General features: G+C 38.3%; 7 protein-coding genes across 10 annotated transcripts; 2 read left to right on the forward strand and 5 right to left on the reverse strand.

The window, feature by feature from the left end:
* Positions 1 to 2,134: 2,134 nt before the first annotated feature.
* Positions 2,135 to 81,555, reverse strand: LOC126374192 (phospholipid phosphatase 2-like). 2 transcript variants are annotated; one of them, XM_050020691.1, is made up of 7 exons: positions 81,335 to 81,555; positions 22,709 to 22,799; positions 7,258 to 7,412; positions 6,649 to 6,869; positions 5,615 to 5,741; positions 5,089 to 5,271; positions 2,135 to 4,779 (listed from the first exon to the last, which is right to left on the reverse strand). In XM_050020691.1, the coding sequence occupies exons 1-7, from the start codon at positions 81,467 to 81,469 to the stop codon at positions 4,648 to 4,650; spliced, it is 1,044 nt and encodes a 347-aa protein (XP_049876648.1). In that variant the 5' UTR covers positions 81,470 to 81,555; the 3' UTR covers positions 2,135 to 4,647. The 2 variants fall into 2 exon arrangements, with proteins under 2 accessions (XP_049876648.1, XP_049876649.1); XM_050020692.1 differs by lacking the exon at positions 81,335 to 81,555 and adding an exon at positions 68,467 to 68,792.
* Positions 81,556 to 92,218: 10,663 nt separating this feature from the next.
* Positions 92,219 to 96,288, reverse strand: LOC126374236 (uncharacterized). The gene is made up of 4 exons (XM_050020747.1): positions 96,174 to 96,288; positions 94,224 to 94,414; positions 93,681 to 93,794; positions 92,219 to 92,353 (listed from the first exon to the last, which is right to left on the reverse strand). The coding sequence occupies exons 1-4, from the start codon at positions 96,286 to 96,288 to the stop codon at positions 92,219 to 92,221; spliced, it is 555 nt and encodes a 184-aa protein (XP_049876704.1).
* A 7,029-nt stretch (positions 96,289 to 103,317) lies between these two features.
* LOC126374195 (phospholipid phosphatase 1-like) lies at positions 103,318 to 141,924 on the forward strand. 3 transcript variants are annotated; one of them, XM_050020695.1, is made up of 7 exons: positions 103,318 to 103,658; positions 120,818 to 120,917; positions 136,598 to 136,752; positions 137,655 to 137,869; positions 138,301 to 138,430; positions 138,877 to 139,059; positions 139,429 to 141,924. In XM_050020695.1, the coding sequence occupies exons 1-7, from the start codon at positions 103,554 to 103,556 to the stop codon at positions 139,537 to 139,539; spliced, it is 999 nt and encodes a 332-aa protein (XP_049876652.1). In that variant the 5' UTR covers positions 103,318 to 103,553; the 3' UTR covers positions 139,540 to 141,924. The 3 variants fall into 3 exon arrangements, with proteins under 3 accessions (XP_049876652.1, XP_049876653.1, XP_049876654.1); XM_050020696.1 differs by lacking the exon at positions 103,318 to 103,658 and adding an exon at positions 116,023 to 116,405; XM_050020697.1 differs by lacking the exon at positions 103,318 to 103,658 and adding an exon at positions 117,874 to 118,026.
* Positions 141,925 to 164,811: 22,887 nt separating this feature from the next.
* Positions 164,812 to 175,122, forward strand: LOC126374171 (uncharacterized). The gene is made up of 10 exons (XM_050020653.1): positions 164,812 to 165,085; positions 165,378 to 165,590; positions 166,681 to 166,870; positions 167,074 to 167,252; positions 167,903 to 168,013; positions 168,466 to 168,621; positions 169,165 to 169,342; positions 171,844 to 172,061; positions 173,077 to 173,242; positions 174,342 to 175,122. Exons 1-10 carry the CDS (start codon positions 164,904 to 164,906, stop codon positions 174,444 to 174,446), a joined length of 1,698 nt encoding a protein of 565 aa, XP_049876610.1. The 5' UTR covers positions 164,812 to 164,903; the 3' UTR covers positions 174,447 to 175,122.
* A 2,607-nt stretch (positions 175,123 to 177,729) lies between these two features.
* On the reverse strand, positions 177,730 to 255,776 carry LOC126374642 (A disintegrin and metalloproteinase with thrombospondin motifs 16-like). Its single transcript, XM_050021332.1, has 19 exons — positions 255,764 to 255,776; positions 255,481 to 255,515; positions 194,348 to 194,420; positions 193,526 to 193,788; positions 192,300 to 193,029; positions 190,255 to 190,360; positions 189,471 to 189,605; positions 186,344 to 186,450; positions 184,369 to 184,511; positions 183,926 to 184,095; positions 183,535 to 183,598; positions 182,937 to 183,051; positions 182,651 to 182,781; positions 182,345 to 182,448; positions 181,648 to 181,819; positions 180,672 to 180,783; positions 180,217 to 180,365; positions 179,017 to 179,209; positions 177,730 to 177,860 (listed from the first exon to the last, which is right to left on the reverse strand). The coding sequence occupies exons 1-19, from the start codon at positions 255,774 to 255,776 to the stop codon at positions 177,730 to 177,732; spliced, it is 2,946 nt and encodes a 981-aa protein (XP_049877289.1).
* A 1,130-nt stretch (positions 255,777 to 256,906) lies between these two features.
* LOC126374213 (snake venom metalloproteinase atroxase-like) lies at positions 256,907 to 261,789 on the reverse strand. The gene is made up of 5 exons (XM_050020722.1): positions 261,599 to 261,789; positions 259,107 to 259,536; positions 258,220 to 258,334; positions 257,338 to 257,475; positions 256,907 to 257,014 (listed from the first exon to the last, which is right to left on the reverse strand). Exons 1-5 carry the CDS (start codon positions 261,656 to 261,658, stop codon positions 256,954 to 256,956), a joined length of 804 nt encoding a protein of 267 aa, XP_049876679.1. The 5' UTR covers positions 261,659 to 261,789; the 3' UTR covers positions 256,907 to 256,953.
* Positions 261,790 to 272,159: 10,370 nt separating this feature from the next.
* On the reverse strand, positions 272,160 to 279,501 carry LOC126374231 (endocuticle structural glycoprotein SgAbd-3-like). Its single transcript, XM_050020742.1, has 4 exons — positions 279,451 to 279,501; positions 275,532 to 275,832; positions 272,876 to 273,082; positions 272,160 to 272,386 (listed from the first exon to the last, which is right to left on the reverse strand). The coding sequence occupies exons 1-4, from the start codon at positions 279,457 to 279,459 to the stop codon at positions 272,337 to 272,339; spliced, it is 567 nt and encodes a 188-aa protein (XP_049876699.1). The 5' UTR covers positions 279,460 to 279,501; the 3' UTR covers positions 272,160 to 272,336.
* Between the last annotated feature and the right edge of the window lie 8,857 nt (positions 279,502 to 288,358).

Raw genomic sequence — 288,358 nt, forward strand, 5'->3', positions numbered from 1 at the left:
ACAGATGTCGAACGTCAACCGGAATCCATGATGTACCGTTCCAGGAAATATTTCCACTTTCGGAACATGCACGGCAGTAAAAAGCCCAAAAGTTCCTACTGGAAGAAATTTCTGTTAGAAATAAGTTGTGCCTTTTGTCTCTCCTCATGTTGTCATATTTATTGTGTTTCTGTGTTATCCTGTGTACAATAAATTATTAAATAAATAAATAAAAGTTATGTAAAAAGAGCTTTATTACCTGAGACTTTAGGCAGATAGGATCACAAAGAACAAATTAAAAAAAAACAGCGGCCAGTTTTCTTATAATTAAAGAGTTTTATAACAGGAGCATTCCGTGCTTCGGAAGGTACGTTAAGCCGTTCGTCACTGTTACTACTTACTGATGTAAGTAAGTAGTCGTTACATGAGCCATGTCAGGGGCCTTTGGCGGCTCAATAGTAAACCTGACACCAGGGTTGATGAGGTTGGTACTCCACCTTACAACCCACACGATAAAAGAGAAGAAGACAGGAGCATTCCCACTTTGGGAACATTCCTATGGACGTCACATCACTGGCCGGAATTGTGTGTAGTTACAGCAGTAACACTATAAATTACGTATAGTTATGCGGGTGGGGTATTGCCCTAATATTATGGGATTTCAATTAGTTATAAATTGTAGGGTCGCGGTTACAAGTTACCACTAGCGAGGGATACTTTTATTTATTTAAAGAAAAGAAAGAAAGAAACATTACATTACTACTTACTGATGTAAGTGAGTAGTCGTTACATGAGCCATGTCAGGGGCCTTTGGCGGCTCAGTAATAACCCTGACACCAGGGTTGATGGGGTTGGTATTCCACCTCACAACCCATAAGAAGATGTACACCATGTCCATAATTTGTTAGTATAAAGCTTCTAATTAACTATATGCTATGTTGTTAGTGCCAAGACTTATAAGTACATTTTAAACAAAATGTTTTACGATCCTCACGATCCGGAGACCCCGGGTTCGAATCCCTGTGGGGACATATCACAAAAATCACTTTGTGATCCCTAGTTTGGTTAGGACATTACAGGCTGATCACCTGATTGTCCGAAAGTAAGATGATCCGTGCTTCGGAAGGCACGTTAAACCGTTGGTCCCGGTTACTACATTTTAAAAAAACAATGTTTTTGTGTTATCAGTCATTAGCCACGTCACTATTTATTAAAATCTACAAACACAGAGAACAATACACAATTATCTTTGACAATTCTTTATTTAAATAGAAAACCTCTTCCAAAGCATCACACCGAGGCAAAGTGCCCAAAAGACAGGCATAATTTTCCCTTTGGACAGCTAACCAAACCCTCCGCCATATTTGACTATGGTTCATTTATTTTATTGAGATCTGGGAATGTAAACACAAGTATAACACGCGCAACGTGATAAAATTTTGTCACAGTCATTTCATCGATTCTGACGATATAATTATGTCGTTTTGTCGATTGGTGCTAATATATGAACCCTAATAAGTCATGTCGTTCTATTAAAATACTAACAAAATCACGTGGCATGCATGTTAGGAAACAAAACGATCGTTTACAGGGCGCTTTAGGAAAAAAAAACAAAGTTATCGATTTCGACAAAATTTATTTAATCGATCGATAATTTTATCCCATTGCGCATGTTAGCCTTGCTAATTGCTGTCACATATCGTCTCCACGTAGGTGCTATTTTTAAAAATCGCCTTCTGTAATGTTATTTTCTTTAGAAAACCCTCGATTTCTTTCAATTTAATTAAACCACATTTTTTTACCGTGACTTATTGTAGATTTGCCGCAGATGGCATTAACTACTTGGCCGGACAAATGGGGAGACAACAGACCTGAGGGTGTCCAGTTAGGCGCGAACCTCAGCTCAGGGCGTCGTCTGAGAGGAAGAATATTTGAAAGAATTAATCGATTCTAGTGGGTTGATAGCGATAAGCGCTGAATGAGGGTTTTTATGCGTGGACTGAAACTTGCTTGTTTTGCTAACAAAACTCACATCAGAATGTGTTTTTTTAAAGTGTTTATTAAGTGATTTTTCACCATAAACTAAGATATCTATTATCAGGCGAGGTACCGTAGGTAACATCAACAGCACAACAAACAATAAAACAAGTTAAAATAAAATTCTATCCATTTATTAAAGACAGGCCGAACATTCACACACCTAGTCTTACATCAATATTTACATCATTTTAATAAAAAAAGTTCTACATCTAAACAGTTCTAAATGAAAAGGAATGTATTTTTCCAATAAATAATTACTTAAGTAAGTATTTAGAAATAAAAATCGTAATAAAACAATGGATATGTGAAATTCTCGTGCTATTAAAATTAAATCATTTACGGAATTATTTATTAAAATTATAGGTGGGTCTGATGTTATATAAACTATTTTATTTAAAAGTAACTTAAATTAAATTTTAGTAAACTTACGACTAGACAGGTACTGTACAGTAAATACTGTCATTGTTTCTACATTAAATTGCATTACATTAAATTATTCGGGTGATTCTACAAAGTCAAATTGTTCATTAATTAACTGTAGGCATAATTGTTATTTAAGTAAGTAATAATATTATGTCATTTCATAAGTTATGTAAGGACAGTAATTTATTATATAAAAAAAAAACCGTGATAGGGCTTGGACAACGCGTGACATAACTGTTTTGTAGTTAGGGTTCGATATGTTCGAATCCCGGCGAGGGCTCTAAACCATTGAATTCGACTATTAAATGAGTTTGAAATTACGTTTGAATTTTAATTGATATCACGTGGTTGGCAGGATTGTGCCCGGTTAATGGACATAGGTTCGCCCCCTAAAACAAGAGACTTTACAGAGCCGGCAGGGCTTGGGCGTAGGCAGATTTTACACACCTGCCTACTCCTTTGTGCTATATTATGTGAAGACTCTTTCATTTTAAATTTAATTAATAAACCTCACGAAGAGTGTGTCAGAGAAACTAACAAACAATTTAACTTTAGACACCCATTTTAACGCATAAAATGTGTCTAATAATACATCGAGTATAAGTAGAAACTCGTCTAGTTGTCTTCTAGAACGAAATGATTTATCACTGGTCTTCAAAGTAACTATCAATGGAAATTAAGTAGTTATGCATGTACACGTAAAAATAAAACCAGAGTCCTTTTAATACGGGTCATTTTTGTACAGAATTTGTGTCTATGTTACACAAATAAATACTTAAGGAAATCAAACACACTTGTAAATCCGTAATTGCTATTTTAGCTGCCTTGAATGAATAGCATAATAATTTAAGAGCACTTTTACAGTTTATGTATGCTTTAAACAACAAACTTTATATCTTGAATATCAGTGACTTTAAGATTTAAATATCAGTAGATTATTCTCAAAATAGCTCATTAGTTTCAGAGAAAAACCTGCACAATGACACCTTACAAACAAATCGTTTTTCTTCAGACTATCGGTAATTATTATTGCTCTCTTTAACACATTGACAGTCATGTTTAACACAGAAATGTTTTGACTTCCTTGTAAGTCCCGCATATTATTCAATTTCATTCATGTCATGTCATTTCAGTTTATTGAGTAAAACTGAATAAACAGATATTTTACTGAACCTTCAGCCTTGAAACAGGTGGACAGTAGCATTCATTAAACATACTGTAATGGAGGTACCTGGTGTTTCTTAGTGACCCATATATGGGTCACGGACGTATGGAGGTAGTCCGTCATGACCTGTATATGGATCACTGGACTGTCAACGTGTTAAAAAACACATTAATGGTATTAGCTCTCTTTAGAATACAGTTAGGCAAAAACGTGTGTCTTTCTTTTCCTATTTGAAATTACCCGTTTATAATATACCGTTACAATGTCATTGCATTAACGCCACTACTTAACTACATTATCTACATTTGAACAAATATCACTTTAAAAATATACTCGCCTTTCGTTAAAAAGCACCTATAACGGGTAGGTACTTAATGCAATTAGTGTCAGCTATACTAAACTACTTAAATAATTTACAAACATGTACCTTGCTGTTTGTACGGGTATAAGACCTAGTTTATAGAGACGCGGAATCGCGCGATAAATTCAAACATAGGGCGGTGTATGGAAGCGTTCACGGAGAAGCGTTGTCAAATGCGTTTTATTGATATCCAGTGACGCACGCACCATGTCTCCATAAACTTAAACGTTTTGCTCATATTATCAGTTTTATAAGTAACTTTGCAGCTGCAGTGTTTACCACACGATATTCATTCGGTATATATTTTTTCAATGTTGATCCTAATCTGAAGAACAGAGACTAAAGTACAACATTATACTAGCGTGTTAAAATAAACGTTACTATTATAATCTTTTTCTGATCTAAATACATATACGTACCAAACAAATTCGTTTCCACAGTTTAAAAAATGCTGGAGTAATTCAATCGTGTGTCCTACTATCATTGAAGCGTTGCAGACATTGGCTCCTAAAACTGGCACTTCCACTTAAAAGCAATTAGCTCACTAAGTTCATCAGTTCTGATTGTCCCCCCTGAGTCGCATCAGGTTGATTCCCTGAAACTCCGGAGTCTCCTCAGGGATGTTTCCCTGAGAAGATTAATTCTGAATCACTGTAAGCATCGCTTACACGTCCTGAGGCTAGGGTCGGAGGACGTGCGTCCTGCTCGAGAGTAGATGTCGAACTGACTGTTGGTTGTTGCCGTCGCTACTAGAGAGGTCACTGGTGCTGGCCACGGCTGGCTGCGAGAAGTTCTTCCGGAGGACGAGCACCTGCGAAAGAAAACCAGGTCATTACCATAGCATAAGCCATCTTAGCCTGGTGTGTAACGCGGTTTCCACAAGCGTTCTAGTTGTTATCTTACGACTATCGACGGCTTCTCGCGTCTTCCAAACTACGGATGCGTTTACTTTCTGAGAATTGGGTGATCAGCCTGTAATGTCTTGCAATCGTTGCAATATCCTAACCAAACTGGAGATCACAAAGTCATTTTATGCTATATCTGGGATGAGACCAACGCTCAACAACTGCACCATGAGGCCATGTCTTCCCAGTAGTTCCGAGCTTCTTAGTTTACTCACCGTGTATAAAACACTAAGGATTCCCGCGGAGGCTCCAACCAGGACGTCCCACCAATGGTGGCGGTGGTCAGTGACCCTGGTCAGCGAACATACCGCCGCGTAGATCAGACACACCGTCTGCACCAGGGGAATGACCAGCACTGACCGGTTCCGCCAGCTGAACGCGCGCCTCTGGAGGTACCACTAAAATTGGGGGGAAAATTCGATTATTGTTAAAAAATGCCCTTTTGAAGAGTGTAGTTTTGTTTGATGTTTTGATCTTAAGACAGTTTTCACTGTGACAGTTGGTCTAACAGAAAGCTCAAGGAGGTGTGGGTACTTAGTTCATCTTGCCATGGATGTACCTCTGCAGGTGTTTCCCCAGCGATACCCCTGGGCTGAGAATTACACATATCTGTGCACCGTCCCTCAGACACATTGTTTTGAATATTTTATCAGTTGAGAGCCTTTACCCCATTTGTTCAGCCAAGTAGTAAAGAAGTCAAGTAAAAAAGTATTGCACTATAAAGGATGGTGGTGTACTTACAGCGAGAAACAATCCGCAGTAGACGGAGAGCGACGCGTGTGCAGATGGGAAGCTGCGGCTGGAGTCGATCTGCAGGTAGCGGGATGATCGCGTGGACGTGCATGTGTAGCTACTGACGAACTCCGACCTGATAGGAGAGAAGCGTTATATCAGTTAGGGATATCTCAGAAAATATTGTATTGTCAGTATAATAACTCTAATATCAGAGTTGTTAAGGGCCTTGGCTCCAGTTCCGGAATTCAGAATTTGAATATTTTCACCCCTCTCGGGGAGTCCCCCGCTGACGTAACTATACCTGAAGTTCCTCTACATTACTACTATTCCAAACATCCGATAAAGAAAGAAGTAAAAAGTAAACTTAATGCTCGTTGAATAGGGTCTGGAATTGAACGTAGGTAGGTACAATTATATATTATTTTAGGATGTCTCAGAAAATACTGTATTGTCACTGCAATAGTTTTCCTTCAACACTGAGCACGTGATAATCATGTATTATCCAAACATGAATAGCATTTAAGTTAAAAAGACAAAAATAGATTTAAAAAGTTACAAAATATGGAATTGAATCTGAACCTGAATTGGACTTTCTGAGTTTGAATATTTGTATCATAGATAATTGATATCACGGTGATTTCCAGGATTTGTTGATTTCCGGTTAATGGCAATAGGCCCATCCTCTGTTACATGGGACTTAAACGTAGCTGGCGAGGAGTGGGCGCACTACACACCACTGCCTCGGAAGGTGTCTTCGGGGATACAGGGTATGTTATATTGTTATTACCTCAATGGCTACTGATGATAACAGTAACTATAACACTTAGTACGAGAGTCATGTCAGGGGCCTTTGGCGGCTCAATAGTAACCCTGACACTAGGGTTGACGAGGTTGGTAATCCACCTCACAACCCACACGATAGAAGAAGAAGTACGAGAGCGGACAGTCAACTACCAGGATGGGACCAGATTATAGTTGTCACTGTTTGAATAGGTTTTCGAAGAAAATTGGGTTGCCTCAACACTAACACACTAACTTACCCGTTACAAGTTTTAGCTTTATCCGGTTCGCAGAGATCAAAGAATGTCGGTCTAGGAGAGCCCACTACGCACTTGACCACTTCAAGAATCGTCAGATTGACCACAGCACCGTAGATATAGTCTCTGTATATCAGTGCCGCGATCTTTAAGCTGGAGCATATCTTGTTTTTCTTCAACGTGTATTCATCATCTCGATGGAGAGTCGCCTCAACTGCCCATATCTGTTGAGAATAACGAGCATAAGCTTATAGAGGTCTTTTGGTTATGAACGAAAGAGAAAGGCCACATGGTTATTGCGGCTCCGTTGCGTCGTCGCAAAGCATAACGTATATTTAACGGAGATTTATATGAGGGACTACAGATTACAGAGTGTCAGTGCTCAGGCGTCGCAATCGCGTCGTATGGAGTCGCTTTTAACACCTGGATACCTTATTATAATAGTTAAACAAAAGAGATATCTAGTAATTCTTTTCAAAAATTGGACATGGAGTGTTTTCATACTCATGTAATGTACATTTGTTGGGCTGGAAATTAAATATTGACCACTTTCTTGACAATTCTCCATCTATCCCTAGAAATATATTTTCTCAAGAGCTAAAGTCTACTTACGATAACAATGGGGATGACAACAGTGATTGCTGCGACGAGGGAGATAGAGAATGTGTCGCCCACGTGAGGGAAAGAGAGGGCTGGATCGTTGCAGGTGAAACCGCTTCGACGGCTCGGTAGCGCTCCTACCTCTAGCAGGATGCATACTGCCGCAACTGTTGACAAAAATATTCAATAAAGTCTCTGCTTGAGAAGAGATGCGTAGAGTGGTCGGTGACGTGTTGTTGACAATTTCAGTCAACAAGTATGCCAACTTTATTGTCGGTCGGTCGACTGGAAGTACGTTCCTATATATGCCCTCGCGGCACGACAACCGCGCGAACTGTATCAAGGGCTTCCACCAATAGCCTTTCGACGTTTATCGACGTAGATAGCATTCGATATGTGATAAAGTCACATAAACTCTTTATTTTTCACTTTCCTTCCACCGACTGTAATTGGAATACCATTGTATTTAAGTCTATAAATTATGTAATACAAACTGGATTAAAAGAAAAGAAAGGAAAACATGAAACAGTAGGACTAGGGCCCTGTGCTGGGAGGTTTTCTGGCCACGTCTTTCCCTCAGCGTTACAGATTCCGATGTGGTAGTAGTTTTACAGCTAGTTACATAATATGTAATTTAATTATGTTTGACGTTCAAAAAGCGCTAACTTTGTAAGCCAATTTTAAAAAATATTTTTTTTTTCTTTATTTTTTTTTTTCGCTGCGTCTATTGGTCGAAACCCTGGATATAATTCTGCTGTAAGCTGTCACTTATAGACGGCGGTACGGCTCGCCACCTATCTAACAGGAAGCTCAGGTGAAGCCTGGGTAACTCAGTTGTATAGGATAGGATACAAAGTATAGGCTGATGAATAGGTATACTTAGTATATGTAAACGGTGTTATGGTATATGTATACGATTTAGTATTATAATCAAGCTGAATATTTTTAAAACGTAAACCCTTTCTATAAGGCAAAGAGGATAATCTAAGTTTTCAAATAATTACGTACAGTTTGCGTTGAAAATGCAGAACAATAGTATTAGTCATATAATTAAGTGCCAATTGTATGACATTGCATGATTTTGCACCTGCCGTACCCACACCTCAAACCGCAAAATAAATGGAGCACTAAAGAGAGTTGCTCACCGCACAGTCGGATTACAGTCGTGATACAGTCACGATACAGTTGGAGTACAGTTGGGGTACAGTCGCAGCAGAGTTTTCAATTATGATCTTACGTGACTAAATCAGGATCAAGTTGGTATAGAAAGGGAGGGCAAAATATCCAGTGGATATTTTGGTGATTACCTACTTATTTAGAAATAAACTATTTTAGTGATTTTCTGGCAGCATAATCCCGCTTTAGTTTTTTAATTATTTAATGACAAAGACGTGAAAATATTAACAACTATCATTAAATACATGTTTTGTGCACATTAACGCAGAAAAAAATGGCCAGGAAAATCATAGAATAATCAAATTTCGAATAAAACCCCTTCACCCCTTTTCCACGCTTCTGCATTCTTGTAATGATATAATCTTCTTCTTACATTTTTATATCATATTATTTTTGATTTTTTACATATTTCCTCGCCTTATAAAGAAGCAAGAAAGAAATTGCTTTAAGCGATAAGGCCGCCATTTGTCATGGAACTAGTTAAGAGTCTTTTGCACATATTTCTATTTATTTTGGGACAATAAAGTATATTTGTATTTGTGATGACTAGATTATCTCTAAACCAATGAAAATTATAGCTTAACTGCTCTTCTTTCTCAAATCCGACATTCTCTCACCGCCCACGATTAGAAAGTCGATATAATTTCCACTATCTTCGAAAATTGATTACGCCTACGTCAGATGGTTAATCTTAAAAATGTTAATGTTAATAGTCCGTCACATGTTGTGAGCAATTTAGGACATAAAAGGGGACGATTGCATTAGATAAGATGTATTCCAAATTCGAAATTTAAATTTAAAAACGGATTACTTTATAGGCTGATTACCTGTCATCACACGGTTGGTTATTATTATTATATCAAGACAAAGAAGATGAGGAGTGGCTGTAAGTTGTTATTTAATCTTCTTATCGTGTGGGTTGTGAGGTGGAATACCAACCTCATCAACCCTGGTCTCAGGGTTATTACTGAGCCGCCAAAGGTCCCTGCCATGGCTCATGTAACGACTACGTGCTTACATCAGTAAGTAATAACCGGGACCAACGGCTAACGTGCCTTCCGAAGCACGGATCATCTTACTTTCGGACAATCAGGTGTCTGGTTCCTGTAATGTCCTAACCAAACTAGGAATCACAAAGTGATTTTTGTGATATGTCCCCACCGGGATTTGAACCCGGGGCCTCCGGATCATGAACCCAACGCTCAACCATTGGACCACGGAGGCCGTTGCTTAATGTTTTTTTTTATTGTAGTTTACCTTTTAACGTAATTTCGTAATTCACGTCGAGTCCTACTTACGGTCACGAGCATTAATATGTATACACTTTGGTACCATGTCACATTAACTTTTTTGACAAATTGAACTGTAAGTCTCACTAAATGTCTAATGTCTCAAATATGTTAGTGCGACAGAGTCCTAAAGTGGGTACATTATATTCGGGACTGTACATGTTTTATTTTGTTATTGTTACCTAGTTTATAAGAATGTATTGTTTTCTCGCCATACAACGTTTTAGGTAACTCTATTAATACCTTGTGCGGAAATAAATAAAATAAAAAAAAATGTGGCTCTCTGCACCCTGATAAGGATTGTGTTATGTAGGTAGTGTTGGTACTTATGGCAAAATACGGTCAGCCACAAATCTTCTGATTTTACTTACCCATTATACACCAATTTGAAAGGCCCTATTAAAAGAATAAATTAAAGTTTAATCTTGACACCTGATTAATAATTTATATTTCCTCTAATATTTGCATAGTGGAAATCTTAATCCCAACCATTTACCTAACACACACATACATGGGATACTATATACGTAGATAATTGGGTAGTCTACTAGCTTCAACATAAATTACGAAATTCTGACTACTAAATAAAGACAAATCTAAAACTAACAAAAAACATTTAATTTTTCCTATTTAATTTGCTTCTATGCTGTTCTGGGAGCAAATAAAAAACATAGAACACGACTAATGTTATGGGCGATAGGCTGATCCCTTATCACCATAAAGTTCTTCATATCCAGCTTACGACATTGTATCAACAGTGGCTGCAAGTTGTCTTTGATTACTTGTGGCTCTGTCCACCCCATTAGGGGTTACGGGCGTGAGTTTATGTATGTATGTATGTTTTCCTATTTAACTTATTCATGAATTTCAATCAAGAAAAACGTAATAATAAGTCCGACCTTCTATGACGTCACAGTGTGCTTTTTTTGCTTTTGAGGGGTTTGCTCTTGGCCCCAGACTTACCCGAAGGTATTGACGAGGCCTGAGATGGAGCTCGCTCTCCCAGAAGGTGCCTATTCACCCTGGCCTTGAAAGTACCCGGGTTATACGCGTTCAGAAATACAGAAGACGGCAGAGAGTTCAACTCCTTAGTAGTGCGCATAGTGATTTTTTTCATGTTTTGACGTTTAGTAAAAAGTAACTGATTTGACTAGGTCGAAACTAGCCTATTGATATCACGTGGTTTCCTGGATTTGTGTCCTGTTAGTGGCAATAGGCTCGCTCTCTGTTACATGGGACTTAAACATAGCTGGCCAGGAGTGCTGTATATATAGATAGATAGATAGATAAAATACTTAACTGTATAAGACTAAAAAAATAGCATGGAAAATGCTGCATCGACAAGAGCGTGGCTCTTAAATTGATGATGATGATAAGACTACTACTACTCGTACTTATATGTATAAGTACTAGACACCTCTACCTACCCTTTTCGGGTCTACAGACGTGATACTATGTTATGTGATGGTAGAAGGTACCAACTATCCGTTAACGATCGAGGGCAGAAGTAGGGCAGTACGCACAATTGCAAGTGCAAATGCACTCCTGCGCAGTTAAAGAGGGCACTGTTTAGTTGATAACATATGGCGAAACGTTGTGTTCCCAGACGCGGTTACTATGGCGTACCTATATTGGTTACTTCATGTTATGTCTGAAGGCTCCGAATGCCTGGTGTCATAGAAAAAAAAATAAAGAAAATATATTATCAACGTATAGAACGGACAATTGGAGATATCCTTAGTAAAGGTTCAGTAAGATCTACTCTGAACCGGCATGCGTGTATGAAACGATTGGTGAATGTGGAGGAAGCAAGAGAAGTATTCCATTGTCTCTGCTTACCCCGGTGGGAAATAGGCATGACTTTATGTATGTATGTATGCAGAACGGTCAATCTCCGCCCCACACCAATTCATATAGGCACCGAACTAGATTTATATACCTCTCGTTCTCACTTTAGTCGAATGGCTGCAAGCCTCTAAGGAGTAAAGGGGACAACGCGAGGAGTGTGTCTCGCTCGCACTTACCATCAGACAGCACACGGTAAGAACGAGATTTTTGTATGGAGTGTTCGTTCGTATATAAAAAGAAACCATATGGTCCTTTTGAAGTCCAAATTGTTTAATTATTCTACGTCCGGAAACCAGGACTGCAGGGAAATAGGTAAATATAAGCTGCTTTCCTTCGCGAGTTGAAGGTCAGATAGGCTGTCGCTTTTGTAAAAAAACGGACCTGTCAAACCTTCAGGTTAGGTTAGCGGAGGCCGTGAAAAACGGGATAACGCTAGGGAAATGACAATGCGTTTAATCATTTATTTATAGCTTTATCTAATGGTAAAGCTAAACTAAACTAGCTAATTTAGAGTAAGATTTATAATAATTACTTACAAGTTATTTAATAAGTGTAGGAACACATTCAATATCGGATTTTTATCATTTAGGTAATCATTAATCTTATGATAAGCTTTTTTACATAAAGTAAGCTTCACATGAGCTTTAAATTTACTTTCTGACTAATTTTAAATATTATCTGGTGTTTTATTGTAAAAAAGTATACATAACTCACATTGTATAACCACATTTACTACAATAAATTTTATTTCATTTAAAACTCCTAGTCAGAATGAATAGGGTCCGCGCGAGATATTCGACCGTGTGTGTATAGGAAATTGGTAGTTACTGGTGGCTTGGGTCGGCCTCTAGCCGCTATTATGGATCAGAAGGTATCATCGTTACCTACAATCCACAATGAGGCCGCGATCACACAGCGGCTAGTAGAAGCGGTGGAGCGACGTTATCAAACATATTGGAATGTAAGTATGGAAGCATTTGCGGCGACGCCGCGTCGCGTCCCGCGGCACATCAAGAAATAAAGAAACGTTTATTATTTACACCATAAACAAAACAGTTACAGAACAAAAATATGAAACAAAACAAAAAAATAATAAAATAAATCTAAAACAAATAAACAAAACTCAAAATAAAATAAATTATGTACAATTAACACTTAAAGTAAACTATATTAATTAAAAAGCCCGCCTCGAATCGTACCTATTTATTATATTATTATAATTATATTTTTATAATTTAATTTTACTATTTTATTGATTTTGGAATTTTAATTCTAATTTTATGATTGCTAATGTAAATATGGGTTACATGCCTGAAATAAAATGATTTTATTTATTTATTTATAAGAACGCAACAATAACACAAAGCTCTATATAAAAACATACTGAAAACTAGCTACATAAACATAGAGAGAGAAAGTACAGAATTTAATTAAGCAGTCACAGGTGATGGTGGCGGCCACGGAATAGAAGAAAGACGTTGGAAAGGCCCTAACGCGTATTTTGTATGAGACCCGCTATCGACGGTTCAACCCCACTCTCTTTTACTACTACTCCTGGAAACAGATAACTACGATACTCTGCTTCTTAAATTCCGGCCACTTTACTGTCAATGATATTTTATATAGTAGGCTACAATTTTATCATTACTTTTCGTAAGATACTGCATACAAAAGTATAATTTTGATACGTAAATAGCCGATCATACTATCGCTTTTAGCTATCCTTGATTTTTTGCCCTGCAGGTTATAATGCACAAGACGACCGTTTAATATACTATCGCGGAGCTCCGTGCGTCGTAAAGTTTGCGGACGAGTGAAGTGAAAAGTTGAAATTTGAACTATTTGCTCATACTTGTATGGCGCGCGTTTCGCGCTCACTTGGCGCTTCCAACCTCTTTCTTCCATTCCGTGGTGGCGACGTACACATACATACATACATAAACTCACGCCTATTTCCCACCGGGGTATGTAGAGACTATAGAACAGAGATTATATGTGTGTGGTGGCGACGTCCTTATAAAATATGAACTAAGTAAATTACTCAGCGTTCCATATTTGTTCGGTCAAATTTGTTCGGTAAATGCCACCTGAAGTAACTCTAAGAAAATTAGGTAAGTCACCCCAAAACCGCCCAAGTAGATCATTCGGTAAATGGTCACTTCAACTAACATGTTCTTAATAATATAATTAATATTAATCATTAATAATATTACTTAGACGATAAAAAAATAGAAATTAACATTTGCATGCTTGCTTGTTAGCTAATTAATATCTTATACTAATATCTGATTTTTTTTTATACCATGTATTGTATTCTCGCAAACAAACTCTAATCTTATCTTCAATTCAATTCAATTTTTTTTTTAATTTTTATTTTCTTTTTTTTTTCTTACCAAATGAATTATAAATGAACCGAAGTTTTATTTAATCAACATGAACCATCGAATCCGAATGGTTACATAACACTTCAGGGCTTTTGTGATAGAAGATTCAGTCAAAAAATGAAAGTTTTGAACGTGTGAAAATTTGAAGTTAACCTTCTAGTAATTAGCAATATGGTAGGGTCAGCGCGCATATACAGAGGTGTCCGTTTAAGGTGTTGGTCTGTTTTGATGCTAGGTTCAAACACACATAAAGGCACGCCAGTATCTCAGCAAGCCAGAATATAATTAACGAACTAATTTAAATACTTGCTTTGGCCGCGGCTTAGCTTGCGCTAAATTCGGGGTAACAAGGTTCCCTTTTCCTAATGTACTTACCAAAATTTTGCTCCTACCTTGGAAATTGAAGTAGTTGGGGTCAGATTTCCACAAAAAAATCATGCACAATTTTTTTGTTACTCACAAATAATCCGCTTACCATTTTTAGCTCTCTACCTTGTAAATTGCGGAATGCTTCATACTAACTTGCACCCCCGTATTTTAGGGCAGAGGGAGGGGCGGGGGGGGGGGGGGTAATAAAGAGACAAATATAGCCTATGACACTCTCCATCCTTTCAACTATCTTCACTTAAAAAATTAAGTCACTTCGTCACTCCGTTCGCAGACAGAAGACACACACACACACTTTCCGATTTATAATATTAATATAAGTAGTGGTAGTACCTAGCGGTTGTACAAAAGCCATGTCAGGGGCCTTTAGCGGCTCAATAATAACCCTGACGCCAGTATCGATGACAAAGACACACGATACAAAAGAAGATAGGTGGTACAAAAGGCGTGCTTATCTAAGGCAATCTCCTCTAGACAACCTTTAGGTAAAGGATTTAGAAAGGAGTAATCAATGAAACGACCGTAATCTTATTAGGGGACGGTCTAACACTGTTTTTGACCATGTTCCCATCGGGAATCGAAATAGGAACTTCAGTCAGTAGCCAAACACAATGAACGCCAAACCAGGTAGATATTCCCACTAGCGATTGTAATATAATGAATTATAATTTTAATTTAAAGACTCCGGTTTAGTAAGATCTACTCTGAACCGGCGTGCGTGTATGAAACGATTGATTAATGTGAAGGAAGCAAGAGAAGTACGTTAGGATCGAAGCAAATGGAATTCCATAGTCTCTGCTTACCCCGGTGGGAAATAGGCGTGAGTTTAAGTATGTATGTGTAATTTAATGAATCATTATGAACATATATTATATACTATCTGCTTATGCAATAGGGTAATAACTAATAAATATTCGTATCCGAGAGAATATTTCTTAACTAGCATAGGTTAGTCGTGAATCGCCCCAGGGTAAACGTGTTTAAAGGCTCCCACAACACACACTTTCAATATCTTTTCGTCTTAAGTACAAGCATTCCCAAAGCCTGTTATTATCCTTAATTTACTGCATGTAAATGTCTGTATGCTATGCATAATGTTAGGCAAAATGCGAATTTTACGTCTCAAATATTACAAGCCGAATTCTTGACTTAATTTAGACTTGTGAATAAATATTTTCGTATCAAAAACACATGTTTTAGATGATGTATAGGTAATTTTAGGTCTAGTGGTTAGAATATTGGGCTTACGATCTGGAGGGCTTTGTTTGGTTAGGACATTGCAGGCTGAATCACCTGATTGTCCGAAAAGTAAGATGATGAAAAGGAAGACTAGCCCAAATGCTTCCCTCCACTGATCTGCAGTGAAGCAGCGTGGTGAATATGCTCCATACACCTCCGGTTGATTGAGGGGAGGTCTGTGCGCAGCAGTGGGACGTCTAATAGACTATTTATGTTATGTTTTATATGATATGAAGAGTAAGTTCAACATACCCCTAGCATTATCCCGTTTTTCACAGGGTCCACTTATCTAACCTGTAGATTTGACAGGTATTGTTTTTTTACAGAAGAGACTGCCTGTCTGACCTTCCAACCCGCGATGGGAAAACCAGCCCAATACAGGTTAGGTCACATACCTCCGAAAATGCATTTCTCGGGAATGTGGGTTTCCTCATGAACAACAGAACAATACGTACGTACGAACATTTCGATATGAACAGTAAATTGACAGGGATTATTAACTCATCGGCAGAAGAGACTATATTTATTTATTTATTTAATATTTGGGAGACCAACAGCTCTTAACAACCATAAAGCGAAGTAAATTGTCCCTTAGGAATAAGGTGAAAATCTACACGACTTGCATCCGTCCGATCATGACCTATGCAGGGGTAGTTTTCGCTCACGCGAGTCCCTCTCAAATTCACCGTCTACAGGTAATACAAAATCGTTTCATGCGGAAAGCCACGGGAGCTCCGTGGTTCCTTCGCAATGAAAATCTGCACATTGCCCAATGGCTCAAATTAGCTTCCAAACGTTTTTTCGATTCTGCTCCGCACCACTCAAATCCCCTGGTAGTTGCGGCTTCCGAGTACATTCCGCTTAGGGACGGTACTGAAAAGTATCGGCGCCCGAAGGACGTAATATACGATCCCGACGACCCGATTACTCTAGCCATAGAGGCAGCCAATCAGCTCGCGACACCAAACACTTCAGAGCCCCGATACCGACCCCGCCGGCGTGGTCGACGATTTCCCTCATTCAGCGCTTATCGCTATCGACCCACTAGGGTCGATTAATTCTTTCAAATATTTTTCCTTGCAGACGACGCCCTGAGCCGAGGTTCGCGCCCAACTGGGCACCCTCAGGCCTGTTGTCTTAAACGTTGTACCGGGTGAGAGCCTTCCGCGCTCCCCATTTGTCCGGCCAAGTAGTTAATGCCATCTGCGGCAAATCTACAATAAGTCACGTCAAAAAAAAAAATCTTAACAACCATAGCAAAAATATCATACTTAAAAACTAAGCCAATAACAGGTTTCCACTTATATAAAACGGTATAAAAATATTAAAACTTAAAACTTAACACCACATAATAGTCAAATTACATCGATTCGCCGTAAATCGATTGTTTTCGTTCAGAACATGATAGGTATTGTATTCTAAGTATTGTGCAATTTGATAACTTGATCTCAAATTCAATTTGATAACATAGGCACAGTTTGATTTGATACCACGTTCATATTTAACCGACTTCAAAAAAGGAGGTTATTGAAGTACCTACCTAATTAATAAACAACTCCACTCTATATTATAAGTCAAGTATAACACTGAGATACAGGTCTCCTAGTTCAGGTAACAGCCTCCGTGGTCTAGTGGTTAGAGCGTTAGGCTCAAGATCTGGAGGTCCGGGTTCGATTCCCGATGGGGACATTGTCGAAATCACTTTGTGAGACTGTCCTTTGTTTGGTAAGGGCTTTTCAGGCTTGAATCACCTGATTGTCCGAAAAAGTAAGATGATTCCGTGCTTCGGAAGGCACGTTAAGCCGTTGGTCCCGGCAATAGCCGCATCGGCTAATAAGCCGTAAAAACACCTCCACCAACCCGCAGTGGAGCAGCGTGGTGGAGTATGCTCCATACCCCCTCCGGTTGATTGAGGGGAGGCCTGTGCCCAGCAGTGGGACGTATATAGGCAGTTAATGTAGTTCAGGTAGCAGGGTTATACTTCTGTAGCATTTGTGTGTCCTAGCTGTAGTACCCAATGTTGTGTCGATCTTTTTCTATGACAATAAACAATTATTTTATTTTTTATTTTTATTTTATTTTAACATAAGCTCACGAATATATCCCAACTGGGGTAGTCAGAGGTACATCCATCACAAGATGAACTCAGTACCGACACCTCACCGAGCTTTCTGTTAGACCGACGTGATAGGTGATGAAACGGTGGGTGACCTTGGTAACGTCTATTGACGTTAGAAACATAACGTTACATTAGGCATGATCTTCTTCTTCTATCGTGTGGGTTGTGAGGTGGATTACCAATCCCATCAACCCTGGTGTCAGGGTTACTATTGAGCCGCCAAAGGCCCCTGACATGGCTCATGTAACGACAACTTACTTACATCAGCAAGTAGTAACCGGGACCATCAGATTAACGTGCCTTCCGAAGCACGGATCATCTTACTTTCGGACAATCAGGTGATCAGCCTGTAATGTCCTAACCAAACTAGGGATCACAAAGTGATTTTTGTGATATGTACCCACCGGGATTTGAACCCGGGACCTCCGGATCGTGAGCCCAACGCTCAAACCACTGGACCACGGAGACCACGGAGGCATGACCATCATGTCAAATACTTGTTAACACCAACACATGAGGTTCTCAGTACATGAACAATGATAGGATGTTGAGGATCCAGTTCTCACAACACGCTTCAAGTGCCCAGTTATATACATCAACAACATTGAATTGAACACTACTTTTGTCTTCTTCCATCGCAGAGTACGTGCAGTAATAATGGGAACTAGGAATACTTAGTTCATCTGGTCACGGTTGTGCGGTCACGAGCATTAATATGTATACACTTTGGTACCATGTCACATTAACTTTTTTGACAAATTGAACTGTAAGTCTCAACTAAATGTCAAATATGTTAGTGCGACAGAGTCCTAAAGTGGGTACATTATATTGCTCATGACTGTACCTCTGAAAACTACGTGAGCTTATGTTAAGTTACTGCCTAGGTGCCCCTTCGGGAATACAGGTGTGTTTATGTTTTTGTTTTATGTACAAAATATATTTTTTTGAGTAAGGATTCATTGAGTATATTTTCTTGGGACCTGGATTGTCACGGAATTTCACGAGAACCAAGACTTAGGAATGAAACCCTACATTAAAAACTCGGTTTGTAACCGTACTAAATATATGCAACATTAAGTCTAGCTTGCTGACAACGTCATATCATATCATATCCCAGCGGATTCGGTCTGTCTACACCTAATTGGTAGTCCACATGAAACCATCGCACCAAATCCGGCGGTGTCATGAGACCATTGCTTCACTTTCCCGGATGACGTTTAGTATTCCGTCTTCGTCGTCGGATCACGAAATGACGTAATTTTATCCCGCCCAATAGTAAAATGCTAGTCGAGGTAAATATCATCATCATCAGCCCATTAAGGTCCCCACTGCTGGGGCACGGGCCTTCCCTATGGATGGATAGGGAGATCGGGCCTTAAACCATCACGCGGGCCCAGTGCGGATTGATGGTTATTAACGACTGCTAATGCAGCCGGGACCAACGGCTTAACGTGCCTTCCGAAGCACGGAGGAGCTCGAGATGAAAACTTTTTTTTTTGGTCACCCATCCTATGGCCGGCCTTTGCGAAAGTTGCTTAACGTCAACAATCGCAGACCGAGCGCGTTTACCGCTGCGCCACCGAGCTCCTCGTAAATATAGTGTAAATCATGGAAGAAAAAAAGGTTCTCGGTTGATTGAAGGGAGGCCTGTGCGCAGCAGTGGGACATATCGTGGCTGACTTTGCAGACTGCAATTTTTTTTCTTCTAATTCGTCTTATTGACAATTGCAAAAAGTGCAAATCAGATTCGCCAAATATTTCAGATACGTCAGTCGTCAGCGACGATATTATATATTATGGGATGTTTATGTTATGTCATATTCCAATAGGGTAGCCAGAGGTATATCCATCGCTAGATGAACTAAGTACGCACCCACACCTCACCGAGCCTAGATGGCATTTTAATAAGTATTATTTTCCAAATTTAAAAACCGGTGTTTTGTTCAAACAAAATTCGATTGTTTTGTTTTTTTTTTTTTATTGATGAGAAGTATACGTATAATCGACCATCATGTTCGACAAGACACAATACCACATCATCATCATTATCAGCCGTACGACGCCCACTGTTGAGCATAAGTCTCCCCCAAGGATCCCCACGACGATCGGTCCTGCGCTGCCCGCATCCAGCGGCTTCCCGCGACCTTCACCAGATTGTCGGTCTACCTTACCACACAATACCACAGTCGGTTTTTATTTTTTTTAATATCCGAAAAGATAAACAGCTGAACACATTGTTTCTTTTCGTTCTCAGTCCAACTTAGAAGTAAAAAAACATCGAGTAATTGTATTGTGTTAACTTATCAGTTATAACATAAGTTGAACTTGATATTACTGTCTGACGTTGGGGTTCACCTGACCTGACTATCAGTGGAATGAGTCCTGCGATAAAATAGGGCGATAAAAATACAATACACACATATCTACACATACATAGATATTCAGTCATGAGCAATAAAATGTACCCACTTTAGGACTCTGTCGCACTAACATATTTGTCATTTAGTGAGACTTACAGTTCAATTTGTCAAAAAAGTTAATGTGACATGGTACCAAAGTGTATACATATTAATGCTCGTGACCGTACACACTCAAACGCAGATATAAATACAGAAAATATTCGTTAAGTCATCGTAAGATTGAACAAGCGTTGAGGAAAGCTGTCTAATGTATGTCTACAGTTTAAAGACAGTAATTAAATTATGTAAAAAGGTCATTCATTATAAGGTTAGCGATTATATAGAAGATATGAATGCATGGGATTTACTGTCTGAGAACTGATATTAGGCAGCCAAATTACAAAATAGTATATGAATATTTTATGTTTTTTTTTTAAAGAACGTCCAGGGTCCTGTGCCGCGGTTTTTCTAGCAGCATATTTTCCCCGGCTATACAGGTTGTGAGAAGCTGCAGTAGTTTTAGGCAGATGAGACGTTCATTATGTAAAAAATTTTGATTCAAAGTTTAACTATTTTACCTAATGATTGTGTTAATTCCGTGTGTGTGTTTAACATTTTTTAACGATATGATAGGTATTTTTCCACACCGACCACTGAATAAAATGTACGAGTGTAAAATTTCATACTACAATGCATGTTTATTTCTCTTAGACCACCCTTAACACTTGTGTCCGTCACAGTACCGTGTCGTGACACCATGTCAGCGTTATGTCACGTTATGTCAATAATGTCAGGTATCAGATGTCGGCCACCCACTTAGCGATCATCCCATGCCAACCATGAACAAGTGAGTTTATATCCGCTCCTAATATTTTTAAGATGGATATTTCGACGATTGACTGATTATGATATGCGTACACTGGACTGACGCGAATGGGATGGCGCTTAGAGTAGTCTAATTCATTACATAATGTATTATTTATTAGGATTTCTGACATCCGCTTCTGAGTAGTACTGACAGTTACTACTGCCCTCTGTCAGGTTCCAGGTTACAGTCCCTGTGACTATTACTGCTGCTGTTACTATTTCAGTACCTAATATTAAATAAGATCTTATAAATCGAATAATAGTTATGTTTACAATAATGTGGAAATATCCGGCCCAAACCAGGTTTGTGGAACATCTACTACCATTACAAATACGGATTAGGGTGGCCACAAACTTAAAATTCTGAAAACCGTAAGCTAACTAACAATAAATAATAATTAAAATCTATGTGTATGCGTAGTATAAGAAAACCAGGTATGCTCAAAAGTGACAGCTAGCATTTCAAGGTTAGCCCAGCTGCGTTGCCATTTTGTAAAAAATAAATTACCCACGACCAATGTTTTATATTTACTTTGCTAGGTGATTTTGAACCTTTAGTAAAAGAGTTACAGTTTTAATTATTTTTGTATATCTGGCAAGGAATAGTAATTAAAGACATTAGTCAGTAATTCGATTAATTTTCAATAATAAAATTTACGTCCTCGGAATACATTCGTAACAATTACGTCATCAAAGGGCTAACAATGGCGGCTTGTCATAGGATTGAGCATACCTGGATTTCTTATACCATGTGTGTATGTATTTTATTATCTATGATATTACATTACGCAGATACCGATTTCAAAGATGGAGCATGCTTCTTAAATTGATGATGATGATATAATTGTTTTAAGTTTACGCGGTTATTATCATAATTAAAACACATAATAACGGGTTCTTACCGCGTTTGAAATAGGGATATGAGACTCCCGACTCTCATTTCTATTATGTGTTTTAATTATGATGATGATATAAGTTATTATATTCAAACGGAAATGAAAAAATACCGAAATTAGCCCGGTTCGGTATTGAGGTATTGTGCGTTCACCTTTACGGGCTTTAATGAAAGATTTATACTTTATTTATTTATAATGCACGTCCGGGAAATGATTTACCGTTGCTTACTTATTGACCATTTGCGTGTAATACGAGCTACTACGAGTAGATATTGAGCTCAGTAAGAGTGATAATTATATGGCGTTCCTGGGAATGTTACCCTTTGGGAATATTATGTAAAAAGAGCTTTATTATAAAAGCTGAAAAAGTTGGCCATTTATCTTTATGTTTATTTCAGACACCATAATCCATAGCCACACCCCGGACACTTCATACAAACAACCTCGTTTTAGACAGACTCTACACATTGACGTACGCGTCTCTATATGTACGTATAGTATAGAGTATTTATTATATTAACTTTAGTTTTACTTTTAGGTATTAATTTTTTATTGCACCATCCCGCATCCAAGTTGTTTGTAAATGTTTGTTTCCTTTTGGTGGTTGCCTGGAAGAAATTGCTCTAGAGCAATAAGGCCGCCCAAATTGTACTGTTTTCATGCGTTATGTCTGATTGTTGAAATTTTAGTTCTGTGCAATAAAGTATATTTGATTTGATTTGATTTGATTTGATTGACGTTATCGTACACGCGCATCTGTGTGTGTGATGTCTGACACCATACGATTGAAGACTAAACCTTTATTGCACAATTAAAAACAAAACAAACACACTTTTTTATGTTTTATGAGAACGCTTACCGAGGAGTAGTATCGGCAGGTCGATAAGCAGGTGCCACCAGAAGCTGTGTCGCGCCTGCATTGCGGGTGCTGGAGGCTGCTCTGACACCGTCTGGAACAAAACAACCACGATTATTGTTAAGAACTTTGTAGAAGACAAAAATAATACTTATTGTTTAAAATACAACACACTACACATACAAATACACACACACACACACGCACGCACCCACGCACGCACACACACACACACACACACACACACACACACACACACACACACACACACACACACACACACACACACACACACTGCAGTTGCAAGTTGCGAGTTGTCTTGTAGTGGCTTGTCGCTCTGTTCATCCCTATAGGGATAACGAGCGTGATTCTTGTCTCTCATTGTAAACATCGGTATTTAGGTACTTGTAGAAAAAGCACAAGCTGCTTCAATTAATTATGATGGGCAAAATTGAAGGGAAAAGACGTCGAGGGAGGAGGAAGAAGTCATGGCTGCGGAACATCCGCGAATGGACCGGCGTTACAACCGTAGAACAGCTGATTCGTCTTGCTTCTGACAGAGAAGAGTTATCAAAGCTGACGGCCAACGTCCAGTAATGGACAGGCACTTGAAGAAGAAGAAGAGAAAAAGCACACAATTACCTGTTTTAGCTAAATGGTATAAAAATATGATACAATGGTATGATAGAATATAATATTAAAAATACTGTCAGATAGAACAGAATCCGTCGGCCTAATCTCGACTGATACATCGCTATGCAAACGAACGTCACAACACTGGCTTCCGTACTTTGACAGATCTAATTCGTACCGCGTTTTGAAGCTATTGTAAAACATTATCTTTATTGAAATATAATCACTAATTGTACAGAAATAGATGTTCTGTTTAATAGTACTTATTATTTATTATATACAATTATAAACAAATAACACTTATCTATTATATATCTACATAAAACAGAAAAACTAAAATAACAAGTCACGTTTTTATTTTCCACATTTTTAACATTTTCTAGATTTCCTAAAATGATTACATGTTATTCAAAAAAGTTGTACACGTTATTTGACTAAGTACATTAAAGATAAAAATATTTTTATTGTGCATAAATTTAGGTACAGTTATAGATAATAGTTGCAGTTATAGTTGCAAATTACGTCATTAACTGCTATCTCATTTTTCTTCTGCTACATTATTTAAAGATTTCATATACGTTTCAGACATTTTCGAATTCCTACCCAGCTGCAGCAAAATTGCAGCTTTTATCCGGTAGATTACGCACAACTGCAAAAGCCGCATTTAGTATAACAGTTGGTTTGTAGTTGGAATGCCGTTGGATTGTAGTTGGAATGCAGTCAGTTTGCAGTCAGGAATGTTTTGATGCTGTAATGTCAAGCGCACAAAAACTGTCGCGTCTGCCATACTGCGGCCGTTGCCGTGGTATTATGTTACAGTTACCATTTAGTTTCCGATGTTATTCTCAGTACGAATTGTGACATAGAGCTCTAAGTACGTAAGAAATTAGTTCCATGTATTTCAATAGCTCTAGCCGTTTGTATGTGATCTTAAATTCGTCTAAATAGCGTCTTTTTTAGCCCACAGGTTAGTCTGCTAGGAAAATACATTTTAGTCACGAGGCCGTTTGCCCACGTATTCATAATTTATTTTTATTTATGTTATTCATTTATTTACGTGGATTAAATAATCTAGTATAGTTCAATCCAAAAAAGAAACTCGTTCCTTGCGACAAACTTATTGGGTTTAGATTTGAATTAATTCAGTTATAGCGCCATCTAATAGGGAGTAACGTAACCAGAAAAATATAATTTTATGAAATTATTAACGAATAAAACGAGTTTTTCCGGAAATTAAACGAAAGAAGTACTCAAAACGAAAGAATTTATATTTTCAAGAACAGATTTAATATGAACGAATAGATAATATAGAAAGAAATCTACCTATATAAATTAGCGATGCGTTACGTATGATGGCCGTTTTACATAATAAAGTACAACAATTCAATCCGTCAATGACCCCGATCCCTGTAGACACCTCCTAATCTTATTTTAGGTTATACCTGTCACTTTCTTATCTACCAAAAAGGAAAGGGACGGATAATTGACAGTTGTTAATATTAAATTGAATATAACACGGGCAAATAAAATAGGCATCTCGCTGATATGTAACCCGTCTTTCTGTTTATAACCTAATTTTGTTGGGTAATTTTCGGGATCTCGCGGGATATTTCCAATCCCGCGGGATCTCAAATTTGCGATCCCGAGTCGGGATTGCGTTCTCTACTCAGGACACTTAGTCACTTACTTACTTAGTCACGCAGGAGTCACTAAGCGTCCTATTATTATGTTTGTCATTCCATATCTCGGGACTATGGAGTCCCGGACTTTTGGAAGCCGTGCGTGGGGCCGAAGCCAACACGTAGAGGCCTCTTAAGACAATTTAATAATAATGGGACACTTAGTGACTCCTGCGTTGCCATAACCATCAAATTCAGGTATTCAGGCCACCTCGCCGTGACAATCACGATGTAACGATGGATTAGCATAGGTATGCCTAGATTAAGGCACCTGACACACTTAAAGCGATGCAGCGAGTGGGCTATATCTAAATATCTAGGACCTAAACGACACAAGAGCTCCTATTATCCTAGAATAACGGCTTACTGTCTCCGTGGTCCAGTGGTTTGAGCGTTGGGCTCACGATCCGGAGGTCCCAGGTTCAAATCCCGGTGGGGACATATCACAATGTGATCCCTAGTTTGGTTAAGACATTACAGGCTGATCACTTGATTGTCCGAAAGTAAGATGATCCGTGCTTCGTGTTAGGTAAGCCGTTGGTCCCGGTTACTACTTACTGATGTAAGTTAGTTATCGTTACGTGAGCCATGTTAGGGGCCTTTGGCGGCTCAATAGTAACCCTGACACCAGGGTTTATGAGGTTGGTGACAGATAATGTCAGTGTCAAGAAAATGATTCCTTTTTCCGGTTACACTTCAACGTACATTCTATTGTTTTTTTTTTTTTTTTTTCATTTTAATGCTCCCTCTCTGCGGCTTCACCGCTCTACATCAGGCACAACAAGAATCATGGCCTGAATCATCCCCCTTAGTGAACTTTACGATGTCACTAACACCCTGTATACTAATACAAAGTATCAAACGAGACTGCAGGCTGTCTTCTGATTGCTTCTGGCTCTGCCAACCCAAATACGGGCTTGACTTTATGCATCTCTACCACCAGAATCATACGCGAACTCGCTTTCCGCTAGCAGTCGGTTAATTAATAATTGTTGCAACTCGTGTGGGTTGTTAACGCAACCAGTGGCAGGTGTGTACAGAACATATAATGTTATATACGTCCATAGATACCATTGGGGTAGAAGCGTGGTAATACGCAGCGACTCATTTAGGGTTGTGCCCCTTTAGGACAAAACAGTGGATGCAGTAGCATCTCGGACACTTCATACAAAAAAAAAACACTTTTTTTACAGACACTACAAACTGACGTTACCTTACACGCGCATTTGTGTGTGTGAAGACTAAAGTAATACCTTAGTTGAGGTCGTTGACAGTTTGACACTCACCCTAAAAGGTTTGACAGCGCTGTCATCGGTAAACCTAGCTGAGCCGATGGTGGGGAGAGCTGCCGTTCTATACATAGTATAATTTCTTATTCCATAGTTTAGTAGTTATGTAGTTTCTCCTTTTGTGGTTCGGAACTTTAAAAAACATTTTGAAGTCGGTTTATTTCTTAAGTTATTTATTTATTACTGTAATTTTCTTTTTAATCACTTTTTTGTAATCGAACATTATTCCTTAGGGGATATACCTAACGTTTTTCCTTAAGGGCACATTAAATGAATATTGAATTTGAATTTCGTATTTGATTTTTTAATACTAACAGGATTAAAAATACGAGTGAAAGGAGAAATTAAGTCTTTTTACGGACACGTGGTTCGCTACGAGTAATGATTGTAGGCGTGTGTATTTAGTATTAATTTATAACATATTACCACACAATGGTTACATTAAAGCACCTAAGTATCTCTCAACCGTAGAGACAGATACTGTTAGTTGAGTGTAAGGCTATTAATATTAATCGCGGGAGAATCCGCTTGGCTGGACTTCAGTGTTGCCAGCATTTGCATTATATTATGCTCAGGGTTGCTAGACTAATAAACAATAAACATAATAATAAAACGCAAATATCCTAAAATTGAATATGAAGTAATAATAACCCTGATAATAGAATTGGTAACGTCGGTCACTGACCTCACAATTTTTGGCATAATTTTATGAGAAAGTAATAATGATTCAGTATGTTAAGAAACACAACTTTCTGTATATTAAAGTGATTGTGAAAAAAAAATGGCGTGGGATTTCAGAACAATCGTAACTTAACCCAGATAACCGTTGCTAGTCCATTAACTAGCTGTCCATATAAACATCATTAACATTAACACAGATACAAGTACCAACGCAAATTCTACATTTAAGTTAACATTATTTTATCAACACAAATGGTCCGTCAAGATAAGAAAAAAGCTTGATAAAATGCGTTCTTATCTCAGTTACTTACGCGGCCTCCGCGGTCCAATGGTTGACCGTTGTGCGTACAATCCAGAGATCCCGGGTGGAAGTTCGAATCAAGGTGGGAACAAATCAAAAAAATCACTTTTTGATCCCCAGTTCGGTTAAGACATTACAGGCTAATCACCTGATTAACAGTGTAACCAAGTAATAACAGTGCGTATTGTATAAAAGCAACCCTAGCACCCAATAGGTCAGATTTGCAATTTCTTTCTAAGAAGGGTCGTGACGAAACTGTGATTAGAGAAGCGGTAAGCGAAAACTTTATAGCGCCGTCGCACCTTAAGACTTCTAATGTGGTGCTTAAAAAGACATCAAGAAGAAAAAATCAACACATAAGCTCACGACTATATGGGGGTAGTCAGAGGTACATCTATCACAAGATGAACTAAGTACCCATGCTACGAGCTTTTTGGGGAGTTAAAAAGGCCACATCGAAGCAATTCATCTAAAAAAGCAATATTGTAATTTGATATTTGCGCATATAAAAGTAAATGCGCAATGCAAATAAATGTCAAATAACAATATTGCTTTCTTAGATGAATCGCTTCGATGTGGCCATTTTAACCCCCCTGTAAAACTAACATGACAGGTGGAGAGCCACATCGCCGTCTATAATGGTCGAGCCAACTGTGTTAGTGAAAACTGCACTTAAAAATGTCAAACTCAAAATTTTTAAAAATCTATGACGTTTAAAACGTAGTTGAAAAACGATAAAATAATTTATATACTTAAAGAATTTATGTAATAACAGTTTATTATAAACGTAAAAAAGATCTCGAAGAATTGAGAACTTTTTGAAGCTTTCCTAAGTAGTTTTGATGTTGCGCTGTTGGTCATATAAACAATAGAGTATTTTCATTTTTAAAACGATTCCCTACGTACCTCTTAGGTTCTCGAAGGTATAGATGTAATAAAAACAAATTCAACTACATAATAAAAAACTTGAAAATCGGCCGCTGGCTGCCACCACTATTTCCTGACATAAATGTAAATAAGTGAAGCAACAAAATATCTCCAACACAAAAATTAACCTTATTGTAACTCTGCAAGACTAGTTTACATAATGGCAGATTCATAAACACATTTATATAAATATCCAACGATTAAAAGAGTAACTTTGTCACCAACTGAATGAAGATATTTTTGAGTTTGAAGTAAGCTCTCTGTACAATTCATCATAAGCACTTTATATACCAAGTACGGCTGCAAATTGATTATTTAAGCCTCTGCTCACCCCGACACGGATTATAAGCGTGAACTGCATCTGTCTGCATCATTAACTTTTTCGTTCACATGTCAAATACATTTCCCGTGTTACATCGGACATAACACGTCGACGTAAATCAACTATAACAACTCGCATATAAATATAACATTCAGCATTCGTGTAACATGTGAATGTTACAATAACAAACGATTGTAACACTAACAAATCAATATAACAGTAACCGTTATAACACCGTTATGAGAAAAGCGTGAATCAGTGGGTGGGTCGTTGTCGTGGGCTTATAAAGACGATGTTGTTAAGTTTGCTTTTTCATTCGGACATACATAACATAAATAGCCTATATACGTCCCACTGCTGGGCACAGGCCTCCTCTCAATCAAACGGAGAGGGTATGGAGCATACTCCACCACGCTGCTCCACTGCGGGTTGGTGGAGGTGTTTTTACGGCTAATAGCCGGGACCAACGGCTTAACGGCTTCCGAAGCACGGAATCAACTTACTTTTTCGGACAATCAGGTGATTCAAGCCTGACAAGACATATCTACATTATTATTTTTCTGTAGATATTCGGACATATCTACAGAAAAATAATATGTACATACAGGGTCTTAGTGACATCGTAACGAAAACTCTGAGAGATGATTCAGACCATGATTCTGAGTTGATATAAAGTAGAATTTTCCGTCGCAAATTTATGGAACTGAAAATAATTTAAAAAGAACATTATTTTCATGTTTTTTTCCGACAGGAAATTCCATTTGATATCAACTCAGAATCACGGCCTGAATCATCCGCCTCAGTATTCGTTATGGTGTCACTAACACCCATACGTACTTGTATGGCTACATTTACGTACATGTAGGGGGTGAAAGTGACATCGTGACTAATCCTGAGGGGGATGATTCAACTCACTATTCTAAGTTAAGTGGAACTTTGAAACGAAAAGTATAGAATAGAAAACAATTAAAAAAAAACCAAAGGCATAGTGCATTTTGAGACGGAAAATTCCACTTGATATTAACTTATAGTCAAGACCGGAATCATCCCCCTCAGTATTCGTTACGATGTCACTAACACTCTGTATAGGAGATCATTAACAACACAATGTAACCAGTGATGTCCCGTTCCCGGGGTATTCCCAAAGTAGGAATGTTCCCGTTGTAAAAACTTTTTAATAGTAACTGTTCTTTTTTTTCAAATTGCTCATTCTTGTACTCTGATCCAAACTGCCTAAAGGCTAACTTTTTACTGCTTTTTAATATTCCCAGTTTGGGAATGTTAAAAAGCAGTAAAAAGTTAGCACATGTACAAACATAACGATAATCACAATGCGTATATTTCCCTCTAAGGCGCACACTCCAAGTCGTTGACAGTTTGACGGTCGCCCTAAAAGGTTTGACAGCGCTGTCATCGGCGCACGCGCCGGTTATGCTGGCAAAATCGCAAATTAATCAGCACTTATACCTTATTGATATTCTTAATGTGATACTAAACGATTGCGCAAACCGATTTAGATAGATACCTGAGTTTGTACCTATTAGCTTTCCGCCGGTTACTCTAGGACCCTTAAACTTCTCTGGAAAGTACTAGGTATTTTTTTTAGTCTTTCCCAGTATCACACCCCGGATATTTCATACAGAACACCTCATTTTACACAGACACTACACATTGACGTTATCGTACACGCGCATCTGTATGTGTGACGTCTGACGCCCATAAGATTGGTAAGGTAAACCTAGCTCAGCCGCTGGTGGGGAGTGGAGAGTTGCTGTTCTATACGTAGTATTTATTATGCTTCACGATTCAAGTCTAAACTATGTTTCTGTGTTGTAACTATGTTGTCTTCATAATCTATCTACTCCTTTTCTTCCATAGTATATGTAGTAGTTTACGTAGTGATATTTATTTATTATAACAATTATAATTATGTGTATTATTATTATGTAGTTTATGTAGTCGAAAGTGTATTTATTTTTATATGCACAAGTATTCCCATGCTGCACTATCCCGCTATATTACTTAATATTCAATATCTCCTATACTTAAAGGTTGCCTGGAAGAGATTGCTATTTAGCAATAAGGCCGCCTATTGTACTAATTCTATTTCTCTTTTGTTTTGTTTTTTGTTTTTTTCCTGTTTGTGCAATAAAGTATTTGTTATGTTATGTTATGTTCGCGAGGGGCGGGGGAGGGGGGGATATGTTTCTTTATAGGTTTCTGTTGTGCAATAAAGAATTATATATTATTTTTTTGTAATGTATTGTATTGTATCTACTGTAAAAGTTTACAGTAACTGCAGTACAGTTGCTATCAAGTGTTCAACAGTAAATTGTGCATTTATAGAAAACTAAGGCAGTAGTGAGTAGGCAGCATAATATAAAACCACCCACATAGTGCAAAATCGTAAAATACATATAAACATTACGATTTTCAGGGAACTACGACTTTCTCTTCCTTAATATGAAGATAAATTCAATATTATGACGCGAGCTAATCCTCGATCAGGGCAGATGGAAAATAAAGAAACTGGAACTATTTCAAACTAACTTTACACTAAACAATTTAACATAATAATATCGCTTGAAGAGCTCGGTGGCGCAGCGGTAAACGCGCTCGGTCTGAGATTGTTGAAGTTAAGCAACTTTCGCAAAGGCCGGTCATAGGATGGGTGACCACAAAAAATAAGTTTTCAGCTCGAGCTCCTCCGTGCTTCGGAATGCACGTTAAGCCGTTGGTCCCGGCTGCATTAGCAGTCGTTAATAACCATCAATCCGCACTGGGCCCGCGTGATGGTTTAAGGACCGATCTCCCTATCCATCCATAGGGAAGGCCCGTGCCCCAGCAGTGGGGACGTTAATGGGCTGATGATGATGAATATCACGCCTATTTCCCTTGAGGGTAGGCAGAGACCAAGGAATTCCAGTCACTACGATCCTGACACACTACTTTCGCTTCTTCCGCTCTCATCAAAGTCTTCCAACACCTCGCCATGTTAAGTCTGTTTAAGTATCATGCGGCGAGCCTTTTGCTAATAACAGATTGCATAAACAATTATTTATAAGTATAATTGCATGAGTTCAAGTAATTTTATTGAGACTTTCATAATCACCTTTCCTGGGCTCTATATAATAAGATCTATTATCGTATGGCACAATCCTCTATAAGCAATATTTAACCGGAATAATGGTCAATAATCAGTAATAACCGTCATTATTTAGACGCAATATGACGACTTCAAAGCTTTCTTATCTCTGCGACGATTCTTGAAACGGTTATCACTCTGGATCGGATGGTATGGCATCTTGTTTTATGTACATTGCTCGGTTTAACCGTTCAATTTTAATAATATAACATAATTTATAACATAAATTAGCCTATATATGTCTCACAGCTGGGCAAAGGCCTCCCCTTAATAAGCAAGTTTCATGCTGCTTATAATCTCGGACAGGACAGAAATCCAGCAAGGGCGTATGCTTTTTTAATTGTAGGTTACAGAGAAGCGTTTTCATGCAAAAAAGAAGGAAATCATTACTTTTGGGAACACCAGAGATTTGAAGACATACTGATCTGTAGATACTCTTTAGGGTACCTACTATAGGTAACGAGACTCTATTACCACACCCCGGACACTTCACACAAACAACCTCGTTTTACACAGACATTACACATTGACATTATAGTACACGCGCATCTGGTGTGACGTTTGACACCCATACGATATACGATTGAAGACTAAAGTAAGACCGAGGGAAGAGGTAGGAGGGAGGGGGGGGGGTCCTAACCCAGACGCTGGCAGAGAGTTGCTGTTGCTATACTTACTTAGTATTATTCGTTACTCTATGCTATTACTCGAGGAGCTCGATGGCGCAGCGCTATACGCGCTCGGTCTGCAATTGTTAAAGTTAAGCAAGTTTCGCAAAGGCCGGTCATAGGATGGGTGACCACAAAAAAAAGGTTTCATCTCGAGCTCCTCCGTGCTCGTTAGCAGTCGTTAATAACCATCAATCCGCACTGGGCTCGCGTGATGGTTTAAGGCCCGATCTCCCTATCCATCCATAGGGAAGGCCCGTGCCCCAGCAGGGGGACGTTAATGGGCTGATGATGATGATGCTATTACTAAACCTAAGCTGTCTGTTCGCTCTACGCTTTTGGGAAAATTACACAAGCAAGCAATGTGCAGTGAACAAAAATGCGTCTTAGAAGCGTATAGTTGAATTGAGGTGTTGGTATCGTTGGTGAGGCTCATAAATAACGGCGGGTCGCGGGGTGAACGCTTGGAACTTCGACCAAAGGGTACATTATGTAGAAAGGGCTTCCGATGTACTTAGAGAACTTATAGGTATTCAAAAAATTGCCATATCTCAGTACAGATTGTATTTAATAAATTATTGTTGTATAAATTGAAATTGTATTAATACAGAGTACTAGAAAAAGCAATTTGAAAAAGAAAAGCAGCCAGTGTCCTTACTAAAACTTTATACTTACTTTACTTTTATTATTTTTCTTTGCCTTTTTTATTGTACTAATTGAACTCTTTTTTATAGTTTTTGCATGATTTTATGTACGAGTATATGCTTCTGCCATTACATTGTATTTTTAAATAATCATGTACCTAAGTGCCCAAGCCAGTAAGTGAACAGCCTCCGTGGTCTAGTGGTTAGAGCGTTAGGCTCACGATCTGGAGGTCCGTGTTCGATTCCCGATGGGGACATTATCGAAATCACTTTGTGAGATTGTGCTATGTTTGGTAAGATTAATGATTACCTAAATGATAAAAATGTCTGGTATTGAATGTGTTCCTCTAGTTATTAAATAACTTGTAATGTACCCTCATTGATTTAAAAGATGTGTTGCTGTTGCAGTTTCTTGTCATTTCTTCTCCTCAGCCATAACACCTTGCGAAATGACGTAAATTCCAAAAAGTTACATTGACCTTCAACAAGTTTATCCATGATAATTACGTTGAATAAATGATTCTGATTCTGATTTGGACTTTAAAGGCTTGAATCACCTGATTGTCTGAAAACAAGGACCAACAGCTTAACTGTGCCTTCCGAAGCACGGATCATCTTACTTTCGGACAATCAGGTGGTGAGCCTGTAATGTCCTAACCAAACTAGGGATCACAAAGTGATTTTCGTGACCACCGGGATTTGAACCCGGGACCTCCAGATCGTGAACCCAACGCTTAAACCACTTGACCACGGAGGCCGTTGCCGATTACTTATTATTTTTAAAGGACATTGAACGCACACGACCTAAAGGGCTAATAACAGAATTAAACAGCAATAAAATTAAAAAGCACAGTCTAGTCGACCAATTAGTCCAGAGAAGACACAGATTTTAATTAAGATAACTAACTGTGGTAACTGACGCTATGGCCACCCGCACTTTACCGCAGCGCATACCGCATCGGCGCAACGACGTTGGTGTGGTGCGGTGAGTCATAGCAACTGCCCTAGTTATTACGTCTTGAATCATTTTATAAGTCGTTCCGTGAGTTTGAGGTGAAAATTTATAAAACGTAGCGATTCGACCCAGCTTTTAATTTTTACATTATAAGTATCATAAGAAAGATAATAAAAAATAATAATAATTGCACGCACGCCTTCCAAAAGTCCGGGACTCCATAGTCCCGAGTTATGGAAATGACAAACATAATAATAATAAGAAGAAGTAGTATAGAAATCGCTTTAAGCGATAAGGCCGCCATTTACTTAGTTAAGAGTCTTTTTGTAATTGTTTAGTTTTATTTTGGTGCATTAAAGTGTATTTGTATTGTATTGTATCATAGTTCTTCTCTCGTGTGGTTTATCAGGTGAATGACCGACTTTATCAACCCTGGTGTCAGGTTTACTACTGAGCCGCCAAAAGCCGCATGTGCTATGTCGTATACAAATACACTATTAACTAAATAAATAATAAATATGACCTTCAACAATTAAAAAGCAGAAAGAGTAGTAAAACAAAATGTGCTGGTAACCTGACACTGCAGCCATCTTCTAATTACCTCAGCCTTGACAACCACAATTAACTGTAATTTGTTAATTACAGACGAAAGAACAATTTCACTTCTTATTGGATAAAGGAAGACTATAAACTGAGATTTTAATTTGGTGTGAATTTTGTCACTGCTTGGTTTTATTCCGATTCTATTAGGGCTTGGTTCTGGGAGCGCTGACCTGTTAATTTATCTTAAAAAAAACAATATCTCCTATACTTAAAGGTTGTCTGGAAGAGATTGCTACTTAGCAATAAGGTTGCCTATTGTACTCATTCTATTTCTCTTTTGTTTGTGTATTTTGTTTTTTCCTGTTTGTGCAATAAAGTATTTGTTATGTTAAGCGCAATTTTCACTAACACAGTCAGCTCTGTCATTTAAAGTCGGCGATACGGCTTGCCACCTATCACGTTGGTCTAACAGAAAGGTCGGTCAGGTGTGGCTACTTAGGTCATCGTGCGGTGTATGTACCACTGACTACCCCAATTGGAATATAATCGTGAGCTAATGTTATGTTATTCTGAAATATACATTTTTGCCCCATAATAACTTTTCAGAGACATCATCAATCAAACATGCTTGTTTAAGACCAAGTACTGGTTCAATAGAGTTTCTGCGCATACTAATTCTCCAAAACTCATAATTAAAGCACATAATAACCGGGTTCTTACCGCGTTTAAATGGGGATATGAGACTCCCGATATTTAAACGCGGTAAGAACCCGGTTATTATGTGCTTTAATTATGATAATAACCGCGTAAACTTAAAACAATGTATTCTCCAATACTCTCCAAAATTAATAAGTAGGTTATTGAATACAGGAAAGTCTTCAACATGCTTTTTTAAGTCCAAATACTGGTTCAATAAAGTTTCTGCGCACCCTAACAGCAAAGAACTTCTCTCCGAAATGAATAAGTAGGTAATTGAACACAGGAAAGTCTTCTTATTAAGCTTACTCCTTTAGCGTAGTGTGTAGTTGCTCAAATTGTAGCATGGCGCTATGGCTAAGTTTAGAATACCAGTCTGATTCGGCTTAAAGCAGTAATATGGTACTTCCAGCATTCCGATCAGTCAAGTGGGTCTAAACAGGTCATTTGTCATTAAAATTTACGCATATAAAAGTGCGCATGTCAACAAATTAAAGTCAAACTGCAATATTGCTTTTTAGGTGAAGTCCTTCAATGTGACTTTTTTAACCCCCCAACAGTCACAAAGACATTCAGAAGTACGTATCAACTTCAAACATCATAATCACTTATGCAGTTAACGGTTAATTGAAGACGCTTTACTTTTGATTATATTTTTGGCAAAACAACTTATCTGTCGACATACCAGATTCCATTACCAAAAATTGAACGCAATTCGTTTTTACCGACTTCAAAAAAGGAGGAGGTTCTCAATTCGACCGTATATTTTTTTTTTTTTTTTTTTTTTTTTTATGTTTGTTCGGGCATATCTTCGTCGTATATGAACCGATTTTGATAATTCTTTTTTTGTTTGAAAGGAGATATACCCAAGGGGGTCCCATGTCAAGGAAGTCAGGATCTGATGATGGAAGACCAGAGAAATCGAGGGGAATTTTCAAAAATCGTAGGAGCGACTAGTGCGTTTGTAAGTCATATTGATCGGATCGATCTTTAGACTTCGGGAAAACTTCCCGACCTTCGAAAACTGGTCAGCATCAGGGAGATACCCTATGGCCTGGCAAAACTATACAACCTGGAGCAATTTTTCTTTCACGAAACGTATTTAAATCTTGATCAAATTCAATCGCCGGTGCAAAAAAACAAAATGGCGGAAAAAAAAGATGGCCGCCATACAAAATTTTGTCGATTTTGGAAGAAGCCCGTTTGGGTAAAAATAATGTATGGGGCGCTTACTCAAAACGTCATGTAGAGTACGGAAATACTTTCTGGTCACCAAAAACTGCTCCGCATCAGAGAGATACTCTACGGCCTGGCAAAACTATCGCACGTGAACCAATATTTCTTTCAGAGCACTTATTTAAATCTTGGTCAAATTCCATAGCACGTAAAAAAAAAACAAAATGGCGGAAAAACAAGATGGCCGCCATACACAATTTTGTTTTTTCAGAAAATGTCTCGGGATATAAAATATATATCGGGGTTGTGATCGGATCGTCATGTTAAGTATGGAAATACTTCCCGATTTTCGAAAACTGCTCCGCATCAGGGTGACACCCTACGGCCTGGCAAAACTATCACACCTGAACCAATTTTTCTTTCACGAAACCTATTTAAATCTTGGTCGAATTTAATGGCCGGTGAAAAAAATACAAAATGGCGAAAAAACAAGATGGCCGCCATACAAAATTTTGTTTTTCCAGAAAATGTCTTGGGGGTAAAAATGATGAATAGGGGTGTGATCGGAACGTCATCTTTGAAAACTGCTCCCAATCAGGGAGACATCCTACGGCCTGGCAAACCTATTGCACCTGGATTTTGTTTGTTTCCACGACACCCATTTAAATCTTGGTCAAATTCTGTCGCCGGTGAAAAAAAACAAAATGGCGGAAAAACAAGATGGCCGCCATACGAAGAGGGACAGTTTCGAATAAACAGGACACGCGAGCTGCTATAGCAGCGAGCGAACCACGCGAAATCTACTGTATCTATATGTATGCGTGAGTGTGTATGATAGCAGCTTCCACTGACAACCACATTTGTGTATGTACACATACACATGTGTGTGTGTGTGCGTGTGTGTGCGCGCGCGCGTGTGTGTGTGTGTGTGTGTGTGTGTGTGTGTGTGTGTGTGTGTGTGTGTGCGTGTGTCTGTGTGTGTGCGTTAGCGCGTGTGTGAATGTGTGTGTGTAAACATGTTCATCAATAATAATTGTGATCACTACTAATAATATATTATATTATTATATATGAATATAAATCAGAAAATCTGTCTGTCTGCATCCTTGCTCGGTCTAACCATCACATAAAATCGTAAAATAAAATAAAATTTTTAACAAAAAAAAAACCGACTTCAAACGCAAAACTAAAAAGCAATAAATAAATTTACTTCACACTAAGTAATTAGTACGTATTTTCAATTAGTTAATTAATTTATAATTCTGAAGTCGGTGCCAAGTAAATGCTACAACAACCCTACTACAATATCAAATTACTATGTACACACAATATTGTTTAATACCTATATCAAAGCAATTACAAAACAATGTCAAACAAAAAATTACAAAACAATCAGTATTGAAAAATATATGAATCGGTACTTCGTTGTAGCATTTCCTTGGCACCGGCTTCAGAATTATAAATTAATTAACTAATTGAAAATACGTACTAATTACTTAGTGCGAAGTAAATTTATTTATTGCTTTTTAGTTTTGCGTTTGAAGTCGGTTTTTTTTTTTTATTACTACAACTTCTTTGTTGGTCTCACTATCCGGAGGTCTTGAGTTCGAATTCCGGTGGTTTAGTTAGGACACTCAACCCCAAAATGCTACACCGACAAGAGCGTGGCTCTTAAATTGATGATGATGATGGTTAGGACATTAGGCTCATCAATAATAAAATAAGTGCATATGCATTTATGTATGTATGTGTGTGTGTTGGTGTGTGCGTTTTTACAATTTTATATATGTGAATATTAGTATGTGTGGGCGTAAGGGTGAGTTTGTATGAACGTATGCTATGAACGAGTATGGTACGCGAGTATTTTTAAGAGAAGGAAGAAGATATTAGATGCAAAGACATAAAATATGTAATTTGCTTATATTGTTGATGTGCCTTTAAATAAAACAAAATAAGCATCCAAAGAAAATTATACATAGGTACTCTACCTATGTATAATTTTATTTTGTGATAAACGTCACAATGTCAAATCACCATATACGGGAATAACTAAGTACAGTCATGAGCAATATAATGCACCCACTTTAGGACTCTGTCGCACTAACATATTTGACATTTAGTGAGACTTACAGTACAATTTGTTAAAAAAGTTAATGTGACATGGTACCAAAGTGTATGCATATTAATGCTCGTGACCGTACAATGTGATTCATGCAATAACAATAGAATAGGTGTCTTATAACCGCAAAAATAAAAATTCCCTACATCAATTGAATCGTAATTTAAACATACATACATGAACGTCACAGCACATCCGCCCGTAAGGAACTTTTTCGCGGTAGACAGACACATCTACTTTTTTCCCAGTATACACCATCTAAGTTTATTTTAAGTTATACCTGTCACTTTCTTATCTGCCAAAAAGAAAAGGTACGGGAGATTGACAACTATCAATCAATTGATGTCTTTGTGTTTGATAATACAATTATGATTAGTTCTTAAAGAAAAATGTGAATTGTTTATTGGCAATGGCCCCGATTCCAGAAGACACTTCCTAATTTTATTTTAAGTTATACCCGTCATTTTCTTATCCGCCGAAAAGGATAGGGACATGAGATTGACAACTGTTAATTTTACGATGAATGAATAACCCGGGAGAATTATATAGGCATCTCGCTGATATGCAACCCATACGTGTGCTGTCTAATTAATACCGTCGGGTTATAGACCGTAATGTCAGGGGCCTTTGGCGGCTCAATAATAACCCTGACACAAGGGTTGATGAGGTGGGTATTCCAATACAATCCACACGATTAGAAGAAGATCGACCGCAATACAATTTTAGGAGGGTTTCTTAAATTTATGCCGAAAATTGACGTGTGTTCCATAAATTTTATTCCTGTCGACCCGTCCCTTGCCTTTTCGGCGGATAAGAAAATGACAGGTATAACTTAAAATAAATTTAGATGGTGTGTACTATAATCAACACCAATATATACCTAATAATTTTGTTATTTTACGTTTTCTTAACTTGGTTAATCTGTTTGTTTATAATTCATAATTTTCTATGTTACTTTATAATATTGTTATAATAATGTTGCTGTCACCTCTTATGTTCTTGTGCCTTGGCAGGGCGTCACATGCACCTACTACCAAGTAACACCTTAACTCTTTCACGGACAGAGACCATGGGTCATTGATGGTTCATAATAGGTAGTATAAGAGTATGATAACTTGGAATCGAAACGTCATTAGACGTTCTGTTCTTGAAAGTGTTAACTGCTTGTGACTTTGCAATCGTCTCCCTAGCATTATCCCGTTTCTCACAGGGTCCGCTTACCTAACCTGAAGATTGACAGGTGCGGTTTTGTTTCTATACTTATAAATCATTTTAGCAAAATAACGCAGATACGTCAGTTTATAAAGTCAGTTACTTACAAAATAGTACCATGTTCGATCTCACGGCGTACGCGCTGGAGCGCGGCCGACTAATCAATAAATCATAGTCGCATTAGTTAGTCATAGTTAGTCGCGGTCTGGTTGTAATGACAGGTTTCTAAATGTAATCTGTGCTAATGTGTGTAACGATGAATTTGATTGAATTTCATTTTACACGTATGAGGATATTGCGAGTGACGTGGATAACCTCTGACTACCCCAATCGGAATATAATCGTGAGTTTATGTTATGTTGGGGATGTTGCGTATGCGACGTCGAAATTAATCGGAAGTTTAAAATATAGCCCGCACCACGAAAGAAGTCACAATATCGCAGATACTGCATAAGATTATTGCAAATACGACGACCAGCCGGATCTGCATGACAACCGTGCCGCGCGCGACGCGAATCATACTAAGCGCTTCGACCAATAGCCGTTTGACGTCCATCTACGTAGATAGCATTCGTATCGTTTATAGGTCCAAGCGCTCGATATAATTCGCGCCGCGCGCTGTTGTCATGCAGACCCGGCAGGTACGATAAGCTGCAAAAGTCCAATTAGTTTCTTGCAAAGTAATAAATTAACTGGTTGCAATTAAGACCTCCTGGTTACATGTCGTTTCTGTAATATACCAAAAACACCTACAGCAACAAATTTTATAATTATGACAAAAAATGGTTCATAATTTCACCACTGTTTACGTATATTTCGCTGGGCTCAGTGATTGAACTTTTGCTCTTTGATTGTTCTTTGACAGAATTAACTTTTTTCGTGGCTGTTATTTTGAACCTGGTATTATATTTAATCTTCGTGGTGTAAAACGGCGGTAAGTATTTTGTCCGGATAAACAAATATATAGAAAAGGCGAGAGTGAATGTTAGGAACACGTTATAAATACATTTCATACAATGGCATACGTCGAAACCCGTTCTGTCATAAAATCCAAAGATGGCCGCAATACAAAGCGCAAGAATAGCGCTAAAATAAGGAATAGCTTTCACCTAACTTTGTAGTCAGAGAAACACGCAGATTCCATACATTGTCACAAACTTTTTTTTTCTTTGACGTGACTTATTGTAGATTTGCCGCAGATGGCATTAACTACTTGGCCGGACAAATGGGGAGCGCTGAAGGCTCTAGCGATAAGCGCTGAATGAGGGAAATCGTCGACCACGCCGGCGGGGTCGGTATCGGGGTCCTGGAGTGGTTGGTGTCGCGAGCTGATTGGCTGCCTCTATGGCTAGAGTAATCGGGTCGTCGGGATCGTATATTACGTCCTTCATTGTCACAATCCACATTATCTATCCAACCTGTATTCGTATACACACTTAGCACTTACATTATCCTGTGTGGTCTAATGGTTAGAGCATTGGGCTCCCGATCTGGAGGTTTGGGTGCAATTCCCGATGGCGAAAAATCACTTAGTGAGACTGGTCTTTGTTTGGTAAGGACTTTACAGGCTTGAAAGTCCGCAAAGGTAAGATGATTACGTATTAGCCGTAGAACCAACCCACAGTGGAGCAGCGTGGTGGAGTATGCTCCATACCCCGTTCGGTTGAGGGGAGGCCTGTGTTCAGAAGTGGTACGTATATTTATAGGCAGCTGTTTATGTTATGTACATACATACATACATACATAAACTCACGCCCGTAATCCCTAATGGGGTGGGCAGAGCCACAAGTAATCAAAGACAACTTGCAGCCACTGTTGATACGAAGTCCAAAGATGGATATGATGAACCTTATGGTGATAAGGGTGATCCCTTAGGCTGATGCCTATCGCCCATAACATTAGTCCATCATGTTAGAGGACACAATCCCTCTGTCGGTTTTTACGACATGCCCGGGAAGAGAAGCAGCTGAACGTGTTCTATGTTTTTTATATGCTCCCAGAACAGCATAGAAGCATTTATGTACTTATATTAATTCTCATCATCCATCGTCATCCCCTTTGCAAAGGGTCCGCCTAATCTGAAGATTTGACAGGTCCGGTTTCTTTTACAGAAAAAGCGTCTGCCTCTCTGACTTTCCAACCTGCGAAGGGAAACCCAGCCCAATACAGGTTAGGTCACGTACCTCCGAAACGCATCAAATATCAACAATAAATACTCAATTGATTTCAGTCATCCCGTGATCATGGCACTTGCGACAGTGTCGAAATATCGGGAGTCTCATATCCCTATTTAAACGCGGTAAGAACCCGTTATTATGTGCTTTAATAAATACTGAAATCTGAATCAGAATATCTTTTTATCCACTAAATTATTCAACAAAAGCTTCAAAAAATGGACAACTATTTCCTACACTATGCAAGACCCAGAAATCTGACTTTACAAAATGTAAGTATAACAACAATTCATGGTTTATTCATTCGGACCGTTACGATATCAAAGTGATTGTATAAATAAAATATACGTGTTTAGTATTCATTCAAAGCATTCATACTAAAATTCATTCTTCCCTTCATTCTCTCTCTGTTCGCCCAACCTCCGCAGCGTCAATACGTGTAATATGTGTAGTGTCTATTTTCTATCATTTAAATAAAAAACAAGTGAATTATAAAAGTGACTTTTTGTTTATAACGCCCCGCTGAATTAGAACATTCTTTAGAAACCAAAATAGTGAACAATACGAATAGTTATGTAAAACAGATACAGTGAAGGCAACATACTTAGCTCATTCATGGGATATTTTTACCCGACTGCAGCGAAGAAAAAAGGAGGGTTATGTGTTTGAACACTATGTATTTTAATGTTTTTTACCTGGCAACTTCTTCTGAAGTGAAATGCAATGGAAATGAGACCATTAAAAATATAACAGATATGGCTCTTTTTAGGGTCTCGAACCACAAAATGGCAAACGGAAACCTTATAGATTGACTTAGTCGTTTAATGATTTGAATGTCATGAGAATGAACGTGAGGTATCTATTATCATTCATTCATCACCAGCCCATTAACGTCCCCACTGCTGGGGCACGGGCCTTCCCTATGGATGGATAGGAAGATCGGGCCTTAAACCACCACGCGGGCCCAGTGCGGATTGGTGGCTATTAACGACTGCTAATGCAGCCGGGACCAATGGCTTAACGTGCCTTCCGAAGCACGGAGGAGCTCGAGATGAACTTATTTTTTTTTTTTTTTTGTGGTCACCTATCCTATGACCGGCCTTTGCGAAAGTTGCTTAACTTCAACAATCGCAGACCGAGCGCGTATACCGCTGCGCCACCGAGCTCCTCATCTATTATCCATTCCATCTATTATCAATACATACTTAATACATAGGTGATAATACAGAGTACAAGATAGAATACAAGAAAGAATAATTTGAAAAAGAAAAGCAGCCAATGTCCTTACTATTCAAGAGTTTTTACAACGGGAAAGCTGGATTAAGGCGGTTATGGAATGGTGGATATACGATATCGAGACCACCAGCCTGATGGTATGATAACATTGTGAGGTATATCGAAAAGCAGTGAATGAGACTTGTGCAGGAACGAAAATGAGGACTTGAAAGCCTATAATACCCAGCAGTGGGTGGATACAGGCTGAGTAGATAGACGTAAATGAAATGCACATAATAACGGGTTCTTACCGCGTTTAAATGGGGACATGATCGGGAGTCTCATATCCCCATTTAAACGCGGTAAGAACCCGTTTTTATGTGCTTTAATTATGATAATAACCGAAAAACAATGTAGAAATGAAATGTATGAGAAAGCTTTATCTATTTATCAATCAATCAAATAATACAGGACTAAGTGAGAGTACATCGAGAGTAATTATTCAAGTGAAACTAGGGCGACTCACGAGTCACATGGATGCTATAATTAAAAGCAATGTGGGCGAAATTCTAAAATAAGAATCGAAACCTATTGCTCAAGTTTCCCGTGATAACTCTCATTCTATCGTGGTTCAGTCATGAGCAATATAATGTACCCACTTTAGGACTCTGTCGCACTAACATATTTGACATTTAGTGAGACTTACAGTTCAATTTGTCAAAAAAGTTAATGTGACATGGTATCAAAGTGTATACATATTAATGCTCGTGACCGTTCATGTATCTCACGCCTATTCCCCGTTGAGGTAGGGGTAGGGAGTGCAATATAGCCATAGAGGCAGCCAATCAGCTCGCGACACCAAACAATTTAGGACCCCGATACCGACCCCGCCGGCGTGGTCGACGATTTCCCTCAATCAGCGCTTATCGCTATCGACCCACTAGGGTCGATTAATTCTTTCAAATATTTTTCCTCTCAGACGACGCCCTGAGCCGAGGTTCGCGCCCAACTGAGCACCCTCAGGCCTGTTGTCTTAAACGTTGTACCGGGTGAGAGCCTTCAGCGCTCCCAATTTGTCCGGCCAGTAGTTAATGCCATCTGCGGCAAATCTACAATAAGTCATGTCAAAAAAAAGGAGTGCAATTATAATCGACTGATACATCACTATGCCAATGAGCGTCACAACACTGGCTTCTGTACTTTGACAGATCTAACTCGTACTGCGCATTGAAGCTGTGAAACTTTATGTATATTGGAATATAATTACTATTTTTATTGTAAGGAGAGAAGCCGTGGTAGCCCAGTCGGTAGAATGCTATGCTCTCACTTTGAGGTCGCAGGTTCGAGTCCCGACTTAATCCAATGGTTGTCGAATTTGTTTTTAAAGTCATGTTTGAATCATAAATGATTTATCAGCGGTGAAGGAAAACGTCGTAAGGAATCCCACATTCCCGAGTAATGCATTTTCGGAGGTATGTGACTGCCTAGTCGCGACTATAAAAAACCGGACCTGTAAAATCTTCAGGTTAGGTAAGCGGACTCTGTGAAAAACGGGAGAATGCTAGGGAGATGAAAATGATACTGCAATAGTTACTTTACTTACAAAAATAAATAAAAGTGCTTTCGGCTGTATATTTTGAAAGCAGTATTTTTTCTTCTCGGATAACAGGGAAAAGGGAAAAAGGCGTCAGTGTGTAAGGTTGTAAAAGTTTGTTTACTTTTTTTACCCTTGTTTACGTAACACCCCTCGCCCGTAAAACTTTATAACTGAGGCTGTGCAACCCTAACGGTATACGATCTCATTGAACCGTCTTATTATGGCACCCTTAGCTATCCTTAGGTTTTATGTATCTTTGAGATTAGGGAAGTTTTTTTTTAGTTCCGTGGATTGTATTTTTGGAAAAGCCATTGTGGGAGATTCTAGAAGAAGCATGCGGGCTTTGATACTGCTATTCACAAAAACAACCCTATTCAGATGCAATTTATTGTAAACACGAGAATATTCCTACGGAAATTAAATTGTTATTTATTTTATTTATTATTGTTCACCAATTCAAGGTAATGTTAATAAATAATTTGTAAAGTAAAATTAATTAATGACGGTATTGATAAATCTCTATTTTTAATACCAATTGTTCCTTGAAAACAGCCATTGAATGTTGAACTTTACAACTTCAGATTACAAGTATTATATTAACTTTACCTTGTTTTGATTATTGCAATTTAAAATTACATTTATGTTAAATTCTATGTATATTGTAAGTACATTAATGAGGTACTTAAAAATAATATTAAATGCCTACTTATTATTAACGAGCACGAACAAAATGCGACTATAAAGATGGCAGAGGGGTGGTCTATCCGTTGCGTCGTCGCAAAATTCGTAACTTATAATTCCAACATTCTGAATGCTATGACGGCGACGAGGCGCAACGAAACGTGTAGCACATGTCGTGTTTTTATGCCTTTCCATAATTACGTCACAAACATTAAATATTTCTTTGTATTATTTATTGATTACTGGATTGGTTGACGACGTCACACTGCTCCTTAAGTAACAATAAATAGTTTAAGAAGCAGGATCGTTATGTACCTAAATGTAAACCTTAGATAAACATATACAATACATACATATAGCAAAACTGTTACTTAGACTTATGTTACATTCGGTCTCGTTAAACTTTTTATTATTAAGTATTAGGGTTGATGTAGAACGACGGAGCATCATCGCTCCAACATCGCAACGCACAACGCACCGTGTGGCCTCGCCCTAACGCATACATTTTAATTTGATATGTATACCGACTTAAATCTAAACACATAAATAAATTACTTATATGTGTATGTATGCAGTTTTGAGAATTCTCCATTTACAGAATTGTATGCCATTTTAAGAATTGGCCATTGAGCGCTTATTGACACAAATTATTCGTGTCGTACAAAATAATCCTTCAATTACTCAAAGCAAAACCCACGTAAAACCACACCTATAGTGGTTGAACGATTGCGTGTATAATGAAACCTAAGTTACAACTAGGCGCCAAGTTATACTGTCCTTGGCCAAATGTGGTTTTAGCGCTACCTACCCGTGAGAACATATCCTGAAGCCGCTGCACAGCAACTGCGACGCGCGCGACACAAATTAGGTGTATCGATGGTTTCGTCCAATTGACGCAGCGAATGGTATTACGTCGTGCGGCTATTAGCCCTCGATATAATTCGCGCCGCGCGCGACGCGGCTGCTGTGCCGCGGGGGCTGCGACCTTTTTTTACATTTTGTAAAATACAATTATATTTTGGTGTTCATTACATCACCACTATGAAGCTACAAAATATATCTTAATATAATTTGTTTTATATGTTGTGTGAAACAAAGTATATTTGATTTGATTTGATCTGTTTAAGATACACAGTCTCCGCGATGTACATTAGAATGTAATTGTATTTTATATTTGTAAAAACTCAAGTCAAACTCCGGTTGATTGAGGGCCTGGGCCCAGCAGTAGGAACAGGTATAGGCTGTTTATGTTATGTTACTAATAGATACTGATCTGTCATAGATTAAATTGGAATTAACACTAAATACGCTTCACTGCTACTTTGTCTGGAAACCGCAGAGTGTAGGAAGTAGAGGCGTGTCAGTGACGTCACAGATTAAGTTGTCCCGTACTTGCGCACACGCAAGTGGAAAGATGTATGGATGGGAGGCGGGGAGGGGCGCGGCGGAGAAATTACGTGTCGGCTCGTCACGGCTAGTTAGTAGTTGAAGACTTATTACGGCTTAAGTTGTTGGTGTGGGCGCGTTTTGTGCTCAATAGATAGACATAAAAGGTGCACCATATTCCCGAGAAATGCGTTTCAGAGGTATGTGTGTGAGTACTTGTTGTGGGCTTTATCTTTGCAGGTTGGTAGGTCAGACAGGTAGTCGCTTCTAGGAAAAACTGGACCTGTCAAATCTTCTTAGATGAGACAGGCATGAAAGACATGCTTGCGCTGAGCTATGACCGTTTTGCGCTGCTGCAGCACACATACATACCTGGCGTGTGTTAAGCATTTTGTATGTGGTGTGTATTGTTGTTGATTTGTATTATATGCATGTGTGACTGTAGACCGAATAAATGATTTATCTATCTATCTATGCTTCAGGTGAACTGAACCATTCATAAGTGGGCAACTTAGTATTGAAGTTCTAAGATGAATGTCATAACGGCCTTTGTAGTCCATTGGTTGAGCGTCAGGCTCACGATCAGGAGGCGCCGGGTTCGAATCCCGATGGGGACATAACACAAAAATCACTCTGTGACTATTTTGGTTAGGACATTACAGGCTGATCACCTGATGAAAGTAAGATGATCATGCTTCGGAGGGCATCATTGACCTTACAACCCACACGAGGGAAGAATAACGGCCTTTGTACTCGTAGTTCAGTGGTTGAGCGTTAGGCGCGACGATCCAGAGGCCCCGGGTTCGAATCCCGGTGCGTGAGTAACACTTTCGTCACGTTTATCTTAAAACCAATTAAAGATGCCTGCAATACGTCTTAGCCGATAAAACGTGTCTGGATTACTCTTAAGGGATTATGTATACGTGTGAATTGGGAAATTTAAAAATGATAAAGCGTATAATCCGTAATTTCATCATTTCCGTCGATACCAGTTTAAAAGTGGAAATTATTCAATTAGATGATAACGGTAGTCAAAAAGTAACATACCTATTAACATAATTTATACGTACGGTCACGAGTACTAATATGTATACACTTTGAAACCATGTCACATTAACTTTTTGACAAATTAAACCGTAAGTCTCATTAAATGTCAAATATGATAGTGCGACAAGGTTCTAAAGTGAGTACATAATATTGCTCATGACTGTACATACCTACATAAGATTGTTAAGATTACAAATTGTAATTTAGAAGTAAATTACAAAAACGTAGTGAATTATATTATTTTTGTCAAGTACATATTAAGTATATACAGGGTGTTAGTGTCATCGTAACGAAAACTTTGAGGGATTTGAGGCCACGATTCTTTTCACGAAATTATTCATGATAATTTTAGTTTTTTTTTAATTATTTTCAGTTCCATACTTTCGCGACGGAAAATTCCACTTGATATCAACTCAGAATCGTGATCTGAATCATCCCTCAAAGTTTTCGTTACGATCTCACTAACACCCTTGTATAATGACGTTTAAGTAACAATGAGACTGGGAGCTTCTAAGTTAAACTGGGAGCGAATACTGCGCCGTACCTACCGTGTGTACTCATCTATCCATTTAGTATATCTTTATTGTATCTACCTACAAAATGCAAAAACAGACGATGAAGTTGCGATGTACAGAAAAACCTGCCGATAGGTTTATGAGAGACCGTTTTGATTGTAAAATGTTTAGTGTTACTTTGAATAATAATAATAATCAGAACACGTTCAGCTGCTTATCTCCCCAGGTAAGTCGTAAAAACCGACAGGGAGATTGTGACCTTTCTAGCATGATGGACAATTGTTATGAGTGATAGGCTGCTACCTTGTCACCATAAGGTTCATATCCATCTTAGGACTTCGTATTAACAGTAACTGCGAATTGCCTTCGATTAACTGTGGCTCTGCCTATCCCATAAGGAATTACGGGCGTGAGTTAATGTATGTAATTTTGAATCTTTTTTTGCTCTAAGAATAGAACGTTACGGCTTTTGGGCGTGTAAAAAAGTAAAGCCTTTATTACCATGGCAACGCGTACAATGCACAGGTTTGTGTAATAAACCACATCATTACTAGTGTTACTGATATAGCAGCGGTGGTGTAGGTAACTCCGAAAAAAATCTTTTTTTTTAATAAACCGTCTTTACAATCTGGCAAATAAAAAGTAAGAAATCATATTTTAATCTAAATTCTGTAGTCGGCGCAACCAGCAACCTTCACTACCTGCAAACCCTGCAGATGCTTCACTGTGGTTACTTCAATTCTGACAACGGGAGGTACATGAAGTTCGACCGTCTATCTATTTGCGATAATCTGTCACTATACAACTAACATAACCTCATGAGTATCCCAATTGTGGTAGTCAGAACATCCATCGCAAGATGAACTAAGTACCCACGCCTCACCGAGCTTTCTGTCACCATACGGTTCATGATATCCATCATTTAGAATGCCAATTTAGAAAGTGGCTGCAAATAATAATGATGACTGCATCTGTCCATTAAGGATTAAAAGCAAGACTTCGTGTAGGTATGAACTTATCTAACAATGTCAATTACCCACCTACGCGTTTGCTTTCTCTTTTATCAAAGGTGCAATCAAATCTTTCTTTCGCATCGTACGCGCTGTTAGAAGTTTCAGCTTTATATGAAACTACTTCTTCTATCGTGTGGGTTGTGAGGTGGATTACTAACCCAGGTGTCAGGGTTACTATTGAGCCGCCAAAGACCCCTGACATGACTCATGTAACGACTACTCTCTTACATCAGTAAGTAGTAACCGGGACCAACGGCTTAACGTGCCTTCCGAAGCACGGATCGACTTACTTTCGGACAATCAGGTGATCAGCCTGTAATATCCTAACCAAAGTAGGGATCACAAAGTGATTTTCGTGATGTGTCCCCATCGGGATTTGAATCCGGGATCTCCGGATCCTGAGCCCAACGCTCAACCACTAGACCACGGAGGCCGTTAAATCTAGGATGAATGGTCGTTATATGAAACTACTTATAATCACTATCACAGAACATAAGGTTTTTGTTTTATGAACATAACATAAGCTGACGATTATATCCCAATTAGGGTAGTCAGAGGTACATCCATCGCAAGATGAACTAAGTACCCACACCTCACCGAGCTTTCTGCTAGATCAACGTGATATTTGAGACGTATCGCCGTCTATCAATGGTCGAGTCAACTATAAGTGAAAACTGCACTTAAGATAAATTAATTCCTAACCTATTGGTGCAAGTCGGGTACTGGTGCTCGAACTGGCGCTCCCCATTTGAGAAGCAAGCTGGTGAATCACAAGACCACATTGGCCCCGATTCCTGCAGACACCTCCTAATTTTACTTTAAGTTGTACCTGTCATTTTCTGACTCGCCGAAAAGGAAAGGGACGGATGATTGACAGGTCTTAATTTTAGGAAGAATCAAAAAGGTATCTCGCTGGTATGCAAACCGTTTGACGTGTGCTTTCAACATAATTCTGTCGGGTTATTGGCCAATGTAAAATTTTTAGACGGTTGTTTTAGATTTGTGCTTAAAATTGACGTGTGTTCCATAAATTTTATGCTTGTCGATTACCCGTCCCGTTCCTTTTCGGCGGATAAGAAAATGACAGATATAACTTAAAATAATATTAGATGGTGTTTACAGGAATTAGTACCATTTGATATTCTGTTTTATTAATTTGAAAAAGTCGGATGCCTATTTTATGACACGGGAAAAAGTATAAATAATGGTATCAAACTGTATTACTTATTACATAGATACAAGTATAACAAATAGTGCTAATAAAATAGTAGTATTAATAATAGTGTGTATTAATAGTGTACTTATAGTAATATAAGTGTCTATTCGTATAAAATTAGTACCAACTATGTTTGCGGAAATTAGTACGGCTATAAACTAAATTAGATCTTCTACGAACTTACGGAACTGCTTCTATAGATCTATTGTGTTACTTTGACTGCAATTAGTAGACGGCTAACCTAAGCTGACTTCAAATACCATCCATTTCCACCCTAATATTAAACACAATAGAGTTTAAACCAACCGTATTAGTAAGTTTGTACGAAACTGCAGCCATATCGAATGGAGTCATGTATTTGTTACGTGATTTTGGATTTTATGCCATCGTGGTAAGGTCGTTTGGGGGTGGCCAGGGGAATCGGCGCAGGCGCCTCGGTTGGCGCCGCTTTGTAAGTTTGTTGCACTGAGAATGTGGAAAGTGTGTTGCTTCGTGATTCTATGGTGCTGAGTTGAAGTTAAGTTTGTTTTTATACTAGTTTTCGTATTTTTATTCTAGTCCTATTAATAGGAGGTTAAATGCTTTGTTTTGGAGTATAATAATGACTGAGAATTTGCTATGCTGCCTAGAATATTAATATTTTGACTCAAAAATGAAGTACAGAAAGCTCGGTGAGGTGTAGGTACTTAGTTCATCTTATGATAGATGTACCTCTGACTATTCCGATTAGGATATATTATTTAGTTTATTAAATATAATTTCTGATATTTAAAAATATGTTTCTAATACTAACTGAATGAAATTCTGATTAAGTAACTAAAAAAAGACAGATCTAAAACTAACAAAAAACTGTTTCTTTTTTCTATTTAACTTATTTGTAAATTTTAATCAAGAAAACGTAATAATAAGTCCGACATTTTGTCAGATTTTTCTTTGACATCACAGTGTGCTTTTTCATATAAATTCCATAGTAAGTAATTTCGTGTTTTGGCGTTTAGTAAAAAGTAAGTGATTTGACTAGTGGAAAACTAACCTATTGGTTTTCTTTTTTTAATTTACTTATCAGCTTTTCTAGTGCATATCTCTTCCATTACGCATAAAGAAAATTACACGTTATTTAGTAAACATTAAGAACACATTACGCGCCTTACTACATAGTTAAAAGTAAGCCGAGATAGTAATTTCACCCGGGTTCGCTCGTAAATCAATAATCAAGAAGCCATTAGTGCACTTGTATGACTGACTGACAGCTGTGTCGGCCATTTTGTAATGACGATGTCAGTGCATTATAGGGGTGGACTCAGGAGAGCTTTTTCTCTTTTCTGTCACAGCTCGGTCACTCCATACAAAAAAATCTCCTTGAAACACAAGCACGCACAGGGGGTGAGGTATTCAAGCTTGTATCGGTGCGGGATGGAAATTGGCCCTTCCAAACGTACAGGTAGTGTTATTATCCATTCCCAGAGGGTCTCTGTGTACCCCAGTGGGAGATAGGCATGAGTTTATATATATACGTGTAAGTATATAAGTATAGAGGAGCTCGGTGGCGCAGCGGTAAACGCGCTCGGTCTGCGATTATTGAAGTTAAGCAACTTTCGCAAAAGCCGGTCATAGGATGGGTGACCACAAAAAAAAAGTTTTCATCTCGAGCTCCTCCATGCTTCGGAAGGCACGCTAAGCCGTTGCTCCCGACTGCATTAGCAGTTGTTAATAACCATCAATCCGCACTGGGCCCGCGTGGTGGTTTAAGGCCCGATCTCCCTATCCATCCATAGGGAAGGCCCGTGGCCTAGCAGTGGGGACGTTAATGGGCTGATGATGATGATGATGATATAGGTATGTATTCCTAGGAACACTGCGCTCTGCATTAATACGAACTTAACATGTCTTATGGTCATCTCCCTAGCGTTATCCCATTTTTCACAGGGTCCGTTTCCCTAACCTGAAGATTTGTCAGGTCCGTTTTTTATTCCTTTCAACCCGCGAAGGGAAAACTAGCCAAATACAGGTTGGGTCACGTACCTTCGAAACGCATTTCTCGGAAATGTGTGTTTCCTCACGATGTTTTCCTGCGCCGCTGAACAAATGGTAATCATATATCTAAGATAAAAACATAAATACGAAAATTGGTTTAGGCCCGTGCTGGGATTTGAACCTACGACCTCACGGTGACAGTCAAGCGTTCTTCCAAAAGAATTGGTTGGATTTTCCAAATATGTTTTATGTAAATTCTTCTTATCGTGTGGGTTGTGAGGTAGAATACCAGCCTCATCAACCCTGGTGTCGGGGTTATGATTGAGCCGCCAAAGGCCCCTGACATGGCCCACGTAACGATTACTCACTTATATCAGTAAATAGTAACCGGGACCAACGGCTTAACGTGCCTTCGGAAGCACGGAACATCTTACTTTCGGACAATCAGGTGATCAGCCTGTAATGTCCTAACCAAACTAGGGATCACAAAGTGATTTTTGTGATATGTCCCCACCCAACCACTGGACCACAGAGACCGTTATGTAAATTAAAAAGTAATAATAGACAAATATAAAATGAGAAATATCTTTTAGTATAACCTGATTTCCTCCCTGTGTAACCCTCACTCAGGGAGGGGAGGACCAAATTATTAACACTTGTACTATGAAAGTTAAATACTACTTGGGAGTCTGACAGGAATGAGATTATCACTGTGAGTTAACCAATTACCACGATAATTTTAATGTTGATTGTTTTTAAGTTGTCAGAAGATAACTGTTATTTGTACTACTACTCTCACCAGTAGAGCTAGCAAGAGCAACGTGATATCATTTTGCCAGGGTCATTTTATCGATTAAGTACTTATGTATAATTATGTCGATTGGTGCTTAGTTTTGTTTTGGCCTTATGGTAATGTTTTTAGTGTATTAAATAAGTATTAAACATTAAACTAGCACAATAAAGACATTTAAAGTATTGTTTATTCTTAGTTTCTGTTCTTTCTACTATTTTGTCATGCTGTGTACACTATTTTTTTTTTGGATTGTAGACTAGTTCTAAACCTGTTTCAAGTTATGTCATATGTGTATTGTTTACAATCTGTCTGTGTACCTTTTTCTTTAATAAAATAAATAAAATAAAATAATAGTGAACGCAAATAAGTCATGTCGTTCTGTCAAAATACAAACAAAATCACGTGTCACGCATGTTAGAGAAAAAAACTAACTTTTCGATCCTGCTGCCCTCGCGGCACGGCTAATAACCGTACTATGTCTATCTACGTAGATAGTATTCGCTGCGTGTATTGGTCGAAGCCCTCGATATAAGTCGCGCCACGCGCGGCGCGGTTGTCATGCAGACCCTGCTGGTGTATTTAGTAAGTATTGTAGGTAAAAGTTGGTTTGGACAACTATAGCAGGATAATAGGATAACGAAAGCGAAGGATGGTGGTAGGGCTGGCAGAGGATGATCCAGAAGGACGTACATTGATTGATTAATTGGAGATGTTCTTAGAAAAGGTTTAGTATGATCTACTCTGAACCAACGTGGGTGTATGAAGCGATTAATGAATGTAGAAGAAGCAAGAGAAGTGTGTCAGGAAGGAAGGAAATTGAATTCCATAGTCTCCGTTTACCCCGGTGAGAAAAAGGCGTGAGTTTATGTATGTGTAGGTAAGTAGTAGTAGGATTTAATGAGCCATAGAGCGAATTATATAGGTACTTACGGAGATAAATTTCTGAGGATTAGTAAAATATAGTTACATTATAATCTATTAATAAAATGATATTGCTATCTCTTTCGATCACAGTTTCATTTGTATAATTTCTATCTCGCTCATTCTTCAAAGACATGTCAACGTGACGTCACAATGAGTACAAGCTATTTTTATTCCGCCTACCATAGATAACTAATGGTGAGTGATTGAAAGACGTTAATATGACAGCTGTCAATAGCGTCAACGTTCAACTAAAAGACTGACAGGCCAAGACAGATTGACAACAAAAGTACTTAGTGTTGTTTTGATACAATTTAGGGCTTTTTGGCGGTAAACGGGAACGGGACAGTTGCTTTCTTCATTGAATGATCTAAATAATTAGGTAATACGAAGTGGTGTTTTGTGGTTGATGATCGCATTAAGTTAGTCGGAAGACATTCGCGAGTGTTATTATATTGGAGTATTCAAACAAAGTGTATCTGCCTATTTTCGCTTCGTGTCAAGAAGCCGCTTCATAACTCGAAAGTTTATGCGGACTTTCGAGTTAATTAAAGTTTATGCGGACTTTCGAGTTAATTCGTTTGGGGTTCGGAGTAGGAGTCTACTCCGAGGGTGGGGGCTTAGGTTTCATCATCATCACCTTTCATCATTTCATTAATCATCAAGAAAAAAATACGTAAGACATGGCTGTATGGGCATAGTTCCCTTTGCCTTACCCTTCGGGGAAAACCAAAACAAAAAAAAATTGATACAATTTAGAAGATAAGCCACTTCATAAAAAAAAGAAAAAATCAATGAGGAACTTTCCAGGCTACGTTCACCAAAAACAATATAGATGGCGTTGTACAGCTTTAACGTGATAATTACCTATTTTCTCATTACTCGGGTAAGTACATAATTATTCCAAAATACAATTTAATGGCAGACGCGATATAAAAATAATTACTTATGACTATTTTGTACTTATAACAAACTCTTTGTAGTGTGTGTATAGTGTAATAGGGTAGTTTTCAAGTACCTACCCAAACCTCAAAATTTGTATGAAAAAGCAACCTCTGACGTCATGGAAAAACGTGACAAAATGTCGCACTTTTTATTACATTGTTCTTTATTAAAATTCATAAATAAGTTAAATAAAAAAAAAGGAAACGGTTTTTGTCACCTTTAGATCTGTCTTTATTTAGTAATCATACCATAACATAAACTGCCTATATACGTCCCACTGCTGGGCACAGGCCTCCCCTCAATCAACCGGAGGGGGTATGGAGCATACTCCACCACGCTGCTCCACTGCGGGTTGGTGGAGGTGTTTTTACGGCTAATAGCCGGGACCAACGGCTTAACGTGCCCTCCGAAGCACGGAATCATCTTACTTTTTTCGGACAATCAGGTGATTCAAGCCTGAAAAGATTGATTCTGATTTAGTAATCAGAATTTCATAATTTATCTTTGACCTAGGAAACAACCCAATATTCTGGCAACACTATAATACATTATGTGCTTCAATGACAGATAATAAATAATCAAACAAGAGTTCGAATAATAAAAAAAATTATCTAAATCTCTTCAGCAGTTATCGTGATGTTTGTAAATTAATTGTGCCATTTCAGACATAACTAAGAGTGTTTAGGAATTTACATAGTTTGTAATTGGCAATTACTGTTTTTACAATGTACGTACAGTCGCTTAAATAATACATATTTACATACACCTACTTTAATTTATGTACGCACATAAACGATATATTTTTATCATTTTTTTTAATATACACACGGAGGGGGGTTCGGAGCATACTCCACCACGCTGCTCCACTGCGGGTTGGTGGAGATGTTTTTACGGCTAATAGCCGGGATCAACGGCTTAACGTGCCCTCCGAAGCACGGAATCATCTTACGACGTATATAGGCTGTTTATGTTATGTATGTTTTTAAATTATACAGGCTCGCGTTTGACTACAATCTCACCTGATGGTAAATGACGATGTGATGCCAGGGTGATTCACGCTTACCTAGCAAATTCCTATTCACTCGAATGATCTGATGATGCCGTGATCCAGCCGGTTTCGGCTATGGCGAGTGCTTCAACTCCGACATGTGGCATATAACCAATCTACATAAATAGCCTACATACGTCCCAATGCTTTAGAACCCTATCGCACTGTAGCAGAGTACAAACTCTGCACATACTGGCCTTTTGTTCGGACCATCATCATTTTAAATTACGAAATTCTCATTCCATTCCATTCGCATTTCCTTTCATTTTACTCACTTTTGACTCACTGAATCCCCGACCTTCATAAAAACAACAAGTGTATTATACCGTTTAGGGCCGTGCCCTCTAATTCCTAAGTCCTGATTCTTTTATGAAACGTGTATATTGTGAACTATTATGTTTGTGACTATGTTACTAAGTTTGTGAAGTGTTTTTAATAAACTGTATATACTCCTGTTGCTGTTGCTTCTAATTTATCCCCGTCATCACCCATCATTCCCCTACTCTGCCGGCACGTCGGGATACCATATCCTCACCTCTCAGCGTGCCGCAGCACTAACATAATTATATTTGACTATTAGTGAGACTTACAGTTCAATTTGTCGAAAAAAGTTAATGTGACATTGTACCAAAGTGTGTATAATTAATGGTCGTGACCGTACAGTAGCTATAACCGTGTGTTTATTTTTCTTTATAGTTGAAAGTGATTATAATCGTAAACGGAATCCGAAAGTGTTACAGAGTGACAGCATTGCGTGTAGCGATACTGTTTGTTACAAAATTCTGTCTGTAGCACACTCAGATATTCTCATTTCAAATAAAATCTTCTCAGGCGATGCTCGGAGCTGAGGTTCGCGCCCAACTGGGTACCCTCAGGCCTGTTTCTTAAATTTTGTACCGGGTGAGAGCCCTCAGCGCTCGATATTTGTCCGGCCAAGTTTTTGAATGCCACCTAGAATATATAAAAATTAAAAAAAGTCTTTGTGCTCGTTTTTCTTAAAATAGGCTTAAGTAAATGCTCGTTTGAGTTTATATCCAAACGCTCGACTGACCCTCAATGTAGCAGCGTTGTGAATTATGCTCCATTTCTCCTCCGGTTGATTGAGGGGAGGCTGTGCCCAGCATTGGGACGTATGTTGTACTATGTAGATTGGTTATATAAACCCCATATTAGAGTTGAAGCACTCGCCGTAGCCGAAACCGGCTGGATCACGTCATCATCAGATCATTCGAGTGAATAGGCATTTGCTAGTTAAGCGTGACCCACCCTAGCACCTACCTGGCCAAGAAGTTAATAACATATAAGGCAAAGCTATACAATAACCCCCCCTCCGGTTGATTGAGGGGAGGCCTGTGCCCAGCAGTGGGACGTATATAGGCTGTTTATGATACAATAAGTCACGTCTAAAAAAAAGTTCCTTTCTCCTTTCCAGTAGAATGAGGGGGAGGTATAGCCTACTGGGACGTAGACCTTGGTATCCATACTTGATGTTACAGTAATGCCCTTGACCACAGGCATGGCATGGTTATTTTAGCATAACGGAAACAATCTGCTTTATTTCACGGTGAAACATTAATTTCAGGATTCGATACAGCTTATCAACACCGCGAAGGAAATCCATTAAAATATTTTCGTGTCACGTGTTGTGATTGCGAAAATGTTGAGCCTGGTAAAAGTTTTTTTTTATATAAAAATCTTCTACCGTATAAAAAAATGAAAATAGAAAATGCTAATGCGTAGAAAGTTGATGATAGAGCCGGCTGAGGAAGACCTAGAAGGACTTACATTGACCAAATTAGAGATGTCTTTAGAAAAGGTTTAGTACGATTTACTCTGAACCGGCGTGCGTGTATGAAGCGATTAAAGAATGTGGAGGAAGCAAGAGAAGTGTGTCAGGATCGAAGCAAATGGAATTCCATAGTCTCTGCTTACCCCTGTGGGAAATAGCCGTGTTTATGTATGTATGTATGTATGTTCTAATGTATAAACTTTTACACAGGTATACATTATTGCAACCACTATTAAAATTTAATCACAATATCTAAGTAATGGTTTGGCTGATTTCAAAATTCAAAATTCAAAAATATTTATTTTTAAAATTGGCTTACAATTGCTTGGCTTTAGAAGCTCAAACTTCTATTTTGTAGTGCCCGAAAGGGTCTGTGATGTGAAACTCATATGCAACTTACAAACTAGTACACCATCATATAGTATGCAAATAAAGATTATTGAATACTGAAACAGTGTGTCACTTCTGTAAAAAACCGGACCTGTCAAATCCCTCACGATTTGAAAAACCGGACCTGTCAAATCGTGAGGGATTTGACAGGTCCGGTTTTTTACAGAAAAGCGGACCCTGTGAAAAACGGAATAACGCTAGGGACATGATTAAGTAGATATATTTGTTATGTATGAGACATGATATGCATAAACTCACGACAAATAAATAGGTATATTTGACAAAAAGTCGTCAAGCCGTTGGTCCCGGCTATTAGTCGTAAAAAAATACCTCCACCAAGCTGCAGCACTGTGGTGGAGTACTTATGCTCCATACCCCCTATGGTTGACTGCGGGGAGGCCTGTGCCCAGTGGGACTTACATAGGCTGTTTATATGTTGTCTTATAACGTTAGCTCTTTGAAAATAGAAAGGTTTCAATACCTAGCCAATGTTACCTAAGCTATTAAGAAATAAGTACCAAATTACTTTATCAAATCAAATCAAATACACTTTATTACACAGAATTAAGTACTATATTTATGGATACTGAGTAAGCGATTAAACCACGTTTTAGCCATCTCGGTTTACTTTTACGACTTTGATTTTCCGGGTTCGATCTCGTCCGGTGAAGCATTGATGTATGCAGATGATGTAGCCTGTATCATCTCTGCCAATAACCAGCGGGTACTGGAGGAGAAATTGAACCGAGCTGCCACGGAACTGTCCCAGTGGTTTATATGCAATGGTTTGGCACTCAATTTGAGCAAGAGCCACTTTATGCACTTCCATCTCGGGGGTAAATTACCCCCTCGCATGACAGTTCTCGTGGATGGGCTGCAATTGGAGCAGGTTGACGTGACGACCTTCCTTGGCTTCCGTATAGATCGTTGTCTTACGTGGTCTGCGCATATTGACACTCTGTGCGAGAGACTGGGAGGAGCGTGCTTTGCGTTGCGACGACTGGCACGAATAGTGTCAAGAGAGGTGGCGCGAACCGCGTACTTCGCAACAGTTCACTCGCTACTGCAATATGGCGCTGAGCTGTGGGGGCGAGCCGCCGACTGGGAGTTCGCCTTCCGCAAGCAGAAGCGAGCTGTAAGGGCATTAGTGCATGTGGCGCAGGATGAGTCTGCAAGGCCTCACTTTAAGGCTCTTGGAATCCTTACCTTGCCTTCGATAGTGATATTTCAGGTAGCCGTGTTTGTCTTCTCTAATATCTCCACCTATACGAGACCGATGGACATACACAGCCGTAACCTGCGGAACGTGACTCAGCTGTTGCCTGAGCAACATAGACTAACAAAGTCGTCAAAGCTCACTAGGGTGATGGGTCCGACTGTGTACAATAAGCTCCCAGTGGATGTCACGTCGGCCCCCTCCCTCAGTTGCTTTAAATGCAGACTCAAGCGATGGCTTATCGAGCACACATTTTACTCGTACGATGAGTTTGTTAATTTTAAAAAGTAATATATATATAATAATTGTATTTAAGTAAGTAGTTCATTTATTTTTTTAATGTTTCTTTAAAATGGTTTTGAACTATGTAACTATAGGTATAAGTTACCTAATTACTAAGATTTTTTTTATTTTTTATATTGACGTGTAATATTTTTACCAATAAATGATGATTATGATTATGATTATGATAAATGATTGCAGTGATAGAAGTTAGCTGCCCTTTTGAAATTATGTAATTATTTTTGCGCAGTAAGAGGCATGTGGCCCTTTCTAAGATGCTGTCAATCGTATCCGACAACGGCGAACTCAGTCTCTTCTCTCGTGCGCTCAAATGTAACTGGAAAAGCCAAACTTTGTTTTGAACACCCGGTCACATTGGAGGCAGGATAGCTGTCCATCCGAGTTGAAAGAATCTGAGTTGTTGTTGAGTCATCAGAGTCGAGTTGCTGTCCGGGTCTCGAAACCTTAATAACTTTTTTACGAAACCCCCGGTAACCCGTGGAACCCACTTTGGGAATGCTGGTCTGTATTGTCGATGGTTAACAGGGACTAAGTAAAGTTTGAGCAATATCATGTACCCACTTTAGAACCCTGCAGCACAATAACATTTATTATGGAAATAAATATTTTCTTTCTTTCTTTCTTTCTTTCTATTTGATATTTAATGAGAGTTACGGTTTAATTTGTCAAAAAAGTTAATGTGACACGGTTTCAAAGTGTATACATATTAGTACTCGTGACCGTAGAGTTACGAAAAAAGTGAGTTCAAAAACCTAAGAGAACAACGCGTGTACGATAAACAAAATCCCAGCTTTGATCGGTTCAATGTCGTAACCTCAAGCAATAAAGGAAGCCATTGCGGTGTAGGTAGGAAGTAGATATGAGTCGATAACTTTTTATACACACATTACTTCCGTCTTCTGAATGGGTCTTATGTGGTATGTTATGGAAAGAAAGAAATGTTTGTTATGTTACATGCACTAGAAAGTAGGTATATTTAATTGATGTACAAGCCTTGAGGCGTCGAGTGTTATTTCCGAGGCCCAATGGCACGACTCAGTGAGCTCAGCAAGCTCGGAGTCTCAAGCCTAGCCGATCCGCCAGCTCTTTGAGCCATGCCTCGAGGCTTTAGATGAGTTCGACCCTTTGAAAGAACTTAAACCTATCAAAAGAGCTCGAGCCTTCAAAACAGCTCGAGCTTTCAAAACAGCTCGATCCTTCAAAACAACTCGATCCTTCAAAACAGCTCGACCCTTCAAAACAACTCGATCCTTCAAAACAGCTCGACCCTTCAGAACAGCTCGACCCTTCGAAACAGCTCGACCCTTCGAAACAGCTCGAGACTTCAAAACAGCTCGAGCCTTCGAAACAGCTCGAGCCTTCAAAACAACTCCTCCGGTAATCGAACCCTGGACCTCCGAGATCATGATCTAAACGTTCTAATTTAACCAATGAACCACAGTGGCTGTTACTATTGCATTTAGAATTAGGTATACTTTACTGCGGTAGCAAACGCGAAATGTGGTTTCAAACGCCCGTTTTAGGTTTCCTATGAGTTAATTTTGGACCTAAATCCAGGTCTTGCACGTCATAAATTGAACTGGCTAATAAAGACTTTATGTATCTATATTTTAGTTGCATTTACACTTGACAAACACTTTTGAGAGTTGGTCTTGTCTTGTGTGGGTTGTCAGGTGGTTGACCACCAACCTAATCAACCCTAGTGTCAGTTATTATTGAGACACCAAAGACCCCTGACATGGCTCATGTAGCGTCTACATTACTTACTTTAGCAAAATAGAACCGGTACTAACGGTTTATTTTATACTAAAGATGTGCCGAATACGCTGTTGGCCGACTAGGTACTACTTTGTAGAGAAATACTACTTATTCCGGAAGTTGGAAATAGGTAATACAAGAAATAAAAATAAAATTGCTATTCAAAATTCTAGATAAAGTAAATTAAATTCATCTTTTATGGGGTTATGTAAACGTTTTTACAATAAAATACCAGATAATATTAGCCGATTGCCCGACTAGTCGGTCAATTGTTAGTTACTACTTTGTAGGGACTTAATTAGAACACATAATAACGGGTTCTTACCGCGTTAAAATAGGGATATGAGACTTCCAATATTTCGACACTATTGCAAGTGCCATGATCACGGGATGATGATGTGTGTCACAGTCTCTATTTACCCTTAACTGGCAAATATGAATAAAACATGAAATTAAAGTAGAATAAAATAAAAAAGAAAATATGACTTTACTTATTACTTACTAGATAGTTTAGAATTTGGACTTAAGTATTTCACGAGTTTTTTCACAAATCTTGAATGAGTGTCATGGAACACATCAAGGTTTTCAGCGCGACCATTGGCGAAATTGTATTGGTTTTAAATTCTAGTCATTCTTAAATTCTAGTTTATTTTAGACGGAAGGGTGTAAAAAATTACTTTAATTTTATATCGAGGATATTTATAGGGAATTTTGAGTGAAATTCTGTTAAGTAGGTGATCGCAGTGAATATGTCCATTGATTAACTTGTGTAGGAATTTCATGTCCAGCAGAATTTTTCTGTTGGCCAGAGTAAGTATGTCAAACTTATCGAGACGCTGTCCATAAGGTTGCCGATGGGAAAAACCTCTGCTACAGTAAGCCAAATGTCTGGTAAAAGCTCTTTGTATGCCCTCAACACGTTGTGAATGAATTGCATAGAAAGGACTCCATGACGTACTGGCATATTCGAGATGGCTACGCACAAGAGCATTATACAGGAGGACTTTGGTTTCGAGGCGTTTAAAACTAACCGTATTTATTATTAACTAAGCTTAGCTTTGTATCGTTAGTTTTGCTACTGTTCTCATCAAGTTCTACAATCCGTTTTATTTGTGGTATCATGTGATTGGAGAACAAACATAGTACTTAAGTACTATAAATTTTCTTTGTAATTTAATAAGCCGTTGGATATCCTAAATAAAATACATAAATGAATAAATAAACATAAGGATGAAATGCCTGCCGACGACTAGTTGTCCGTAGATGGAATGGAATGGATGGAATTAACTCGTGAAATTTCTGTGCACACTTATAGGATGCACCAAAGTGTACCCTATAAAAAACCGACAGACAAGCTACCCTTGGTTTATGTTCTTGACTTTGGTTTCGAGTCTTCACTAACGAGTCATTGTCTACCAGCTTTATTGCTCGTCGATCTCTGAGTCAAGAGCGGTCAGCTGATGGCTGACAGAGCCTTGCCAACGGTCCCTACTAATGTTCCTCTGGAACTATTTAGGTCTTTCCTGTTATTTCTCCGCAAGTAATGGTACCGCTACGCCAATGCACACAATTTTATAACCATTAAGATTGTGGAAAATAAACTTAAACCTCTACACCTCTGTTACAAGTTGAATATGTATACAATCAGTATGTGTGTGTGTAGTCGTGCAACTATTAGGCGGTGTACAGATGGGAACACAAGTAGTGATAGTCGTCAATTTGAATCTCGATTAAGACATATCAGCGCTTGTGCGCTGTCTGAGAACTGATATTAGGCAGCTAAATTACTCAATTATATACCAATATTTTATGTTTATTTTTAATTTTTTTAAAGAACGTCTGGGAACCTGTGCCGAGGTTTTTCTTGCAGCTTCTTTTCCCCGGCTATACAGGTTGTGAGAAGCTGCAGTAGTTTTAGGCGGATGAGACGTTCGTTATGTAAAAATTGACGATTCAAAGTGTAACTATGTTACCTACTGAATAAAGATATTTTTGAATTTGAATTTGTGCAGTCATGAGCAATTAGAACCCTGTCGCACTAACATATTTGACATTTAGCGAGACGTACGTATCTCCGTGGTGGAGTATGCACCATACCCCCTCCGGTTGATTGAGGGGAGGCCTGTGCCCAGCAGTGGGACGTATATAGGCTGTTTATACGTGTTTATACGTATCTCCGGTTCAGGATGTTTTAAAAAAAGGCCAGAGGCCTGTTTAATAAAACCAACAATTGTAAATTACAATGACATTTTAATGTACATTGTGGACTGTGTGATCACGAATATTTTGCAGTTTCATATTAGCTACGTAATGAACAACAAATTGTCGTTGTAATTTACAATTGTAAGTTTTATTAAACAGGCCCCAGGTCAAGAGTACTCTAAACTGGCGAGCATGCAAGCGAAAGTAGTGTGTCAGGATGTCGGCCAACCCCGACAGGAAATAGGCGTGATCATATTATATATGTGTATGTGTTACGCGGGGTTCCAAGCTGTGTTCCAGTAACTTGTCTGCTCACTCCGATACTATTTACAAGCGTGAATTGTGTCATGAGGTGTACGAACCACCTTAAATGTTTATAGTTGAATAAATAACAAAAAGCTATTGAGTCTCACTGTTTAAGTGTTTAAGTAAGTACTTGTTATGATACTTAACAACTATATGCTGAATTATCTTTCTTGTTACATTATTATAACAATTACATGCGATCGATATTCAGTTCGACCAGGTGAGAGCGCTCAGAGCTCCCCATTTGTCCGACCAAGTAGTTAAACCGGACCGGTAACTAGGTACCTACACTTAAGCCCGCATAAGGACCTAGTACCATAATTGACTTAAAAAAAATTTAGTTAAAAAAAATAAAATATAATCATTCCCTGAAATCTTTATTGATTAGCTTCTAATACAGTAAGAACGTTATATTTCATAAAAAAATCGGTTCATAAGCAAAGAAGTTATCCCCGAACAAACATAAAAAAAAACAATATATATGGTCGAATCGAGAACCTTCTGTTTTGTAGTCGGTAAAAATGAATTAGGTATGATAAAAAAATAATTCTACACCTAGTCTTACTTAACCCCTCTATCAAAACAACATTTCTACATAAATAAATAACCATTGTAACCTGAGTGAGACTATTAAATTTCTTATACAGGTTGTTTGTTAGTGACATCGTAACGAATACTGAGGGGAATGATTCAGACCATAATTCTCAGTTAATATCAAGTGCAATTTTTCACGCAAAATACATGATTCTTTTTAGTGTTTTTAAATTATTTTCAATTCTATACTTTTGCGACGGAAAACTCCACTTGATATTAACTCAGAAGAGCTGAATCATCCCTCAGTTTTCGTTACGATGTCACTAACACCCTGTATACATCTGTAAGTATCAAGAGCTCAACTAAAATTGGCTATGAATAAAATTCTATAAGTACTTAAACGAAAGAAGGCCCGAGTAGTTCTATTTAATATTGCTATGGCAAAGTAAACTATTATTGGTTCAATTCAAGTTGAAAATGCGCAGAATTATCCTGCGCGTAGGTGTTAGGACGATGTTACATTTCTTTAGCTTTCACATAATTTTCACTTTAGACATCTTTACGTTTTAACAGCCTTCGTGGTCTAGTGGTTATAGCATTGGTCTCACGATCTGGGGTTTCGGGTTCGATTCCTGATTTAGTAAAATTTTGTAAAAAGTAACCGATTTGAGAGTTGGTAAATAGCTTATTATTACCGTCCTTTTTTAAATTGCCTCTATCCCGTTTATGGCGGCGGGGTCTTACCTAACCTAAACAAATAGATATTAGTTCTCAATCGTCATGTTTCACCATCCACCTTCCCCTTATGGTATTATTGTTAAACTTAATGTTATTATGTTCCAAGTTATGTTATCGATAAATCGGAAAATCCATAAAAGGTTATGGTTTCCGCAACCACGTGACTTAAGTTATCTTTAAGCTAGATGCAGTTTCCTTCTAAGTTGGCTTATCTGAAACTGAACAACGCCATCTATCGTGTGTTTGGGGAACGTCGGTTGGAAAGTCCTTCATTAACATACATACATACATAAACTCACGCCTATTTCCCACCGGGGTAAGCAGAGACTATAGAATTCACACTTCCTGACACACTTCTCTTGCTTCCTCCACATTCATCAATCGCTTCATACACGCACGCCGGTTCAGAGTAGATCGTATTGAACCTTTTCTAAGGACAATGTTCCTTCATTAACAGGGTAATTAATTATGATTAATTACTTATCTTTTTTACCTTTCTCTTATAACTTAGTACATAAAACGTAGGTACAATTAAAACATTGCAAAAATCTTATTATGTTGTCAAAAATGTTTTGAGGTTGCTTCTAATGTTGAACTTGAAGCGAAAAAACATACAACACATACAGCCGCTTGTGTTCCCGGGCATGTTGTAAAAACTGACAGAAGTTTTGTGTCTTTTCTTACATGTGAAATGATTATTATAGGCGATTATTATTAACAGCCTCCGTGGTCTAGTGGTTAGAGCATTAGGCTCACGAACTGGAGGTGCGGGTTCGATTTCCGATGGGGACATTGTCGAAATCACTTTGTGAGACTGTCCTTTGTTTGGTAAGGACTTTTCAGGCTTGAATCACCTGATTGTCCAAAAAAGTAAGATGATTCCGTGCTTCGGAGGGCACGTTAAGCCGTTGGTCCCGGCTATTAGCCGTAAAAACACCTACACCAAGCCGCAGTGGAGCAGCGTGGTGAAGTATGCTCCATACTCCCCCCGGTTGATTGAGGGGAGGCCTGTTCCCAGCAGTAGGACGTATATAGGCTGTTTATGAGGCGATATGCAGCACATAACCACGTCATTCATCACCATTCAGTGAATTTTCACGTTACATCACCACATATAGTCAGGCTATAGTCTATGTCCTTCTTAACACGTCATCACACGTCTGATCACCTATCACCATAGAGCCTAACCACATCTCCACGTTACGTCACCGCAACGTGGACTTGTGAACGTCCAAACGGTTCATAATATAAATAGAATTATCGACTGTGGCTGCACGTTGTCTTCCGACAACGTTTCCCATAAGGGATTATGGTACTTAATTAGTAATCATCACTAATTTAAGAGCCACGCTCTTGTCGGTGTAGCATTCTGCATTCTTGTCTATCAAAAGCCAATTCTTTCACTTGATTATAAGACACAATGTAATAATAGATAAGTAATTCATAAAAAAATAAAAACATTATTAAGACACGATAAGTTTTGCATTATCATTGTTTGTTTTCTCATAATGAACAAACAGAAAAATACAGTCCGTCTCAAAAATAATTAATCGTTATTTGCAATAACAAAACGTCGGTAATTGATATTTAAGTACTTAAAGAGTGTACGATTTAATCTAGACTTAAATAGGGAAGGTAATAAATATTTCAATTGATACAATTTATGACTTGATTCAATCTCTCGGAGACATTGCAGTTACTGAATGAGTCTAACATTTACGCGGAAACAGCGTTGTTATCTTAGACATAAGTCAAATTGCTCGTTTAGGCGATGCGATGTTGACAAAGGTCAAGGTATCACACGATAAGCAAGTGTAACAAACATTGGCTTTATCGGAGAAATGCCTTTGCCGATAAAAAGTAACTAAATAAAAAAGAACATTCTAATAGGTCTTTGTTATGCCGCCAAAAATAAAATTAAAACGGTTATATTATTTTCATTTCCGTCCGCGCATGCTTTTTTAACGACTTCAAAAAAGAAAGAGGTTCTCAATTCGACCGCATATTTTTTTTATTCCTTATTTTTTCCGTCATCATGTCATTGTATTTCGCGCCATTTTTTTTTAAAAGTATTTTATTATGTCGTCTTTGTGTCAATTAAAAACACGTAAAAACTTTCATACTCACTAAACATTTAAATTATGTATCAAATTGTAATAAAAATGTAATAAAACACCGTATTAAGGTTTTAAACCTTTGAAATTAGGTTTCCGTTGGAGTTTGATTTATGTTGGCCATTAACTATAATAAATCAAATTAATATTGTGTGAATCGATGTTATATTCGAAACATTATTTTATGTCGACACAATTTTTTTTATCGTTTTTAAATATGCTAGATAACATTTTGACGTCTGTGGATATTGTATACTTAATAATTTTGTTTAATTTGCGTTTATGAATAACGTTAAGTATATGGTATCGCGTAAAATAATAAATTAAGAAAAGATATGTTATTTTAAGAACAGGCAAAGCAAAGTGAAGTCGTTTATTCAAACATGATAAAGTATGCTACAACTTATTTAAAGTAGCATTTGACCTAACTACTACAAATTATAAAAGATTAACAAATGTATCGTTTTATCCTATAATAGGTGTTAATGGATGGTAATTTATAAATTGAGGTAATTGCACTTGATACTTCCTGTTACCTAGTAATAGTAACTGTTAAATATTCGGTTATCTAGGTGCATACTCCGACCGTGTGTCACCGTGTAATTGAGAGAAGCGTTTTTAATTACATATTAAATGCACACGATAAGCTAATAATTCAGAATATTAATATGTATTAAATGACTTTTATTGTTATGTGACTTTCCGTTATGTTATTTTACGTTCCGTACTTTTTAAAATTAATTTGCGATAAATTGTAAGTAGGCTGATAGGTATCTATAAATAGTCAGATTTATTTAAAAATAATGAGTAATCGCAATAGTAGAATGTTTAAAGTTTTACCAACTTACTTCAGTTAAGTTTTCGAAGTGGAGACAGACAAAAATTTAATAACTTACCTAAAATGTTCTTTCAAAACCAGCTGAATCAGCCAATAAATAAACCCATTTTCCAAGTGCAATTACAAGATATTTTGTCCATTACTTGTGAAAAGTAAAGAAAATAAACTCAGTAACACACTTCACAAACACAAAACTAATAAAAAGTAACAAAACAATTTCAAACCAAATTCAAGTTCCGAAAAATGTTTTGGAACGTTCGAAAAATTTAAATTTGAACAAAACACAGGCCGTGTTGGAAATTAAAAAGTTAAAACATCGATCGCGTATTCGACTCGAATTGAATGAAGGCGGGAAACCGTCGGGTGCGTCCACAAACTGTGGGTTTCAACCGTCGACTGGCGGCATTTGAACTCTCCGCGGGAATCGAGAACGATATTAAATTGGAGGCGCGCGATACACCCACATCGAAACACCGGCTTTCGACGACGGATGTAGTTTGTTTATTGTTGTAATAACTTAACTTACACGGCTACCTAGCCATAAAAAAAACGACAAAGTAGTTTCGAATTTCCGTTCACGAGTTTTACTATCAATGTGTGCACGTGTTTTTGTTTTTGAAAGACCAAAACTGAAGATAAGCGTTTCACATTTACACAACAAGTAATCGATTAGGCACGCTTATTTATTCAAATTACCCAACGAACATCTTTAATTTCCTTACTCTACATTTTGACTCTACTATTCAATTTCACAGTACTGCTACTTGACACTAGATGGCGCTTACTTTTAAGTTCATCTACTCAATACTAGATGGCAGGCAATCAATGATTTTCATGTTCGTATTCAGACTGTTTATAATTGGAAATAATAAAATTAGTAATAAATACTATAATAAAGATTTACATATATTTTATATACAGTTTTTCGACGTCCCACTGCTGGGCATATGGCGACCAACCTCAATCAACCTATTTATAATATTAATATTACTTTGTGGATTTAGAACTACCTAATTTAAAAAATAATGTTTTACTATTAGCTATCTACTAAGTAAGTAGGTAACCTTTTATGAGAATGTAAAATACTTCAATACTACTTACGCTACTGAGCTGAATATCTATACTAGGTATAATTAGGTATTAAGAGTTAGTGACATCGTAACGAATACTCAAGAGGATGAATCAGAGTTAATATCAAGTAGAATTTATCCGTCGCAAAATTCATGTTATTTTTTAAAATTAGTTTTAATTCGCGATGGAAAATTCTAATTGATATCAACTCAGAATCATGGCCTGAATCGTCCCTCAAACTTTTCGTTACGATATCACTAACACCATGTAAGTATAGACAAAAACAATTGTTAGCAGACCTGATTCTTAGACATTATTTTGAAGGCCAGACAAACAGAATATGACATGAGTTTGTTATTATATACGTAATTGCAAATCGTCACCATAATGTGAAATCCACGTAAGCGCCTTTTTGAAAGACCACATTCGGATGTCATTTTTGTTAGCTCTTTTTTTGACGTGACTTATTGTAGATTTGCCGCAGATGGCATTAACTACTTGGCCGGACAAACGGGGAGCGCTGAAGGCTCTCACCCGGTACAACGTTTAAGACAACAGGCCTGAGGGAGCCCAGTTGGGCGCGAACCTCGGCTCAGGGCGTCGTCTGAGCGGAACAATATGTGTAAGACCCTAGTGGGTCGATAGCGATAAGCGCTGGTTGAGGGAAATCGTCGACCACGCCGGCGGGGTCGGTATCGGGGTCCTGAAGTGTTTGGTGTCGCGAGCTGATTGGCTGCCTCTATGGCTAGAGTAATCGCGTCGTCGGGATCATATATTACGTCCTTCGGGTGCCGATACTTTTCAGTACCGTTAATTTTTGTTAGCAAAACCTCGCAACAGTCAGGTTAATTTCAATGCAGGTGAAAAATTGTGATCTCAATTTTCACTCGAAATCTGTCCAAGCATGGACAACGAGGGACCAGTCGACGCCCTGAACCGAGGTTTGCGCCCAACTGGGCACCCTCAGGCCTGTTGTCTTAAACGTTGTACCGGGTGAGAGCCTTAAGCGCTCCCCATTTATTGTCCGGCCAAATAGTTAATGCGACAAATATAATAATAAGTCCTGTCAAAAAAAAGCGGGTCTGACCTGCCTGTCTGTCTGAACTAATGCGTTCTTAGCAACTAGGAAATATTGCTCCCGCGTCTGCGCTTGCGCGTTCACCGTGAATGTGGTCTTATTTAGATGTTCGAGATATAGTTATTTACTTCGTGGAACGCAGCACGGATGGCGATCCGTTCTACTGTAAACTGGTTTGATAGCCGTCAATAATCTTATACGATAGGGATAAGCGTTCAAATTCTTCTTATCGTGTGGGTTGTGAGGTGGAATACCAACCTCATCAACCCTGATGTCAGGGTTATTACTGAGCGTGCAAATTGAATGGGAGGTTTACTTTCAGGTTAAAGATTTATTTCTCAAAAGAATTACAAATTCACTTAATATGAGAAACATTAAGACAGTATATATTAGCTTATAGTTATCCAAGAGTTTATACAAACATGCTATTACTACTTAACTAAAAGAAAAAAAAAGAAAATAATACAAAAATAGGTATATATGTAATCCTCTAGTTAATAAAACTTTAATTTTTTACGTATATTATGGTATATATTATGTTACGTTGCTGCTATATAGGTTTTAAGTTTGTTCTTAAAAGAAGTCATGGTTTCAGTATTTTTAATTTCTTTTGGCAAGCTGTTATAAATCTGCGCTCCCTCATATAATATATTTTTAATGCCATAAGTTTTAGTTCTAGGTCCACGTAATACAATATTATCTTTGTTCCTTGTATTATGCTTGTGGGTCTTTTTGGTGAAAGTGATGTCTGAGTGAATGGTTTTATGTAAAATTTTCCTTACCAGTATGCATGTGTTATATTTATATAATTGCGATAAATTAAAGTATTTTGTTTTATTATAAATTATTTCAGTTGGTGTTAAGTAATCTATGCGATACAGGACCTTTATTAGCTTATTTTGTGAGGTTTGGAGTTTCTTAAGATTGGTTTTAGCGGCAGAGCCCCAAATTTGTACCAAATATTCCAAATGTGGTTTGACTAAAGAATTGTAGATAGTGTCTCTTAAGTTATATGGTATACAATGAGACATTCTGTGCATAGCACCTGTAAGTGCTACTATTTTAGATCGAATGTATTTAATGTGGGCTGCCCATGTCAGTTTATCATCAAGTACTAGGCCAAGGTATTTTTCTTGATGTGATTGATTGATTTTAATGTTGTTTATGGTAAGTGGATCATGATAAGGGATTTTTTTATTTTTAGCAGAGAAAATCATGTATGAGGTTTTCTTGGTATTAATTGTTAATAGATTGCATTGGAACCATATATTAAGAATATTAAGATCATTTTGTGCCTGTTTTATTATTTCGTGGATGGAGTGGGCAAAGTAAAAAAGACACGTGTCGTCAGCATATAGGCTGATATGTCCTGTTAGACCTGCTGTATTGATGTTGTTTATATAGATCAGAAAGAGTAGTGGCCCTAGTATGGATCCTTGAGGGATTCCGCAAGTTATTTTTGCCCGGCTGCTTTGATGGTTTCCTATTTTAACTATTTGACACCTATCTGTAAGATAAGATTTTAAGATTTTATATGCTAGATCAGTTATACCGATATTATGTAACTTTTGCAATAAGAGTGTGTGACTAACTGTATCAAAAGCTTTTTGTAGATCTATAAATATACCTAATGCTATGTGTTTGTTATCTATATTGGTTTTAATTTTGGTGATTAAGTCAGTGCAAGCTGAGAGGGTATTAGATTTAGTCCTAAAACCGTACTGGTGTTCGGAAAGGAAATTTAATTTGTTAAGATATTCGTCTAGTTGTAAGTATAAAACCTTTTCAAATATTTTTGAAATCACAGGTAGGACTGAGATGGGCCGATAGTTACCAGGGTCCGTTTTAGTTCCCGATTTATAAATGGGACTAACTTTTGCAATCTTTAAGTTATCTGGGAAAGTACCCGAGGAAAAACATTCATTAATGCAACTGCATAGATCCTTAGCTACCACATTTTTAATGCATTTTAGAGACTTAGTATTTATTCCGTCGAAGCCTGTACTAGTATTGGCATCTAGATTGTCAATGATTCTAATTATTTCATGTACAGAACATTCTTTGAATTTTGATAGATTGTTATTATTTTTGCTTGTGGTGGTATAGCTTAAAGTATGCGTTAAATTATTATGATATTTTTTTGGAATTGTGTTTGCTAGTACTGTTCCAATTGACGAGAAAAATAAATTAAATTGCTCACAAATCATAGTTTCGTCAGTTATATATTTAGAGTTTATTTTAAGTTTTACTACTTTTACATTATTATTATTAGGAATTAGCTGATCACCGTTTATATGCATACATAAATTCACGCCCGTAATCCCCAATGGGGTGGGCAGAGGTACAACGAATCAAAAACAACTGTTAATACGTTGCTACGTTAATATTGGTCAGCAAAAATTTTGTATCGATCGCCATAGACTCGCAAAGAAGAAGAATACGTTGCTGTAGCTACTGTTAATACGAAATCCTTAGATAATAAAAAATCTTTATATATTAATAATATGAGGAGTTCGGTGGCGCAGCGGTAAACGCGCTCGGTCTGCGATTGTTGAAGTTAAACTTTCGCAAAGGGCGGTCATAGGATGGGTGACCACAAAAAAAAAGTTTTCATCTCGAGCTCCTCCGTGCTTCGGAAGGCACGTTAAGCCGTTGGTCCCGGCTGCATTAGCAGTCGTTAATAACCACCAATCCGCACTGGGCCCGCGTGGTGGTTTAAGGCCCGATTTTCCTATCCATCCATAGGGAAGGCCCGTGCCCCAGCAGTGGGGACGTTAATGGGCTGGTGATGATGATAATATATAGCGCAGGACCGATCGTCGTGGAGATCCTTGGAGGAGGCCTATGCCCAGCAGTGGGCGTCGTGCGGCTGATGATGATGGTATTAATAATGAACCTTATGGTGGCAAGAGATTAGCCTATAGCCCTTATGGGCTTATGGGCATTAGTCCATCATGTTAGAGGACACAATCCCTCTATCGGATTTTGCGACATGCCCGGGAAGACAAGCAGCTGTATATTCTTTTTTCGCTCCAAGTTCAACATTAGAAGCAACCTCATAACATTTTGACAATATAATAAGATTTTTGCAATGTTTTAATTGTACCTACGTTTTATGTTCTTACGTTATAAGAGAAAGGTAAATAAAGATTGAAAAGATAAGTAAGTAATCATAATGAATTACCCAATTAATTAAGACATTAGACAGTATCTTAGCTTCTTACTGTGGAATGATAGACTGCACTGATAACCGTAATAATTGGTCTATAACTGTGGCTAGAAATCTAGACCGACAGAGGAGAAAAGGTGAGTTGTGACTAGTTTATTGTCATTTTGCCGTCGCTAAGTGTTGAAAACGGTATAATTATGTATTGTCTAGTTTCCATGCGTCACAGTAATGGGAGGTTTTCTTTTCTTGAATTAAAAAAAAAATAGTTCTCAAGACGATATAAGATTCTGTTTTATTTCTTCATTATTTATTTATTTCAAAACATAATCAATGTTTTTCGCACTCTACCTAGATTTACGGAATTATCGAAATTTCAAACTCTTTATAATTAAAGATAATTAAAATTATTTAAAAAATTAAATTAAATTTATTTAAATTAAATAAATTTAATTTAATTTAAATAAATTTAATTTAATTTTAATTTATCAAATCACGAAAATCACTCTGTGACCCCTAGTTTGGTTAGGACATTACAGGCTCACCTGGTTGTCCAAAAAGTAAGACGATCCGTACGTGCTTCGGAAGGCACGTTAAGCCGTTGGTCCCGGTTACTACTTACTGATGTAAGTACGTAGTCGTTACATGAGTCATGTCAGGGGCCTTTGGCGGCTCAATAGTAACCCTGACACCAGGGTTGATGAGGTTGGTAATCCACGTCGCAACCCACACGATAGAAGACTTAAATATATAAAAACAAAAGATTGTTTTTGTATAGAATTTGGAAGTTAATAACAATTACTTTTCATGTCATTTGAAACGGAACACGGCCTCTGTTATTATATCGATCATACATATTCCTACTTATGGATACATTTATAAATAATGTTCAAATAATTGGTGTAATATTAAAACTAAACGGTCTCTGCGGTCCAGTGGTTGAGCGTTGGACTCACGATCCCGAGGCCCCGGGTTCGAATCCCGGTTGGGGACAAATCACGAAAACCACTTTGTGATCCTTTGGTTAGGACATTACAGGCTGATCAAGTGATTGTCCGAAAGTAAGATCATCCGTGCTTCGGAAGGCACGTTAAGCCGTTGGTCTCGGCTACTAAGTATTTACTAATGTAAGTGAGTAATCGTTACATGAGCCATGTCAGGGGCCTTTGGCGGCTCAATAATAACCCTGACACCAGGGTTGATAAGATGGTAAATATTCCTCGCCACCTCGCAACCCACACGATAAGAAGAAGATATTTAAACTTAATATTGAAGGGTAGGAATGGCCCCGATTCCTCCTCCTGAAAGCTCAGTGAGGTGTGGGTACTTAGTTCACCTTGTGATGGATGTACCTTTGGCTACCCCAGTTTGGAGTGTGTATCAGGATGGCGTGAGAGATGTCTGAATAGTCAGGAAATGTGTACGTAATAACTGTACCTACGCTCATGAAAACTGTACCTCAAGCAATTCAATATTAAATAGATAGTGAAATATGCACGCCATCCTGACGTCAGCTTGGCGCGCATAGTGGGATATCGCCCAAACGTTTGGGAACTATGTTCTGAAACATACTTCAATTAACTATACCTAAACTGTACCTTATGTTATATGTAAATTAAAATCTTCCAAAATCTCAAAATCTTCTCAGATTTTTTTTATGTCACGACGTGACTAAACCCCTTTTTTATTCCCAACGGTTATTAACATGTCAGATACAATATAACAAGCTATTGTATCCCAGGAAGTGAACACAATACCTCTATCTGCCTATTCAATGCTTTTTATCGCCCAACCACTGCGTACTCGCTACATGGTACTAACGATTGTTCAATTTATACCTTAACGGCCTCCATGGTCTAGTGGTTAGAGTGTTGGTTTTTCAATCTGGAGGTTCCAGTTTCAATTCCAGGTGGACATAATGTCATCTTTGTAGGCTGGTCATAATATTCTTATGGTCTATTATATCCATCTTATTACCCTAATACGAAGTTATTCATCATCACTTATCATCATAACGGCCTCCGTGGCCCAGTGGTTGAGTGTTGGGCTCACGATCAGAAGGTCCCGGGTTGGTATCCCGGTGGGGACATATCACAAAAATCACTTTGTGATCCGACAAAAAGTAAGATGACCCGTGCTTCGCAAGGCACGTTAAACCAACCGTTGGTCCCAAGTAGTAGTTACATGACCCATGTCAGGGGCCTTTGGCGGCTCAATAATAACCCTGACACCAGAGTCGATGAGGTTGGTAATTCACCTCACAACCCACACGATAGTAAAAGATCATCACTTATTTAAAGGCCACGCTCTTATCGAAGTAGCATTCTCCATGCTACTTTTTTAGGGAAGAATAGAGCAGTAGACAAAGGTGTGATGCGAGTGGGACGGCCCCAGAGTAGGCGAAAGGCAGTAGCAGTAGCTTTAGGCGGATGAATCGTTCGTTATGTAAAAATTACGATTCAAAGTGTACCTATGTTACCTACTGAATAAAGATATTTTTGAATTTGAATTTGAATGGGACGTTCGTTATGTCAAAATTGACGATTCAAAGTGTAACTGACGATTCAAAAAGCATCTCAACAACTTGCTGCTGGGCACCGGTGGCTGTGGTCGGTCGCCTGTTAAAGCCTGTTGCGCCGACTCAGTCCCCACAATATCCTTCCTAGTACAAAAACAAAAGAATTCCCATACTGCAATTTGTGGTATTTCCTACTAAACACTACACCAAACCCTTCCACTTCTCAGCTAATTTAAAAAGAACCTTATCTTCAACGCGTAACACAGAAGTTAAACGCAAAGGTTAAACTAGCTAGAAATATATTGATCCAGGTATGCGGTGTTAACCGACTAAGTTGAAAACTTAGTCACGTTTATGTTTAAGTTGGTTAAAAGTGGCTTTTTAATTTGGCAAGGTTTTGTGTGCGAAGTAGGAGAATACTAAAAACCGGTGTGTATGTAATGCCTATGAAATGCGTAATGTCTAGCCGGTTGCGTGAATACTGCACGTTGCAAGCATGCATTCCTAATATTATAAAATAAAGTATACTATTATTATACAACCGTCAGAACGGTGGTGGTTTTGGGTAGGTCCCATTTGTTCCATAGAACATGACGTCATAGAACAAAATGGAATTGTCTTTTCCAAAATTGTTCCATGTTCCTAATCTCTCTGGTTGAATATCAATATTCGTGCCAAATCCTATGTACCTACAGAAAGGTGTCAATATTTGACTTTGGTATTCAAAAAATAAATAATCGAAGAAGGACGTGAATTTAAGCCGACGATAATATGGATAGAGCCTCAACAAGCATGTTAAATAGAACTCTCAAAGTATTTTGTCATCAGTTGGCAATAAAAAACTACGATTAAAAGAACAATAACTATCACCATCGCCATAATGAAGACTGATCACTGTGGTACTTGGTTGTAATATTCTTTACCATTATGTACCAAAATCGTACCACGACCACGTTTTATACATTTTATATACACGTTTTATGATTTTTTTGCGAAATGAACATTTTGCGAAAGTGACATTATGCGAAAGGGACCTTTTGCTACCCGGGGACATTTTGCGACGAAGCCCTCTGTGTTACCTACATGGTTATTAGTTTATAATATAATTATATTTTATAGCGCCCAGTAGTTTAAAATGACCTTGTTTTTTTGTATTGATCTTCTTAAGCGTCCGTTAAAATGTTAAAATTTACATAACGGATAGGTATAACTCTCTCATTCCCACATCACAACTAACGCTTTTGCTAGAGAGGGACAAAACTACTTACTCGTATTCTGTTACATAAGTTTTTGGCTGATAAAGTTTTATTCGCATCATAAAAATTACGTAAGCAAGAACAAAATGAAATACAAATAAACGATCTAAAAACTATATAATATATAAATGTCTCATTTACAGGGTTCCTTTGTCAAAAGTACATACATACATAAACTCACGCCCGTAATCCCTAATGGGGTGGGCAGAGCCACAAGTAATCAAAGACAACTTGCAGCCACTGTTGATACGAAGTCCAAAGATGGATATGATGAACCTTATGGTGATAAGGGATCAGCCTATATCGCCCATAACATTAGTCCATCATGTTAGAGGACACAATCCCTCTGTCGGTTTTTACGACATTTGGTTTTTGTTTTTTTTTTGTAATTGTACCTTGGTTTATACCAAGGTCAAAAAGTGTCAAAAGTCTTGTGCAAAATTGGGTCGTGTATTAGTACAAGATAAATTATGAAATTTTGCAGGCTAACATGCGCAACCTGATAAATTATTATTATCGATCGATTCAATACAATTTCTCGAAATCGATAGGTTTATTTTGACAGAACGACATGACTTATTAGGGTTCACATATTACCACCAATCGACAAAACGACATAATCATACCATCAGAATCGATAAAATGACCGTGACAATTTTTAACACGACCCGCATGTTAGTCTTACTGATTACTAAATAAAGAAAGATTTAAAACTAGCAAAAATATTTTTTTTTCCTTTTTTTATTTTAGCATTTTATTTATTAATTTTAATTAAACAAAACCTAATAATAAGTCCGACATTTTATCACTTTTTAATATGACGTCACAGTGGTTTTTTTTCATGCAAATTCTATAGCAATTTCGTGTTTTGATGTTTAGTAAATTTGTCCGGCCAAGTAGGTAATGCCATCTGCGGCAAATCTACAATAAGTCACGTCAAAAAAAAGATGTTTAGTAAAAAGTAACTGATTTGAATACATACTTGGAAACTAGCGTATTTAAAGAAAGAGAAAAAGTATTTATTACTTACTTCTGTAAAATTTGGAAAATATGATATGTAGCGTTAAATACTCGTTTTGACTGTAATTAGCTTTTCTAAGCACTTAATAACAATAACGATGTTGAATAACAGGAAATACTACTAATAAACGACATATAGGCCCGTGTTACTAATGTAACTATATAGATAATTAATTGTATTTGATGTTTTAGAACTGACGATCATATTAATTTATTTTACCTTTTTGTAGAACTTTTGTAATTAAAATGTGTCAACTAATTATGAAATAAATAATCTGTGTAAATTATATACTTAATTAGAAAATTCAAAATGTGCTTAGATTTCGTGTCCATTTTTTGTTTAATGTGTTACCTGATTACCTTACCGGTTCCAACTGAAAATCAGCGTCATAGTCTAGGCTATGACATTATGCTGAGGTGGAACCGTTTCAGCATACATTCATAATTGTATTATTTTGTGTTATTATGTGAAAACAATAAGTATGTCGAATAAATATTTGTTTCTTTCTTTCTTTCTGATAATTAAACTACAAAATATTATACGTAGGTACTATGTGGTTATTACGAAAACGTTAGTAAGTAGTGCTAAAAGGAGGTACTAACATAAACAGTCTATATACGTCCCACTGCTGGGCACAGGCCTCCCCTCAATCAACCGGAGGGGGTAAAAAGTAGGTACTAATTAGAAGCAGCGGATTGAGAAGGAAATGTTAGGTTGGTTTGGACACGTAGAGCGGATGAAGGATAATAGGATTGCAAAAGCGGTATATAAAGCGAAAGTTGATGGTAGGGCTGGCAGAGGAAGACCGAGAAGGACTTACGATGACCAAATTGGAGATGTCCTTAGAAAAGGTTCAATACGATCTACTCTGAACCGGCGTGCGTGTATGAAGCGATTGATGAATGTGGAGGAAGCAAGAGAAGTGTGTCAGGATCGAAGCAAATGGAATTCTATAGTCTCTGCTTACCCCGGTGGGAAATAGGCGTGAGTTTATGTATGTATGTATGTACTAATTAGAAGTGAAATGAGGGGCTTTCCAGTAGGGCTAACATGCGCAACGTGATAAACTTTTGTAACGGTCATTTCATCGATTCTGACGATATAATTATGTCGTTTCGCCGATTGGTGCTAATATGTGAACCCAAATAAGTCATGTCATTCTGTCAAAATATAAATAAAATCACGTCGCACGCATGTTAGGGAAAAGAACTAATAATTATGTACCTGAACAATGATAAAATAGGTAATTATAACGTTAAACCAGTACAATGCCATCTATAATGCTATTAAGATATTCACTAGTGCTGTAGTATCATTCAATTTTATTTATTAGAAGTCCTTGTATGTTTTTTCTTCTTTTATGTTTGGGGAATACCTTCTTGACACTGTATAGATCTGGAAAAGATATATGACGCCTGATGATGATGATGTTTGGAAGTTTATTATTTGATAGATATCATGAATTAATTCTCAACCCTCACGCAGAAACCTCACGTGTATCAAACCATTAAAATATATCATTCAATAAAATTCTAGAAAATGCAATGTGCATGTTCATAAGTATTTACCAACTTATCCTTACCATTTATCTTTTACCTGTTAAGTATACTTGAGTCATGATAAAGAAACGAAAGGAGTGAAAGAATGCAACGGGGATATAATTTTTGCGTCCGTTTTCCTCATGCATTTCAATGAAGAGATTTTAGTGGCTTAGTGTGCCTATTTTTGGCGGAGTATACTGATACAATTTTTAATATGATATGAAAAATAAATATAAAACTTAGGCGCCCGGATAATTGAATTTTGAATTTCGAATTCTAAATTTTGAATTTTAAATTTCGAACATAATCTGTGAAATGGTAAATGTTATTATATATTTATATTTTTATTGTTACGTATATAGGTACCTAGGTACAATTCGGAGAAAAATCAATATTCCACCTTAACATTGACTACTTTAGAAATACTGAGAGAGTGAAGAATCCAAAGTTTTACCTAATTATAACATCCTGTTAAGTAGGTATTTACCAATCGTACTGTATACCTCTCTCCCTCTCTCTCTCTCTCTCTTTGTTGCATTTATGAAACAAATAAAAGAGAAGGTGCAGGTCGTGTCGTATCGGGAGGTGAAGGTTTTGGCGGGAAGAAGAGAGGAATGGCGATTACTCCACCGACAAGAGCGCAGCTCTTAAATAGAGAGAGAGAGAGATTGTATACCTAACCTAGGTAGGTACTTACTTAGTTTTTAATTAAGTATTTATTTATTTAAGTACTTATTAAAAATAAGTACAGTACTTACATGTGTAGGTACACCTACAAAATACACTTTATCTATAACGTAATTGACTTATTGAGACTACGAAGATTATACATAACGACAAGAGAATCATAAATAAATACAAAATTAGTCAATAATTAAAGCAATCAACAGTTAAACTGACTTAATGTCAATTCCGCTGATACAAAACATGTTTGAACTTCAATGCTAAATAACTGTTTCAAAACAGGTTTACAAGCAAATGATTGCGCAAAAAAGTGCACAACCGAACGATTTTTTTAATATTCTATAGATATTATTATATATTGTATATAAAATACGCATTGTACCTACCTAATTAATTCAATATACCTACCAAAAACATACTAACGGTGCCTGACGTAAGTAGTTCATTATCCTACGTGTAAGTAGGGCCCTAATTATAGAATTGCAAATAAAATGTTGAGACGGAGATATATATATATATATATTTTAAAGATTTTTAATATTAAAATAAGCATATAAGTACTTCGCAAGGCCGCCTGACCATTGAACTTACAGCAATATCCAATGTTGAAGTGGAGGACATCCGAGTATCCACACTTTCAATAGTAAATACTCCTTCACTAGGAGCAGGCACCACTTTACTTCCCCTTGGCACATTGAAACACCACACATTATACTTTCGCACCATTATCACTTGAAAACTGCACTGTTTTGATTTAAAAATCGAACGAAAACAAATGTGTAATCGTTCGAAACGCCGCGTGCGCAACGGTAGGTTATGCGCGGTAGAATGACAGCTTTAGGTCATTATGACGCCGGTGAGTCAGCCTCAACCACCTCAGGTAGATAGGCCTTCGAAAAGATACCCAATAGCTACCTCGCTAAAATAACCGTATAGTTTTTTTATTTTACAACTTTTTTGTATATTCCCAATTCCCACGGTGTGAAAATAGCTTTTTGTAATCCGTTGTATTTTGAAAGTATTAAGTAACTTCCTTTGTTCTAGGTTTTGTTGACTGGTTTGCAAGTTGATTTTTAACAGGTAGTACCAAGTACTCACGCCTATTTCCCGTCGGGGTAAGCAGAGACTATGGTATTCCACACGGAATAGAAGGTATTCCATTTGCTTCGACGACATACCGGTTCGGAGTAGATCGTTATAAACATTTTTTAAAGACATCTTCATTTTTTAACGACCTCCGTGGTCCAGTGGTTGAGCGTTGGGCTCACGATCCGGAGGTCCTGGGTTCGATTCCCGGACATATCACAAAAATTACTTTGTGGTCCTTAGTTTGGTTAGGACATTACAGGCTGATCACCTGATTGTCCGAAAGTAAGATGATCCGTGCTTGGAAAGGCACGTTAAGCCGTTGGTCCCGGTTACTAAGTAGTAGATATATGAGCCATGTCAGGGTTCTTTGGCGGTTCAATAGTAACCCTGACACCAGAGTTGATGAGGTTGGTACTCCGCCTTTTCAAAAATTCAAAAAAAAATCAAAATTCAAAAATTTATTTTTCAAAATTGGCTTACAAAGTTAGCGCTTTTTGAACGTCAAACAAAATTAAATTACATATTATGTAACTAGCTGTAATACTACTACCACATCGGAATCTGTAACGCTGAGGGAAAGACGTGGCCAGAAAACCTCCCAGCACAGGGCCCTAGTCCTACTGTTTCATGTTTTCCTTTCTTTTCTTTTTTTTTTTAATCCAGTTTGTATTACATAATTTATAGACTTAAATGGGTGAATATCAAAATGTGTCAAGCTTGGTGGCGAACCGTCACCCAATCTTTTCGTGAAAAATTGGGGAAATTGGGAAAATTGGGAATTGAAAAATTCCTTTTTCATGTCGGAACCGAGGATCCTTTTGGATCCTGCCTCACAACCCACACGATAGAAGAAGAAAGGCATTTCCAATACTAAGGTAGTTTATATTATATAGGTAGCCTGGGGATCTGAGAGTGAAGAAAAAAAGAATAAGTTCAGTTATTTCTATCGTCCCGAGCATGTCGCCAACGGAAAAAGTCAACTATGAGATAGTGATGTGTTATTTGCAACATAGTAGAAAGCCATCATTCTACTGATATATGATTGTGGTTGTCCGTTTTTTCTTTAGACTTCTGGCTCTGTCTTCTCCAGTAGAGACGACCTTTAAATTAATTTTAAACTAAATACTCACTAAATAAGTCAACCTCTATGACTACCCGGAACTTGAAACAACGCATCAGTGAACACATTATTAAAATCCTGTCGGTACATTTTATGTACCTACAGTTACGTGCATTAACATAATATCCACTTTAGAACCCTGTCGCATTAACATATTTGACATTTGTGAGACTTAAACTTCAATTTATCAAAAGAGTTATAGTGACATGGTACTAAAGTGTATACATACGTCAACGATCAACTTGGCCCCAGTATTTCTATCACCATGCGTCATTCCGTTTTCACAGAGTCCGTTTACCTTAAACCCGCAAGTCTGTTTTTACAAAAGGCGACTCCCATTTGCTCCAACGTGTTCCCCCTGCTATGACCCACAGCGGGTCCATGGGTACCTGCCAATCTGACCTTCCAACCTGAAGGGAAACCGAGATTAGGTCACTTCAAATGGTACTTCCAAAAACACATTTCTATGTGCATTGTTTTAAGTTTACGCGGTTCCGCGGTTACGGTGCGGTGGTCAGCATGGCACTTGCAACAGTGTCGAAATATCGGGAGTCTCATATCCCTGCTTTAAACGTGGTAAGAACCCGTTATTATCTGTTTAATTACATTTCTATGTGGTTTTCTCACGATGTCCAAATACTTATATTTCCATCTCCGAGAAACTGTTAAAGACATACAATATAAGGAACAAAAATAAAATTGCTATCCAAAATTCTAGATTAAGTAAGTAAATTAAATCACTTTTATTTCGCGTTATGTCTACAATAATAATATACCAGACAATTATTTTGAATTTGTCAGAAAATTTAAAGCTCATGTGAATTGCTCATAGCTCATTTTTGTAAAAAAGCTTATTATAAGATTAATGATTACCTAATTGATAAAAATGCCTGGTATTAAATGAATAAAATAATAATTCAAAAAAAAAATATTCAAAAAAAAAAATAATTCAAAAAATATATTAAGTATTTAAATTAATAAATAATTCTAGTAATTAAATAACTTATTATGTATACCCTCATTGATTTAAAAGACGTGTTGCTGTTGCAGTTTCTTGTTATTTCTTCTCTTCAGCCTAAACACCTTGTGAAATGACGTAGATTCAAAATTGACCTTCAACAAGTTTATCTATGATAATTATGTTGAATAAATGATTCTGATTTCTTTAATAACCCCTTTCAATTGTACTACAAATAGGTGTTCGATGAAATAAACTTTAACAGTTCCAGATACAAACACATGTATAATAACATGTTCGTTTTTGTGATCAATAACGGGTTGTTCGGGAATCCCGAGCAATTGGAATATAATGAAATAGAAAAGTACTTAACAACTATAAATATAAGTAGGTACCTACTTTCTCTGAACATATGCTAATATGCAACTAAAGCGAATGGTACAAGAGTAACCTCATATATTCAAATTCAAATATATCTTCATTCAGTAGGTAACGTAGTTACACTTTGACATAAAGAACGTCTCATCCGCCTTAAACTACTGCAGCTTCTTACAACCTGTATAGCCGGGGAAAAGAAGCTGCAAGAAAAACCTCGGCACTTTTTTTATAAAATTTAGTAATTTGGCTGCCGAATATAAATTCCCAGACAGTTAATCCCATGCATTCATTTCTTCTAGACAATCACTAATCATTTTTTATTTACACAACTAGTTTTTATCAAATAAAAAAAAACTTATATTATAATTATTAATCCGTAATAAATATCAGTTTGGTTATCGCTATCGACCCACTCCGAGCTACTTTTTTCTGACATTATCCTCTCAGGCGAGACACCCTGAGTCAAAAACCGCGTTCATTTCTGAGACTCTCAGGCATGTCATATTACTGACTTATTTGAAATATTTCGGAATTATGTAGTGTAGTATAGCAAAACATACCATTAGCAATATTAGCAATTACTTAAGTACTTGTTATTTAATTTGTTAATAAGTAATGTAAATTCTACTATTAAAGCCTTTTTAACCGACTTAAAAAAGGTTATCATTTTATACTTGTTTTCAAAATGTAAAACACTCTATTCTTTGTTTTACATGGATTTTAAAAACTTTGGTCTTTTTTGGAATACCTCGGATTAATTTTCTGGTTGAATGGAATCCACTAGCCGTTTTGTTTCGAAGCAATTGGTCTATGTAACGCTTTATGAATATGATTCTTTTACAATACAATGATGTGTGTAAAAAGAGGCGTGTATGTAACCTGATTATTATAAACTGGTTCCTTTGTAACAGTTCGACGAAGTGTTTCATTATACATAAGTACAGACAGGACCATGGCTTTTTGTCGACGCTATCATTTTTTATATGTGGCTCGTGTAGGTTTGCCTCAGGCATTAAATACTTCGCCGAAGATATGGGGAGCGCTAAGGGATCTCCGGTACAAAATTTAAGACAACAGGTCTCAGGGAGCCCGGTTTCGTGCAGACCTCGACTCAGGGCTTCGTCTGAGAAGATATATAATTGCCGAGCTATCTGTTAGACCAACGTGATATGTGAGCCGTATATAATGGTCAAACCAACTGTGTTAGTGAAAACTGTGAAAAAATAATAACTCATTGGCGCGAGTCCGGTACCGAACGAACGTATTATATTTTATTTATTTCTAGTACAGTCATGAGCATTATCATGTACCCATTTCAGAACCCTGTCGCACTATCATATTTGATATTTAATGAGACTTACGGTTCAATTTGTCAAAAAAGTTAGTGTGACATGGTTCCAAAGTGTATACATATTAGTACTCGTAACCGTACAGTAGAGGACTTTAATTATTATAAAAAATACCAACATAATTATGATAACTCACGTGTTTACATCATACGTGTACATAATATCATAATTATCGTAGCTCATTATGTTTTTGCAATAAAAACTCAATTAGTATTTGCATAAAGCGAGTTGGCGTCGTCTGTAAAGGCCGTTTTACACTACGCAATGAGGGATTTTCCAGGCTACGTTTCCCAAAAAATAATAGATGGCGCTGTATACTTCTAACGTGATAATTACCTATTTTCTCATTGCTCGGATACATAATTATTCAAAAATATAATGTAATGACAGAGTCATATATAAAATTAATTATTGCTTAATGTTTCGATCAGCCCACTGCTCTATTTTTCTCTAAAAAGTAGCATGGTGAGGAATGCTACACCGACAAGAGCGTGGCTCTTAAATTACTTACTGATGATTTGGATCAGATACTGTATGTAAGGAGCTCGGTGGCGCAGCGGTTAACGCGCTCGATCTGCGATTGTTGAAGTAAAGCAACTTTCGCAAAGGCCGGTCATAGGATGGGTGACCACAAAAAAAAGGTTTCTACTCGAGCTCCTCCGTGCTTCGGAAGGCACATTAAGCCGTTGGTCCCGGCTGCATTAGCAGTCGTTAATAACCATCAATCCGCACTGGGCCCGCGTGATGGTTTAAGGCCCGAACTCCCTATTCATCTATAGGGAAGGCCCGTGCCCCAGCAATGGAGACGTTAATGGGCTGATGATGATGACTGTATATAATTATGTTGCTATTCGGGAATGCAATCCCGGCTCAAGATCACAAATTCGAGATCCCGCGGGATTGGAAATATCAATCCAATCAAAAAAACACAAAAAAAACATCAATTTTGCTACTGAAAATCCTCATCATCATCAATTTAAGAGCCACGCTCTTGTCGGTGCAGCATTTTCCATGCTACTTTTTACATGTTACTTTTTTTCTTTTTTGTTTATTTTGTTTTTCCTTTTCATTTTATTTTTATTTTTGCATTTTTCCGAAAATCCTACTTGATATTAACTCAGAATCATGGTCTGAACCATCCGTCAAAAGTTATCGTTACGACGTCACTAATAACACCTCGTATATTGCTTCTCTTTATTTTGATCAGAATAATAATGGATAGAAGATGATTTGGGCCTGGGTATAATAACAAGGGTCATCATTTATACCCAAAAAAGAAAAAGATGATATTATGTCTGTTACTCATGTAATTAGTAGGTTAAATAAAGGTAAAAAAAAGGTATGTAAAGCGCTATCTATATTTTTTTAAGAATTGACGCGACGAATGTCCCTTATTTATCGGGTACGATGTGTCGTGAGTAGATATAAAATTTATGGTGAAATCGTGGCGTAGCCCACCCGATGTATTATTTGGCATCGACCCGAGGATTGCGTAATGTAATGAGGTCTTAAGACAGTGTCAGAGAATCCAGTTTGCAGTAAAAGTGAAAAAGCAGCGTCTTTGTATTAGCATTACAAATGAGACGTTGCGTCGACAGTGAAAGTCCAGCTGGTAAGGACATTGGCTTCGTCCCACGAATCATTGTTACGTGAGGTTACAAGTTTGGGTTGCCATTGGCAGTCTTGACGTCACTACATGCCGACACCTATGATATCGTCGCTAGGGAAAAACCTCGTAATCCCCATTTTGAAAAATCACATTCAGATCATGGTATAAGAAAACCAGGTATGCTCATGCTCAATCCTATGACAAGCCGCCACTGCTAGCCCACTGATGACGTAATTAATGGTAACAACCATTAAATTAGTATCACCAACATTCCAAGGACCTAAATTTTATTAAGATACTTAATTAAAACACGTAATAACGGGTTCTTACCGCGTTTAAATCAGGGATATGAGACTCCCAATATTTCAACACTTTTTCAAGTGCCATGATCACGGGATGACTGATGAGATTGGAGTGGAGTAGGTAGATCCATAATTTTCTACGGGCAGACATATCGGGAGTCTTATATCCCTATTTTAAACGCGGTAAGAACCCGTTATTATGTGTTTTAATTATGATAATAGCCACGTAAACCTAAAACAATTTTATTAAGTATTAAAATTTAAGACAAATACTGACTAATGTATTTAATTACTATTACTTCTCATATATATAAAAATCATTAAAACTGTAAGTAAATCTTTTACTTAAAGTTCAAAATTCCCTTGCAAAGTAAATATAAAAATATTGGTGGTGGGTAATTTATTTTTTATGAAATGGCAACGCAGGGCGGGATGACGTCAGCTGGGCTAACCTTGAACTATTAGCTGTCACTTTTGAGCATACCTGGGAAAAAAAGTGTTGGCAGCCGGCTTTTCGGCGGGAAACGGGAACGGGACAGTTGCTTTCTTCATTGAAAAAAAAATACGTCAGACATGGCTTGGGCATAGTTCCCTTTGCCTTACCCTTCGGGGAAAACAAAAAAAAATGAGCATACCTGGTGTTCTTATACCAGCATGCACATGACATGCACACACCTTTGAAATCGTCGCTAGGGAAAACCTCGTAAGAGGTTTTTAAAGTTCAAATTACACCTATATTATACCAACACTGAACAATACAAATGTATGGAATTATTTTTTTAAAGTATCCTTCGTATGTAAAATCGTGATTCAATGGTTGGATCTTTTAGTATTATAGATACACATCCGTGGCTCATTCTTCGAACTCGTGATTGCTGAGTGAGTCATCGAGTCATCTTTACCGGCGCGTAAAATTTTAATCAGTTCTTTAATTTATTTCTGATGTTTATATTGTGTTCTGTTGAGGTATGCAGGTACAGTGATAATGAAAAAGGTGATTATTCTAATTTCAATAGTGTATTAGTGTATTGTGATTTTGAAATTTATAGCTTTAAAAATAAAATCTTTTCTATACAGACATACAGTCATGAGCAATATAATGTACCCACTTTAGGACTCTGTCGCACTAACATATTTGTCATTTAGTGAGACTTAAAACTTTTTGTCAAAAAAGTTAATGTGACATGGTACTAAAGTGTATACATATTAATGCTCGTGACCGTACACCCTTGGAAGGGTTGTTTAGAAAAAATATTTAATACGTTTTAATTTCTTTACACAATGAGTATTATCTAGTAATTTGAAACCTTTCTATCAAAACTAAAGCTCTCTTCATACAAAAGACATCAACGAGTTCATCTATATCTTCTATACTTAAAATAAATCTGTAGAGAGGTCAATTCTGTACATTAAATATATTTTCAAAATAACTATCAGGGGGTGATTAGTGATCGATACTGATGCCAAAAATGCAATCAGTAAAATTTTTGTCTGTCTGTCTGTCTGTCTGTCTGTCTGTCTGTCTGTCTGTCTGTCTGTCTGTCTGTATGTTCCTTATAGAAACAAAAACTACTGGACGGATTTTAATGAAACTTGGTACAATTATTCTTCATACTCCTGGGCAGGTTATAGTATACTTTTCATCACGCTACAATCAATAGGAGCAGAGTAGTGAAGGGAAATTTTGGGAAAACGGGAGAAGTTACTCAATTTTTTAAGCTGCCGTCGCGTGAGCAGCCTTAATGTTTAAAGTTACATAGAAATCATGTATGACGGAAATATCTAAATATATAAAAGGAGAAACTGACTGACTGAATGACTGACATATCAACGCACAGCCTAAACGGCTAAACGTAGGCACTTGAAATTAGGAAGGGACGTAGCTTAGGTACCGTAGAGGTGCACTAAGAAAGGAATTCCCGAAATTCCCACGGGAACAGGAATTAGCGGGAAAACCCTTTTGTATAAAAATTCTAAACCGCTTAAGTTAGACGCTTGAAATTTGGCATGCAGGTACCATAGTTAACTTAAAGCTTAGTTGCAACTGGATATTGCAAAATTCCCACGGGAACGGGAGTTAGCGGAAAAAAACATTTGTATGATAAAATCTAAACCGCGTAAGATAGATGTTGTCAATCTAGCATGCATGCTACGAATAAAAGCATGCATGCATACCTTAGTAAATATAAATTTTAGTTATGGCTGTATTTTGAAAAATGGGAATTGGCGGGTAAAAAAAATTGTATGAAAAAATCTAAACTGCATAAGTTAGATGCTTGAAATTTGACATGCATATATTATACAGGGTGTTAGTGATATCGTAACGAATACTGAGGGGGATGATTCAGACCATGATTCTGAGTTAATATCAAGTGGAATTTTCCGTCGCAAAATTCATGTTTTTTTTAAGTTTTTTTTTTATTATTTTTAATTCTATGCTTTTGCGATCGAAAATTCCACTTGATATTAACTCAGAATACTGAGCTAAATCAGCCCCCTCAGTATTCGTTACGATGTCACTTACACCCCTTACCAGTACTACAGGTAGCCATACAAGTAGGTATGGGTGTTAGTGACACCGTAACGAATACTGAGGGGGATGATTCAGACCATGATTCTGAGTTGATAATAAGTGGAATTTCCTGTCGGAAAATTTATGATTTTTTTTATGTTTTTTTTAATTATTTTCCGTTCTATACTTTTGCGACGGAAAAATCCACTTGATATCAACTCAGAATCATGGCCTGAATCATCCCTCAAAGTTTTCGTTACGATGTCACTAACACCCTGTATACCTTAGTGAATGCAAAGTTAAATTTTCCCTGGGAACGGGAAGCGAGTTAGAGGCTTGAAATTTATAGCTCGCGGTAGTGGCAACCAAGAAACGTCGCGGCCGCGGCGGCGTTTGTGAGTCGGCGACAGCGGTGGCGAGGCGCGGAGGGGGGGCAGATACCCGAGTGAGCAACCGGAACGCGGCAGACGCGTGAGGGCAGACGTCGTTGATGGTCGTGTCAAATATTGAATTTTGCGGGCGAACTTTTCACTATTCTTGGATGGTTCAAATCTTTCGTAGGTAGTTTTCTGTTGAATTTTCCAGGCGGACGTTTCACGGCGTATTTCTGTTGTAATTTTTAAATTTTGTTTAAATTTTCGAAACTGATCGTATTTTCCTAAAATATCAAACCACATCATAAACTAATAAATAATCTAGAAATTAATAACAATTCATTATTTATCTGAGCTACTTATACTGTAACGTCATTTAAAAATAATAAAATTAAGCATTTTTTAACCTTTCTCCCACACACACAAAGATCTTTCTTTTATAACACGCCACGCGGACGGAGTCGCGGGCAAAAGCTAGTTATTACATAAAACAAAACAGCTTATATACGTCGCACTGCTGGGCACAGGCCTGAGTTCATTATTATTGTTTTAAAATAATATTTTTTTGACTATAACTTTAAAACTACTAAGCTGATTTGGCTGAAACTTAAACGATTCCATAAGATAGACAATACTCAATCTATTAAGAAAGAATTATTCAAATCTGAGAAATGCGTGGACAAATATGCACCTGCAAAATTTAGTTAGTCTCTGCGTGTATGAACCACATATGAGGCAAAAAGAATTAAACTCATACGTGCATGACCCATATGTGGGGCATATTTTTTCTTGCCATAGTGTGTCTGTATATAAATTCCAATTTGTTGATGGAAAAATAACATTACACGTTGATAACTAATTTTCAGTTATAAAGTGAATGTGTTAGAAGCCCACAGAGACTAACTAACATTGTTTATACGAGTAATATTGATAACCTCTTTTTTATGAAGTCAGTTAAAAATGTTGACGACTGTACATTTAGTACAATACTGTTGTTCGGCGCCACCATTCTGCAGATAACACATAGGTGTCTAGCATGTAGCAAATTGTTTCGTTATTCGTCACTCGAATTAAATATAGTTGTGTGATTAAGCTAGACGCTTTTATTTATTGCACATGAAACGAACGCTACCTACTACAGGGTGTTAGTGTCATGATAGCTAATACTGAGGGGGATGATTCAGACCATGATTCTGAGTTAATATCACTATTAAAACACATAATAACGGGTTCTTACCGCGTTTAAATGGGGATATGAGACTCCCGATATTTCGACACTGTTGCAAGTGCCATGATCACGGGATGACTGATAATAATTAATATCACTGTATTCGTTACGATGTCACTAATACCCCGTACAAGTACAGTCATGAGCAATATAATGTACCCACTTTAGGACTCTGTCGCACTAACATATTTGACATTTAGTGACACTTACAGTTCAATTTGTCAAAAAAGTTAATGTGACATGGTACCAAAGTGTATACATATTAATGCTCGTGACCGTACATACAAGTAGGTATGGGTGTTAATAACACCGTAACGAATACTGAGGGGCGTGGTTCAGATCATGATTCTGAATTAATATCAAGTAGAATTTTCAGTCGCAAAATTCATGTCTTTTTTGTGTTTTTTTAATTATTTTCAGTTCCACACTTTTGCGACGGAAAATTCCTGAAAAATGATCTGAATCATCACTCAAAGTTTTCGTTACGATGTCACTAACAGCCTGTATTATGGTTTCTTAGTATTATTCTTTATTCAAAGAAGCAAAGGATGTAGTATCAGAACATTCTGATCTTCTCGACGCGCTGGAAGAACTTGATCTTCATCTGTAGGGCGGCCAGGATCCAGTCCAAAGATAACCTCACGTAGCGCACGTCATGTTCCGCGTTGTGTCCTTCTATTCTAAATATCATCTGTAAAATGCAATATCAGGAATTTCCATTTTTTGCGGCCTGTGCGTATTCCGGCCAGTCCCTCCGGCAAGCGTCCAGGTCGTCACGCCATCTCTTTCGAGGTCTACCACGACGCCTGTACCCGTCATGAGGCACCCAATGCGTGACGATCCGTGCCCACCGCTCAGGGTGCATGCGACAAACATGATGAGAAGGAAGGGGAGGCCTTTGGCCAGCAGTGGGATCTTGTAGGCTACATTAGATTAGATCAGGAATTTGGGTTTCCTCACGATGTTTTCCAGTTGTTTTTTTTTATTATTTAGAAACAATTAATCGGCCCTAGTGGAACGCAGCATTAGCGAAAATGTGGGGTTACAAAAGTAGTTGACAATATTTTGCATTTTACCTTTAGCACCGTCAGTCACCAACCGCGAAGTTTATCATTCTTTCACCATTATGACGTTATTGTAATAATAACCATAATATTTTCACAATTTGTCACCGAACGCCGAGTTTACTCATCATATTCAATAGCGGGTATAATGAAAGTTAAAGTTAAACATTGTTATATTCACGTAGTTTTTCCGAGTTCCGAATTTCAAAAGGAAAATGTTCACTGTGTTTTCTGTCCGTCCGTCCGTCTACCCTTTTTCTCGGGAACGCGAGGAGGTAAAAGTTGCTTTCCGCATAAAACGATTTTGTATTACCTGTAGACGGTGGAATTGAGATGGACTCGCGTGAGCGAAAACTACCTCTGCATAGGTCATGACCGGGCGGATGCACTCGGGCTGGGAGAGTGGCCCGTGCTGGGATTGGAACCTTGTGACCCCACAGTGAGAGTCAAACGTTGTTCCAAGTGGGCTACCACGATTCTTTAAGGCCTCAAACTGGATGACAGCGGCAGCGGCGCGGCGGCGGCGGCGGTGCGGGGAGCGGCGCGTTCAAATGCTAAGATTTATATTGAAGTGTTCTCGATGGCAGCGGCGCGGTGAGCGGGGTACGAGCGGTGCGCTCTAGTCGAGCGGTGTCTCTACGTTTGAAACTCACTTTTTGTTTCCTTTGTTCATTCAATCAATCAGATCTTCTTTTGCCCATAATAAATACTTAGAACGAAACAAAAGAACTACAATCGAAAATGCGTTTTCGCCGTTTCGATATCGCGTTCATTTGAGACACAACTTTATACCGCCGCTACACCGCGCGATTTGGCCGCTGGCATCGAGAACGGAACAGCGGTCGCCGCGCCGCTCCTCGCGCCGCTATCGCCGCCGCGCCGCTGCCGCTGTCATCCAGTTTGAGCCCTAAAGGTAGGAGTAAAAGCTGGTTAATGTTGAACAAATCAACTGACCGTTGGGAACTCTTTCTTGTCAAGAGGCTCGACGTGTTTGTCTTCCAGTCTGAAGTACACGGAAACTGTCGCTTGCGGGATGGGGTATGCGACTGTGGGCTGGCTGAAGATGACCTGGGGGAAGATATTTTATACAAGATTTCACATAGCATCAAACCAGTATCCCCAAAGGGGTAGGCAGAGGTATATTGTGTATACAATACACCTCACCAGCTATGTTTTAGTGACCACAAAGCTTTTTTTTGACGTGAAATGGAGAGCGCTGAAGGCTCTCACCCGGTACAATGTTTAAGACATCATACCTGAGGGTGCCCAGTTGGGCGCGAACCTCGGTTCAGGGCGTCACCTGAGAGGAAAAATATTTGCAAGAATTAATCGACCCTAGCTTATCGATAGCGATAAGCGCTGATTGAGGGAAATCGTCGACAACGTCGGCGGGGTCGGTTTCGGAGTCCTGACCACAAAGCCTCAGTCGACATGGCCTGGGTTTTCTTACTCCCAGACTGGCAGAGAATAATCTCCAAACATTTCCAACACACTCACTTCATGATAGTAATACTGGGAGCATTCATCCTGCGAGCCCCCTAAGTAGACAACGTGGTAGGAGAGAGCGTCAGTCAGTCGCCAAGTCTTCTCGATGGCATCCTTGATTAATCTCTCGCTGGTCATGGCCAAGGGAGGTCGGAGACCACTCATTGACAGGATGACTGCATTTGTCAGGATATTGCGGCTTTCTGGGTGAATAATAAAGAGTTTTTAGGTGATATAGTGACTAAGATTGAGAAGGGAATGTTAGATTGGTTTGGACACATAGAGCGGATGAAGGATAATAGAATTGCGAAAGCGGTATATAAAGCGAAACTTGATGGTAGCGCTGGCAAAGGAAAACCTAGGACTTACATTAACCAAATAGGAGATGTCCTTAGAAAAGGTTTAGAACGATCTACTCTGAACCGGCGTGCGTGAATGAAGCGATTCATGAATGTGGAGGAAGCAAGATAAGTGTGTCAGGATCGAAGCAAATGGAATTCTATAGGCTTACCCCGGTGGGAAATAGTGTATTATGTGTATGTATGTTAAAACAGGTTCTGTTCAGCCGCGCGGTACGAATTATATCGAGGATTTCGACGCAGTGAATGCCATGTACGTGGATAGGCTCCGTTGAGGCGTGTTTACCATGTCAGATGAGGGCACGAAGCGGAGAAATGGAAAATAGGCGCTATCTTATGTATGTATATGTCATGGCCAGATCGTAAAATTGATCATTTCATGAAATGGTCATATTTCATGAAATGGCCAACTTAAGTTGATCATATCGTTGAAACGTCAACGTTTAATGATATATCAATCAAAGTTTGGCCATACCGTTAATGTAGGCGGTGTCCATGCTATGGTGGTGTAATAAAAATGCGAATAGTCGATTAATTTCTTAGGATCAAAATTATGTACCTATTCGATATGGAAAATTGTACAATTACATTGATTCATCGATTATAATATCAATCAAGTTTTAAATGTAAACGACACCAGCGCCACTATCGGTGGATAATGTTACTAATTTTACGATATGTTTGCCAACGTTTGGCCATATCATGAAGTAATCATGAATTTAGTTGCTCATATCGTTGAACGTTTTGTGTTCATTGATCTGGTCAAAATACATCATGATGTGGCCAACGAATGTTGTTCTATTTCATGAAATACGACCATTTCATGAAATGGTCGATCATTTCATGAAATGATCAATTCTATGATCTGGCCACGACATATACGTAAGCAGACAACGTGACAAAAAGAACCAACCGGTATAGAACCTAGCGTCAACATACGAGGAGCCCATCCCTCGACCTCAGATGAACCGGGAAAAGGGCAGGACGCAGAAGTTATACAAGGAGCTAGTGACACCGTAATAACGGCCTCTGTGGTCCAATGAGCGTTGGACTCACGATCCGGAGGCCCGGGTTCAAATACCGGTAGGGACATATCACAAATATCACTTTGTGATCCCTAGTTTGATTAGGACATTACAGGCTGATCACCTGATTGTCCGAAAGTAAGATGATCCGTGCTTCGGAAGGCACGTTAAGCCGTTGGTCCCGGTTACTATTTACTGATGTATGTGAGTAATCGTTCCATGAGCCCTGTTAGGGGCCTTTGGCGGCTTAATCATAGCCCTGACACCAGGGTTGATGAGCCTGGTATTCCATCTCACAACCCACACGATAAGAAGAGAAGAAGAGTGACACCGTAATGAATACTGAGGGGGATGATTCAGACCTCATTCAGACCTTGATTCTGAGTTAATATCAAGAAAAATTTTCTGTCGCTAAATTCATTTTTACTTTGTGTTTTTTTAATAATTTTCAATTCTATACTTTTGCAATGGAAAATTCGCCTTGATATCAACTCAGTCTTGGTCTGAATCATAGCTCAATGTTTTCGTTACGATGTCACTAACACTCTGTATTATGTGTAGGTATGCAATGGTCTTACTGGCAATCTGGAATAGGTTCTGTCGAATCCCCAGTTTCTCCTGGGCCTTGTTGATGACCGACACCACCAGGTCAACGGCGATGTCCTGGCTTGGCTTGATCTCCGGTATATCCATCGTGACTTCTCTGATGATAATGGATTGAAGAAAGTATCCGGGTGTCCCTGGAAGAAATTAGAGAGGAAAAAAGAAGGAAGGTTTAATTGGTTTAAAGCGAGTTAGAAAATTTTGACAGCTGTCAATACAGTGTTAACCCATTTTTTTTTTTGAAACTAAAGAGGTTATTTTTAAATAAAATAACTCTTTTTATAACTAAGTACATATAACCTTTTTTGAAAGTAGAGTTCGAAAAAAAACTAGCATACCTACATCAATACCTACATCATGAACCACTTGCACGGACAAATGGATAAACCTGGAATGTGTTCTGTTTACTCAATGTCTTTTAGTAATTATAATACTTAAATGAAACAAACAATAGCTTTTTTATTCTAGATAAAAAACCTCAAACTAAATAATTCAAATTCAAAATCATTTATTTCGGACCTAAATATCCATAGTGTGTTAATACAATTAAGCTAGTGTTATTACTAATTAATATAATAATAGTTTTAGATGAATACTGTTTGCACTTAAGTATAACTTGCTTTCTTAAACTTATATTAATATTTACTTATCTCTAAAGTTTTAAAGAAATTACTTACCATGTTTCAAATTCAAATTCAAAAATATTTTTATGTAGTAGGTAACACTTTAAATCGTACATTTTTATCATCCGCTTAAAATTACTGCAGCTTCTCACAACCTGTATAGCCGGGGAAAAGAAGCTGCAAGAAAAACCTCGGCACAGGGCCCTAGACGTTCTTTAAAAAAAAATGTTCGGTCGGTGATGATAAATAGAAGTATCTAATTATTGAATCAAATAAAATTTATATTTCTAATTATTATTCCGTATAAATTACTAATGAGTCATAAAACAATTTAACTCTATTGGCGCCTGATACACTCATTATCATCGTCATAGCGCGAACGAAAGTCAATACTGAGTCACACAGACGCATAAGCAGGAATTTACAACCATATTTACCTATTTGTTTAGCGAATAACTTAGGTGTTCCGTTAGAATCTATTTTTAGAATATATATTGAACTTATGTTACACAAGTGCAATATAATATACATGTATAAATAAGTTCAATATTTGAAAATATAAACTTATACTTAACATTACAAATAATTAAAATTAGACTACTAAAACTAAAAACAAAAAAAAGTAAGTACACGCAAGTACCAAGAACGCAAGTAGGCTATAAAAAGAAAAGGAAGAAACCTCCCAGAAATAAAAGGATAGAAAGGGACCTCCCTTTCTTTCGCCTTATTAGGATAACAATAAAAGCTTGACTTCTCTGATATCTGTTAAAGGTTAAACAGTTAAAACTATTAAACAGTCGTGTGATCATAGACTTTGATTTTTTCGAGTGTCCCCGTTGACAAAGGATAATGGACACCCTGAAAGACCTCTAGATAAATAAGTATCTATGTTATCTTATCTAAGTCTAAAAACATTATCTTTTTTGATAAAATAACCGAGTGGTTATTTTTTTTTTGTCCGAGATAGCGAATCCAATATTTAAGATATGACTCGATGTAGTTTAGAGAGTTAAATTGAAAGTATGTAAACCATTTACAATTGACAAAAAATGTTAACTCAATGTCACCTTTCGACCTTCAACTTGAAATGGTTAAAATTGGATTGCTAGCGAAACTTAATACTTTCAGTCAGACACGCTAATTATGTCCGGGATTTGACAAAATAAACACAACCTCGAGTTACGAGAATACATCTTGCAGTTACGAGATAGACATGATAAACCGTTTAGTGCCTGATTCATGAAATCAAATATAGGTAACAGTTACAAAATGATAATGACCCCGATCCCTGCAGATACCTCCTAAATTTATTTTAAGTTATACCCGTCATTTTCTTATCCGCCGAAAACAAAAGGGACGGATGACTGACAACTACTAATTTCAAAATGAATGACTAAATGCATGTATAATCCAGGCGATATAATAGGCATATCACTGATATGCAAACCGCTTGACGTGTGCTGTTAACTTAATTCTGTCGGGTTATTGGCCAATATAATGGGTGTTTTTAAGTTTCCGCCTGAAATTGACGTGTGTTCCATTTTTATGCCTGTCGATTAAGAAAATGATAGGTACTTATAACTTAAAATAAAATTAGATGGTGTATACTGGAGTCAAATTTAAATTCAAAAATATCTTTATACAGTAGGTAACATAGTTACACTTTGAACCGTAATTTTTTACATAACGAACATTTCATCCGCCTAAAACAACTACAGCTTTTCACAACCTGTATAGCCGAGAAAAAGAAGCTGCAAGAAAAACCTCGGCACGGGCCTTGCAAGGCTCTACACGTTCTTTAAAAAAAACATAAAATATTGTTATACAATTTAGCAATTTAGAAAATCATGACCAGTGTTTAAAATAATTTAATATTGGAATGTTAAAATACATAGACAATTAATAACTTAAATGCTTTACGGGCATTACTTGATTGCATTAATATTATATCACTAAATTACTACCTATATTAAATAGGTACCTACCTATAATAAATATCACATTAATACATTCATTGACGTAAACAGGTAATTATCTGAATTTCTTCTTTGTTTCGACGTGATTTATCGTACATTTGCCGCATATGGCATTAGGTAACTCATCATCTCTAATTTAAGAGCCACGCTCTTGTCGATGTTGCATTCCCCATGCTACTTTTTTAGGGAAAAGGGCAGTGGTTCCCCTCTTGCCTTCCGCCCCCCGCAGTACTCTGACGCGAGTGGGATGGCACCTAGAGTAGTCTATTTCAAAGCCGCACAAGGACTTCTGTCCTCCGCCTCTGAATAGTACTGACAGTTACTGCCGCCTTCTGTCAGGTTCCAGGTTACAGTCCCTGTGCACTGTACAAAACATCTGGAAAAGATGTGTGAGGCTTAGGCATCATCTCCTTAGCGTTTTTTTGTCACAGGGTCCGCTTACCTAACCTGAACATTTGACAGGTCCGGTTTTTTTACAGAAGCGACTGCCTGTCCGACCCTCCAAAGCGAAGAGAAAACCAGCCCAATACAGGTTAGGTCACATACCTCTGAAACGCATTTTCTCGGAAATGTGAGTTTCCTCAGGATGTTTTCCTTCACCGTTGAGCACGTGATAATAATTTATGATCCAAACATGAATTCGAAAACAAGTTCGAAAACCATCGCCTTAGGCCTGTGAAATTCGAACCTGCGGCCTCAACGTGAGATTCGGGCGTTCTTCAAATAGACTACCACGGCTCATCGCAGTCATGTCTCATCTATGTTTGCAAATAACCCTCGAAATTATACCGGTGGCTAGGTAATGCAACCCCGATCTCGCGGAATCTCGTCAAAATTTTCGGGATCAATCAATCCCGAAGCATAATATGACGAGACTACTCTGGGCGCCATCCCACTTACGTCAGACAGAGTACTGCGGGGCAGAAGGCAAGAGGGAAACCACTGCCCTATTTTTCCCTAAAAAAGTAGCATTAATGCTACACCGACAAGAATAGAATAGAATAGAATCTTCATTTGCTTTAAACACGGTATACAGAGATGGAATAAATTATACAGGTCCGTGAGCGTGGCTCGTAAATTGATGATGATGAATATAACGAGATCCCGTTTGAGATTGACGGGATTAGGCAAATCTCCCTGAGTTATACCTATTTTTTGTTTTGATTATGTTGGTTTCCAAAACTTAATTATTTACTTAGTAATAATGAAAAATAAAGGTTTTTGTTTTCTTTCAAAAAATACTTTCTTTTAATTAGCCTCACTATCTACAAACAAGCAGTTTTCATCGTTTTCAACCATCCTAACTTTACTTTTTTTCACCCAAAAATTTCGGGATCTCTGTCTACCCAGAGGTACCTACTATCTACTAAGCTTGTATCCACCCACTGCTGGGTATAGACCTCCTCTCTTTCACGCCATCCTTTCCGGTACTGTGCAAGTCTCATCCATTGCTTTCGGGATCTCGCGGGATTGATATTATCAATCCCGCGGGATCTCGAATTTGCTATCTCGAGTCGGGATTGCATTTTTTACAGGTGGCGTCTGTCCTTACAAAAAGGTCACATGTGAACGTAACTACTGTTACAATAGTGAGCAAAGAGTGACCTACTAGATGACGACATGGCACAATGGATCGCCACGTGTGTGAATCATGCCGACGGTACATCATACTGTATACTGCGTGTTATAACCACGATAGCCATCTGTGCGCAAGAGATATAGAGATTATTGATGTGGCTCAGGATTTTCAATAGTAAAAGTGCGGATATACAGGTTGTGAGAAGCTGCAGTAGTTTTAGGCGGATGAGACGTTCGTTATGTAAAATTGACGATTCAAAGTGTAACTATGTTACCTATTGAATAAAGATATTTTTGAATTTGAATTTGAATTTGATTGTAGTAAGCATACCTATACACACCATCGAAGTTTATTTTAAGTTACACCTGTCATTTTCTTATTCACCAAAAAAGAAAGGGACAGATGAATGACAACTTACAAACTTGTACACCATCATAGTATGCAAATAAAGAATATTGAAATATTTAACTGTGTATGTGCCGTCCCCGAGTATATTCCTACTTACGGTTCGTTAGCGTCAGTAAAAGGACGCAAAACTTATCGTAAAAAAGAGCTTTATTACGTAACCTTTAGGCAGATAAGACTAAAGTACAAGATAGAACAATTTGAAAAAGAAAACCATACAGTGTCCTTACTGTTAAAGAGTTTTTACAAAGAAAAAACATTTTTATGTTTTATTTTAAATAAAAATAAAATAAAACGGGAACATTCCTCATTTGGGAAAATTCCCGGACACGGCACATCACTGGCTGTGGCCTAATTTGTAGCCTAAGGCTAGCATCGAATAGATTAAGATTTATTAATAAAAATAGTCACTAGACAATGATAAATGATAAATAGTTTCCTTCTTACGACAATCACGTATCTAATCAATAATTAAAAAAAAAAACTATTTTATCTATTTTTCATGCGACAAAAATAAATATAAATCTTATCAAGAGCATGACGATCTATTTATTCATGAACATTCAACGGGAGACTTTCCAGGTTATGTTCCCCAAAAGAATGCATATAGATACCTATAGATGGCGCTGTCCGGTGTTGAAAGAAAACAAGAAACGTTTATTATAAAGGGACACCACAGTAACAAATAAAAAACAAAACATATAACTTACATATTTTTTTTTGTTTTGGTTTTCCCCGAAGGGTAAGGCAAAGGGAACTATGCCCATACAGCCATGTCTTACGTATTCTTTTTCTTGATGATTAATGAAATGATGAAAGGTGATGATGATGAAACCTAAGCCCCCACTCTCGGAGTAGACTCCTACTCCGAACCCCGAACGAATTAACTCAAAAGTCCGCATAAACTTTCGAGTTATGAAGCGGCTTCCTGCCACGAAGCGAAAATTTGAATACTCCGATATAATAACACTCGCGAATGTCTTCCGACTAACTTAATGCGATCATTAACCACAAAACACCGCTTCGTATTAATTATTTAGATTATTCAATGAAGAAAGCAACTGTCCCGTTCCCGTTTCCCGCCAAAAAGCCCATATAACTTACAATCAAAACACAATACATGCAAAATAACTTATACAAGATAGTACAAATAAATCGAGAGTAAACATTAAGGTAAGTAAATCGTATCGTAATCCAGTGTATGGAGGGGTCAACAATAAAAAAAAAATGAAAAATAAAAAAAAATATTGCAATAACAATGCCTTCGTTTAACCTTCTAATTTCATAGATAACAGACATATGCATCTTTTATCTTTGTTTTTGGGTATAAATGGTGTCCCTTTTTATTACACCTAGCCACAACAAATCTTCCACCCATTATTCTGATCAAAATAAAGAGAATATTGGTAGCAACATAATTCTATGCGTATCTGATCCAAATATCGAGCAACAATTACTTTTGTATATGACTCTGCTGAAAATTATATTTTTGAGTACCCCGAGTAATGAGAAAATAGGTAATTATTATGTTAAATTGTCATGTACGATGTTTTTGTGTGGGGAAATAAATATTTTTCTTTCTTTCTTTCAAATCTGAACAGCGCCATCTACATTTTTTGGGAGAACGTAGGCTGGAAAAGCCCTTATTGTTAATACCTATTTAATTATTATCACGTTGACAGTCCAGTGATCCAAATATGGGTCATGACGGACTAGGTCCATAAGTCCGTGACCCATACTTGTTCAGAGCCCTGAGTGCGACTTTTGAAAGTTCTAATTTTTTCATGATAGTAAGAGATATGGTTTATTTCCTATTGCACTCAATAGGTACTGTGAAGTGTTTAGAATTAGAATATATTTATTATTCATTCTGTTTTTAACAGGACGTATATAAAATTCAAGAGGAGCTCGGTGGCGCAGCGGTAAACGCGCTCGGTCTGCGATTGTTGAAGTTAAGCAACTTTCGCAAAGGCCGGTCATAGGATGGGTGACCACAAAAAAAAAATGTTTTCATCTCAAGCTCCTCCGTGCTTCGGAAGGCACGTTAAGCCGTTGGTCCCGGCTGCATTAGCAGTCGTTAATAACCACCAATCCGCATTGGGCCGGCGTGGTGGTTTAAGGCCCGATCTCCCTATCCATCCATAGGGAAGGCCCGTGCCCCAGCAGTGGGGACGTTAATGGGCTGGTGATGATGATGATATAAAATTAAGTAATATGCGGGACTTACAACGAAGTCAAAACATTTTGTATGGGGACTGTCAACGTGTTATACAGACGCTCTGTATCTAAGTACACCCACTTTCCGGGCTTCTTCTTTCAGGGCTATCTACAGACGTCAAAAAAAAGACAAAAATAAAAACAAAGTAAAAAAACAAAGTCAAAAAACAAAGTAAAAAGAATAAAGTCATAAACCGACAGTAGAATAGATAAGACAAAACTTTAAGAGCGAGTATAAGACCCATTACGCTAAACAAATAAAACATAAAACGACTCAAATAGTGCTGTCGCTTCTAGTGATGTATCGTGACACGGCAGCGGCGCCCGCGCATACGACTCTCAGTCCGATCGCACTATCACAAGTAACCAGTTGTTAAGTTTACACTCCGTTTTGTAAACTTTTTTCCTTCTTGTGAGAAAGAAACTTTGTTTTGACATTTCTATTTGTTTTCCGTGCTCTGTGGTGCTTGTAACGTAAGTGTCAGTGGTTAAATTATTATTAAATTATAAATACAAGCAAAAGTGTACCTTAAGGATTTGTATTTGAATATTATTATGGGTGCTTTAGATTGTGTGTCAAGTGATAAAATTAAGTCGACGGAAAGTACTGAAGTGTTCACTATTAACATGTCTGCGTCCAATTCGTGTTTAGATGAACCGGTAAGTTATTCTATTCTAGTTACTTACTTTTGAGTGTAAGGCTGCGTTCTCACTTGTCAACCATAACAAAATGTACCTATGCAATATGCAATTGACAACATTTCAAATTTTTAAGCCGTGGTTTTTTTGTGCTATTTCGAAAGTACTTGTTTAAATAGAAGACACGTATTTTTTCTTTTCAAGATTTTTCCACTAGAAGTTACAAAAAATATTTTTTGAAAATTGGATTCTGCCATTGATAGAATGAAGGCAGTATAATGTAATGTACCTTTGCATGCGTATTTAAAACAAGTCGCAAACAAAGTGTCATGTTATGTATGACATTTACTTTTTTATAATTTTTATGTAAAGGTCTGAACTTATTATGCCTTCCTCTTCTGACCTCGTGGATTTTTCAATATATTTCTATTATTACTGAATTAAAAAATCTGAAAAAATGTGTTTTGTGTAAATCATAGAAATATCTCGAAATGGTTTTCGATTTAAGGCACCTTAGTAAAAATGAAATGTTGTCAATTGTACAAACATACCAGATCAGACACATACACACACACACACACACACTCTTTCTCTCTATATACACACACACACAAACACTATACTTTGTTGGTGGCGCGACACGGTGTCAATCAATCAATCAATACTTTATTGCACAACAACATATACAAAGGACATAAACATACGAATAAAAACATAAGCACAATAGGCGGCCTTATTGCTAAACAGCAATTTCTGCCAGGCAACCTTAGGGTGAAAGAAGATTATGCATTGGTGTCCTTGTGAGGCAGGGCCCTTAAGCAAACAGGTACCCATACGCGTTTATTCAAATCAAACTAATTACTAAGTAGGTAAATATGGTAATAGTGCAGATTGTACATTTGTTTGACAACTCTAAAACTAGCTCTTTCTCCTTCGTGCACTCATCATAACTAAAGGACGGTGCTATTTTGAAGCTGTCTAACGAAAATGTATCCGCCACAATACATACCATTTTCAGCATCTTGTTTTTAGGTGTTGCTGTGAAAATGTTCAGCCAAGTATTGAACGCCATGAAAGTACATCCCAGGACGGGAAGCCCTGAGGGCTCTCGCCTGGTAATATGACAGGGACCGAGCATTGTAAACATTTTAAATTTTGTATCTAAGTATGTAAATTTTTGATCACCTCAGACTGACTTCTATTTATAGATTAGCAGTTTATAATTTACTAGCTTTTGACCGCGACTTCGTCCGCGTGGCGTGATATAAAAGAGAGGTCTTTGTGTGTGTGGGAGTGCATGTCAAATTTCAAGCATCTAACTTATGCAGTTTAGATTTTTTCATACAACATTTTTTTTCATGCTATCTCCCATTTTTCAAAACACACAGCCATAACTAAACTTTATATTTACTAATGTATGCATGCATGCTAGATTGAAACCATCTACTCGTATCTTACGCGGTTGGGAATTTTGCAATATCCTGTTGCAACTAAGCTTTAAGTTTACTAAGGTACCTGCATGCCAAATTTCAAGCGTCTTACTTAAGCGGTTTAGATTTTTCATACAAAAGGATTTTTCCGCTAATTACCGTTCCCGTGGGAATGTCGGGAATTCTTTTCTTAGTGCACCTCTACGGTACCTAAGGTACGTCACTTCCAAATTTCAAGTGCCTATGTTTAGCCGTTTAGGCTGTGCGTTGATATGTCAGTCAGTCAGTTTGTCCTTTTATATATTTAGATTTTTGACCCAGTCAAATACCCTATTACTGAAATTCCACTTGTGAATGTTGGCCGAGATGACTAAAGTAAACTAAGCAGTGTGACTCACAAGGACACCTACCTCCGTCTGGGACATTCCTGGCCAGTGATATGCTGTTCGCGGGAATGTTTCCACCTTGGAAACAAAAAAAACGACCTTTATTACCTAACTTTTAGACAAATAAGACTAGAATACAAGAAATAACAATTGACACAGACTACATTTTAAACCTGGTTGTATCTCTCAAGTCTTCGTGAATGAGAAGGATAATATTCTTTCAATTAAGGTCAGGGGGGTTAAAGCAATTCACCTAGAAAAGCAATATTGCTATTTGACATTTGTCTGCATTGCGCACTTACTTTTTTATGCGCAAATGTCAAATTTCAATATTGTTTTTTTTTTATGTGGCCTTGTTCCCGCCTGGTTAAAAGTACGCTAAACCGGCAACGCTTGAAGATTTTAATGAGAATGAAACAAGTGAAAGTGATGTGCCAGGATTGTAGTAAGTAGAATTTCGTGGTCCCTGCCTATCCCAGTCGGAAATAGACATGGTATGGCATGGCATGTGCGTAATGTTGAGGAGCTCGGTGGCGCAGCGGTAAACGCGCTCGGGCTGCGATTGTTGAAGTTAAGCAACTTTCGCAAAGGCCGGTCATAAGATGGGTGACCACAAAAAAAAGTTTTCATCTCGAGCTCCTCCGTGCTTCGGAAGGCACGTTAAGCCGTTGGTCCCGGCTGCATTAGCAGTCGTTAATAACCATCAATCCGCACTGGGCCCGCGTGATGGTGTAAGGCCCGATCTCCCTATTCATCCATAGGGAAGGCCCGTGCCCCAGCAGTGGGGACGTTAATGGGATGATGATGATGGTATGTATGTGTGCCTCAGGAATCTTATCAGAATGAATATACACTCTTACGTTGGAAGGTTAAGGGATTTATATTTACTTTATGTTGTCATAATAATATTATCTCACAACTACGTAAATATAAGATAATATGAGAAGTGGCGGTTCATTTCCTTTTAGATTACTGTTACGAAACTTGTTTATTCAAGTACAAATTATTTTACATACTTACATACGGTCACGAGCATTAATAGCACTTTGGTACTATGTCACATAAACTTTTTTGACAAATTGTACTGTAAGTCTCACTAAATGTCAAATATGTTAGTGCGCCAGAGTACTAAAGTGGGTACATTATATTGCTCATGACTGTACATACACAGTACAGGGGAGTTGAAAAGGCCACAGAAGCAATTCATATTAATAAAAACCAATTATGTTTATTTGACATTTGATTGCATTAAACACTTACTTTTATATGCGCAAATGTTAAATTGCAATATTGCTGTTTTAGATGGATTGCTTCTATGTCCCCTTTTTAACCCCCAAGGACATGTCCTCATTTAAAGCTATCATCTGATCATCCCCTGGTGTCAGGGTTATTATCGAGCCGCCAAAGGCCCCTGACATGGCTCATGTAACGATTATTCACTTAGTAGTAACTGGGACCAACGATTTAACATCCTTCCGAAGCACGGATCATCTTAATTTCGGACAATTAGGTGATCAGCCTGTAATGTCCTAACCAAACTAGGGACCACAAAGTGATTTTTGTGATATGTCCCCACCGGGATTCGAACCCGGGACCTCCGGATCGTGAGCCCAACGCTCAACCACTGGACCACAGAAGCCGTTCATAAAACTTTCCGATTAAGTTTGTTACTTAATTGAATGCGATAACGTAAATATAGTTCGCAGCTGCCGCTTTTATCAGACGTGATAAATAGGGCTGATGCATACTGATCATAAAATCAAAACTAAACGGTCAATACTTAATCAATGATTAGGTACGTACATAAACATAAACAGCCTATATTCGTCCCACTACTGGGCACAGGTCTCTCCGCAATCAACCGGGTTGGTATGGAGCATAATTCACCACACTGCTCCACTGCGGGTTGGCGGAAGTGTTTTTACGGCTAAAAGCCGGGACCTGACAGAGGGCAGCAGTAACTGTCAGTTTTAGTATAGCTTTGTAATAGACTACTCTGGGCGCCATCCCACTTGCGTCAGACAGAGTACTGCGGGGCGGAAGGCAAGAGGGAAACCACTGCCCTATTTTCCCCTAAAAAGGTAGCATGGAAAATGCTGCACCGACAAAACCGTGGCTCTTAAATTGATGATGATGAGCCGGGACCAACGACTTAACATGTCCTCCGAAGCACGGAATTAACTTATTTTTTCAGACAATCAGGTGATTTAAGCCTGTAAAGTCCGTACCAAACACAAGACTGTCTAACAAAGTGATTTAAATAATGTCCCCATCGGGAATCGAACCCAGACCTACTGATCGTGAGCACGTAATTGTTTACTTAACAAATAATAAACTTTCGAGAAAATATTACAAAATAGTTATGTCTTGCACATATAATCCTCTCAGATGGCTCCCTGCGCCCACTGGGCACCTTCAGACCTGTTGTCCTTTTGTCAAAAACCATAACTGAATGAACTCGGAACATAATATATGGTTCGGTGGTCAAGATATCTACAACATCGATTTTATCAACGAGGGAAATCTCAACAATGTAACAAAAACACAAAATATTTCAACACACAATACCAGGTTCTTACACAGCACAGGCTTAAACCAATGATTTTCGAATTTGTTTTCGAATTCATGTTTGAATTATAAATGATTATCACGTGCTCAGCAGTGACGGAAAACATTCCCGAGCAATGTCTTCCGGACGTTTGTGACCTAACCTGCCTGCCTGCTGGGCTGGTTCTTCCGTCGCGGGTTGGAACGTCAAACAGGCAGTCGCTTCTGTAAAAAACCGGACCTGTCAAATCTTCAGGTTAGGTAAACGGACCCTGTGGAAAACGGGATAACGCGGAAATATCAGAAGTCTCATATTCCTGATAGTCATTCACAGTTATGGATATAGATAGTTATATAGTTATGGATAGTTATAGTTAACTATCTATGGATAGTTATGATAACTATCAGGAAAATGAGATTTTTGATATTTTGACACTGTTACAAGTGCCATGATCACGGGATGACTGATAAGTCTTGAGATAACGTGATAAGAACCCGGTATTACGTCCGGTAATCCGTCGCAGTACCTACGTAATTTTCTATCATTGTAAGCTATTTTTGGTCATTGGAATTTCCGTTTTCGGTTGTATGTAATTTTTGTGATATCATGGCAACTAGGTAACTATTCGTATAAATTGTTTGTTTTTACCTTTTGTGTGGACGTTAGGCATTTGACCACAATCTTACCTGGTAGATGATGATGTGTTTACCTGACCCAGGAAACAGATTCGCGGTCAGAGAATTCCAGACCTTAGTCTTTCATATTAGAAAACGAGCAAAACGCTTTGTACGGGCTGGTTGGATATAATAGGCTATTTAGCATAACGCATCTTGTAAAAAAAGTTAGTTAAAAGGTTAGTAATTATTTAGAAGATATGTGCATGGGATTAACTGTCTGAAAACCGATATTAGGCAGCCAAATGAATTGTATTATTTTTAGAATAGATTTTGAGTTTTTTTTTTAAGAACGTCTGTTCCGAGTGAGGGTCTGTGCCGAGATTTTCTTGCAACTACTTTTCTTCGGCTATACTTCGACAGTACTTTTATGCGGATGAGACGTTCGTTATGTAAAAAAAATACGATTTAAAGTGTAACTATGTAACCTCTTGAATAAAGATATTTTATTTTTGAATTGGAATTTGAACTTGGCTTTGCCCTCAGCATCGAAGGGTAAATGCCAGCCCTATTAGCCAACTGCATAATTACGTGGCGTCTATCGGAACTAGACGTGTAAACAGGCAGCGGAAGTTGTAACTTGTCGACAATATGCGTGTGCGCATAGACCTCAAAATGGGGGTCACAAGTGCTCGGATAGTGGGCTAGTGTGTCTTGACATACCTAATATGAATTTAGGAGCGTAAAGAAAACGTCTAACAGAAAGTTCCGTGAGGCGAGGGTTTTTTTTTATTCTATAATTTTATAGTTTTTTTTCTATACAGAATATTCTACCCTCTTTTTTTGACATGACTTATTGTAGATTTGCCGCAAGGGGATGATTCAGCTCATTATTCTGAGTTAATATCAAGTGGTATTTTCCATCGCATGCTATAAACCTCTAAGACCACCTAGGCTAGAGTAACAGTATCGTCAGGATCGTATGGTTGACTGCAAAAAAGCTTGCATCAATATTATATAGGTAAATAGTGCACCATTAGGTTTAAAATAGTGTGACCTGACCGAGAATCCAACTGAAGACTATGAGGTCAAAGACAGGTCAGGTATAAATAGAGAAAGTATACGTCACGAGTCGCGACCCCACTCTGAGGATCGTCCTTGTATCGAAGTAAAATTATTTTTATAACTACTTAGTTTATGATAGTTATTAACGAATTTCAGGACCCCGATACCGACCCCGCCGGCGTGGTCGACGATTTCCCTCAATCACCACTTATCGCTATTGACCTACTAGGGTCGATTAATTCTTTCAAATATTTTTCCTCTCAGACGACGCCCTGAGCCGAGGTTCGCGCTCAACTGTTGTCTTAAACGTTGTACCGGGTGAGCGCCTTCAGTGCTCCCCATTTATCCGGCCAAGTAATTAATGCCATCTGCGGCAAATCTACAATAAGTCACGTAAAAAACGTAAAAAAAAACGAATTTCCGAATGAATGCCACTTAGGGACTCTAAGGACTTAGGACGGGCGGTAATAAAAACACATTTCCGATATTTCATACAAAACACGTCGTTTTTCACAGACAATACACATTGACGTTATCATACACGCGCGTAATAGGAAATGCAATCCCGATAAGATCGCAAATTCGAGATCCGGGATTGGAGAGAAATGCGAGATTGGAAATATCAATCCCGCGAGATCTGGAAATTTTCACACCTTATGTTTATCTGGAAGAAATCGCTTTAAGCGATAAGGCCGCTATTTGCCATGTACCTTTAGTCTCTCATTTATTTTGTTAGAATAATGTATATTTGTCCTATAACCGCCTCCCTGGTCTAGTGGTTAGAGCGTTAGGCTCACGATCTGGAGGTCCGGGTTCGATTCCCGATGCGGACATTGTCGAAATCACTTTGTGAGACTGTCCTTTGTTTGGTAAGGTCTTTTCAAGCTTGAATCACCTGATTGTCCGAAAATGTAAGATGATTCCATGCTTCGGACGGCACGTTAAGCCGTTGGTCCCGGCTATTAGCCGTAAAAACACCTCCACTAACCCGCATTGGAGCAGCGTGGTGTAGTATGCTCCATACCCCCTCCGGTTGATTGAGGGGAGGCCTGTGCCTAGCAGTGGGACGTATATAGGCAGTTTATGTAATGTATATTTGCATTTCAATGTGGGTTTAAATGTATCTAATTCTAGAACCTAACCTTTGACATAGGTAAAGTATGAAACTAAAACGTGCACAGGTCAAATGATTTTGAACTTTAAGTATCACGTTTCGGTGCACGAAATTGCGCTAAATTAGGCGTCCTAATTAGACTGAATGCACTAATGACGTAGACATGGTGACGATGGAAATATCACATGTCATTAGTTTTAATTTTAGTGATGTGACCGGTTTTCGCGACTTGGTGTTTCCTACAATAACGCTAACGTATAACCCGTTCTAATTACGTAGGTACTTACCTGTGTTTTATGTGATTTGTCGTATATATGCATTAATCTTCTTCTTTTATCGTGTGGGTTGTGAGGTGGATTACCAACCCCATCAACCCTTGTGTCAGGGTTATTATTGAGCCGCCAAAGGCCTCTGACATGGCTCTATCTATTAATTACTTGGCCGGACTAATGGGGAGCGCTGAGGGCTCTCACCCGGTACAAATAAATAAAAAAAAAAAATAAATTGATTTGATTTGATTTGATTTGAAAACTTGGGACAACAGGCCTGAGGGTCCCCAGTTGGAGGGCATCGTATTACTCCTTTTTTTTAAATTAATCGACCGCTCTTATTTACCAACCTTTTGATTGTGATTTGTATATTAAGTAGAATAGGTAAGTTGCCCAATATACCACATATTAGGTAAGTGAGTAGGAACCACAGAGCATACTTATTTATTTTGTAAAACAAGCATTGATGCTTGCGATTTGTGAAGTCGCTGCTATAACCGCAACTAGACAAATATTTCAAAACCTACCTTATTTTTATATGACTTATTGTCGATTGAGCCATAGATTACAGTCATTGGCTATATGATTGATCGGAGAGCCTTCAAGGCTTGAGTAAATAGCATTTGCTAGGTAAGCGTGATCCACATTTAAAGTTCATGTAAAGCTTACTTAATATAAAAAAGCTTATTATAAGATTAATGATTACCTAAATGAGAAAATGTCTTGTATTAAAAATGTTCCCTTAGTTATTAGATAAGTTGTAATGTAAACCCGACCAACACCTGATTTATCCGGCCAAGTAATTAATATCATATGCGGGAAGTCAATAAGTCACGTCAAATAAAGATAAATTGATATAACCATGTTGAAAATTTTATATATAATCCTCGGGTTTCCACCATCCCGCACCTAAACACTATATCAACACTCCTTGCCTCTGGTCGATTGGACGAAATTGCTGTAGAAGCTAAAAGGCCGCCATTTGTGCTGTAATCTTTCTTGTGTGTGTTTTAAAATTATGTGTAGTGTATGTGTGTGCAATAAAGTATATTTGATTTGATTTGATTAAACCGTATATTGACAAGAGGTTAACTCATTACTTATTAGTAAGTAATAATTTAAAATAAAAATATTCGTACACTTACTTAGGTACCTTTTACTTCTTTCTCTTTATTTAAGAGCTGCGCTCTTGTCGGTGGAGTAATCGCCTTCATTACTCTATAGATAGGGCGTGTAGAATGGTGGTTGCCCCAATCGCCTTCCGTTCCGCAGTACACCGACCAATTTCTCAATCGGTGATGTTCTAGCTAGAACCCTACCAGAATCCATTTCCTCGGCCTCCAACCAGTACTGATACCTGTTACTTACTTACCTGTAAAGAAAATTGTAGCGTGTACGTACATCACTATAATATTAATTATTAATGTTATTTATAACTTCATCAACACGTTTTGCGGTTAGCGTTGTTTATTTATAAAACCATTTCGCAACTGTTGATTTACTAAAATGGGAATCATTATTTTGCGGTATATTGTAGTCTTTGATATACTACAATCGTAGATTGATCATTAGCGCACAAAAAGTGGGACGGAAAGTTACTGTCTATAATTATATTTTTTACATAATTAAATTTTCATAGATATATGCTGATGCCAAAATTAACACTTTCAATGACAGAACGTCTAATGACGTTCCGATTCCAAGTTGTCATACTCTCATACTACCTATTATGAACTATCAATGACCCATGGTCTCTGTCCGTGAAAGGGTTAAAATACTATTTTTTTTAATTTATTTCTAAGTGAGGTCTTGGGTCGCAATTTGTGGGTATAGGAGTAGGGGATGACCTAAGAATGTGTGGTTGGATTGTGTGAAGGATATGTGTTTGAAAGGTGTGAGTACTGAGAATAACAAGTGACAGAATTGAATGGAAGCGGAATACATGTTGTGCCGAACAGCCTTAGAGTGGGATAAGGACAGGAGGATGTTGAACTATTTACGTTTATAAACGTTAGAAACAATGCCCAGCAGGATGGTCAATTTCCTAATGTCCGCTCGTGGACGTAACATCCGTAGGTAAACGTAGGATAATCGTTTGGTTGACAAACACCGTAACGTACGAGTACGTACGTCATACAAAATAATTGGATCATAAAGTTTTTCATCGCTTATTCTGATTAACCTTGCGTAACAATCTGATGATCAACTCGTCAAAGGTCAATTTTTAAGCGATTTTGCGTAGCTGAAAATGTAGAAAAGACAAGATAATTCTCAGCTACATAGATGCGTAATAATAATTGTCGCATTCATTATTCAATAATTACCAATCATATCGTTTTGATAATATAATTTTATTTTAAAATTTTGACAAAGAAACTAGTACAGAATAATGACGTCTTACAAGTTCCATGCAACTACTAATTCAAATAAGCGACAGTAGCGCCGCGCTCGGAATAAATATGTCTGCCAAGTATTTCTACTCGACAACAGATGGCGCTGTTACAAAAGTTTCAAGTTCAGTTAGTTTGACACGCTTCATGGCATACCTCGTTTTACTAACGCATGCTAACTGCCTTTAATATTAAATTCCAAATTTGAAATAAAATAAATAAGTACTTGATGTCAACATCGATTTTTGAATTTAATTTTAAAGGCAGTGCTACTTGCTACGAGTGGTGTGTTCCTGGCAGTATATAGAGTGTCCCCAATAGACAGCTTCATGATTATGTTTTTAATTATTTTTGTAACACTGAATGTACCGTTTTGTTTCAAATACCTAGAACAGATATAAGACCATTCTGGGAAGTTTGTCACTGTAGGACTTATTATGTAACATTGTCGCTGGTTTATGAACTCTACTTAAGTTATTTATCTAACCTATGTAATATAATCCCTCAATCAGCGCTTATCGCTATCGACCCACTACGGCCGATTAATTCTTTCAAATATTTTTCCTCTCAGACGACGCCCTGAGCCGAGGTTCGCGCCCAACTGGGCACCCTCAGGCCTGTTGTCTTAAACTTTGTACCGGGTGAGAGCCTTCAGCGCTCCCCATTTGTGCGGCCAAGTAGTTAATGCCATCTGCGGCAAATTTACACACGTCAAAAAAAAAACTGCGGGGTCGGCACATTAGTGCTCGGAACACTCCCAATATAACATTATTGTGTGGGGACCTCCAACGTTTAACAAAACAAATTGCAAGGCGCCAATAGTTGTTGATAAACCACAACACAATACTACTATGATGCACAATGCGATACTAAATTATAGTAAATCATGCTCTGTGTGAATATGCGGTAAACCAATAACTTCTGATTATCCAATAGCATCTTGAATTATGCGCTGGCGCTTTGTATTGTGTTATGCGAGAGTCTTTCACAAACACTATCTACAAGTCCGTATTGCCTAGATACTTTACTGCTGGTCAGTTTTTTGACGTGCCATGGTATAATTAAGTACAAAGAGGTCCCGGGTTCCAATCCCGGTGGGGACATGTCACAAAAATCCCTTTGTGATCCCTAGTTTGGTTAGGACATTACAGGCTTGATCAGCCTGATCAAGCCTGTAATGATCAGGTGATCAGGTGAGATCAGATGATCCTGATTGTCCAAAAAGTAAGATTGGTGTGCGTGTGCGTGCTTCGAAAGGCACGTTAAGTCGTTGGTCCCGGTTACTACTTACGGTAAGTAAGTAGTCGTTACATGAGCCATGTGAGGGGCCTTTGGCGGCTCGGTAATAACCCTGACACCAGGGGTTGATGGGGTTGGTAATTCACCTCACAACCCACACGATAGAAAGATGTGGTAAGAACCAGGTATTATGTTTCAATTATGAAAATAACCGCGTAAACCTGAAACTATTCAAATATACTGCATTATTGCATAACACGGTCCCAGACCCCAGATAACCCCACACCTCGGACGCTGCGAGGTCCTTATTTATGGCATTCCTTTTATTCCGTAATTTATCGCGCCCAGTGCGCCTGCGCAGAGATATAATATATTACCTTCATTTGTCGCCTCTGGTGTCTAGTAAATAATTATCTGTAAATACCATGTAGCCAGTTAAGAATATAGATATTTACTAGTATGTAAATAGAATTGATATTGGGGCAAGGCAGGAGGAAGCTTTGCGATTGTCTTTAAAGATAACCTCAGTCAGTAAATACAGCCACGCGCAAGATGAACTAAGCACCCACGCCTGACCGAGCTTTTTGCGATTGTCTTTTATTTTTAGGAAATTCACGTACGAAGATTGTTGAAAAGGCTGGCAGATGAAGACATATAAGGACGTACATTGTCCAAATTGGAGACGTCCTTAGAAAAGATTCTGTACAATCAATCTACTCTAAACCGTCGTGCGTGTATGAAACCACAGATCATATAATGATGAAACGTTTGATGAATATGGGGGAAACAAAAGAAGTGTGTCTCGATCGGAATTTCACAGTATTTGCTTACCCTTGTGGGAAATAGGCGTGAGTTTCTTTTTTTTTTTTAAATAAGATGGGTTTGCTCTTGACTTCGTTCTTCCACAAGAAGAAGAGATCGACGTTGGAACGAGCTTACCCAGAAAATGCCTATTCACTCGTGATTTAAAGGACCCCAGGTTATAAGAGTCAGGAAACACCGACGCCGGCAGCCCATACCATTCCTTGGAGTTTACGTATAATGCTACCTTTTCCAAGTCACGCAAGCCTTGAAATCAAACGCAAGTAACTGAGCTTTTAGGAAAAAATACCTGAGGTTGCCCTAGGTTGATTATACGCAGAATAATCACTAATTAGGTGACATACATACATACAAACGTAACAATGACGTAAATACGTCACGTAGTTTGTAGGCCACGGTATGGTAGTTCCCACAATCGAATTTTCCTCATAAAATTACTCATTGTAAGCAATATAATAAAACTATTGGATAGTTGCAGTTAATGACTAGTTGTAAATTGTCCGTGTACGACTTTTGTCGTTTTATGGGTTACGTTTTTTTGCTTCGGTCCTATGAAGAACTCTATTAAGTGTGAAAAGAGAACTGAATATTTGTTTTTTGTGTCATTTTTAATGAAAAGTCACTTTTAATTAATAGTAATTTTTAATGAAAAGTCATTTTTAATGAAAACTGCCAGTTAGAATTCCTTAAAGTCCTTTTTGTAACGTTTAGTGCAATTGAGTTTTATATTAATTAGTTATTGTGAGGTCTGTTTTCTTTGTATGTTTCTTGTGTCTGTTTTATTGTGTACAAATAAATAAATAAAAAATGGTGCACCAAGTGTCAGTGATTCGTACCAGCGTCGAAGACGGCATCAGGAGACTGTCTTCGGTTAGAATTCGTGGAAATGAAGTATGTATTATTTTTAACCCCCGACGCAAAAACGACGGGGTGTTATAAGTTTGACGTGTCTGTGTAAATGTGTATGTGTCTGTCTGTGGCATCGTAGCTCCCAAACGGATGATCCGATTTTAATGCGGTATTTTTTGTTTGAAAGGTATATAAGTCGATAGTGTTCTTAGCTATGTTTGGTGGAAATCGGTTTAGGTCTTCAAGGTCATCAGGTCGTTTGTTAGGTGTGATAGTGATACATGCTGAGTTTGCTTGCAAGCATATGTGGGATCTGACATTTGAAACACTAATGTCTTCTGGAACCACTGAGCTGGTCTGCTGTTAGAGTATTTTTTCTGGTCAGGGTTTTTTTAAATTTTTATTTTTTTTCAATTATTCATCCCTTACATTATTCCATTTTCACAGGGTCCATGTTGTGTGCTGATGGAGACTTATTTCTACCGCCTTCGGGGTTTCACATTGTGTCCAGTGGTGTGTGTGTGTGTGTGTAGATATGATTGTAAGTGTGTGTGTCTTCTATACAAAAATTCTCATATTTACGTCCGCGCTCTCTCCTTCACTCTTTAGCGGTTTAGCGGCCATTTTAAGATTAAGGTTAAGGGTGTTGGACGGGGAATTACCGTTTTATACGTAGTACTTACTATTCTTTATTCTATTCTTCCGGTTCAAACACCCAGAAGATATGTAAATACTTTATAAGTACTTACAAAATTGACAGTCATTTCCCTATCGATAGAATATACATCAGAACAGAAATACAAATCATTTTGCAAGTATCTACTTATCTTATCAAATCCTCGTGCTGCCAATCTTTAGTTAGAATACAATGTATGAATGACAACACTTAGCAGCCGTAGCATGCTGTTCGCATACCGCGACGCGATAAAAGACCCATTATTCGCTTTTATTATTTAATATAGTCTTTCGTTTGACCACAAACTCACCCGATGGTGAGTGAGGATATAGCCTGAGGTGGTACAAGCTTACAAAGAAAATGACTTTACTTATCATGCACCCACTTTTATTTAAAACTATTACTTTTATTAAACACAGTAAACTAAAGTTTAGAGAATAATTACTCTTTAATTACGATTTGAAGAAATTTGGCTACACGAAAAATAATCAAGAACTGAATTATTGCAAGTATAAGAATTGTTGGCTTTTAATAAAGACGTCAAAGTTATATTTACATACTTATCCTAATCTTTGTATCCACCTAAATTACATTTGAGAAGACAGATAAGTGACAATAACCGACACAAAGCGCCAAGTATTTTTAAAAATCGAATCTGTCATCAGTGATTGACTTAATTATCGCGTCGCGTGCGATATGCAGATGGTGCTATGCTACTGCTACTGCCATATCTATAGGTGTGTGTATGATAAAAATTATCGAAAATTAGTCATATTTTAGCAGTCATCTTTTTCACTCGTCATTGTGTTTTATATATTTTTTGGATAAAGTGTTTAGTTCTTAAGTGAATCTTGTATATTAAAGGCGTGCTTTTGACCGGCCAAGACGTGAATTTCATCTGTGACTTATCTACATTGAGTCACGTCGAAACTCAAGTTACGTGTGTGTTAAGAAATGGAGCGTTTTAGGATTTATGCGCCTGTATTGGTAATTTATTTATTTATTAAAGGTCACCAACAGAGTTAACAACAAGTCTCTTACAGTAAAGATCTTCATAAAATGACATAGTAATTGTTACCCTAATTATAGGTGACAACGGCATGCAATGGACTTACAGCAAAGCTAAACTAGCCTAAATCTAATTGTAAAAAAGAAAAGCAAAAAAGTAATGTTTCTTTGTTTATTCATAAGAGGCTTTTTACCGTGTTACAACTCAGCTTTGTACCGTGTCCCATCTAACGCATAAGTGCGAGTAAGACAGACAGTTCGCTTCTGCTCTCTTACTGCTTAACGGCTTACGACTATTTATTGACCGATACCTCACCCCGGACACTTCATACAAACAACCTCGTTTTACACAGACACCACACATTGACATTATCGTACACACGCGACTGTGTGTGACGTCTGACGGTCTGAAGCATACGATCCAAGTCTAAACTATGTCCGTGGGGGGTGAGGTAAACCTATCGCAGCCGCTGGTGGGGAGCGGAGAGTTGCCATTCTATACGTAATATTATTCCTTATTCTATGCCGATACGTACGTGTCTTCCGAAGTATGGATCATCTTAATTTTGGACATCGGGTGATTCGCTTATAACGTCCTAAGCAATAGGAGTTAGAAAGTAATTTTTGTGATATGTCTAGGATTCGAACCCGGGACCTCCGGATCGTGAGCCCAACGCTCAACTACTGGACCACGGAGGCCATATTATAGTGAAACGTGATCTACCCATTACCTATAGAAAGAACACTTTCTAACATACTAGACCATTCCTTTTGTTGGATTTTACGGCGAGTTGGGAAAGATAAGCAGCTGACCGCGTTTCTTTCTTCTATGTTTTCTTTTTCGCTCACAATACAATTAATTATTTCCATTAAAAAAATAACAAAGAAGGTCAAAGACTTAAAACAACAGATTCACAATCATATTCTGTTAATTACTGGTACCTAAGTCCCTTGAAAACGTTTTGAAAGGAAAATGCAAGCTATTATGAACCAGCAAAGCTAGATTGATACTCACAAAAACTTGGTATTAAACATAATCTAGCCACTTAGTCTTAAAGGACCACATAAGCTTGATCCTCCTCCTTAGACAGGAGTTGAAAGGGCAACCGTAGTACTATGCCCCGAGATGCTACTATTGTGGTTATTTGAAAATTACTATCAGTACTAGAACGAAAGATGAAATTGGATTTCGCTGGACGGTGCATATAAAGCCTCGGGTGCCTGCGAGTGCCTGTCTGACCTTTCAACCTGCGAAGGGAAAACCAGCCTAATACAGATTAGGTCACACACCTCCGAAAATGCATTTCTCGGGAATGTGGGTTTCCTCACGATGTTTTCCCTCACCGCTAAGCACGTGAAAATCATTTATGATCCAAACATGAATTCGAAAACAAATTCGTCAATCATTGGTTTGGGCCTGTGCTGGATTTGAACCTACGACCTCAAAGTGAGAGTCAAGCGTTCTACCAACTGGGTTACCACGGCTTGTATTCCTCTGACCTTCCAATCCCCAAATCGACCCAAGGTACTAACTTTGCGTGTAATGAAACGTCGAAACCCGTAGTAAGGGCCGTCCTTGAGGTCGTGGCAGAGGTTACGCTTGAAGGTCACTCACAGCCAAGGTTAGCTCGCGACCTTGCAGTCTCGATCGATGACGATGTGACGGTCTTGGGGGCAGACGAGAAGATTTGGTACTGTGATGTGTACTACTGTATGTGTTTTAGTCCGAAGGACGTAATATACGATCCCGACGACCCGATTACTCTAGCCATAAAGGCAGCCAATCAGCTCGCGACACCAAACACTTCAGGACCCCGATACCGACCCCGCCGGCGTGGTTGACGATTTCCCTCATTCAGCGCTTATCGCTATCGTATATAAATATTTTTCCTCTCAGACGACGCCCTGAGCCGAGGTTCGCGCCCAACTGGGCATCCTCAGGCTGGTGTCTTAAACGTTGTAGTAGTGTAAGAGAAGTGTGTCAGGATCGAAGCAAATGGAATTCTAGTCTCTGCTTACCCCGATGGGATGGGATGGGAAATAGGCGTGAGTTTATGTATGTGTATGTATGTTAAACATAAAAGTTAAAATCATCTCGTCTGTCTACACCTACAACGTAAACACTATCAATAAGTTGAAGGAGAGTTAGAAAGTTCGCTAATGAAAGGGTGGAGTGCTATTGTGGCTATTTCTAAATTCTCTTTGTTAATTATTTACTTCCTTTTAAGTACTTTGTAAGTAGTTACTTTCTAATCATTTCCATACTTAGTTGGTAAAGTTCGTTTTGTTATAAAGCAAGTTTATTTTGGAGTTTTGATTACAAAATACGTGATATACTAAATATTATTGTCCAATCTTCAAGGGTCCGCTTCTTCTTCTTTTTCCGAAATCAAATTTTCAAGTTAGGTAAGCGGAACCCTGTGAAAATAGGGAGATGATGATGAACCGTGATTGAAACGCCCGGAAACCGGTAGCTATTAACCTACCGGGTTTTTACCGCGTTATATTAGAGGGAGTCTCATAACCCTGATTGTAACCCGGTAAGAACCCGGTATTACGTGTTTTGATTATGCGCGTAAACCTCTACAATAATTCTCTACAATACAGTAAGTATGTACAGTCATGAGCAATATCATGTATCTACTTTAGAACCCTATCGCACTAACCTGCGGTTTAATTAATCAAAAAAGTTAATGTGACATGGTTTCAAAGTTTATACATATAAGTTAATGTGACCGTCGTGTGTAAATGTTTTTTTTTATTGTTCCAGAGACGAGACCTGGAGTCTCAGATGTCCAAGTCCAACTCCGGGACCGGAAGTCACAGCGTATGGTGGACCTTGGCCATTGATATACCACTGCTCGTTTTAGGTAAGATTATTTTCTTATTCATATTACACCGAGAACAGAAACATAAACACGAACCAGAAAAGCTCTAACAGAAAGCTAGGTAAGGTCTTCTTCTATCGTGTTGTAGGGAGCGCTGGTAAATTATAATAAAACCCCACACAAATAATTGAATGAACTGTAGTATTTAGGATATTAAATTAAATCACAAGATCCAAACATAGAGACGCGTTGGTTTCTCGCGCTAAAGATGTGACTGAACGTAAATGGTAGCATATTAGGTATGTCCCATACACGTGTGGGTTGTGAGGTGAATTATCAACCTCATCAACCCTGGTGTCAGGGTTATTACTGAGCCGCCAAAGGCCCCTGACATGGCTCCTCGGTAAAGTGTGGGCTCGGGATTCGAAGGCTCAATCACTGAACCACGAGGGCCGTTAGTTCACAATTCAAAATCGTGCGTGTATGAAGCGATTGATGAATGTGGAGAAAGCAAGAGAAGTGTGTCAGGATCTAAGCAAATGGAATTCTATTGTCTCTGCTTACCCCGGTGGTAAATAGGCGTGAGTTTATGTATGTATGTGTGTCAAAATCAAAATATCTTTATTCAGTAGATAACATTTACACTTTGAATCGTCATGTTTTACGATAGTTTAAGTATTTATTTTATTTATTTAATATTTTATTTATTTATAGAATTGGATAGTTTCCTAGGTCACAGATAAATAATACTTAAAATTCTGATTACTAAGTAAATTTAAACGAATTTAAAGACAGATTTAAAACTGACGAAAACAATTTTTCTATTTAATTTTGTTTTGGATAGTGGTGTAAATTAGCTATAAGAATTTGTAATAATAATAAATAAATAAATAAAATAAATAAATAAATTTATTCATGAATTTTGATCACGAAAACCGTAATAATAAGTCCGACATATTGTCAAGTTTTTCTATGACGTCACAATGTGTTTTTTTTTTTTCATAGAAAAGACACAGTAATTTCGTTCCGTAATTTCGTCTTCGTTTCGTTTAGTAAAAGCAACTGATTTGACTAGTCGGAAACTAGCATACTTATTAGCATATTCTTCTGTAAGTACCTAATCTATTCTGATAAAATATCACTTCACTTGTTCATAAATCTAAGTTGTTACGAAATAATTAATGGCCAGGCGCGAATGGTTTTAATTCCATCGATTGAAAATCGAAGATTGAAAGATGGAATCCTGTACTCTATGATATAAATATGAGATTATGGAAGGATATGCTGTTGGAGTTTTTAACTCTATTATAATGGTGTAAGAGAAGTTTTAGTTTGAAATAACCAATTATAGAGGGAGAAAATAGATTGGGTTTAGTAATATAAAATGCAGTAGTGTGAAAAAATAAATTGATTTAACAGTTTCATTTGGATATATGGTTAATAATAAAAAATAAAAACGTTTATTTCGGGTCTTTTTTAGGTCAATGTGGAACTCATAAAAAACCTAGAGTAAACTATTTTATATTACAGTAGTAATTGTCTTTTTCTTCTATCCTGTGGGTTGTGAGGTGCATTACTAACCCCATCAACCCTGGTGTTAGGGTTGTTATTGAGCCGCCATAGGCCCTTGACATAACTCATGTAACGACTACGTATTTACATCAGTAAGTAATAACCGGGACCAACGGCTTAACGTGCCTTCCGAAGCACGGATCATCTTACTTTCGGACAATCAGGTGATCAGCCTGTAATGTCCTAACCAAACTAGGGATCACAAAGTGATATTTGTGATATGTCTCCACCGGGATTTGAACCCGGGACCTCCGGATCGTGAGAACAACACTCAACCACTGGAACACGGAGGCCGTTAGTTTAGTTTAGTAGTTCAACTATATATATAACACCTATCTATAACTAGTAGATAGATAGGTGTTACTTATTATAATATGTAAAATACTTTCGAATAGGTATTTGAAAATTTTGAAAATCTTACTGCTTGGTTAAGAATAATACAGTCGGACAATATTCAAGTAAATCTCAAGAAAATAATAATTTTGCGACGGAAAATTCCACTTGATATTAACTCAGAATCATGAATTGAACCATCCCTATGAGTATTTGTTACAGTGTCACTAAAACCCTGTATTTTACGAACCTATGAGCTTGCAACAAAGTCTAAAAGAAAAATTCATCTCAGATGTACCTAGATGTGTTTATACCTTGTGTTAGTCCCTATACTAACTCAAGGTATTTTATTTAAAGCATTAAACTGGCTAAAGAGAATTTAACCCCAGTGTCAAAGCCGTGATTCTTTTTTTAAATAAATAAAAAATAAAACCACACATGTGGTGTCAGGATCGCATATGGCAGAATGAACGCAATCGCTGTTGCAAAAAGAAAAAAGATAAGCCAGCTATATTTAACTTTCGAGGAGTTCCGTAGAAAATTATGGATAAAATATTATGAACCTTTTTTTGGGACTTGGCTTGTAGTAGGTTTGGCTCGAATGGCTTAATGCCATACTAGTAAACCGTATGGTGACAGGTTACCAAGGTAGCAAGTATTCTATCATGTTGCAGAGTACATTAATCCCACAGTTTCACGACATGCATGCTCGATAAGCAGCTAAGCAGCTGCTACAGCCTAACAGCTCGCGACAACAAACACTTTAGGACCCCGATATCGTTAGCGTGCTCGACAAAAAAAAGTTTTCATCTCGAGCTCCTCCGTGCTTCGGAAGGCACGTTAGGCCGTTGGTCCCGACTGCAATAGCAGTCGTTAATAACTATCAATCCGCACTGGACCCGCGTGATGGTTTGAGGCCCGATCTCCCTATCCATCCATAGGGAAGGCCCGTGCCCCAGCAGTGGGGATGTTAATGGGCTGATGATGATGATATCCGGCCATGCAGCTAATTTACGATAAAACATCTCAATTATGCGTAGGGTTTCTTCTTCTATTATTTATTGAAGAATGCAGGTAATAGCCACTACGTAACTGCAGTTGGACCTAAGTGTACTTACCTACTATGCTATTCAATTATTGCGATCTAAAAAACGTACAAAACATAACTTTTGCGGCGATGCACACCATATGCTTTTGATCGTCGCCCTGACAGATTTTTCTCGGGTTTTTGTAAAATAAAACGGATCTCTAAATAAAATAAATAAACAAAAGAGTCATTGACCTTTTGAGTGACGAAAGTTAAGTGATTTTGTATTTTATACTTTTTTAATTATTTTGAGTGCATATAACATACCTTCATGACTATGTTCCGATTGGGGTAGTTAGAGGTCATGTACATTCATCGCAAGACGAACTAAGTACCCACGCCTCACCGAGCTTTCTGTTAGACCAACGCGCATAATGTAACATAAACATAATTAATACTTATGTAAAAAAATGTCTTCCAACAGCCTTGCAGTGTAGGTACCTAATCAACTTTCACTTCGTAGAAGTTCATTGGAGTCCATACATATATACCTATTAAAAATAAACAAGTATAAAACAAACTTATAATGTTTGTACAACATACACGCCTAATTAAAATGCATGATTGCATCATACCTAACCTGTAACATAAATGACACGAAAGTTGTAATAATTATAATTGTCGGAGAATTTGAATGTCATATCATAATTATCTTCATAATTATAATAATCAAAGATATCTTTGGCTATCCTACAATAAAATTTGTCGCTTATAAGAATCTTAACTTCTAGGATTATTTTAGTCCTAACATAAGACTTGACTTAAGGAGCTCGGTGGCGCAGCGGTAAACGCACTCGGTCTGCGATTGTTGAAGTTAAGCAACTTTCGCAAAGGCCGGTCATAGGATGGGTGATCACAAAAAAAAAAGTTTTCATCTCGGGCTCCTCCGTGCTTCGGAAGGCACGTTAAACCGTTGGTCCCGACTGCATTAGCAGTCATTAATAACCACCAATCCGCATTGGGACCGCGCTGGTGGTTTAAGGCCCGATCTCCCTATCCATCCATAGGGAAGGGCTGGTGATGATGATGATGAACATAAGACTTAAAGATTTAAGAAAAAGAAGTGGGTGTCGGTATTAGAGGTATATTATATACCTCTACCTACCCCTTTAGGACGCTGTGAATGATCCCTTAGCTGATGCTTTGTTATGTCACAAGAGACTTTTCTACTTATTACGTTAGCCGAAATACAAAAAAGCATCTTTTAATTATATAGAAATTCGCAGGTTAAAAAGCAAAATTATAATTGTCATAAGTACGTATACATACAGATAAAGCAAGGTAGAAACAAAAGTCACATTTGAGCTAAAAAGGCCACATTCGGGCAATATTATTTTTAAAAGAAACATCTCATGTTTGTCAAACTTCAAATTGCAACATTGTTTTTTTAGATGAAGTGCTTCAATCTGACCTTATAGACCTCTGAAATTCTGATAACTTCTGACTTCAATAGTATTTTTAGAGCTGCAGAAAACAAACTGGTAACAAAACCATCGTCTAAGAGAGGCTAATCAATTTCTATGACATACCCAGGATCATTGATTTACCACTACCGTAGATGTATCAAGTCAACGCTGTAGCGCTTCATACAAAAATGCGGCGAAAACTTGGCGCTTGTTTAGCTATACAATCGTACACAGTGCAAGTTTTTACCGCGCAATTCCCCGTGTTGCCAATTCGGCGCTCAATCGCGAATTTTTTTTTTTTTTCTTTTTTTTTTTTTTTTGACGTGACTTATTGTAGATTTGCCGCAGATGGCATTAACTACTTGGCCGGACAAATGGGGAGCGCTGAAGGCTCTCACCCGGTACAACGGTAGGTTAATACCTACCGGTTTCCGGGCGTTTCAATCACGGTTCATTATCATCTCCCTATTTTCACAGGGTCCGCTTACCTAACTTGAAAATTTGATTTCGGAAGAAGAAGAAGAAGAAGCGGACCCTTGAAGATTGGACAATAATATTTAGTATATCACGTATTTTGTAATCAAAACTCCAAAATAAACTTGCTTTATAACAAAACGAACTTTACCAACTAAGTATGGAAATGATTAGAAAGTTCCAACTTACAAAGTACTTAAAAGGAAGTAAATAATTAACAAAGAGAATTTAGAAATAGCCACAATAGCACTCCACCCTTTCATTAGCGAACTTTCTAACTCTCCTTCAACTTATTGATAGTGTTTACGTTGTAGGTGTAGACAGACGAGATGATTTTAACTTTTATGTTTAACATACATACACATACATAAACTCACGCCTATTTCCCATCCCATCCCATCGGGGTAAGCAGAGACTAGAATTCCATTTGCTTCGATCCTGACACACTTCTCTTACACTACTACAACGTTTAAGACACCAGCCTGAGGATGCCCAGTTGGGCGCGAACCTCGGCTCAGGGCGTCGTCTGAGAGGAAAAATATTTGAAAGAATTAATCGACCCTAGTGGGTCGATAGCGATAAGCGCTGAATGAGGGAAATCGTCGACCACGCCGGCGGGACGGTATCGGGGTCCTGAAGTGTTTGGTGTCGCGAGCTGATTGGCTGCCTCTATGGCTAATCGCGCACTGAGGTAAAGTACTGTCAACGTCGCTATATTAACAGTAACTTTGCGTCCCACTGTTTGAGTGCTGATGTTCAGTCTACGATAGTAGTAAATCTATGCACAGCACGATAAGCGGTTTTCATTTAGGAAAGGGATAAGTAGGTTTTATTTGTCCCTGACAATAGGACGTTTAAATTACTTATATAGTTATTTGTTGCGTAACCAACCGTAACGTGGATTTCAATTGCGTCGCTTATTCTCTTATATCTTGTTGTGTAATACAATTTATATAACAACAATAATGGTCTTTAGCCATTTGAGAATAACGCTATACAGGATGATAAACCTTGCTTTTCAAGTTTTTTTATAAGGTATGCTTGATGCGCTTTATAATAATCCGAAGCATTTGTGTATGTTTTGGTTGCATGTTTATTAAATGATACGCACTTCTTCTTCTATACAAGCTTACGACTATATTAATAATAATATACACATACATAAACTCACGCCTATTTCCCACCGGGGTAAGCAGAAACTATAGAATTCCATTTGCTTCGATCCTGACACACTTCTCTTGCTTACTCCACATTCATCTATCGATTCACACACGCATAACTGTTCAGAGTAGATCGTACTGAACCTTTTCTAAGGATATCTCTTTCTTTTCTAAGCCATACCACCAACCTTCGCTTTATATACTGCTTTCCTAATCCTATTATTACTATACCCCAGTAGTTAGAGAGAACATAAGCTTCATAAATTTGTTTCGCTAGTTTATTTTTAGGTTGACTTATTTCTGGAATGCGATCCACGTGGCATTTTAATAGTTTTTTAATTGGTGTGTTTTTTGTCTGTGTGTAATGTAATTATGTTGTCTGTGTGTAACTTTTTATGGGCATCGCCTGAAATAAATGCTTTTTTTAATTTATTTTTTATTTGACCGGACCAACCGAAGTTTTGCTTTTAAATATGCGCCGTGTAATGTTAGTTTTTAGTAAAACTAATAAGTAATATAAACATATTTTCTACCTGTTAATGGTCTTCTTCCTGAGAAGAAAAGCCGTAAAAGTCGTTAGTGTCGTCATCCTAATATTCACACACTTTCTCCTCATTTGCATAATAAGTTAAGGATTACGTTTAGTCGTATTCGAAAGAATGATTATGCATCTATGTTGCACTGTTGCACCATACGGTTTGTCACTATACCTACCTATCCTACTTACTCGTATTATTTATTACCTAAACTATTTTAACGGGTCGATACTTTTTTTGTTTTGATTGTCCCCGAAGAGCATGTCGAATGTGTTTTTTATTGATGATGATTAATGAAATGATGAAAGGTGATGACGATGAATGATGAAACCTAAGCCCCCAACCTCGGAGCAGACTCCTACTCCGAACCCCAAACGAATTAACTACAAAGTCCGCATAAACTTATTGAATATTCCGATATAGTAACACACGTTAGTATTATATGATCTGTGGTAACACTATTGCGAATGATTTCCGATTAACTTAATGCGATCATTAACCATAAAACACCGCTTTGTATTAATTATTTAGATTATTCAATGAAGAAAGCAACCATGTCTTTCACGTTCCCGCCAAAAAGCCTAACGGGTCGATAATGTTTAAATTTTAAACAAGTTAAAATACAATTACGTGCCTTATTCATTTGTCTCTAAGTTATTTTATCTCTAATTGGTTAAGTAAGTAATGTGTTCCTTTTGTATTCAAGGAAAAGTTTTTATATTATTATTGTATTAGGTAATAGCCTCCGTGGTCTAGTGGTTACAGCGTTAGCCTCACGATCTGGAGGTCTGGATTCAGTTCCCTATGGAGACATTGTCGAAATCACTTTGTGAGACTGTCCGTTCGGTAAGGACTTGAATCACCTGATTGTCCGAAAAAGTAAGATAATTCCGTACTTCGGAAGGCACGTTACGCCGTTGGTCCCGGCTCTTGGCCGTAAAAAAGCCCACCAACCCGCAGTGGAGCAGCGTGGTGGAGTATGCTCCATGCCCCCTCCGGTTGATTGACGGAAGGTTCGTACCCATCAGTGTGTAGGTACATAATATAAGCATATTCTTCTCTTCTATCGTGTGGGTTGTGAGGTGGATTACCAACCCTTTCAACCCTTGTCGCCAAAAGCCCCTGACATGACTCCCCCTGACATGACCCATGACATGTTATATAGGTATATTATTATCCATCTTAGGACTTCGTAGAAAAAGTGGCAACACCTTCCGATTACTTGTCACTCTGCCCACCTCATCACGGATTACGGGCGTGAGTTTATGTTTGTATGTTAAACAAAAAGCCATATCTAACTCATTTACCCCATTCAGTTTACGTCCTAATGAGATTTATTATTTTTCATCAACGCCGGCGCACTAACGAAGTATTTTAATCAATACCTATTTATGGACAATCGATTACACGGTCATAATCGATTATGTTCGATTCGAGTCATTAAACAATTTGATAGGATGTCCGGAGATAATTATAGGGTACGTTATTCATTACAATAATTTCATTTTTACTATTAATTCATACACAGAAGGAACTTAAGAAGATAAATACACATTAGGTACGGGGTTATCAATAATGCACTTAAATAATTACTTTTTAATCACTAAACACGTGTCGTACAAAGTAAACAAATAACAGTTTATCTAATGAATGATAGTATGACTACTAGCGCCATCTGTTATCGAGTAGCGGAACTAGAAACGTTACTACATTATCCAGCAAGATCTGGATGGCAAACGCGCCGTGCGGGACACGAATTATATCGAGGGCTTCAACTAATAAACATAGCGGTTGTTATCTACGTAGATAGATGTCGTATGGCTATTGGTCCAAGTCTTCGATATATTTGAGGCGCGATTGTCCTGCCGCGAGGGCAGTAACTCGATTCACTTTTTTACATTTGTTTAGTCATCATCAGCCTATTAACGTCCCCACTGCTGGGGCACGGGCCTTCCCTATGGATGGATAGACGCGGGCCCAGTGCGGACTGATGGTTATTAACGACTGCTAATGCAGCCGGGACCAACGTCTTAACGTGCCTTCCGAAGCACGGAGGAGCTCGAGATGAAAACTTTTTTTGTGGTCACCCATCCTATGACCGGCCTTTGCGAAAGTTGCTTAACTTCAACAATCGCAGACCGAGCGTTTACCGCTGCGCCACCGAGCTCCTCTTTGTTTAGTATTATTACAAAAATAAGTAGGTACTTAATAAGATCATCATCATTAATTTTAGAGCCACACTCTTGTCGGTGTAGCATTCTCCATTCTTGTCAATCAAAGACCAATTCCTTCACCTCCTTGTAAGACACGACGTTCGCCTTCTCTTTAATCTGTTCCATGTAAGCTCTTCTTGGTCTTCCCCTTCCTCTCTTTCCTTGTAGCTTCCCTTTTACGATGTTTTTAATAAATTCGTCGTGTCTTATTAAGTGTCCAATCATCTTGCCACTTCTGTCCTCAATAACTCTCTATATTCGCCTGTTTAATAAGATATAGATACAAATCTTTTTTCAAATTTTCTTTCTTTCTTTCTTAAATAATGTTATAGTTGTAGCTTTTATTTTTTGAGGTGAGTTATTGTAGATTTGCCGCAGATGGCATTAACTACTTGCTGAAGCGCGCTGCGAAGTGCGAAGAGCGCTGAAGGCTCTCATCCGTATAGTTGTAGCAATATTGAGCAAAGTATACTCTTTAGCTCGATCTAAAAACAACTCTATTATTCAGCTCATTCCATTAAATGCGTAATATAACCCCTCTAGTGGTATATTACAAGTTATGCGCGTGTGGTTAGCCCACGCAAATGATTACATACATTATATTATTTTTAGACCCTTAGACCACATCTATCACGTGGACTGAAATGAGCTTGACTTGATAGCGTTAACTAACAGAAAAAAAATAGGTTGGTAGGTATGACAGATAGCCTTAGTGGTGTAGTGGTTAGAGCATTCGGTAAGTACATAGATTTTTGATATCTTATACTTTTTTTAGTCAATAAAGAATTCTTCTTCTTCTATCGTGTGGGTTGTGAGGTGAATTACCAACCTCATCAACCCTAGTGTCAGGGTTAGTATTGAGCCACCAAAGGCCCCTGACATGGCTCATGTAACGACTACTTACTTACATCAGTAAGTAGTAACCGGGACCAACGGCTTAACGTGCCTTCCGAAACCAAACTAGGGACCACAAAGTCATTTTTGTGATATGTCCCCACCGGAAATCGAACTCAGGACCTTCAGATCGTGAGCCCAACGCTCAACCACTGGACCACGGAGGTCGTTAATTTAATTAAAAAAAAATAAAGAATTGACAACATAACATAAGCTCACGACTCTTTCCCAATTGGGGTAGTCAGAGGTACCGATGTCCAACTATCGCAGGATGAACTAAGTACTCACACCTCACGGAGCTTTCTGTTAGACCAACGTGATAGGTGAGCTGCATCGCCGTCTGTAATGGTCGACCCAACTGTGTCAGTGAAAACTCCAGTTAAGGTAAATTAATAGCTAATTGGTGAAAGTCTGTTAGCGGGGTTCTAACCGGCGCCGACGCTCCCAGGTTGACAACTAAGCTGGTGTACCACAGGACAACCAAAAATAAAAAAAAAATACCAATAAATAATTAATCATGGTATAAAAAGCCCACACCGAAGCAATTCATCTAAAAAAAAAACAATATGGCTATTTGACATTTGGTTGCATTGCGCACTTACTTTTATATGCGTAAATGTCACCTTTTTTTACCCCCCAGGTATGCTCATTGATGACGTAAGTGTTACCATTAAATTAGTATCTCTAACATTCCAAGGACGTAAATTTTATTATTGAAAATTAATGAATTACTGACTAATGTATTTAATTTGTATTACTTACTTATCACATACACAAAAATCATTTAAACTGTAAGTAAATCTTTTACTATAAGTTCAAAATTTCCTTGCAAAGTAAATTGAAAAACATTGGACGTGGGTAATTTATGTTTTACGAAATGGCAACGCAGGGTGGGATGACGTCAATAACTTTGAAATGTGAACAATTCATCTAAAAAAGCAATATTGCAATTTGACATTTGCGCATATTACCTATTATAAAAGTAAGTGCGCAATGCAAACAAATGTCAAATAGCAATATTGCTTGTGGCCATTTTGACCCCCTACGTCTTCTTATACCATGAAATTAATAATATTTTTTTTTATTTAAACATAAGGTTGCGTAATCAAATCTAAATAGGGAACATTAGATGGAAAATTTGATGCTGGTAAATATAACAATGCATTGAGCAAGAGATTGCACGCACACTTCTCGACACGTGGGTTACAACGAGTTTGTACACTGCACTGTGAAGTGATAAACTATAGGGGGTGGACAGAGAAATAATTCCAATCTAACCCATCAAAAAAAAAACAAATCAACTAGTCCCACTATCCTTTCGCCTTCACGATTTTGGAATGTCTTGTACTACGGTATAATAATCTAAAAAGTATTTTTTCTTTTCTAATTTTTATTAGATTAGATTAGTAAGTAAAAGAAGTTTTTTGAAAATACACTTTAAAATTAGAGAGAGATATATACAATGATACATACATATAAAGAATAATAATAAAATAATAATTATCTTTTAAAAAAAATAACTAATATACTTTTAGTAAGTAGTAGTGTAGGTATTGTCCTCTGGTTTATATTCGTTCTAAAGACAATTTTTTAACACAAAATTGGGTGATTCATTTACTTAAAACGTCATTTCACTCCGAATGACAACTTCTTTGTATATTTTAAAGCAAGGCAATAGATAGCAGTTTCATGCTGATTATATGTATAAAGCTTTTTTTTATTGCCAGTAATAATAAATGCTATGAATAGCTTCTACGCTGTTCTGGAAGCGAATAAAAACATAGAACATGTTCAGCGGCCTCTCTTCTCGGGCATGTCGTAAAATTCGACAGAGGGATTGTATCATTTCCAACATGATGGCTGATCTCTTGTCACCATAAGGTTCATCATAATATCCATCCTAGACTTCGTTTTTAATATAAGAACATCTACGGCCCTGTGCCGAGGTTTTTCTTGTAGCTTTTTTCTTTGGCTATACAGGTTGTGAGAAGCTGCTTTAGCTTTAGGCTGATTAGACGTTTGTTATGTAAAAATTTACAATTCGAACTGTGTTACTAACTGAATAAAGATATTTTAGAATTTGAATTTCAAACAGTGGTTGTAAGTTGTCTTTGCGCTTTGGTTACGGCCGTGAATTTATGTATGTATGTTTAAACTACACAGGAGTCCTAGTGTGGCTTTTTAATAGACTGCTCTGGGCGTCATCCTACTTGCGTCAGAGTACTGCGGGGCGGAAGGCAAGAGGGAAACCACAGCCCTATTTTTCCCTAAAAAAGTAGCATGGAAGGTGCTGCACCGACAAGAGCGTGCCTCGAAATTGATGATGATGATGTTTAAAATAGTTATTGAAAATTTTGAACATCCCTGTACCTAGTTAACGACCACGTGGGACCCAACGTGAAGGATGTCGGCCATTATATCGAACTAGGCGTAACTGTTGCGTCATGTTGCTCCCTTATGTAATAACATCGAGACTATATTGTCGGTGACCGATGCATCAAGATGGTTACATCCACAGAATAAAAGAAGAAGGTTATAAGGGCCAAGGGAGCGCGATACGCGCGCCATACAAGTATGAGCAAATAGGTCATACTTCAACTTTGCACTCCACTCGTCCGCAAACTTTACGACATCACATCACTAATTTAAGAGCCACGCTCTTGTCGGTGTAGCATTCTCCATTCCTGTCTATCAAAGACCAATTCCTTCACCTCCTTATAAGACACGACGTTAGCCTTCTCTTTAATCTGTTCCATGTAAGCTCTTCTTGGTCTTCCCCTTCCTTTCTTTCCTTGTAGCTTCCCTTCTATGATGTTTTTAATAAATTCGTCGTGTCTTATTAAGTGTCCAATCATCTTGCCTCTTCTATCCTCAATAACTCTCTATATTTGCCTGTTTAATAAGATACGTTAAGAGACGTTAGCCTTCTCTTTAATCTGTTCCATGTAAGCTCTTCTTGTTTACGACGTATGCTCGGCGAAAATATATTAAAAGGTCCTCTTGTGTATTATAACCTGCAGGGCAAGAAGTCAAATGTCGAATATCATGCAAGGAGATCCCTCCTTATCACAGGAAAGCTAAAAACCTTAGTATGATTGGCTATTTATAAAAAAGAATAAGTATTTTTGTTTACAGTATTTTCTATGACGTCACAGGTTGCTTTCTATACAAATTCCATAGTTATTTCGTGTTTTGACGTTTAGTAAAAAGTAACTGACTTGACTAAGTAGTTGGAAACTACCCTATTCTAGATGTGACGAAGGGACTTTACAGCTCATTCAAATCATAATTATTTTCTAAAAGAACAAAGCACACAACAGTTTAAATTACTTATAAAAAGGTTTTACAACAACTAAATTAAATAAATACTTCCACAATGGAAATCGTTACCCGAGTTGACTGGACGCCAATCACGTGACCTTAAGGCATTGCACCCTGGTCATCCATCAGGACCTTTTGCGTCATAAGGAAATGCCAAAATACCCGGTAGTCATCCAGCGAAATGGTCAACCATAAACCACAAACTGTGAGCTTAGACCTGCGTTTAAATCATAAAATAATAGCGAATGTGTTATAGACGCAAGCGATTTTGGTGTCATATTGTTATCACGTGGTTTCTAGGATTTGAACCCGATTAATGGCTATAGGACTTAAACAATGATGGCGAGGAGTGGGTGTATATCCTAAACATGCCTCTGCCTACCTGTACTAGAGTAGCGTGGTGGAGTATGCTCCATACACCTTCCGATTGATTGAAGAAAGGCCTGTGTCCAGCTGTGGGACGTATATGACACGAGAGAATATCAGTTCAGACATTCAGTTAGTCTTCTTTCAATAATCTTCGTAGCGTATCCTGTTTTCACACGGTCCCTAACCTAACCTGAAAATTTGACAGGTCCAGTTTTTAACAGAAGCGACTGCCTGTCTGTCCTTCCAGCCCGCAAAAAGAAAACCAACCCAATAATATTAGGTCACCTTCCTCCGGTTTTTTCACAATGTCTTCCTTCACCGCTGAGCACGTGATGATCATTTATGATTCAAACATGAATTTGAAAAACGAATTCGAAAATCATAGGTTTAAGCTCGTGCTGGATTCGAACATGCGACCTTACGGTGGGAGTCAAGCGTTCTTTCATCTGGGCTACCACGGCTACTCTGTCATCTTTGAATTGGACTTAATGATATTCCGGCCCTCCTTAACAGTTACTATGCATAAAGCCATGCTAAAGAAATGGTAAATTATTCTCCGCCCCCGCCTGTTCCCTACCTCAAGCAGGTCGTAACATTTACGCAATTGCCAAACGGTTCCCGATGACATTGACTTTGAACTCGGGGGGATACGATTGGCAAATTGGCGAATTGCGAACCCCACAGTGGCAATGCCCATCTCAATGTCATGAAATGCGCAGGCGCTTCCGTCTAAATAACGTAATTGTCATTTTGCGAATGTACTTACAAAGGACAAGGAAGTAAGGCAGACTAGGGATGGTAGACGAAACTGGAATCTACTACCTGAAGCTGAAGCACACTGAGTGAATACAGGTTGAGTGTACCTGCAGTTGTTTTAGGCGAACGAGACGATTGTTATGTAAAAAATGACGATTCAAAGTGTAACTATGTTACCTACTGAATAAATATATTTTTGAATTTGAATTTCAATAATTAGTTTGTCGTGTCGGAGTTTTCGCGCACGCGTTTACATAATAATAGTTGGTGTCATATCACATTTAGATTAAATTGTCTTAAGGGGCCTCTACGTGTCGGCTTCGGCCCCACTCACGCCTTCCAAAAGTCCGGGACTCCATAGTCCCGAGATATGGAAATGACAAACATAATAATAATAATAATGTTACAGTTCTCGTTGAAACCCTGTCTCCCAAACTAGGCGAACCTGTATTTTGGGAGACAGTGCCTTCCCAATATATGTACTTATTAACTACATTAACAGTGGTGACAATACGGTATTAAAATAAAACAATAGATAATAAAATAAATAAAAATAAAAGTGTTCTTGTGTGTGTGTGTATGTGTGTACAGTCATGAGCAATATAATGTACCCACTTTAGGACTCTGTCGCACAAACATATTTGACATTTAGTGAGACTTATAGTTCAATTTGTCAAAAAAGTTAGTGTGACATGGTACCAAAGTGTATTACATATTAATGCTCGTGACCGTACTTGCGCTAGCCCTACGACTAGGCTTTTTTTTGCGCGCAATCTATCACCCTTTGATAATAAGCACTTCTTGTGGTGTATAGGTATAGGTATCATTTTAGGTAAGCGACCAGTGTCGCTTCCTATTTTGGACCTTAGTTGGCTAGATCCTGCGGCAGCCTCCTTCTTAGTCTTAGTTGTGTGTGCTCATCCATGAGCGGCCTGGCCAGAATATTAGGATGGGCTGTTATTCTGTTTTTGTAAGAGCAGCTTACATTTTTTAACTCTTCACTTACTGTTGGAATTCCCAACTCTGTGTGTAATCTGCTATTGGTAATGTACCATGGAGCATTAGGTACAATACATGTACGACTAGGTACAACAGTGTTTTATACATCTAAGTAGTTAAGTGGGTTAGAGCGTTGGTTTCTCGATCTGGACGTTCGGGGAGACACCACAAAAATCACTTTGGCATCTCTAGTTGTTACAATACAATACAAAAACTCTTTATTGCACTTGAATCACATTAAAAAAAAAACATTAGTATTATAATTAAATTGGTAGTACAACAGGCGGCCTTATTGCTAAGGTAGCAATCTCTTCCAGGCAACCTTTAGGTATAGGATATGAATTTAATGAAAAATGTAGCGGGATAGACGGTGCAAAAAAAATAAATAATAATAATAAAATGTTGAAAAATATAAGTACTTATAACTAGATAAACTATATTAAAAACAATACATAGAAGACAATAAATAATGATTATAATAATATATAAATACGTAAATATATACATACATTACTATGGAAGAAAGGAAACCATGACAGTACTACGATACCTACTTTATAAAGAAGAAGATGTTTTGCCTAACAGACAATGTTTTGTTACAGTGGGTCTTCTGGTGGGTCTGTTCGAGCTGAGGATCCTGCCTGGTCACAAGACGGGGTTCTTCTGCAACGACCCCCGCCTGTCCTACCCGTTCACTGGAGACACCGTGTCTATGGCTGCAATTGTCAGCACTGTTGTGCTGCTGCCCATTCCCATTGTAAGCATCTACATAAACAACTTATATAATGTTCCCGACCCGCAACATAGCTTTTTTTTGGCGAGACTTATTTTAGATTTGGGGAGCGGACAAATGGGGACGCTGAGATCTCTCACAATATCTACGCAGGGAATTGTATGTAGTGTGATTAAAATTGTGTTTTGAACTGTACATGTAAATGACAGATGTGATGTCAAGCAGTCGCCGTTCGGGGAGTCGCTGTCAACGCTACAATTCGAAACGTCGTATATAGATGGAATCCAGAGCATTTGATGGTCAAAGTGTCTAAAGCTATTATTTTACTATATTCTACGATAATAAGCTACTTTCCAACTAGTCAAATCAGTCACTTTTAAACATCAAAGCACGAAATTACTATGGAATTTGTATGAAAATTCTGAAAATTATGAAATGTGGGTCTATTTATTACATAAACATAAACATACATAAACAGCCTATACACGTCCCACTGCTGGGCACAGGCCTCCCCTCAATCAACCGGAGGGGGTATGGAACATACTCCACCACGCTGCTCCAATGCGGGTTGGTGGATGTATTTTTACGGCTAACAGCCGGGCCCAACGGCTTAACGTGCCCTCCGAAGTACGGAATCATCTTACTATTTAATACTATTCTTCTTTTTATTCAAATTCATTATAATAAGTTTAATTAGATGAAGGAGGAAATTTTCGTCAGTTTTAGATGTCTTTATTTAGTAGATAGGTTCATCAATCAGAATTTCATAATTAAACTTTGACCTAGGATAACCAATTATGAATCTAATTAACTACCCATGTTTCCTTTTGTGCCTCATATGGCGCATATCAACATACTTTAAATATTAGACATGGAATAAAAAAATATATAACGTTTCCCTCTTAACAAATCAACCTTCTCCTCAGATCTTCGTAACTGAACTGATATTCCACGACACCGATTACTTCGAACGCACGAAGATCGTCCAGAGCATCCGTAACACCCTGTGGATCTACCGGAGCTACGCGTATGGTCTTTTTCTGAACCTGAGTGTGGTGGAAGTCATGAAGTTGGTCACTGGAGCGCCAAGACCCACCTTCTTTGACATTTGCCAGCCTGACACTGCTCGAACTTGCAATGGGTAAGTAGACATGATGCAACTGCAAAAGCCTATCTGAGGGCAAAGCCATAAGGCCCCAAAAGACTTGCAAACATAATATATCATAGCCCACTTCTCGTCAGCTATATTTACGTCCTACATAGTGGGGGTCGACCTGCCTAAATCTTGGAAACCACGTGACAACATTATTATTATCTCATTAAAGACTATAGTACAAATAAATTACTCTTAATGGTGACTTCAGGATTGCTATTAATGGCCACTTGATATCAACTCAGAATCATGATCTGAATGGCCTCAAAATTTTCGTTACGATGTCACTAATATCCTGTATATCATTTTACTTGCACCATAAAAACATGCACCATTTTAGACCATCTTTTTTGTAAACCTTTCCATTATAGGTACAAGAAGTCATTGCTCCGTTTTAATTAAAAGTTGTATTGTTTCAGGTCAGAATTCGTACCCACGTTTGAATGTACGCGGAACGCGAGGTTTTCCAGCTGGTTCCAATCTGACTCCTACCACAGCTTCCCTTCTGGTCATACTTCTCTCTCCGTCCATTGTGGATTGTTCCTTGCTGTAAGTAAAACTAGTTTTTTATATACCTTCATTTTAAAAGTGGGAAAGTCTTCTTTAGGCATCATTGTCATATCCCTTATGCTATTTTTATTAGGTCTTCTTACCAAACCGAAGAATATCCACATGGCCGGTTTTTAACTGAAGGGGCTCCCAATTTGACCTTCCAATTCAAATGCAAAAGCTGCCCAATTATTTATTTTGCTGCTCTTCTCACAATATTTTCCGTCACAATGAATATGATCAAAGTGTTTGTGATAGAGCCAAATCCGAGATAAGGGAGAGGTGAAAATAGCTTCTGCAACTATCTTCAGCATCTTGTTTAACAAGCTTATCTGATGGGAGAAGACTTAGATCCCAAGATACAAGACCTACCTAGTTTGGAAGTACCTGTCTTCCAAACAAACCTAAAACTGTTTTTGAAATAAATAACATTTTTATATCAACAGTGGTATCTCCAAAGGCGGGCATTCGACTGGAACCATCGCTGCGTATTTGTGGTGCCAGTTTTGCAGCTGGCTCTTCTGTCCTACTCTGCTGTATGTTCCCTCACCAGAGTAACCGACTACCGGCATCACTGGTGGGATGTGCTGGTGGGGACTGTCATAGGAGTTGTCAGTATGCTTTATGCGGTGAGTTGTCCTTTCTGACAATTGTTGATTTGCCTCCGATGGTAATGTCTAGTTTAACTTGCTTTGATTTAATTAGTGAAATAACTATATTACGAATTATATACTGCGAAACTGAAGCTTTGTTCAAGTTTGTCTTCAGCTGAATAGGTAAGTAGGGAACGCAGCATTGACAAAATTCTCCAACTAACAAGTGAACCAGGATATCCATTAAGAACTTTACCAAACCATCTTGAGCTACAACTACATTAGACTCTATAGTATGTAATGTTATGATTCAGGCCAGAGTCTGTGCGTCTTATAATTTAGAACGCGTCTTACAAATCTCCGGTTGAAATATTCCATTTTGACGTGCTTCTTTACTCTTTTCAGGTGCTAGTCCTCTGCAAGAACTTCTCATATACGGCGAAAACCAACAAAGTTTCCGAAGGTCATCAGAATGCTTTGATGTATCACAATACACGGTCCGATATGGTCTCTTAGTTTGAGAATTCATCTTGATTGACTATAATAGCCTATGAAAATGTAAGATGATTGGTGTCTGTCGCTACATCAAGAGGAAAAGTAAATATTACTTTAATAGTGATTTTGGAAGGTATACTGTAATAGATCTCGATTTGATTTGGATAAGACGCAGGTTTTTACCATTTAGTGTATGTTAGTCTTTAGGAAAAACAGTGTTGAGAAAAGAGAAGACGAAGTTACTTTAGACCAGACAAAATAGGTACTGGCAAAGGATTGACAAATCTGGAAAGAGTTCCATCGACAAGAGTAAATCTTATTAAATGAATGAAGTCTTGTAAGATATTGATGTAGATATAAACGCAGGTTTTACCTGTCTCTCCTTTTTTAATTTCTGCGTTTTATAAGGTTAGATGATATTAGGGATAATCAGGATGATTCAGAATTCTGATTTTAGAGTGATCTGTTTGATACTATACGTGGAGAGACTAAAGGTAGGTAGATGATACAATATGACAAGTCTATCGACAACTTCGAGATGAGAGAGAAAGGAGGATTTTCTTAAAATCAGAGTACCTATATATACATAATGTATATTATGTAGACTTGCATGGCTGTAACATTAATTGTTTCGTTAATCACATAGAATAGTTAAGTAGATCAATTTAATTGTTCACTGACTGATGTGCAGTTTATGTATGACTGAATTAATTCCCTCACCGCACGGCGAATTATATCAAGGACTTCGACCAATAACCGTACGACGTTTATGTATGTAGATAGCATTCGCTGCGTCTATTGGTCGAAGCCTTCGATATAATTCGCGCCGCGCACGACACGCTTGCCGTGCAGTCTCTGCTGCACTGAGAACCACAGCTTACGTCATATGGCTGAAATGTTTTGTTGTTAAAATAATTATTTTTCAATTAGTTATTTATTTGATATTTTCATTGTAAATAGGGTAGTCTCCAGATAATCAAATCAGTTACTTTTTACGAAACGTCAAAACACGAAATTTATTACGGAATTTGTATGAAAATGCATAGAAAAACGTGTGGAAATATCGCACTTATTATTACATTTTTCTTTATTAAAATTAGTAAATAAGTTACGTAGAGAAAAGAGTTCTTTTTTTACATTTGTCTTTATTTAGTAATCAGAATTTCTTAATTTATCTTTGACCTAGGAAACTACCCAATTCTATCGCAATCCGTCCTGTTGCAATTTGACTGACGAAATATAGGCCTTTTTTATATTCTTTTATGTTATTTATGGGCTAAATTCGTCTCTAGTATACCTACCTAGAACCATTTTTCACACAAGCCTTTATTGATAATGGCCCCGATTCCTGCAGATACCTCCTAATTTTACTTTTAGTTATACCTGTCATTTTCTTATCCGCCGAAAAAGAAAGTGACAGATGATTGACAGCTCTTAATTTTAAGAAGAATGAGTAAATGAATGAATAACGCGGGCACATCAAAAAAGTATCTCGTTGGTCGCAAACCGTTTGACGTGTGCTGTCAACTTAATTTTGTCGGATTATTAGCCTATGCAATTTTTTTATAGGGTTGTTTTAGATTTGTGTTTAAAATTGACATGTGTTCCATAAATTTTATGCTTGTCGATTACCCGTCCTTTTCCTTTTCGGCGCATAAGAAAATTAAAATAAAATTAGATGGTGTTTACAGGAAATAGCAACTAGCAAATATAAAACTTATCAATTTTATAATAGGTATTGTAGTACGAAATGTAATGAGTAGAGGTAACCACACAATCAGTATTGTAAAATATATGTATCTTAATATACTATATTACATAATACTTAGGTGCTGTTTTCAGTAACACAGTTGGCTCGACCATTATAGACGGCGATACGGCTCGCCTATCACATTGGTCTAACAGAAAGCTCGGTGAGGTGCGGTAGGGTGCGGGTAGTTGATCTTGCGATGGGCGTACCTCTGATTACCCCGATTGGGATATAGTGAGCTTAGGCTATGTTATTATGTTATAATATTACGTACTGTCACGAGTACTAATAAGTACACATTTTGAAACCATGTCACATTAACTTTTTTGACAAATTAAACCGTAAGTCTCATTAAATTTCAAATATGATAGTGCGACAGGGTTCTAAAGTGGGTACATGATATTGCTCATGACTGTACTATTTTTATTCGTATTTAGCTATTTGTATTTAATATTTAAAAACTTACAATACATCAACACGGACCTAACATTGAAGGAAAAAAGTTGTTATATCTATAGGAAAAAAAAAATGTATTTTTAATGCACAGTGATTTGATTACATATTTTTTTTATTTTTGTACAACACTTTTCCATTTAGATGTATATTTAAGGAGTGCCATTATTTAAATGTGTTATTAAATAAAAATATATTTATTATATTTTCTTTTTATTTTACCTCCAGAGCACAGGCATTTAAAAGGGTACATTGAAGCAAGTCACCTAAGTAAGCAATATTGCAATTAGACATTAGACATTTTTTGATGACAATATTGTTGGATGTTGCAATATTGCTTTTTAGATGAATGAGTGACATAAAAGATGTTAGTGACATCGTAACGAAAACTTTGAGGAATGATTCAGACCATGATTCATATCATAATTTTAAAAGACCTTCCACCCCATCATCCCTGTATTACAAACTTACTGTTACAAATGCCACTGGTATGGGTCATGTAATGACTACATACAGCCCTAACGGACTTTATCAGATAATCCGGTAATTCGATCAAGTATAATAATATAATGCTTCATATGGCATTAAATAATAAAAAATATAATAATATATATTTAAAAACAAATGAAAAACGAATGAATGAAAAAGTCCGTTATACCTTAACCTAAGAATACATACAGGGTGTTAGTGACATCGTAACGAATACTGAAGGGGATGATTCAGACCATGATTTTGAGCTGATATCAAGTAGGATTTTCCGTCGCAAAATTCATGTTTTTTTTTGTGTTTTTTGGAATATTTTCAATTTTACTTCTGCAATGGAAACTTCCAATTGTTATTAACTCAGAATAATGAGCTGAATCATCCCTACTCAGTATTCGTTACCATGTCACTTACACCCCGTACAAGTACGTACATGTAGCCATACAAGTAGATATGGGTGTTAGTGACACCGCAACGAATACTGAGGGGAATGATTCAAAGTATGATTCTGAGTTGATATCAAGTGGAATTTCCTGTCGGAAAATTCATGAACATTTTAGTGTTTTTTTTTATTATTTTCAGTTCCATACTTTTGCGACGAAAAATTCCACTTGATATCAACTCAGAATCATGGTCTGAATCATCCCTTAAAGTTTTCGTTACGACGTCACTAACACCCTATATATTATTAACCCATTTCAGCTACAGCGATTACTGCTTCTCATGGAAACTTCTTTGTTAGGGTTAGAAGATTTTCTGGATTGCTCTCAAGTGTACCCTCATATGAATACACATAAAAGTGTATTAAAGTAGGTAAATTATACATAAAGTAGCGTAGGCATTAAGTTGAAGATGACACATGGCAATGTGAGAACAAAGTGCGTGCTGAGGTTATCATAGTGCCCAGTACCACTGCACTCTAGACGTCATGCCACATACGTCATAATATACCTACGTCATGCATGTAATGGACGTTTAAAGCAATATATCTATTTATTGATAAATTTATATATTATATTTTTGATATTTTTATATTTGTTGACATAATTGACAAACACTTTACAAAAAAGGTTATTATAAAGTTAGTGATTATTAGGCAGCTAAATTACTCAATTGTATACCAATATTTTATGTTTATTTTTATTTTTTTAAAGAACGTCTAGGGCCCTGTGCCAAAGTTTTTCTTGCAGCTTCTTTTCCCCGGCTATACAGGTTGTGAGTAGCTGCAGTAGTTTTAAGCGGATGAGACGTTCGTTATGTAAAAATTGACGATTCAATAAAGATATTTTTGAAATTTGAATTGGAAGGGCCGAGTGAACGTGAAACGCACGCCATACTGTTTTTTTTTGACGTGACTTATTGTACATTTGCCGCAGATGGCATTAACTACTTGGAAAACTAGTTTTATGCTTCTTTTTGGACTTTTCCGGCAGCTTTAGAGAATTTTCCGGCTGGAGTGTGTGTCGATTATGACAATGTGCTGAGCTATAATACCTACTTACTTCCATCACAATGTATGACCACATTTACTCCAATTAATTTTATTACTTTAGCATGTTGATGCTCTCACCAAACTTTGTGATCCATCAAAGTTATTTTCGTGATATATCCCCGCCGGGATTTGAACCCGGGACCTCCAGATCGTGAGCCCAGCGCTCAAATCACTGGACTACGGAGGCCGTTAAAATACTTCAGTAATTTCAGTTTATTCGTATAGTGGCAACACCTACATGGACCAAATTGGAGATGTCCTTGGAAAAGGTTTAGTACGATCTACTCTGAACCGGCGTGCGTGTATGACACGATTGATAAATGGAGGAAGCAAGAGAAGTGTGTCAGGTGAAGCAAATGGAATCCCATAGTCTCTGCCTACCCCGGTGGGAAGTAGGCGTGAGTTCATGTATTTATGTATGTTACGACCACAAGACGTATATGGAAGTGATTGTAGTATGGGATATTCTCCATCTGGTATCGTTCTCACGGGAATCGAACCGCACTTCCTCATTAGAGTCAATCACAGTCAGCCCTTTCATTGCACAATCTGACCCAGATACCGCCCTATAAGGTCTAGGACACTAGGTGGATACAAGTGTAGGACAGTTGTCCTATCCACACTACTATAACTGTGGGTGATGGTAGGGTATGTACATTGACCAAATTGGAGATGTCCTTAGAAAAGGTTTAGTACGATCTACTCTGAACCGGCGTATATGAAACGATTAATGAACGCGGAGAAAGCAAGAGAAGTGTGTCAGGATCGAAGCAAATGGAATTCCATAGTCTCTGCTTACTCCGGTGAGAAATAGGCATGAGTTTATGTGTGTATGTATTACTGTGAAAATAACTTCTATCATGTGGGTCGTGAGGTGGATTACCAACCTCATCAACCCTGGTGTCGGGGTTACTATTTAGCCGCCAAAGGCCCCTAACATATTGACTAATGTAACGAGTACTTACGTCAATAAGTAGTAACCGAGACCAATTAACTGCTTTGCGTGCTGAGCACGGATCATCTTCTTTCGGACAATCGGGTGATCAGGTCTTAACCAAACCAGGGCTCTGAAAATGATTTTTGTGATTATGTCTCCACCAGGAATCGAACCCGGCACCTCCGGATCGTGAGCTGAACGCTCAACCACTGGACCACAGAGGACGTGGTATCGTCTATTCCGTGAGTAAGACAATAATATAACCACTTCCATTTTAACCAGATTTTTATCCATGGACTAATTAAGCAATAGATAGCCACTATAATAGCCTAATTATTATTTGCAACATTTATGCGTAGTGTCAAAATGTTATCTAATAAAGTGTAACATTAGAAGGCGCCGCTTTTATCTAGACCTGTCAAGAATGTCAGTTATGAAATATATAGCGCTGGAATGAGCTAATTAATTTGATAGAAGATCCATAATTTGATAACCTATAGCCTGTTTCAGTTTGTTTAGTATGCATGTAGTTGTATCCAGTTCGCTTAAAGTCGCTTAATATTAGAACCAACCTGTAGGCTCTGTACGGCAACCGCACCGAGTGCGGCGCGAATTATTATATCGAGGCCTTCGAACAATAGCCGCTTGACGTCCATCTACGTAGATAGCATTCGTTCGCGGCGTGGTTGTCATGCAGACCCGGCTGGAGACATACAGAACTTTAGGGGTATATCATCATCACCAATTTAAGAGCCACGCTCTTGTCGGTGCAGCATTATCCATGCTACTTTTTAGGGAAAAATAGGGCGGTGGTTTCCCTCTTGCCTTCCGCACCCCCAGTACTCGCGACTCGTGTCTGACGCGAGTGGGTACAAGCCCCCAAAATCATCTGGATCTTCCCCTATTCTTTTTTTTTTAAATAAAATAAGCTCGCGTTTGACCACAATCTCACCTGATAGTAAGTGACGATGTGGTGGATCACGCTTATTAAATATAAAATTAAGTATAAAATATTGTAAGTACCTACTTACTAATACTTTATAAGTACTAAGTATTATACGCCTTTTGAGAATAATAATAATTGATTATTGTTACGGCCTCCATAGACCAGTGGTTGTATTGGGCTCACGTTCCCGAATTCCCGGGTTCGAATCCCGGTGGGGATAAATCATAAAAACGATTTTATGATCCGTTTAATTAGGACATTATAGGCTGATCAGCCGATTGTCCGAAAGAAGAATGATCCGTGATTCGGAAGGCAGGTTAAGAGGTTAGAAGTCGGACAATGTTCACGTTTCCCCGTCTGATTCATCGTTACTACGCAGTTGCAACGAAAACACTATAGGGATACATTAAACACCATGAGATGTCAGTGGAGATTTATTTTGACGCGCCGAGTGCCAGTTATTGTGATAAATCGCTGGTTTTCCCGCCCCACTGTGATGGGATGAGAATTATAATAAATAACTACAACATGGGCCACGAAAACAGTTCTTAGAGTTCCGAATTTAAAAACGAAAAACAGAACCCAGAATCACTTTGTTACCCGTAATCATAAATGTTGTTATACCACGGAGGCTGTTAATAATACCCACGTGGTTTAGTGGTTAGAATTGTAGGCTCACGATCTTGAGGTCCGGGTTCGATTCCCGATGGCGACATTCTCGAAATCATGCACTTTGAGAGATCGTCTTTTGTTTGGTAAGGCTTTTCAGGCTTGCATGACCTGATTGCCTGCAAAAGTACGTTGGTCCCAGCTATTAGCCGTAAACACCTCCACCAACCGGCAGTGGAGCAGCGAGGTGGAGTATGCTTCATACTCTCTCCGGTTGATTGAGGGGAGGCCTGTGCCTCCCGTGTGACGTATATAAGCTGTTTATGTGTAGGTATTATTATAAATATAACAGTTAGGTACACGCATAAACCAAACCACAACAAAGCAAGACAAAAGTAAGGAAATGGAGATTTGCCATTACTCATAGAAAATCCATCACTACATACTTTCCTGGAAGGAAAACCAAGGTCCTTATCTAATTTTATGTTATTTTATTTGAAGTTTAAGGAGCTCGGTGGCGCAGCGGTCAACGCGCTCGGTCTGCGATTGTTAAAGTAAAGCAACTTTCGCGAAGGCCGGTCATAGGATGGGTGACCACAAAAAAAAAATTCATCTCGAGCTCCTCCGTGCTTCGGAAGGCACGTTAAGCCGTTGGTCCCGGCTGCATTAGCAGTCGTTAATAACCATCAATCCGCACTGGGCCCGCGTGATGGTTTAAGGCCCCAGCAGTGGGGACGTTAATGGGCTGATGATGATGATGATGGAAGCCGTTACCTACTATATTATTGAGTTATATTATTATGAGCCTTAAGATAAAGATTTTGTGACAAGATGGATGCACAGGTACTTCACATCTTGAGAAAGAGAGCCCAAAAAAGAGTAAAAAGTAAAATACACTTCTCATCAAAAAAATCGAAACACCTTGCAAGTTTACGTTTTGTCAGGATTATCAGAAAAATGTGTACATTTAGGAATAAATGTTAAATGTCGTTTAATAGTGAGTAATATGAGCTTATCAAATCTTAATGTTAATGTTCTAAATTTAAATGAATTTTTCATAGGTTTCGTATTTTGTTAAATGAGTCATTTTTATTCCGTATGGAGTATAAAGGAAATGGATAAAACAACACACGTAAATGAAAAAAAAGCTAAAAAACGTTTATTTAATAACTTGTATTCCCTCCCCGAGCTCTAATTACTGCTTCCATACGGTTCTTCATCGATCGGATGAGAGTCACGATCACATGCTGTGGTATATTGTCCCATTCCTCTTGGATTGCATCTTGCAGCTGGCTAAGTGTTTCTGGGGCAGGATCTCTTGCTCGAATTCGTCTCTTTAATTCATCCCACAGATGTTCAATGGGATTCATGTCCGGGCTTCTTGCTGGCCATTCCATAATAGAGATATCGACTTCGTTAAGATAATCTCGTACGACGCCCGCGGTGTGAGCCCTAGCATTGTCGTGCATGAATATGAAGCCGTTGCCAATAAAATGTGCATAGGGCATCACATGAGGCTCGAGACACTCTTCGACGTACCGATGACAGTTTAGTGCAGGCAGACGTGGCCCAGACACGAAAGCAAGCTCTGTCTTACCGTCGCCGGCGCTGATTCCTCCCCAAACCGTCCACGAACCGCCACCATAGCTGACCTTTTCTTCAATGCAGCATTGTGCATAGCGTTCTCCGTCTCTTCTGTAGACCTTGTTCCTTCCGTCGTTACCATACAGCATAATTTTACACTCATCAGAAAAGAGAACTTTGCTCCACTGTAGGTATGACCAATTTAGGTGCTCACGTGCAAAGTTAAGGCGCGCTCTTCGATGGTCTGCAGTTAATTTCGGCCCATTTGCTGGCTTATGCGGTACCAGTCCACGATCCTTCAACCTTCTTCTAATTGTAGAGTCACTTACAGCCACCCTTCGTACAACACGAAGCCGCTGCTGCAGTTGAAAAGCGTTAAGGCGTCGATTTCTTAAAGAAGTTGTTACAATAAATCGATCATCTCGCTCAGAAGTGACCCGATTCCTGCCAGATCCTGAACGGCGCGTGAACAAACCAGTCTCCCGATAACGTTTATAGACTCTATGAACAGATGACAGGCTTAGATGCAGTCTTGCAGCCACAACACGCTGACTAAGGCCAGAATCCAGCAATGCCACAACTTGGGCGGCTTCTGTGGGCGAAGTATCCATACGTTTTAGAAAAAAAACCTTTTTTCAGACGTCCCAAAGTCACAGTATTGAAATAAAAAACAAAGTTTAAGGATAGGCGCCAATTTTTAGTTTTTAAACGCTAAATGTACTCCAACCCTAAACACACATTTGTCTCAAAACAGTGATTCATTTCGTTTATAAGATAAACAAATGAAATTCTAATTTTGAATTTAGAATTTTCGCTTATTACTGTAATGGCCAAACTGCCAGCTATACATTTATGTATTTTTTTTCATCGTATGAATTCTTTTTTGTGTTAAATTCGGACAGAAACAATGAAAACGGAAGTGTTTCGATTTTTTTGATGAGAAGTGTATAATTATAAAGGTGTAAAGAAGTGTACAAAGTGTATATCAAGGGGTCTGTAACTTTAGTTCGAATGTCAGTAGTTCGATGAATGCTTATTCAACTGAAATATGTTTCGAATTATGTTTTTAACGAACGATCATTCTTCCGAGTCAACTTTGTATCGAACCCCTCTTTTACCGACGAACGGTTGACCGAAGCATTCATCGAACAAGAAATGTGAGTTTTTCGATGAATGCTTCGGCCAACCGTTCGTCAAACGAGAGAGAGGCCTTTACCCTGCAGTGGTGTCTAGCTAGTCACATAATCACCAATTTAAGAGCCACGCTCTTGTCGGTGTAGCATCCTCCATGCTACTTTTTAAGGAAAAATAGAGCAATGGTTTCCCTCTTGCCTTCTGCCCCGCAGTACTCTGTCTGACGCGAGTGGGATGGCGCCCAGAGTAGTCTATTTCAAAGCCGTACTAGGCCTCCTGTCCTTCGCCTCTGAATAATACTGACAGTTACCGCTGCCCTCTATCAGTTTCCATGTTACAGTCCCTGTGACTCGCCTTGTCTAGGCTAGTATAGATCAGAAATATGGAAACGACATACAAATAGTAGTAGGTACATAAGAGTTATGGTTACGTACGGTTTAAAAAAAGGACGATTCAAAGTGTAACCACGTGTAACCATTCGTTTCGGACATATTCCATTAAATAAGTTTCCTCATTTGATGCGGAAAAGTGGAACATCGAATTACTCTGAGTGTGGTGTGGTAGAAAACGTATATTACCACATTTTAATGAAGTGTGTTCCAAATGAGTCGGAAAGATTTAATTTACACCATATTTACTCAATATAACATATTTAATGTCTTCTTCTTTGCGAGTCGATGGCGATCGATACTAATTATTTTAATAAGATTAAAAGATTCAATTTTTAAAATTTTTATTTTTTTTCTTATTTTGTTATGTTGGCGGATGTAACATTGCTCTGGCGAATCCCTTGTCAAAATACGCCAAAGCACTTTACAAATTAGTGCATATTATATGCTTATTGTATTTTGTTTTTAATACCACTTTTTTTGTTCCTATACAGAGCGACATAGTTGCTGTTTGTGACTAAGCTCTAAAAATAAAGATTGAAATAAAAAAAAACATTTTACCTACCTGAATAAAAAAATATATTTGTAACTTTAAGCACAATAGCTATTGTTGAGAGTGCATACATTTGAAATGATTATTGAGAAAACAAAAACATTACGTGCTGATTTTTATATTGAAAAAAAAACAAAACTGACAGACATTTTAAAAACCAATGGAACATAATGATATTGGCAAGTATACCTTTAAAAAAAAAACTTAAGACGACCGAGGAGGCTGTCGTTGACAGCTATTATCCGCCATTTTCGTAGCCTATTCCACTCCACGTGTGAATATCAGCGGATGTTACAACAACAGGCGATAACTAAAACCATGTCTATTCCCCACATTGTACTACTTCATCTTCTATCGTGTTGGTTTTCAGGTGGATTACCAACCTCATCAACCCTGACGTCACAGTTATTATTGAGCCGCCAAAGGCGCCTGACATGACTCACGTAATAACTATGTACGTACTTACATCAGTAAGTAGTAACCGGGACCAACGACTTAACGTGCCTTCCGAAACAGATCATCTTACTTTCGGACAATTGGATGATCAGACTGCAAAGTCCTAGCCAAACCAGGGCCCACAATGTGACTTTTGTGATATGTCCAATGTGAGCCAATGCTTATATGTACAACGTACCTAATATTACCTACTTTCCTACTGTTTGTATCCGAATATAGTCATATTCCGGAACAAAGTATTAATTCCGGCATAGTAACAGGGAAGCCCTATGAGTCACCCACACGGTGCCATGGTGCATCGATCCACCCTGTATAGCAGCTCACCGTTACAACACAATCATAGACGTAGTACCTCTGGATAGTTCTAGAAAGTCCCTATTATCCTTCATTATAACGCCCAACTGGGCACCCTTAGGCCTGTTGTCTTAAAATTTGTACCGGATGAGAGCCCTGAGCGCTCCCCATTTGTCCGTGTTAGTAGTTAATGCTATAAAATTCCTTCATTATAAGTACACAAACAAATTATACAAAATTGTCAGAAACTAACATGCACAAATGCGACCATAGACGGCGATACGGCTCACCACCTATCAGGTTGGTCTAACATAAAGCATAAGTGTGGGTATTTAATTCATCTTGCTATGGATTTAGCTCTGACCTCCCATTGGGATATGGTCGTGAGCTAATGTTACGTAATCTTGTAGGGACAAGATCCCACTGCTAAGCAAAGGCCTCCCCTTCCTCTTTCCATTTTTCGCGGTCCTGTGCGTACTACGGCCAGTCGCTCCGACAAGCGTCCAAGTAGAAATAAAGAATAGAATAGAAATAGTTTATTATAAAAGGACGCCACAGACAATAACATAAGTAAGTAAAGTAAATAAGTAAATAAACTTTATTACATCATTTAAAATTTTCACAAAACACAATTTTTTTACAAAAAAAGCAAAACGGGTGTTTGGTGAAATGATCAAAAGGAGGTGGTAGTAGTCAAATCGTCGCGCCATCTCTTTAACTTTATTGTTATTTTTTTACGTTAGTAATAATAAAAAGTCATTCTCTGACTAAATCTAAATGTTTTAATAAAACTAATTTCAAAGTTGCCTCTCCATTTACCACAGCTCAATGACATTAATACACGATGACTCATTCAACATAGGGTGAATTGCGTTCATTTTGCAATTATTGTCTCGACATAGGTGATTATTTAGCATAAAAGGTCTTCATACACAGAGGCGGTACTCTGTTATGAATAATATCGTCGTTTGTATGAAGTGTCCGGGGTGTAGTTCTGGGCTGGAAAGCGGAAAGTTAGTATGAAATCGCTTTATTTATTTTATTTTTTATTTATTAGGCACATCAACAGTACAAACACACAACAATTAATATAACTTTCTTATAGGCCCGTGCTAGTGTTTGAAAGAAAGAAAGAAAGAAACATTTATTATTTCCGGACACCACAGACACAGACAGACAGGTACATTACATTTAACACAGGACAGAAACCACACGGAAATCAATAAGTACACAGACAAAAAAAAATCCAAAACAATAAGAAAAACAAACCAAAATCATAAAAACAATAATAATAAAACTAAGTATACTAAATGCAACGCACTGACGGCCCGATCATCTGCGGTGGAGTCCGGAATAAAAGGACCTCGCTCAGCATAAGTCGCGGCGTGAGCCACGACGCTGGTATTCTGCGAGCCCTGCACCAAAACACCAATTTGCACCAATTACAGACGTGCACAACTTATGTAATTAACGTGCATGTACAATTTGGATTAGTATCAGAATTTGCTTTAGTATCAGTTTTACACCACCTCTGTGTGTTCAATGCCTAAACGGGCAAAACGACGGGTAAAACAACCAGAGTGTGTCGCCTGTTGATGAAAATGATAACATTTAGATTGCCTATGTTGATTACCTCGGTAATAGGCTACTTCAGGACTTGAGTCTTGGAAACATTAAATTTATTACTGAGCCGAATAAAGAACAGGGGGGTTCGAAGCATTTCACCTAAAAAAGCAATATTACAATTTCACATTTGCGCATATAAAAGTAAGTGCGCATTGCAAACAAATGTCAAATTGCAATATTGCTTTTTTAGATAAATTGCTTCGATTTAGCCTTTTTAACTTAATATCATTAGTGTCCACTTTTTACGAAAGTCAAAACGAAAAATTTCCTTAGACTGCATGGTAATACTGTCCTGTGACGTCATCAATAAAAGCGGTCAAACGTCGTATTTATTGTTATTTTATTCGATTTTCGAATTTAAATTCATAATTAAAATTCGAAAATATGTCAAAAATGAATTTGATTTTAGAACATCTATAAAGTTTTTTAAAGTTCACATTTCTAGACACTCCGGTGTTGTGACTTTTTAATTGTTATTTTTTATTAGCCTACTTTAAATAAATAAATAATCTAAGTAAACTCTACGTTCTGGAGCCTCTTGGCCCCTTTTTCCTTTCAAGATTTTTTCTAAGTTTTTTCTTTCTAAGTTTCAAGATGCTCCATCCTGCATCAAGTTTGAGGTCACAACGATCTCAAGAGTCCTTAAAAAGTATTCTTCCATCCATTATTATTCTGATTAAAGAGAAGCAATATATGTAGCAACATAATTCTATAGCTAGGTATCTGATCCAAATATCAAACGACAACTTGTATTTTTATGTATGCCTCTATATCACATTATATTTTTGAATAATTTAATTATGTATTCGAGCAATGAGAAAATCCGAACAGCGCCCTCTATAATCTTTTTTGGGGAACCTAGCCGTTTCGTCCCTACATACATACATAAACTCACGCCTATTTCCCACCGGGGTAAGCAGAGACTATAGAATTCCATTTGATTCGATCCTGACACACTTCTCTTGCTTCCTCCACATTCATCAATCGCTTCATACACGCACGCCGGTTCAGAGTAGATCGTATTAAACCTTTTCTAAGGACATCCCCAATTTGGTCATCGTAAGAAAAAGAAAAAAGTGGAAAGTCCCTCATTAGTCAAAAAAGCTGTGTGACCATGGTAGTGGGCTTACGATCGGACTAAAGTAACACCTGGAGGGGGTGAGGTAAAACTAACTCGGCGCCCGATACGAATTGGTGCGGGGCGAAGAGTTACCATTCTGAACGTGTATCCACAATAAACCTTGAACTTTACCTGACCTTTCTGTAACCAAAAACCGGAGTACATTTACCTGTTAACACACCAAAATTATTAATAAGGACCCTGGCATTGTATGTTTCATTTGCATGTAAAGTCTGAGGACTAGCCTAAAACCTGCTAAATTATACGAGTACATTTACTTAAGCTGAGGACAGAGCGAGCGGTGTTCGCGCTAAACTGCATTTTATTGCGTATAAAAGCACTGTTGCTTTTATTTTTTTTGTTGGTACTGTTACCAATGGGCGGCCTTATTGCTCAAAAACAATTTCATCCAGGCAACCACAACCAGGACTCATCACCATCATTGGCCTTATACGTCTGTTTCAGACGATTTATGACGTAACCAGGACTAATTTTGTTATTAAGTATAGTTGTTTGACTTTATCGCGTATAAGAAAATAATGATAGAAAATATAGCGACGAGGGTTAAGAAAGGGATGCTTAGATGGTTCCGACATGTAGATTAGCGTAACAGATTTATAATGCGGGTGTACGTTTTTTTTTATTTATTAATAAAATTAAACTTGGAAGAGGATCTTTTAAACAAAGGCCAGGTGATGAGTGCTCTAAACTGGCGAGCGTGAAGAAGTCTTCATAACAACGATAGGAGTGGAAGAAGCGAAGCGTAGTCTCTTCCTACCCCAACGGGAAATGCAAGAGAAGAAGAGCAGTCTACTCGCATACGCGAGTAGACTGCTCCTATCCTATCCTATACGGATAGCCAGGCCCTAAAATACAAAGGCCGGACATTTTGCCCTAAATGCCGGACTTGTTTTTTTAACACCCAAACATACTGTTTTTATAGCTAGACTGATGAAAAAAGTATGTACAGTCACAGGCAGTTTGCTCTCCGCTCGCCTTTGCCCGCCCGGGCCTTCACCCGGCCCGTCGTCGTAGGTATCGCCACTCTAACAAAAAGCTTAACAAAACCCGGACAAGCTTATAGCTGGCGAGGAGTGGGTGAATATAATACAATACCTACTATACATGCTAATGTATGTATTTATATACGTTTTTATAATAATTATACATAATTATAATCATTAAGCCTAACACGCAAATATTGGGCCGGACACGACCGTAAAAAGCCAAACATATCCGAATAAAGCCAGGCGCGTGGCAACCCTACTCGCGCACTTCTTCTGTTCTTGGTATGCACCGGCCCTTAGACGCTATGCATAGTTTACAACCACTCTAAATGGGTTCTAGTTGGTATACCAACAGAATACCTAATTTTAATAGTGCTCAAAAAGCTTTTAGCGGGTAATAAATAAGTAATTTTGATAACCTAACCCGGTTTGGTTTAGCTTTCATTTAACATAAGCCTAGTTTAGGATATGGAAGTGGGTTTTATGTGGGCATCTTCTATTGTGAAAATGTAAATATTATTTCGAGTTATAGTTTTTTAGTCAAGGATAAAAAAAAAGTGTTACGATGACCTAGTAGAGCAGTAGCATAGATAAGGAATAATACTCCGTATAGAACGGCAACTCTCCGCTCTCCACCAGCGTCTGAGCTAGATATGTATTTTAAGTGCAATAAAGAGTTTTTGTGTTGTATTGTATTGTATTAGTACAATAATAACACTTTATCTCTATTTGAAAGTGTAATGATGCTAATTGGTTAGTTGGTGCTAATTTTGGTGATTATTTTAGCAGATCTGACCCCATAGTGAACTTGTCGACACATCTGCGATGCACATAATGTGCGCAGTTACAGTACTTTGACTTGTTTTGCCTAATATTTAGAGCATACATTCATAAGTATTATAGTAAAAACGGCCTCCATAGTCCAGTGGTTGAGCGTTGGCTCGAACGACCCGGAGGTTCTGGGTATAATTTCCAGTTTCCAAAAAGTCACTTTGGGGCGGTTATAATCACCCTGACAGCAGCTGACAGCCGAGATCAGATCATCATCATCAATAAGAGCCACACTCTTGTCGGTGCAGCATTTTCCATGCTACTTTTTTAGGGAAAAATAGGGCAGTGGTTTCCTTCTTGCCTTCCGCTCCGCAGTACTTGATTTGCCGCATTAACACGTTCACTGTATCTTCAATCGTGTGGGTTGTGAGGAGTACCAACCCTATCAACCCTAACGCCAGGGTTACTATTGAGCCGCCAAAGGTCCCTGACATGGCTCATGTAACGACTACTAACTTAGCTACATCAATAAGTAGTAACCGGGACCAACGGCTTAACGTGCCTTCCGAAGCGAGGATCATTTTACTTTCGGACCATCAGGTGATCAGCCTGTAATGTCCTAATCAAACTAGGGATCACAAAGTGATTTTTGTGATATGTCCCGGGGGATTCGAACCCGGGACCTCCGGATCGTGAACCCAACACTCAACCGCTGGACCACCGAGGTCGTTTACACTTTATATTTAATTTTCTACTCAATATGAAAAAGTAGCATGCTGATGGTATGCTAGATAAATATTAATTTCGTCTAACAGTATTTTAGACTTGACAAACAATAAATTATACATCAAGCAAGACTATATTGCTGTTCAGTTCTGAGTCAGACAGAGCTGATAAAAAATTTACATTAGCATGAAACTTTGGTCCGTTACGACTTACGAGGACATGTAAGCGGGTCAGTGACCTCTACGGACTGGCCTTCATCCTGTGGGAAATTGCATGGTGATTAACAAAAATAACATTTCACAAAAAGGAACATATCACCCGGAACATATCACAAAAATCACTTTGTGATCCCCAGTTTTTTACTTCTATGCTATCAACTATTTGTGGGCATCTATAATTGGCTTTGTGTTACTAGTTTAAGGATTAGACAGTAAGTGAATGCTGTTGATCTCCACGTTCACCAAAAATTCACGACTATGTCCCAATTGGGGTAGTCAGAGGTACATTAATCGCAAGATGAACTAAGTACTCACAGCTCACCGAGCTTTCTGTTAAGACTAACGTAATAACAAAGAGTACAAATACTATAAATGATTAACATTATCATCATTAATCAATTAATCAATCAATCTCCCAATATTTTTTTTCATATTTTCTCGCTGGAAGAAATTGCTTGAAGACAGAGTCCTAAGGTGGGTACATTATATTGCTCATGACTGTACATTATAATTAATGTTAGGATTATCATTAGAAAGTACACTCATAATCGGAAATGTGTGTCTAGTGTTTGAATGTATGACGATTGACGCCTGAGTGCTTTTGACCAAGAATTAGGGTCACAAACAAGATACAATAGAGTGGGTCTAAAATGTGTAGGAGTACCTAACACACGTGATTGTTATATGGATTTATTGTTTAATAAATCTAACTTACGTCGAAAAAAAAGTTATACAGAGTCAAAACTGTACAGCGCCATCTATACAGGGTGTTAGTGACATCATAAAGAAAACTTTTAGGATTCATCAAGTTGAATTTTCCGTCGCAAAAGTATGGAACTGAAATTAATTTTAAAACAACATTATAATTTTCGTGAATTTTCCGACAGCAAATTCCGCTTGAGATCGACTCAGAATCGGGGTCTGAATCATCCCCCTCAGTATTTGTTACGGTGTCACTAACACCCATACCTACTTGTACTACAGGTAGCCATCTGTATGTACTTGTACGGGGTGTGACATCGTAACGAATACTGAGAGGGATGATTCAGCTCATTATTCTGAGTTAATATCAAGTGGAGTTTTCCATCGTAATGGTACAGAATTCAAAATAATTTAAAAAACTAATTTTGCGACGGAAAATTCCACTTGATGGTCTGAATCATCCCCCTCAGTATTCGTTACGATGTCACTAACACCCTATATTGTTTTTGAGGAAAGTAGCCTAGAAAATCCGTCATTGGACCGAAATATATATTCCAAACTGACATCAAAGCATTAAAGTCAATCTATATTAAGATTCAGACGTTTAGTTTGAAGATGCATTACAATATCGCCTTTCGACTAATGCACTTTTGACATTGAATTAAACATCAAGATAAATTGTTGTAAACAGATAATTCATTACTGCATTAAATAGTTTTAATCTTATTCTCTCGTGTAGCTTGTGAGACCAACGATCGACCTCCTCAACCCTTGTGTCAGGGTTACTATTGGGCCGCCAAAGGCCCCTGACATGTAACGACTACATACTAATTTATGTAAATAGTAGCCGGCATCGACTATGTTTGAAAACTTGCTCTCCGAACGGATCATCTTACTTTCGGACAATCTGTCAAATCTTCAATCTTTCATCTTCTTGGGTAAGCGGACCCTGTGAGAAACGGGACAATGCTAGGGAGATGATTGATGATGATGGTGATGAGATACAGTCATGGGCAATATAATATACCCACTTTAGGACTCTGTCGCACTAACATATTTGACATTTAGTGAGACTTACAGTTCAATTTGTAAAAAAAGATAATGTGACATTGTACCAAAGATGCATATGAATGCTTGTGACCGTACTAAGTAGGTAGGTTTATGTTTTTTTATTAGAAATTGGACGATTGCTCCGCTGAACACCCAAAGTGTGCTCCTGGTGGTAGAACGGGTAAATTCTAATGCTCTGTTGTGCCCCTTTAGTGGTACAGAAGGGAAACTTTTGAGTTACCTGTAGTGCTCCTTTTAAGTTATGAACACATTGGAGGGACTACTAAAATGAAATAAGAACAAAGAATAAGAATAAAGAACATTTTATTGTAGAGATACTATAACTTATTTGAAGTACTCTTCAGAGTCAAGTGCAAATAAATTAGTCATCATGTGTTCCATCCTTTGTAGGGGTAAAGTGGAACCATAAATATAACGACATAAGATGTGCTCCACCAAACCACCAAAGGAGCACTACGGATCATACAAAATTTACTCGTTCTACCACCAGGAGCACACTTTGGGTGTTCAGCGAAGCAGTCGTCAGAAATTGCGTTTAATAGGGGAATGTTGGTTGTAGGGCTCTTGTCAAATGTTGAGGGTTCATTCAGTAACTATTGAGGACCCTCGTGTGGTACAATATTTAGTACAAGATAGGTACCTACTACAACATGACATGCGTAAATAACCCGGTAGTTCGGAGAACGCGTGAATTACGTCGTAGTGTTTGTTACGAGTTCGAATCCCGGTTGGGATTTAAACTAGTGAATTCGGCTTGATGAGTTGAAATTAATGTTTGGATCATAGATAAGTGTCGTAACGTGGTTTCTAGGATATAGGCTCGCCCCTTATTATTAAGTTTGGGACTTACCTATAAATATAGCTGGCGAGTAATGGTTGTATATAATATACACCTCTACCAACCCGACCGACCGGGCGTATCCGGTCGGACCGTGGGTACCGACACAGGCGTGATGCTATGTTGTTGTAAATAATAGAATTATAAATACAGACTTTAATGTTACATAACGTGAAAATCAAGTAAGGGCCTTTTTGAAAAATCTCAATAGAATGTGATATTTGTTAACAAAACCTCACTAATTATTAGGCATGCTAATTTCAAACCAGGTAAAAAGATGTGGGATTGATTGGATTGAAAATTAATTGAAAGAAATCAAGCTTTTTTTAAAGAAAGTCAAATCATTTTCCAAAAAGGCGCTTACACGATTTTCATTATAAAATCACTATTATTAAGGAAATTATGTGCCTGTTGTGAAATTGACTATTTTTTTTAATGGAAAATGTCACTTTTGATTCCCCATATGATGTAGACCTCGTTCCAATTCCAAAAGTTAGAAGATATCTTAATTACCTACTAGCCAACTCCAAAAAAAGGACTGAAAGTTTAAAAATAAAAGTTAATTTAAGTACTAAAATAACTACGCATGTGTCAAAACCTATCACTTGTGTTGACAGGTTGAAAAGTCCGTATTACTCCGTGTTAGGTCGCACGCGCCGCCGTGCCACGATGAAAGATTTGTGATGGGGGTCCGCGTATAAATAGATCTGTTTATTTAGTCTAGATTTATATAATTTATTACTTATTATTTCGACTAGGCTGGGAGCAAAGTCAAAGACTAAAGAATGATGCGTAGGTATAGAACGGTAACTTTCCGCCACCAATTCGTATCGGCCGCAAATCTCATTCCCTCTGGGTTTTATTCTATTCTTAAATGGCTGTAAACTGCTAAATATTAGGTAAGTAAGAAGGAGAGCGCACGAACTGTGTCTTGCTCGCACTTGGCACGGTAAGAACGAAATTTTTGTATGGAGTGTCCGAGGGACAGAGTTTGGAAAGCGGAAAACCACGCGCGGTATATTTTCTTCATTTTTCTATTTCACTTTTTGGACATTACTCCTTGGCTGGACAGCATTAGGGCTATTTTTACTTTGGAGACTGCAGCTAGAGAGCGTGATGGTGCTGCGCGGAACCAATTTCTCAAAGTTTAAGCCAGGAGTGCCGCCTCCGGCCGACACTTCTTTTTTCGGAGATTTTCCCCTAGAAGTTGTGCTGGAATAATTTGTACTAGTCATTTCTTATAATTTTATATGAAAACGCAAACAAAATCAACGCTTCGGCTCGTTTATTCCGCTTTCTCGGCTCTGGATAAGTGCATTAAGCTTCAGTATTCTGATGACTTGTGGCTCTGCCCACCCTGACAGGGATTAATGACGTGACTTACCTATGTAGGTATTAAGTGTAATAAAAGAGTGGAAAGAAAATAACAAAAGCTTACCGGTTCTATTTATTTTCAAATTGTAACAGCTACTCACAGAAGACGTTAGAATTGAAATCCTTTGTTGGTTTGAGGACCATCTTGTCCTACTTAGCACACAATGGCAGGACACGACTCTTTAGATATATTGCTTTTGAAATAACATTAACACATAAATAGAAAAATAATTCTACATTACATTTTGAACTAGGTTAAATCACATAAGTGAGTATAAGTAGTCTTAGGTACCTACCTATATTATTATAATTATGTTTAAGTTTTACCGACTTTGTTTTTAATTTTGCGCTAACAGCGTTTTTAGTAAATTATTTTAAAATAATGTGGCCAATAATTTGTAATCGTTGAATACATTCCGCAAAAATAATTTCTTAAAATAATCAAGTTATTTTTTTAATTTTATTTTTGTTGTTTTTAATGGTTTTTTTTAACTTGTTAAGTACCTAACCCTGTAGGTAAGTATTATAAAACCTATGCGGTGTCCTCAATCTTTAAAAACATCGATAGGAAAGCACAAAGCATTTGCAATGCAGTGAATAAGTTTACGAGAGTGCTATTCAACGGACGAGGACCGTTGATTCTGCGGTTTTATCTTCATGCGGTAACGATGATATTTTTACATTTCATACCTTATTAATAGAAGCAATAAGACCTCTACACAAAGGTATAGAGGATTTTCAATGATATCGCGCTAGCGTGTTACAATAGGGTTACCAATATTATAATTTCGTGGAATAATCGAGTTCCGACTTGTATTTACGATTAAGTAACTACATATTTTGTTAACCACCTAATAACGAGTTTACTTGTATAGGTGTAATAATAATAAAACACTTTATTGCACGCAATTACACCCATTCCAATAATTTACTGGAGGTCAAAAAAGTAACATTGCCAATTTGTAATATTGGGACAATGCACGCTTTTACTTTCATACGTGCAAATGCCAAATTACAACAATGCTTTATTAGATAAATTACTTCGATACAATATAATTATAAAGAGAGTTGAAGTGACGAAAAATCTATACTTTTTCAATTATTGTTACTTGATAGCCCTAACTTGGAAGGCTCGAAGGGCTATTGTTTTTCTAGCGGAGGACAGACAGTGTAGGAGTACCATGAGGGTGCTCATGTCGGACACTTCCTGCGTCCGCGCAAGTAGGTATCGGGTGGCTTTCCATTGCGCAGGTGTTTGAGGATCGAGTGTATTTTGTTTTGTTTGTCGTACGTGACTGTTTTAAGAGAATTTGAAATTGAATATGGGGTCTAATTCCAAAGGCACTTCTATTTTTGTGAATGGGATCGCGTTTGACCACAATCTCACCTGTGTTTGGATTATTTGGATTGGATGTGACTCGGAACGGGGGTAGTGGGGCAATCATCAGCTTGAGTTAGGGCTCAATTTTCAATAAACGGAAAAAAATATTTGTCATTGGAATAAAACAATTATATTTGTAATGGGTATACTACGAATTGACGGTATCTGAGTTGATTATCGGGAAATTAACCCTAAAGTTAATTTTTGAAGGTTTTCTATTCTTTGAAAGGTACCTGCCAGTCCCTAATACTTGATACTTGACTTCAAACTTCATAATCCACCAACTACCTATCTCCCTAGCTTTTATTTTCGATATAGTGGGATCCGGTTTATTTATTTGGTTGGTTGATCGTAGATACCTTCGTGACGGTTATTCTTTAAACAGATTATTTGACACTTGGATTTGATTTATTTTTTAGTAGAAAATGGATGCTCGTGTTCACAGAATCGGCGGGGGAGTGTTGTGTATGCGGGAGTAAATTATAATAGAATGTTCTAACCATGTTTTCCTCGCGCCCATTTCTATATATCTCGCTCCCTCTTTGTCTTACTTTAGTTTTATATGGCTTTTGGCAGCTAAGGACTAAGGGAGAGAGCGTTTGAACAGCGTCCCCCTCACACTTACCTACGCGTAACTTGACACACAGTCTCCCTAGCATTATCCCGTTTTTCACAGGGTCCTCTTACCTAACCTGATGACAGGTCCGGTTTACAGAAGCGACTGTCTGTCTGACTTTCCAACCTGCGAAGAAAAAACCAGCCCAGTACAGGTTAGGGTCACACACCTCTGAAAATGTGGGTTTCCTCACGATGATTTCCCTCACCGCTGAGCACGTGATCCAAACATGAATTCGAAAACAAATTCGACAATCATTGGTTTAGGCCTGTGCTGGATTCAAACCTGCGGCCTCAAAGTGAGAGGCAAGCGTTCTACCAACTGGACTACCACGGCTCAAAGTTGACACACAGTAAGAATGAGATTTTCGTATCGAGTGTCTGGAGTTTGCCGAAATCTTGTTTTTATGATCTGTGACCGAGACGCTCTCAGTACTAACCGACAGTCACTTAGTTAGCAAAAAAATTGAAAAAGTAAACACTTTGCCCTAACAATATCCTAGTTTGTTCGTAACCACTCTACAATTATAAAATAAACCAGGGATGAACGTGGGTTTTAGTATTTGACAGCCAAGCAAAGTTCAGTCGAGTTGTATGATAATTTGATTCAATTTTGCTAAGCTGTCAAATACTTAAACCCACGTTCATCCCTGGTTTACTTTTTATTTGTAAGGTGTATGTGTACAGTAATGATTTACATATGAGAAAAGTCCATTACGACGTTTTCTTATCATCATAGGCATAAGGTTTAATTTTCCATATAGCATTCCGTTTGCTACGAGTCTGACAGTCGCTATTACTAATGGACTTCTCTCGTAATTCTTACTTTACTAATTTGAAACTAATAATGACAAATAGGTATTCAAGAGACAATGGAAACGTGCCCAATAGAAAGCTCGACAAGGCTTCGACGACGGAAGCAAAACTCAACAGCCTCTAGGAAGGCGGACGGTTGCATATACTTAGTCTCTTGACAATCGTTTGCTAGCTACTTTTTGAACAAAATCTCCATAGTTATTTAGTTTGAACTTTTTTTTTGTTTATTTATTCCAAAAAAGGTACAATTATTCTTAAAAAAAATATTTCGCCAAACTTATACCAGTTTGTTGGCGGGCGCTCTTATAACTGAAAACAGCCTCCCTGGTCTAGTGGTTGAGCATTGGGCTCACGATCCGGAGGACCCGGGTTCGAATCCTGGTGGAGACATATCACAAAAATCACTTTGTGATATCTGGTTTGGTTGGGACATTATAGGCTGATCACCTGATAGTCCGAAAGTAAGACGATCCGTGCTTCGGAAGGCACTTTAAGCCGTTGGTCCGGTTTCTACTTACTGATGTAAGTACGTAGTCGTTACATGAGTCATGTCAGGAGCCTTTGGCGGCTTTATAGTAACCCTGACACCAGGGTTGATGAGGTTGGTAATCCACCTCACAACCCACACGATAGAAGAAGTAGTTAGAACTGAGCACGCGATTTTTATTTTTAATTTAAGCACCTACCTTATGTTGCACTGCAGATACTCTTGCTTGCAAAGAGAAATTTTATTCCACCAATATTATTTCTTGTTCCAAAATATTCTTAATTCTTTATCTGGCTAGATAGACATTTACCTACCCAGTGAAAGGTAAAGAATTCAATATAAAACCCTAAATCAGGTTACCTACCTAATAAATAAACAATAAAACACTGAAAAAAGTAATGGAGGAGATAGGTATCTTACTTACCTACGCATTATAAATTTTAGTATTTGCTCGTAAAAATAGACTAGGTGAGTAGGTACCTAATTAGGTAATTCTGGGCCTGTGTATTAGATAGATACCGTAGAAATTCGGCTGGAAAGTTATATCGTTATGAAGAAAAAATATGTAATATCAACAAAAAAATATTTTAACAGGACAAACATTAATCAAAGAAAATTATTTAGCGGAAACACCTAATACCTACTACATAAAATAATTTTCTACAAGATATTACTTCGTTGCGGGTCATTGCCATAACTTATTTCAAAGGCGCTGTTAAAAAAAACTAGAACGAACGCTAGGTAGTAGTCCAACGCGTGTCCGACGCCAATAATAAATCCATCAATCTCTACCTCGTCCTGCCTGACATAGACCTTGAACTTCGACGTTCAAGTGCGAGGATGTGCCAAAATGAGGGGTTCCTGAATTGGCTAATGGTCCAATTGGGTCTTCCTCCATTATACGTCGGCTTAAATGATTTACGTTATGGTTTAATCAAAAAATATTGTTGTTTACATGTTCGTGTTATAAGTAGATACATAAAGAAAAAATGTTCTTTCCTTTGTTCGTCAATAGAACATTATTAACAACAGATTATTAACTAAAAAATATGATGAATAATAAATAGGTTATTCCTAAAAAATGCCTTTATGTTAAATATCTGTTTAACAATTATTCATAATAAGCATGCTCAGCTAAAATTTTAAAACCCCTCTTTTTGTAATCGGTTAAAAAGTTTATTTTTGAGAATGTATGTATATTTTACAAAGCACTGGTTTTATAGCTTCAGAAATATTATTTTATAGCCATAAAAAGAAAAGAAGTATTTCCTTTTTTTTTACAAAAAATATGACATTCGTAGTTTTTCAGGAAATCAGCCAGTTATTACATAATTTAAGACTTATTGATATGATAAAAAGAGAAGCTGCTATATAAATTTCATAGTTTTGTCTCTTTCGCACAATATGGCATCAGCAGCCGCTACAAGTAAGAAACATCTTATTGACATTTGTTTGTTATGATTTCGTTCGTTTGAATTTTGCAACGGCTTGTTGTGTCGTGTTTAAATTAAATTAAAGGGAATTGTTTGCCCTTTTATTAATATTATTGTAAAATGAGTAAGCAACCTGAAATTACCGATGAAGAATTTGTGCCTTTCCTTCATAGCTTGGGTGTAGAGACGTATAAAAAATCGTTTGAATGGATGTTGGGCGACCCTTCGTTTTCTGGTGTTTTTACATGGTTGTACAAAAATTTAGACCACAACAATGCATTAACGACTCGTGAACAATACAGGTTAGTGTCGGAATATAATATAAATTTCGAATAAGTTCAGAATATCTTGCTTTAATGGTGTTCAAAATCACTAGTTGCTGTTAGGTTATACGAGTTCACCACTTACAATGACTCATAAATAACTGTAGGAAATCTATTTAACACCTTAATTTATATTCATTTTATATAATATGGCTAAAGCTGTAAGTCCTAACGATTTGTATACCACATCCTTATAATAATCTGATATATTTGAATAATATTGCAAAAAAGTGCAATAAAATTCTTTAAAATGTACTTATTTATTCACTAGATATTCTGAACTGGAGAAGAATGATTACCTCCTCTCCGATGAAGACTTAGAGTCCACTCTAGCAGCCATAAAAGAGGAGTACCCGGGAATCAGCATACCAGGGGACTTGGAAGCACTTGAAGATGTCAAATTTGACATCAATGTGCAGAAAGAAAAGCTACATGCTTTGGAGAAACAGGAGAGAGTTTACAAGGAATTAATAAAGCAAAATGAGTAAGTCAGAAAGTTATTAGACTTTATTGTCTGTTTCTGGTTAGTTTTTATCTATTTAAAAGTATTGAGTAATAATTTACTCTTGTAACTACCTCACCAGCTATGTTTAAGTCCCATATAGGGGTGAGCCTATTGTCATTACCCGGACACAAATCCAGGAAACCATGTGATATTAATTACCTAAGATCTAAGCACACATTTTTACTCATAAAGTTGAATTCAGAGGTCTACAGCCCGAGCCACGATTTCAAGTAAAATTGGTTACATTCTAACTGATAATTTACTTTCCTCTGATAGTAAAAAAAACAACGACTTTATATTCTGCCCAAGTTTGTAATACCTATTAATGGTTGAAAATGTGAAAATAACTTTTTTGTGAGTCAAAATATTGAACATGAAGGATAATTTGTTACTGATAAAGGCACAATGTGGTGTCAAATGCCTATACCAACCTGCAGTGGAGCAGCATGGTGGAGCATCCTCTATACCCCCTCCTGTTGATTGAGGGGAGGTCTGGGCCTAGCAGTGGGATTTATATAGGCTGTTTATGATGATGAAATATTGTACAGTCATCAGCAATATCATGTACCTACTTTAGAACCCTGTCACACTTTCATATTTGACTTTAAATGAGACTTATGGTTTAATTTGTTAAAATAGTTAATGTGACATGGTTTATATTATGTCATGTGTGGAACAAAAAGTAGGGTCTAGTATATAATGACTATACCAATATCAAAGGCAGATATATAAAATAATAAATAAAAATAGCCTTTATTAACTGTTACTGTGTGTGTGTGTGTGTTGTTGTGTGTCTGTGTGTGTGTGTGTGTGTTGTTGTGTGTCTGTGTGTGTGTTGAGGGAACCACTGTCCTATTTTTCCCTAAAAAAGGAGCATGGAGAGTATTTAAATGCTGCACCGACAAGAGAGTGGCTCTTAAATTGACGATGATGAAATGTTACCATCATTTTATTGGATTACATATTTGTGGTCTCTGTCTATCGCAACAGGATAAAGGTGTGATATTATGTGTGTAAATAGTATGCCATAAGATGACACAATGTGAAAAACCACTTTTTTAATTTCCAGGCTATCAAAAGAACAATTGACGATAGAGACAACCAAGCTACAGGCATGTGAGCAGCAATACCTAAATGAGTGTGGCGCATGCGCGGAGCAGTGTTTGTCGTACGCGCAGGACGTCGAGGCGCGCACGGACTCCGTGCTGCGCGTCATAGCTACAGCGCTGCAACTGTATGCGAGCACGCAGCATGATAAGGTAGACTACCTGCTCTTGATCCTTGGATTTACTTACACATGCGAGTCACGCCTATAATTTTTATCTATATGTAATCAGCTTGTATCCCCCCGAAATAGGAAAAAAAATCAATCAGCCAGCATTATCCCACTGCTAGGTATAGGCCTCCGCTATTTGGCGTCGCCCTCATACAGAATTAAAATAATAATTTTAACAAATTCCAGGAAACAGCTCAGAAGTTCGTATCGTTCGGTCCGCTCGAGCAGTACCGGCAGTCTCAAGCGCTGTTCAAGTCCCACTTCGATCTGTACACTGCTAGAAAGTTCCATAGACGACAAAACGACAGCTTCACCGATGATGATCTACGCACTGCTCTCGTTGAAGCCAGGAATTTGGAAGACAGGTAAGAATAAGTACTACATTCGTGTTGATTCCAGTACACCATCTAATTTTATTTTAACCTGTCATTTTGTTATCCGCTGAAAAGGAAAGGGACGGCTAATCGACAAAAATACATAAAATCTCGCCTTTTTCCCACTGGGGTAAGCAGAGATTATGGAATTCCATTTTGATCCTGACACACTTCTCTTGCTTCTTCCACATTCATCAATCGTTACATACACGCACGTCGGTTAAGAGTAGTTCGTACTGAACCTTTTCTAAGGACATCTCCAATCGACAACGGGTAATCGACGGGCATAAAATTTATGGAACACACGTCAATTTTAGGCAGAAATTTAAAACACCCTAAAATTTTATATTGGCCAATAGCCCGACAGAATTAAGTTGAAATCACACTTGGGTTTGCATATCAGCGAGACGCCTATTTTCTTCGTCTGGATTATCCATTCCTTGTAAAATTAACATTTGACAATCATTCGTCCCTTCGGTATATGTTACAGTGTCACCAGCAACACCATGTCCGGCTCAAATAATCCTCAATTTTGCGACGTAAAATTCCACTTGATATTAACTCGGGATCAGGGTCTGAATCATCCCACTCAGTATTCGTTACGATGTCATAAACACCCTGTACTATCAATATTGTTTCAGATTATCAGATGCTGCCACTGCCTACATCGAGTCTCTAGCAGAGCTGTGCGGCGAGCAAGCTAAATTGGAGCTTGTGGGTAATTACAACAATGTGCATCCCAGTCAGATTACGTAAGTTTTATTTATTAATTTGGGATGTATCATGTGACCTTACCTATGCATGGTTTTCCCTTCTGCTTCTAAATTATACCTGTCATTGTCTTAGCCACCGAAAAGGAAAGGGAAGGATGATTGACAGCTGTTCATTTTAAAATGTATGAGTGAATGGATGAATAATCCAGGCGAATCAAATGGACATGTCGCTGGTATGCAGCCCATTTGATGTGTGTTGTCAACTTAATTCTCTCGGGTTATTGGCCTATGTAAAATTTTGAGAGGGTTGTTTAAATTTCACCCTAAAACTGACGCGTCTTCCATAATTTTGTCGACTACCTGTCTCTTTTCGGCGGATAAGAAAATGACAAATTTACTAAGAAATAAAATTTTTAATAAAAAATTATGGTGGTAGTAATGGTGTGAATCAGCACAAATGTACTTGAAAATTGGATGTCTTTATGTTACAGAACATATTCGGTGGAAGCCCAGACGGCTCTGGAACTACTCGTCCAAGAGGAGGCTATCTTGGACCAGCAGATACAAGACGCCATCAAAGAAATGGTGACGTCACGAACGAAGCTCGCCGTTGACACCACCATACAGTCTGCTTTGGCTGTGAGAGAGTGAGTTTTTATGTACTATTCATTGACAATATCTATTCGGGGCTCGTTAAGAGTTCAAATTCAAAAATATCTTCATTCAGTAGGTAACATAGTTATATATATTACGAACGTCTCATCCGTCTAAAACTATTGCAGCTTCTCACAACGTGTTTAGCCGGGGAAAAGAAGCTGCAAGAAAAACTTCGGCTGGGATCTAGACTTGTTTTTAAATATATGAAATTTAAGTTCCCATAAGTTCCCAGACAGTTAATCCCATGCATTCATATGTATGTATGTAATATCATCATCTCCCTAGCATTATCCCGTTTTTCACAGGGTCCGCTTACCTAACCTGAAGATTTGACAGGAGACATTCCCGATAAAAACGTTTCGGATGTATGAGACCTTACCTGTATTGGGCAGGTTTTCTCTTCGTAGGATGGAAGGTCAGACAATCGTTGACAGGTCTGGTTTTTTACAGGAGTGACTGCCTGACTGACCTTCCAATCCGCGAAGGGATAACCGGCCCTATGTATGTATGTAATTATTCTTTTAATTTAACAGGCAGATAAACACAGATCTGTCCCGCCTGCTGGACACGTCGCACCAGGCCCTGTCCCTGGACAGGCTGCTGTACTGCGCGCTGCGTGTGGAACTGCGCGCGCTGCTGCAGCTGCTGCAGTTCGCGGCGCAGCTGCGCGCGCACGCCACGCAGGACGCACAAGCCGTCACGGAGAGGATCGTAAGTTTCTATACGCGGAGATTTCTTATTAGCATTGTAACAATTTTAACCTCTGGTCGGCATCGCTCCTGGCCGCTAACTTCAGAACCTGGCTGGTTGCCTCGCTGACAACATACATACAGTCATGAGCAATATAATGTAATTTAGGACTCTATCGCACTAACATATTTAGTGAGACTTACAGTTCAATTTGTCAAAAAAGTTAATGTGACATGATAATTTTTTTTTTGACGTGACTTATTGTAGATTTGCCGCAGATGGCATTAACTACTTGACCGGACAAATGGAGAGCGCTGAAGGCTCTCACCCGGTACAACGTTTAAGACAACAGGCCTGAGGGTGCCCAGTTGGGCGCGAACCTTGGCTCAGGGCGTCGTCTGAGAGGAAAAATATTTGAAAGAATTAATCGACCCTAGTGGGTCGATAGCGATAAGCGCTGAATGAGGGAAATCGTTGACCACGCCGGCGGGGTCGGTATCGGGGTCCTGAAGTGTTGTGTTGGTGTCGCGAGCTGATTGGCTGCCTCTATGGATAGAGTAATCGGGTCGTCGGGATCGTATATTACGTCCTTCGGACGCCGATACTTTTCAGTACCGTCCCTAAGCGGGATGTATTCGGAAGCCGCAACTACCAGGGGATTTGGGTGGTGCGGAGCAGAATCGAAAAAACGTTTGGAAGCTAATTTGAGCCATTGGGCAATGGTTGGCAGACGTGACATGATACCAAAGTGTATACATATTACTGCTCGTGACCGTACATAAACTCACGCCTATTTCGAAACGTCTCATCAAAGAAGGAGTTTGCTTCGATCCTGACACAGTTCTCTTGCTTCCTCCACATTCGTCAGTCGTCATTCTCGCTGACAACACACATTCGTAATTCCCATACCCTTCAAGTCTTATGTTTCCCCGTCACTTCCCTAACAAGCTCCCGTTGTTTTGGATCATTTGTTGAAATGCCAAGAATATCGGTTCAATTCAAAGCACTTGTAAGTGCATATTCGCGTTTCTCCCAATATCCCCTCTATCAGACAGAACCTCTTTTCCTTTTATCGTATGGGTTGTGAGGTGGATTACTAACCCCATCAACCGTGGCGTCAGGGTTGCTATGGAACCGCCAAAGGCCCCTGACATGGCTCATGTAATGACTACTAACTTGCATCAGTAAGTAGTAACCGGGACCAACGGCTTAACGTGCCTTCCAAAAATCATCTTACTTTCGGACAATCAAGTGATCAGCGTGTAATGTCCTAACCAAACTAGGGATCACAATGTGATTTTCGTGATATGTCCCCACCGGGATTTGAACCCGGGACCTCCGGATCGTGAGCCGAACGCTCAAACCGCCAGTACCCCTCATTCATCGTCTAATAACAGTTGTTATTGAAAGTGTTTTAAATTTAAATTTACAATATTATCTATTATATTTGGTCCCGGTTACTACTTACTGATGTAAGTAAGTTACATGAGCCATTTCAGGGGCCTTTGACAGCTCAATAATAACCCTGACACCAGGGTTGATGAGGTTGGTAATTCACCTCACAACCCACACGATAGAAGAAGAACTATAATAAAATCGGGAGCGTTAAATAAAAGCCGTGTTTCGTCGACACTCCATCTTGGTAATCTTATTTATTGGCATTATTTATTAGCGACATCTGTTAGATTTTTTGGTTACTACGTTACATTTTCAAATATCTTGACATTGAGACAAAAACGAACGAAGCGAACTAATTAGTTCCCAAAATATGCGCTAGATGGCGCTTGTCCACGACACTTCTTTCGGCATACCGTCACGAGCATATGTATACACTTTGGTACCGTGTCACATTAACTTTTTTGACAAATTGAACTGTAAGTCTCACTAAATGTCAAATATGTTAGTGCGACAGAGTCCTAAAGTGGGTACATTATATTGCTCATGACTGTACATGAGGAATATAACTACTATGGTCAAGTCCTTCATATGTCAAATTGGTAATTCGTCAAGTCCTCTTTTCGACAAGTTATGAAATTTGCCAAACACGCTATTCGTCATCTCCGTGTACAGTCGCCTGCAGATATATTGGACCCCTCCGGTATCGCCTGCATCTGCATGGTATAGATATACCAGAGGTGTCCAGTATATCTGCAGGCGACCGTACAATCAAAATCTGTTCATGTACATAAATATTTTGAAAAAACAGGCTCATTATTATTTAAAAAAAGGTTAATTGATTAAAGTTTTAAAATATAAAATCTTTATTTATTTTTATTGATTGTGCATACAATATTTTATTATATTACGCATGTAAAGAAAATAAACTCACTAGTTTATTTTCTTATAAGTACACTTACTTATATTGCTAATGACTGTACTTGATTAAGATGACGAGTAGCGTGTTTGGCAAATATCATAACTTGTCGAAAATAGGACTTGACGAATTACCAATTTGACATATGACAGACTTGGCCGTAGTCGTGAAATTCTACATGAGTGATGCTTAAAATGCTTCTTTTCAGGAATCAATGAACGAGATCCTCTCCCAGCAACAATCAAGCACTGCCAACCTGCAACATTCGGATATATTGCTCCATACGTTGCGTGACATACTGGGCGCGCAGTCGGAAGACGCGGTGGTGTTGGTGAAGATGTACAATGACCTCCACAGCAAGCTAGCACTGTTGGCTACTGACGTCCGAGAGGGGTACGCAAAGAAGGAAGAGGCGGTTGAGGACTTGTAAGTGGATATATTTTTAACTTAAGCGTGTTGGGACTCTCGCTCAGGAACAATAGTTGTAAGTGTAGCGGTGGTCGAAATTATTATTTTTATCATAGATAAACTAAGCTAAATGAGCTCTGCACTTTTTTGCCACTACTTGAAGGTCTAGTTCGGGTTCGATTCCCTATGGGGACATTGTCGAAATCACTTTGTGAGACTGTCCTTTGTTTGGTAAGGACTTTTCAGGCTTGAATCACCTGATTGTCCGAAAAAGTAAGATGATTCCGTGATTCGGAGGGCACGTTAAGCCGTTGGTCCCGGATATTAGCCGTAAAAATACCTCCACCAACCCGCAGTGGAGCAGCGTGGTGGAGTATGCTCCATACCCCCTCCGGTTGATTGAGGGGAGGCCTGTGCCCAGCAGTGGGACGTATATAGGCTGTATATGTTACGTTATGTTATGAAGGTCTAGAGAACCTACAAACAATAAAAAATATTATAAATCCTTCCTATTTTCTTCAGGTTTACTCTGTCTGAAGTTACATCCTCTTTTTGTTACAAATAAACTTTTAAAAAACTTTTTTTATACGTAGTTTCTAATTATAAGTAATAGAAAGAATATTTAAATAGAATGTTGTCAATAACTTCAGACCCAGAGTAAACCTGAAGAAAATAGGAAGGATTTATAATACTTTTTAATGGTATTTTATATATTATTTTAGTCCATAATATTTTTGATGGACTGATATTAATGTTACCCGCTAGGGTCGATTAATTCTTTCAAATATTTTTTCCTCTCAAACGACGCCCGGAGCCGAGGTTCGCGCCCAACTGGGCACCCTCAGGCCTGTTGTCTTAAACTTTGTACCGGGTGAGAGCCTTCAGCGCTCCCCAAAAATGACATTAATGAGCTGCTTCTTATTCGTAAGAGCATATTTCATGTGCCTTCATTATTCTATTATTTCTGATAAACACATTTTCCATAACCAAATTTTTTATATCACGTATTCTTAGCACACTCCTCCTTTTGCAGAAAAAAGGCCTCCGGTCCACTGAGAGAGTACATCAGCACCGGGTGTACGAGGCAGCCTCAAATATGGGACCGCACCGTGGCCGCGCTGACGCACAGCTTGACACGACAACTGACTGCCATAGAGAGCACTGTGCTTGATGTCGGGGGTCTGTTCTCGCAAGTTAAGGTAACGATTACCTTTATGTATTCTTGCTCGCATACACACGCGTACGCATGCATGCATGCACGTGTATGCACGTGCCCACACGCCCGTGTACGCACGAGCACGCACGCACGCACGCACGTACGCAGGGACGTTCACTCGCACACGCACTCTTTTGTTTCGATTCTTCATTTAAAATTTTCTCTTCATTTAAAAGTCTCGGGGTGAGTATATAAGTATATTTAAGAGAGATACTTGTAATGAAAATGTGATGGCAGTGGCGGCCCTAGGGCGCCGAAATAGGGGCGGCAAGAATCGACCAAGACTGGTCCACCATAGCTGCAAACTAACTTCATCGGGTTGGATTGCGGCCACATAAAACTCATACCGGGTGGCCGTATACAACATTTTAAAAAGATTATGATAGATAGATATTTTTTTCATTGTTTTTAGGCTTAAACTTATTATTTAAAAAAACGTGTTTAATTATGTTAAAAGATGTCATCTTCTTCGTCCATTTGTCTTTTGACAAAGGTCTCCTTCATCTCTTTCCACTTATCCCTGTCTCTCGCCAGCCTTCACATATTTCCTGTTGTATTTTTTATTTCTTCTTCCCATCTCTTAATTTTTAAAAGATTTAGGTAATTAAATTTCGGTGGCCGTACACTAAGGGAAAAATTCTGAGCGTTGCCACTATGAGGTTTTGCACCACATACATATTTTGCTGTGTAATGGTGATTGAAGGTATTTTGATGTGTTTTTGCTGTTTCCTGGCGAATTCTATTACACGGTATTTGTATATCATTCTCCGACTGTCGCCCGGTTTTCGTAACTCATTGTAATCACTACTTTACAAATGTAATGGTACATCTGTTCCCACCTACATAATGTCGCAAATCCTGATGTTAATTTGACTAGCATACAGGCTAAATCCTTCCATTTCCACTAATAAATATGATCCCGGCTAAAAGTTTTTGAAGAGTGTACGTACTCATTAAACGATGTTAACTTTCTTTGTATAGTACTACTAGGACCTTAATTTTATTTACACTGGTATTGTACTATGTATATTAATTATGCCAATAAAGATATTTTGAAATTGAAATTGGTGTATGTATTCCAGAACGGTGATAAGCAGAACCTGAGGAAACTGTGGCAGTGGTTCCTCACCGACCCTCCGCGACTACAAGCCGCTGTCAAAGGTGTTCAGACTGGCGGCTATGCGTAAGGGCTATGAATAACATCATAAGAGAATACGTTTAATCTTGTATAAAATATAAATACAACACAACAACATTGAAGAACACAACAACAACAACACAACACATTAAACAAAACAACACACACACAACACAACACAACAAAACAAACATTAACACACATAACATAACAAACAACAACAACATAACAACAACATATTGTTTATTTTAACATTATTAAAGTCGTATGAATGAATGTCCTTTTAAAATCCAAACATATATATAAGTTTTATTATTTTTTTAATTATTATCAATTCTACTTCTGCGATCGAAAATTCCACTTGATATTAACTCAGAATAATGAGCTAAATGAGCCCCCTCAGTATTCTTTACGATGTCACTTACACCCCGTACCAGTACATACAGGTAGCCATACAAGTAGGTATGGGTGTTAGTGACACCGTAACGAATACTGAGGAGGATGATTCAGACCATGAATTTCCTGTCGGAAAAATTCATGTCTTTTTGTTTTTTTAAATTATTTTCCATTCCATACTTTTGCGACGGAAAAAATCCACTTGATATCAACTCAGAATCATGGCCTGAATCATCCCTCAAAGTTTTCGTTACGATGTTACTAACACACTGTATACATTTATATATTTGTACACTACATCCTGCGCTATTATTCAATAAAACAAGCATTAAATTACTATAAAATATTTTTATTTTATTTAAATAACTACTTAAACTAAACAGAGTATAAAATTCCCTAAAATAAATACTAAGCTTGATCACATACGTTGTACAGTCATCAACATTATGTCTACGTTCTTACTTACTGTGTTGACTATACAGGGTGCATCCCTGATGATCGATTCATTATATATTAACATAACATAAGCTCATAAATATATCCCATTGAGGCGTAGGCGTTCCCCAAAAACACGGTAGATGGCGTTGTTAAGGTTTTCTTCGTTTAAACTTCTAATTTAATGGATAACAGACATATGCATCATTTATCTTTGTTGACCCTTTTTATCACCCTTTTTATGACCCTTTTTATCACACCAATTACAACTTCCACCCATAATTATTCTGATCAAAATAAAGAAAAGCAATACAGGTAGCAACATCATTCTATACAAAATGTGATCCAAATATCAAGCAACAATTAGTTTTATATATGCTTCTGCCATTACATTACATTTTTGAATAATTATCAATGGGAAAATAGGTAATTAACAACGCCATCTATTGTGTGTTTGGGGAACGTCGATTGGAAAGTCCTTCATTGGGGTAGTTAGAGGTACATCCATCGCAAGATGAACTAAGTACCCACACCTCACCGATACATTACATTGTTTTTCGCCTAGTTTATATTCTAATCACTCCTATTATGAGAGGGATCCGCAGAAGGAATATTTCCTTTCTAATATGATAGATTATTTCAATGGATGGGATGATCACCTATCACCAGTCCGCGCCACTAAAGAAGTCCAGCGAATTTCAATGGAACTAAATGACAAGTTATAATAATCGGGTAGTTTTCTAGGTCAAAGATAAATTATGAAATTCTGATTACTAAATAAAGACAGATCTAAAGGTAACAAAAACGTTTTCTTTTTCTGTTTAACTTATTTATGAATTTTAATAAAGAAAAATTTAATAATAAGTGCGACATTTTGTCTCGTTTTTCTATGATGTTACAGGTTGCTTTTTCATGCAAATTCCATAGTAATTTCGTGTGTTGACGTTTAGTAAAAAGTAACTGATTTGACTAGTTGGAAACTACCCTATTCTATGCGCCGCCAGCGCTGCACCTGTGGGACTTCTTGGCGCGACTCTACATATTTATTGTCTTTTCGTGGTCATCTTAATACGAGCAAGATCGTTCAGATTCAAGCCGAATTACTCGTAATTGATACATTGTTGCGTTATTTAATTGCATTGAATATTTGCCATTTCCATTAATGTACTTCTTTTTTTTAATCCTAATATAAAAAAAAATGTCTTTACAGAAAAAAGAAAGATTGCTTTGGCGTAATTTTTAAAATGGTAACCAGTCATACACCAGTCACAGCTGCCATTTTAGTCAATCGCAATGGATTCTATAAAAAAAAAACTCACATAAACTTCAAAATCTAAACGTAAAAATAACAGGTGTATATTATACACCTACTCCTAGCCAGCTCTGTTTAAGTCCCATATAATAGGGGGCGAGCCTATTGCCATTAACCGGGCACAAATCCTGGTGACCAAGCGATATCAATTATCTATGGTCCAAACATGGATGAGGATAAAAACTGTAAACTCAAATGTAGGCGGCAGTTGCTTATGCTTACATTTTGACAGTTCTCCATACTGTCCATTTAAAAATCGCGATAAATTACTATACAATGGTGCTAATTCCTGTAAATACCATCTAATTTTATTTTAAGTTATATCTGTCATTTTCTTTGACGGGTAATCGACAAGCATATTTATGGAACACACGTCAATTTTAAGCACAAATCTAAACCAACCGTCTAAAAATTTTACATCCGTCAATAACCCGACACAGTTAAGTAGACAGCACGTCAAACGGATTGCATACGACGTACCTTTTGATTCGCCCGGGTTATTCATTCATTTACTCATTCTTCCTAAAATTAAGAGCTGTGAAATGAAGAGCTGTGTGTGTGTGTGTGTGTGTGTGTGTGTGTGTGTGTGTGTGTGTGTGTGTCCCTTTCCTTTTCGACGGATATGAAAATGACGGATATAACTTAAAATAAAATTAGGCGGTGTCTGCAGGAATCGGGGCCATTGTGTGGATACAACGTGGAGTGTATCCCGTCTGAAGGATGAGTTACGAAAAAGAAAAGCAGCCAGTTGGAAAAAGGCAGTTTCGATTGAAAATGTTGTCCTGTTTTCGATCTTTAGGGAATAAATAAAACACTGTGATTTTGTAACAGCCTCTGTGGTCTAGTGGTTAGAGCGTTAGGCTCACGATCTGGAGGTCCGGGTTCGATTCCTGATTTGGACATTGTCGAAATCACTTGGTGGGACTTTCCTTTGTTTGGTAAGGACTTTTCAGGCTTGAATCACCTGATTGTCCGAAAAAGTAAGATATTAACTTAGAATCATGGTCTGAATGATCCTCCTTATTATTTGTTACGATGTCACTTACACAAACGTATACGTATACAAAATCTGGTTTATCTTGTGGTCTTCGTTTTGTAATAACACTGTATCGAATTCAGTGGTTTTAAGCCCGAGTCAGAATTCAAGAATTCAAAACCTAAATGAGCAATTATTTAGTAGTAGATCATATCAGTCCCAAGTAGGTCTAGGAGGCTTCCTGATGAGTGTGTCTTCTGGCGCGATGTGTATGGGGTTGTTGAAGTCCAGCTCTATGTGGTCTGGTATCCTGTCGTAGTAGGTGATGTGGTCGCGGGAATTGGCTGCACGAAAGAGAGAAACATTCAATTTATTGTTACCATAGAACCTGGAACCTGACAGAGGGCAGCAGTAACTGTCAGTACTATTCAGAGGCGGAGGACAGGAGTCCTAGTATGGCTTTGTAATAGACTACTCTGGGCGCCATCCCACTTGCGTCAGACAAAGTACTGCGGGGCGGAAGGCAAAAGGGAAACCACTGCCCTATTTTTACCTAAAAAACTAGCATCGAAAATGCTGCACCGACAAGAGCGTGGCTCTTAAATTGATGATGATGAGAAACTGTTATATATTACATTGCATTTCCTGATTGTCTGAAAGCAAGATGATCCGTGCTTCTGAACGCGTTAAGTCGGTGGTCCGGTTACTACTTACTGATGTAAGTGAGTAATCGTTACGTGAGCCGTGTCAGGGGCCTTTGGCGGCTCAATAATAACACTGACACTAGGGTGGATGAGGTTGGTAATTCACCTCACAACCCACACGATAGAAGAATACATTGCATTTACATAGGACAAGAACTGCATTGGGAATATATAATAATAAAAAATGTTGCTGTTATGTTTATGTTACACAAGACAATTTTTTTTTCTTTTTAGGAACCTAAGAAATAGTTGTAAAGTAAAATGAAAGAATTAAAAAGAAATAGATATCCCAGTCCCAAGCATAGCGTACGCATATCGCGCGCTTTGCGATAAATGAACCAACCGCGTTAAATAAAGCAATTCTATTGGATATCATTGTGGTACGTGGTTCCCGTGTTACGGCAGGTAACGAAACGTACCTAAGTACGGTCACGAGCATTAATTTGTATACACTTTGACCATGTCACATTAACTTTTTTGACAAATTGAACTGTAAGTCTCACTAAACGTCAAATATGTTAGTGCGACAGAGTCCTAAAGTGGGTACATTATATTGCTCATGACTGTACATGTACCTCACCTAGCTTTCTATTAGACCAACGTGATAGGTGGCGAGCCGTCTATAGTGGTCAAGCCAACCGTTAGTGAAAACTGTACTTAAGATTTAATTAATAACTCATTGGTGCAAGTCCCGGTGAGAACCGGTGCCTGAGAAGCAAGCCGGTGTACCACAGGAAGTCACTATGACTTTGGGATACACTTCTTGACTTTTCAAAACAAAACGGAAACTACTCACCAGTCAAATTCAGCCTAGCAATGATATCGGCCAAGTGTTGCGCGTCGAGGGTGGCTTTAACAGTCATCCTGTCTCGGTGTAGACTCCGCCTGTGTCGCGAGGAGCGCCGGGTCACGCGCGTGGTGCTGTTTCGGGTGAGTAGAGGCAAGGTGAACACCATCTCTGAGAGCGGCGTGTTGTCGGGACCGAATTCCTGAAAAGATATTAAGTAACGCAATGCAATTTATGTACGTACTTTATATTTCTTCTTTACTTGTTGTTAAGGAAAGAGAGGAAGGGGAAGACCAAGAAAAGCTTACATGGAACAGATTAAAGAGAAGGCGAACGTCGTGTCCTATAAGGAATTGAAGGAATTGGTCTTTGATCGACAAGAATGGAGAATGCTACACCGACAAGAGCGTGGCTCTTATATTAGTTATGTGATGTTCCTTCTGTGCAATAAAGTGTTTTATTATTATTATTAAGTAATGGAACCACAAACAGGACAACACACAAACAGAATAAACACAACTAATCACAGTCGATTTCCGGGAACAGGGGCATGACAAAATGCAAATGAAGTCGAAAAGTGACAGTGATAGAAATATATGGGGTTGTAATAACATCACCATTCTCTTGTCGGTGAAGCATTCTCCATGCTACTTTTTTAGGGAGAAATAGGGCGGTGGTTTCCCTCTTGCTTTCCGCCCCGCAGTACTCTGCTTGACGCGAGTGGGATGGCGTCCGGAGGAGCCAGACTCCTGTCCTCCGCCTCTGAATAGTACTGACAGTTACTGCTGCCCTCTGTCAGGTTCGAGGTTACTGTCCCTGTGACTTGCCCCTTCTATCCCGCATTGCCGTACCCGTGACTCCCATCACCGCCGCTGCACCCGTTGAGATATCACCTTATGTAAATCGGTGAATAATGGAAAGGTGGTTTACCTAACTTTTCGACCATCATGATCTTCCTAGCGTTATCCCGTTTTCACAGGGTCCGCTTAATTAACCTGAAGTATTGACAGGAGACATTCCCGAGAAATTCGTTTCGGAGGTATGATACCTTCCTGTATTGGGCAGGTTTTCCCTTCGTGGGTTGGAAGGTCAGACAGACAGTTGTTTCTGTGAAAAACCGGACCTGTCAAATCTTCAGCTTAGGTAACCCTGTGAAGAATGGGATAACAATAGGGAGATGGTGATATAATATTCTTCATGAATACTTACTAAGCACTTCCCGCTAACGCAGTAAGAAGCGTTCTTCTTCCCGCAAGAAGTGCCAAGCGGGAACCATCCTTCCTGCCCGTTCACCAGGTAGAATCTATGAGACACACGCTCGTCTTGGCAGGCTATGCGGCATGGCCGGTCGGGGTCCTCTGGATTTTTTATAAAACAATAACAATATATATATTTTTTAAATAAAATAGACTCGCGTTTGACCACAATCTCACCTGATGGTAAGTGACGATATGTGGTCTATGGTGGATCACGCCTACCTAGCAAATGCCTATTCACCTTGAATACTCCCAGATTATAACGAGTTGGAAAAACAGACGACGGCAGACAGATAAAGTTTTCGTTACGATGTCACTAACACCTTATATATGTCGATGAATCTCATTAGCAGTCTGTGTTAAATTGCCAAAGCGTCGATTGATCGATTATTTGATGTATTTTCTTACCTACGGCCGGAGATATCTGCATGCCCAGCCCAGACAGTCTTCTAACTCTCTCTTTGTACTTGGTGCACACCATGGTCGCGTATTGGTACGGAGATTTTCTTTGCGTGCAGCCCTGTAAAATACAATAATACGACTGTATTCACCAACATTTTCCTAACCCATTTCTAAGAGTTTCAGTGAAAGGACACATTTGACGTAATAATTGCCTTCCTTGCTTCACTTTCTGCCTTATTAATTTAGGTGTAGTGGTAATGTATCTAACCCGCAGTGGAGCAGCGTGGTGGAGCATGCTCCATACCCCCTCTGGTTAATTCAGGGGAGGCCTGTGCCCAGCAGTGGGACGTATATAGGCAGTTTATGGTAATGTATCATGCAGGTGGCAGTTCTCTATAAATCAGTACATAGGGAGAAATTCTGACGTTTCGAACATTCAACTTAAGGGAGAATAACTTAAATCATGTACTGACCAGGTGTCCGCGTGTAGTTTCAAGCGTACACTGCTATATGCTGGTCAAAGATCTGTGGCCTTATTTTTGAATCGATTGCCTTGAACTCGCGTGCGAATATATATACCTGTCTCATCTTGCAAATGGCAAGTTCTGATGAGCTACGTGAAATGGGTATATATTTTCGAACGTGACTTGGCGAGGATGACCGCTCGAGTCGGATGCCACTTCTACGAGACAGGCGGTGGTATCGAGACCCACCTTTACATAGTGATAGACATGTACTGACCAGGTCTCGGCGCGTGATGTCAAGCGTACACAGCTGTAAGGGATTTTTCGGGAAACACGCAGTGCCAGTGAGATCCCACCTTACATAGTGATAGATGTGAACTGACCAGATGTCGGCGCGTGTCAGGCGTACACAGCTGTGTGCTGGTCAAGGTCCTAAAGGCTGACCGGACCAAGCGGATGCTGCTTCAACGAGACACGCGGTGGTAGCGAGACCCTCATAGTGATAGACATGAACTTACCAGGTCTCGGCGCGTGGTATCAGGTGTACACAGTTGTATGCTGGTCAAGGATCTGGAGGCTGACCGGACCAGGCGGATGCCGCTTCCAGGAGACACGCAGTGGTAGTGGCAGCCGCTGGCGGCGCGCCATTGCGAGCCCACGGCGCGGCGCCATGTTCCTGATGTTTTTGTTCTGGAATTTCGTGAAGAAATTGTTAAGCTAAAGGATGCAGTGAAGGGAAACTGATACACTCAAGTGAAGTTATGACATAGAATAAGGTGTAATAATAGGTATAGAACGGCAACTCTCCGCTCCCCTCCAGCGTTTGAGCTAGGTTTACCTCACCCCCCTCGAAAATAGTTTAGACTTAAATCGTATGGCGTCAGACGTCACACACACGGATGCGCGTGTATGATAACGTCAATGTGTGGTGTATAAAACGAGGTTGTTTATAATAATATGAAGTGTCCGGGGTGTGGTTATGACCCGGAAGTTACTAAAGCGGAGATGAACGGAGAGGAGAGAATATGTGTGAATTCGTCAACAGACTGTTCCATTGCGTTTGAAGGCGTTGAAGACTTAACTGTTTCTAACATGACCAATAGCTGGAAGCCTGGAAGCAGCGGTAATACTTAACCTTCGAAATAGCCAACAGCTGTGAAATTATAGCTACCATATTCAAAAAAAAAAAAAAAAAAACTATGTAATTAAACTTACGAAACGCTATGTTGTGTAGCACTTTGCAGCTGTAATGCTTCCCATTCACAGTCGCTTGGTCGTAGTGCGAACTCTGTGTCAACGTTGGCAGAACAAGAGAATTTCTGGAATTAAATATAAACACAATTTAACGAGGTGTTTCATACTCGTTCACTGTTCACATCCGGAGTTCACTGTTTAGTGAACTAAACTATCTTTATGAGTGGATAATTATGGTGTACGAGATCCATTCATCTCCATCCATCCATCCGTCTTTCGTCTCGTAATAAGTCTCCCGTACCAAGAACTGAAAAATTGGTTAATTACCTGACAAACTCCAGAAATGCAGAACATGGGGGACATCCTGGAGCAAGCCGTGCCGTCTGGCAGGCTCCACCCCCTGGACTTGTAGCCGCCTCCCCTGGTGTCACACCACACTGCGCATGCGCTGCTTACGTCTGAAAAATTGGTAATGAATGGGAACTGTTATATATTAAATTATAAATATATATATAAATAATACTGCTTTCATTTTCATTTTCATTTTTCATTAAACGGTCACCTCGGAAAACAAAGCAGCTAGCAAGTAAGTAAATGTTTTTTTATGATTTACCGTCAGAATCAATTCTTTGCAGTCCAGTCCCGATGAGATCAGGGTCCACTTCTCTAGCTCTCAGGCAGATCTGATCAGCAAACTCTCGCACTGTCATCCGAGGTACATTACTACACTGTAATATTATACAAGTTTTTTTGTTAGTTTTTTATCAAATAAGTACATACAGTATTATACGTTCGTGGTTAGTGATAGAAACAGCAGACGCGCCGCGACCAATAGCAGTACGATGTTTATCTGCGTAGATAGCTGCGTTTATTGGTCGAATCCTACGGAATAAATCGCGACGCGCGCGGCACTGTTTTTGTTAGTTGTTGTGGATCATTTCGGCGAACATTTTGCTTTTTTTTGTAATTTTCTTGTGAACATTTTAAATGATGTTATTATTTTTATTGTCTTGTTGTTTTGGTGTGTGGCGTCCTTTTGTAATAAACTATTTCTATTCTATTCTATGCCGCGGGGGCAGCAGTAGGTACTACATGAAATACTGGAGTTTTCTCAGTAGTAAAATGAAGAAGGAGAAAGTTGTTTGGAGTCTCGTATTTAGTATTGGATACGATTATTCAGATATTAATTTATCAATAGGTAGGTATTTTACCTGTTGAGCATGACACGATTGGTACTTCTTGTCATGTCCCCCGCAATAGTTGTTGCCGTTATGCCTGAAATCAAAGCATATTCGATTAGATCATATATACACCTTATAAATTTCAGATTGTTAAGTATTCAGGTATCCCACTCGCGTCAGACAGAGTACTGCAGGGCGGAAGACAAGAGGGAAACCACTGCCCTATTTTTCCCTAAAAAGTAGCATGGAAAATGCTACACCGACAAGAGCGTGGCTCTTAAATTAGTGATAATGAAATATACAGGGTGTTAGTGACATCGTACGGAATACCGAGGAAGATGATTCAGACCATGATTCTGACTCGATAAAAATTGAAATTGAGTGAAATACCACACGATAGAAGAAGAAGTATGTTATGTACCTAGGTCTATTACACCTCCTGGTAGCCACAGCCACGCCAGCGGCCGCCGGAGCCAGGGTGTCATCTACCAGGCAAGCAGACGCGCATTCCGACCAGCCCGACCATTTGCCCCACGACCCTCGCTTCAACGTTGATCCAGAACGTTCCACACATTCTCCACCGCGGCAGTACTGGAATTTTATAAAAATCAATTAGAAGATTTGTCTATAACGGCTTCTGTGGTCCAGTTCACCAGTTCGGGACGTATTATAAAAATCACTTTGTGATCCCTAGCTAGTTAGAACATAACAGGCTGATCCGTAAGATGATCCGTGCTTCGGAGGGCACGTTAAACATTCAGTTTCGGCTACCAATGATTATGGAATGCGACTTACCGGGATTGACTGAAATACCATTACCAATACCAGTCTATGTACCTACTTAGTTTACTAGCCCATCCTTACCATATCTTCCCCACACCTGGTTCCCTCCAGCGCGGGGTGCGAGGTCCAAGTATATCGCTCCCTCTGACAGTGCAGGTCTCGGCAGACGTCTTCTAAGTTCTGTGCGGCCGCGTGGCGACTTCCGCGACCGTACTTGAGCATACCTGGGGTCAGAAGCAGAGTTCAGTCTTTGCGAAATAAGGAAAATTTCCAATTCTATCAGCAAAATTAATGACTTTTGGCTTCTGTGATCCAGTGGTTGAGCATTGGGCTCACGATCTGGAGGTCCCCGGTGGAGACATATCACAAAAATCATTTTGTGATCCCTAGTTTGGTCAAGACATTATAGGCTGCCTGATCGTCCAAAAGTAAAATGATCTATGCTTTGGAAGGCACGCTTAAGCCGTTGGTCCCGGTTAGGTACTACTTACTGATGTAATTGAGCCTTTGGCGGCTCAATAATAACCCTGACACCAGGGTTGCTGGTGCACCCATCCACCTCACAACTCACACGATAGAAGAAGAATGACCTTTATTGTATATCCGTTAAACATTTAAATGGGGACTCACGACGCTCTTAGATTCTGGACACTTAGGCTGGAACGTCGTTCAAAGCGAAGGCGTATCAATTTGTATTTTACCTTTTGCGTTGATTCAGTTTAATGAGACCAACTAAAGCCAACTTCTGATTGATTTTCAATACTCATCTCTTTCGTTTCAGGGGGGTTAAAACGGCCACATCGAAGCAATTCATCTAAGAAAGCAATATTGCAATTTGACATTTCCGCATATAAAAGTAAGTGCGCAATGCAAACAAATGTCAAATAGTAATATTGCATTCTTAGATGAATTGCTTCGATGTGGCCATTTTAATCCCCAAGATCATTATTGCCTTCTCTATCTTCTTCAATTGTTTATGTTCAATGAAAGACTTTCCAGGCTACGTTCACTAAAAACAATGTAAATGCCGGGCGTTGTTCAGTTTAAACGTGATATTTACCTATTTTCTCATTACTCGGGTACATAATTATACGTACAATGGCCCCGATTCCTGCAGACACCGCCTAATTTTATTTTAAGTTATATAAGAAAATGACAGATATAACTTAAAATAAAATTAGATGGTATTTACAGGAATTAGCACCAATGTAATGCCAGAAGCATATATAGTACAATAAATGTTGCTTGATATTTGGATCACATTATGCAAAGAATTCTCTTTATTTTGATCAGAATAATAATGGGTGGAAGATGTAATTGTGCCTGGGTGTAATAAAAAGGGTCATCACTTATACCTACAAACAAAGATAAAATATGCATATGTCTGTTATCCATGAAATTAGAAGGCTAAACGAAGAAAAATCTGTACAGCGCCATCTATATTGTTTTTGAGGAACGCAGCCTGAAAAGTTCCTCATTGTTTGAGTGTATGTTTGCGGGGATAATCTCTTGTTAAATGCAGACAGGGGGGTTAAAATGGCCACATCGAAGCAATTCATCTAAGAAAGCAATGTTGCAATTTGACATTTTGCGCATATAAAAGTAAGTGCGCAATGCAAAGAAATGTCAAATTGAACGTAAACAATTGAGGAAGATAGTGAAGTCAATAATGATCTGAAACGAAAGAGTAAGTGCCCTAACACCTGCACTATTAAAGACCTTTACGAAGCCACTGACAATGCCGTAAGCGTGGCCAATTATTGGTCAGCAAAAATTTAGTATCGATCGCCATCGACTCGCAAAGAAGAAGAAGATGAATTGCTTCGATGTGGCCATTTTAACCCCCCCCCCGATGCAAAATAGGTCCTCCTCCTCCAGCTCCTTGTTAACTGCTCCGCATCCGATACATTAGCGAATTGGGGCAACTCTTACTGTCTATACGAATCGCTTTGCCCGACTCTACTCGACTTGGGAAGTTGTGTTTCATTTGTGCTGCATTTCTGAAGAGTTTGCAATCAGAGAGAGAATCCCTCATTGTTTTTAGAATGTGACTTACATTGCTGATCAGCATCAAACCTCTCCCCCGGCAGGATGCCTTCAGCGCTGTGATCCAACTGCCCCGCTGAGTTGCCGTGGTCTAGCAGGCAGCGGGACTGAACTGTGCTGCGAATGACGAACAAGAGATTCAAGATTATCATTGATCAGAATCATTTATTATTCAACGTAATTACCACGCCACGCGTAATGCCATGTAATTGCCATGTCAGGGGCCTTTGGCGGCTCAGTATCAACCTTGACACTAGGGTTGATGGGGTTGGTAATCCACCTCACAACCCACACGATAAAAGAAGGAGAACAAGTTTATGTATGACAATTACGTTCTCTCCAATCCCATGTAATTGCCATGTCAGGGGCCTTTGACGGCTCAATAATAACGACTGACACCAGGGGTGTGCGTTACCCCAACAAGAAAGTATCTCCTAGAGTTATATGAGTAGAACATATAGTTGGTGCCTTATCTGCTGTAAATGTGCCCCCACATAAAAAATGTGTGCCCCCTGTCGTTTCGAAAAAAAATCGAAAAAACGATTCTTGCTGGGGTAACGTTTTTCTAGCAGGAAAATTCTAAACGAATGATCGGAGAGAGAAAAACTGTGCATGGCCAGATAGCTTATATGTGTGCCAAAATGTGCCCCCAAAAATAAAATCTGTGCCCCTTCAGATTTTCGAGATATTGCATTTCCTGCTGGAGTAACGTTTTGATGAATAGTATATCTCTAAAACCATTGCATGTGCCCCTGTAGAATAAACATACGCGAGTAGCTCTTAATGTGTGCCCCTTTGTGCCCCAATTAGATTTTAGAAAATATTTATAGTTTTCAAGTTATCGCGGTTTTATGAAAACCCGAAAAAACATCGCAGCGCCTAAATGAGACAAGGCATAACTTCGCTGAAAACTGTATTCGGTCTTTCTTGACGCTAATAATAACCATACAAAGTTTCAAAAATGTTCATGCATGCGTTTTTGAATAATCTTGCTAAAAGTAAAAACGATGGTGTCATAACTTTGACGGCAAAATACAAGGAACTGGCACAATCCCAGATGTGTAGGTGTAAACCAAAATCTTGTGCCTTTAGTCAAAAATATATGGTGAAAATATTGAGCTTCAAATGTTACGCATTAAGTAAATATAAACAAAAAACCAAAATATGTAAACAACGGCTGGTTATCCGACCAAATCTGAATGACTACTAAAAAGCGACGGATTCATACTTAACGAGGACCTTCTTTATTGGGCGTATTATACCTAAGCTGTTGTCCTTACAGTCGCGTTCAAAAGTTTTGAGGGCTAATTAAAAAATATATTAAATGCACCTTGTGACTATATAAATGAAACAGCTTGTTGATGTGGAAATTATTATTTTTATTCCTAAATGCTAAATTTGATCATTAAACCTGCATTTTAGCTCCCTGCCGGACCCTGCTCAATTTGAGCAGTAGGACATAGTTTTAACTCTGCTTTACAATAAATGTGACTTACATTAGTATAAAAATACAGGTATGTCACAAAACAGTTTGGTCACGATTTTGAGCATGTTAGTCACATGTACATTTTATTTGAAAATGGCTCTTATAAATGTACTTAATCATGTGTAAGGTCATAGAAACAGCTATTAAAATATAATCCAATAACAACTTTATTTTATTAGTTATTACTTTTCTACTTCAGTGTACTCAGGCACAACACGTGTGAACCGGTTAGTGAGTAAAGTAAAGAAGGTCATCGATATGTATGAATCCGTCGCTTTTTAGTAGTCATTCAGATTTGGTCGGATAACCAGCCGTTGTTTACATATTTTGGTTTTTTGTTTATATTTACTTAATGCGTAACATTTGAAGCTCAATATTTTCACCATATATTTTTGACTAAAGGCACAAGATTTTGGTTTACACCTACACATCTGGGATTGTGCCAGTTCCTTGTATTTTGCCGTCAAAGTTATGACACCATCGTTTTTACTTTTAGCAAGATTATTCAAAAACGCATGCATGAACATTTTTGAAACTTTGTATGGTTATTATTAGCGTCAAGAAAGACCGAATACAGTTTTCAGCGAAGTTATGCCTTGTCTCATTTAGGCGCTGCGATGTTTTTTCGGGTTTTCATAAAACCGCGATAACTTGAAAACTATAAATATTTTCTAAAATCTAATTGGGGCACAAAGGGGCACACATTAAGAGCTACTCGCGTATGTTTATTCTACAGGGGCACATGCAATGGTTTTAGAGATATACTATTCATCAAAACGTTACTCCAGCAGGAAATGCAATATCTCGAAAATCTGAAGGGGCACAGATTTTATTTTTGGGGGCACATTTTGGCACACATATAAGCTGTCTGGCCATGCACAGTTTTTCTCTCTCCGATCATTCGTTTAGAATTTTCCTGCTAGAAAAACGTTACCCCAGCAAGAATCGTTTTTTCGATTTTTTTTCGAAACGACAGGGGGCACACATTTTTTATGTGGGGGCACATTTACAGCAGATAAGGCACCAACTATACGTTCTACTCATATAACTCTAGGAGATACTTTCTTGTTGGGGTAACGCACACACACCAGGGTTGCCGAGGTTGGTAATCCCACAACCCACACGATAGGGGCGATGAGCAATATAATGTACCCACTTTAGGACTCTGTCGCACTAACATATTTGACATTTAGTGAGACTTACAGTTCAATTTGTACATATTAATGCTCGTGACCGTACACCTCTGCCTACCCCCTCAGGGGTACAGGCGTGATGCTATGATATGTTAAATATTACAGATTAAGAAACTACGCTGGTCTGATTCCGTGTAAAAATGAAGACTACTTTTGGCGCTAGATTCGAAGCCGTTGCCAAAATTGGTCCAGTCGCAGTCGCGTAGCCAGCTAGTTCCGCCCACATGCAACAGATGGCGCCACATTCAATAATGCAGTCTTGAAGCAGTCGTGAAACGCGATAACGAGGTTTACACAGCAAGACGCATATATATACAAAAAATCCAACATAACACCATTGGATTGTCGATCCCTAGTCACACTACCAACTTGTGGCTAGCGGGGTACTATGCTCTGTTCGGTACCCCGAGAACATTCTTTGGCGGCAACACACCCTCGCCGCCAAAATTGTAACTTACTCTAGGAACTTCTGGAGATAGTTCTTGCTGCACTGCGACCAGGTGATCTTGCCGCTGCCCAGGGTCGGGCTCATGATGTACGCGCTGGGGTCGCAGCCGTTGTCAGCTAAAGGCCCGTCGTGACGCATGCCCAGACTGGAATGATCAAGTTATTGAATTCAATAAACAGTTTATTAACAGTTTATTTATTACTGCATTGTGATTAGCATAGTTTTTAAGTAATTGTAATTAATAATTGAGCCTAAGTTGTCCAAATAAATACATAGGCATCTTATCTTTCACTGCTGGATACAGGAAGCCAACCATTAACTAACAAAGGCACAGTAGTATAGTAGTATTAGGCAGTAGTAGTAGGTATAGAAGATACTTTATCTCTTCTCAGTGAGACGACGAAACTTAACAGTTACAATAAGATATTATGGTAACCCTCTAGCATAGAATAAGGAATAATACTATATATAGAACGCCAACTCTCCGCTCCCCACCAGAGGCTGAGCTAGGTTTCCCTCACCCCCTCGCTCATACTTACTGTCTTCAATCGCATGGCATCAGAGACACACACAGATGTTTTTATGTTAGGTGAATAACTTACGTCAGACAGAGTACTGCGGGGCGGAAGGCAAGAGGGAAACCACTGCCCTATTTTTCCCTAAAAAAGTAGCATGGAAAATGCTGCACCGACAAGAGCGTGGCTCTTAAATTGATGATGTGATGAATAACTATTACACTTTATGACCGTTCTGCTTACTGTACTTAATTGTTTAATTTCTGAATCGTTACTCACTTGTGTCCGATTTCATGTGCTACCACGTACACGCTTTCAAAATGGCGACCTTCGTTCACTGTGCAGCTGCTGGTGACAGTGCACATACCAGCTACCGGGGCTAGACCTGGAAATATTTTGTGGCTATCAATCCCATAGCAAACAGGGTGCTAGTGACATCGTAATGAATACTGAGAGGAATGATTCAGACCATGGTGTGCTTTTGAGTAAACGATAAATTTTAATAACGTTGTTACGACCGAGGTGGTCCAGTGGTTGAGCGATGGGCTCATGATCCGAAGGTCCCGGGTTCGAATCCCGGTGGGGACATATCACAAAAATTACTTTGTGGTCCCTGGTTTGGTTAGGTCATTACTGGCTGATCACCAGATTGTCCGAAAGTAAGATGGTCCGTGCTTCGGTAAGCACGTTAAAGGCCGTTGGTCCCTGTTAGTACTTAGTGATGTAAGTTAGTAGTCGTGACATGAGCCATGTCAGGGGCCTTTGGCGGCTCAATAGTAACCCTGACACCAGGGTTGATGGGGTGGGTATATATATTTATATGGTATGTATTGGTTACTATTGAGCCGCCAAAGGCCCCTCACATGACTCATGTAACGACTACTTACTTACATCAGTAAGTACTAACCGGGACCAACGGCTCAATGTGCCATCCGAAGCACGGATCATCGTACTTTCGGACAATCAGGTGATCAGCCTGTAATGTCCTAACCAAACTAGGGATCACAGAGTGATTTTTGTAGTACATTTATATGTATCTACTATTGCACATCATTTATATCTTTTTGCACTATAAATTTCTTCAAATTTTCTGATCAATTTTGATCTCAATTCCTTGTAAAATCATCACTCATACATAACGCATTCGCTACATTTCAAAAACAAGATTTACCAATGAAGTTGTATCTCAAAACACCATTATAGGTAATAACAACATTGCAATATTGATGTTCAATGTGATCGTAACAAAATTGATGATATGAGAATTTCCAGATTCGATACCAGTCATTACGTTTGGATTGACTACATGACTCTCCATGTTAAGATTATAGGAACCAGTATAAGTACTGTAGAATATCTAATATTATGTTCACCTTAGGAGCTCGCACCTGAGGAGCTCGGTGGCGCAGCGGTAAAAGCGCTCGGTCTGCGATTGTTGAAGGTAAGCAACTTTCGCAAAGGCCGGTCATAGGCTGGGTGACCACAAAAAAAAAGTTTTCATCTCGAGCTCCTCCGTGCTTCGGAAGGCACGTTAAGCCGTTGGTCCCGGCTGCATTAGCAGTCGTTAATAACCATCAAACCGCACTGGGTCTGCGTGATGGTTTAAGGCCCGATCTCCCTATCCATCCATAGGGAAGGCCCGTGCCCCAGCAGTGGGGACGTTAATGGGCTGATGATGACGATGTTCACCTTAGGCTAGATCTATGAAGACTAGTCTTAATAGATAAAGCAAAAACACGTTGTCTTTCCATAACAGTATTATTTATTAGACTGGTATCAATAAAAATAAATGATAAAGGCAAAGTTGAAAAAATATATAAAAACAAGGTGCATTAGTGGAATATAATAATATGGATTTCTATTAAAAAAAAAATGGCGAATAAAATAGTCTAGGAGAAAAAATGCGAATGTTTTGTAGTAGTAATATTGTGTTGATTTAAATGATACTAAAGAAGAAAGAAGAAGAATTAATAAGAAATCTAGATGAGTTTTAAGTAAGTACGTTGTGTTTTACGCGATTCCTCTCATAAAAAAATAACATGAGCAGTAGTCATATAGGTTTATAGAATCTTTATTTCTTATTAAAGACTTACAGTCACTTACTTAAGAAATATTTAATAATAATCATGCTTACGATGCCATACAGAAACAAAGTTATAGGATGCTCTAAATAGAAATATTTTGTGTTACATAATGGGAAAGTTTGGCCTTAAATGATCGATCTGCGTCAATACGTTTTATATCGGACGGTAGTCGGTTATAGAGTTGTGCTCTCTCAAATGTAACCATTAATATGAGCAATATTAATACACTAAAACACTTACCCACGACTTGACTGCTGACTTTGCCATTCTTGTTCACAACATACAGGTCCAACCCAGTAAGTATTAAAGCGTGGTCCCAGTGCAGAGGGTCATTGTCCCCAGGTGGGTTCTCCAGTCTTTGCCACGTGCAGAAATTACTCAAAAACCTGTCTATATCATGAGGTCTCTTCAGATTCACCGGGTCTTCATGAAGGATCTCTAATCTCTTAAGTATAAAGTTCACTGGCCTCCCCAAAGACGGGTCGTGGTACAAAAGCTGTACAGCATTGATCATTGCTAAAACGAACCTCACTAATTCTCTCTCAGTCTCTTTTGGAAAGTTTATTGTCATGTGTTTATACAAATCTCTGTCTACAAACACTGCTGTTTCGACAAAAATCGCTGGCATTATTGCTCGTTTTTGTCTCTTAGGGTCTTTAACTAGTTTTTTGATAAACGATCCTATAGTTTTGTTTTTATGAGTTAGGTCTAGCTTAAGTCCTTCTAAATCCTTTGTCTCTTGTTTATCTTCTAAGTCTCTTTTTCTCCTATGCTTAGTCCATATTCTGACGGGTTCTGGACTTATTGGTTTATTTGTATCTACCTGTTCTATGCAAGTTGGTTGATCACTGTTATTTTGATCTGTTTCGTGACGTTTGACTATGACGTGGGACTTGGAGTCTTCAGTATGAAATCTCTCAGGTAAAGGGTGTATAGTGTAGATATTGTTGTTCGATTTTATCACTCCTCTCTGGAAATCGAAAAGTGTTGTTTTAAGTAATGATAAGCACCAGAGCAGAAGAGGTGATGATCATAAGAAGGCTGGTTTGATATATTTATTTATTAATGATTACATCACCATTACTATTACGGTTGCCCAAAGCGATAAAAGTGGTTACATCATGAGTCACATACGAATTACGATAACATGTCAAACCATGATATTATTTTGAGACTAACTAAATACTATTTTCTTTCCATTTCCATAATTATTGTACAATATTTCAAGAGTTCCGTCAACGAACAATGCCAAATTGATGTAGGATTGCGTCGTCGATTTGTACGTATTTGTAAGCCCATATCCGCTATCTTTAGGTTCAGCTCTTGTACTAATATGGATGAAAATGTTGTAGGTTTCGTGTTAAACATAAAATAATCGATTAGGAAGTATTTACAATATTTTGAATACTTACTATGATTTTCCCATAGTGATTCGACAGCTAGTTCTTAAAGTAATTTAAACTCACCACATCTTCACAAAGATATAACGCAGCATTATCACTCCTGTAGTAACACTGGTCCAACTCTTCGTCACCATGCTGGTCCAACACCGTCTCAGTATTGTTGGACCACCTTCTCATCAGTAGGAACTGAGGGTCTAGGAAACTGGTCCTAGGGGTCACTTGGACATTGAGATGCTGCTTCAAAGTGGCTATGTCTTGGTCCTCGTGGAAAAGAGAGCGTTTGCGGCGTTTCGGGTGCTTGAGGTGGACCACCTCGAATTGGGCCTCTGGAAAATAAACGTTTAGTTTCAAGACTCATTGTGGTCGTTGCTTCTCAAATAGAGAGCGCGGGTTCGAACCCCGGGGTTCGTTATAACATGTAAAATGGTGTAAATCAGATACTGTGGATTTGGCTGTTTAGTCTAATACGTCCCACTGCTGGGACATTCCTCCCCTCAATCAATTGGAGAGGCGCGCATACTCCACCACGCTCCTCCAGTGCGGGTTGGTGGAGGTCTTTGAGACTTGCACCAAGGAGTAATTAATTTATCTTATGTGCAATTTTGACTAACACAGTTGGCTGGACCATTATAGACGGCGATACGGCATCGTCTATCACGTTGTTCTAGAAAATTCCGTGAGCCCGAGGTGGCTATTTAGTACATCAAGCATCAAGGAAAAGTTCCCTCAATTTTTTTTGACAAACTTTTTTTTTGTCGTGGCTTATTGTAGATTTGCCGCAGATGGCATTAACTACTTGGCCGGACAAAATGAGGAGCGCTGAAGGGTCTCACCCGGTTTGACCAACGTGCCCCGAGAGATATTCATAGGTCATGGATAGCTTACCATTGTGTTTGGCACCAAATAAAAAAATCTTTTCAGTCTCTGTGAGGTGCTCCAATAACTGTTTAGTGTGTTCCTGGAACAAAGAAAGGAAAGCTTTTAGTATCCATTAAAAGGAAAGCTTATATTTTCCTAGGTCAAAGATACATAACATAAACAGCCTATAAGTGTACGTCCCACTCCTGGGCACAGGCCTCCCCTCAATCAACCGGAGGGGGTATGGAGCATACTCCACCACGCTGCTCCAATGCGGGTTGGTGGTAGGTCAAAGATAAATTATAAAATTAAAGACAGATCTAAAGGTGACAAAAAACGTTGTCTTTTTCTATTTAACTTATTTATGAATTTTAATAAAGAAAAATGTAATAATAGGTGCAACATTTTGTCACGTTTTTCCATGACGTCACAGGTTGCTTTTTCATAAAAATTCAATAGTAAGTTTGTGTTTTGACGTTTAGTAAAAACTAACTGATTTGACTAGTTGGAAGCTAGGTGTTATTACGACAGGGGTCTCAGCCAAGTTGCAAACAACTATTGTGACAATTGAATTTTTTTTTTTGACGTGACTTATTGTAGATTTGCCGCAGATGGCATTAACTACTTGGCCGGACAAATGGGGAGCGCTGAAGGTTCTCACCCGGTACAACGTTTAAGACAACAGGCCTGAGGGTGCCCAGTTGGGCGCGAACCTCGGCTCAGGGCGTCGTCTGAGAGGAAATATATTTGAAAGAATTAATCGACCCTAGTGGATCGATAGCGATAAGCGCTGAATGAGGGAAATCGACGACCACGCCGGCGGGGTCGGTATCGAGGACCTGAAGTGTTTGGTGTCGCGAGCTGATTGGCTGCCTCTATGGCTAGAGTAATCGGGTCGTCGGGATCGTATATTGACAATTGACAAAGACAAATAAAAATATATCTTTTGTCATCTTATGTCAATCCCTCACTGTGACTGTCGATTCAACGACCTCCGTGGTGCAGTGGTTGAGCGTTGAGCTCACATTTCGGAGGTCCCGAAAAATAAAAATAACCCTGACACCAGGGTTGACGCGGTTGGCAATCTACCTCACAACCTACACGATAGAAGAATTATTATTGATGAAGTAAACCGGCGATTATGATCATAATAATGTTCATTTATGAAAGTGTCACATTGGCAGAAAGAAAATTTTGTGGAAAGGCAATAAAACTTAGGTACTTTGAAGTAATAATTATGAATCTATTCTGTTAGATAGAGAAGAATCGATCGTAATATAAATCTATAATACTGTGAAATAGAAAAGAATCGATCGACCTAATATTGACTGATATATCACTATGCTCATAAACGTTACAACACTAGCTTACGCACTTATTAGATCTGTCAAACAGACAGATATATATATATATATATATATATATATATATATATAAGTATGTATATATTTTATTCGTAACATTTAAGACTTAGTATAAGACTTAGTAGTAGTGTGTCCTCGTTCCAAAATTTGCGTTTCCCTCGACCTATTAGATATCTCTATCGGCATAGATGCTATGGCATCCCGACGATGCGATCGCCTGTCAAGGTGAACTAGAGGGCTTAATGTCATAGTGAAATACATACTGTTCACTTCACTTTCAAAGTGATTAAAAAGTAATTGATGATTATTAGTTAGGTACTTAGTGACGAGGGTTGCAAGTGAAGGGTTACGAATGAGGAAGTGCTAGTAAGAGTAAGGGAAAAGAGACAAATACTGAGAATTATTGAGGACAGAAGAGACAAGATAATAAGACAAAATAAGACACGACGAATTTATTGAAACATCATAGAAGGAAAGCTAGAAGGAATAAAGGAAGGGGACGACCAAGAAGAGCTTACATGGAACTAATTAAAGAAAACGTTAACGTCGTGTCTTATAGGGAAGTCAAGGAATTGGCCTTTGATAGACTGGAATGGAAAATGCTACACCGACAAGAGCGTGGCTCTTAAATTGATGATGATGATGACTTAGTGATTCGTATTGACATCAATTAGGCTGTTTTATAACGTAACATATTCGATGGAGATTTTGTCAAAAATGAAAATAAAATTCATTTGTCTATTCAAATCAAAGATGATCCTGTCAAAGGCATAGAACAACATGGACCTCTGAAAGCGAATTTGACATTTTTTTTATTTGTAAACTTGATCAAATCAAATACGTTGATTAAATACTAAGTATTTAACATACATAGTACATAGATAAAGGTAAAATAAATTGCGCTACTAGTAGAAAGGAAAAAAAAAATAATAAACGTTTATTTGTACATGCACCTAGCCATGATAAAAATGTAATACTTATAATAAAAAAGTATATCTGTCAAATCAATAATATTCGAAAAAATACCTACCTCTAATAAATTACGTGACAATTTACTCGTAAATTGAAAATTACCAAAATTCGGTCAAAACGAATCGCATTGTAATGTTTGTAATTGCGCAACCCAAGCGCACTTTCTTTGTTAATTCTTAAAATTTTAGATTCGTCAATTACACACTTTCGCGCTCAAACCAAACAGGGCAAGACAAACAACACTTCACTTAAAATTGAATAATTGCTGAGACGAAAGCCGAAAGAGATTACGCTATGTAATGAGGGAAAAGTAACATGATTTTGCAATTTTTGGTGGTAAAATTTTGACGCGCGCGCCATTTAATTGCTTTATAAGATGGCTGTTGTAAATTATAGCGGGAAAATTAAGGTAGAGAGATTATGTTCGCGTTTACGCATTGTAAAGGAAGGAAGAGTTTTGTAATTAGAAGCGTAGGTAGCTATAGTTTACATAAATGTACATTACTTAAACATAATAATATCAAACTGTAAGCAGGTACCTACTTCACTCACACATCACATTCTTTTTCCTTTTTTCACCTGTATATACTTGTATATACAAAGGAGGTCCTTGACAACATTTATAAAACGATAGATGGGAATATAAAAACTTTAATCTTCAATAGACAAGTAATCAACAAAAACTTGCGAACAATCTCAGATAATAATGCCATTCTTAAATTTTTCGTAAGATGCAAATTAATAAGTATATATTAAGTATAAGTTTGATGATACTTAATGAATTGTTTGCATCAGACAAAATGTAATTGATTTGAAGTTAAATATTAGCAAGTGTAGCTACATGTATAAATGGGGGGTTAAAAAGGCCACATCGAAACAATTCATCTAAAAAAGCAACATTGCTATTTGAAATTTGTTTGCATTGCGCAACTACTTTTTAGATGACTTGCTTCGATGTGGCTTTTTTAACCTCCCCTCCCCCGTTTCTATTTTTGCAAAAACTGCATTAATCCATAATGAATACGTAGGTACCTATAATTTTCTCACCGTGCACAGATCGGATCGTATTAATCTTTCTAGCCGTGCGAAAACCATCTATTGTCAAATTATGTCGAGGTTATTTACTATAAGTCTGCAATGAACAATAGTTTCAGAGTCTGTAATTATATTTGACTCCAAGTCTTCGAGGCTAATGCCACCAATGACAATGAGTGCTTCCTTATTTTGCCTGGGATCTACTTTTCAAGTTTTTGAGAAGAATAAGGGAGTTCTTTTAGGATTGTATTCACTGATGGTAGAAGACAGCTCCCTCAGAGAGCCTTCAGCGCTCGATTTGTCCAGCTAAATAGTAAATACCATTTGCGGCAAATCTATAAGACACGTCAAAAAAGGAAGAGGGCAGCTTCTTTGGTCTATAGGTCCCACTGCTGGGTACAGGCCTCCCCTTATAAGCGGCGGGGGTATGGAGCATACTCCACAAACTGGTCCAATGCAGTTTGGTTGAGGTGTTAGGACTAGTAGGCCGGAACCAACGGCTTAACATACCTTCCGAATTCATCTTACTTTTTCCAGACAATCAGGTGATTTAACCTACAATGTCCTAGCCAAACAAAGGGACAGTCTCACGAAGTAATTTCAATATTGTCCCTGTCGGAAATGGAGCCCCGACTTCCAGCTCGTGTGCCCAGCGCTCTAACGATAACCATGGAGGCCTTTAAGTACACATATCACGCGAAAATCTCCAAGCATGATGCCTACTTAAAGGCGCTGCCTGCATGTTTGTATTACCGTAAAGATAAAAAAACAAAGAGTCAGATAATTTTAGGTATAAATAACAATTTTAGGGCTAAATGTAGGCTCGAATCACAAAATCTCGATGGCAGAGGCTAACAAAGGTTCCGAGGTAATTGTAATTAAAATCTGCGTGTCGAAGCGAGACGAAAAATGTGAAATCTTGATATAGACGTCTCACAATAAGGGGGCCATACAGTTAGTGGGAAGCGAGAAAGCAGAAAAACGTTCATGGATCTTAGCGATGGACTTTTTTAGATAGAAAGTCATCACTCACCTTTACGTAACAAAACATAAGCTCACGACTAAATCCCTAGTAGGGCAGTCAGAGGTACATCCATCGCAAGATGAACTAAGTACCCACGCCTCACCTATATTTCAGTTAGACAAACGTAATAGGTGGTGAGCTGTATCGCCCTCTATAATGGTCGAGCCAACTGTGTAAGTGGAAACTGCACTTAAAATAAATTAATAACTCATTGGTGCAAGTCCGGACTTCAGAAACAAGAAAATATACATATGTAAGTACATACATAATAAACTCACTTTAGCAGACTGTTAACTATGGGTAGCAGAGACTATGAAATTCCATTTGCTTCTATCCTGACACACTTTTCTTTAAAAAAAATCATCCCGTAATTGTGTGACCATCAAGATATCGCTCTCCGCTAATCTCCTGGCCTCAACACCTTAGCGGAACACAAAGAACGACCAAACATACAGACAGACACTAACTAAAATCATAATCTTACGACACAGTTTCCGGGACAAAAATTGCTACGATTATTCAAATTATAAGTATAATAACTTAATGTTGACAGATATTATCTAGGCATGAAGTTATCCGGGTAAGTCTAGCTTTTTACAGGTCACAAAAACGTCAAAAGTGACCTAAAGACGCAAAGGACCTTGCAAAATGGCAATTATCGTGCATAATTCAAGAGTTTTGTGAGCATTGTTTGGCACGACAAGTAAAATAGCCCAAAGGATGTTATATACGATCCTGACGACCCAATTGGGTCGTCATTAACTCGTCAGTAAATACTGACGAGTTAATGACATTCTCTTTTTGTGGGGTGGAGTACGGACGAGCATCAATATGTATACACTTTGGTACCATCATCACATAATCACCACCCCATTAACCTCCCCACTGCAGGGGCACGGGCCTTCCCTATGGATGGATAGGAAGATCGGGCCTTAAACCACCACGCGGGCCCAGTGCGGATTGATGGTTATTAACGACTGCTAATGCAGCCGGGACCAACGGCTTAACGTGCCTTCCGAAGCAAGGAGGAGCTCGAGATGAAAACTTTTTTTTGTGGTCACCCATCCTATGACCGGCCTTTGCGAAAGTTGCTTAACTTTAACAATCGCAGACCGAGCGCATTTACCGCTGCGCCACCGAGCTCCTCAATGAATTGTGAATTTAGGTATAATGTATTATCTAAATGTAGAACATTGACACTTACCTATTTAAATTTATCTACTCACTAATACGATCATCAATCAAACCCAGTCGCCTTACTGTCTAGTCTTAACGACTAATATTTGTTCTAGTTTCTAGATTACTTAAACAAAGCCTAGGTCTAATAAGCCTATATACTTAAGATAAATATTACTATCACAAATGACATAATTTCAAACGATCGATCAACCCAGTTTACGCTTGCACACGTGCTTGTTTCAATTGTCTTCCTCTATCGTGTGGGTTGTGAGGTAGATTACCAACCTCATCAACCCTGGTGCCAGGGTTATTTTTGAACTGCCAAAGGTCACTACGTTAATCACTACGTTCTTACATCAGTAAGTAGTAACTTGCCTGGCTTAACGTGCCTTCCGAAGCACGCATCATCTTACTTTCGAACAATCGGGTGATCAGCCTGTAATGTCCTAACTAAACTAGTGATCAAAAGGTGATTTTTGTGATATGTCCCTACCGGGATTCAAACTCAACACTCAACTTCTTCTATCGTGTGGGTTGCGAGGTGAATTACCAACCTCATCAACCCTGATGTGAAGGTTATTATTCAGCCGCCAAAGGCTGCTGACAATACCCACTCATGTAACGACTAATATATCAGTAAGTACTAACCGGGACCAACGGCTTAACGTGCCTTCGGAAGCCCGGATAATCTTACTTTTGGACAATCAGGTGATCAGCCTGCAATGTCCTAATCAAACTAGGGATCACAAAGTGATTTTTGTCATATGTCCCCAACTCACCACCGGGATTCGAACCCGGGACCTCCGGATCGTGACCCAACACTCAACCACTGTACCTACCACGGAGTTAATTTGTTAGCGATATTAGGCGAATAATACCGCGGACAACCTTGCGCTTCTCGAGAGTTGGATGGTTCGGCGCAAGCTATGATTTTTTAGCGAAAACGTGATTATAGGTAAGTTTTACCTACCGGTGTACAACAAACTGCCTGACCATATCATACAAGCAAAGAATTGTACTATATTTAAACATAAACTTAAAAAATGGCTTATTGAGCAGGCATTCTATAGTTTTGACGACCTGTAATTGATAATATATTTTAATGTAATTGAATTCCGTAGTAATATTTAATTTAATTGAATTTTGTAATATCTGTGACGTGTAATTATTATTATCAATAAATGACTATGACTATGACTATGACTATTTTTTTGTAGAGTGTTAATGATACACCAGCAACACCGTGGTAGACCCGCTTTATTCTCAAACGGGGAGCGTTGGTTCGAACGGTATCTAAATTGCATCAATCATCATCATCTCCCTAGCATTATCCCGTTCTCCACAGGGTCCGCTTACCTAACCTGAAGATTTGACTGGTCCGGTTTTTTACAGAAGCGACTGCCTATCTGCCCTACCAACCTGCGAAGGGAAAACCAGCCCAATGCAGGTTAGGTCACATACCTCCGAAAATGCATTTCTTGGTATTGTGGGTTTCCACACCACCAAACGGACTCGACTCAGAATCGGACTTGCACCAATGAGTTATTAATTTATCTTAAGTGCAGTTTTCACCAACACGTTGATCTAACAGAAAGCTCGATTAGGTGTGCGTACTTCCGCTCTGTAGTTCCGGGCGTAAGAATAGGGCTACGGTACCCCCTGCCTGTCATAAAAGGCGACTGAATGGGGACACTGGGGATCGTGGGTGGTGTAGGCGGGGGTGAACCGCTCAACACACGATCTCCGGGAGGGACCATAATGCGTCATGGCCTCGTATTGCTGTAAAAGTGGGATGGCGTAGGTGTAGGGCTACCCCGGGATGCGCTTTAATAAAAGCAAGTGCGAGGCGAGCACCGTTGCGTTCGACAGAGATCCCGGAGCTCCCTGACATGCGCAGCAGAGGGCCATCGATACAACAAAAAAAGTTGTGCGTACTTAGTTCATCTTGCGATGGATGTACAATCAAAGAGCAAAAGTGCAGTCACTGAGCCCAGCGAATTATTTGTAAACAGTAGTGAAATTATGAACCATTAGTTGTCATAGTTATAACATTTATGTTTTTGTAGGTGTTTTTGGTCTATTACAGAAACGACGATTTCGATATCAGGGAGTGGACCGGGATCACGAGTGCGGTCGAAATGTTCCGCCTCGCGGGAGATTAGGATTTTTCAGAGCTGATGGCCAACCTCCACTAGTTGGGGAGGCATCTGAAGAAGAAGACAGAAACGACATGTAACCAGGAGGTTTTAAGTGCAACCAGTTAATTTATTACTAGTACAGTCATGAGCAATATAATGTACCCACTTTAGGACTCTGTCGCACTAACATAATTTGACATTTAGTGAGACTTACAGTTCATTTTGTCAAAAAAGTTAATGTGACATGGTACCAAAGTGTATACATATTAATGCTCGTGACCGTACTTTGCAAGAAACTGATTGGACTTTTGCACCTTATCGTACCTCGTCGTGAGTTTAAATTCTAGGTCTCCATCTCTCATGACTTTAACCAATCGTAAAACCGTTCGCCGTATCAAGAATGGTTGCTGCGCGCCGAAACCAGACGGATTGTTGACGGCCGAAATTGCATCTAATGTAGGTTACAGTTGCCATAGTCGATTGTTTGTTTGTCTGTGAGGTCACTGAGGCGGTTCCGGCCTTGGGAGGAAAGGTACGAAGAGTTGAGAAGTTATTAATATGTTGAATAAACGAGGCATCATGTTTTAATTGAATGTGATTGACATTTTACAAGGAATGGGTCGCTGGGCTGTCACATCGCTGTGGAGTATAACATCATTATTATTATTGTGAATCTTAGTAGTTATTTATTTAGTGATTATAATTCAATATAGTATATTTGTGTACGCACAGGACCGCGAAAACTGGAAAGAGGAAGGCGAGGCATTTGCCTAGCAGTGGGATCTTGTTGGCTAGATTAGATAAAGAATTCAATATACATATTGGCCCTGATTCCTGCAGACACTTCCTAATTTTATTTTAAGTTATACCTGTATCTTTCTTATCCGCTGAAAAAAAAAGTAAGTAGTCGTTACATGAGCCATGTCAGGGGCCTTTGGTGGCTCAATAGTAACCCTGACCACCAGGGTTGATGAGGTTGGTACTCCACCTCACAACCCACACGATAGAAGACGATAGAATAGAAATAGTTTATTATAAAAGGGCGCCACACACAAAAAAAGAATAACATCATATCAAATTTCCACTAAACAATTACAAAAAAAATCAAGACGGATGTTTGTCGAAACGATCATAAGGTAGTGGTGGACGTCCTGAGATAAAAGGGCCTCACTCAGCACAAGTCGCGGCGTGAACCACGACGCTGATATTGTGTGGACCCTGTTGGGTGACGCACGAACATCGTGTTCCATAAACATGTGTTAATGGTGTACATAAATTATAATATATTATACTTAATACCAAATGACTTTAATAGAATTTGTCCTTAGAAAAGGTTTAATACGATCTACTTAAAACCGGTGTGTGTGTGTATGAAGCGATTGATGAATGTGGAGGAAGCAAGACAAGTGTGTCAGGATCGAAGCAAATGGTATTCTATAGTCTCTGCTTACCCCGGTGGGAAATAGACGTAAGTTTATGTATGTATGTACCTATGTATGTAGAATATTATCACAAAGATGTATACATAATTACGGATCCCTAAACTCTGCTCTGTGTGCAACAAGCTTTATAACCATGTTTGCCCAATTCAACTCATATATGGTATCACACGAATATACCATAAAACCAACTCGTTACTCGTGAATCTTCTCTTAATAATCGTCCCATAGCGGGGTCAACAATCACCATTGTTATCACGCGTAAATAATTGTGACTTCATAAGTATTATGATTGTTCAATGTTCAGGGTTGCTAGCATTTTGTAGTTGTATATAATAACAAAAGTGAATAGCGAAAGTAAAGGTATTAAAAGAAAGAAATAAACATTTATTACTCCCAGACACCACAGACACAGACATAAGTACATGTACATTAAATTCAACACAGGACAGAAACCACACGGAAATCAACGGTACTTAGTAGGTAACTAAGTCGAATTCTATGGTCTATGTTTATCCCAACAGTAAATAGGCGATCTACGACCCAATCAATACAAGTTGACAAATTCAGGACCCACCTTATTTTTTTTTTTGACGTGACATATTGTAGATTGACATTAATTACTTAGGGGGTTTAATTCGGGACTCGGGACCCACCTCTAGTAAGAACCGTTACCAATATGAATAAGGGAGTTCTAAAATACCTAACAAACCGTTGGTTCGGTTAGTTAACGGCCTCCGTGGTCCAGTGGTTGAGCGTTGTGCTCACGATCCGGAGGTCCCGAATTAGAATCCCGGTGGGGACAAATCACAAAAATCACTCCCCAGTTTGGTTAGGACATTACAGGCTGATCACCTGATTGTCCAAAAGTAAGATGATCCGTGCTTCAGAAGGCACGTTAAGCCGTTGGTCCCGGTTACTATTTACTGATGTAAGTACTTAGTCGTTACATGTGTCATGTCAGGGGCCTATGGCAGCTCTATAATAACCCTGACACCGGTCGGATTGGCAAATGGGCAGCGTTGAGGGCTCTCACCCGGTACATAATTTAAGATAACAGGGCTGGGCACCCAGATGGGCGCGAACCTCGGCTCAATTAATATTTAGGACACGACACCAAATAGCAAAGTGTCGTCCCTAATTACACATAGTGGTTTATGCGCTTGCGCCTGTAACATTGTTTTCGTGCGCGTAAACATTACCGTGTCATACATAACATAATGCGCAGTCTTATTACGTAGTTGAGAATGCATTTAAATGCATTATATGGTCATTTTGAGCGAGTGACAAACCGTTAAAGGCCGAGCGAGCGAAAATAATACACTTCAATTATTTTGTTCTCAGAAATTAGACCTTTTATCTTTAAATAGTTATTAATGTATTGAGTTGTGAAAAAATTAAAGCAATTGCAGTAAATTCAGAAAAAAATAGGCTAGTTTCCAACTAATCAAATCAGTTACTTTTACTAAACGTCAAAACACGAAATAACAGGGAATTTCTATGAATAAGCACACTGTGACATCATACTAAAAATTTAATAAAATGTCGGACTTATTAAGTATTACATTTTTCTTAATTAAAACACGTAATAACGGGTTCTTACTGCGTTTAAATCAGGGATATGAGACTCTCTATATTAACCCGGGGTAAGAGCCCGTTATTATGTGTTTTAATTATGATAATAACCGCGTAAACCTAAAACAATGTACATTTTTCTTGATTAAAATTCATATAAAGTTAAATAGAAAAAAAAGTGTTTGTTTTAGTTTGTTCTTTATTTAGTATTTAATTAGAATTTCATAATTTATCTTGAACTTAGTACACGACCCAGTTGCCCTTAACCATTTCCATCCATGATATTGTGGAAACATTTAAATAAAAGTACTTGTACCCACCCAAGTTCGCGGACGAGTGGAGTGCAAAAAACTATGAACTATTTGCTCATACATGTATGGTTTGCGTTTTGCGCTCACTTGGCCCTTCCAATCTCTTTCTATCCAGTGCTTGTACTTACCCATCTTTGCCTACCCTAAGTACTTAGGTACCTACTTATCTAATGAATGTAAGGCCCATAGCACACGGCGTATTTTAAACGCGCAGACGACGCGCAGATTACGCGCGTATACGCGATTCAAACGAGATTCGATTGCAACCTTGTAACTTAAGCACACGGGGCGATCGTGAAACGCGCCTCTACTGCACGTATACGCGCAGATACAGCGATACAGACGCGCTGTAGTCGCCCGTAGCTTTTGCGTTTTGATCAGAGACTCCTCTTCTTCAGTTGTACAATGGCGTCGGTTGAGACAACACTGCTTACGTTGGCTCTAGTACTTCTTTTAAAAAGAGCGCCTCCCCCTACCCCTACTCCGCTCCTTTGTACGCGCGTTTGTATCGCTTCAAACGCGCGTATACGCGCTTCATGCGCGCGCTTCTATCATCAATGCAAACGCAACAATCAGCGTCTACGGCGCCGAAGACGCGCGTTCCTGAAACGCGCGTCTTCTGCGCGTTTAAAATACGCCGTGTGCTATGGGCCTAAGTCTCATCTTTTTTATGTCACTAGTCGGTTCTAAGAAGTGATAAGGGAGAAATGTGTCAACACTATCATAAGTTAACTGTTAAACATATCTATGTATGAGCTTTAAAGGTTCTCTTGTATTCTTTGATATCCTCCGGTTAAAAAGACGATAATATTGTTAAGTTATCATGAATACTGACATCATCATTAATTTAAGAGCCACGCTCTTGTCGGTGTAATATTCTCCGTTCTTGTCTATCAAAGGCCAATTCTTTCACGTCCTTATCACACACGACGTTTACCTTCTCTTTCTGTTCAATGTCAGCTCTTCTTGGTCTTCCCCTTCCTCTCTTTCCTTATAGCTTCCCTTCTACGATGTTTTTAATAAATTCGTCATGTCCATTAAGTGTCCGATCGTCCTGCCTCTTCTGTCCTCAAAACTCTTAATAAGTATTTGCCTGTTTTCCCTTACTCTTACTAGCATTTCCTTATTAGTGACCCTTTTTGTTTAACTGAATACAGACACAAAAACAAAAGCTTTTTATCAATTAAATGTGGCGTAAGTTGCGATAAACTTTTGCCCAACTGGGCACCCTCAGGCCTGTAAGAGCCTTCAGCGCTCCCCATTTGTCCGGCCAAGTAGTTAATGCCATCTGCGGCAAATCTACAATAAGTCACGTCGAAAAAAAAGCGATAAACTTTGCAAAAGTTAATAGAGCACCTTATATCGGTTTTAATAAGGAATGTATTATCTTTTTGACCGGCCAAGTACTTAATGTATAAAATGTAGATTACTTTTACATAATATAAGCTCACGACTGAGTATAGTCCCTATTAGGGTAGTCAGACAACGAAGTACCCACGCGTCACCGAGCTTTTTGTTAGACCAACGTGATAGGTGGTGAGGCGTATCAGCTGGAGTCGGATCGAACCCGCTCTCCGTGTTTGAGAAGCAAGCCGGTATGCAAAGGACCAAAGCGGTAGATTACCATAATTAAAACACATAATAACGGGTTCTTACCACGTTTAAATCAGGGATATGAGACTCCCAATATTTCGACACTGTTGCAAGTGCCATGATCACGGGATGACTGAAGAGATTGGAGTGGAGTAGGTAGATCCGTAATTTTCTAAGGGCAGACATATCTGTCTACCCTCTTTCTTTGCCGCTTGTTTATGTATTTAATATCGGAATGTTCGGAACCATCTGAACTCGCACCAAACTCACTACGACAAACCGCACTCACTGTGTGTGTGTGTGTGTGTGTCTGTGTGTTAAGCTTTTTACAACACCTACCACTGGATTCCACAAGCTCACTAATTTGAACCCGTCTTCCCTATTGAATTTTTTTTGAGTCTCATATCCCTGATTTAAACGCGGTAAGAACCTGTTATTATGTGTTTTAATTATGATAATAATCGCGTAAACTTAAAACAAGGTAGATTACTAGTTTATAAATAAAATATATTTATACCATCTGTCGACCCTAAAGAGATCACGGGGGTAAGCTTTTGTATGTAGCCACAAAACGACTCCCACATACATTTTTCATGCGACCCAAATGGTTTTCTCACTTTAAGTAGAAATATCTCGCATTCTTTAGTCATTAGTTTATCGTTGGTATGTGTAAAATACTCTTAAGTTATTTAGCACTACAAAAACCTTTAATTATGTTGTACATGTCAGCTATTTAATGAGGTATAGCGTGTGTCGGGTTTCAATGGGTTCCGTATACTGATTTTATTTATCTAAGCCATTATATTTAAATGTTTCTTCTTTAACAACACGTCATGAAGCAGCGTGGTGGAGTATACTCCATACTGGTATTGGGAAGTTTATAGTTAGTAGATTTCTTAAGTACCCCAAAAACCATCCAACATTATTCACAGAACCGGATGGGTTAAGAAGCATACTCTACCACGCTGCTATATGATGACTGTGTTGCGGAAGAGTTTAGTAGCCCATTTTTTCGTATACTTAAAACATAAACAGCCTGTATACGTCCCACTGCTGGGCATAGGAATCCCTTCAATTAACCGGAGGGGGCATGGAATATAATCACCATTTTTTTTATTTGTTATTTTACTGAAAAATCAAAGTGTTTCCCAACAACATAATTTTAAATAAAAAAGTTGATGGGAAAATAGCGTTTGATTATTTTATTCTTGATAGCAGTTTTTTTTAATTATCGTGGTGAAATATAACTACAATCAATCATTACTATATAGTTTCCGAATCAAATAAATAGTTTATCCTTAAATTAAAAAAAAAAGACATTAAGAAGCGTCACTCGCTGTGTGTCACTTTTAAGCAACCAAAATAAAGCAAAGGTTTTTCCATTTACCAAAGGAACCCTAAACCGCCACAATGCGTTGCGAACAAGCCACATGTACTAAGTGGTAGTCTAAATACCTAACCAAGAATCCAGGTCATTCGTTCACTTTGTCTAGAGCCTAGGTTGGGCTAGGTCCAAATTTCAGGTTCCACTTCCTTCGGTACGCACTAATCGACATCAATTTAGTGGACACGATAAACTAAAATAGCCTACCTAGCGACCCTAAGCATAGAATAAGGAATAATAATATATTACGTATAGAACGGTAACTCTCGGCGGAGCTAGGTTTACCTCACTCTCACATCATAATCGTATGGCGTCAGACGTCACACACACAGATGCGCGTGTACGATAATGTCAATGTGTAGTGTCTGTGTAAAACGAGGTGATTTGTATGAAGTGCCCGGGGTGTGCCCTAAGCCTAAGTTTAATAGATTTTATAGAGTTTTGGTGTTATAAGTGAACAATCTAGGCTATATTAGTCAACCTTGATAGGGAACCAGTAAAACCACGGCTTTTCACTACGACGTTTAATCCAAGATAAAAACACACACGTAGTAGGAACGCAGGTATCAACATAATAATGATTACGAATCTACCCACTTATACATATATATCACACCTCCGCACTTAATTAAATTTTGATTTTTTTTTGTATTGCACCACCCTACGCTCCAATGCCTGGCAGAAATTGCTGTTTAGCAATAGGACCGCCTATTGTGCTTATTTTATTCGTCTGTACATGTTCTCAGTTAAAATGTTTTGGTGCAATAAAGAATTATTGATTGATTGCAGGTTTATATAGTAGACAGACCTATATCCAGTAGTGGACTGCACTGGGCTGATGATGGTCTAGTAGAGAAGTTGTATGTAGAAACAGTAGATAAATTACTCACTAAAAATAAAGTACCTAACTCTATACGCGTCTAACCCGAGGCACGGGTACCGAGTCGCGGCGCAAATTATATAACCGTGGGTTTCGACCAAGAGACTTCGAGTGCTATCTACGTGGATAAAATCGTATTGCTATTGGTCGAAGCTCTTGACATATTACGCGAAATAATCTAAGTCTATAACATAATTATGTTCACGACTATATCCAAATCGGGGTTTTCAGAGGTATGTCCATCGCAACATGAACTAATTACCCACACCTCACCGAGCTTTCTGTTAGACCAACGTGATAGATAGTGAGCCGTATCGCCGTCTATTACAGTCGTGTCTTAACATAATAATATGTAATACGTAATACCTCGTATTAAATTTAAATTAGGTCGATAATTTATTCAGTTGCAGACATCGATCTTATGATCTTTATGATAAGGTTTGATGTATAGGCGTTAATTATTTTAATTTGTTATTAGTTAAATTGAGTCGACAGAAACAGTTTCGTAAATGATAACATTGATTTATTGTTCGAGTTCTGTGTTACCATTAGAGACGGCAATGCGGCTAAATATTATAGCCTTTTAGGCAGAATGTACCTTTCGCAAAATGTACCCTATGCGCAAAACGTACGGTACCTTTCGCAAAATTCAGGGTGTTAGTGACATCGTTACGAAAACTTTCAGGGATGACTCAGACCATGATTCTGAGTTTAAATCAAGTGGAATTTTCTGTAAAAAGTATAGAACTGAAAATAATTAAAAAAAAAATACTATAATTTTCATGACTACTCCTACAAAAAATCCACTTGATATCGACTCAGAATCATACTCTCACCATGGAGTCACTAACACCTACATGTAATTGTATGGCTACCTGTATGTTGTGTAAGTGACATCGTAACAAATACTGAGAGGGTTGCTTCAGTCTGTAAAAGTATAGAATTGGAAATAATTTAGAAAAACAAAAAACATGAATTTTGCGACGGAAAATTCCACTTGATTTCAACTCAGAATCATGGTCTGAATTATCCCGTTCAGTATTCGTTACGATGTCACTAACACCCTGAATATATTTTTAAACATGATACACCTAAACCACATGCAGGGTCTTTTAAAATGCAAAATTAATTAGCTGAAACTAATTATTTTTAATTAGAACAATACCCGTGAATTAAGTGGAGGCCTCGATTGTATCACATGGTTTCAATTTTGCACAATAAACGTAATTACAAGCCAGTAAGTTAGGAAAAACTTAATTATGTGTTATGTAAGGGCTAAGTGGCTTGGTGCAGTATGCCTTATGTGTAACGGAGACTGTACACACATACATGCACTTAATCGCTAACAAAATATTATGTAAGTACGTAAATATAAGCACGTCAACTCGCAGCAAATTCAAATTAGGTACATTGTTTACCATCTCTTCTTAGTAAAAACCATATGTAAAATCATTCAAATGGTTCTCGATTTTAACCTAAATATGATATGAACGAGGAGCTCGGTGGCGCAGCGGTAAACGCGCTCGGTCTGCGATTGTTGAAGTTAAGCAACTTTCGCATAAACCGGTCATAGGATGGGTGACCACAAAAAAAAAACTGCTTCGGAAAGCACGTTAAGCCGTTGGTCCCGGCTGCATTAGCAGTCGTTAATAACCATCAATCCGCACTGAGCCCGCGTGATGGTTTAAGGCCCGATCTCCCTATTCATCCATAGGGAAGGCCCGTGCCCCAGTGGGGACGTTAATGGGTTGATGGTGATGATATGAATGAATGAAATTTCGGAGAATTCACAAATCACCCTATACGATATATACATCTGACTATTTTCATGAGCTATTTTGGTGCAAATTGCACACGTTTGCTGTAAGTCTGTGAAGAAATTCCGAGTAAAGTGTGTAGACTACTTAGATGGAGTGGGAATTGGGGCGAACTTGTATTAAATGGTAGTGGATTTCGTGAGACCGCTTTTTATCAATGAACTTAGTAATCTAGACCAGATACTGCTGAGCTCACATATTATTGTGAACCTAGCTATATTGCTAAATACTAATTGATTAATTACACATACAAGTAACGGCTTCCGTGGTCCAGTGATTGAGCGTTGGGCACACGATCCGAAAGCCCCGGGTTCGAATCCTGGTGGGGATATATCACAAAAATCACTTTGTGATCCCTAATTTGGTTAGGACATTACAGGCTGATCACCTGATTGTCCGAAAGTAAGATGATCCGTGCTTCGGAAGGCACGTTAAGCCGTTGGTCCCGGTTACTACTTACTGATGTAAGTAAGTAGTCGTTACATGAGCCATGTCAGGGGCGTTTGGTGGCTCAATAATAACCCTGACACCAGGGTATGATGAGTTTGGTATTCCACCTCACAGCCCACACGATAAGAAGAACATTAAGTATATTGTATTGTACGTATATTCCTCAATGTGTATCGTATATCTAGACCATCGAACTCATTCCGTCTATTTTATTAGATCTGGGAAGGAATTGCATTTCCTTTTCTCATCAATTATAATGCAACTTAGGATACGTAAAAGACACTTCCAACATTTACATAAATTGTATTACATCCTACTCCAGGGGTAGCACACCTTTTAAATACAAAGCATTTCAAATGCGTCAACCTTTTAATTATTTATATTAGGATATACAAAAGACATTTCCAACATTTAAATTTACATTACATCCTACTCCAGAGGTGTCACACCTTTTAAATACAAAGCATTTCAAATGCGTCTAATTAATTAGGCTTTTCACATAGCTGTGACTGGAGTCACTTTTGTTTTATGATGTTTTTTTTAATAATACAAAAAATTTAGAAAGGCTACCCTTTTGACAAGGTAGAAATCTCTTATAGGCTAAAACTTAGGTAGGATTTTTATTGTCGCATCACAATAATTTGAACGATTCAACTTTCAACCGAGAAACCATGAAAAATTAAAATAAATAGATAAATGAAGTATTTAAAAAAGCATTTTCCTAACATTTTTACATCAGTTTGATGGATACGAGTATGTAAGCTATAATTGAATAATATTGAATAAGTTATTTCAAATGTAATCATTCAGTACAATTCATTAGTATTGCCTATTACAAGTATCACTGCTTCACCGCCCCTGTCACTTCATTAATTTACCACACCGGGCGTTGAACCCAGCTACCAAGCTCAGTTGCCGTGCATTAGAAACGAAACCAGTCGAGAGAGCTAGGCTATCTCGCTATCAGTTGTACTAACTTACCTACTAAGTAGTGGAGTTGTACGTCTGGACCCGCCCTTGCTTCGCCCACCTCTGAATGCTGGATAAATATTATTGTGCTAAAGTCGGTTGGCATACATAAGTTGTAACTGGATATTTGCGAAAAGACTTTTTTTTTGACGTGACTTATTGTAGATTTGCCGCAGATGGCATTAACTACTTGGCCGGACAAATGGGGAGCGCTGAAGGCTCTCACCCGGTACAACGTTTAAGACAACAGGCCTGAGGGTGCCTAGTTGGGCGCGAACCTCGGCTCAGGGCGTCGTCTGAGAGGAAAAATATTTGAAAGAATCAATCGACCCTAGTGGGTCGATAGTGATAAGCGCAGAATGAGGGAAATCGTCGACCACGCCGGCGGGGTCGGTATCGGGGTCCTGAATTGTTTGGTGTCGCGAGCTGATTGGCTGCCTCTATGGCTAGAGTAATCGGGTCGTCGGGATCGTATATTACGTCCTTCGGACGCCGATACTTTTCAGTACCGTCCCTAAGAAGACAAAAGCTTCTAGGGTGTTGTGTTCACAGCAAAGGCGGATCCAGAGGGGGGTGGGGAGGGGGGGGGGGAATAACGGGAGTAATGATGCCTCTCTGGGCGACAGCTTGGGTTAGGTTAGGAAGTACTACGGAGTTAGGCTGTCTGCCTACCTGGTGATATACTAGATATAAGCTATTTATGTCATGTTATTTTAAACAAATTACCATAACACTACTGTGAGTCATGTCAGGGGCCCTTGGCGGCTCAATAGTAACCCTGACACTAGGGTTGATGAGGCTGGTCCTCCACCTCACAACTCACACGATAGAAGAAGAGACCATAACACTATCTGAGAGGTGGGGGCCTGGTATTCTGCAACACAGGATATCCCAGCTCAGACACCAATTCTCCACATTCAATTATTATGTATTTACCATCTACACTGTAACTATAGATATAAGTGGAGAAGAAATAAATAACGAAGTCAACCCCATAACAGTATGAAAAATAAAATACAACCTCCTTCTTTTTGAAGTCGGTTAAAAGCATCACAGACGGGTAACCTTCAATGAGGGCCATTCAAAATATCTCGTCCACGCATATGGTTTCATTTCCGTCAGATTGTCAGCTGGTATGCCTAATAGTTGCCGACATTGTTAACCGAAGACAAAAAAAGGTTGGTACTGTCATAAAATAAATATTCATGCATTCCTTTTATCATGTTTTGGGAGGATAAAAAAAATGTGATCATTTTTGATTCCGTAATCATTATCTCTTTGTTTGTCCGTCTTTTATGGCAAAACGGAGCGACAACGTGTTTTTTTAACTGGAGATACTTAGTTGAAAGGGTGGAGAGTGACATAGTCTACTTTTTGTCTCTTTCTAACCACCCGCTTCCCTAAAATGGGGGTGGAAGTTTTGTGTGGAGCATTTCAAGGTAGAAAGCAAAAAATTGGTATGCGGACTACTTGTGACCAACAAAAAATAAAATCGTCCATCAATTTTTTTTTTTAAAGTGCCCCAGTCTTTTTAAAGAGGGGGTGAAATTGTATAGGAAGCTAAAAATTGGTACATTAGCCAAAGGTGATCCTTGTTACTCCGAATTTAACGCGAACGAAACTGCGGGCAAAGGCTAGTTTACTATACATCTTTGTCCTATCGTTATTATTGATTAAATAATGTTTTTTTTGTGTACCTCATGACATATATATGGGCAGTGCTGATCACCTATAATAAAATAATAATAAATATCTTTATTTCGCACCATAACTCAACATAAGGAAATATGACAATATAAGTAGATGACAATGGAAAATATAAAACTATTAACTAAATGTTCAGTTGTGGCTGACTGGTGCCCGAGCTAGGCAGTGAGTCTGCGTTGTAGGTCACCTATCACCATACGGTTCTTCATTTAAGCGTTTTAGTAGTTTGCATCTGTTGACTTTCCTGGGTAGACTTCTGCCTACCCCATTAGGGATCGCGAACGTGAGTTCATGGACTGATGTATGTATGTTCCTTGCATACAGCGTTACATGAAGCACAAAATAATTCTTATCAAGGCTTACAAAATAATGCGAAGCCTAATAAGGAAGAAATACCATAAGTACATTACGGACCGCACGACTATGAATGAGTAAACCTACATTCACTAGCATACACGATTCGCATTATCTACAAGTAAATGGGTTTGGCATGTTTGGATAATACCACTAGACGCAGTTGGCTCGATTTTAGACGGATATAGGGCTCGGGGTCTGCGATTGTTGAAGTTAAGCAACTTTCGCAAAGACCGGTCATAGGATGGGTGACCACAAAAAAAAATCATCTCGAGCTCCTCCGTGCTTCGGAAGGCACGTTAAGCCGTAGGTCCAGGTTGCATTAGCAGTCGTTAATAACTATCAATCCGCACTGGGCCCGCGTGATGGTTTAAGGCCCGATCTCCCTATCCATCCATAGGGAAGGCCCGTGCCCCAGCAGTGGGGACGTTAATGGGCTGATGATGATGATACGACTCACCACCTATCACGTTGGTCTAACAGAAAGGTCAGGTGTGGGTACTTAGTTCGTCTTGTGATGGATGTACCTCTAACAACCCCAATCGGGATATAGTTGTGAGCTTATGTTTAATAAGAACTTTGTACATTGTTTTAGGTTTACGCGGTTATTGGCATAATTTAAAATAACGGGTTCTTACCGCGTTTAAATCAGGGATATGAGACTCCCAAGAAGAGAAAGGGTGATAGAAAGGGTGGTGTGGGAGAGAGAGGATGGGAGTCTCATATCCCTGATTTAAACGCGGTAAGAACCCGTTATTATGTGTTTTAATTAAGAACTTTGTGTTAACTACTCCTTTCCAGTGTTGTTCTAAGCGTAAAACACAAGAGTCAAGCACCCAGGAAGAACCTATAACCCGTGCTATCACGACCGCACATAAATCCGAACACTTCGACCTATGCCATCACCTAGTCATAACCCACCATTGTGTTGTGATGCTCATAAATATTAATAGCCTGTGTTCCGTTGTGTCGACACTTTCCATCAATTTGCTGTTGCGTTTTTATGTGGAAATTTACGTGATCTAGTTGTTACGTCGTGGTGGGTTCGATTCCTGGTGGAGGCACTGTTAATAGTCACTGTGTGAGAGAGTTTTTAGACTAGTTACATCATAACATACGCCTGTATCCCCAAAGGCTTTGCTTCATTAACCCTTTCACGGACAGTGATCATGGGTCATTGATGGTTCATAATAGGTAATATGACAGCTTGGGATCGGAACGTTATTAGACGTTCTGTCCTTGAAAGTGTTAAGTATATAAATACACCAACATGTCATCAGCTATGTTTAAGTAAATAGAGGCGAGCCTGTTTGAATCATCTGATAAATATGTAAACGATGGATGTACCTTTGGCGATGATGATGATGATTGCCATTAACCGGGCACTAATCCTGGAAAGCACATGGTAGGTATTTTTTTTTTGATGGATCATCTGTAAGAGCGATAGGCTGATCACCTATCATCATACGGTTTATCATTATCCACCTTAGGACTATGTATCAAAAGTGGCTGCAAATAGTTTCTTGATTATTTGTAGTTCTGCCCACCCCTTCGGGGAATACGGGTGTGTGTGTGTATGTATCTATCTTATTCTATTCTTACAGTGTAAAGTCAGACCGTACCGAATACTGAGAATTTTCCGTTGCAAAATTCATGTTTGTTTTTAAATGTTCTTCATCGCTCGTCAGTTTCAAACGTGAATTCAAAACTCCTAAAGTCGAAATTGATATCTAATCAAGGAATAATCTAAATAAAAAGTTTAATAATACAATTAAACGTATTAAGTTTTGAAATTTTAAAACGTGTTAATTGCTTAACCAATTATAACAATGTTTACACCATCACTAGTCATAACTTTAAACTTTTGCAACTGTATCATAGAACCATGAAGGGCACATTATTATCTTTTATCGAATTTACTTGCTTAATAATAAGTCTTAATATACAGGGTGTTAGTGACATCGTACCGAATACTGAGGGGGATGATTCTACTCATTATTCTGAGTTAATATCAAGTGGAATTTTCCGTCGCAAAATTAATGACATTTTTTAAAAAAGAATCCGTTCGATATTTTTTGCGATGGAAAATTTCAATATATATTAACTCAGAATCATGACCTCAGTCTTTCCCCTGAGTATCCGTTTACGATGTCATTTACACCCCGTACAAGTACGTACAGTCATGACCAATATCATGTACCCATTTTAGGACCCTGTCGTACTATCATATTTGACATTTAATACTACGGGTACGGTTTTTTTAGTTACGGTTTAATGTGTCAAAAAAGTATGTGACATGGTTTCAAAGTGTATACATATTATTAGTACTTACTTGTGACCGTACAGGTAGCCGCACGGGTACGTATGGGTGTTAGTAACACCATAACGAAAACTTTGGGGGATGTTTCAGACCATGATTCTGAGTTGATATCAAGTGAAATTTCCTGTCGGAAAATTCATTACCATTTAAGTGTATTTTTTTAAGTAAGTAAGTAATTATTTTTAATTCCATATTTTTGTGTCTGAAAATTCCACTTGATATCAACGCATAATCGTAGTCTGAATCACGTAAAATAAATATTTGTTTACTTCGTACAAAGCAGGTCAATTCATTCAATGTCCATTTGTGATGGAATATAAAAAAAATAAATAAAATACCTATTATGCCAGAATCACGAAAATTATTAATCAATATATTCATTAAAATATAATGTAGAGAATAAAAAAATATGTTACGTTACTTTCGTTACATCTCGACAATTAAAACTCTTCAATTCATAATTGGGTAGTTTCCTAGGTCAAAGATAAATTATGAAATTCTGATTACGAAATAAGACAGATTTAAAGGTGACAAAAACGTTTTCTTTTTTCAATTCAATTTATTTGTGAATTTTAATAAAGACAAATGTAATAATTCTTGCGATATTTTGTCACAGTTTTCTATGACGTCACAGATTGCAATGAATATTGGAAATTACCCGGTACCAAACGCCGAACTTCGATTTATCTGAATCGTTTTCAAGTTGCCCAAGTTCGGCGAATTAGCCGGTAGGCCCTATCGGGTAAGATGAAGCCGATTCAGATTGGAGCAAATCGAACATCGATATGATTCTGTCGTACCGCGTAAGCAGCCAAGATGGCGATCCTGATTCGTGACGTCACATATACAAATTCCATAGTAAGTTCGTGTTTTGGTGTTTTGAAGTTCAGTATTCCGGCTAAGTAGTTAATGCCATCTACGGCTAATCTACAATAAGTCACGTCAAAAAAAAAGACGTTTAGTAAAAAGTAACTGATTTGAATAGTTGGAAATTACTCTCTATTCAAAGGTACATATTGATCTGTCGTAACACTCGTAACTAACCTAAGTACTTGTACATACTTAAATTACCTGCATGTAACGAGATACAATATCACGATTTTAATTAAAAGCTTACGTTTTAAATGGGTAATGGTCAATAGCCTTGTTAGTATACGACCTTATTTGTCGGTTTGAAGAAAATATTGTTTATTATTTCTTTTATATACTTTGTTCACTGTGAATACGATCGGTCGTATGGTAAGGCCGCATACCTCATAATCAAACATGGCCTTACACTATACAGTCTTTTGAAAATGCTTAAAAAAACATGCATAGATTTGTTTTTTTAATTTAAAAAAGAGAAGATTGCTTCTTTAATGAAGTACCTACATATATAAGCGCACTACTACATACCCGGGGTAGTAAGAGGTCCGGTCACGAGCATTAATATGTATACAATTTGGTACCATGTCATATTAACTTTTTTGACAAATTGAACTGTAAGTCTCACTAAATGTCAAATGTGTTAGTGCGACAGAGTCCTAAAGTGGGTACATTATATTGCTCATGACTGTACGTCCATCGCTAGATGAACTAAATACCCACACCTCACCGAGCTTTCGCTTCTTCTTATCGTGTGGGTTGTGAGGTGGAATACTGTTGTCACGCTGTTGTGTTGTATGATTGAGCCGCCAAAGACCCCTGACATGATTACTCACTTACATCAGTAAATAGTAACCGGGACCAACGGCTTCACGTACCTTCCGAAGCACATTTTACTTTCGGACAATCAGGTGATAAGCCTGTAATGTCGTAACCAAACTAGGGATCACAAAGTGATTTTTGTGATATGTCCCCAGCGGGATTCGAACCCGGAGCCTCCGGATCGTGAGTCCAACGCTAAACCACTGGACTGCAGAGGCCGTCCGAGCATTCGCTAGACCAACGTAACAGATGGTGAGCCGTATCGCCGTCTCTAATGATCGAGCTAAATGTGTTAGTGAAAACGAAATTAATAACTCGTCTATAATGGCGGTAAAAAAAGAAAAAGTGTCTTTATATTACTTTGTTATTAAACAATTAAAATCGAAAAACATTTAAAGGTCGTAATCTAAATATCATATGCCAGTCAGACCAGATATGCAATATCTAAATTATATTAATTTTGCATAACAATAAAAATAATACCTAGTTGTCAGTTACAACAGCAATACCAGTTCGGAATATAGTGTCGAAATTTCGATCATGTCGTGACTAGATCAGATCCATAAACTACGGATCAAGGCGACGGTTTTTATAGGGAACACAATGGGTAACGAAACTAAGCTCCGGCCAAGTAGTTAATTAAACTTTTTATTGGCTCCGATTCCTGCAGAAACCTCCTAATTTTACTTTAAGTCATTCCTGTCATTTTCTTATCCGCCGAAAAGGAAAGGGACGGGTGATTGAAAGCTGTAATGAGTAAATTAATGAATAACCCGTTTGACGTGTGCTCTCAACATAATTCTGTCGGGTCAATGCAATTTTTTTATAGGATTTTAGATTTGTGCTTAAAATTGACGTGTGTTCCATAAATTTTATGTTTTTCTTTTACCTTTTTGGCGGATAAGAAAATGACAGGTATAACTTAAAATAAAATTAGGTGGTGTTAACAGGAATTAGCACCATTGTACACATTATTCAAATTAACGACAAAAAAAGACAAAAATACGTATAAAAGGCGGACTTATCTTTAAAAGAGATCTCTTCCAGCCACCCCGCATGGTGTGAGAGGTCAATAAAAACAAAAAAAATACATGTCAAGTCAAAAAAAAAGTTAAATTCAAGTAAATAGTTTGAAGAGCTATTTTGAACGAAGACGAGCCTGTTTCGCGAAACACTCCGGAAAGTAATTCACACAATCCATCCACACTTTCTTGGGTCGTATCCCAGCCATATGTTCATGCACATTCATAGTCATAACTTTCTTCGTAATATACAATACCATACAAATATACTTACATTGCATACAACATACAAAACAAGTTTTACACACATGGACGAAAGGTGCAGTACAATCTGGCGGTCTTATATCCTTTTTTTTGTTTTTATGACGTGACTTATTGTAGATTTGCCGCAGATGGCATTAACTACTTGGCCGGACAAATGGGGTGCGCTGAAGGCTCTCACCCGGTACAACGTTTAAGACAACAGGCCTGAGGGTGCCCAGATGGGCGCGAACCTCGGCTCAGGGCGTCGTCTGAGAGGAAAAATATTTGAAAGAATTAATCAACCCTAGTGGATCGATAGCGATAAGCGCTGAATGAGGGAAATCGTCGACCACGCCGGCGGGGTCGGTATCGGGGTCCTAAAGTGTTTGGTGTCGCGAGCTGATTGGCTGTCTCTATGGCTAGAGTAATCGGGTGGTCTTATATCCCTGCTCATGCCCTTACCTAGTTTTATTACTTAACTAATTCCATTTAATTTATTGTATTCAATAAACCCTCCGTGGTCTAGTGGTTAGAGCGTTAGGCTCACGATCTGGAGGTCCGGGTTCGATTCCCGATGGGGACATTGTCGAAATCACTTTGTGAGTCCTTTGTTTGGTAAGGACTTTTCAGGCTTGAATCACCCGATTGTCCGAAAAAGTAAGATGATTCCGTGCTTCGGAGGGCACGTTAAGCCGTTGGTCCCGGCTATTAGCCGTTAAAACACCTCCACCAACCCGCAGTGGAGCAGCGTGGTGGAGTATGCTCCATACCCCCCCCCAGTTGATTGAGAGGAGGTCTGTGCCCAGCAGTGGGACGTATATAGGCAGTTTACACATATATATATATATATATATATATATATATATATATATATTTTAATTGTTTGTACATTATATATTATATATTTTAATTTTAATTGTTGTAATTTAATTGTTTTATGCAACTTTTTTTTGAAACTCAATCCGAAGAACAATACCCACTGACATCCAATTATACTTGAGCAACTGCATGCTGGGCAATGCTGGGTATTTCACAGTGTGTTGTATGCAACCATTTGTAGGTGCTGTTTGATATCGTAATTTGTTACTAGATTTAAGGCGTTTTTAAATTAGGCGTGTATCTGCGCGGATAAATCACTGTGATCCCGTGATACAGTCATGAGCAATATAATGTACCCCCTTTAGGACTCTGTCGCACTAACATATTTGAAATTAGTGAGACTTACAGTTCAATTTGTCAAAAAAAAAATAATGTGACATGGTACCTAAGTGTATACATAATTAATGCTCGTGACCGTACACCGGCTTGCTTCTCAATCGGGGAGTGACGGTTCTTGCGCCAATGAGTTTTTAATGTTATCTTAAGCGCATATTAGGTTTGTACCTAACTGGGTACCCTCAGGCTCTGCACGGCAACCGAACCGCGCGGGAATTATATCGATGGTTTCAACTATTAGACGCAGCGAAAGCTATCTACGTGGATAAACGTCGCTCGGCTATCGGTCAAAGTTTTCGATGTAATTCGTTTTGTTAATTATCTTAAGTGCTATTTCCACGAACACAGTTGGCTAGATTATTATAGACGGCGATACGGCTCACCACCTGTTACGTTGGTCTAACTGGAAGCTCGGCAAGGCGTGGGTACTTAGTTCATCTTGGATTTAGGATGTACCTCTGACTCCAATTGGGATATATTCGGGAGCCGGGAGCTTATGTTATGTATCTGCAACAGAGGTCACGCGCTTTGATAAATCCATACAAGGTGTGCCGCAAGACATCTACGCCGCGACTCTAACCATAGCCGTTAGTAATCGTTACATGAGCCATGTTAGAGGTCTTTGCCCCTATTCCACATATCCCTACTGGTCTATCGCTACTGGTCTATCCACATATAGCTACTAGGAGGAATATGTTTCCGCTTATTTCTACTGATAAATTGATTCAGGAAATTGCTATTGTCATAAAGAAAAGTGCTAACGAAAAATAAAATCAGAAATAGGCATGTGGGGGTTCACTTATAACCCTGACACCAGGGTTGACGAGGTTGGTAAATCATCTCACAACCCACATTATAGGTGAACTACCAATAATAAAAACGGACCTCGTGCAAATCGTAATCGTAAACAGCCTATATACGTCCCACTGCTGGGCACAGGCCTCCCCTCAATCAACCGGAGGGAGTATGGAGCATACTCCATCACGCTGCTCCAATGCGGGTTGGTGGAGGTGTTTTTACGGCTAATAGCCGAGACCAACAGCTTAACGTGCCCTCCGAAGCACGGAATCATTTTACTTTTTCGGACAATCAGGTGATTCAAGCCTGAAAAGTCCTTACCAAACAAAGGACAGTCTCACAAAGTGATTTCGACAATGTCCCCATCGGGAATCGAACCCGCACCTCCAGATCGTGAGCCTAACGCTCTAACCACTAGACCACGGAGGCTGTTACCTCGTGCAAACAGAAGTATAATATTATATTTTCAAGAAGTCATTATCAAAGCATAGACAATAAAAGAATAAAAACTGTACTAAAAGAGGTAAAATCTATAAAAAGTTGTGCTATCTTGCACACACATTATAGAAGAAGCTTAGAAGAAGTGTAACCATTACGCTAGCAAGTAAAATTTCACTATCTACTCTGCCAGCGCAGTAGCGTGCAGATAAACGCTAATCGCAGCACTAATATCGGCTATATCGCAATGCATACCTCATGTACAGTTTAGCGAGATATCCTAAGCATGCCATGCATAATAACATGACGGCATGCATAATTGCATGCACCGGTGCACAGCACGCATGCAGGAAAGCGAGGAAACTCAAACGGCGATATCCACATTCTCCTGAGGAGATGCACCTGAGTAGGTTTAGACTGCAGTCACAGCAGTGCTATAGCTGTTCTCAAGCGATACTTTTGATTGCATATTTTTTTCTTTTACATAAGTGTGAGCTACGGCGGTAGCTGATGAATATGATGAATATGTTGTGGACTGTATTACTAAATGAAATAGAAAGAAAGAAAAGAAAGAAAGAAAAATATTTATTTCCCCACACAAAAACATTGTACATGACAATTTACTAGTTTAAACTGACAGATTTTGTGAAAGGACTGATGCCTAAACTAAGTTAAAAACTTGTAATATAGGTCATCAGGCCCCTGGAATAAAACAGCAACATTGAACCTTATTCTATGTGCAGGCATGCAAACAAAAAGGTACTTATATAGTTTATATAATAATAATAATATTAAAGTAATAGTATTGTGTTCCTTGATAAACAAAAGATGTATGTATAGATGTGTTTGTGTGTGTGAAGGAATAACAAATAATTATCTTGGTTAGAGATTTTTAATGTATTTCCACCAGTCACCAAATAAGCACAAGACGTAAGAACGAAACAAAACCAACATACAAAACGTCAAAAAAGAAGAAACATGAAAAACATATAAAAATATTATAAAACCTACGAAGAGTTCGCAACAATAAGTATACCGGCGTGCGTGTATGAAACTATTGATGAATGTGGAAGAAGCAAGAGAAGTATGTCAGGGTCGAAGCAAATAGAATTCAATAGTCTCTGCTTATCCCGGTGGGAAATAGGCGTGAAATTATCTAGGTATGAATAAGTAGATACGTTAAAGAAAAAAAATTGCAATCCCTCTTTGAAAGCAAAACTATACAGGATGATAATGACACTGTAATGAAAACATTAGGGTAAGATTGCGATGATTTTGAGTTTATATGAAGCGAAAATAGCTGGTGCAAGATTTTGAAAAAAAAAAACAAAAAAAAACTGTTTGTATTACGTTTTAAGCTGCATGGAACCCAAATTTAAAATAAAAAAAGTAAAAGTGGCAAATTATTATCGTTACGATGTCACCAACAGCTTGTGTGTATGAGTCGTAAAAATATCGTCTATCATCGCATATCTACCAGTGCAACATAGCATGAGCCTGCATCTCGTCTTGAAGCGGTTCAACAACCGCGCCCGCGCCGGCGCACACGCCACCACCGCTTAAGGAAACCTGTCAACTAACTATCGTATCTTACATAATTTATCTATTAGTCATAATAGTAAGTAGCGCACTATCGTCGTCCTTCAAACGTTTAGGCGTAACCGATTTTTCAACTGAATGATTTTTACAATTAAAAATAATCTTTAATCCGATTTCACAGGGTCCATTAACCTAACCTGAAGATTGAACAGGTCGGGTTTTTTTTCAGAAGCGACTGCCTATCTGATCTTCCAATCCGCGAAGGGAAATCCAGCTCAATACAGGTTAGGTCACATACCTCCGAAACACATTTCTATAATTGTAAATGAAATTATATATTTTAACATATTATTTTATCCTATATCAAATTAGACATAAACATTAAACAGCCTATGTACGTCCCACTGCTGGGCGCAGGCCACCCCTCCAATCAACCGAAGGGGGTACGGAGCATACTCCACCACGCTGCTGCTCCACTGCAGGTTGGTGGAGGTGTTTTTACGGCTAATACCCGGAACCAACGGCTTAACGTGCCCTCCGAAGCACGGAATCATCTTACTAGGTGATTTAAGCCTGAAATGTCCTTACAAGGACATAGGACAGTCTCACGAAGTGATTTCGACAATATCCCCATCGGGAATCGAACCCGGACCTCTAGATCGTGAGCCTAACGCTCTAACTAACCACTAGACCACGGAGGCTGTTACCAAATTAAAAGTAAAGTCAAATGATTAGGTAAGTACCTAGATTCAGGTGAAAAAAAATAGCGTAATGAGTTTTTTATTTTCTTTTTACGCACAGAAGGAATAAATCCACTCTCATTTTCCACGCCTATTCAATCACAACAGAAAATTAGACAATTAAACTCAGTCTTGAGGCCAGACGAAACGCTCCAATAGCGGTTAAAAGCACACTTTCGCAGCGGCGCCCGCGCAGAAACTGGTGCAAGTACAATACTGAATAATTTGTTACCGCTGTTACGTCAGGCACATTATAAATTAGTTTGCTGCTGTTTTCTGTGTGTAAAAATGGAGCTTGGCGCTTTTGAAACTAAAGCATGGTCACCCTATTGATGCGAACCTGACTTTATGAGTATAGTACAGTCATGACCAATATCTTGTACGGTCACGAGCATTAATATGTATACACTTTGGTACCATGTCACATTAACTTTTTTGACAGAGTCTTAAAGTCCTAAAGGCCCTGAACCAATTTAAGATTTATCATTATATTTATATTTTTGATTTTTGCCATTATCTACATTATATTTTTAAATAAAATAAAATAAAAATAAAATGTGCCCGAGTAATGAAAAAATAGGTAATTATCACGTTAAATCCGAACAGCGCCATCAATATTTGAATTTTGAATTGTATTATTTATATTGCATTATCTTAGTATATTATGATACCTACCTAGTATTTGTGTATACGTTTTATACGGACCTGTGTCTGAAATAAAGATTATTATTATTATTTTGTTTGTCATTTCCACATCTCGGGAGTACGGAGTCCCGGACTTTTGGGGCCGAATTATTATTATTATATTTTTATTATTTTATTTTTATTAAATTATTATTATTATATTATTTTTGTGAAACGTAGCTTGGAAAGTCCCTCATTTAAATTTGTATGATGTAAATGGCCCACTAATGTTCAATAGTAAATAGAAAATTACATCAGAAATATTATCTCTATAATCCCCATTACTATTGTGTGGCGCCTGCGCCGTCTCTTCGGCATTGAAATATTACAATAGAATCGTTTTAGGCTATGGTTTCTGGTAAATAAAAACGATTAAAAATCACTTAGTAAGTTGTGTATTGAAATTATGAAAGTACTTGGCTATAGTATATACGTAATCGGATTTTAAATAAATGAATAAATCTATAAGAAAAGTGCGATTTGTGTGAAAGTGTGATTCAGAGGCGGAGGACAGGAGTCCTAGTACGGCTTTGAAATAAACTACTCTGGGCGCCATTACACTCGCGTCAGACAGAGTACTGTGGGGCGGAAGGCAAGTGGGAAACCACTGCCCTATTTATCCCTAAAAAGTAGCATGGAGAATTCTACACCGACAAGAGCGTGGCTCTTAAATTAGTGTGTGCGTCAAAAGAGTACGTGAAATTTTGGTGGAATATGATTGTCCATAGGATAGAACCATGTTTATGTTATAAGTATTTAAGGTTGACTTTTTTATGTATTAATGTATGCATATCGACGGGGACGAAGCAAATACTCCTATCTTACAGTTAGGTCTGTGTAAGATAGGAGTATTTTCTTCTTTTTGATATACCCTCTATACACAATCTTATGTCTATTTTCCACCGCTACTATAAAATTATATTTACTTCGATCCTGACATAATTCTTTTGCTTCCTGCACATTAATTAAATGTTTACCGCGGTAGGAAAAATAAGCGTTAGTTTATGTAAATTTCACTTAAGTATAATTAATTAAAAAACTCAACCGCAAAAAAAATTACTTAATTGGTTTGATGTTTCGGTCAATTAAGATCCGTATTTTAAAAAAAAAATATCTTTAATTTACTTGCTTAAAAAGTGCTAGGTACAGCTATAAGCTTCACGTAACAATTTTTTATAAGTTTTTTTTCTTCATTATAATTGTGTATTTCTTTGTGGTCACTCTATAAAAGCAGTTACTCTACTTTTTCTTTTTTGCTACCACTAAGTAGGACAACACGGTATTGACTGTATTTATTCTGTTACATCATTTTCAAATACTTCCTTTTAGTGTTTTATAAGTTATCTAGCTAAATTTTTGTCAATAATCTATCTAACTTATCTTCGCTAGCCTATTAGTGTCTTTCTAGCTAAAGCTATATTAATAACTAGCTAAGCTTTCAACCGTAGTTTTATTCGCTTTTTATAAAAGATTATTTAGGTATGTATTTTTTTCTATATTTGACGTTTTCATTCGGAGGACGGAGGTACATCCATCGCAAGATGAAATACTTAACTCACGCGTCACTAAGCTTCCTGTTAGACCAATATGATAGGTGGTTGGCTGTATCGGCGTCTATAATTATATAACTTAAAATATTTGTATGTATAAAACTTTACATGTTTTACTATGCAGTATAATATTAAAGTAGGTAGTAGTTAATCAAGTTGCACGAGCCTTCGTTGATCGGAAACGCTCAATAAAGGGTCGTGCGCTGATCGGTTAGTGATTGGGTGACCGTTTAGTTTTTGACCTCCTTCGTGCTGTAGGGCGCATTAAATAGCAGCCGTTATAGCAAGTCGATAGGTAAACCGTTGTCAACTGGAATACCTACCTAATGTCGTTGACAGCGACTCCCCAAACATCGATTCCCGCTACAGTGAGTCTCTTTACGGTGAGGGGCTTTACGTCGCGTCGCGTTTGTCATTTCGACGGGGAAGAAGTAAATACTCCTATCTTACAGTTAGGTCTGTGTAAGATAGGAGTATTTGCTTCTTCCCCGTCGATTTTTTTGTAAGTTTAAAATAAGGCCATTCGTACGACGTGCGGTTTGGCTTTTATAACGTGATTAACCTATAATAAGGCCCCGATTCTTGCAGACACCTCCTAATTTTATTTTAAGTCATACTCGTCATTTTCTTCTCCGCCGAAAAGGACGTCAAAAAAAGGTATTTCCATTGTTTTCTTCTCGCTAGCCTACGCATATCAGGCTGTTTATGTAAGCTTGAATAACACGCCAAATCACTTTCAGAATATAACTTTCTTGTACAAAAAATGGCGGCAACTTCCACACACGCCATTTTCCATGAATTTCCTAATTACAGTGGTTTTGTAAATTAAAATACTTAGTAAAGGAAAGCAATCAATCATAGCTTCCTACGGAAGTACAGTTACGGTATTAATATCTTTTTTATAATCGTCCAGAATCGATTACAAATACGGAAAATGAGCCTCTCCTCTCGCACGCGAATCGATTTTGCAATGTTTAGTGGTGCAGAATCAATTTGGTGGAGTTTTCGGCGTTACGAATCATGTATACGATATATTGTGTAAGTTCAATTGAACGGTATGTGTTTCATGCTATTGTGTTAGAATGCCAACAGACTGTAAATCGAATACTATTTTAAATATATTTTGTTGATTATTCATTTTAGATTATTATTATTGCGTATGGCAGGCAAAAATATAATATCCTGCGTGGATCATTATATCCAGCTTTAAGCTCCCCTAACCAAGTCTCTGCCGCATTCGTCCCACAATGCAGCTCGGTTATGCCACATGGGAGCCGGTGCAGAGGGCACTCTTCACTATGTGAGATAGGGTTTGATCCGAGTGACCACATTCGGGTAACAGCCTCCGTGGTCTAGTGGTTAGAGCGTTAGGCTCACGATCTGGAGGTCCGGGTTCGATTCCCGATGGGGACATTGTCGAAAATCACTTTGTGAGACTGTCCTTTGTTTGGTAAGGACTTTTCATGCTTGAATCACCTGATTGTCCGAAAAATGCTTCAAAGGGTAAGTCCTTACTAAACAAAGGACTGTCTCACAAAGTGATTTCGACCATGTCCCCATCGGCAATCGAGGCTGGACCTCCAGATGGTGAGGCTGACGCTCTAACCACTAGACCACGGAGGCTGTTATAGACAGTCGTAAAGCAGAATAAAACTCAGCTCTTATCGTGTAAAACACTACAACACCGAACTTTCTACCTGTCTGTCTGTCTGTAGGGAAACAAACGTTAATCTGCACATCTCATCTCCAACTAACGTTGCGTATCGCACGGAAAGTGGCGTAAGTGCAATTTCTAGTCTTGCGTATACGACTTATCTTGTATGTTCTGTCATAGGTAATTACATAGGGATCTCGATATGGATTGCAGTGCTTTGCACGAGACGTTTTTACTTCCTTAAACTTTCTTAATAATTATTAAACGGCCTCTGTGGTCCGAGGTTGAGCGTTGGACTCACGATCCGCAGGTCCTGGGTTCGAATCTCGGTGGGGACAAATCACAAAAATCACAATCCAAATAGTTGCTAATTAAGGCATGTACGATCGAGGACACTTTGAAACCATGTCACATTAACTTTTTTGACGAATTAAACCGTAAGTCTCATTAAATGTAAAATGTGATAGTGCGACAGAGTCCAAGTCCTGAAAGGGTTCTGAGTTGGGTACAGGACATTGCTCATGACTGTTCAACAAACGATAAAATAGGCAAACTCTTTATCATTTTTTCTGTCGTATTAAATAAGTTTTTAAATAAAATAAAAATCGTGATAGTCTTGTTTGGAGAACGCTTGACTTATAATAGTAGTGCCTCGGGTTCGAATCCCGGCTCGGCCTCTAATTAATTCATGAATCTTTTTTTTTAGCTTTGGATATGAGCTTTGAAAATTGTGACGATGCTGGAGCATAAGACGTAGACTGCACTGTAAACCCTCTCGAACAAGGATCGAGTATAATAGATATAGTTTATTATAAAAGGGTGCCACACACAAAAAAAGACAACAACATTACGAGTATATCAAATTTCCACTAAAACAATTACAAAAAAGGAAGACGGATGTTTGTCGAAATGATCATAAGGTGGTGGTGCGTCCTGAGATAAAAAGGGCCTCATTCAGCACAAGTCGCATAATTAATATAACGTGACTTCCAAAATTTGTGTCCCAAATCAATTAGGCTCGCAAACTTATTACATGGAACTTGGACATAGCTCTGCCTACCCTCACGGGGATACAGGCGTGATGTTAGGTTGTCTTAAATTAAAAAAAAAAACAGCAAGACAAGCCAACACCTTGACCTCTTACCAAGGGATGCGTAAAGTCAAACCACGGGACGTTACCGTTTCATGTCACAATTCGTCGCGCGCAGGTCGAGCGTTGACATTCGACACGACGAAACGACGAGTGCGTCTGCGCAACAATTAGTGCCGCAACGTTCTGTACTTAACTAGTTCTTATAGCATTTTGTTACTGTGGTTTTTGAACTGCAATAAGGCGGCCTGTTGTGCTTTTCTGTATATGTTGTCCTTATCTCTGTATTTTGTGTCCATTGTGCTCAATAAAGTATTCTATCTATCTATCTGTTTTAACAGTCTAATGGGCTTGTGAACCATCCAAATTATAAAACAAAACCATAATTTTGAATCAATTAAACTATTCACTCTAAGTGAGAGCTATTTAATACGTAAATGGGCGAAACATTATGATTTATACAACGTTCTTATGGTATTATGAAAGCTGCCACAAAAACTCTCTCTCTCTCTCTCTATTTAAGAGCTGCGCTCTTGTCGGTGGAGTAACCGCCATTCCTCCCTTCTTCCCGCCAAAACCTTCACCTCCCGATACGACACGACCTGCACCTTCTCTTTTATTTGTTTCATAAATGTTCCACAAAAACTATGTGTCGTAAATAAGTATAAGGGAAGCTAGACGGAAATAAAACCCAATGCCTATTAACTATGCTCCAAAGATGAATTCAAACTCAGAATGGAATTCAGTGGCGTTGCTTTTTTTTTTTGTTTTGGTTTTCCCCGAAGGGTAAGGCAAAGGGAACTATGCCCATACAGCCATGTCTTACGTATTTTTTTTTCTTGATGATTAATGAAATGATGAAAGGTGATGAATGATGATGGTGAAACCTAAGCCCCCACCCTCGGAGTAGACTCCTACTCCGAACCCCAAACGAATTAACTCAAAAGTCCGCATAAACTTTTGAGTTATGAAGCGGCTTCCCGGCACGAAGCGAAAATAGGCAGATACACTTTGTTCATTGAATACTCCAATATAATAACACTCGCGCTTCTGACTAACTTCATGCGATCATTAACCACAAAACACCACTTCGTATTAATTATTTAGATTACTCAATGAAGAAAGCAACTGTCCCGTTCCCGTTTCCCGCCGAAAAGCCTCAGTGGCGTTGCACTTGTTTCATGTAAAGTTTTTCTTTTAAATTAAGCCCTAATTCGACGTCCTAGAAAGTCACAAATTAAAACAAAACAAAGTACATACATACGGGTTCCAACAATGAAATAAAAACAATCTCAATGCTCTGCTTGTCAACGCGGCGCGTGCGCCGATTTTGTGTGTACGCGACCCGCGAACGCTACGGTTAGGTGTCGCAATTACACAATGATTTCAGACACATTCGTGACATGTAGGTTTTGCCAAGTTAGGAAAGCGCATGAAAAAAAACGGCCAAGTACTTATATATTTACAAGAATTTTTATTGGTGATTTAAACATACACAAAACATAAACAGCCTATATACGTCCCACTGCTGGGTACAGGCCTCCCCTCATTCAACCGGAGGGGGTAAGGAGCATACTCCACCACGCTGCTCCACTGCAGGTTAGTGAAGGTGTTTTACGGCTAATAGTCGGGACTAACGGTTTAAAGTGCCCTCTGAAGCACAGAACATAAACATGAGAGATTTAAACATGTCGCATTAATTGATAATTTGTATTTAATGTGGTCATGTTGCGGTCAGCTAAGTAAAGTTGCATCAGCAGATGGTGTTACTTCTCAAATAGTGCAGGACCAGGCTCTAAACAGTATACAAGATCATAAATAAGGTAACGCCATCTTCTTCTTCTTCTATCGTGTAGGTTGTGAGGTGGAGTACCAACCTCATCGACCCTGGTGTCACTATTGAGCCGCCAAAGGCCCCTGACATGGCTCATGTAACGACTACTTACTTACATCAGTAAGTAGTAACCGGGACCAATGGCTTAACGTGCCTTCCGAAGCACGCAATCTTAATATTGAGACTTTTATTGTATTATTGTTGCCGACTATTTGAAGTCTGTTGGCTTGAGAGCCGTGAGAGCCTTCAGCGCTCCCCATGTCGTCCGGCCAAGAAGTTAATGTCATCTGCGGCAAATCTACAATAAGTCACGTCAAAAAAGGCTTGACAATTACTCTTGCCCTTGCTCAATTTTCTACGTATTTTACTTTTTTTTTACATTACTTAGTTTATATTATAAGTTGCAACACTTTCAACCCGTTTCCTCAAACTTTTCAAATTCAGCGTTCCAATGGCCTTTTCTAACAATGAAAAATGCAAATGAATTACAAATGCCGTTATGCGTTACTTGAAAATAACTGCAAATTAAGAAAAGACAGCGAAATAAATGCGTAAGTTTGTTACATAAGACTGAACGTAAAGCGTGGTTTAAATATAGTGAAATGAAGCTAAGTACTTATAAATGCAAATTTGACTTGTACAATACAATCACAGTCTGAATAATTAGTACACATTCAAAGTAAATTGTTCTTAGGTAAGGATTTACAAACCTTTATGTTTAAATTATGACGTCAATTCATTCGGAGTATATTTTGTTATCATCGCTTGAAAGTTTCAACTCAGCTAAGTGGCAAATCCAATAAATCAAAATCCTATCCAATGCTTTATAATAAATCATTGCATAAAAAAGCCAACTTAGGTTACATTTTTTTTTAAAGCAAACCGATTTTTAAAGCACTTATTTTTTTCTAATGGATAAGACACTTGCAAATAATTACTAACTTCAGTAATTTACGCTACTTATATTTCAAAACTTAATTATTTATTGCGTTCTGTCAAATAAAAATTATCATACTTTGATTTCCAGAGAACTTGGCTTTACCACGAGTCTACGCAAAATTATGACATGTGTGCAATTTTGGACAATTTCCTCTTCCAAGAGCGTGGTCGTGACTTGCCGGTCGCTGGTTATACTCAACTTGAACTTAGACGATTAAAACATTGTTATGATTACTGAAGTTTTTCCGTATAATGCGAGTTAAATTAGACGAACAGAGATTTGTGATAAAACTTTGATATTTTTTGTAAGAGTTCGTTAATTATAGTCAACGAACTTTCAAAAACATATATTATCAGATAGATAGAACTCTCCTGGAATTTCCATGAGGTTCACAAGCGCCTGCGGCTCGAATTACATCGAGAGCTTCAGCCAATAGCCGAACGACGTTTATTCACGTAGATAGCATTCGCCGCGTCTATTGGTCAAAGCCTTCGATATAGTATAGTACGGGAAAATTGGAGTTCAAAATTAAAAAAGTTACTTTGCCTCGCAAGGAAATAAAACGCACTTTTACTCACTGTTTTTGCAACTGAAGTGGTTCTTTTTTTTTAATTATCTACACATCGTCGCTTTATAGAAAAAACCGCATGGTTTTCTCTATTTTCATCGCAAAAGTATAGATTTCAAAATAATTAAAAAAACAAAAATAAACATGAATTTTGCGACGGAAATATCCACTTGACATCAACTCCGAATCATGGTTTAAATCATCCCTCAAAGTTTTCGTTTCAAAGTTTCTGTGGCAAATCTACAATAACTCACGTCAAAAAAAAAATGCTTAAGTATGTTGAGACGGGATTCTGTCTGAGGCAAGGTCAAGATTGCATTCAGTGAACACACATGAAGAGAACAATAACAAAGTTTCCATAAAAAAATCTCAAGTCATTATAATTGGACTAATTGAGTCGCTAATATAGTATTGTATTAATAATCTTTGTATGAAACTCAACTAACTAACGCCCAGCCCTCCCGCGGTCCGGTGGTTGAGCGTTGGGCTCACGATCCGGAGGCCTCAGGTTCGAATCCCGGTGGGGACATATCACAAAAACCACTTTGTGATCCCTAGTTTGGTTAGGACATTACAGGCTGATCACCTGATTGTCCGGAGTAAGATGATCCGTGCTTCGGAAGGCACGTTAAGCTTTTGGTCCCGGTTAATACTTACTGATGTAAGTAAGTAGTCGTTACATGAGCCATGTCAGGGGCCTTTGGCGGCTCAGTAATAACCCTGACATCAGGGTTGATGAGGTTGGTATTTCTCCTTACAACCCACGCGATAAGAAGAAGACTAAACTGACTAATTAACAATTCTAAAGCCAATTTCGATTAAGTAGACACATCACATACATTACATAAGCTCACGACTATATCCCAATTGGGGTAGTTAGAAGTACATCCATCTCAATATGAACTAAGTACCCACATCTCACCGAGCTTTTTGTTAGACCAACGTGATAGGTGAGCCGTATCGTTGTCTATAACAACATGTCATACAACAAAATTATTAATAACCATTATTATCATCATCATCATCATCAGCCCATTAACGTCCCCACTGCAATTGTCTATCCATCCATAGGGAAGGCCCGTGCCCCAGCAGTGGGGACGTTAATGGGCTGATGATGATGATGATGATAATAATGGTTATTAATAATTTTGTTGTATGACATGTTGTTATAGACAACGATACGGCTCACCTATCACGTTGGTCTAACAAAAAGCTCGGTGAGATGTGGGTACTTAGTTCATATTGAGATGGATGTACTTCTAACTACCCCAATTGGGATATAGTCGTGAGCTTATGTAATGTATGTGATGTGTCTACTTAATCGAAATTGGCTTTAGAATTGTTAATTAGTCAGTTTAGTCTTCTTCTTATCGCGTGGGTTGTAAGGAGAAATACCAACCTCATCAACCCTGATGTCAGGGTTATTACTGAGCCGCCAAAGGCCCCTGACATGGCTCATGTAACGACTACTTACTTACATCAGTAAGTATTAACCGGGACCAAAAGCTTAACGTGCCTTCCGAAGCACGGATCATCTTACTCCGGACAATCAGGTGATCAGCCTGTAATGTCCTAACCAAACTAGGGATCACAAAGTGGTTTTTGTGATATGTCCCCACCGGGATTCGAACCTGAGGCCTCCGGATCGTGAGCCCAACGCTCAACCACCGGACCGCGGGAGGGCTGGGCGTTAGTTAGTTGAGTTTCATACAAAGATTATTAATACAATACTATATTAGCGACTCAATTAGTCCAATTATAATGACTTGAGATTTTTTTATGGAAACTTTGTTATTGTTCTCTTCATGTGTGTTCACTGAATGCAATCTTGACCTTGCCTCAGACAGAATCCCGTCTCAACATACTTAAGCATTTTTTTTTTGACGTGAGTTATTGTAGATTTGCCACAGAAACTTTGAAACGAAAACTTTGAGGGATGATTTAAACCATGATTCGGAGTTGATGTCAAGTGGATATTTCCGTCGCAAAATTCATGTTTATTTTTGTTTTTTTAATTATTTTGAAATCTATACTTTTGCGATGAAAATAGAGAAAACCATGCGGTTTTTTCTATAAAGCGACGATGTGTAGATAATTAAAAAAAAAGAACCACTTCAGTTGCAAAAACAGTGAGTAAAAGTGCGTTTTATTTCCTTGCGAGGCAAAGTAACTTTTTTAATTTTGAACTCCAATTTTCCCGTACTATACTATATCGAAGGCTTTGACCAATAGACGCGGCGAATGCTATCTACGTGAATAAACGTCGTTCGGCTATTGGCTGAAGCTCTCGATGTAATTCGAGCCGCAGGCGCTTGTGAACCTCATGGAAATTCCAGGAGAGTTCTATCTATCTGATAATATATGTTTTTGAAAGTTCGTTGACTATAATTAACGAACTCTTACAAAAAATATCAAAGTTTTATCACAAATCTCTGTTCGTCTAATTTAACTCGCATTATACGGAAAAACTTCAGTAATCATAACAATGTTTTAATCGTCTAAGTTCAAGTTGAGTATAACCAGCGACCGGCAAGTCACGACCACGCTCTTGGAAGAGGAAATTGTCCAAAATTGCACACATGTCATAATTTTGCGTAGACTCGTGGTAAAGCCAAGTTCTCTGGAAATCAAAGTATGATAATTTTTATTTGACAGAACGCAATAAATAATTAAGTTTTGAAATATAAGTAGCGTAAATTACTGAAGTTAGTAATTATTTGCAAGTGTCTTATCCATTAGAAAAAAATAAGTGCTTTAAAAATCGGTTTGCTTTAAAAAAAAATGTAACCTAAGTTGGCTTTTTTATGCAATGATTTATTATAAAGCATTGGATAGGATTTTGATTTATTGGATTTGCCACTTAGCTGAGTTGAAACTTTCAAGCGATGATAACAAAATATACTCCGAATGAATTGACGTCATAATTTAAACATAAAGGTTTGTAAATCCTTACCTAAGAACAATTTACTTTGAATGTGTACTAATTATTCAGACTGTGATTGTATTGTACAAGTCAAATTTGCATTTATAAGTACTTAGCTTCATTTCACTATATTTAAACCACGCTTTACGTTCAGTCTTATGTAACAAACTTACGCATTTATTTCGCTGTCTTTTCTTAATTTGCAGTTATTTTCAAGTAACGCATAACGGCATTTGTAATTCATTTGCATTTTTCATTGTTAGAAAAGGCCATTGGAACGCTGAATTTGAAAAGTTTGAGGAAACGGGTTGAAAGTGTTGCAACTTATAATATAAACTAAGTAATGTAAAAAAAAAAGTAAAATACGTAGAAAATTGAGCAAGGGCAAGAGTAATTGTCAAGCCTTTTTTGACGTGACTTATTGTAGATTTGCCGCAGATGACATTAACTTCTTGGCCGGACGACATGGGGAGCGCTGAAGGCTCTCACGGCTCTCAAGCCAACAGACTTCAAATAGTCGGCAACAATAATACAATAAAAGTCTCAATATTAAGATTGCGTGCTTCGGAAGGCACGTTAAGCCATTGGTCCCGGTTACTACTTACTGATGTAAGTAAGTAGTCGTTACATGAGCCATGTCAGGGGCCTTTGGCGGCTCAATAGTGACACCAGGGTCGATGAGGTTGGTACTCCACCTCACAACCTACACGATAGAAGAAGAAGAAGATGGCGTTACCTTATTTATGATCTTGTATACTGTTTAGAGCCTGGTCCTGCACTATTTGAGAAGTAACACCATCTGCTGATGCAACTTTACTTAGCTGACCGCAACATGACCACATTAAATACAAATTATCAATTAATGCGACATGTTTAAATCTCTCATGTTTATGTTCTGTGCTTCAGAGGGCACTTTAAACCGTTAGTCCCGACTATTAGCCGTAAAACACCTTCACTAACCTGCAGTGGAGCAGCGTGGTGGAGTATGCTCCTTACCCCCTCCGGTTGAATGAGGGGAGGCCTGTACCCAGCAGTGGGACGTATATAGGCTGTTTATGTTTTGTGTATGTTTAAATCACCAATAAAAATTCTTGTAAATATATAAGTACTTGGCCGTTTTTTTTCATGCGCTTTCCTAACTTGGCAAAACCTACATGTCACGAATGTGTCTGAAATCATTGTGTAATTGCGACACCTAACCGTAGCGTTCGCGGGTCGCGTACACACAAAATCGGCGCACGCGCCGCGTTGACAAGCAGAGCATTGAGATTGTTTTTATTTCATTGTTGGAACCCGTATGTATGTACTTTGTTTTGTTTTAATTTGTGACTTTCTAGGACGTCGAATTAGGGCTTAATTTAAAAGAAAAACTTTACATGAAACAAGTGCAACGCCACTGAGGCTTTTCGGCGGGAAACGGGAACGGGACAGTTGCTTTCTTCATTGAGTAATCTAAATAATTAATACGAAGTGGTGTTTTGTGGTTAATGATCGCATGAAGTTAGTCAGAAGCGCGAGTGTTATTATATTATCTATCTGTCTTCTTCATTTTATTTATAAGCCTTATAACACACGCGGATTTTGGCCTTAAAATAAGGAACTGAATACCTAATTATCTTGTTAAAGTTTTTAAAAAAGATCGATACGCAGATTAAACAAGGCTTAATTATAATGTAGGCAGTTTTGTGAAACAATGCAAGGAAATATGTGATGACGGTCGATTTTGAGATGATTGAATGCGTTACGCGCAGCTTTTATGCGCAGTCATAGAATAAGGAATGATAATATTGTGTATAGAACGGCAACTCTATTTGTTTACCTGCAAATAAGTTGTATTATAATAATGGTTGAGGAGCTCGGTGGCGCAGCGGTTAACGCGCTCGGTCTGCGATTGTTGAAGTAAAGCAACTTTCGCAAAGGCCGGTCATCGATGGGTGACCACAAAAGAAAAAAAAAAGTTTTCATCTCGAGCTCCTCCGTGCTTCGGAAGGCACGTTAAGCCGTTGGTCCCGGCTGCATTAGCAGTCGTTAACAACCATCAATCCGCACTGGGCCCGCGTGATGGTTTAATTTTAAGTTATCAGTGTGTCCCAACTGCAATTTTATTTTAAGTTATATCTGAAAAGGAAAGGAAAGGGACGGGTAATCGACAAGCATAACATTTATGGAACACACGTCAATTTTAAGCACAAATCTGAAACAACCGTCTAAAAATGACAGGTGTCTGCAGGAATCGGGGCCATTAATAATATAAAAAAAATCAGACTCTTTATACAAATTGATTATTAAAAATCAACTTTAATTAAGCAACTTACAGTCTTAAAGTTGGTTGATAGATAGGTGACCGTTTAGTTTAGGTTACGTTGCGAACTCCTCCGTACTTCGCATAGAAGCCAGAGGGGGTGAAGTCTGCGCCCGTTACGAATTGGTGCGGGGCGAAGAGTTACCATTCTATACGTAGTATTATTGTTTATTCTATGACTTAGGTTACACTATGTTTATGTACTCCTTATAGTAAAATGATTGCCTCTCTCTTTGAGGTCGCACCCGCAAGTTCGAATTCAGCACAGGCCTAAACCAATGATTGTCGAATTTGTTTTCGAATTCATGTTTAGATCATAAATGGGTATCACGTGCTCGGTGGTAATGGAAAACATCGTGAGGTACCTCACTTCCAGAGAAATGCATTATCGGAGGTATGTGACCCACGGGCTGGAATGTCAGACAGGCAGTCGCTTCTGTAAAAATCCGACCTGTCAAATCTTCAGGTTAGGTAAGCGGACCCTATGAAAATTGGGATAATGCTAGGGAGATGATGATGAGTCCTTGTAGTAGGCGAAATCTTCGATCGACTTCTGGTTGCCATGAGGATTAAGGTCAATGTACTGTAGTAGTAGCAATATATGCCTACAATTAGTGTAATGTAAATATGTGTAAATGTTTAAGACAAATTTTATTTAGTTATAAACACTTGTGTATACATGGGAGTAGGTACATGTGTGTAAACTATCTATTGAAACAAGTGTGTAGGTAACTATTGTAAAGAACAAATATTAATTAAGTAAGCCTTTGTTCATGTTATTAGAAATATTATTTGCTTAGTTTTAAGCTAGTAGTATTGTACGATAACATGTGGTTTTAAGAATATTTTATTACACAGAAAATGTAACATTACTGGCGAGATGATCATAATTACGTAACATTGTCCCAATTGGGTAGTCGCAGGTACAATCAAAAGATGAACTAAGTACCCACACTTCACCAAGCTTTCTATTAGACCAACGTGATAGGTGGTGAGGCGTATAGTCGTCGCAATGCTCGAGCCAACTTGAAACTGCACTTCAGATAACTAAGTCAGAGCTTTTTTTGAAGACATTTTCAACTATAACAAGTATTCAGATACTCCAATTGTAACAATAGCTATTTCAGCATATCCCTTTCGTAACAGCTACTTTCACCCGCAACACTGGCTTGCCAAAATCTAGATTTCAGATTTATCGAGTAACTTTAATGGTATTGCTTCATTCTTCATGGTGCTTGGGTATTCAAGGGCGTTTTTTACCTGCTTCAAATGGCATTAAATAGTTGTCTGGACAAATAAGTAGCAGTAAGGAGTTTCACACGGTATAAAGATTCAAATGCGTCAGGGGTTAGCTAAGTTGCAAACGACGTCGAAAAGCTAGTTTTTTGTATCACTTGAAGACGATAGAGACAGGCGGATATGGCGCGACAACTTGGATGCTTTCCTGGAAGGCTGGCCGGAGGAAGCACTGAAGAGAGAACCTTGGAAGAAATGGAGGGAGGCCTTTTCCCCAGCATTGGGACTTCTCAGGCTAGACAAGATAAGAAGACGATGGATTAGAGAGGGACTCGCCAGAGCGATATCCGTGAATTGGTCAAGATCGATCGATTTGGTGATTGGTCGTGATTGGTGATTGGTGTTGAGTTTAAAGTGTACTATTTTTTAATTTTTTTATTTTGATCTTTATGTGTGCTATATTTGATAATGATAATGAATATTGAATGTGTTTGTTGTAATAGTTTGTTAGGTATATTGTAAGTAAGTAATAGTCCCCCTGTTGTTTTAGATTGTAATGTGTTTGAGCTTGTTTTTATTTTTATTTCCAACACAATGTAAAGTTGTTCTAAGGAATAAATGAATATGAATATGATCGGACGGATGCAAATCGTGTAGATTTTCATCTTATTCTTAAGGAATAATTTATTTCGCTTGTTTAGGAAACTATTTATGGCTCATTACAAACGCAGCGCAACCACGCACACTTTTGATATTATGGGCTTTGAACGTTAGACGTCTATTGAAGATTACGCCGAGATATTTGATTTGCTCCTCCCAAGGGATCGGATTGGATATCTGTCATCTATAAAGCAAAATTACAATTTGACATTTGCACTTATAAAAGTAAGTGCGCAATGCAAACAAAATATCAAAATGCAATATTGCTGTTAGATGAGTCGATTTGATGTAGCCTTTTGACCCCCTTGATGACTTTCAGTTGACGAGGTTGACTGTAGCGTGGAATAGCTACAGTGACAGTGATAAAAATGTATTGGATTGGCATTAGTGACATGTCAATCAATCTCATATATTTTGATCACTGCCACTGTCATTTAGCCTAATCGTTTGCAACCAGAGGGTCCCAGAGGATGCACAGGTGTGCGAAACTCGGCTCAGGGAATCGTCTGAGTGGATTTTGTTTGAAAAAAGCAGCACTCGGTGGGCAGTTATCACTTATATCTGAGAGAAGCAGCCCTGAGTGGACCGTTAGTCTCCAAGGGCGAAGGTTGGGAAAGCACTAGCCAGTTTAACCACACAATCACCGTAAATAATCACATTAAACGGTCACTTCTGTTCTATTCACTGTTTTTAGTTCCTTCCGCCAATTTTCAAGGTATCATTCTTTTCAGTATTGGGTTAAATTGTGTCGCCTTTTAATTAAGGTTTTCGGCAAATGTTATCAACGGTTTTCGAATGCGCAAATCGTGAATGACAAGAAGAAAGATATCTTATATGAAAAGATTGTCCGTGGTGTGTTTATCTAGAAATTTCATCAATCATTTCTCTAGAAAGCAATATTGCTATTTACGCTTGTAAAAGTAAGCGCACAATGTCAACAAACGTCTTGACTATAGGAATATTGCTTTTTTATTATAAATTGCTTCAATGTGGTCTTTTAACCCTCTAGAAATGAAATAGGGTAGAGTGTAGAGATAAATGTCTTTATTTAAGTACCTATGGTATAGGTCGCATTATTGTGGGTGCAAAATATAGCAACAAAAAAATATTAAAACATTTTTGTATTTTGTACTAAATTATTATTGGTTAGTATTTAGTTATATTTTTATGATTTTATTTTCAATAAACTTGGGAATATAGAAAGGTGCAACATTCATAAAAAAAACTATATTTAAAATAAATGAATACTTAATGTATTTTTCATGCATTTAAAATAATGTGATTTTATTAATAACTAGCTTTTGCCCGCGACTTCGTCCGCGTGGCGTGTTATATAAGAGAGAGATCTTTGTGTGTGTGGGAGTGCATATCAAATTTCAAGCATCTAACTTATGCAGTTTAGATTTTTTCATACAATTTTTTTCCCAATAACTCCCATTTTTCAAAATACAGCTAAAAATAAACTTTATATTTACTAAGGTATGCATGCATGCTAGATTGAACCAATTGATTGAATTGATTTTTTTAATTGATTGTTCATTGAGTTTTAATTTTAATACACACTTCCTCTCTTCCCTTCAACGTTGCTGTGCCCTACAGGGTCCATGTTTTAGTTCCTATGCCTATGTAACACCCCATTGTACTACATGGAATGCAATAAATAATTTAATTGAATTGAATTGAAAACATCTATCTTACGCGGTTTCGATTTTTTCATACAAATGTTTTTTTCCCGCTAACTCCCGTTTCCGTGGGAATTTTGCAATATCCTGTTGCAACTAAGGTTTAAGTTAACTAAGGTACCTGCATGCCAAATTTCAAGCGTCTAACTTAAGCGGTTTAGATTTTTCATACAAAAGGATTTTCCCGCTAATTTCCGTTCCCGTGGGAATTCCGGGAATTCCTTTCTTAGTGCACCTCTACGGTACCTAAGCTATGTCCCTTCCAAATTTCAAATGCCTACATTTAGCCGTTCAGGCTATGCGTTGATATGTCAGTCACTGAGTCAGTCAGTTTCTCCTTTTATTTAGATTTGATTTTTTCATACAAATGTTTTTTCCCGCTAACTACCGTTCCCGTGGGAATTTTGTAATATCCTGTTGCAACTAAGCTTTAAGTTTACTAAAGTACCTGCATGCCAAATTTCAAACGTCTAACTTGAGTGGTTTAGATTTTTCATACAAAAGGATTTTCCCGCTAATTCCCGTTCCCGTGGGAATTTCGGGAATTCCTTTCTTAGTACACCTCTACGGTGTCTAAGGTACCTGCGTGCCAAATTTTAAACATCTTACTTGAATGGTTTAGATTTTTCATACAAAAGGATTTTCCCGTTAATTCCCGTTCCCGTGGGAATTTCGGGAATTCCTTTCTTAGTGCACCTCCACGGTACCTAAGGTACCTGCATGACAAATTTCAAACGTCTAACTTGAGTGGTTTAGATTTTTCATACAAAAGGATTTTCCCGCTAATTCCCGTTCTCGTGAGAATTTCGGGAATTCCTTTCTTAGTGCACCTCCACGGTACCTAAGGTATCTGCATGCTAAATTTCAAATGTCTAACTTGAGTGGTTTAGATTTTTCATACAAAAGGTATTTCCCGCTAATTCCCGTTCCCGTGAGAATTTCGGAATTCCTTTCTTAGTGCACCTCTACGGTACCTATGGTACCTGCATGCCAAATTTCAAACGTCTAACTTGAGTGGTTTAGATTTTTCATACAAAAGGATTTTCCCGCTAATTCCCGTTCCCGTGGGAATTTCGGGAATTCCTTTCTTAGTACACCTCTACGGTGTCTAAGGTACCTGCGTGCCAAATTTTAAACATCTTACTTGAATGGTTTAGATTTTTCATACAAAAGGATTTTCCCGTTAATTCCCGTTCCCGTGGGAATTTCGGGAATTCCTTTCTTAGTGCACCTCCACGGTACCTAAGGTACCTGCATGACAAATTTCAAACGTCTAACTTGAATGGTTTAGATTTTTCATACAAAAATATTTTTCCGCTAATTCCCGTTCCCGTGGGAATTTCGGGAATTCCTTTCTTAGTGCACCTCTACGTTATCTAAGGTACCTGCATGCCAAATTTCAAAAGTCTAACTTGAGTGGTTTAGATTTTTCATACAAAAGGATTTTCCCGCTAATTCCCGTTCCCGTAGGAATTTCGGGAATTCCTTTCTTAGTGCACCTCTACGGTATCTAAGGTACCTGCATGCCAAATTTCAAACGTCTAACTTGAGTGGTTTAGATTTTTCATACAAAAGGATTTCCCTTCACTACTCTGCTCCTATTGATTGTAGCGTGATGAAAAGTATACTATGACCTGTCCAGGAGTGTGAAGAATAATTGTACCAAGTTTCATTAAAATCCGTCCAGTAGTTTTTGTTTCTATAAGGAACATACAGACAGACAGACAGACAGACAGACAGACAGACAAAAATTTTACTGATTGCATTTTTGGCATCAGTATCGATCACTTATCACCCCCTGATAGTTATTTTGAAAAAATATTTAATGTACAGAATTGACCTCTCTACAGATTTATTATAAGTATAGATGTATTCTCAAGGTTGTTCAAAATAAAACTTGTGTACTCTTAATACTACACTACCGAGTTCATAATATAACTACATAAAATCCTTTCCTAGACACCCACCAACACCACAGATTAAATACAAGTCGTAGGTAGCACCTAGTGATACCGGTCACAATGCGTGAGTCGTTTTGACCAATTTAATTTACTAGTTGACATGTGGGGTCAAGGTGTGTAGTTGGGAGCTTTTAGTGAATGGTCGCATTCTACATTCAGAACAGCTTTAAACCAAACAACATTCTGGACATTATATGAAATCTTTTTCTTACCGTGTGCTGTCTTACCCCGCGCTTATTCGCGAATTATATCGAGGATTCCGACTATGCGAATGCTATCTATGTAGATAGACGTACGTTATTGGTGAAAACCTCGATAAGTCGCGCCGAGCGCGGCGCGGTTACCGTGCCGCGTTAGCTGAAGTGTTTACTGTCGGAAGATTGACCACCTCCATGGCAAGAGTAATTGGGTCTCCTGGATCGTACCTATATTACCATAGATGTTATATTCTTAGGAAACACCTGGTGAAATTTGTTATAGTATCTTCTACAATACTCAATTGTTATAGGTAATATAACGATCATCCTTTGAAGTTTATTGCTGACCTGTCGGATATCTGTCTTTGGAGTCGTTATGTCAAAAGTTTTAGTCAGAAGTTATGTTCTAATTCTTCGACTTCAGGTCACGGTCGTAACCTAACCTAGACTAACTCGAGTCTTGAGGCTTGGCTCGCGAATTCCTCTTATTGTTAGAACAGGTGGAAACCTTGACATAGCCTTAAAGGAGTCAGAGTAATTAAACTTAGATGTGAATTGTTTATTGCTAACGATTCCGGCAGTCCCGGCTACATTTTTTTTATTTAAATGGCCCTCTGGACCGATTTTCCCTCTTATAGAGGTTAAGAATGTATACCTCCTTTGTTGTCGTTCCCTCACTGCTGAGAATCGTGATTGTAATCTTCTTCCATTAAGTTCGGTCCTGTGCCATGTGTGTCGTGGCTGACTTTGCAAACTTTTTTGCTTGGCTGTCTTATTGCCAACAGCAAAAGTTGCAAATCAGATTAGCCAAAAATTTCAGATACGCCAGTTAGCGACGTCAGCGACAATATGTAGAGTTTTTTTTATAGGACCCCCTGCCACCTTCTTGACCTGATGTGTTAAAATGGCCACATCGAAGCAATTCATCTAAGAAACCAATATTGCTATTTGACATTTGTTTGCATTCCGCACTTACTTTTATATGCGCAAATGTCAAATTGCAATATTGCTTTCTTAGATGTATTGCTTCGATGTGGTCTTTTAACTCCTCTGATCCACCTACTACTTACTAAACATCGTAGATTATAAATATGCTTAGTAAGGTATTAGGTACTATTGATCATAAATATTTCACACTAGCCTATTTAAAAACCGAAGCCTAACCAAAATTTTACAATCTGCTTATGATTTATTTAAAATACTAATCTTCTTCTTATCGTGTCGATGGCAAACTAAATTGTATCGGCCCAAAACTTGACAACAAGTATGGCGCTATCTGCAGCGCCATAAAAAAAGCGCTAAGCGCTGTTGTTGTTAAAATACTAATGAAAATCCGTTATACCGTAATTTAAGTAAACAAATCAGTATGTATTATATTATATTACCTATCTTTAAACTTGAAAAACTAAAATATAAATCAAATAACGCAAACTACTATACATCTAGGTTCATTTACCTTTTAAAAATAAGGTGTTTTATGAGAAAATACTTACATTGTTCCCAAAAAGTTGTTCACTGTTGACATCCAAAACGGTAGACAAAGTTGCAGCCAAAAGTACTCTTTTCCAATACATTATTATTTACAATATGCACGTAATACTTCTTAAAAAAATAAAACTTCACATTTTTACAGACAACAGAAATTAATTAAAAAATTAAAATACCTAATTAATTTAACAGTTACAAAAATAACCTAATTCACTTTTTGAATTTTCCGTCGGCATTCCCGCGCTTTTATTTTTTAAATTGTAGTTTTTAATTTTGTTTACTCCGGTTCGGCATCCATGCAGCCTATTTTCCCGCGCGTGTATTCAGTCACTGTTGCGCGGTTCGCGCGTAAACGGCGGTAGGTCGCGCGGTTCCTCGGCGACTGTGCGGTTTTGTGCAGTTGTTTCGGCGCGCGATTAGAACGGCCAGTGCTGGAGTGCTCGATGAAATTTGATAAGCATTTTTTTTGTTGTTTTTGCACTTTTCATGTGTAAAATTACAAATCAGTTTTCTTCTACCGTAACTGGGTTAGGAAGCACCGCGTCCAATTTCGGAGACGGCAAGCTTAGTTTTGATTTCTTTTCGAAGCTTTTATTTGTTATCATAAGTATGATATAAGTAGGTGCTAAATGGTATCTTTTTTAGTAATAAAATTGTGTACGGCACTAAATTTATTTTTTACTACTCTATAGAAAGAATAAATTAGGCATTGATTACAATTATCCCTAATATATAAAAATCGTAAATAAAATATTTCATTTTAGGTACTTACTTACCTACGTATATTATAATTTTTTTCAACTGTTTTAAGACAGTAGTTAAACAAAAACTTTACAAAAAAGGTTATTATAAAGTTAGTGATTATTTAGAAGATATGAATGCATGGGATTAACTGTCTGAGAACTGATATAAGGTAGCTAATTTACTCAATTGTATACCAATATTTTATGTTTATTTTTATTTTTTTAAAGAACGTCTAGGGCCCTGTGCCGAGGTTTTTCTTGCAGCTTCTTTTCCCCGGCTATACAGGTTGTGAGAAGCTGCAGTAGTTTTAGGCGGATGAGACGTTCGTTATGTAAAAATTGACGATTCAAAGTGTAACTATGTTACCTGCTGAATAAAGATATTTTTGAATTTGAATTTGAATTATCGATTATCGATATGGTCAAAACGATAACTTACGGAGCAGCACTAGCCCATAGCAATTTAAACTAAACTATTCTATGTATAAACCGCTGGCGCATGGCGTCAAAATTTTACTTTCATTTGTTTCTATCGCAATATTTTTCCCACCAATTTGAGCTTTTTCTCGTAATCACTGTTTTGAGAAAAAAAATTGATGTATAAATAATAACGTGGTGATATAATCTTGGGATCATCTTTTAAAATACAAAATCATTCTAAGTGCATAATATCTACGGTATATTTTCTTTGACCCTGAAATTACACATTAATACATACATAAAATCACGCCCGTAATCCCTAATGGTATGAGCAGAGCCTTAAGTAAGTAGATACAAAGTCTTAAGATGGATATGATGAACCTTATTGTGATAAGGGATCAGCCTATCGCCCATAAGATTAGTCCATCATGTTACAAATAACACAATGAATGAACTCTCTGTCGGATTCTACGACATATCAGGGAAAACGCTTGTCTACTTGATTCCCCTGATGGTGATCGCTTGAGTTCCGGCGGACATGGTAAGGGGCTCGCCCCCTATTACATGTGACTTAGGTAACTTAAACATGGGTAGCAAGGAGTGGGTGTACAGTCATGAGCAATATAATTTACCCACTTTAGGACTCTGTCGCACTAACGTATTTGACATTTAGCGAGACTTACAGTTTAATTGTTTGTTTGGGGAGTAAGGGGAGAACGGAAAGAACACCTATATCCGGCCCAACTGCCAACCTCACCTGCGCGCGTCGGTGCTTCATTATGAGTCGCTGGCGGCGGTGTCCACTGGACGCCGCGGTGCTCCCTGCTAGATAACGGACGAGGCTCTGGCGACCGAGCAATGGCGGTATAACCATACCACCGGTCGGGCAACCGACCGTAGAGGCAACAGCGGCCTTGGAGTTTAAATAACTTCAAAAATGTCTAGGGCAGAAGGCAACGGGAAACCACTGCTTCTATTTTCCCAAGAGAGTCAGCATGAAGGGTCCTCGCAACCCTGATGCTGACCACGATCCTCAGATATGAGGGACCGACCCAAGAGAGAGAGACAGTTTAATTTGTCAAAAAAGTTAATGTGACATGGTATCAAAGTGTACACATATTAATGCTCGTGACCGTACTTTCCATAAGGAATGCAATCCCGAATCGAGATCGCAAATTCGAGACATTGGAAATATCAATCCCGCGAAATCTCGAAATTTTCGGGATCTCGTCTAGATCACTTATGATGGCTGAACGATGAAAACAGCATGTTTGTGATAGTGAGGTTAATTAAAATAAAATATTTTTAGAAAGGGCAACAACCTTTATTCCTTATTCCGCCAATCCCGTCAATCTCGAATGGAATCTCGTCATAAATTATGCTACGGGATTGGTCCCGAAAAATTTTACGAGATCTCGCGAAATCGGGGTTGCATTCCCTAACTATACACCTCTGCCTATTCTTTCGGGGATATTTAAGCATGATTTATTTATTTATGAACTTATTTATGCTGTTATGTTACTATAAAAATACATATCAAATAAAATACATAATAATCTAAGTAATCATTACTTTCCCGTGCCTTTCACAAACTATCAAGACGTTATAAAACCGTCATCTCCAAACAAATTAACTGTCATGATCCCCATATGAATGATTTTGTGTACTACCATGGAAACTACCACTACCACTAACATGGAAATGCATGGAGTAGTGAAAATGTTGCATGAGGCTAAAGTTCCGCTCGGATTGACACCTCTCGCGCGTGTAGCGGAACAGGGGCGACTGTGGAGTCGAAAGAATTAGTTTAAATTATAAAAAAATATTCGTAATCTGTTTTAATGCTTTTATTAGCTTTGTTTGTAACTCTAAACAAACGTAGGTAAGCCATGAGCTGGGTAAGCTAGAAACTTTACGAACATGACAAGTGTGATGTATGCCTTAATGAAGGTAGTTTTGTTTTTTATATTTTTGTATTTATGTCTTACAAGTTATTAAGAACGGACGTGTTTTAATGTTTATCCCGATTTAGCTCCAAATCCGTAGCATCCTACGGGATTCTTCAACAAGTTTCATGCTGTCTTAGCTCAGAACTTTTTTTTGTGGGAGCTGGTTCTTGTTAAAGGCTTTACGCCTGTGCTACAAGTAATCAGGCCCCACGCCTTGGATAGAAATTATGATTTTAAGGTTACAAAAAGAAACATACACTATGGTAAAAATTGAGAAAAAATAAATAAAATAAAGTAAAAACGGTTGAACCACTTTTAGTTACCCTAAACTTGAAATTAAATTAAAAACAAACCGTCCTCTCCATCCCACTCGCTGTCCACATTACAGAATACAGATCGCGTTCGATATGTCACATGCCCCGGCATTGTTTAGTATATACTACCTTTCTCCCGGCCATCCCATTGTTACCATGGAAATAGAAAAGACTGATTAATAAGGCTTTAAGTAGAGCAAGCATAAACCATGCTTGCTCGACGTTTTTCCTTGAGGAATTACTTACTTGCCGTTTCGGTGTATTGTTTCGGAAAGTTTGGTGTCGATTTTGTACCCGGTGAGAGCCCTCAGCGCTCCCCATTTGTCCGGCCAAGTAGTTGATGCCATTTGCGGCAAATCTACAATATGTCACGTCAAAAAATAATGCTAAAGGTTAGTTAATAAAGCTCTTTTTATATAAATTTTGCGCCGTTTTAATGCCGGGAATTTTCCGAAAGTGGGAACATTCCGAGGACGGCCCAACACTGGTACGAACCAATAAATCTATCTCCACCCACTACTTCCTCATTACCAGGATGTTGACCCTAGGTCTTACCTCACAGATTGAATCAGATTGTATAATAATGAACCTTTAGCTCGTTAAATAGGTCTTATAACTGTATTGAACTGTGGATTTATCTGGTAGGCTAAGCTTTGAGGTCGTAGGTTCGAAGCACAGGCCTAAACCAATGCTTATCGAATTTGTTTTCGAATTCATGTTCATACTTAAATGATTATCACGTGCTCAGCGGTGAAAGAAAATATCGTGAGGAAACCCACATTCCCGAGGAATGCATTTTCGGTGGTCATCATCACCAGCCCATTAACGTCCCCACTGCTGGGGCACGGGCCTTCCCCAAGGATGGATAGGGAGATCGGGCCCTAAACCACCACGCGGGCCCAGTGCGGATTGGTGGTTATTAACGACTGCTAATGCAGCCGGGACCAACGGCTTAACGTGCGTTCCGAAGCACGGAGGAGTTCGAGATGAAAACTTTTTTTTATTTGTGGTCACCCATCCTAAGACCGGCCTTTGCGAAAGTCGCTTAACTTCAACAATCGCAGACCGAGCGCGTTTACCGCTGCGCCACCGAGCTCCTCAATTTTCGGTGGTACCTAACCTGTATTGGGCTGGTTTTCCCTTCGCGGGTTGGAAGGTCAGACAGGCAGTCGCTTCTGTAAGAATCCAGACCTGTCAAATCTTCAGGTTAGGTAAGCGGACCCTGTGAACAACGGAATAATGCTATGGAGATGATGACGAGGCTAAGCTTTTATGGCTCTTCTTCTTTCGTGTGGCTTGTGAGATCAATAACCGACCTCATCAACCCTGGTGTCAGGATTACTATCAAACCGCCAAAAGCCCCTGGCATCATGTAACGACTACATAAGCCAGAATTAACATGCCTTCTGTAGCACGGATCACCTTTCAGACGATCGGGTAGTCAATATCGTAAGCAAACTAGGAATCATATAGTGATTTTTGTAATAATGACGTCCCCATCGGGATTTGAACCCAGGACTTTCGGGTCGCGAGTCCAACGCTCAATTACTTGACCGTGAAAGCGCACATTCCTTACTAAGTGTATTATGAATGCAAAAGCGGGTTTGTTAATGTGTATTTGAATAAAAATACAGGTAAGTAACACTGGGTCAACACGCACTGGGCCCGCGTGATGGTTTAAGGCCCAATCTCCCTATCCATCCATAGGGAAGTCCCGTGCCCCAGCAGTGGGGACGTTAATGGGCTGGTGATGATGATGACAGGTAAGTAATATACCTACTCCCGCATAAATTCAATCCGAAATATTAAAGAGATGTTATAAAAAAAAACAGTTTCACTACACTACAACTTCATCATAACTACTAGTTACGTCCAATTACATAAACTTACATTTTCTTTTTTATTTTAATTACTCGACTATATATTTTTCTTTTTTAATTTTCTCTTTTATTTTTAACCTGCGCGGCGCACCAGACCTTATCCATACCGCTGTCTTTTGTTTTCATGACAATTAATTACAATAGCAATGTATTCATTATCAGGTAACGGTATAAAGTGGACTTTCATTTGTTTATTTTTTGTTTTTTTTTTTAGGTTTATTGATGGCTGTGTGGGTCAGTAGTACGAGGGAACTAAGTTAATTGTGTTTGGTAGACTTTTAAAAAGACAAAGAGGTGCGTAATGTTAGGACGCAATGATGACACCCATACATTTTGGATGTTATTATTTTTTAGCTACTTACATTTTTTTTGTCAAATAAAAAATTGCTGGACAGAGTTGAAGAAAGGAGAGTCATAATGAATACTATAGAGAACCGGAGAGGAAATATGATTGGCCATCTGATACGACACGATTCATTTATGACAAACATCATAGAAGGAAAAAATGAAGGGAAGAGAGGAAGGGGTAGACCTAGGAGAACATTTATGAAACAAATAAAAGAGAAGGTGCAGGTCGTGTCGTATCGGGAGGTGATTTGGCGGGAAGAAGAGAGGAATGGCGATTACTCCACCGACAAGAGCGTAGCTCTTAAATAAAGAGAGAGAGAGAGAGAGACATTTTTTTTTCAGGCAGACAGACACAAGTCCCGCCTCCGTAGCTCAGTTGGAAGAACGCTTGACTCTAACATACCATAAGCTCACGCCTATATCACAATTGGGGTAGTCAGAGGCACATTCGTCGCAAGATCAACTAAGTACCCACACCTCACCAAGTATTCTGTTAGACGAAGGTGTACAGTCATGATGAGCAATATCATTTAGATACCCACTTTAGAACTTTGTCGCACTATCATATTTGACATTTACTGAGACTTACGGTTTAATTTGTCAAAAAAGTTAGTACATATTAGTACTCGTGACCGTAGACCCGCGGGATTTGAACCGGCGACCTCACAGTGAGACTCAAGCGTTCTTCCCACAGGGCAACCACGGCGGCTTTATGTATGAGTGGGAATGTTGTATACAGGGTGTTAGTGACACCGTGACACTGAATACTGAGGGGAATCATTAAGACCGTCATTCTGAGTTAATATCAAGCGGAATTTTCCGTCGGAAAACTCATGAAAATATTAGAGTTTTTAGTACGGTGTCACTAACTCCCTGTATGTAGTCATCAAAAATATAAGCTAACCATTATAAGTACTTTATTACACTTTATGCCATTAAAGTAGCCTGTATAATAACAGACAGTCGCCGTCCATTAGTCGCAGGCGCACTTTCAAACCGCAGGCCTTTGACTTGTCAACGGCCATAGGCAAAATATTTTCTAGTTTATTAGAAACATTTTACTTGGTACCGAGATTATGCATGTTGTGTAGCTAGCCAAAAGAAGAATAAATACAACCTTTGATGTGACTTATTGTGGATTTCCCGCGGACGGCATTAACTACTTGGCCGGATAAATGGGGAGCGCTGAGGACTCTCACCCGGTAAAAAAACCGACTCCAAAATAGTCTAATAAAAAATTCCTTCCAACTTTTGCCGTGGACACGGCTCACAAAAAAAAATGTGATTTTTCAAAATGGCGCTTCCTGATTTACACTATAAGCCGACGATATGGTCATTTTCTATTCTACTCGCTTTACTTTCGTCAATAAAGATTACTTTCTCAGCTTTCAGTTTTGCTGCGAATACTAATGTTAATTTGTAAGAGATACGCATGCCCTGAATTTATATTTTACTGTTAGTAATTGTTCATGTGCGTAGAGATGTGCGAGTTCTGTTAGTAATAGGTATGTACTAGGTACTAGGAGGTAGCTGTTACCATCCAGGAGACACGATAAAGTCAAAATTATTAAAGATAATATAAAAATCTTTAGAATTTTTAAGGCAGACAATATACAACTATATCGATTCTCCACTTCATTAATAAATCTATCTATTCATTACCATTAAAATGATCAGCAAATAAAAAAAAATACAACAAGAAGTATCTTTTCCTATAAGAAAGATCTTGAAGTAACTGATACTTAGCAATAAGGCCGCCTATTTAACTCTTCTATTTTTTTTTTGTTTGTAATTTTGTATTTACTGTGTGTCCGATAAAGTATTTGTTCTTTAATATGTTAGATCAATAAGAAATGGCAACAACACAATTGTTTTGTCTTCTAGTTTTTTGAGTAGCAGTTACGTGACTAAAATATATTAAGGGTTACAGTAAAATTAACAAGTTATACTGTAATTATGTGGTACGCTATTATTTTTAACACATTTGCGTCAAATTAAGTAATAAAAACCAAGGTTTGATTAGAACTTATGCACGTAATTGCCAAGAGTTTTTAGTCTCATTTAAAATGTTTAATGACTTATGAATAATAAATTGTTCTCAGAAACATGCACAAGTGGACTTCAGTTTATTATTACATTCAATTTAGAATACTTATTTTAGTTTTCATAATAACAAACGTAACAAGCTTTTTAAAATACCTCCTTGGTCCAGTGGTGAAGCGTTAGGCTCACGATTCGGAGGTCCCGAGCTGGGAACATACCACAAAAATTACTTCGTGATTCCTAGTTTGGTTAGGACATTATTGGCTGATCACCTGATTTTCCGAAAGCGATATGATTCGGGCTACGGAAGGCTTGTTAAACCATTGGACCCGGTTACTCTATATTCATCATCATCTATATTAGTGGTATCTAGACTATGTAGTCATAGTCTAGATACTATTCTTCAGTAATATCCCAATTTGAAATTTGCCCATATAAAAGTAAGAGTGAAATGTCAAGATATGACAAATGCCTATTGTCTTTTCAGGAAATTGCTTAAATTTTTAACCCATCAGAAATATAAGTAATTAAAGCACATAACAACGGGTTCTTACCGCGTTTAAATGGGGATATGAGACTCCCGATATTTCGACACTGTTGCAAGTGCCATGATCACGGGATGATTGATGAGATTGGAGTGGAGTAAGTAGATCCATAATTTTCTACGGGCAGTTATCTGTCTACCCTCTTTCTTTGCCGCTTGTTTATGTTTTTGATATCAGAAATATTTTTTTAATTTTTGTAAAGAATGTTATTGTAGAAATATGTCTCTTAGCTGCGTATCTAGTTATATTAAAATAGTTTCTTTCTTAAGTAGAGCAAAATGCATCGGGGTTTTAAATACTAGCATATGTAGCAGTAAGTATTATCCCCACATTCCCCTCACTATAATACAGTTGGCGGCGGATATTGTTAAAGCGAAAGTGTATTTTTTTTTTGGTAAATTTATAATGCTGACTGCACACGGCGTGCATCACATGATTCGTGCTGTGCTCAGAATGTAGACCACGAACTTGACTTTAACGGACTTTAGTATATTTTCCTTTTTTATTTTATGGTATGGTGACATTGGTGCTGATTCCTGTAGACACCATTTAATTTTATTTTAAGTTATACCTGTCATTTTCTTATCCACCGACAATGAGACGGACGGCATAAAATTTATGAAACATATGCCAATTTTAGTCAAAAGTAAAAAGAAACCCTCCAAAGTTTTATATTGGCCAATAACTCGACAGAATTAAGTAGACAGCACGCGTCATTATTTAATCGTCGTTTTTTGTCGTCATATGAGCGAGATGACTATTTTATTCGCCCGGTTTATTCATTCATTTTAAAGTTAACAGTTGTTAATCATCCGTCCATTTAGGAAAATAACACGTATAAATTAAAATAAAATTAGGAGGTGTTTGCAGGAATCAGGGATTTGTTTCTTTATAAAAAATGAATCTTAAAGCAGATGGTTAAAAAATACTTAAAACTATTGAAAGTTAATCATAATATATTTAATTTCGCAATAAATATATATTATATTTTAATCTGTTGCTGAGTGAAAAAAATATGCCATTTCATGACTTATATTTACGTAACAAATATAATTAAATAAAAAATCGATGCCCAAAAACAGCAGACCGTAGCCGAAGTAAAAATAAATACTTAATTGCGTCGTTCCTTTCATGAAAACTAGATCTTAATCAAGATAATTTTATGTCTCAGCTCTATTAACTCTGTCAAACTCTTTTTTTCCTTTATTATTGATTCGGAACGACTATTAAATAACAATAGACAGTAATCATTTATTTTCTTTATTAAACTCTTCCAAAACAGATAGATACCTAATCAAACTCTACATTTTTACATAACTTAAGTAAGATTTATAGTTCATAATAATTATTTAGATAATTTTTACACTCGGTTGGTTTGTTGTCATCATAAATGGGCGGTTATGTAAGGCAACGGAAACCGGTTCTGTGGGGTATGTGAGCTTGTTGTTGGCAAATTGTATGAATTAAATGAACATGTAGAGTTAACATAAATTTTCTCTATTGGATCTCCCGTCCAGTATGGAAATGAAGAGCTAATTTAGAATTTTGTTTATATTGCACTTCCCGTCAAATACAGAAATCTCCTTCTATCGTGTGGGTTGTGAGGTGAATTACCAACCTCGTCAACCCTGGTGTCAGGGTTATTATTGAGCCGCCAAAGACCCCTGCCATGGCTCATGTAACGACTACTAACTTACATTAGTAAGTAGTAACCGGGACCAACGGGTTCGCGTGCTTTCCGAAGCACGGATCATCTTACTTTTTGGCCAATCAGGTGATCAGCCTGTAATGTCCTAACCAAACTAGGGATCGCAAAGTGATTTTTGTGATAGGGGACATATCACCGGGATTAAGGCACGAACGCTCAACCACTGCAACACGGAGGCCATAAAAAAGTTATTAAAATATAATATAATAATTATTATATATTTTTATAATTAATATACGTGTCACTTACCGGTCTGTCCCTCACAGGCTCATACACCTCAGCGTCTAACCGCAACCACAACTAAGAATTAAGATCCGCCTCTCGGTGAAAGTACTCCACTGTACCGCACCACATTTGACGAAATCATTTGTCATTGGGCTTTTGACATTGTCACTTCACTATTACCACACTATAACTTGGCTCTCAAGTTGGCTAGAAATGCTTATGAGCAGTTATGCCATTAGTAGATCGTTATGTATTCAAGCCGCAATTCCTTAGTTCAGTTCCCTCCTTAACTTCATAATATATCTACTCTTTTCTTCCATAGTATAATTATGTAGAAATGTAGGTAAGTATCGATATTTATTAATCATAATTATAATATTGTAGTTAATCTCAGTAAGCGTATCTATCTTTGTATTTAATTTTTACATGTACAAGTACTTATACATTGTTTTAAAGCACATAATAACGGGTTCTTACCGCGTTTAAATGGGGATATGAGACTCCCGATATTTCGACACTGTTGCAAGTGCCATGATCACGGGATGACTGATGAGATTGGAGTGGAGTAGGTAGATCCATAATTTTCTACGGGCAGACATATCTGTCTACCCTCTTTCTCTGCCGCTTGTTTATGTTTTTGATACCGGAATGTTCGGAACCATCTGAACTCGCACGAAACTCACTACGACAAACCGCACTCACTGTGTCCTCACGTTTTTTCACCACATTAGGCCGTTTCAAGCTTTTTACAACACCTACTACTGGATTCCACATACTCGACAACTTGAACCCGTCTTCCCTGTTGAAATTTTTATGTTTTCTGATTTCAATAGCCTCTTTTACGAGTCTGGGGATGTAATGACGTTCTGTCATTATTGTACAAGTACTTACTTTTGTGCTGCACTATTCCGCCTCTATCCTGGTTGCCTGGAAGAGATTGGCACTCAGCAATAACGCCGCCTAATACTGTTGTGTATTTCCTATATGTGCAATAAATCTAAACACTATCGAGTTTTTGTAAAACATAAACACGATTATAATACAGAAGTGTATTACTGTGTATTGATTGAAACGAATGGAAATTTGATTTGATTTTCTTACTAATTTCAATCTTATTATCGTATAATCTTTACGTTCTCACTCGTTTCATCTCGTTTTTTTTCTTTTTTTCCACAGTGTTGGCTGCCTACCTAGTTAAGACGGTCTGTCTTGCCGGCCTGTTTACCCACTTTTCAAAGAACCCAGTATAATACCGCAAAGGAGATATCTTAATAGTTTTCGTCTTACGGCGTTTCTGTCACAAAATCGATCAAAGCAATCTCTTAATATTTTATACAATACCGGAACGCCTGTTTATAAAGTTATAGCAATAGTATTTAAAAATAATTTTGCCTTACTACATTTATCAGGCACTGAAGAGTTTTTGTGAATAAAATAAGAAACACAGATCTACTTAAAAATAAATAGTATCACAATTAGCTTTATTATTTTTGAATACTAATAGCCTACTGAATGGTAGTTGTTCACGTCCGAACGAAGGCACCACGTTTTTTTACTCCTGAAACAAAAATTGCTAGTGTTAGTAAATCGTTTAAGCTTATAAATTGTAGTTTTATAACTTCGAATATCGAATTATCTAAACTCTTAAATAGTCTAAAAAATTTACATCGGCCAATAACCCGACAGAGTTAAGTAGACAGCACGTCAAACGAATTACATACCAGCGAGATGCCTATTACTAACCTAACTTGTTGACAATCCGTCCCTTTCCTTTTCGGCGGATAAGAAAATGACGGGTATAACTTTAAATAAAATTAGGAGGAGTCTGCAGGAATAAGGGCCATTAACGCGTTAGTGGATTTACATATTTATAACGCTTACGTCAATCGTTTCTTCATGCTCCTCCGGCTGCAGTCAGACCAGTGTTTGGGATAGCTGGTGGCACTGTACCGAGCCCCCATCATGTGGCCGCGGGCTCTGCACTCGTTGTACGGAGGTCCGTCGTGGGGTACTCCCAGACTGTAACCAGGATAATAGTTACCTACTTAGGGAGATAAAATGGCCACATCGAAGCAATTCATCTAAGAAAGCAATGTTGCAATTTCACATTTGCGCATATAAAAGTAAGGGCGCAATGCAAACAAATGTCAAATAGTAATATTGCTTTTGTAGATGAATTGCTTTGATGTGGCCATTTTAACCCCCGTTTTATCCCGTTTCTCACAAGGTCGGCTTACCTAATGTGAAGATTTGACAGGTCTAGTTTTTCACAGAAGCGACTACCTGTATGTCTACCTTCCAATCGGCGAAGGGAGAACCAGCCTACTACAGGTTAGGTCATATACGTCCGAAACACATTGCTCGAGAATGTTTTCTTTAACTTTGAATGGAATGAATTATGCCCATTCAAATTCGGACTTGCGATCTCACGGCGGGAGTCAAGCGCAGCCGTTCTTTAACCGAACCCAATAGTCTAACGCTGAATCACTGGCCATAAAAGCCGTATTCATCATCAGCCGTATGACGCCCACTGCTGGGCATAGGCCTCCCCTAAGGATCTCCACGACGATCGGTCCTGCGCTGCCCGCATCCAGCGGCTTCCCGCGACCTTCACCAGATCGTCGGTCCACCTTGTAGCGGGCCTACCCACTGAGCGTCGTCCGACACGTGGTCGCCACAAAAGCCGTATTACCAGATAAAAAACAAAAAGGAATTAGCGAGTGTCTATAGTTTTAAAGAAGTTTTGAAAACTTAGTATTTTACCTATGAGCAATCTCATGAGCCAATAAGTATGACGTGATCTCAGGACGCCATTCTAGCACTTCCAGTAATGTACAGCTGTTTCTAATACTACACATCCCGTTCATGTAGCCACGACCTGGAACATTATAAATATTTACATTGAATAACACATTCAACTTGAGAAAAACAGCTTTGCAACGTGCGGTCTCGAATTTAGTATCATGCATGTCACAAGTGTGACCAACCTAAGTAGGTTTGTATTAATAAACTAACCTCAGTTGAGACTACCCTCAAGATCATGCTCAAGTCCCTGTTTTTATATAACAACTGTCACATTGACATGATCTTGAAGGCAGTCTCGAAGCTGAGATTAGTTTATTAATACCACCCTAACTTTGTTGACAAATTGAACTTTGTCTTACTAATTAAATGCTTCAATTTGGCCTTTTTAGACCTCTGAAGTCCTTTAGTTAGCTCTCTGTTTTATATCGATCTCTGGAGTCGAGGTTTATGTATGTATGTATATACAAATATGAAACCTTACCTATATAATATTAATACTGGATTTTTATAAATTCTTCTATTATATTTCTTACCGTGGCGTGATTTCCAGGATTTAATTTTGTGCCCAGATCGTTAGCAGTATGCTATTTAGCTATTAGCAGTAGGTTAGAATACATGAGACTTAAACAGGAGGCTGGACATGAATTTTCCGATAGGAAATTCCACTTTATATCAACTCAGAATCATGATCTGAATCATCAGTATTCGTTACGATGTCACTAACACTCTGTAGACTAAGTTGTTCGAAACACGTTAATTTTATTTTTAAAATAGATGGCGAGTATTACTTCACTGCACACCTCTGCCAACCTCTTCGGAGGTACAGACATGCTATATCATCTTACCTGTACTTCTCCTTTCTTTCTGTCCGTTTCCGTTCACATAGTACAAGTCCAACCCAGTCAACAAGACAGAATAAAACCACTGGTTTCTTTTCTTCTGCGACTGCCAAGCACAGTAACTCCTCAAATAGTTCGAAGCATTTTCATCCATTTCTACAATACTACTTTTGTTCTTTAAAAACTTCGTATCTATTAGTTTTATGGTGAATTTCTGGCTCAGGTTTATTCCATTGATGATGCGTTCGACATCTTTTACTAAATAATTCATTCGTATTTTTATTTTCTTTCTGGCTCGAGTATCGAATTCTGCTGCTAATTTCTTCGCTAGGACGTTGTCGATGTGAATCAACACCTTGATTGTAGGATTTTGGTTTGGTTTTGTGAAGTATTCCACTGAAGATGACTCCTTCGGGTGCTGTCTTCTTGTTTTGATCTGTAAAAAAGTAACAGTCAATGAGAGATCTTCCAGCCTATGTTCCTCAAAAAAAATATACTTTATAGATTTCACGTGATATTTACCTATTTTCTCATTGCTCGGGTACCTACATAATTATACAAAAATATAATGTAATAGCAGAAAAATACATACAAATAATTGTTGCTTGTTGATGAGATGGAAGATGTATTGTGCTTGGGTGTAATAACAAGGGCAGTGGTTTCCCAATTGCCTTCCGCCCCGCATTTCTCTGTCTGACGCAAGTGGGATGGCGCCCAGAGTAGTCTATATCAAAGCCGTACCAAGACTCCTGTCCTCCGCCTCTGAATAGTACTGACAGTTACTGTAGTAACAATGAATGGATTTTGGAAAAAGAAGATCCATAATTATGTCCGTTATCCATGAAATTAGAAGGTGGATTTATGGATCTTTTATCTTTGTTTTTGGGTATAAATATTTATAATTATGACCCATAATTATGTCCGTTATCCATGAAATTAGAAGGTTAAAGGAAGGCAGCGCTATCTATACTTTTTTGACGAACTTAGTCTGGAAAGTCCCTCATTTGGTTAGGTTAGTTTTATGACAGATACAAAAAGAGTAATATAATCATAAAAAGTGTAATTACCTATCTGTTGAAAGTTTTTTATTATTTTTTATCTGTACGAATTTGATTTTGTTTATTTTTTTTTCTTTATTCATTGTTACTACAGTAACTGTCAGTACTATTCAGAGGCGGAGGACAGGAGTCTTGGTACGGCTTTGATATAGACTACTCTGGGCGCCATCCCACTTGCGTCAGACAGAGAATTGCGGGGCGGAAGGCAAGGGGGAAACAACTGCTCTATTTTTCCCTAAAAAAGTAGCATGGAGAATGGTACATCGACTCTTGTCGCGGCTCTTAAATTAGTAATGACGATTCATTTTTTGTTTAGTGTGTTTGTTTTAAGTCTTTGAATTGTTGCTATTTTTCAGTGAATGTATGTGCAATAAGGAAGTTGTATTATTGGTGATAAAGAAATTCAATTCTTTTGCTCACGGAGCAGTTGAGAAGTGCATTGCTTAAGCATGATTTTGGCTTTTAAATATCTAAATATAGATGTTAACACACCAGTGTCACCAGTCTTACTAAGTAAACATGCCTGAAGCACTACTGCCTATCATTTCTCGATCAATGACATTATATCACAAGTATTTACTGCTGTAGAATGACGCAGGCCTGCGCAGGCGCCGTCATCGTAACTACATGCCTATAATTTGATACAATGATCTCAGTTTGGCAATGAATAATGTAAATATTGTAACAGTTTTTAAATGTCCGACTGTCTAATATGAGTTTGTTGATTTATATAATTTTCCTCGTCTTTTTAAGTGTACATAAAGTCACCATCCTAACTTACCACTTTCGCTTCCTCCACTCTGATTAGACTTCATGCATTGATTGTCCAAAAGTAAGATGATCCGTGCTTCGGAAGGCACGTTATGCCGTTGGTCCCGGTTATTACTTACTGATGTAAGTACGTAGTAGTTACATGGGTCATGTCAGGGGCCTATGGCTGCTCAGTAATAACCCTGACACCAGGGTTGATGGGGTTGGTAATCTACCTCACAATCCACACGATAGAAGAAAAAGAAGAAGAATCTTCTTCTTATATAAATTCAACACCCATTAGATACGATGAATGTGGCCTATAGCAACCCAACGCTTTTTTGAAAATTCTTCTATCTGAGTTGTGAGGTAGATTACCAACCCCACCAACCCTGGTGTCAGTCAGGGTTCCTATTGAGCGGCCTAAGGCCTCTGACATGGCTCCTGTAACGACTACTAACTTACATCAGTAAGTAGTAACCGGCACCAACGGCTTAACGCGCCTTTCAAAGCACGGATCATCTTACTTTCAGACAATCGGGTGTAGTGGTTTTTGTAATATGTCCCCAACGGAATTCGAGCCCGGGACTTCCGGATCGTGAGTCCAACGCTCAAACACTGGATCACGGAGGCCGTTTTTGAAAATGAAAAAGAATGGGAAATTGCCTTAACAAAAAAGTTAGTACTCACAATAACACAAAATCCATATTCCAAAGCCACTAATAAAAACACAATCGACACAATCTTCATGATCACAATTTAGTTGTAAATATTTAGTCACAATTATTGTTCAGCTTTGCTTTAAACGTTCTACTTGGCCAGACAAAGTGTGAATGACTAGACTTGCTTCAGTGTGCAAGTGACGGATGTCGGACGACTAACTGCACAGGCATTCAATCATTCAACTTTAGGCGTTTAAGCACTGGCTGGCATAACTTATGCTGGTCCACGAAACTTTATATTTCATTTTACGTACCAAGTGTTTACAGATTTGTTGGCCCCGATTCCTGCAGACACCTAATTTTACTTTAAGTTATACCTGTCATTTTCTTATCTGCCGAAAAGGAAAGGGACGGATGATGGACAGCTCTTAATTTTAGGAAGAATGAGTAAATTAATGAATATCCCGGGTGAATAAAAAAGGTGTGCTGTCAATATAATTCAGTCGGATTATTGGCCTAAGTAAAATTTTTAGACGGTTGTTTTAGGTATGTGTTTAAATTTTACATGTGTTCCATAAATCTTATGCTTGTCGATTACCCGTCCCATTACTTTTCGGCGGATAAGAAAATAACAGATATAACTTAAAATAAAATTAGATGGTGTTTACAGGAATTAGCACCATTATTTTCTGTAAGTTTGTGAATAAAAATTATGGGCGCGAGATACCTACCTATCTGTTCGGTGCAATAGCACCTACACGTGTCGCGCGACTCACATCGAAAATAGTCGCGGAATCTAGGACGTAATAAGTGACTACAGTGTAGATTTCGTTCCCGTTGCGATCGGGTACATTCAAATTCGAAGGCACGTTAAGTCGTTGGTTCCGGTTATTACTTACTGATGTAAGTTAGTAGTCGTTAGATGAGTCATGTCAGGGGCCTATGGCGGCTCAGTAATAACCCTGACACCAGGGTTGATGGGGTTGGTAATCCACCTCACAACCCACACGATAGAGAGAAGAAGAATATGTATCAAGGTCAACTTACGTTTCTGAAATCTGGAGGAAGTTAATCATTAAGTAGGTATTAACTACTTTGACCTACTAGCCCACATAAGAAAACTCAGATGGGCTTGCTGAAGCAACGTTTGACGACAAGTGCGGTATAAAAGTGCCAATTATTTGGTATACAGCTCACGATAACGGTCCATGTAATTGAGCATCTTTCACTTAACATTAATATTATTAATCTTGTACAAAGATATTTTGTAGTTTCGTTTGAGGTGTTAAATACGCGGGTTCCGTATGTCATAATAATAAAATCCTAGAAGACTTTGTTAAAGGGCTTGTCTTCCCAGGCATATTATGAAAATTAGATAGGAATTGAGGGCTGGATCCTTACGGGCGATAGATATCACCATACGCATGAATTAAATTCGTGCGTAAACGAATATTTACTATATCATGACATATCATAAATAGCCTATATACGTCCCACTGCTGGGCACAGGCCTCCCCTCAATCAACCGGAGGGGGTATGGAGCATACTCCACCGCGCTGTTGAGGCTACTACATTATATTATAATATATATCTGTTTTATATATGTATATATCTTGTTATACACTTATTTATGTAATTAATGATAAGTAGTCTATGTACGTGTTTAGTAATATTAGGAATAAGTATACATTTAGTTGTAACTCATAGTTATCAACTTATTTATTGCGTGTTTACACCGGCCCACTAAGTTTTTTTCAGGCTAAGATATCCCAATTAGGGATAAGCTCGAATGCACGATAAATTGAATGGTGTGTGTACTATTTATATAAGAAGGTATATATAGGTATAGATATAATATATATTTGTATGTATGTTATATATATTTATTAGCATGTATTTATAGTTGTTGTTGTTATAGTTTGTACCCGCAATCTTTAATTGTTTAAATTTTTACTCACCTTATTTTTCGTTGTCTGGAAGAAATCGCTTTAAGCGACAAGGCCGCCATTTTCCATGTACTTAGTTAAGAGTCTTTCTGTAATTATTTCTTTTTATAAAGTGTATTTGTATAAATTATAATGTTTTCCTTTGTATTTTGAAGCAAGAAAGAGTATACAAGCAAACAATATTTTTACAAACTTGCATAATAATTATCTCCTGGTGCACGACCTTACGATAGTCTAAAATTTTTATGTTTCGTATCGGAGTGCCAAATTTAGTGCTAACAGAGCCAAGGTTGTGATAACGATGCATGTTTTTGTAGTCTGCAATTTATTTCGAGAAAAATCTCAAATATACTCGTTATTTTTAGTACTTCCGGAATTGATTACTAAGTAGTACTTAAGTATTTTTATTGTATGACCGAGGTGTATACCTATGATACCTGTGAATCTGCCCACAACACTGTTCACGACTTAAAAGGAGAATGGGCGAATCTGGTCCAAGAACCTCCACTGATGAGACTTATATGTAATGAAAGCTTATGCTTTCTCTATGAATCTGGCAAAGTTCTATCAGATTCTGTCCCGGGGTTCTTTTTTTACGGCCATGTTTGTCCTGGCTAAAAATGTGATAAAATACAGTGGGAGCTAAAATCGGCTCAAGATTTGTTGCTGGATAACTAAGTCTACATAAATAATTATGTATCATATTGTATATCATTTTAAAGAGGATCTTTTCCAGAATCCGAAACATAAAAAAAACAAAAAAAAATCTTTTTGTAAGCGAATTATAGTCAATTTATATCTGCAGCGCCATTGTTTCCGGTAGCTAAGTTCAAGTTTCATGCCTTTTACCCCTTCCAAAAGTATCTTACCGATTTTTTTTATATTGCTTCCGGAATTTGATCTGAGTGATAATAACAAGAAAAATAAATAAACACCTCTCCGATAGAGACCGGCTAAGCTATTGCCTATTGCAAGAAATCGTCATCATTAGCAAGTCATTACGGTATTGCATATTATAAGCTTATCAGCAACTTGGAACTTGGTCCAAGAACCTCCACTGGTGAGACTTGCATGTAATGATAGCTTATACTTGTCCTATGATTCTGGCAAAGTTCTATCAAACTCTGTCCTAGGGTTTTTTTACGGCCATGTTTGTCCTGAGTGTACAGTAGTGGACTGCAAAATCACCTCAGGATTTGTTGTCGATAAACTATTTAACTAAGTCTATATACATAATTATATATCATAATGTATATCAATTTTAAAGGGGAAGGTTATCAGAATCAGAAACACAAATAAAAAAATGCATTATGTAAACGACTTTTAGCCAACTCACGTCCGTAGCACCATTTTTCTCAGCAGCTACGTACGAGTTTCGCGCCTTCCAACCTTTCCAAAGGAGCCCAATCATTTTTTTCCTTCTTCTGATATTGCATTCTTAACCTGACAAGTGACAACAAAGAAAAAAAAATAGATACCATTCCGATAGAGGCCGCGTAAGCTATGGACCTATTGCAAGATAACGTACTCAAAGTCTAGTCATTATAATCCAACAGACGTAACATGATTAGAATGCGGCGGGACGGAAATGTAGTACATCGCCTTATGCGAAAGAGACGAAATATGTGTCTCTTTAATACTAACAGCAATACAACTATACAGCTTAGTACGAGAGAAACAAGAAATAAGTCATTCTAATCAAGATGCAATACAATGACTCTATTGTATACAAAAGAAACACATTTATTAAACAAGTTCAGGCAATAACTGGTGCAAAAGGCGGCTTTATTGCCAAGGTAGCAATTACTACCAGGCAACCTTACGTTTACGATACGTTTGTTGTACCATTCGGCATTGTTTATAAGACAAGATATAAGCCTGGATTAATAAAACAAGATTGTGGTGAAAGAAAACATACTACATTTGCGTCCTCCCGCATTCTAATCATGTTACGTCTGTTGGATTATAATGACTAGACTTTGAGTACGTTATCTTGCAATAGGTCCATAGCTTACGCGGCCTCTATCGGAATGGTATCTATTTTATTTCTTGTTGTTGTCACTTAGTCTTGTCAGGTTAAGAATGCAATATCAGAAGAAGGGAAAAATTATGGGGCTTCTTTGGAAAGGTTGGAAGGCGCGAAACTCGTACGTAGCTGCTGAGAAAAATGGTGCTACGGACGGGAGTTGGCTAAAAGTCGTTTACATAATGCATTTTTTTATTTGTGTTTCTGATTCTGATAACCTTCCCCTTTAAAATTGATATACATTATGATATATAATTATGTATATAGACTTAGTTAAATAGTTTATCGACAACAAATCCTGAGGTGATTTTGCAGTCCACTACTGTACACTCAGGACAAACATGGCCGTAAAAAAACCCTAGGACAGAGTTTGATAGAACTTTGCCAGAATCATAGGACAAGTATAAGCTATCATTACATGCAAGTCTCACCAGTGGAGGTTCTTGGACCAAGTTCCAAGTTGCTGATAAGCTTATAATATGCAATACCGTAATGACTTGCTAATGATGACGATTTCTTGCAATAGGCAATAGCTTAGCCGGTCTCTATCGGAGAGGTGTTTATTTATTTTTCTTGTTATTATCACTCAGATCAAATTCCGGAAGCAATATAAAAAAAATCGGTAAGATACTTTTGGAAGGGGTAAAAGGCATGAAACTTGAACTTAGCTACCGAGAAACAATGGCGCTGCAGATATAAATTGACTATAATTCGCTTACAAAAAGATTTTTTTTTGTTTTTTTTTATGTTTCGGATTCTGGAAAAGATCCTCTTTAAAATGATATACAATATGATACATAATTATTTATGTAGACTTAGTTATCCAGCAACAAATCTTGAGTCGATTTTAGCTCCCACTGTATTTTATCACATTTTTAGCCAGGACAAACATGGCCGTAAAAAAAGAACCCCGGGACAGAATCTGATAGGACTTTGCCAGAATCATAGGGAAAGCATAAGCTTTCATTACATATAAGTCTCATCAGTGGAGGTTCTTGGACCAAGTTTCATACAAAAGTGCCCATTGTCATTTACAATCTCTACCAACTATACAGGGTGTTAGTAACATCGTAACGAATACTGAGGGGGATGATTCAGACCATGATTTTTGGAAGATTTTCCGTCGCAATATTCATGTTTTTTTTTTAATATCTATCAGAGTAATGAGCTGAATCATCCCCCTCAGTATTTGTTACAATGTCACTTACATCCTGTACAAGTACATACAAGTGGATAGGCTGTTAGTGACATCGTAACAAATGCTGAGGGGGATGATTCAGGCCATGATTCCGAGTTAATATCAAGTGGAATTTTCCGTCGCAAAATTCATGATAGTTTTTGTATTTTTTTTTAATTATTTTCAGTTCCATACTTTTGCGACGGAAAGTTCTCCTTGATATCAACTCAGAATCATGGTCTGAACCATCCCTCAAAGTTTTCGTTACGATGTCACTAACACCCAGTATAGCCTATGTACTTTAATTCTTCCCTTCCAAAAAAAGTCTGCGAACGGAGCTGTAACATACATAAACTGCCTATATACGTCCCACTGCTGGGCACAGGCCTCCCCTCAATCAACCGGAGGGGGTATGGAGCATACTCCACCACGCTGCTCCACTGCGGGTTGGTGGAGGTGTTTTTACGGCTAATAGCCGGGACCAACGGCTTAACGTGCCCTCCGAAGCACGGAATCATCTTACTTTTTCGGACAATCAGGTGATTCCAGCCTGAAAAGTCCTTACCAAGCAAAGGACAGTCTCACAAAGTGATTTCGACAATGTCCCCATCGGGAATTGAACCCGGACCTCCAGATTGTGAGCCTAACGCTCTAACCGCTAGACCACGGAGGCTGTCAGACCACGGAGCTGTAAGATAAACCTGTATTTCATTAACTTATACCACAAAACTAAAATGTGTTCATCACCAGAAATCGTAGACATGGGTTATGTATGTGTTTATGTGATATATTTATTCATGAAGTGCAGTAACTCACTGCTATACTATAGCAACTATAGTGTTCCTAGAATTGATAGTAAACTTAAAACAAGGCAATTTTGTGCTACATCGTTAAACGTACGTGACAATAATGAATGTGTTTTATTAGCACTTTGTTGTCACGTCCTGTGGGTTATTGGCTTCCTTCTGAAACGGGGAAAGCAGGTTCAAACCCCGGGCAGGTTTTCTAATACAGTTGGTTCGACCATTATAGACGGCGATACGGCTCACCACCTATCACGTTAGTCTAACAGAAAGCTCGGTGAGGTGTGGGTACTTAGATCATCTTGCGATGGATATACCTCTAACTACATACATACATAAACACACGCCTATTTCCCACCGGGGTAAGCAGAGACTATAGAATTCCATTTGCTTCGATGGAGAATTGCTTTGACTCCCCCTATTTGAATTTGACTATTCGACAACAGAACTCTAAAAATAACCCATATCGGTTTACCTATAAACACAGATTCATTTATCTCATGACGTCATGAAAATGGGCATAGCTGGATATCATTATGAATTGACACGGTTCCAAGTTCAAATTAATAATGATACCTTACCATAGTCTTGATTATTATTTGTTACTGTCAGAATCATGTCCTGCCCTCGCGGCACGGCATCCGTGTCGCGCGCGTCACGAAATATACAGGGTAACATTGTAACGAAAAGTTTGAGGAATGAATCAGGTCATGATTCTGAGTTGATATCAATTGGAATTTTCCGTTACGATGTCACTAGCATCCTGTATGTAGATGGCTTCGACCATACGACGTTTATCTATATAGATAGCATTCGCTGCGGTCATTGGTCGAAGCCATCGATATATATCGCGTCGCGCGCGGTAAGGTTGCCGCGCAGACCCCGCAAATGGTGACTCAACACACAGTGGTCTAGTGAAGTACGACGTAGCATAATTCGCAGTTGGGCGATAATTTCGTTACTTTAGACAGTAATTTGATAATCAAATTGCAAAACAAACACTCACATTTTGCACACATTTTTATGACAGACAACAATCGACGCCATGGCCACGTCGCCGGCGATGGCCGCCAAGCAAACTGGGTAGCAGAAAGTGGAAGTAGTTAAACTTTAGTCATTTCTCCAAACCAAACAATCAATCATTTATCAATCATTCATTTAATCTATCATTTCATGACGAAGCCTGTGGTGGTTTTACATTCTGTTTATTGTTATCTTACATACATACATAAACAGCCTATATACGTCCCACTGCTGGGCACAGGCCTCCCCTCAATCAACCCGGGGGAGGGGGTTTTGCAAGTTGTGAGACTGTCTTTTTTTGTTAAGGACTTTTCAGGCTTGAATCACCTGATTGTCCCAAAAAGTAAGATGATTCCGTGCTTCGGAGGGCACGTTAAGTCGTTGGTTCCGGCTATTAGCCGTAAATCACCTCCACTAACTCGCATTGGAGCAGCGTGGTAGAGTATGCTCCATACCCCCTCCGGTTGATTGTTATCTTATTGAAATATATTTATGAATCATCTGGAAAAAGACAGACACTTCTGTAAATAATTTATATTAGTGACATCGTAACGATAGCCTAGTTTTTTTTTCTCCAAATGTTTGGTTAATTGGCTGAATATCTTTCAGATCGCCGATCGTGAGTTGATCGCCGTTTAGTAAAAAAAAATACGGCTGAGATATAAGTATTTCAAATCACATTGAATAACTAAATTAGTTATTGATACCTAATTTTAGCCTGAGGATAAGTATACACTTTATTCTTTTTAGATTAATAATTATAATAATTTAATTTCAAAAATATAGCACTATTTCTAAAATTATATACGAATATGATTCATACAAGTTCATTATAACGAATTCCAGATGTGGTTTTCCTTTCCTATTGTCTGAAAATAAAATGATGACTTCGGTAATTTCACGCGAAAAACAGAATAAATACTAAATTACGTACATACCTAAACTCACGCCTATTTCCCACCGGGGTTGGGAGAGACTATGGAATTCTTGCTTCGATCCTGACACACTTCTCTTGCTTGCTGCACATTCATCAATCGCTTCATACACGCACGCCGGTTCAGAATAGAACGTACCAAACCTTTTCTAAGGACATCTCCAATTTGGTCAATGGACGTCCTTCTAGGTCTTCCTCTGTCAGCCCTACCACCAACCTTAGTCACCACCAGCGTTAATACTAAATTAATAGATTTATTAGGTTTCTTATTAGTCCTCATAATAATAATAATTATATTATAAACTAGTGAAAGCTCGTTGTTTTGTTCGGGTGATTTATTTATATCTAGGACCTAGGTTTGGTTCTCAAATAACAGGTCTGGTATGTACAGTCATAAGCAATATCATGTACCCACTTTAGAACCCTGACGTACTGTCATATTTGAGATTTAATGAGACTTACGGTTTAATTTGTCAAAAAAGTTAATGTGACATGGTTTCAAAGTGCTTACATATTAGTGCTCGCGACCGTACCCCGGTATCGAACTTGCACCAATGGTGCAGTTTTCGCTACCACAGTCGGCTTGACCATTATAATCTGGTCTAATAGAAAGCTCGGTGAAGCGTAGGCGCTTAGTTCATCAAGCGATGGATGTACCTCTGACTAGACTTCAAATTCTTATTTTATAAAATAAAATAAATAAATCAAACGATGGATGGACCTCTGACTAGACTTCAGATTCTTATTTTATAAAGTAAAATAAATAAATCAAAGGATGCATAAGAGGCAAACTAAACTACAAGTTCTATTGGGAATAGAACCGCCGCTGAACAGTGACACACAGAACCACAGTGATTTTTATTATCTAGACTTTTTCCAATTTCGCCAAGCAATTTAGAACGGCGCTATAACTCCTGGCCAATTACACTTGCGTCTGTCGCATCGAATCACGTGTCTGATGTCATCAGCTGTTTGGTTCGCTTTTTAGGAGCCCTCATACAAAATGGCAAAATTTTTACTTTTTTTTAATGTGACTTATTATAGATTTGCCACAAATGGCATTAACTACTTGGCCGGAAAGAATTTTACCAGGGATACAAACTGACGTAAACACAGAAATCGTCCAAAATCGCTCGGAATGAGGAACTTTCCAGATTAAGTTCTAAGGAAATCAGAGAGATGGCGTTGTTAAGCTAAAATATCGGCTGCGGTCACCTGAACGCCTTTCGGCGTTCACGGTAAGCGGTGCGAAAAAATTCCGCAAATTCCGAACGCCAAAAAGCGTCATCGGTAAATAAGAGGTTAAGAAGCTGACAGTACGGTTAGCGGACCAAAGTAAAAAAAAAAACTCATTCATAAATCGTTTCATACACACACGTCGGTTCAGAGTAGATCGTAGTGAACCTTCTTTATGGACGTCTCCAATTTGGTCTATGTACGTCCTTCTAGGACTCCCGGATGCTATTTAAGTAATCTAATCTAGCGTACAAGATCCCACTGCTGGGCAAAGGCCTCCCTTTCCTCTTTTCATTTTTCGCGGTCCTGTGCGTATTCCGGCCAGTCTCTCCGGCAAGCGTCCAAGTCGTCACGCCATCTCTTTCGAGGTCTACCACGACGCCTGTACCCGTCATGAGGCACCCAATGCGTGACGATCCGTGCCCACCGCTCAGGGTGCATGCGACAAACATGTCCGGCCCAATCCCATTTGAATTTGGCGGCTTTTCGACCCACTTTAGCAATTACCGTTTTTGAACGCAGCATTTAAGTAAATTACTACTTAAAAAGCATCCAGGATCAATGGTTTAACGTGCCTTCTGAAGCTCGGAATCGTCTTATTTTTGGCTAATCAGTCTGCAATATCCTAGCTAGGGACAGCCTTATAAAGTGTGTATTGTTTGACATGTCTACACCGGGAATGGAACCACTGAACTTATAGGTAACACACTAAACTGTAGGTACGTACTCCTACGGAACCGCAAGGTTATTCACGTCTGTCAAGCAATTGGCTGGTTTTTGATGGTTGATTGTATTGTATGCATGACAAGTGCCATTTCAAGAACGCAAGCGCAGACTGTTCCAAGATCTTGTTAATTGGGAACATTGGTCGGTTGTTTATTGATTACTTACAGTGAAAATTGTGGGCAATAAATTACGGTGTCATGGTTCACCATCTATCGCTTAGGTCTAATAAAGCTTGGGAACAGGCTACTTAGTACATCATGAATACTTAAACTTATGTCTGCGCTCCCTTGAAGCTCCCTCATTCAGCGCTTATCGCTATCGACCCACTAGGGTCGATTAATTCTTTCAAATATTTTTCCTCTCAGACGACGCCCTGAGCCGAGGGTTCGCGCCCAACTGGGCACCCTCAGGCCTGTTGTCTTAAACGTTGTACCGGGTGAGAGCCTTCAGCGCTCCCCATTTGTCCGGCCAAGTAGTTAATGCCATCTGCGGCAAATCTACAATAAGTCACGTCAAAAAAAAAAAAAAAATAACGTTCCCAAACACAGATGACGCTGTCCAGATTTAACGTAATAATTACCTATTTTCTCATTACTCGGATACATAATTACTCAAAAATATTCGGGCATTTAGCTGTTCTCAGCTCGGTGAGGCGTGGGTACTTAGTTCATACATAGTGGGTACGACCTCAAAGAAATAACAAAAAAATAGACCATAATATTTTTATATAAAAGGTATGTTTATTTACAAGATTTATAATACAAAAAATAACAGGTAACGACTAATTTGAACACATACTGGCCTCTTCGTCCTGACCTCAGCCACATTTAAAACAATAAGTACAAAAAAAAATACAAAATGGCGGTTTTAGTAATATTAACTAATTATTTGCTGCTTAATAACCGTTGTCTGCGTCGTAGCTGCTCCTGCCGCTGTTGTATTGAGCTGTAATATAAAACAATAGGTTAATTACTAAATATGAAATTCGTAGTTATAAGCTTCGGGTGCGCCTGCAGTATTATAAAAAGCAAAGGAAAATTAGCATCGCATTGTAACGTTGCTATTGTAAATATGTCAGGCGTAAAACAAACAATTATTTTATGTTACTATCTTGTGACAAACCATGAGGCCCGATGCGTCGGGATCGGGCAGTTTAATACATTTAGCCATTCTTCCAAGTTCGTAGTTGTCATTGAGCGACCGTGACATGGTCCGTGCTCCGGATGGCACGTCAAGCAGTTGGTCCCGGCTACTATTTACCTAATAAATATGTAGTCGTTACATGAGCCATGTCACGGGTCTTTGGCAGCTCAATAGTAACCCTGATACCAGGGTTGACGAGGTTGGGCAGTGATCTCACAACCCAAATGTCTCATAAAGACAAGAAGACGAACCGACCGAAAAGGTTCGTAAAACAATTCATAGATTACTTACCTCCATTCCCAGCGGTAAGCTGCAGACTCTTCAAGATGGCTTCAGGGATGGGAGGAGGGGTAGGCAAATGAGCTCCCTGGGGCTGGAAGCCGTTCTCGTCGGCGGTGTAAGTTACGGTGTAGGTCTGACCATCATCACCTACATAGGAGTACGATCCTGATACCTGGAGGGAGCCTTCCTCGGGCTTCGCGCCGGGAAGCACGCGGCCTGTTGGAGAGACAAAAAGTTTGTTAAGTTTGTACGGGTGAGGTCCTCAACAAGCATTTCAATGCAGTAAGCAAGGCAAGTCACAGGGAATGTAACCTGGAACCTGATGGAGGGCAGAAGAAACTGTCAGTACTATTCAGAGGTAGAGGACAGGAGACTAATCTGGACGCTATCCCACTCGCGTCAGACGGAGTACTGCAGCAAGACAAGCGGGAAACCACTGCCCTATTTTTCCCTAAAAAGTAGCATGGATAATGCTACACCGACAAGAGCGCACACTTCCATTCTATCTATCTATCACACTTCAACCGGGTTGCATACCAGTGAAATACTTATTTTTTTCAGCCAGATTATTCATTTATTGACACATTCATTTTAAAATTAACAGCTGTTAGTCACCCGTCCCTGTCCTTTTCGGTGGATAAGAATATGACAGGTTTAAGGCCAGGCGCGCACTACGAGTTTTTCGCCGCGCGGTAGAAAAGACCAGCGGTATAATGTCGCACTGTAATGTTGCGCCGCTGCGGCGCCGGCGACCCTGCCATTAAGTGCGCGTAATACAATTTAAAACAGTTTGATGCAGAATTACAGTGCGACATTATGCCGCTGCTTTTTTTCTGCCGCGCAGCGAAAAATTCGTAGTGCGCGCCTGCCCTAACTTATAATAAAATTAGAAGGTGTTCGCAGGAATTGGGGCCAATAGCTCCCTAATTCTCACCTTAAATTCATCATTAGTTTTGGGAACGTAGCCTAGAAAGTCCCTGATTGCCGTTCACTCCATAATCCGGTTTATACTAATAATATAAATACCTTACTTTACCTTTATTGCACATCATTTTTCCCTATAAATGCAACTTCTAACCTCAGCTGGTTTTATTCATCTGATTGGCAGATGTTCACAACACAAAGCTAAGTGATTCACTTATTAAATCCAAATTAGGTTGTAGATCTTCAACTTGCCACGTTAGGTAATACTAGGTGTATTAGGAAAAATATGCATCCTTTTTAAGCTTATGAAGACTAGTTTAATTTATGGGACAAACATAAAAAGGTGCTTGGATAGATGAACGACGTTTTCCTGACAGATCGGTTCGAATCGACTAGGGTTTTTAACCGCTGAATTCAACTTCATGAATTTAAATTCATGTTTGGTTATCAGGGATTTGTGCCCGTTTTAATGGCAATAGGGTCGCTCCTCATAAGGGACTTAAACATGACTTACCAGAAGTCGGTATATTTACTATAAATTTCTGTCTTATGATATACAGACGTGATGCTTTGTTATGTTCTACAATAACGTTGTATTGTCATGAAGTAAGTATACTAATAATTCAAACAAGCATTTAACAGGAAAAAATACATTTTGAAAAAAAAACATATCATTAAAAATAAGGAACCGGTTTATTAAATCATACATTTGGAGCATTGCACTCTATGGAAGTGAAACGTGGACTATGACCGGAAGCGTTTGAGATGTGGTGTTGGCGAAGGATGGAGGGTAAAAGCTGGACTGAAATGGTGTCAAATGAAAAAATGCTGGAAAGAGTTGAAGAAAGGAGAACCTCATTTATGACAAACATCATAGAAGGAAAAATTGAAGGGAAGAGAGGAAAGGGTAGACCTAGGAGAACATTTATGAAACAAATAAAAGAGAAAGTGCAGGTCGTGTCGTATCAGGAGGTGAAGGTTTTGGCGGGAAGAAGAGAGGAATGGCGATTACTCCACCGACAAGAGCGCAGCTCTTAAATAAAGAGAGAGAGAGAGAAGTATACTAATATTAGATCATATTGGTGCAATATAATTTCGTTGCCGATAACAATGCGAAATGTGGTCACATTTCAAAATTATATCTTGTGGTGACAATGAACATTATTACAGTGTATTACAATAGATACCAGAGAAAAAAAACAAGTCATTAGTATGATTCCTCTTTTGGGCTTTGTTGAACTACAACTTGTCAGAAGGCGATATAAAGTGTGATATCGCAGTCGATAAAAGTATGAAAACGATGCATCAAACGAAAATATTATGTACTCGTAACCGTGACGTCATAGAAACACGCTGTAAAATATCGAACTTAAAGATAACGTTTTAATTAGTTTTAAATTTGGTGTAATTTATTTTTGACCTAGGAAATTAAACTACCCAACGTCTCTGCCTATCCCGATGGGAAGTAAGCGTGATGAGTTTGCGTGTGTGTGGTGTATATGTCGCAGTCGGATAGTATAATCCGCTGTATTACATTACGGCTAGCTGTTTTCAAAAACAGGGCTGTTTTGTAATGCGGCGGTTCAACGATTAGCCGTATTGTCATTGCGATACGTTTAATTATTCCGAGTTAATATCAAGTGGAATTTTCCGAACTCAGAATCATGAGCCGAATCATCTCCCTTAGTATTCGTTACGGTATCAATTACAACCTGTATGTATACAATGTAAATATTCTTACCTTCTTGTTCAGCCTTAGTTCCGTCGCTAGTCTCATACGCATAATGAAAACCATCTTCGGTGATCTCATTCTCATACTTCAGGATTTCAGCTTGATTCTGGTTCTGACCCTGAGCGTAGTTCTGGTTCTGACCCTGAGCGTAGTTCTGGCTCTGTCCCTGATAATTCTGGGATTGGTCCTGAGAGAAGGGGGCTTGGAGGCCTGCGCTGGCACCTCCAGAAGACCTGGAGTGAGGAGGCAGGTAGACGTTGCCGTCCAGACGGGCTGATGCCGCCACTGAAGCCAAGGCGAGGACGATGAACTGGAATTCAAAAATGGATTGGATGAGTACATATACAGGGTCGACATAATATCAGCGTCGTTGTTCACGCCACGATGCTGAGTTAGGCCCTTTTATCTCAGGACGTCCACCACCGCCTTATAATAATTTCGTCAAAAATCCGTCTTGCTTTTTTGTAATTGTAATTGTGTAATTGGAAATTTGATATGATGTTATTGTCTTTTTTTTTGTGTGGCGCCCTTTTATAATAAACTATTTCTTTTCTATTCTATATACACTTATGACGATAGAGATAGACTAATATATTAAAAAGGTAATGTTTGTAAGTTAGTTTGTAGGAACTACTAGATCGATTTTTACCGACTTCAAAAAAGGAGGAGCTTCTCAATTCGACCGTATATTTTATTTTTATTTATTTTAAAATTATTTTCGTCGACGTCGCAGTAGACTTCTCGGTGTCCTCGAAGCAGAAGGCGGGGAGACGCCTTCGGGGCGAGGCTCCTTTATATATCAGGCAAAGAGGTCCTCGCTCGAAATATGCACAAAACGAAATGTTTCACTAAGGCAGCGGTCGTATTATAAAACATTCCGCGTTATTCATTGCTTCTTTGGTATCGTGCATCCACAACGAGCGCTTGTGTTACTATGTAGTGAACGACAGGTAAATCGATAAAGCGATCCAGTCAGAATGTCTTGGTGCAGCTTCACACGCCAACGTGAGTTAACAGGTGACATGCGGACTATTGTAATTTAATGCTGTGAGCATAGATATAAAAAAAAGAAATAAAAAAGTGTTTTCTTTTTTATAAATCTATCGATTTTTTATGCATTTTATAGTTTTACTGGAATCAAGTATTGAACGCACTGAGAACTTAAGGGTTACAATGGCCCCGATTCCTGCAGATATCTCTTAATTTTACTTTAAGTTATACCTGTCATTTTCTTATCCGCCGAAAAGGAAAGGGACGGATGATTGACAGCTCTTAATTTTAGGAAGAATGAGTAAATAAATGAATAACCCGGGCGAATTTTTAGACGGTTGTTTTAGATTTGTGCTTAAAATTGACGTGTGTTCCATAAATTTTATGCTTGTCGATTACCCGTCCCTTTCCTTTTCGGCGGATAAGAAAATGACAGATATAACCTAAAATAAAATTAGATGGTATTTACAGGAATTAGCACCAATGTCACCTATTGTGTTTAATGTTGTGTAAACCACAAATATATTACCACAAATATTATCACAAATATTGTGTAGATCCCTTGTTTCTGTAGTCTGTGGTTTACACAATATTAAATACAATAGGTGACACAACTCTTATGTTCAAAGTGCGTGCAATACTGGATTCCAGTAAAACTTTAAAGTTGCAAGAAAGTTCGATAGATTTATAAAAAAGAAAATATTTTTTTTATTTCCAGGATGTGTAAGACGAGAAAACTACAAAATCTGAAGGAAAATCGACATAAGCTCACGGCTATATCCTAACTGGGGTAGTCAGAGGAACATCCATCGCAAGATGAAACCAAGCTTTCTGTTTCCAAAGTGATAGGTGGTGAGCCGTATCGCCGTCTATATACTTATTGGTCGAGCAAACTGTGTTAGTGAAATCTGCACTAATTTTATTGATATATATATAATGATCCCTGACAGGGTAGGCAGAGGTGGGTAGTGCACCCAATCTTCACCAGATATATTTAAGTCCCATGGAATAGGGGGCGAGCTTATGCCAATAACCGGGCGTAGATCCTGTAAATCACGTGATATCAATTGGGTCAGGTACAGTCATGAGCAATAACATGTACCCACTTTAGAACCCTGTCGCACTATCATATTTGACATTTAATGAGACTTATGGTTGAATTTTTCAAAAAAGTTAATGTGACATGATTTCAAAGTGTATGTACATATTAGTACCTCGTGACCGTACTAGGTTCAGAATAAATTATGACATTCTGATTACTAAATAAAGACAGATCTAGAATAAACGAAAAATATATTCTTTTTACTATTTAACTTATTTATGAATTTTAACCAAGAACAACGTAATAATAAGTCCGACATTTTGTCACTTTGTGCTATTTCATTGAAAAATCCATAGTAATTTGTGTTTGGACTTTTAGTAAAAAGTAACTTCTTCTCTTCTTATCGTGTGGGTTGTGAGGTGGAATACCAGCCTCAACAACCCTGGTATCAGGGTTATTATTGAGCCGTCAAAGGCCTCTGACATGGCTCATGTAACGATTACTCACTTACATCAGTAAGTAGTAACCGGGACCAACGCCTTAACGAGCCTTCCAAAGCACGGATCATCTTACTTTCGGACAATCAGGTGATCAGCCTGTAATGTCCTAACCAAACTAGGGATCACAAAGTGATTCGTAGTGAAAAGTAACTGATTTGACTAGTTGGAAACTAGCCTATTATCTATGATCCAAACATGAATTCAAACTTGTCACATTACGATATAGTGATGGTTCTTCGAACACGGCCATCACAGATTGGCTGAAAATACTTGTAAGTATGCAAATGAAAGTTAGACAAAATGTTATGAAATACCACTAGGTAGGTAATATAATAACATAGTTGATATTTGCGACTTGCTAAATACATTGGAAGAATGTTAGCTTACCTAACTTAGGTATTTCTTTCTGTCCTTCAAATAACAGTGATGATTGAATGACTAGAAGGCACATACTGGTAGAAAAAATCATGTAAGCGCCTTTTTGAAAAATCAAATTCGGATATGTGATTTTTGTTAATAAAACCTCACAATAGGAACGTTTTAATCCCGGTAAAAATTAAGTTGCATCGAGTACCAATACTGGAAACAACATGATAGCAATTATCTATTATCCAAACATGAATTCAAACTCATAAAGTCGAATTCAGTGGTTTAGACGCCAAGCCGGGATTCATACCCGTCTCTTCTATCGTGTCGGTTGTGAGCTGGATTACCAACCTCATCAACCCTGGTGTCAGGGTTATCATTGAGCCGCCAAAGGCCCCTGACAACTCATGTAACGATTACTCACTTACACCAGTAAGTAGTAACCGAGACCAACGGCTTAACATGCCTTCCGAAGCACGGGTCATCTTACTTTTGGACAATCAGGTGATCAGCCTGTAATGTCCTAACCAAACTAGGGATCACAAAGTAATTTTTGTGATATGTCCCCACCGGGATTCGAACCCGGGACCTCCGGATCGTGAGCCCAACGCTCAACCAGTGGACCACAGAGGCCATTCGAACCCGTGACCCTACGATGTAAGTCAGGCGTTCTCCGAACAGGATCACGTTTTTATTACGGTTTCGGGTCACTGAATTTAACACACTTATTAACACTTCCCGAAAATTGGACATGAAAAGTAACTGCATTGTAAGTAAGAAATCACTCGCGATTTGTAATTTAAAAATCGAATTTACACTGTCCTGTATATAGAACTTTAAAAAAATAAAATCTATTTTATTTTATCTAAAATTCTAAATTTGAAAATACTGACTGAAGTTAAAAATAAAATCCTTCGAACGCTCGAGAGCTTCGAAATTTAAACCGTTTTCTATCACTAATAATATAACTAATAATTTTATTATCACATTTATCACTTTAACATAAATGATAGATAAACAAAATACTAACGTATTTCATGTTGCTTTACTTGTTGCGGGTATGGCAGATGAGTAAATGATGATAGTGAGTGCATCCTCAATGCTTATATACCACTCTCAATACGAATGTAAGGGGTCTGTAGTGTATTACGTAGCGAACTGTGAATTTTATTTTGATTGGTAATGGTAAGTGCGTATTGTCGTAGGTTTTGAAAGATGGCCGCTTGAAAACATTGACATTGCTCTAAAAAAATGGTTCAAGGACGGTGAAAGTGAATAGATATGTAGTGCGTGTTTTTTTTTTTTAAATAAAATGTGTGAAAATTTATTGTACTACTAAAAATTATTCTATTGTGTAAGTGTATTAATTCGTCCACGTGGATTTTGGTTAAGTGCGCGGCAATTTCTTTTTCAGCCCCCGTTTTTATCCCTTTAGGGGCTCTTCTACTGCTATCGTGTGGGTTGTGAGGTGGATTACCAACCTCATCAACCCTGGGGTTTCTATTGAACCGCCAAAGGCCCCTGACATGACCCATTAACGACAACGTACTTACATTATTAAGTAGTAACCGGGACCAACGGCTTAAAGTGCCTTCCGAAGCACGGAACGTCTTACTTTCGGACAATCAGGTGATCAGCCTAGAATGTCCTAACCAAACAAGGGATCACAAAGTGATTTTTCTGATATGTCCCCACTGGGATTCGAGGGGCTGATTTTCGGGATAAAAACAAACTTTGTTGGACCTTAAACCCGCCTTCCCTGGGTCGTGAGTCGTCCTTTCCTGGGTTTTAAACTATCTCTATATTCTTTCATCAAAATTGGTTCAGCGGCTTAAGTGTGAAATGGTAACAAACAGACAGAGTTACTTTTACATTTATGAATGGTCACGAGCGTTAATATGTATACACTTTGGTACCATGTCACATTAACTTTTTTGACAAATTGAACTGTAAGTCTCACTAAATGTCAAATATGTTAGTGCGACAGAGTCCTAAGTGGGTACATTATTATTATTATTGCTCATGACTGAACATTGCTTTTACAGACTGAGGGTGTGTGAGGGTGGAAAGTTGTGTTCTTTCTAACATAATCATTTTATAATTTATCATTATGGGCGATGAGCTGGTGAGGTGTTTACGATTCATGTTATTTTTATTAAAACTGCAACAGGATTTCTGATTATATTATACTCGTGTATGTATATATGTAGTCATAATATTGGCATTAACATGACGAGTATTAATATGTATACACTTTGAAACCATGTCTCATTAACTTTTTTGGCAAATGAAACCGTAAGCTCTTTCAATGTCAAATGTTATAGTGCGATAGGGTTCTAAAGTGGGTACATAATATTGCTCATGACTGTACGTAGGTACATAGACATCCCCTTGATCGGACTATTAGAACCTTACATTCCAATTTTCGCATTCCCTTCCACGATCGAATTTATCAACGGTATTTAGAGTTGAAATTGGTGTAACTTGCCGCATCGCCGTCTTTTTTCGACCTCTGACATTTTTTATTGCAACTACACTGGCCTGCAAAAGTAGACATAGTTTTGCAAAAAAAAAATAATAGCTTTTTAATTATAGAAGATAAACTTTCGAAATAAAAATGGTGGACTCTGGACATATCAACAGTAGCAAGGATGATTCCAAATTCAAAATAAAGCTGATAAAATTACCAAAAACCAAAAAATTACCAAATTTATTTATTGTTAATTATTATCTTTAAAATGTTTTTTTTTTTATTTTAAATCTCTAACTTCTATAGAATAGAAAAAAAATAAAGTTGAAAAGTATAGTACCTATCTAATATATTTAATTTTGCAGTGTATTACAAAATTAATTCAAATTTAATCTATCAAAGTTACCTTACGTTCCAATTGTTAGTTGTATGTAAAAAAATATATACATAAACTCACACCCATCATTCCTAATAGGATGTCAGAGCTACAAATAATCATAACACAACTTACAGCATCCCAATACATCCTGGTGTACCTCAGAATGTGACCTCAGGATGTCCTCAGGGCGTGACCTCAGGATGAGACCTCGGGGTTTTACCTCAGGGTGTGACTTCAAGGTGTGACCTCAGGGTGTGACCTCAGGGTGTTACCTCAGGGTGTGACCTCAGGGTGTGACTATAGGTACTGTTAGATATAAAATAATCGTTCGACCTAATATCGACTGATACGTAACTATGCTAATGATCGTCACAATAGAGTTTACGTACTTTGACAGATCTAATTCTTACGGCGCATTCAGAAAATTTTAAATTGTTATATTAATACAATCAATAATTGTACTGAACTAGTCATTCTGTTTAATAGTACCTAGGTATAAAGTAAAACAGCACGGTTCATGATAAATTGGTGGACTCTGGACATATCAACAGTAGCAAGGATTTATCTAATGGTTTATAACAGTCTACCGCGTGATGATCATTTAATTACTATTAGCATGATATTTGATTGCATTTACATAAATGTAAATATGTATTCGAGTAATATTGGGTTTATAGTAATGATATATTTACTGTTTTATATGTTTTGGGTTGCATTTTATTGGGCTAATTAAATAGGCTAGTTTCCAACTAGTCAAATCAGTTACTGTTTAATAAACGTCAAAACACGAAATTACCATGGAATTTCAATGAAATAACACACTGTGACGTCATCGATAAACGTGATAAAGTGTCGGACTTATTATTACGTTTCCCTTGATTTTAATTCATAAATAATTTAAATAGAAGAAAGAAAAGGTTTTTCGTTAGTTTTACATCTAACTTTCGTAATCAGAATTTCATCATTTATCTTAAACCTAGTACACGACTCAATTTTCTAATCTGACAAAAAAGGCTTATTACGGTCACAGCCATGCACCATACAAATATCTAGTTTTTACTGTGTTTTGCCTTACGTATACTTAAGTGTGAGAGGGACAGAAAGTCGTGCGCTTACTTACTCTTTAACGTCTTATGTCCATTAAAAGCAAAGTAAGACTGAGCGGGGGTGAGGTAAATCCAGCTCGGCATCGATACGAATTGCCGCGGGGCAGGGAGTGTCCGTTTTATACGTAGTATTATTCTTTATTCCATGATACAGCAAAATTTTTTGCAAGAATCTCTCGATTTTCAAATTACCAACCTCATCAACCGTGGTATCAAAGGCCCCTGACAAGGCTCTTGTAACGACTACTTACTTACTTACATCGGTAAGTAGTAACCGGGACCAACGGCTTAACGTGCCTACGAAGCACGGAGACGGAGAATTAAAGAACATAATAAACAGACAATGCGGGTTGGTGGAGATGTTTTTACGGCTAATAGCCGGGACCAACGGCTTAACGTGCCCTCCGAAGCACAGAATCATTTAGAGCAGCGTGGTGGAGTATGCTCCATACCCCCTCCGGTTGATTGAGGGGTGGCCTGTGCCCAGCAGTGGGACGAGTATAGGCTGTTTATGTTTATGTAATAAACAGACAATAGGATAAATTCTCGCCTGTGGTCGCTTAAGGGGTAGTCAGCGCTACTATTCATCCATAAGTCAACTCGTACCGTAGCCACTCTTGATTCCAAGGTGGACAATAAATTGAACTTTACTGTCTTATATTCAATGTACTTTTTCAATATACCTACCATTCGTGATTTATGTATCGGGTACACGATAAATAAGGCAAGCGTGAGTCGTCCTAGCATTGACGATGGAGTAAAAGATGCATCTTAATGCCGGTTGTAGACCAGTAGCAAGTAGCAATAAATATACTTGAATAAGTACTTATTTACAATAAGATTCATTTTCTTTGGATAGTTTTAGAACCGTATATGAAACAGGAAGTCTGTAAAAAAGTTACTACAAGGTTAGAGACTACTGGTATATTTGGATATAACCGTCTGGGAGTCAATATTAGGCTGCTTAATATAACTGAAATTGTATTTTTTAGAACGCCTAGGTCTCTGTGCTAAGGTTTTTCTTGCAGCTACTTTTCCAAAGCTATACAGGATGCGTAGCTGCAGTCGTTTTAGGTGGATGGATGCTTGCTTGCTATTTACTTGTGTAAAAAAATACGATTCAAAAGGGAGCTGTTGCCAACAGAATTAAGGATTATTTTTGAGCTTGAGAGCTTAGCTAGGTGAGTTTTAGCTTAGCTCACATAGCTGACGCTCCATTTAAGTTCCGTAGTGATGTCACGGAAAAACACTATGGAAAATTGCGTCAACCAAGTGGGCTAAGTTTTACTAACTTGGCTACGGGCATACCCTGGACAATTCATACAAAACACCTCGTTTTACACAGACGCTACACATTGACGTTATCGTACGCGCGCATCTGTGTGCGTCTGACGCCCATACGATGGAAGACTAAAGTAAAACCGAGGGGTGGGTGAGGTAAACCTAGCTCAGCCGCTGGTTGGGAGCACAGAGTTGCCCTTCCATACGTAATATTATTCCTTATTCTATGTTATCGGTCTGCAACTGGCCTTATAGAAGGCTATGTCAAAGATAGATGCTCGTCCGTCTATTTGTGACCTTGGCAAAACGTTACCTATACTTATATTTACTTTTTATTTTTAATTAATTTAATGCTACAGTGTAATTAGACAGGATGTTTAATAGTTCAGAAGGTAAACTTGTTGGTGTAATAGATAATGTCACTTTTTAGGCGAAAAAATTTATGATGCTTTTAAAATTGCTCATGTTAATTAGTTTACTTTGTCGTTATTTTCCGGGTTTATGTAAATGTCAGATTTATTCGAAATTCAAAAGCCGTTTATGGAGCCGTGGTAGCCCAGTTGGTGGAACGCTTGAATCTTAATTTGAGGTCGCAGGTTCGAATCCAGCATAGGCCTAAACCAATGAATTTGTTTTCGAAGTCATGTTTGGATCATAACTGATTATCACTTGCTCAGCGGCGAAAGAAAACATCGTGAGGAAACCCACATTCCCGAGAAATGCATTTCGGAGGCATGTGACCTAATCTATATTGGGCTGGTTTTCGCTTCGCGGGTTGGAAGGTCAGACAGGCAGTCGCTTCTGTAAAAAACCGGATTTGTCAAATCTTTAGGTTAGGCATAAGCCACAGGCGTAAGCCGTAATCTTTGCAGCCATTCTCTAATAATCAATTTGTTAAAGATAAACGTATTATTGCATTGTCCTGGATAATGCGCACGCGACGATCCGCTAACTATCTTGAGAACTAGACTGTTGTTTATATAAATACATTACTCTATGGTTCTAAAGGTTAACATTCAAATGCGTACATTCGTTACTATAGAGCACGGAAACATTTTAGGCATGGTTGCTACTAGAGGCGTCTTTGACAGAAATGTTGTCGGAGGTTTTGTATGCCGGTCTGTCAAGTAGTGAATGCTATCGTGGCAGTTCTATAACAAGCTATATTTCTGTTAACCGATTCTGAATGTACTTACGTACTGGGCAAAGACATTTGATCCTTCCACCTTTATCAGGTTTATAATATATAAATAAAAAAAGCTTGACCTTGGGCGTCACGATTTTTTTTAAATAATAAGGCTCGCGTTTCACCACAATCTCACCTGATGGTATCTGACGATGTGGTCTAGGGTGGATCACGCTTAACTAACAAATGCCTATTCACTCTAGTTTTGCAGACTCCCAGATTATAACGAGTTGGAAAAACAGACGACAGCAGACGGTACCAATCCTTCGCTATTCACATCAAAAAGGAAGAAGCGAAACGTTTAGTGTGGATTGTGGTATATCCACAACACAAGGATTTTCATTTTTATGATCATTATTCCTTATTCTTATTTATTTTATTCATTTTATCATTAATTTATACAATTTGTCACTTAAAACGAATTACGAATTATTAATTCGTAATTTTAAGTGACAAATTGTATAAAAAATAAAATAAATAAAAATAAGAATAAGGAATAAGGCATAATGATCATAAAAATGAAAATCCTTGTGTTGTGGATATATTAATTATTAATTATTCCTTATTCTATGTTTATGTTCTAGCTCGCCGACGCCTAGAGTTACCAAAGTAATGGTAATTAATGTTGTGGTAATTATTTTTGCAACGTTCGCCTCTAGAACCGTCCCAGTCTAATTTACTTCCGTGCTCTATGTTCGTTACTTAGACGTAGTATTACCACACGAGATGTATTTCGTTTAATTTTGGGTAATTTCACATGTTATATGTGTTACAACATGGCGACTTTGATAAGTCTTGCCATAATTTGTTTTGAGAGTACGTAATTTCGGATGAAAAATGATTCTATCCTCATGAGATGAGGCAATTAGTAGATTTATATAGCCAAGAACTTTACAGGCTTGAATCACCAGGCGTTAAGCCATTGGTCCCGGCTATTAGCCGTAAAAATACCTCCACCAACTCGCAATGCAGCAGCGTGGTGGAGTATGCTCCATACGCCCCGGAGGGCGTTAATTGAGGGGAGGTCTGTACCCAGCAGAGGGACGTATATAGGCTGTTTATGTATGTAATTATGTTTTAAATTGAGGAGCAACAGCATGGTATAGCAAGGCATACCATATAGCATGGTATGGACATGTAATGACTTGCACTAATGACTTATTAATTTATCTTTAGTGCAGTTTTTGTTCGCACAGTTGGCTTGACCATTATAGACGATACGACTACCACGTTGGTATAACAGAAACTCCGGTGAGATGTGGGTATTTGGTTTGTCTTGCGATGTACCTCTAATCTAATCTAGCCTACAAGATCCCACTGCTGGGCAAAGGCCTCTCCTTCCTCTTTTCATTTTTCGCGGTCCTGTGCGTACTCCGGCCAGTCCCTCCGGCAAGCGTCCAAGTCGTCACGCCATCTCTTTCGAGGTCTACCGCGACGCCTACCTCTGACTATCCTAAACTCGTGAGTTTATGTTAGAGGCAGAGAAGTACCTAGTCGACAATAAAGCCTATTACAGACTACGCAGCAACATGTCACGAGCCAAAAATGTCTCTCCATCCCAATATTTCTCCGCCAAAATGATCACGTTTCGGTTGTTAGACAATTACATGTCTGCCACTAGGTATCCTTTTACCAATACTTACACATGCTAAAACGAATTGTATCCAAGTCTTAAATAGATTTGAAATTCCTTTGTGCTTTAGATTCTGAGTTGCTTTTGTACCAAGGCAAGGTAAGGAAGGATCTCAGTGTTCAACAATAAGGCACATAGTTCTATGGGAAGTGAAAGATGAACTTTAAGATAGTATATAGAGCAGAGACCGTCACGTTATAGACTAAATACTCGCGGATGTTCTTGCGACATTCTAGGTTTGTATGTCATCATCATTGTTTATAATTATTTCGGTGATAAAGCACCTGTCTCGAACTGTGACCAGTAATCAGATGAATTTATCAATTCAATCAGATGGACAGGGATGGCTGTAAGGGGCGGTTGGAGGCCATTCGCGGAATTTCACCCCATATTCTAACCTCGTGGGTTTTTTACTCTATATTCACACAGATAGCTGTGCCCATAGGGGCACGTTGTCCATTTGTGGGTATTTTACCCCATAGGTATTTCATATAACTATGACACATTTCAGTTTTGGAGTGTGATTCAGAATTCAGATAATTCGTGACCTTACATGATTATGTATGGTCCACGACAGCACCGTTGTTATAAAATGGGCTTTGTTGTAAACTTGATGGCGCATGAAGACGTGTTACAAGCGCCTTATAGCGGTTGTGGGTAATATTTTTTTACGAAATGGCAATGCAGGGCGGGATGACGTCAGCTGAGCCAACCTTGAAATGTTAGCTGTCAGTTTTGAGCATACCTTGTTTTCTTATACCATGACAAGAACTCGTAACAGAATAACAATGAACAGTCACCAGTTTCTGTAAACGCCAAGACTAGCAAAGCGAAGTGCAAGGGAACCTATCTTTTCTCGAAACCTTTCGTCGATTTTTCCTTTTTATGAAACGTCAAAGCGATACAGGAATTTGTACAGAAATATACACGTATGTCGTCATCAATGGACGAGGTAAAATGTCGTACTCTTATCTGAGACTGTCCCCTATTTCTGGATTAACATTTATTTCAGGCTACAAAGGCTCAATCACACAATACCTAAACCTAAGTAAACAATAAAAAAAATATCAAAAAAAATCAAAAATCAAAAGTGTTTTATTGCAATTGTACAGTCCAAAAAAAAAGATGTCATAGTTACATTATAAAAAGAAAAAATACAGTTCTAGTTGCAGTTCAGAAAAAAATAAACTTAAAAATATTAATAAAGATAAATCATTAGATTCAATATCTAGGGGCACGGTAGTGTGCTATCATCACATGAGCGTAAGGTGATGGTAAGAAACTGGTGACTGTTAATTGTTATTCTGTTACGAGTTCTTGTCATGGTTTATGAAAACCAGGTATGCTGAAAACTGACACCTAACATTCAAGGTTACCCCAGCTGACGTCACCCCGCCCTGCATTGCCATTTCGTAAAAAATAAATTACCCACAACCAATGTTTTATATTTACTTTGGAAGGTTATGAACTTTTAGTAAAAGATTACTTACAATTTTATTGATTTTCATCACCTGATTGTCTAGAATGCATATAACCCGGGTGTTTTCAAGGCCAGAATGAACAGGCACCTTCCGGGCGAGCTCAATCTTAGGCCTCGTCAATGCCTTCGGGCAAGTCTGGGGCCAAGAGCAAACCCATCAAAGGAAAAAAAAAGTAAGATGATCCGTGCTTCGAAAGGCACATTTAGCCGTTGGTCCCGGTTACTACTTACTGATGTAAGTACGCAGTCGTTACATGAGTCATGTCAGGGGCCTATGGCGGTTTAATGATAACCCTGAAACCAAGATGATGGGGTTGGTGATCCACCTCACAACCCACACGATAGAAGAAGAATGTATGTTGCATCATCTCAGGCCGTTACATCTTTATCAGATGATTCAAAC

The sequence above is a fragment of the Pectinophora gossypiella genome, chromosome 17, assembly GCF_024362695.1.
Source record: "Pectinophora gossypiella chromosome 17, ilPecGoss1.1, whole genome shotgun sequence".
NCBI lineage: Eukaryota > Metazoa > Arthropoda > Insecta > Lepidoptera > Gelechiidae > Pectinophora > Pectinophora gossypiella.

Excerpts from the sequence above, each read along its gene's own strand:
- LOC126374192 (XM_050020691.1), bottom strand. The coding sequence starts at position 81,469 with ATGGTGCGAAAGTATAATGTGTGGTGTTTCAATGTGCCAAGGGGAAGT. Across the intron at positions 6,870-7,257 it reads TTGTCATCCCCATTGTTATC|ATATGGGCAGTTGAGGCGAC; the intron begins GTAAGTAGACTT and ends TATTCTCAACAG. Across the intron at positions 5,272-5,614 it reads ACTGCGGATTGTTTCTCGCT|TGGTACCTCCAGAGGCGCGC; the intron begins GTAAGTACACCA and ends CCCCAATTTTAG.
- LOC126374231 (XM_050020742.1), bottom strand. Across the intron at positions 273,083-275,531 it reads AACTAAGGCTGAACAAGAAG|GCCGCGTGCTTCCCGGCGCG; the intron begins GTAAGAATATTT and ends TCTCTCCAACAG. Across the intron at positions 272,387-272,875 it reads GCTTACCGCTGGGAATGGAG|CTCAATACAACAGCGGCAGG; the intron begins GTAAGTAATCTA and ends TTTATATTACAG.
- LOC126374236 (XM_050020747.1), bottom strand. The coding sequence starts at position 96,288 with ATGGATATACCGGAGATCAAGCCAAGCCAGGACATCGCCGTTGACCTG. Across the intron at positions 94,415-96,173 it reads GAACCTATTCCAGATTGCCA|AAAGCCGCAATATCCTGACA; the intron begins GTAAGACCATTG and ends TTATTCACCCAG. Across the intron at positions 93,795-94,223 it reads CCCAGTATTACTATCATGAA|GTCATCTTCAGCCAGCCCAC; the intron begins GTGAGTGTGTTG and ends ATCTTCCCCCAG.
- LOC126374171 (XM_050020653.1), top strand. The coding sequence starts at position 164,904 with ATGAGTAAGCAACCTGAAATTACCGATGAAGAATTTGTGCCTTTCCTT. Across the intron at positions 168,014-168,465 it reads GTGCATCCCAGTCAGATTAC|AACATATTCGGTGGAAGCCC; the intron begins GTAAGTTTTATT and ends TTTATGTTACAG. Across the intron at positions 169,343-171,843 it reads AAGCCGTCACGGAGAGGATC|GAATCAATGAACGAGATCCT; the intron begins GTAAGTTTCTAT and ends GCTTCTTTTCAG.
- LOC126374195 (XM_050020695.1), top strand. The coding sequence starts at position 103,554 with ATGGGTGCTTTAGATTGTGTGTCAAGTGATAAAATTAAGTCGACGGAA. Across the intron at positions 136,753-137,654 it reads TGCTGCTGCCCATTCCCATT|ATCTTCGTAACTGAACTGAT; the intron begins GTAAGCATCTAC and ends CCTTCTCCTCAG. Across the intron at positions 137,870-138,300 it reads ACTGCTCGAACTTGCAATGG|GTCAGAATTCGTACCCACGT; the intron begins GTAAGTAGACAT and ends GTATTGTTTCAG.
- LOC126374213 (XM_050020722.1), bottom strand. The coding sequence starts at position 261,658 with ATGAAGATTGTGTCGATTGTGTTTTTATTAGTGGCTTTGGAATATGGA. Across the intron at positions 258,335-259,106 it reads GAAAGAAAGGAGAAGTACAG|GTCGTGGCTACATGAACGGG; the intron begins GTAAGATGATAT and ends ATAATGTTCCAG. Across the intron at positions 257,476-258,219 it reads GCTCATGAGATTGCTCATAG|TCTGGGAGTACCCCACGACG; the intron begins GTAAAATACTAA and ends TCCTGGTTACAG.
- LOC126374642 (XM_050021332.1), bottom strand. Across the intron at positions 189,606-190,254 it reads GCACATGAAATCGGACACAA|TCTGGGCATGCGTCACGACG; the intron begins GTGAGTAACGAT and ends TGATCATTCCAG. Across the intron at positions 184,096-184,368 it reads CCAGGTGTGGGGAAGATATG|TACTGCCGCGGTGGAGAATG; the intron begins GTAAGGATGGGC and ends ATAAAATTCCAG.